The sequence below is a fragment of the Platalea leucorodia genome (genome assembly GCF_965183815.1).
Source record: "Platalea leucorodia genome assembly, chromosome: 4".
Taxonomy (NCBI): Eukaryota; Metazoa; Chordata; class Aves; order Pelecaniformes; family Threskiornithidae; genus Platalea; species Platalea leucorodia.
In genome coordinates this window covers 73,047,289-73,335,646 of record NC_138826.1, presented here as the reverse complement: position 1 = coordinate 73,335,646, position 288,358 = coordinate 73,047,289, and the positions used below count along the sequence as shown (strand labels likewise).

Genomic DNA, 288,358 nt, shown 5'->3' with positions numbered 1-288,358 from the left:
GACAAGAAAGAGCCTTGCATAAATGTCAGAAATGGAGCAAACACCCAGACAGCCTATCTTAACACATCAACTGCACTCCAGCTCTTGGGGTTTGTTTGCTTTTTGATGTGGATTAGGATCTGATTCCAAACACAGGGCATCAAAATCAAAGCAGCAGCAGCATCCGTCCAGGGAGCCCTGTATGAGAGAGCTCCATCTGTATCTAATCGTGGATAGACACAGAGCAGTGATGGAGCAGAAGAAGACATATCACTACCCAGTTGGAAATCAGCCTCCTTCCCAATGCTAAGATAAAACCCAAAACAGTTTCAGTGGCTCAGCCTCAGTCTGAAGGGCAAAAAATTTCAGTGAGGTGACACCTGATCCTCTGCTTCTCACGCACACTCCCTGTGCTACAGGTTACTGCAATCTCTCGTGAGAAAGCAGAAAGCCCCTTAGAGGCAGGAACTTTCAGTGTCTGTAATATCAAGCCACATTACCAGCACCTTTCCAGCCTTGCCTTGGGTTAGACAGAAGTTTATTCTACAGAGAACTGGAAGTGATTTAAGACATTAGCATTCCTCAGATGCATGTCACCCCCAATTTCCTCTCTCCTATCCGTAGGATCCTCACTCCCACTGCCAGGAGGACAGAAGGTGCAAGCGTTCCTCATCCACTGTTGTTCAGAGCCCATTACCTGAGCTTAAACTGCTGGGGAACGTGATCTGACATTGTACTGTAGCACCCTTCCCATTGCACCAACTCGGCTGGGGAGGCAGAAGTCTCCAGCACTGAGGGAAGCTGAACAATTGGGGATAGGAACATCTTAAACTACCTTACCTAGACCCAGAAAAGAAAGCCTGTCCACATCCTTAAACATCTTGCACATCATCTAAACTCACTCAAGATTTATCTTCTACTCAACACATGTGAACATGTATATGCCCCACCCTGACATTCAAATCCATGCTCCTCACGGCACACAGGTGTGAATCTCCCCAGTTACACAATCCTAAGTAGTCACACCCAGCACAACTCTCGTGATACCTGATAGCTTTGTGAGCATTGCAGAGGCTATAATCAGGTAACTACCCTAGAGTCTGAGATTTTTTTAAGCACATTTCTAGCTTTCATGACAATGTGGCAAACATGCAAGCAGATAATGAATGTTCCAACACCAGACAGCAAATCAAAAGAATACAAAATGTATTGCTTTAGGTTGTTGTTGGTGGTGGTTTAATCTTGTAATTTTAAAGGCAATCTCACTTTGGAGGGGCTTGGCGCATGATTTCTGTATGTTTGGGTTGGCAGCATTGTTTCCAATAAGCAAACATTCTGCCATAATAAATATGTACATGTTCAGGGACCAGCTTGTTCTGGGTATGTTTATGCAACGTATTTCTGGTAGTCATGCTGGCCCATAATACACCATGTAGACATACCCTGTTATTCTCTGAGGAAAGAGGTCTTTGCTCCACTCTCTTCGCTTGCTACTGCAGAGACTGTCCCAGCTCTCAGTACAGTTTGATAACTGACTTGTCTGATGTTTGCTCTGAACATACTTGGTATTAAAGTGTCACTCTTCCTCCAAGCCATTTGCTACTAGGGCCATCCCCTTTCCTGCCTCACATGACTTCAGGGTTGTAGGAAGCTGAATCAATGGCATTTTAAAACAAAAATTATGCTTTGTTTTTCCAGTAGATTCTTTACTCTGTCAATAGGTCGTTAAGACTTAAAAATCTACCTCTTTTCTTAACTCTCAGTGCAGTTACCTTTAGTTTGCCAGAGCCATGATGCTGCCCATATCCTGCTTAACTTTCTAGTTCCCTAAACAAGGTCCTATCTAGTTTGGAGCTCATTATGGCTCTGGTTGTACTGGGTATCCTACGTACAAGGAGTGAACACTCCCTGCACTGATGGCAGTTCCTTCCCTTTTGTGTAACCCAGTCTTTGCCATCATGGAGGTTTCCCATGTGGAAATGAGGGAAATTTTGCATAATCTGACATAACATCGCTATCATATGCATAATCTGACATAACATCGTCAGCAGGACTTCACAGCCCAGACATAGCACCACTCAAAGCTCTTGCATAGAAATTCCAACTTGGCCTGGGGATGTTTAGACTATGTATTTTTTCTTTTTCTTTTTTTTTTTTTTAAATGTTACATATTTGCTTTATTTAATTCAAGGCCTTATTCCATCTTATTAATATTGGCTTTATCAAGCATTCCCCTCCCCCTTTTTTTTTTTTAAGCCCAAAGCCTACATTTGTGTCCTATGCAAAAGGCAGTTGTGCTCTGCTAAGGCTGTGGTAACTAGCAAAGAAACTATATGACTGAAATAAAGACCTCACAAAGAAGACCCAGATTTACTCCAGACAGAAAGAAAAGGAAGGAGACAGATACATTAAAGAAGGCTGTGCAAATACTTACAGTTTACAAAGTGACCAACCACTACCCCAGCCATAACCCCAGAAACAGAAAGAAACTCTTCCTTTATGGAAAGCTGAAACTCAGTTTCTGGAGGGCTCCAAAAAGTGATGGAAGAATTTCTCATCATTTCTGGGGTGTGGGCCCAGATCAAAAGTCAGCAAAAGGTATGCTGTGATTGCTGGAGGGGGAAATCACACTGTGTTTTTCAGATGGGACCAGGTATTTTCCAAAGCAGGAAAAGGATGAGGCACCCAGAAAAAAGAATAGCAGGGAAACAAATGTTTAAAAAGTAAAAATTGGATTTGTGTGATACATGTGATATTGCTAAAAATCTCAGTGCAGAGGAGACAGAATGCCTGCAGAGGGGAAGGAAGCACAAGGACTAGAAGGGCTGTTGAACCAAATCCTGCAGAGGGAGGGACAGGGTTTGGTGGTCGGCAAAGGAGGTGGACTGGCACTTCTAGAAAAGGAATACAATTACAAGACATAGAGCTGAAACACAGTTGCTTTTTACAAAGAGAATAGCTAATGGGTAAGAGGAGCTGGATAAAATGCTGCTGTGGAGAGGTCACTATCAGTTCACATAGCTTGTTGCAAACACTGCATGCCCTTCCTCAGTATAAAAGCAGCAAGGAGATTGAAAGTCGATAATGCAACCTGGAAAGGAAAAACAAGTTTGGTTGGTAATTCTGCAGAGATACCTGCAAACATCAGCTGAGGAGCTGAATGCAAGCTTTAGTGAAGAGCCATCCTAAAAAAAAAGGAAATAAGGAGAGCATCTGGGAGCTGCTGTTTGAAAGCAGTAGCAAGCAGAGAAGGAATAAAAAGCTACCAGGATTCCCTCTAGAGCTCCCTAGAAAGCTCATCCATTTTATTAAGCCACAAGACCTCATAAACCAAAGCAGCCTTGGCTCTACTTGCTGTTTCACACACATACACACACACACACCCTTTTTTTTACTCTCCTTGCTCTCTTCCAGACAAACCAGCCAAAGAAAAAGTGTTTCGTTTCTAAAGAGCCCTTAATCAATACCACCATTACCCTGTTCCCAAAGCATGGTGATGCAGAAGCCACAAGGCCACTGGGACCTGCAGAGTAAGAAACACTACCGTACACAGGGGCGACAGCATACAGCCAGGTATCAGTGCAGGATCACAGAAAGACACAGGATGCTACTCTGCGGCAGATCTCAGGACAACAGGACACCCAGGGCTACAGCAGGTGCATTCAGAGAATCAGGGTGGGCGACATCTGTTGACCACTACTTTAGCCTGTACAAATGCAAATGTTAGCCATGGCCTCACAAGTATTACCCTAAAGCCCATCCCAGTCTTTGAAAACCCCACCTCTTGCCCAAATGCAAGTGGCCCACTTCTCATTTCCTCAGCAACCTTCAGCTTCTCAAAAGCTTTGTTTTTCAGGTGTGTTTATAAATACACACCATCTCTCCTCCACTGCTGCTCCTCCCATTCCAAAATAAATGTGTGTAGCAGCAGGATTTAATTTGGGGAAAAACAGAAAAGCAATTTCAAACAAAACACATCTTTAAAACACTTCTCAGATCTGATTGCCAACCCTCTGGCAACCAGCACAGTTGTCTAGGGCTCTGATATTAGGCCATAAATTACCTAGCCAAGGGCACCACAAGCAGAAAGAGTCAAAGAAAAACAGTAATAAAACAATTAATGTGAAAATAAAAACAGTTGTCTTCTCCCACCACTAAAATGCCAGAGTAGCAAAGTTACAGAATGACATTACAGTGGGGTTTTCTAAGGGTACAGATGTGGAATTGTGTTACAGATCCAAATATTTCTGAGTTGTCAGTTCAGATCAGTATTCTATAACACATAACTTCTGAGCAGTATTGGAAATCTCAAACCAGTTCTCATGAAAACAGCGTCCTCATTGGAAATGTACCACCTCATATTGTAAAAATGAGAGGAAAATCAGCAGAAGTCCAAATGAAAACTTGCATTTTCTTATCACTAATTTTGATATCTTAAAAGGATCTTTAAAAGCATTTGTGGAAACAGCTAGACTGGCATAATTGTCTTTACATACCAAATGCAGTTGCCAAGACAGGAACTATAATCACACCAGCTTGTTTCAATCTGTCCAGGAGGGAGCATATTTAGAAACAAGGACAAAGTTCATTTTCATCTGGCTGCAGAGATTAGATCTGTTGAGAAATGTTATCTTCCATTCGAATTAATATCTAACCATACTAATTTTCACGATAGGTCAAAGCATAACTAAAACTAAGTTATAATTTTTTAAAATTCAGAAATAATTTCAGTAGGGTTCTACAGAAATATTCTACCTCAATCATTTTAAAATGATACCTTCAGACTTCAGTGTTTTTCATGTACACTAGCTTAAAACCAATTGTCATTTTAACCAAAAGTCTTAAACTTCCACATTTTAAAACACTGATAAATTGGAGAGAAGAAAAAAAAAAGATAAAATAAAAAAGACTGACCTTTTTGTAAAGCTTCAGGAAAATATAAGCCTATTGGAATCCACCATTTTCCGTTAATTCCTTCAGGTATGAGAAACTGGTATCTTCCAGTGACAAACTTTCTGGCCAAAGAGGAAAAAAAACACCACTAAAATCTCCACACAGAATTATCATTTGGAATCAACATTTTGGATTGCCCACTGGAAACTAATCTAAGACCCTATTTTATAGAAACCCCAAAGCAGCCATTTTTTAGTAAGAGAAAGTGGGTTTTCAATTTCCATGAACGAAGAAAGACTTTGTAGTCTCTACTCCCATCATGGCTTCCAGTCATAAAAGAGACCTTTTAAGAGTTCACGAAGCATATAGTACTACTGGACAGATCTGTTGTTTTTATTCCTTTCATCTCTCTGTTTCTCAGTGTTAATTTTTAATTTGAATGACAGCAATTCAGAACAACCTCAAAGAAGTTTGTGTGACACAGTCAAGGAAGTTGTTAAAAATACAAAAGCCTGAAAGTAGCCTTGCTTGAGGTAAATACAGCTATGTGTTTAAGGATTTTATTTACATAAAAGTTGAGAGGCTTTAGGATAAAAAATAATGCTGTCATTTGTTAACTCCGGGGTTTGGAGGGGTCTTGGTTTTGCTTTTAAGAATCCAATCATATCTGCCATGAATTTTTAAGGGTGACAATACCAAACAAGATCAAGAGATGGCAGCATTGGTAAAGCATCGCACCGCTCAGACTCGCTCGCTTTTCTGTGCTGGACCAGACTTGTTCAACACATTGTTTCATTGGTGCTAAAACCCGAACCTCAAAAAATGTCCCGATTAAGCATTCCCTGAATTGCTGTTGGTTTGCAGATCTTGTTTATGTGTGGTACAAATGTGGTCTGGCAAAAAAGAAGTATTAGAAAAGAGGGCGTAACTACTCTTCTTACTTAAAACACCAGCCAGCTCTCAAAGACTGGAACTGCCAGGCACATTACTCTTACACGTATAATTAAGATTAGTAATTGTTTGCCTGATGGTAGGCCCCCAATGTTCCAGTCAGAACTATATCTAATTGTAGTGTTGCTGCAAAAGCATGTATTAAAAGGCAGTCCCTGCCAAAGAAATTTACAATGTAGATTAGGACACACAGAATGAAAACCCACTAAATCACTAAAACTGAGAGCAGAAGGGATGCAAAGATAACACAGAAAAAACATTCTACATATGATAGTTCACCCTCATACATATGACTTGTAGCAACATGAAGATATAAAGTAAAAAAAATAAGAATAATAATCGTATTTTATAAAAAAATATCTCTAGTTATCTCTTCAGTGTGTCCAGCATTTTTTAAAATCTAGCCATCTGAGGCCTATTCAGACTCAGGAAAACGGTTGCACAGTGCAAGCTAGTCTTTTTGATTTCAGTAGGACTTCAGCCCACCTTTAAATATAAACATTTGGTTGGGCTGTACCTTGAAAGATGATCCGAGGTTCAATCTGAAAGATATACAATGATAGTCAAGCACTTAAAACACAAGAGCTAGACTAGAAGAAAAAAAAGCACATTTTCACAACTTTCATCCCACTACATAAACAGGTGTGTTTCTCTGGTGACTGAGGTCACCATGTCAAACATTATTGTGAAGACAATTTTGTGGTACACAATGTATTCATGACCAGTGTTAGAAGTTTAGTTAAACAAATAGCTTTGAGGAACTTACAGTCATCCAGCTAACGCTGTGGCCACACAAGCTAGGTATATTGTCTTTGATCCCATCACTTAAGTGTAACACAGGCACCCAGTCAGAGGCTGGGAAGTCCCTTGGGACATGCTGTTTGTGCCCACGATCCATGGACAGGCACTAGGAAAGGGAAGCAGTGGTCTCACTGCAGGGGAAGCCCAGGCATGTACTCACATGGGGCTAGAGGGAGAGATCAGGGTACGAGCAGCCTAGGCTGCGGGGCAGAAAGGGGTGCTCTTCCTCTGCACTTCTCATGTTGAGACTTCATGACACACCTCAGCCAGTCTAAGAGCTTGCTGCCTCCAAAGGGGAGCTCCACTCCTTCCCACCCACCCCCTGCACCTACCTATACCCTCCATCCCCTACAGCACCCATCTGGCCCTTTGGTCAATCAGTGCAACTTGGTCGGGAGCAGAAAGGAAACCAAACAGTACAGCAACAATGGTTTTCTGCTATTTCAGCAAGCATCCAGCTCACTAAAAGTCACCCAAGAGCCAAGGGGACAGAAGCACAGATGGGAGCAGTGGAAGGGCAAGCAGGACTGTCCCTCTCGATAGCCGCAAGCCATTTTATCAGCTCCAACTATTATGTGAAACACCACCCTTAAATAATATCTGAGGACTTTAAGCAAGGTGCTTTCAAGGAACATCGGTCACAACTCTATGCTACTGATGATATAAATTTTAGCAGACCTATCAACTCTATCAACCTATCAACCATCAGACTTACAACCGCATGGTACAAAAATCTTCATTCCAAATATTTCTATTCTTATTTGCAAGTTCAGAAATGCTACAGGCTGCTTTTGTATGAAGAGCATTAGCACATCGCCATGCTACAGTGTTTTAACAGAATGATTGGTTTCTTTTTATCAACATCATCTAACTACATAAAATAATCTTAACAAATCATCTAACTATATCAAATTAAGATTATGCTGTGTATTCCACACACTATTATATACCATCCTTTCAAAGAAAGATTCAGACATTCATCTTCAGAGAGAAATCTCAGAGATTCATCAAGAGGTAGAAAGTAAGCAGCCTTTGTGAGGTATCTCAGTGCAGGCTAAGTAAATTAAAAGAACATAATAAATGTAATAAGTCGGTGCTCACTTTTCAAGCCTATATTTCCCACAACTTCAGCAAAAAGAAAGTTAACAGCTGAAGTTTCACATTTTACATCACGTTCCACAGAATAAACATATTCAGGTCATCAGCAGACAAACTGAACATGAAATTTTACTGCTGTGCTCTTTTGCATGTGTCTGTGTCTTTTATTTTGTGAACAGTTTCCTAATCTTCAGTCAGAAAATTAGGTTTATTGTTTTTCAAAACAACTTGCTCAACAAATCCCAAGGGTGATTGCTCAAATGGTGGGGCTAAGAAATGTCTTTCCGAATTTTGTTTGGATTTTGGTTTTCTGTCATCTGTAAAATACTAACCCTGCACTTACCTGATTGCCATAGTTGGAATTATAAACTAATTAAGAGGGAAAGTTTTTAAAATATCATGTGCAGTTATCTCTGGCAAAAACATGGCTAGGCTCATGCAAAGTTTCTTGAAATTCTGAAACCCTAATCACTCGTGATATGTGACTAGATCTTTTAGATTAGCTGCTTTCTTCATGTAAGACACAAACTTTGTTAATAACAAAACAACCAGTGCTGGGTTCATTTCAGACTACTATGACATTGTTCTAATTCCAAGGCACTCTGCACATTTTATAATGGTATTCTCAGAGCCTGAAAGTATTTCTAGCTGGAATTATAAATAAATATCCCAAGAATGCATGCTATGTAGACCTGACTTTTCTTAATCAATGGCATTAAAGCTGTTTTAGCACACTAACTTGATAACCCATAACCCACACCACATTGGATTGACTCCAGAACAACAAAGGAACTGTTGACTGTCTCTTCTTCTGTATTTCTGTTCTCCTGGAAGTATGCGAGCCTTTTAAATGATGAAAAGGCTTTTGACAGTGTGGAGTGGCCACATAGCCAAAATACTGAAGAACGTTTTCTTTAAAAGAGTCTATTTTAATTGTCTGAACCACTTTGCAGAAAAGCCCAAATGGTTGTGAACCTTGGTCAGATGACAAAAACCTTTACTTTTTTTTTTTTTTTTTTTTTTTTTTTTTTTAAGAGAGAGAGAACAGGTGTCTCTACTGGCTTTTGATAAAACAGTTTGAACAATCAGGAGTTTCTCTATAAATACCTGGTTCTATTCACATAGTAATAAAGAGATAATATTAACCTTTACGTAAATATTCTCTCGCATATAAACAGCGGAGAGGCACTCTACCCTAATGCTGGTGAAAATACAGATTTACTCCTTCTACAACACAAAAATATAACTCATGCAGAGTGTTACTGCTGAATAAAAACACAGGTTTTCCACTTTTCTCTTTCAGAAGATTCTTCATTGCTTTTATAAGACTTAAACTTGAAATGAATACTGGTGTTCCTCAAACAGAAGTGAAAGAAAGCTAACATGGCACACAAAAATAAGTAGTCTTTCAATAACTTAATAAAATAAAATTTTAATTTTAAAAAAATGGGTTGAATATCTCACAGCAATCTCTAATCCCAGCTTTCACTCTCCATTTTCTGAAGGAGGATCATAAGAATAAAACTTGTGAAGAAGAAATAAGTCAATAAAAGTATTGTCATGGAGGGCAGCCTAACAAATAGCCCGCAGTATGTGGGTCTCCCATCTTCACAGAAGGCAGCATAAGGGGTGCCTGCACAAAGTGAACTTTTGTCTTCACAGAGAGGAAAAGCAGCTGCCTGAATTCAAGCAGACAAACAGTAAATATAAATACATAATTCATCAAATAAAATCACAGAGAATTACCTCCTTCCAAAGTGCAAAGTGCACTGGATGGTCTTCTATACCAGCTGCAGCTATGGATATCTTCTCGCGTACAGATATCAGAGGTATCTGACAAGCAGATGCAACAGAAGGCCTGGAAGAGATGTCTCCTTCACAAGCAGCCAACTCCTAACAAATTCAGCAGTCTCTGCAAGAAAACCTTCAGGTGACCTCAGGCAACAATAAATCATTAAGAAATGCTACTGGTACCCTGCATCTCTCTACAAGACACTTCAAGTAACATGCAATCTTTCAAAGCAAGTAAGTTTCCAGCTACACTCACGACACACTATGAAATTTTATGAGAAATTTAAGCTATTCAGAATTATCAGATAACTCTACTCACAGAGACACTCACTACAGAAAATGTTAATGCAGCATGTTGAACCACGTTGAAAAGGAAAATATTGCTAAGTAACAATGAGAGCTGCGGGTACCAAAGCAAAAGCTGTCTGTACTGAACTAGCCCTGTCTGGAGTAAGAGCCAGGCTTGGTGCCTGACTCCTTCAGTGTGAGAACATCTATCAATAAAGACACCTACATTTAGCTTTGAATGAGGAGGACATTGGATACTGTTCAGCAGAGGAGAAGCATTTCACCAGACTCTACAAGAGCTGCACACACTGCTTTGTCTCATTATGCATGGCAGCACATCATGGAGATGCCATGACACAATGATTTCCACCTATTTCAGATTAGATCATCTATGACCCTGTTTCTAGCCTTAGAGAGTGAAGAAAAGCAAATGAGGGCTTTGTCTGAAGCAACTAAACAAGTTCCTGAAGCCAGTATGATCTCCAGATATTCCCATTTCACTATTTTCAGATAATTCCTATGTTATGCAGATGATGGTGATTGTTTTCTTCATCTGGCTATTTAGTGTTTCTTCTTGAATGTGTTCCCAGTCTCTCTTTAGCGTCATGACATACAAACTTCTAGGAAGAAAGAAATTAACTTCCATTTAATCCTCTTTCTTCAAGGTTGTTTAGAGAGAAAGCTGAAGCAAATATTACTTTGACACGGTTTGGATTCAAAACCAACATGATTTCAGAGAAGTTAGTCTGCACTAAGGATAAGCTTCTGGTGCGAAACTTGCGGTGTACAAGTTTACATTCATTATGAACACAGAAGCAATAAAAAAAATTCAAGTTGGAGCCCACTGAAAAGGCAATGTCATCCCACAGTGACTCGGGTCACTGCTGCTTCTTGTTCTGACCATGCAGTGTGTCACCTTTGTTGGTCATCAGTAAAAAAGAAAAGGATGAACGTTTCCCATTTTGGTAGTCAATGTCCAACACAGACAAGATGAACATCAAAACTATGAAGCAGGAAATGAGTGGCTCCCGCATTCAGCAACATAAATCAATCTGGTGGGCAAATGATTTACAGCTTTGCACATAAGAACATCAATAAAGTGCCCTTAAGGTGCTCCCTTGACTCTCAGACTGAAGATGCCAGGTGACCTTGCAAGCCTGGGTGCAGACTCTGCTGTATGTCTTCCCACCTCCCCCTGATCACCGAGATCCTTGGAAAGACACAGAGAGCACAGTCTGCGCTCTTGTAGTTACCAAAGCAATAAATCAGGGCAGGGGTCAGTAAAGCAGATAGCAATTGAGACAAAGACACTCCATCATCTAACAGACAAGCCTTACTGGATACACAGGATACAACTATACAAAACTAAGCAATGACACATAGTTCAGTTAACAACACCTCACTAATCCTAGGTATCAGATAACCCAGCAGCCTTGAGGACCTGGAGATGGTGTACTGCAGAGATCCATACAAATGCAGCTCCTTTATATTCAGTGTTCATGAGTCCCATCTTCTTGTCACTTTTTTTTCCCCCAGTTCTTTTGAGTCTTCTAACGCCTTCCCCTACTTCAGCACTTGTTTTTCCTGCCTCTTTTCTAAATCCTTACAAAGACACTTTCCTCAGCTTCTTTATCTCCTTCCATCCTGCTTACAAGCTTTGAAATCACACAACAGCAGCTATTCTTCTTCCTGGCTTATTTTTCTGGTCCAGTTCTGGGTTACTTAAGCCAAGTATTGCAGATGCCAACTACAGGCTGCACTGGCTACATTAGAACTGCATGTGTAATGATTCTGTGTCTTGATTAACCTAGTATTAGACTTTGCGATACTGCTGCCTCCCTAGCTGTCATTGAAGAACACCAGTCTTATTTCTGTAACCATGTCTGAAATTAACATGAAAGAAATATCATGGAGCACGAAAAGTCAACACATATAGCATGTATTTGTCTGACTTGTGCAAAGCCCTTAATCGAATTCCCTGAAAAACAAGTGAAACAAACTCCGATTTCAGAACTGACTGTGAATGTAAAACAACACGCAAGCAAAAAAGGTTACAATATTTTCATCAAGCTCAAGAAACGGGAGTGATACACAATATGTCAATGTTAGGACAGGAAAGCAGAATGACTTTCCAAGATCTTATTTTGGTTTTAATAGAAAAATTCCCATTCTCTCCAGATTTAGAAATTGTGCTCTTTTCTGAAAGCAGAGTCAAGCTGCACTCTAGAAAAGTATAGGACCAACATTACTACTCCTATGTAATCGGCTGTATGGGAGCATGCCAGGAAGCATTCTTGTACTGCTAGCAACTAGCAAGTGTATTCAGCTCTCAGCAAACATCCTTTGTCAGAGACCTGCAGGCTTCATCACTTGCCAAGAGAAAATTTCAAACTCTGTTTTTCCAATTCCTTACCTCCTGCTCATGCATCTTCTCACCTCTACTGCACCTCAGCTCCCCATCCCCTGTCAACTCGTAGCTCCCTTGCAGATTATTTTGCACCACCTGATCAACCTATTCCTCTTCCAGGTTGCCCACAGTTCTCTGTCCTCGAGCCTCATGAATATAATGCAACACTTTCTTAAGAAAGCTTATCAGAAGAAATTCAGTAAATTAGACCTTCTATTTTTTTTCAGTACTCACTCCTACATTTTTTATCCACATTTTTGTGACAAAGTTAGATTTGTGAATAAAATTTTATGTTTCTTTCACTTGAAAGAAAATATCTGCTTCTGCATATATTTTTCAGCTGAAATTACACTGAACACCTTGAGGATTTTAAAGTATTTCAAGATGTTTGAGGATTTTAAAGTATTTCAAGATGTTTGAGGATGACAGTATCACTCTTAGGAATCTAAAGAGAGATGATGCAGAAAGATCCCATGCCAACTTCTGGCTATCCTCTACACGTAGGTTTCCAGGAGTATTATCAGGCTTTCTTGTAGGGATTCAAACACCTGTTCTACTTCAAATCCTCTGCTAATTTCTGTAATCATGGCAGATGCCAGCGAATTCCCAAACCTAGGTGAAATAAATCATAGGGATAAAGAACAAAGGCAAATTCACATATCTGTATGAAAACAATATTTGACATGAATTCACACGTGAATTCTGAACTAGCAGTCTTTAAGTATTGATTTCCATTCTATTCTTTTTTAATGTACTAATACATTTCATAGTTTCTTATTCACTTAATTATACATTTGTTATACACATATTAATTAAATCTTTGGCAAATACATGGAACAATTTGAGGCCAAAGTAGCAGAGGTGCAGCTGGTTGTAAGAATCTTCTGTAGATTCTGCTGAAACAACTTTGATCTATAGCTGTGGCCAGCTCTCTCGGTCAGCAGCCAAAGCTTTAGGTCTTATGGATACTTAATAGACTGACACTTCTGAAGCCTGCAGGCACAGTCTACCTGGATTCCATCAGATCCTTAGAGGCTTGCCAAGATTATATACCCAGCAGCTGTAACAATTACTGAATTTATCCAAACTGAAATAGTGTAGTTCTCAGGCAATTGGTCTTTCAAGGTGTGTGGGTGCAAAAAGCAGACTAATTAATTCTGTTGAAAATCACTTTTCTATCAAATTATCAATACTTTATTCAAAACAGTAGCAGTACCTCCAATGCTAGCACGTAATAACTTTTGTAATTCCAGTTTAGCTTAAACTGACTATTAAATGACTATTGAAGAATAATCCTGTCCACCTCCCTGCCTGGCTTCAGACACTTTTCCTGTTACTGCCCTTGAGCTGGCATTACTCTTTGTACTCCTCGCAGTGAGGAAAACCAGGCTAGCAAAAGAAAAAATAGCTTTCAGCCAGAGTGGTTCCTGAAGCAACTCATCGCACAGCCACAGGCATACGAGTGGCACAAGGGCAGTGGTGGGAAGAAGTGGCAGGAGACAGCGGGAGAAGGAAAACCAGCCCGCTCCTTTCAACAGCAGCCCGTACTTCTGCCAGATTAAAATAGCATTGTAATGACAGCCTAAAACATTTTGAACAAAGGAGGGAGGCCGCTTTCAGGCACGTTTTTTTTCTTTAAAATTGCCATAGTAGAACATTTGTTTGCTAAAGGGAAAGCATTCAATTATGACAAATTATGGAAAAAACAACATATGTTAAAAAATCTCCGAGTTATGTAAGAGTGGGACATCTGAGTGAGTTTAATGAGCCCAAAAGTTTGAAGAGTTATCACAAGACAATCCAGGACAACAAAAAAATTATTTGACAAACAACTTTCCTAAAGGCCTCTAACCAACACACTTGAATATTCTGAGAATATATATTCTGCACTCAGAGTAAACACTGGTGTATTCTTCATTAAAAATACAGTTGCTGAATGCTTATTTTGCTTGTTAACCTGAAATGTAGGAACAGAATTGTTTGAACTTTTATTACGTTTCTTCTATGTTCTATATTCTGTGAAGTGATTTTTCAAAGCTTTTTTATGCTGACTCTATTTTTCCCTTTGCCTTCTAAGTAATAAAATAATCCAGTTGGCTACTTTCGCAGAACTCAGACTTTGGCGTTCCTTACTCATCTCTACAGTTCTGCCCTTTTCTCTCCTGAATGCATCAATACTAATTGCTAAAATGTAAAAAATAAAATAAAAAAAAAAAGCAGGGTGGATTTGCGGTTGAAGAACAGATTTCTCCTTAAGACTAGAAGACTATTCTGAAACAAGCTTGTATTTAGTTTCCGCTTTTTAAAAATGGGAAAAAGGAGATGATGGAGGGGTGGCAGGCAGACAACATAGCTGCTCCACAAGTGAATACAGCTTAGTGACGCACTGGGATATGTAATTACTTGGATATTTAACTACTTGGAATCTTTTGGGCTACAGGATACCCACATTCTTCTGTAGCTCATAAATAAAATGAAATTGGAACATCTGTTTGTCTTAGTCTAAATTAGATTTAGACTACATTTAATCTACAAAAACTACGTAACTAGACACAATTAGCTGTCTTGTCCATGGAAAATCCCTGACTAGACTCTCAGGGCGCTGAGGATGAAGCCTCCAGGGTCCAGACAGAGGTCTGTGGAAGTCTGGACTTAAAGAGCAGTTTCCATGGAGAGTGGCTGAGTTAGATTTCAAAGCCAGAAAGGGAAGGGAATGAAACAGTGGCTAAGGTTACTGATAGGAAGCTGCAAGGATGCAGAAGAAACAGGCTTGGCACTGTGTGGTAGGTCAGAAACACAACTGAGATGAGTTACCAAAACTGGGATTGTTGGGTAGCCTTTGAATAGATACTGCATTCAGGGAATAACAGGTACTGTCAGAACCACAACAGGAAGTTTATGTATTATCTGAGTACCCTTCTGTTCCCAGGCTCTTCATTATACACAGCAATAAATTAATTGTCTCTTTTTTTTACATACATTTTGTTTATATGACTTTTTAAAGCAAAAGGTAAAAATTGGCAGCCTGCAGTGTATTATGTCAATACAAAGCGTTTAAAAGCCAGAAGAATTCAATTTACTATACCAAAACTGTCAAATTTCCTTAAACTGACTGACTCCAGCTCTTCTCCCTGTCACCACCTCTTCAGAAATCCAGCCACCTCTCGGCTCCACTATTCTTGGCATCTTTCCAGCATGCCGGACTTGACTGAAAATGAGCACTCCCCTTAGCAGATTTCCCCTGGCTCATTTTCAGAGATATGGCAAGATTCATGTTTTCATTTCAAGACTGCAGAGGTGAATTTTTAAATAGGTAAATATTTATTTAACCCTTCAATACACTGGAACAAGTATGTACGCATAAAACCTATTTTGTTCAGCCACGTAGTCACTTTGAGTTCTTTGTGCATGGACAAAAGCCAAACAAAGACCTCCCTACCCCAAACCCCACAAAATATGGAAAAAAACCCAAAAAACCGCCATTGACCAGGAGAGGGAGACAAATGAGAACAGCCAAAATCGGGACTGTTGGTGCTCATCCTAAATGAGGCATAATGTATTACAAGGAATTTTTTCAAGTCCTGTTTCAAAGAGGGCAGGTGGGACATGCCCATTACAAAACAATCTGTATTCAGTTGCAATGTCAAACGGTTTTCTGATTGCCTAAATTCCTGAAGGTTTCTACTTACTTTTTTTTTTTTCCTCTCATCCCTGAGTTTACAGACAAAAACCCGAACTCTTTCCCTAGAGTATTTCAGAGACTGTCTGACCTGCCTTTTCTAAGGAAATGAGGGGATACTTTCGACTCTACTGAAAAATGTGAGAATACAAGTATTTTCTGTTGGCATGAGGGCTGGAGGCAATGGATGGGGTGGAGGAAGGGGAAGCTGTGCTTTATATAAAGGGGCTAGTCCCTTTTAGCAGAGAGAGTTGTTTGCAAATAGCCTCCTATGAGATGTGAGTGAGACATTTTTTCCCCACACATCGGACTTCTCCATTCTTGCACATTATCCACCAAGTGCACCCAGGTCCTTGAGCAAAAGCAATCCCATGGATGGCTCTGCCTTTGCCTGAGGCAGGAATAACCCAGACTGTCTTCCTCAGCATATTTTTTTATGTGCACTACAGGAACTTTATCCCATTCTACAGTACTGTCCTGGTTTCAGCTGGGATAGAGTTGATTTTTTCTTCCTAGTAGCTGGCATAGTGCTGTGTTTTGGATTTAGTATGAGAATTATGTTGATAACACACTGATGTTTTAGTTGTTGCTAAGTAGTGCTTACACTAGTCAAGGACTTTTCAGCTTCCCATGCTCTGCCCGGTGCACAAGAAGCTGGGAGGGGGCACAGCCAGGACAGCTGACCCAGACTGGCCAAAGGGCTATGCCATACCGTATGACGTCATGCTCAGCATATAAACTGGGGGGAGCTGGCCGGGGGGCAGGGATCGTTGGTCAGGGACGGGCTGGGCATCGGTCGGCAGGTGGTGAGCAATTGTATAGCCTATCACTTGCTTTGTATATTATTATTGTATTATTATATTTTATTATTATTATTATTATTATTATTACTGCTACTGCTACTGCTACTGCTACTACTATTCTATGTCATTTTACTTCAATTATTAACCTGTTCTTATTTCAACCCATGAGTTTTCTGACTTTCACCCTTCCAATTCTCCCCCCCATCCCACTGGGGTGGGGGGAGTGAGCAAGCAGCTGTGTGGTGCTTAGATGCCAGCGGGGGTTAAACGATGACAAGTACATAAAAGTTTTGACCAGGCAGGGCCAGCTCGATTGGCAGATCCCCTAGTGTTGAATAACCAGGTGGCTTTTGCTAAATGTGTATCCCAATGTTTGAATGTCCCAGCACCCATTGCTCTCAGTGTAGTCTTTAAGAATCCATTGTATCATTTGATTTTCCTGGAGGCTGGTGCGTGACAGGGGATGCGATATACCCATTCCATGCCATGCTCTTTGGCCCAAGTGTCTATGAGGCTGTTTCAGAAATAAGTCCCATTGTCTGACCCAGTTCCTTCTGGGGTGCCATGTTGCCATAAGACTTGTTTTTCAAGGCCCAGGATAGTGTTCCGGGCGGTGGCATGGGGCACAGGATATCTTTTAGCCATCCAGTAGTTGCTTCCACCATTGTAAGCACATGGCACTTGCCTTGGTGGGTTTGTGGGAGTGTGATATAATCAATCTGCCAGGCCTCCCCATATTTATATTTCAGCCATCATCCTCCATACCAGAGAGGCTTTAACCACTTGGCTTCCTTGATTGCAGCACATTTCACATTCATGAATAACCTGTGCAGTAGTGTCCATGGTCAAGTCCATCCCTCGATCAGGAGCCCCTCTATATGTTGCATCTCTTCCTTGATGGCCTGAAGGATCATGGGCCCACCGAACTAGAAATAATTCACCACTATGTTTCCAGTCCAGATCCACCTGAGACACTTGAATCTTGGCAGCCTGATCCACCTGCTTGTTGTTTTGATGTTCCTCAGTGGCCTGACTCTCGGGTACATGAGTGTGCTGTTCTTGGCTGGGATAGACTTAATTTTCTTCACAGTAGCTAGTATGAGGCTGTGTTTTGGATTTAGGAGGGGGTGACACTTGGAGTGATGGCGTTTGTCTTTCAAGCAACCATTACGCATGATGGAGCCCTCCTTTCCTGGAGATGGCTGAACACCTACCTGCCAAAGGGAAGCAGTGAACGAATTCCTTATTTTGCTTTGCTGGTGTGTGCGGCTTTTGCTTTACTTATTAAAATGTCTTTATCTCAACCCACGAAGTTTCCTCACTTTTACCCTTCCAATTCTCTTCCTCCATTCCACCAGAGGGAGTGAGCGAGCGGCTGTGGGGTGCTTAGTTGCCAGCTGGGGTTAAGCCACAACATTTCCTTATTGTCTTAAATCTTCTCTGTTTTAAGGTTAGGCAGGAACTACCTGTTTTGAAAAGCAGCATTCTTCTACTCCTGGAGCAGGGGGTCCTTGAAATGGATACCTAAAATGCAGCATAACTGCAAACTGCCACAGTGTAATAAATTCCACTAAATCCACTTAGTTCAAACTCTACTTGGTAATGTGTGTGTGCATGCGCATGTTTGTACACATACATAAATTTCCCCCGAGGTCATTGCTGCTCTTATTTTAGAAGAAAGCAGTGAGTAGATGTGTTTCCTTCAGCAGGCAGCGAGGATGGTATGTGAACAGCCTTCTGTAAAACACTCTGCAAGTGGCGAAGGGAGTGCGCACGCTGTGGACAGAAAACTGGAAGGGGAGAGATCAACATGCTTGATGGCTGGGCTGCCGCTCAGCAGCAGTCCCAACAAACTGGAAAAATAGGTCAACAGAAACCTCATCAAGTTCAACAAAAACAAACGCAAAGTCCTGTACCTGGAACAGAACAATGCCACAAATCTGTACAGCCTAGGGGATCAACTATAAAGCAACTTTCCAAAAAAGGACCTGTGACTCCTGGTAGGCAAGAAGTTAAAACATGCACTTTTGCAGTGCACTTTTGCAGAAATCAAGGCCAACTACCGAGCTGCATTAGCCAGAAGCACAGCCAGCAGGTTCAAGGGAATTGTTATTTCCCTCTATTCAGCATGTGTGAAATTGCACCACTCCAAGGTACTGTGCCCGCGTTTGGGCTCCCCAGTGCTAGAAAGGTATTTGCAAGCTAGAGCAAGCCTAGTGCATGGCCACCAAGATGGTTTTGGGCCTGAATCAAGTGAGGTACGAGAAAAGACAGAAAAAACAGGAAATAATGTTGCAGTATTGTAGCAACAGTGGAACAGCTTGTAGGAGGAGGAGGTGATTTCGTTTTAGAGAAAAACTGGTTTAATTCAGTCGGTCCCAATGGTCTTGTCAGGCTTCCTGGCAATTACACTTAAGACAAGTGATGCGAGCTACCAAGTGCTCCTCAGCTTTCCTGGGTTCATAGCTTTGTGTCAAAATGTTCTGGTAGATGTGGTTTTCTGGTATGGGGTATGGTTGGTGGAGGGTTTTTGGTAGCTTTTAGGAGCTGACACTAATTAGTCTCTCCCCTTCCTGTCTCTGTGAGTCAGAGTATCTGAGTAGGATACACTGACAGTCTTTTGTGTCTGGAGAAGTTGTCTGTAGATGTATCCAGATCTTAACGACCTGCTAATCTAGGTGCCATCAGCATACGCCATTGTATAGATAGTTTTTCTGCCATTCCTTCTGGTGCCACCACACCCATTCGCTCCCCATTAAAACCAACTTAACATTTCTGTCCTCTACAAGACAGCTGGGTTTCTTTAAACTAGAAAGGCTGCCATGGGGGAATCAAATTGCTGCCTTGTACTACCTATTGGTAGTTACAGAGTAAACAGAACTGGACTGTTCTTGGGGGAAATTTTAAGTAAATCTAAGGAAAAAAATCTTCACAGCAATGACACTCAAATACTGGGGTAAATTATCTAGAGAGGATGTAGAATCACTGGGAAATATCAAAAATGTGTCTGGACAATGCTGAGAGCAGCCTGATCGACCTGCAAAACTGGCCTTTTTGGCGGGAGGGGGGCAGAGGAAGATGGCCCCAGATGACCTCCAAAGGTCCTTTCCAACCGAACCAAGCCCTGGCCCAGCACATCAGACAGTGCAAAGCCCTTTGGAGCACTTGGCAGGTTGACTATATCAGGCCATTAAAACCATCCCATGGAAAGAAGTTCATCCTGGTGGGAGCAGAAGTGGTTTCAGGGCTGTTGGTGGCTACAGCTGTCAGCTCTGCCACCAGGGACCAAATGGTGCGAGTGTTGCGTGAGTGGTTCAGTGTTTTACCCACCCCTGAGAGCATTCAAAGTGATAACAGATTGCACTTTATGGACGCAGTGGTTCGAGACTGGGCTAGAGGGGAAGGTATAAAGTGGGTGTTTCATACGCCATATTATCCCCAGGCCAACGGGATCATCGAGCAGACCAATGGTCTGATTAAAAAACATGCTGACGTCTCGCAACTCAATTGGGACACGCGGCTAACACAAGCAGTCCTTACCATCAATAACCGTTGGGGGAGTTATGGGAGCCCCAAAATCAGGGTGTTCTGCCCTGAGAAGCTACCAACAGGCAATGACCCTCTACTAGATCATAGAAGGGACCAGTTTTCACTAAGAACATTCGTAGGCCAGCCTGTTCTGGTGAAACTACCTTCCTCTGGCATCGTGCCCATGACCCTACCAAAACCTAGATGCCTGTACGCTTGGGAGGCCCTAGATGAAAAGAGAAAAACCCACCGTATCAGCACCCGGGGGATAGTCCTGGACTTCTAACCCAAAAGCCCGGTCCCAAGGGACCAAGGCCTTTTTTTTTGTACTCTCTTACACAACAATGGAGGGATAGACCATTCTGTTGCTTCTATTGGTAGTGACAGCAACCAATGCAGACAACTTGGACCTGGATGGCAACATGGTGGCAAAGATGATGGTGGGATTTGCACAGATGATGAACCTAACATTGGTAACAGTCTGTTTACCTACCCCCCAGGTCAGTGGAAGACCCCATACCCATTTTTGTCCAGGACATCAACATATCACTAGCCCTTGAATTAACATGGGATCAATATAACAATTATAGCTGGAAGTTCCAGGAAAGCCCAGGGGGCATAGGCTATACCCATATCGTTTAGAGCTGGTCACCGGGTACAATAAATGCTAGTTCAGTATGGGATGCCAAATGCAATTACATTCTCCAATGGACCCATAAAGCCACGGGGTGGAGCGTCAACGGCACTACACTCTGTCCCGAAGTTCCATGGGAAACCACTGAACGTGGCTCTCTATGGGACACTGACAATCACTCACTAGTATATACCAAGCCATTGAATGCTTCTTGGTATATCAAACATCCTGATAGAGACAATAATGAATGCCCTAGAGTGTGCAATAACAATTCATTCGACTGCCCACTCAATTGCACATGGGCCAGGTAGACCTATGCACCTAGTTGGTACGGGGGAAAAGATAAGGCACACCCGACAGGGAAATCTCCACTCTGGGACTGCCAAACAGAAACTGGGTGTAAGGATATAGATAAGATGCCCCTGTTGTGGCTACATCCACCTGCCCAAGAGGCCTTGGTACAAGGCTGCTTATGCAGCAACACCAGCTATTCATGTCCCTCTATCCTAAACTGCCAGAAAAGAGACTATTGTCACCCACTCACCACTACTTCACGTTCGTGCCAAACACCTTTTGTCTCTGCACGTCCTAACTTAGTGCAGGCGTGCTCTGATGGCCACCTATATTTCTGGCTATACCCAACTATCCCAGAACTGGTCTGCATGTTAGCTGTGCTTTCCCTCTGTCCTATCTACTGGGAAGGGTCCATACCAAAGCAATGGTGGAATCATGTGCCAAGGGATGTATGGAAGCGGTGGAAAAATGCTCCAACAAGGACCAGGTGGTGGTTAGAGTCAATCTTTGCAATGGGGATCTCTCCAGTATGAAAAAGACAGTCTATTCAAGAGCTGAGCCTACAGCTAGAGGCACTAATAAACTCTACGCATGACAGCATAGGCTTTTTAAATCATCAGTTACAAGAAAACACTGAGATGACTATTCAAAACGAAGCCGTGTTAGACTTAGTCCTATTGAAGGAGAAAGGCGTATGCGGGAAGCTGAATCTATCGGTAGATGACTGTTGCATCCACATCCCAAATGTTTTGGTGCCACTACAGGAACAGATGAATAAAATGAAGAAAATAGCTAGAAGCACAAGAGAAATCACTGCTGCACTAGGGACTAATTGGTTGGGGAAAGTTTTTAATGAGTTTAGGTTTTCCTTGTCGGGGTGGCTAAGTAGCCTCCTTCAATCTTTGACAATGATCATAATTGTGATTGTTGTAATTTGTATTATTATAAGCTGCATTAAGAGTACCATAACAAAATCTCTGTTGTCCATGAAGTACACTCCCTTAAAAACCCACCCCTGAAACTGATGCTCCTCTAAATCCCACCTGTGACACTGACATACCCCTAAAACCGACCCACACAATTGACATTCCCCCCCTAACCCAGTCAGTATGTTAGATGTCCCAGTACAACCCCAGGATGGTGCTCATATGCTCACCCATTGCTATTGTTAATTGTTGCTATGATGTCGGATATTGTTACGTGGTTGATAGTTCATTGTGGATTGACTGTTGACTGGTTAAAGACACTTGAAGAATGATGATCCACAGTGGGTGTTAAACTCACCAACACTATGCCCCCTTTTAATTTTGGAGGCAAGAGGTGACTGTACCACCACTACAAAGAGACCGGTTGGATCATGACTGTGGTCACGGGGTGGACTGTGTGACAGGTACACTCCACTCCCCCTCCCCCCCACCCCCCCCCGGGAAGATTGGGGCTTTTGACATGGCGATCACCGGCTTTTCGCACCTCATTTTCGCACCTTTTGCGCTCCCCGAGGCCCGTACACCCTTCGGCAGGGGGAGCAGGAGGAGCGGGGCCTCTCGGTCACCAGGTGGGGTCCGCAGCCAGTGAGGCGCCTTGGCTCGGAGAAGCTTCTAGATCATGACCAGTGATGCCCACAGCTCAGATCCGACACGGGGTATAAATGGGGCGCCACCGAGGACCCTCTTGGAGTGGTCTTCTCAGAGCAGTGGGTCTGTGTTTGAAATCTCTCCCCTCAGGTTGGGGCGCCACCTGAGGAAACTCCCCTGAGATTGAGTGCCCTCACCTCCTTCGGGTGAGTGATTTCTTCTGGATATCCTTGAGTGAGCCCTCACCCGCCCCAGGTGAGCAATTACCTCTTCTGGGTACTCACAAGAGCGAGAGAGTTTCCTCCCTTTGTGAGTGTGTGTGTGTGCACTTTGGATCATCACTCTCTTGTGTACTAACAGGTAGTAACAATACCCCGACTGACACCTTGAACCTGTTACGTGTTAACAGTTATCAGAGTGTCGACTGATTTCAGTTTACCCCTGTATCTCATTGGTTTCTGTTGTGTGGTTTTGGTTGTCTTGTGCAATAAAGTTGTTTGAGTTGGTCCTTTGTTTCGGTTAGTTTTAGTGTACCTCTGTGATGACACGTATGAACTCTTCTTCCTGCTTTCCTTGGGGAATCTCTACATCTTGCAAACATTTGTCGCAACATACCAACCAGATGACTTGTGCCTGTTGTCTGTGCCATCCTCAAAATCAATAGGAGTTGTACATGTATTTGTACATCCAGATGTGGATGCGAATGGCATGCACCTATGGGAGAAGTCTTTACACCTATAGTGCTTATATTCCTAAGGATGAAGAATGATTGACTTCCAGAGATTCAGGTGGAGGTACAGATTATCGCATGTGGTTGCCTCTCCTCGCTAAGAAGGAACTGTACAGGAACAGCTTGACAGTGCCAGTGAGACAAATAAACAGCTTGCTGCCGCTGATATCCTGCAGAAAGTGAAAATTTTCCACTGAGCAAAACTACGAACCACCTGTGCTCTGGGAAAGGAATTTGGGAGGGAGCTAAAAGATATAAGAGTATTTGTTTAATTAATGAACCGTGGAAAACTAACGGCTATACCCTTGAAGAAGAGCTACTGGACTGATAAAAGGGAACATCTTGGCACCAAAGACTGGATGGTGGCCAGAAAACATGGAAGTCTGATAAAACTGCAGTAACTGGGTGAAAGGGAAATGTGACGAGGGAAGATCACGACCACTGACTCCATTCAGGACCAAAAAGACTTGCCCCCCCACCTGAAAGGAGCATGCGTGCTAATTTGTATAGCAAGCAAGGCTAATTTTAATATAGTAAACCAATAGTGTACGAAATGTTAATCACTAACCAATAAGTGCAAAATTAGGTGGGATTATACTAATCATGTAGTAAAATAATTGTTCTGTAGTTTTGTACAAAGGTGTGTTAGCTTTGTGGACTTACCACCCAGCACCCATCTCTGCGCAGACATGAAATAAAATACCTCTGCTCTGTGTGTTAATTGGCATCTGCACACCAGGCAAACGACCCCGCTTTTGGGACAACACCACGGAGGGGATTGTTTACTCCTTTGCCACACCCCACTTGTGTAGCAGACCTACTCTAGAGTCGGCTGCAGCATTTGCTGGACTCTTTGGTGAGCCTGCTCAACTCATGGATCTGGCAGAACATTTCTCTTGGAGGATGGGGGTAGCATCTACCATGTTAGCGACCTAAATTGGCTCAGTGAGGTGTCTGACAAATGCCAGAGCTAGCACAGGTGAAAGGGGGGAACTCCTTCAGCAGCAGCCAGCTGCTAGGTCTACTCAGCTGAATCATCAAACCAAAGCCAGGGAACAAACTGGCAAACATATACCTATCCCTCCCCCTTGACGTTGCGGGGAAACGTCCCTGAGGTGTGTAGGGTCGCTACCTCAAGGCCTTCAGAAGCATGGAGGTCTGAAAACAAAGTTTTCACCAAAACTGCCAAAAGTTCAGCAGAGCTGGCTAAAGCCCAGGCACACATACCTCTCCAGTTTGACACAAAACAATGCCTGACAAAACCACTCGACCACAAAGAAGTTGTGCCAGCCACTGGCTCCAAACAGCAGAAGCATCCCACAGCACCCACAGTACAAGGTGTGCTGTCTCCCTTCTGCTTCCAGGTCTGGGAAGTCAAACCTCCAAGCAATATCCTCTCCAAAATGGAGTCAGGCCAATTTCCTTTAAGCTGTATGAACGGGGGATGGGTTAAAAAAAAAATGCAGTGTCTTCTGTGGTTATGGAGTGACAAAGCCAGCCTGTGCTTATCTATCTTCCTCGTGGCTGCGTGGGGCAGAAGGGAGAGGGTAACACCCACGTTTCTTTGTCTCCTGTACTGCCAAGGGGTGACTGGCCTGACTGGGACTTGGGGGAGACAGACGGGCACAGGGGGGCCTTTCTCTGCCATGACAGTAGCAGGCAATGGAGATGCGTCGCTCCTCGCAGGGCCGTGACAAGAAGGGACAGAGCAGCTGGGGTCCCATGTTTTCAGGGAGGCATATGCGTGCCAGGGGAGCAAGGAGCCACGTCCCAGCACGGGACAGGCAGGGAAGGAGCGCGGTTATCTCCCAGCTGCACACAACTCGGGGGGGGGGGGGGGGGGCAGGGCACTGTGAGGGGCCCAGGTGCTGCCATGTCCACTGCAGAGAGGTGGCTTTGATCAAAAAGGGCAAAGCTTGCTTTGTTGCCCATTTCTTCCCTAAGTGGAAGAAAAAAAATCTGCAAACACGCAGTATTTCCCTGACTGTGGAGGAGAGAGAAATGTGGGTAGCAAGCCAAGACAGAGAGGCAAGAGGCCGACTAGATTCAAGGGCAGCAGCAGTGCCCACAGGCCTGTGGCGGTAGCAGCTGGCTGGGCCCTGGCCGTGGGGAAGGCGCGGGGCTCGGCAGGGCCCCTCTGCCCACCGCGGCGGAGCGGGGGCTGGGGGTGGCGTAGCACAGGCCCACGGTGCTTCTGGGAGGGAGGCCCGGGGGCTCGGGGAGAGGAAGAGGGGAGGGAGGGGGAGGCGGCGCTGCTCCGCGGCCGGCGGATCCGGCCTGGGCCAGTTCGAGCCGGTTTGGGCCGGTTGGGGCGCTGGAAGGAGACAGCAGCTGCTGAGGTCGCCGCCTGCATCCGGGCGGGCGGTACTCTCCGGACTGGATCCCGTAGAGCCATCGGAGCGGGGTTCTGCGCGACATCGGCCCGCGCGGCCACCGCCGGCAGTCGCAGGACGGCCCGGCCTGGCCCCGCCGCAGCCCGGAGCTGGGGCCGCCTCCAGGCGGGAATCCACTCCTGTCTTTCCGTCTCGCCTGGCGCGGCCCCCGAGGGCCGGAGGGGCAGGGAGGCCTCCGGTGTCGGGTTTCAGGCGGAGCAGCTGGTTTTGCCGCCGCTGGGGGAGGGCGCGCCTCAGGGCCGGGCCGGGCCGGGCCCCAGGGCTGCCTGCCGCGGGCAGGGCCCCCGCCGGCCCAGCTGGGCAACGCTGCCCCGGGCGCCCGCGCAGTCGTCGCCGCTCACAGGGCCGAGACGCCCCCCGGGCTGCTGCTCCAAAGCCCCGCTGCGGGTTCCCGCCGCGCTCGGCCCGTGGAAAACCTGCCAGGCGGCGAGAGAACAGGCTGGCCCACCCCGGGGTGGTTTCAGCAAGCTGCTGGGAGACCAGGGGTGTGGGGCAGTGCCTCTGAGGTAGCCTGGGGAGGGAGGCCTGTGGCTGACTGGTCACGCGCGGAGAAAGGAGCTTGGTTTCCCCCGGTAACACTCAGGCACAGGTTGTTGGATTTGCCTAGAATCCGCCTTGAAGTGCCTGTCAGGCCGCACCTGCGTCCCGTGTTCCTTTTGCGCTGTGTTTCATTTGCCGTGGTAGCATTGGAAGTACAAAAAGGCATCTGAGCCCTTTAGTAGGGGAAGTGGCGTTCTCCCCTGAAAGGCATTTGCTGTTTTTTCCTCCCGTGGCTGATACAATCCCATTATTAAAGTGTCCGTCACTGGAGTACAGAGCCACGGGCTCCTGACTTCCTTCAGGAAATCATTGCACACTTCAATACCTTACTTAGTAGAAGGCATTTCTTTATCCTTCCTCAGCCTAAATTACAGTTTTATTACATTGTATCTTCTAGATCAATTTTCAATGGCCACCTACAGCATAGTAAATCAATCAGCTTTTAACAAATGGTATACATTTCACCTGTAGATTACTTGAGTGGAGATCTGCAATTGCAACAGATGCAGTTTCTGATCTTCATGTTGTTTTGTTCTTTCTGTCACTCTGGGCTGGTAACAGCAATGTAAACTGGCCCGTGGTGTTTCAGCCTAAGGGCTAACTCAATCATCTCATCATCATACTGAACAGCCTTGTTCCCCTCTCTTTATATTAGATCAGATCTCTCCATGTGTCTTTAATCTCCTCACAAGCATTTGATCTGCTTCTAGTTTCAGTCTTTCATCGCTGCCTCTCTTAATGGGTTATATTGTTGTCCAGATAACCCTGATAAATGGAGGACACTCCCTGTCCGCTTGTCCATCATCAACAGTGTTTTTACTTTTTTTTTTGGCCCTCAGGGCATAACCATATGTCACTTTTTCACCACTGGCACAGCTTTGGGAGAGGTGGGAATGGTGGTGCAGACAAGGTGCTCCCTTGCTTAGTTATCTAACGCATTTAGAGAGAGTATTGATAAAAATGTTTGTGGCCATACAGATTTTGCCTACAGCAGGATTCTCACCAGTCTTATCAGAAGTGGAGCTGCTCTGATAACTCCAAAGCAGGCACAGGACATAATCTAGCTCAGGCAGAACCTAAAGGTGTAGGAAGAGGTAGGAGCTGTATTTTGTTCTTCAAAAGCCCAAAGCCGTTGGCATATGTCAATATGGATAAATTGTATTTTTGTAAGCACTAAATATGGACAGAGCCTCCAGACCAGATGTGTTCGTGTTTCAGCTCAGCGTGCTTAGTACTTGGATGCATCAGTTGCTGACATCCTTCTTTCTTTCTGAGGAGATATGCAAGTAAATATAGCTAGCAGCAGGTATTCTTTCTGCTTGACATGGAACATAACGAAGCAAGAGAGCTACTTAGCGTTCATATTGGTTGCTACAGTGCAGCCATCTCTGGTTGTTTGAGTAAGCCACTTGTGCGGCACTCTTCTGGTACTCTGTATTGTCAAAGGATGGGGATGGGTGCCTGTACTGTGGAATTAAAACTATATTGAAATGCATGTGACAATTTATCCTCCCAGTACTAGCTCTTCTAAATAGGTTGTGGGTTTTTTTTTTTCTATTTTAATAATAAAATGAGTGCCTGTGTCCCCTCAGACTAAGAAAAAGACAAAAAATCCAACATTTCTGTTCCTTCAGTTCTGTGGATATTGTGTCTTGAGATATTTCTGCAACTGAGAAAGTCATACCTGATTATCTATGACACCGATGAAGGAACTGTAAACTCTTGTTACAGCTAGATTTTTTTACTTACTTGAGAAGTGTGACTTGATGAGCAAGCAGTTTCTTGGAAAGCATATGTCTCTTAAATATTGGTGAAGATGTGTTTCTTCAGTTACAGTTGCTATGTTAATTTTGTCATGCTTGAAATGTATTGCATTTTTATAAGAAAAAAAAAGTAAGTTTCTAAATTATAAAACAGCATTTTTCTCTTCTCTTTTATCCTAAATGTCTCCCCCAGCATGTTTATTTGTTACAACATTCTGGTGTTCCAGGGAGACACTCATAACTGTAAGAGCGCATGTGAGATATTACAAGTGAGTCAAACATTAAGCAGATTATTTTAGTCATTTGCGTATTTCAGACGTCTTGGTTAATACATTGCATGGTAAGCTTGTGTTCTTGCACTTTTAAGAAACAACATCATATCGCCTATGTCACATCCTTTTATAGGGTAGGCATGAAAAAAATTTGTTCACACAAGCATGAGAATGAGGTTAAGTAAGTTGCTGAAGGTCACTGCAAGTCAAGTCGAGTCATGCACAGGACATCAATCATCTGACAGCTAACTACTAGACTATACTACTCTTCTCAAATTACTGGGTTTTACATTTTTAAATAAAATTTAAACTCATATTTCACCTATCTGCAAAGACTAGAATTGAGGATTGCTTGTCTGTAGGAACAATTGAGAATACCACAGGCATCTAAAGCAATGTAGGATGTTCAGTGAAATATTTTGCTTTCATTGCTTTTATCCACTGTTGCCTAGGCAACAACGAACTTTGAATACGGGTCCTGACAGATAAATGAAACAGAAATACAGTCTTTTTAGCATAAATTCTCCATGTACAAGCATACTGTAAACAGTTGCTTAGTATCATTGAACACTGTAAATGGAATTTGTTGGTTTAGTTCTCCATTTGCCTGATGTTTTTAATGGAATATAAAACTGGAGGACTCACAAGGTGTTCTTCCAGAAGATCTTGGAGCACCTTCTTTCTTATCACTGGAATGGCTGTTTGAACCTAATGTCTCAACCAAACTCCAATTTGTGTAATTAGGTTTGGTCAGCTCGAGATTCCTCTTGCCTACCCCAGGCTGTTGTGTTACACACCATGTGTGTGCAGAATTACAGAGATACTTTGTTCTGCCCCAGACTTGGCTGAATTTTAACCATGCAGACAGACCTCTTTGGGATAACCAGAGGTGATTATCCCCACACCCATTTTATCCTTTATATAGCAGGGAAAAAAAGGAAAGTGCCTACGTCCATCCTCTCAGAAGGTCTGCCTCCCTCAGTCTCCCATTTTCCTTCTGGCTGTCAAGACAGATTTTGTGAAAACTCAAGAGATACTTAGCCACACAAAAGTAATCCTGTTATCAACAGGATGTTAAGATGTGTGAAGCCCTTTCAAATTATCAGTCAAACCCGCCTAAGGCTAACCTACCTAACATGAGTTGCCTTTCCTCCAACATCTTTTCATAGGGGCTGTATTTCACTTGTACTTCAGGGTAGAAACATCTGGTCTTATGCCTCAAAATGCACCTTATTTGTAGAAAATAAGCTCAAAATATGCAACAGCAAGGTACAAACGGAAGTGTGTCATTAAGCTTTGTATAACAGTGATGGAACTAAGATTTTAAGGAAGCCATATGTAAAATGGAGTTAAGGCAGAGAAGTTTGGTACCTAGACCTTATACCTCAGGATACATGGACACAAATACCAAAAGGAAGAAATGAAGAAGTAAAGCCACCAAATGTTGTAGAGGTATATACCTTACCATGGTTTCAGCTAATGCAAATTTTGACTTGCTCTTCTTTGGACATGCTCCAACAAAATTTATTTGGAAAAATGTCTTCACTGGAAGCATCACCAAGCACTGGAACAGGCTGCCCAGGGAAGTGGTTGAGTCACCACCCCTGGAGGTATTTAAAAGACATGTAGATGTAGCACTTAGGGTCATGGTTCAGTGGCGGACTTGGCAGTGTTAGGTTTATGGTTGGACTCGATGATCTTAAAGGTCTTTTCCAACCTAAATGATTCTATCATTCTATGATTCATGGTCATTCTTCTCCACACAGCTGTCCATATGCATGGCAGCTTCTCCCCCAGCACCCTCCCCAAGACAAACACACCTATTAGATGTGGATGTTGGGTGTAATACTGCACTGTGTTAAGAGAGAGGATTAGTTCAGGAGTGTGTGTGGAAGGCTGCGGATTTAAGATCATCTTTCTTACTCTCAAAAAAATTCTTCAGGACTAATAGCAGGGATGAAAGAATGGAAGTTGAAAATGTCTTTTTAAGGAATCCACTAAACTGTGAGGCCTGAAGATTAGAACTGGATGTGTCTGCCAACAAATCTATACCTATAATACGGGAAGCAATGAATGACAAAATCTTATTTTTTTCTAGAAAATAAGAATGTTATTTGTATGGGTGATTCTATCTTATAGGCAGGATTTAAGAGCACCACCTATTATTCAAGTTGACTGCACTTCCTGTGGTAAACCCATTTCCAATTGCAAAAACTTTCACAAAATACTAACTATTCTATTAACCATTATATTGACCATGCTAAAACTTTCTGGACATATGTTTGGTGTTTGTATTTAATTTGATTACATTTTAATTTATTTGGAAAATTGCAGTCAAAAACATTCCTCGTTTCAGAGAAATAGGAAAAAGAAGAGACTGTTTTCCTCAATTAAGAAATTTTGATGTCCTTTACATTAGGAAGCTCCTGAGTAACTTGACATTTTGGAGAGAAATGGCCTTCACGCTGGGGATGTGCTTTTTACTGTTCTTGTGAAGCTCTGCACACATTTGGCAAGCTAAAGCCCTTTTAAAAAACATAGGATGTTCATGCTTTCAGCAGGCATCCTCATTTTTTTAGCATCATGAACATCGTAATCCCATCTAGCTCTCACTCTGAACCAAGATCTCACTGTGCTACACTCTGTAGAGACACAACTGCAGGGCAGTCCTTGCCTCAGGAATGTGCTGATCAGGATGCATGGAGCAGGACAGCAGATCAATATAGACAGGCTGGTAAAGGAGTTAAGGAGTAGAGAATTAATGAACTGCTACTAATCAGTGAGATAAACAGTAGTCTCAGCAGCACAATATATTAACCACCATCACATTTCTTGCACCCACATTGGGCATACTACAGCTGAGGACTCAGCACATCTTTGGCTGTAGCTCTGACATGTTTGCGGGCTGGACCATGGCCAAACAACAGGACTAAAACCAAAATGCCTGTCTCAGTTACTCCCTACCCCATTGATGCCCAAGCAGTGTAAAGAGGGGACCTAATTTAAATGGAAAAAGGGCAGGAACTAGATATGGAAGGTAGAAAGTCCAGTGAGGCATGGGTATCTCAGGGATACAACTAGGAGAGCAGAAGGAAATAGAGAAAACAGAAACAGAGACTCTGATTTAATATGGAAGTACAGTAGACTGGCTGGTCAAGAAAATTAGGTGGAGAATTGAGGAAGAAGTGGAGTCTGGGGGTTGTTGAGCTGTTGGGCCTAGCCTTGTAGAGGGATAATACATGCTATGAAAGTAAAAAGTGTATTAAATCATCTGTCTTGGATCTTGGAAGAGACTGGAACTATCCTGGGAGGAAAATGGTAGAAATTTGCATGAGCTGGGCAAGAAAGTATGGGCTAGAAATAGAGGTAAGAGAGAGCAAGGATTTGGGAGTCAACATGGAAAGACTGAAGCAGAAAGGGTCAGTTTCAAGGGAAACAGGCAGAGGAGCTTCAGAAGAGCTACTAGATTTCTATTTCAGGTCTGGAATAAAACTCATGACTTCTCAGTCTCCTCAGTCCTCAGACGTAAGCAAATAGTAGTGAAATGGACTTGCAAGGGCATGGCCTTCTGCATAGCGGGTGGAAACATGCTACCTCAGTTATTTCTCTGCCGGCACAAGTCACAAAAGTCTGTAATTCGGTCTTGTCTAGGACCAAAGTGTCAAGCTGACATCACGTGCTTGAGTTGCTAGGGAAAAATAAGAAAATAGGTCATTTTTTGTTCATTTTCTGTTAAAAATTACTGATAAAAATCCTTGTTTAAACCATTGTTAAGGCTGCAAAATCGAGTATTTATTCCAAAAATAACAGAATGAAGGTTGCCTGCACAACTCCAGTTTATCGCATGCTTCCAGTAAGCGTTACGGTCATTCACAAGATCTTTGCTGTATGCCATGTACAGTGTTGTAGGAACGAATCAAGATTATACAATAAAGGAAGCATCCATAGAACCTCTGCATTTCTTGCTGGAGGTAGAAGTTGTGTGGTAGGTCACCACTGTAGTCTGAGTATTACATTTTTTAACAGTTCACACCTCTGAGACGTCTCTCCATTTGTTATGAAGTTGGGCTTTGGCTAATAGCTTTCGGTGGTTTTAATTGTAAACAAGCCTGATTCATGCTTTTGGTGTTTGGTCTCAGCTTTTAGCTTACTGGTGATACAAAGAAATGCTGTCCCTTTGATGGTTCTTTTCTTTATGACATCTGAACAGTACATTGTCCTCCTTTCTTTGGGTACATACTGATCCTGGCTGGTCACCACTTGGTTCTTTGCTTCCTCCATCTTCTTAAGCATTCAACAAGGTTTCCTCATTCTTGTTATGCATACAAAACAAACTAAATTCTTTGTTGTTGTAGCATTTAGGAAATGTTTTGTGTCTTGTTAGTGTTCAGGATTAAAATACAGACAATAAGATATATTTCTAGGATGAGTAATTGCTTATTTGTGTTGTTCTGTTTTCTTCATTTTCTATTGCAATTTATAGATAAAAATCTATGTTAAAACTTCACATGTAATTCTTTGATTCTCATTTAACTTTCTTTAACAGCTAGGGTAGAAAGGTTTTCACTTATTCACTTGCTTTAGGGAATTCTAATTACCTTTCACTGGAAAAGGGAGTGTAATGTCCCTCAGGGTAAGGGAAACCAGAAGTAGCCTGGCTTCAGAGCAAGTTCACTGTTGCTATAAATTCTCCAAATCTTTGAGAGCAACAGATATTGCTCTCCACTTTGGGTTCTTGACCACAGCAATAAGAACCTTGGCAAATAATGTATTTAAAGAATAAAATGCTTTCTTCTCCCCTCCTGGTAATTCAAACAGAAAAACAACAACAAAAAAAACCCAGATTAATTAATTTTACTTAGAGCATTTCAAAATACTTTACAGCTGAGATTAAACATGGAAAATTCTCAAGGCTTAATGTGGAAAGCTTAAACACACAAATAGTTCAAAAAGTCCTGTGTATAAAATGTTGTTACAATTAGAACAATTTTGAACCCTCAATTATGATGCACTAGCAAGTGTCTGCTGTAATACAAGTAATCATAACTAATGAATAATGGAGACTTGCAAGAAATAAATTTTAAAGGTAAGGGTTTGGTTTTCTTCTCCAGAGGTCCCATGCTCTAAAACTCCCATTAATGTTTTCTGAGTTGTGGTTATTCACAACAGGATAGAGTTATTGGAGAGGCTTAGGGGATCGGTAGTCTCCTCTTTAACTGTCTAGCCTGCAGCTGGCATTGGCTCGTGGTCTCTCTTAGTTACCTGAGAGGGGGGAACCTGAACTGCTGCGCAAGCACCTAATTCATTCACATCGTGGCCACATCCAGCCCTGAGCACCTCTGAAAAACTGCTTGAAGAAGGTCAGAGAAGAATCAAGGACTCCCTCTCTGTAGATTTCCTGATGAAGAGTTTACATTAGCAAGGTATTACGCATCTCCCTGATTTTAAATGGCAGCATGGTCATGAATGCAAGTTTTTTACAGTCTTAAGTATTTTGGTGACTCAGAACATGACAAGAAGAGGGAAGGAGGAAGAAAACAGGGAAGTGAAACTATCACCAGTCTCTTTTCTTGCAGAGTGTAAACGTCAGATTAGAAGAAGGATCAGTCTCATGAGAGAGCACCAGAAGAGAAGCAAGTATGGTGAAGACAATGGGAAGAGAGAACGGGTTGGAAAAGTTACACAAGGCGTAGGAGGAAAGGGGTAAGCATTGCAGACTGAAGAAAGACATAAAGTGATGAAGGGAGGTTGCCAGAAGAAAGGAATAAAACGTGAAGGAGAGCAAGTGAAGAGTAAAACAAACACATAAAAAAGTAGGAATTAATGAACAAGTAGATTTGCATCCTTCCTTCCAGAAATCCTTTGGAGGTCAAAATATCTCCGTGGACCTCAGTAAAAAGTCTATTTTTTTCTCCCAGATTTATCTTCTATAATAATATAAAGTCTTGTTTGGTATAGTGTAGCTTAGAGTTCATATGCAGTGCAAAAAATGATGTACCTTGGTACAGCAGTGCAGACTATGGCTTATAAATGTCCACGTTTACAGTTCTTTGAGCTATAAGATGACCACGTAATTGTGATTCATCTAGTCTTTAGAAGTTATTGGGCTTTGCCTCAGAGCAGGGGTAAGGTTACTAATGTGATATTCCTGGAGGTATTTTTTAAATTACATTCATTGATTGGACGATAGCATTTGTCTGAATTACAGTTTTTATAAAGGCAGTTTTCTGATTTTTGTAGTTTACCCATGGATGGTGGTGGCAAGTGTTTTAATGAATATGCTCTGTAATACTTCTTTTCCCGAACTGGACTGAGAAACTTTTAGCATTAATTTTCCATTAGGGTGGAAGAGTATCTCCCTTCAATTAAGCAACAACTACCTCGTTTCAAGTAAGATGAGAAAAGTTTGTGCTCCTTTATAGTGCCAGAGAATGGTCTCCTTCACCAAATGCATGCATGTATTGGCAAACAAAACAGGAAAATATCAGACTTGTATGGGAGGAACATATTTTGCTAGCGGTTTTCTAAGAAAGTGTCTCCTGTTATTAGGTTCCTGCTGATTTGAGGCAATATTGTTGTGTACAGTCTTTCTGAAAAAGTGGAGTTCATCAAAGAGCCTCCTGCTTCGACTGTCATATTTAACCTACTAAAAGTAATTCACAGTTCCCCTAGTTTGAGCAATAACTTGGGTTATTACATAAAATATCCTGCTAGTTCTGGATCACACATTGCCCCATATTTGTGCTGTGTATCCCTTCGCTAGAACTAAGGAATATGTGTGCTTAAATGTCATGGATTTCACATGTATTTTTTAACAGGGCCTCTTATCACAGCAATTCATTTGTTAAAACAAGTTATTTCTTGTTTTTCTCTCATTGTGAGTTCTTTTTCTTTAATGCTGGGGTTTCAAGTGTTCAGTGTTTGAGAGCATAGAGACTGAAGTCTCCAAATGTCAGCAGAGGTGTGTAAAAACCTGTTTCCTAGGATGAGAGATAAAATGCTAAAAACTGATGAGACGCTGCAGCAGAATTTGAAATAGCACTAATTTATGTCTAGCTGATGGGTGTATATCATAGTTCCAATGTTTTCTTAATGTAATTTGAGCAGGACACATATTTTCAAGCAAACTGTACATCCATATGTAAAATGAAAAGGCAGAAGCACTTTGAAGTCTTACCATGAAATGCTCAATGCAATCAGGACTATGAAAACAGTGAAATGTAACAAAAGTGTTTATCTTCCTTTACGCTTACATTAGGATTGCTGAAAAAGGGGGGGGGGGGGGGGGAGAGAAGAGAGAATTTTTCTCATTGATCATTTGAATAACTCAAATTTGAACAATAGTGCTCTAACCAAAAGCCTGTGTCTGGAATGGAAATCCTCTCCCACACCCTTCCAGGCTGACCTTCCCTCCCCCCATCTACCATAGCTCATATTTCAGAGCTGAGCTGGTCGCCAGCAGACTGTAAGCTGCCAGGAGGAACGCATTATTTGCTCAAAAGAAAAGCAGAGGCACAACTGTTAACTGCCCCCCATGCCCCACTCCCTACAGGACTAGACATATTTCTACATAAGAGATGAACTTGCTATTCCTCATAGGTACAGCAAATCTCATAAAAAACATCACACGTGCCCACCTACACAACAGCTTGATCGTGATCAAGAGGCTGCATCTCCTCCCAGAAAGCTAAGTAGGTCATGGCAGCTGACCTGTCCCTGTGTTCTCATGTGATCGAGTCCTAGAGCCAAATCCAGATTGTTGTTCTCATGTGATTTAGGCAATCTGCTCACATCTGGTAGGCAAAGAAGACATGGATCAATAAAAGCAAAGTTTCTAAAAGGACATCAAAGTTACGCTGTTGCCCTTGGGCGTAGGACATTTAACAGCAGGTCTTCCCTCTAATAAGAAATGTTTATTAAGACAGTTCCATGTTTGTACCAGCAGACTTTGCAAGTGGAGTTGCATTAGTAGTTGAGTCTGTTTTGCCCATCCTCTGAACAAAAACAAATTGGCAGCAGTGCCCCTTGCACTATAGTTGCATCCATTCGTAGAATTCTTGGCTCTGTGGCTCCATTAGTCATGGAGACTGGGAGGGCTGCATTTCCTTTAGCTTTGTCAGTCAAACTTGAAGACATTAGGAAGAACAGTGTAAAAATCTTAAATTAAAAATGCTCCAATTTTACAAAAGTTTTATAAAAGCCAAGAATATTTTTGCTTTTCTTCTCCTCCATCTTTTTTTTTGGCAATAAATATTCACTCACTACTAATCATCAACCATAATTACAGCATCTGTGTCAATGTGTGCACACTGTAGTTGGAATATATTTTGATTCCCAGATAGGTTTTACTTTTAACTGCAGGAGGACCTTTCCATGGAATTAGGTGTGATGAGGCAAGGGAAATTACATAGAAAAATGGCTGGACATAGTGAGATGATGGCAATATAACAAACTAAACATAAAAACATTCATAAATAGATGAAGTAATTAAGCCCAATGGCATTGGCTCCTGTACAGGAATTTTTATTCAAATAACAGTTCAAATAGATTTTTTTCCCCTGAAATATTAATATTTGTCCAATAAACATTCTTTATATCATGTCATTATGGAAAGTGTGGAAGGGAGAGAGTTCTCCCTACCAAAGCTAGGCGTTTTAGGGTGACACAGGAAAAAAAAAAAAAAAAAGTCAAGGGCTGTCTGTCTGTATATATGAAATATTGTGAAACAAGCTGCAGTGCGAGTTTAAGAGCACAGCAGCTATTCTCACCCCTTCTTAACGAACATGAAAAGTGCTCATTCTGTCTTCAGTTTTCTATGTTATATTGACAGGTAGACAAGCTCTCAAAAATACATTTGTTTTAACAGCACTTCAAAGTTAATGAGAGTTGGGGGAGGCAATGAATTTAAAAGTGCAATGGCTGCTCTGAAATAACTGCACATGGATATTCTTTATTCAGAACAAAAGTATCCACACATGGACTTAATCAGGAAAAGCTTCATGTGTAAACAAGTCATAATAAAGTATTTACTTAGAGTCTAAGTGACAAAATTTGACACTCAAAGGGCAGTTGTTTATTCATTCCACTTAGAAGCTATAAAGCTGAATCTAAGCAAGGCTTTTGGGTAAGAAACTGGACCAGACTGTCCCTCAGCTCAGTTAGAGCATTAGGTGGGCAAGGTGTCTGAGAGGAGGTCTGCAAGCCATCTTCCTTTTTTCCCCTGCCTCTGGACCCAGCTTAAAGCCAGACCCATCTGCTTTGTGACTGAAAGAGGTCTGAGGGTGCAGTTAACCATGGAGGAGTGATCTTCTAGGCATCAAATAGCCAGAGATCCTGGAGCACAGTTCACACATGTCGACGAGGCCTGGGTCCAGAAGTATTGAGTCATAAATGTCTTTGGCTTGATGTACTTCAGAATATTCAGTGTCCGTGCCGCCTCCCAGCCTCAGCAGATCAGAACAGTTTTAGACAGGACACAAGTTTGGGCTTGTATGTACAGGTTTCCCATTGCTTTTATTTTTTTTGCTCTTCATTGTTAGAAGGAGAGACTCTCCCCAGCACGTGGGGAGGGACAATCCCATGCACAGTTTGTTCTATGGGAAGGCATACAGACGAGCCTTCTAACTCTCATGTGCTTCATCTTTTTTCCAGGTGGGAGAGAAGATATTGTCAGTTCACAGTTGCCAGGAGGTGATGGCTACTGTGCCGGAAATGCTGACAACTCCAGGGGTGTTGTGCCTGGGCCCGCTAAACCTGTTAAACAAGTATAGCAGCTCCCACACATTACCATGCTCCAGAGCTGCTCTGGAGGCCTCCTATCTTTGCTCTGCAGGAATGCCTCTGTATTGTGGAATGCCTCTGCTTGTGGACTTTCCCTCCAAAAGTGCATGGCAGAAGTCATTAAATTTTGTTTCTGATTTCAGGTTTCAGTGCCAATGGATGGGGGGGGGAGTTGTTCCTTATCAATAGAAATGCCTGTAACCACTCCTTGTGGCTTAAGCTCTTGCCATCTCATATTGTAAATGAAACCACGTTACAGCTGCCAATGAAGGAATGGATTGAATGCGCAGAACTTCATTCACTGGTACCAGCAGCCAGTTCAGCTGAACGTGGACCTTGTGCACACAAGCTCTTGAAAGAGGCTCCACCCTCATCAAACCAGTCCTGCCTAGATGCCTTCTGAGACCAGCTGCTGCCCTCCCCCACAAGACGTGACTGGCGCTGGAGTGCGAACCTTTGACACCACCTTTTCCAGCCAGGATGACTAATACTGTCTGCATGACAGTGCCATGGAAACAGTGGTTAGGAAAACAATAGAGTTGCTGGTGACCAGACCCACGTGCAGGGCTGGTGTGGTGGGCCAGGCCCAGAGCTCTTCAGGACCTTTAAACCTCGTCTGACGCAGCTTCTGCCAGTGCTCCCACAAACAGCCAGCCCTTCAGCAGGTGACCCAAAGCAGTCCTTCCAAATACTGTTTTCTCAGCATTAGATCCTGACCCTCAAGATGTTTATTCCTCCTGCTGCTTTTCCCTCACTAACGCGATTTATCCCTCCTCAGTGAATCAGTACAATGGTGTGTGGAGCTGCACTGTTAATTAGGTCATTGAAGAGGTAGGAAAAAAAAACCTAACCTATTTTCCCCCCTGTAAAGTTACATTTCATTATCAATCAGTTACAAACTGATAATTTCTGTGGGCTGGTGTAAAGTACATCTCCATGGGCGTAGGAGCAAGCAGCTGACCTTTGCAGCCCTGTTAATCTGACTTCAGTCCCAAAGCCAGCTTGTGGTGTGATGGTACCGCTGGTGTTGTCCTCCCCCTCCAGTTGAGTGTTAATAATATTAGAATAAGGTACTTTTTCCTGCAGGTGTTTTTGAAAGAGGACCTTCTGCCTTGGATATATCACTGACAGTGGAAGTCTTTGTCTATCCTCAGATGAGGTGAGATGTGGGTAGAAGCATATGAACTTTTACACCCACTCTACTTCTTCCTTCCCCCTGTGGTTCTTCTGAGCCCACGAGACCACTACTAAAGCAAAGAGCAGTTTAGTTTCCATGCTCTTGCTGTAATAGGCCTTCTAGCAGAGATTCCCAACACAAGGACTGATTAGTGCTCTGTGAAGTAGAGTGATATGAACACTACCTCAGAATATAACCATCAGCTCATTTTGTAGAGGCTGCCAGGAGCCACCAAGCAAATCAATCAGTTTCAGTCACTCCTAGCCTGAGGAAAGTTGGAAAAATCTGTGTGACAGATTCTATTTTATTGATCCTTTTAGTTTAGTTTTTTTAACACCCGTGAAATGCTTATCCTGCCTTTTCACAAGAAGAGCATGAGAAAGTCCCTTCACTGCTCCTTTTACCTCTTGCTCTTCATCCTCCATATTCTATTTGTTTTTCTTAGGCAGCTGAGTCCCATTTCCTGCCTGTGCTGTTCTTCACCTTCTTTCCTCCCTTCCCCCACATCTTAATTACCTTATATTTCCCTCTGGGTTTTTTCCCTGTTCCTGTCAAAAATTATAGTAAAAAAACAACAAAAATCCCCCAAATTTTGACAACATTGAAAAAAAGTATGTAATTTCATTTGCCAACCCATAGTCCCCAGAGAGAAAATGATCTTGTCTATAAGACAGAAAAACACTTTGACAGAAACAAAACAGAAAGCATCAGGAAAAGTTGGGGTCTTAGCAAGATGTTTCTCTGGGCATTCTACAGCAAGGAAAGCATTACTTTGGTAGATTAGACTGGTTTAATCTAGTATGCTGTCTCCTATAGGAATCACTGTTAGTTGCTTCAGGGGAAGGCGCAAGATGCAGACTAGCTCACCCAGAAAAAGTCTCTTTTACCACGTCCCATCCTCCCAGCAGAGCTTGTCTTCACTTGACTTTACCTTAAGTTAACTAATGGCCATTTAACTTCAGGTGCCTGGTATTTGTAAAGGTTAATGCATGCACTCTTCACACAACTGATCCAGGTTCTAAAAGTTTATTCTTTAACCAAAGACTGCATCTTCATTGATAAAAAGGGGTTGTGCATGTGTGTATTCATAAAATTTCTCACTGTGAAACTAGTGGAGACAAACACAGGGACAATATCCACTTCACTACAGCTAGACAAGGTCAACATTATGCTCTAATACAGTCTTTCCACTCAGGCTAGTTGTGGCATAATAAAAACTACAAGTCTCTGACTTTCCTTGGATTTCCTAGCAAGATGGTTACTAAAAAGGAAAAAAAAAAACAGTAATTCTGTCTGTAAAAACACAGGCTGCTACTTGCTTTTCCCTGGAATCTGTTTGGGGCTTTTTCCTTCCTTTTTCTCCTATTTAAATATCATTCTTGAATGATGACTCATGGCAGGAAACAGAGCTGCCTTGTGTCCTTGCGCAAGAGCCAGAAGGCATATGTAGGTCAACAGAGCATGTACAGAATGTCCTACAAATTTGAATGCAATGCATTCCATACTGTAAGTGCTTACACTTGCAAGCATTCGTCAGTGCTAAAAGTACTGGTGAAACACCATGTCCTGAGAAAATAAAGGGAAATCCAGTAGCAAAGAATGGTATCTGCTAGGAAAGATCTTGAGCCATGATTTTTGAGAAATACACTACTTTTTGTTTCTGATTACTGTTCGCTAAGTTGTCTAGAGGTGTGGAAACTAGAGAACACCATGAAGTGTAGGTGATGTACAAATTCTGATTAAAAATAAATAAATATTAAAACTGGGTGGTGACCCAAATAACTTTTTCCACTGTCCAGCTCTTTCTGTTGCCTTGTACGCCTTTGCTGTATGACAGATAACTATCTCTGTTTCAGAGAGTTACAGCCTGTTCCATGTTGAGAGGTTCAGACACTACTCAGAAGCATCTTCCAACAGTATCGGCCATGATTCACGTGGAAAAGAACATGAAGCCTAACTATGAGGATAAAAAAAAAAAAAAAGATTTGTTCAGATCCGTAGAGCCCCAACAATATAATCTGGTTTGGTTTGCCATTTCACTTCCAAAAAGCCCCAACATCCACTTCACGCTACAAGCCATGCATGGGGAACTTACTTAAATAGACTTCTGAGGGCTTCACAGACAGCTGACATTGGGCTGATGTAAAGCTGGTTACTCCTTTAAAACAACACAGAAAAATTGACATCTATGCGGCCAATCTCAAAGTCATTTTTTTCAAATACTACTCCTATGTATGATTCTACTATGCCAGTTATTGCAGCTTTTTACCATCCAATTTTCCTGTTTCTCAATTTGTCTTTACATCAGTACAATAGTAGGAAAATACAAATTAGGGAAGCTGTGATTCTGACTGTGCATAAAATGGTGAGTTCACAAGTTCAGAATGTGTAAAGTTCCCTGCCAGTAATCTCTTTCAGTTGAGCTGGGAGTAAATATAATACCACTTAATTATGGTGATCTTATGCTTTACCCTCCCAGCTCTTGAAGCTCTCCTGGGGCCATTTAGGAAAAATTCTACCCTTTCTACTATGTATTCAGCCCTGCAGTGCCAGCAAATTTAGCTACCCTGGAACTGTGAACACTGGTTGTCAGAAATAATTTCTAATCAGAGGGAAATATGTTTTTAAACAATCCTTACACTGTGAGGAACCAAACTTATCTGCCTTTCCTCTTGCCAACAAAACTACAAAATATTGCTGGATAAATTTGGGATCTTGACTTTTTCCACGGTGTCCTGGTTTCAGCTGGAATAGAGTTAATTTTCTTCCTAGTAGCTGGTATAGGGCTGTGTTTTGGACTTAGCATGGGAATAATGTGATAACACACTGATGTTTTAGTTGTTGCTAAGCAGTGTTTATATTAAGTCAAGGGCTTTTCATCTTCCCGTGCTCTGCCAGCAGGGAGGTGCACAAGAAACTGGGAGGGGGCACAGCCAGGAGAGCTGACCCAAACTGGCCAAAGGGCTATGCCGTACCCTGTGACGTCATGCTCAGTATATAAACTGGGGGGAGCTGGCCGGGGGGCAGTGATCACTGCTAGGGGACTGGCTGGGCATCGGTTGGCGAGTGGTGGCATCATTTGTGTTTCCTGACTTTTATTTCTCTTTTTGTTATTTTCCTTTTCATTACATCATCATCATCATCATCATCATCATCATCATCATCATCATTATTATTATTATTATTAAATTATTGAACTGTTCTTATCTCAACCCACAAGTGTTCTCACTGCTACTCTTCCAATTCTCTCCCCCAGCCCACTGGGGGTGGAGAGTGAGTGAGCAGCTGTGTGGTGCTTAGTTGCTGGCTGGGGTTAAACCACGACAGACAGCGAGACAAGATGGAGAGCCTGCCTTGCCATGATGGGGAGCGTATGTGTTGCATGTGTGCGTATGCACATGTAGCACATGAAGAGTATGAGACTGAACAGAGAACGGAGATGCAGCTTCTTGTTTTCCCCACAAAACTCAACAGTTTTGTAGCTGTTGTGCTTCAGTGTACAGGAGTAAAGGAAGTAAAGCTGGAAACACTGGGAAGAGATGAAGTCTGACTTAACTTCACTCTTTTATGTGTCAGTCACAGAGAGAGAAAGGTCCGGATGAAAATAACGATGCAGGTTTTTATTTGATATATTTAGTATATTTCCCTCACAGCAGCACTGAAAATGTGTCTTTGTTAGAAAATGCCAGTTATGTTAGAAAATGCACACAATGTCCCTGGGAAACATAAGTCACATCCAAAGGTCAGGAGACCTCTATTTAGGCTGCAGATTTTACCTCTCTCATCTGAGGGGACAGGACTGTTTGCTTTGGACCCAAGAGAAGTCACACAGAGAGGGGTTTGAAGAGGGTCAAATGAACTATGCAGAGGCTGAAATGAGCTCTGTATTGAAAAAAAAAAGTTTCAGCTGGGGTCCTTGGAGAAAATTATCCATCACAGCCCTCTTGGCTTCACCCAGTTAGGCTTCTTCTTGTTCATCAGCCCTGTCAAGGAGAGGCATCAGATCAGTGAATTCCTTTCAGCTATGTCTTTGTGTTACCCCAGCCTCATCCATGGTGAGTTGTGCTTGTGCTGGATGGGGAACAGATTTCATTGCATTGTGTGATGGAAAGGGCTTCCATCTGGTTTTTATACTGTAAATTCTGAATTCTGTGTCATTACTTTAGTGTAGGCTTTCAAATAGATCTATATAGCTTTGCAATAGATTTCAACTGATAAGCACCGTTTCTCCCATGCTGTTAGTTAGCCCCTGAATCTGCATTAGCAGGGTACCTCAGCCAAGGACATCTTGAAATTGTAGCATGATGTTTATTTGTCATGCTCTAGTGCTGTGTGAACACGAGCTGTTCGGATTTGGCGTTGCCAGCTGAAGACCTCAGCATGCTAGGAAATGGTGTAAGTTTTCGTTTTGATGATTTCTTCTTCGTCCTGATAGGTAATCTCCATTGTTTAGTCTCCTGACTGCCTTCAGATACTGTTAACAGTTCGGGAACAAATATGTCTTCCAGCATTCAGCTGCAATAACACAGATTTCTCCCCTTCAGGCCTCTGCTGACAGCACAGAAAAAACAATTTTGGGGAAACAGAAGGCAAGAGGTTTGAACCCTGGATGTTCAAGAATGGATACAATTTTATTTTCTTCAGAATTCTCCATATTTAGGAAAGGCTCATGATAACACCATTTCCATCAGATAAATAAATAAAACAAATTCTTTACTCTGTAAATCTGACTTTGGAACTGTGGCCAGTTGTGACCAGAAGTAATTATCATCAGAGAGTTGTTTCTTACCCTGTGCAAAACAAGTTAGGGACTGTAGTTTCTAATGGTTAGATGACTGCCTCCCACTAACCACTAGTGTAGTTACCAGTGTTGCCAGTTTTTAGCTGACTGGATTGAAACCAAGAATCAAAAAGCTTAAACTCTTCCCTGTTGTCAGAAATTGGGAGTTTGCAGTACTAATAGTCGTTTTTCTTTAGTGGGCAAATATAGAGACACAATACATACTGCAACTTAGACTTCAGCGTACTGTCCACTTCGTGTGGACGAAACGGTCAGCTTTTTACGGATCTTATGGGAAGTAAAGGAGTTGCTTGGCTACAAACTAATCATCTGCTGAGCGACAGTACGATACATTTACAAACCTGCTGGGCAGGCGGAGGGTGTTTTGATCAGGTGGTAATTTCTGAGCAGTATCTGCTTTGGGTGACAGGTTGTAACTGTGTTTTTTAAGTAACACTGGCAGAGATACCGGCCTGTGACTGGGAGATAAAGGTGGAGAGACTTTCTGGATCTATTGAATAGCCTGTTGTATTGGGTTTGCGTGGCAAGGTTTTGGTAGCGGGGGGACTGCAAGGGTGGCTTCTGTGAGAAGATGCCAGAAGCTTCCCCCGTGTCCAATAGAGCCAATGCCATCTGGGTCCAAGGTGGAGCCGCTGCTGGCCAAAGCTGAGCCAATCAGCGCCTCTGTGATAACATCTTTAAGAAGAGGAAAAAAACTGCTGTGCAACAGCAGCTGGAGAGATGAGTGAGAATACGTGAGAGGAACAGCCCTGCAGACACCAAGGTCAGTGAAGAAGGAGGGGGAGGAGGTGCTCCAGGTGCCAGAGCAGCGATTCCCCTGCAGCCCATGGTGAAGACCATGGTGAGGCAGGCTGTCCCCCTGCAGCCCATGGAGGTCCACGGTGGAGCAGAGATCCACCTGCAGCCCATGGAGGACCCCACGCCAGAGCAGGTGGATGTCCAAAGGAGGCTGTGACCCCGTGGAGAGCCTGTGCTGGAGCAGGCTCCTGGCAGGACCTGTGGACCCATGGAGAGAGGAGCCCACGCTGGAGCAGGTTTGCTGGCAGGGCTTGTGACCTTGTGGGGGACCCACGCTGGAGCGGTCTGTTCCTGAAGGACTGCACCCCGTGGAAAGGACTTAGGCTGGAGCAGTTCGTGAAGAACTGCAGCCTGTGGGAAGGACCCACGTTGGAGAAGTTTGTGGAGGACTGTCTGCCATGGGAGGGACCCCACGCTGGCGCAGGGGAAGGGTGTGACGAGTCCTCAAGGAGCAGCAGAGACAACATGTGATGAACTGACCGCAACCCCCATCCCCCTGCACCGCTGGAGGGGAGGGGGTAGAGAAGCAGGGAGCGAAGTTGAGCCTGAGAAGAAGGGAGGGGTGGGGGGAAGGTGCTTTAAGATTTGTTTTTATTTCTCGTTATCCTACTCTGACTTTTGATTTGCAACAAATTAAATTAATTTCCCCAAGCTGAGTCTGTTTTGCCTGTGACAGTAATTGCTGAGTGATCTCCCTGTCCTTATCTCAACCCATGAGCCTTTTGTTGAATTTTCTCCCTCCTGTCCAGTTGAGGAGGGGGGCGATAGAGCGACTTGGTAGGCACCTGGCATCCAGCCAAGGTTAACCCACCACACCTGTGAGGATGGATATGCACAATTTCTGCTTGTTCAGCTAGGCGGTTACTGTTCTTGATCAGAGATTAAGTTTGAGCAATGAGAAAAGAATGTACTTATACCAAGAAAACTGAAGAAATTATTTTAAAATACTATATAAATTGATGTTATCAGGGGAAACTGTATGTCAGTGAACTCCCAGTAAAATTCCCAAGATAAATTTTACTTAAGAAAAATATCATTTATTCAACATAATAATGATCATTTAAAGTGAATAGGGAACAATGACAGAATTTCCTTTCACTTTACAAAAAATGCAAAGCTTGCTAAAATCTTAGCTATAAAATAGTATGTGCAGATATGGGCACTATACTCCAAGCAAATATACATATCAGCTGGAGAAAATCTGAAGATGAGTAACAAAAATTATAAGAAATCTAGAAACTTTAACCCAGGGTTGGAATAACTGCACGTGTTTAGTCTAGTGAAGAATGAGGGGAAACGTGGTTACAATTCAAATATTGAAAAAGTTGCTGCAAAAAGGAGCAGAATAATTATTTTATTTCACGTCCACTGGAATAGGATGAGAAGTGACAAAGTGCAAAGAGAAGGTAGTTTCATATTAAGACTGTTTAACAGTTTTAGAAAAACTTTTCTATATGTTAGGATAGATATGTACGGAATGTAATTGCAATTGGAAGGCTGTGAAATACCTGTCGTCTTCACTTGTCAGCTTTCTGGCCATTTTGCTGAGATGCAGATATGAGCTCAGCAAGTTTGTCCTTCATACGTCTCTCTTCCTTGGAGCTTTATCAGGTACTCAGCAGATGACAGCCTCTATTAGGAGTGCAGTATGCAGGTGGAAATACAGAAGAAAAAACCACACGAATCTTTATTGTCCAAATACTAGGCTGAGCACCAGCAAGGATGAAATTTGCTTTTCTTTATCACTTTTTGATGATTCCTATTGCCAGTTTGAAGTGCACTTGAAAGGGACATTTTTTTCACTTGCAGCTCATTTCTATGGCACCTTCAAGCCTATAAAGAGTTGGTATTCCCTTGGAGAGCATCTGAGGAATTTGCAGCCATGATTGTAATTGCATGCTCAGACCTGCAGTCTGTCTGGATGGAAGGTGTTATTTGAGATGTGTTTCAGATGGCAGAATGGCTTCATTCAAAAGTCCCTGGTCTTTTTGGAAAGATGCATTTTGCTGTTCACAAGGTCAAAGTCTCTAGGCTGAATTAGCAAGAACACACTATGGGCAACCTAGAAAAGGTAGCATTTGTCTTGTGAAGCATTTTCCAAAGTTTAACAGAAACACACAGCGCAAAGATATATATAGATATAAGTAAAATATAAATAATTGCAGTGAGTGCCTTATAATGTATTCAAGGAGATCTACTTTTGTCAGTTTGCATTCTAAAATGTGAAACATAAATAAAAGGACTGTAAGCAAATTTATTTTTCCTGTTGTTTTTTTACTGTATTTTTTCTGTTTCCACACAGTCAAAGGTGGCAGGATATATCTGGGAAATGAGCCTGTTGAAAATGTAACTCTTTGGTGCACGCAGCATTTCATGCACTAAGATGTGTAGACAGAACCTGAGGATGCAGACGGAGGCTAACTGTTCACCATGTGACAGCACTCAAACTCTGCAAGGAATGAGGTAGCTCAGCTCTCTCTGCAAAGTCATATGGTAACACAGCAGGTAATGCTAGATGAGCTCTGTGTACCAGCTTCAGGCTGAGTCTTCACTGGTTTTCCAGGAGTATCTGTAGCATCTGGATCTCTACTTCTAGGCCACACACCGACAGGAACCACCTCATTAGGGGCTGAATTTGTTTGGATACTTTGTGAAGCCAACTTCAAACTTTACAGAATCTCTGCTGGGGCTTGCTGATGGCCTTTGCTGTAAACACTGAATTTGTTACACGTAGTATGGGTGATCATGTCAATAGCATTAACAGAAGTGCTGGCGTTGCCCTTTCCCTATTGCAGTCCTGCCAGTGACCCTTTGCTTTGTAGTGGCCCCAGTCCATGTCCCATAAATACCCTTCCTCCAGTGTTGGCACTGCCAACTGCTTGCAGGTCTTGGTATTTCAGAAGCTGCTCAGCTAGGATTGGATGGGATCCTCTCTCAAAAGAACAGGGATCTATCCAGGGGATCCTGATAGGGCTATACTGAAGCACAGAAGGAGAGAAAAACGTGGCCACTCTATGGGGGTCTGTAGCCTTTTCTGCATATACTTGCAAAGAAGTTGTAACTGCAAACACTCATACTGCATGGTGGACTTGTGTTTAGAACAGGAAGGTGACATCAGGTCAAGATGACTTGAGGACAGGAGAAAGCTGTACACAAGTAAATGGAGAAGCTGATCCAGGTGCAGAGGAATGCCAGATGGAGAGCAATAGGCAGTGGCTTATCTGAAACATACATGGATTCAATGTGACCCTGTTTCCTGCAGGGCTCTCATATGTGCAGCACTGAAACAGGTGAGATGACTCAGTGCCAGCTTCTTGGATATATTTGTCAGTGCTGCTGTGGGAAGCAAGAAACCAGCAGGAAGGTTACCCAGGTCTTTTTCCATGTGGATATTCAGACGTAATGAGGTCATTCCTGCTCCTCTTGATATAATCTGGCAACAGGTATACGGCCATTTCCTGAAACTATGTGAGTCATATTGACTCATTAGTTTTCCTTTGGTTTTCTTTATAAAGAACAAGTGGGTTCTAAGGTGAAGAATAAACACCCTTGAGGCTCTTGTACTTTCATTTTGGCCACTGGTCTGTTTTTAAATGTCTTCCAAGTCTTTCCTTTGTTAGCCGTGTTAATTTAAGAGGAGTCCATTGATGTTAGATCCTGGACATCATTACTACCACTGCCTTCCAGAATTGGGTTTGGGTTTTGTTGTGGTTGGTTTGTTGGTTGGTTGGTTGGTTGTTTTTTTCCCTGTCATGTACATCCAATGATTTCAATGTATCTTTTTTTTTTTTTTTTTTAATGGGAAAAAAAATCAAATATTTCTAAAAGAAGTGACTTGGATTCAGGTACGTATACAGATAGTGTCACTATATTTCTAGGTTCTTAAACAGATCTCACCTCCTAAGCACTTACATTTTTTATTGTCTACAGTATGGCAGTCTCAAAATTAAAAATATCTTGTCATCTGTTTGTCTGTTTGAGATCAGAAGGCAAATGTAATATCCAGTGATCAACTGGTAGGATACCCCAGCATTAATATGGTGCAATTTGTCTTTTCATTCCAGTTTCCTTCTTCTCTGCCTCTTGATGTTGGATATTTATAAAAGTGAGCTGTTCATATTTAAGGATCTTATGTTGGGTTTCAAGTTAATCAGTTCTCACCAACTAGCATGCCTGTACAGGAGACCACCAAGGAAAACCCATTTGCTTCAGTAAAAAGACTAGATTTTTTTTTCCCCTGTGCTTTTCATTTTAATAAGTTTGATAAAAATGGACCTTGAAGTACTTTAAAAGAGGGAATGATTATGTGATTGTCCTGCACCATTCCACCTCGGACATGGTTCCATTTCAGAATTAGAGTTTTCCTGCATTAGAAATTATGCACTGTAATCATTGGTCTGTGGAGGAAATGAGTTGTTACACATTTGTTGTAACATTCCTCAGTTGTCTACACTGTTCATACCAATAGCATTGCATATTTATGTATGCCATCATAAAACAGACCCACCCATGCAATAATTATTACCACATGAATGTGAGACACTTACTGAAGGTCCACTTAAGAACATACGAGTCTGTTCATGAATGAATATATATATATGGAGGTATAATGGTCATAAATATTGCTAAGCCTTGCTTGGTTCAGGTACTTCAAAGATACATGTTTTCACAGGTAGATTAACATGACTCTGTTGCATGTAGGTAAGATGAGCACAGTAGTACATAGGCTTAGAAGTTAATTGACTGACTAAGCTTGGTAGCTTGCAAAGTGAGTCTTCTTGAGAAGTCACTAATGTGAGCCTCATTCCAAGTATTTAATACTACCTTGCCATACTGCTGTGCAGGCATGCAGCTGTGGAAGGGATTTGAATATATAACCCTCCGCTTACAGGTGCGGGAAGTATGTAGTGTGGGAGGTTGCATTAGCTTTCTTGCCTCTGAAGAGAGGAAGTTAGAGGAACGTGCTGTTAAAACTGAACTATCACGACCAGTGGAACTTCACAATAGAGATGATGTTGCAAAGGCATCCTGAATGGTAAATGCTTATCTTGACTTACTTAGCCACACATTTCTACTTTAATTATCAAATATGCAGAAGTAGGATTGCAGGGACATAGGCAAATAAGTCCTTTTCATCTGCATTCTATTTTCAGCTGTAGTTTAACCTTGCTGTAGGACAAAAATCATTATTTCACACCTCATCATTCAGTGACATGGTTTCCATACAGTCATCTTCCTCCTCACCATCACTCAGTGTTTATATGAGCTAAGGGGAAGGATAAACATTTTCCTGTAAAGTTTCCACCACAGTTTGGTGTTGGTAGACAGTCACAGAAGTAATTTCAGTAGGCTCACTGATGATGTCATTTATTCTTAACTCTCCTGACCTTGTCTGACTGACCGCTTCCCGTATTGCTCTCACTTCCTTTGTCATCAACGCTGCACTTCCTGCCTCCAGTGGTCTTTCACAACCTGACCTTTGCTTTGTGTTTCCTGCAACCACTCCCTCCTGGTTTTCTGCCATATAAAGCAGAGGGACAAAGCCACACCCCGAAACTGAAAAACCAAGACAGAAATCATGGAACCAAAAAGATCACCGCTACTATTTTGCTCTACCTTTGTCTTTTTTCTCCTTCACATTTGTCTTATTCTTTAGATTATAGGCATTCCTTACTCTCTATAGTGAACGTGTTAGTGCACTGTAAAAACATAAATAATAAATATTTTCAACAATTTCTTGTGCTAATGTGAAACATGCAGATAAGAAGCTGAAACCTTTCATATCTTACTCTAATAGCATCAAACTTCTCAGCAATGACTTCTCACTATTTCTTATAGAAAACTAGTATTACAAACCTAAAATTCTACATCTTACCTATTTTGAATTGTAGAAGCATCAAAACCAAGTTTGGAATCATTTCATCACACTTGAATAATTCAATGATTAAATTTTTTTAAAAATGTGGCATTTCAACACATGACCATTTATAAACAATTGCAAGTAACTGATACTAGCATGAAGTCGTTATGTCAGCTTTTAAAATGATGTGCAATAGAGTTAAAATGTTTTGTGTTTTAAGCATATGGATATCAACATAATCACACAGTGATTAATTATAGTGTAGTTTCGGTCTAGCTGATACCTGGTTACAGTAAGGTCATGCTTTTTAATGATTAATTGATGCCAATACAAACATGAAGTAACTATACAGGTACTGCAGTTATTCCCATGATATGCAATACAGAATCACAGAATCACAGAATGGTCAGGGGTGGAAGGGACCTCTGGAGATCATCTAGTCCCAACCCCCCGCTAAAGCAAGTTTACCCAGAGCAGGTTGCACAGGATCACGTCCAGGCGGGTTTTGAATATCTCCAGAGAAGAAGACTCTACAGCCTCTCTGGGCAGCCTGTTCCAGTGCTCTGTCACCCTCAGAGTAAAGAAGTTTTTCCTCATATTCAGATGGAACTTCCTGTGTTTCAGGTTGTGCCCGCTGCCCCTTATCCTGCCGCTGGGCACCACTGAAGAGTCTGGCCCCATCCTCCTGACACCTGCCCTTAAGATATTTGGAAGCGTTAAGATCCCCTCTTAGTCTCCTCTTCTCCAGGCTAAACAGACCCAGCTCTCTCAGCGTTTCCTCATAAGAGAGATGCTCCAGTCCCCTAATCATCTTCATAGCCCTCCACTGGACCCTCTCCAGTAGTTCCTTGTCTTTCTTGAACTGGGGAGCCCAGAACTGGACACAGTACTCCAGATGTGGCCTCACCAGGGCAGAGTAGAGTGGGAGGATAACACACGTGTGTGTATTCTACATCTGAATTCTACATACATGTATAGACAGACACACGATCACATCTATCTATATGTATATATGTATGTATATGTATCTCAGATGTACATTGTGTGCACATAAACCATGGTGTTCAGGCTATAATTATTGCCAGGCATGCTCTTTGTGGTTACATGAATTAGTGGCAATTGTAGGATAAAAGATTAGTGGTGTAACTATGCTATAATTTCAGTGTAATTACAGCCATTGTATTATGAACTTTAACCAAATACCAAGCCTGTACTCTTTCAAAACATAATATTTAAGTGCAAGCATTGCATAAAAAAGCTTGAAACTTATTTCAGTTTCTGAAAGTTTCCCCTTTCTCTCCCACACTAGTGCTATCATAGGTTAACCCGGCAGGCAGCTAAACACCACACAGCTGTTTGCTAACTCCCCAGTTTTTTGTTCAGCATGACGTCATAGGGTATGGCATAGCCCTTTGGGCAGTTTGGGTCAGCTGTCCTGACTGTGTCCCCTCGCAGCTTCTTGTGCACCTCCAGCCTCCTCGCTGGCACGGCAGTATGAAAAGCTGAAAAATTCTTGCCTTAGTGTAAGCACTGCTCAGCAACAACTAAAACATCAGTGTGTTATCAACATTATTCTCATGCTAAATCCAAAACAGTTGAAACCCCCAGTAGCTGACTGTGTTCCTCAAGCATAGGCTTCTCAGCAGCTAAAGACCAGCTGCAATAAGTCCCGTGGTTCAAAGCAGAAGATCATGGCCCATTTTGTCCCATGCCAAGTTCCCCTTGATAGTCACATCACAGGCTGCAGCGGGGCAATGTGCTTTTGGGAAGAACAGCGCTCTGGGAGACGTGCATGGACACAGCCTGTCATTACAGGCGCGCTCTCACTCCTTATTCTCCACATGCTGTGCAGAGCTGATAAGCATGATCTTCGGTCCCAGAGTGAGAAGAGGCAGCAGCACTGCACCGCCAGTGCATGAGCTATGGGTGATGTAAAATGAGACAAGAAGCTGTTGAGTAAGCCTAAAGATTCCTGAATCAGGGATCCATAGCCTGTTTATTCCTAAAATGTTTTATTGTTAGGCCAACTGTCAGATAATAGTGTAAAGATCTACAGGCCTGCCTTTTCACTGCACTGAAGCTTATGACATCATTTACAAAATCAGAATTATATATTAACAAATCACCATATCAATACACATGGTAAAGTGTGGGGCAGAGGAAACCGACACGTTCGTATATAACTGGTTAGCACTGTTAAATAGTAAAAGAAGGCACATGCAAAAGTTGGATATATGAAATAAAATATGGCGCTTTCAATAGCACAATTGACTATAAAAATGTTACTGTTCTGTGCTTGATATTAAATGTGTTTTCAGTTTAAACTCAAGGTGTGTGTAAAACAAGGTCTTTTTACAGATGGAATTATATATCTTATAAAGAACGGCATACACACTTTTCTAATGCAGCAGACCATAATTTGACCAACTGGTGCTGGTGGTAGTGATAAACAAGGAGACAGAAAGCCAGGGAAGTTTATCACATCAACTAGAAACCAGGAATAAAATTCTACGCTTTAGAAATGCTATAAAGTGTGCTCATGAATCAGAAAAAGAACTTATAGCCACAGTGATTTGTACTTTACAGTAAAATTCTGATGTCTGAAGAATTTGGGATAGTTTGTGGGTTTTTGCAGCAAAGGAATTGGGGGGTGAGGGGGCACTAAATCTGAGACTTCACAAATTTGCTTTTAGTACCATGGCAGTGAGTCTGCCTACATACTTGCTTCTAGCATGGCTCCTCATCAGCTGCTCCTTAACATACGCACTTCACAGTTAGTAGGAAAGTTTGTACTAAAATGGCAATTGTAAAATGCTAAACAGAAGACCTGTCAAATAGGTCTAGTACCAGGAATTCAGATTGCCATGTAGGGATTTTAACAAAACAATCAGAAAATTCTTTTCCATTGCACAGTTTGATAGTAACGGAAAAAGCTCACAACTGGTTTCTCTTGTGGATGCAGGAGATGCAAGTTTAATGCCTGGAGTAGAACCAAACTCAAAAAGATCAAAAGTGGATACATTTTTATTTGAGATATCTTAGAATATATAATCATAGAATCACAGAATGGTTTGGGTTGGAAGTGACCTTCAAACATCATGTAGTCCAGCCCCCCTGCAATGGGCCGGGACATCTTCAACTCGATCAGGTTGCTCAGAGCCCCGTCCAACCTGACCTTGAATGTTTCCAGGGATGGGGCATCTACCACCTCTCTGGGCAACCCCTTCCAGTGTTTCACCACTAGTCTAGAAGTCTAGATCTCAGCAAGTCTCTGCAAACACGTTCTGTTTTAAGGAATTGTGCCTTACCTATCAGCATGACTAATGTTCCTGAAAAAAAGAAAAGTACTGCCCCGGTGGCTTGATTTTAGAAAGCAACTCCACTGCATGAGAGTGATGCACTCGATGAGCAGTTTCTGATCTCAGTCTCCACCAAGAAAACCAACACCGGGGCAGGGACTTTCCGTAACGCACTTTCACATCACCATGCACTCTCGACTTGCCCTGGCTGTACTCCCCCGCGGGAGTGACGAGGGGAGCACATGACAGATTTGCAGGCGCCGGGCCAGCGCCGTCCCGGCACAGCCAGCACCTTCCTACAGACACACGTTGCGCCTCTGCCCCCTCAGCCCATCCTTCGACCCTCGCCTTGGCCGGTTTCGGGCCCGTTTTCAAGGCGGGTTCCCGCTTCCTCCCCTCCCCCACGACAGCTCCCTTCCCCTCCCCCCTCTCCAACGGCCGTGCTCCAAACTCTCGAGAGGCGCCTCGCGCCCGGAGCCCCGGTTCCTAGGCAACACCGCTTAGCTCCCCGCGCCCCGTCCCCGGTCAGGTGGCGGGCGGCCATGGCGGCCCCTCTCCGGAAGGCCCTGGGGCCCCGCGCGGGGCCTTGGGATGCCCCGCACTGCCTGGCCTGGCTGTCAGCCGAAAAGCAGAGTGCGGAAATTCAGGCAGGCTGCACAGCGACCCTTGACGAGCTTCGCCGCGGTCGTGGTCAGGCTAACGGGCAGGCATATTTTGTTTTACTTCCATACACGCCACATGTTGGTGGAAATAGGTTTCTCCAAAGGTGCCTGAGGGAGCTGAAGAGTGTGCATGGCCAGAGCGGAGCCATCATGAAGGGATCATCTTGAGTGGGAAATAAAACCCTAAAAACGTTCGGTTTCCTATTCTAGGGAGCCACTCTTGCCACTCTACTTGTGAACTAGCAAGTAACTAGTAAGTAAAACCATGGTGCTAATCCTTAGCAAGAAGCAGAATGGTATAGTGGAAAACCACTACCTCTAGCAAATGAGACATTACTTCTGAATAACTGGAGGAAGGCGCTTTAAAAGTAGAGGGAGCAAGGCCACTAAAAAGAGAAAAACAACAGCAAAGCAGAAGAAAATTACTCGTTCAAGCAAACCTTGAAATAAGGCAAAGCTCTTACCCCTTTGCAACAGGTAGGTGGCTTTCCTGGATAAAGAGATCAACTCCTTTTGAGGAGTATTGGACAATAATACAGTGTTCCCCAGGGCTCAGTATTGGGGCCAGTTCTGTTTAATATCTTTATCAATGATCTGGACAAGGGGATCAAGTGCACCCTCAGTAAGTTTGCAGGTGACACCAAGTTGGGCGGGAGTGTTGATCTGCTGGAGGGTAGGAAGGCCCTACAGAGGGATCTGGACAGGCTGGATCGATGGGCCGGGGCCAACTGTATGTGGTTCAATGAGGCCAAGTGCCAGGTTGACCACTTGGGTCACAACAGCCCCATGCAACGCTACAGGCTTGGGGAGGAGTGGCTGGAGAGCTGCCCCACAGAAAAGGACCTGGGGGTGTTTGTCGACAGCCAGCCGAATATGACCAGCAGTGTGCCCAGGTGGCCAAGGCGGCCAATAGCATCCTGGCTTGTATCAGAAATAGTGTGGCCAGCGGGATTAGGGAACTGATCGTCCCCCTGTACTCAGCACTGGTGAGGCCACACCTTGAGTAGTGTTCAGTTTTGGGCCCCTCACTACAAGAAGGACATTGAGGAGCATGTCCAAAGAAGAGCAACAAGGCTGGTGAAGGGTCTAGAGCACAAGTCTTATAAGGAGCGGCTGAGAGAACTAGGGTTATTTAATCTGGAGAAAAGGAGGCTGAGGGGAGACCTTATTGCTCTCTACAACTACCTGAAAGGAGGTTGTAGCAAGGTGGGTGTCGGTCTTTCCTCACAAGTAACAAGCAATAAGGTGAGAGGAAATGGCCTCAAGTTGCACCAGGGGAGGTTTAGATTGGATATTAGGAAAAATTTCTTCACTGAAAGGGTAGTCAGGCACTGGAACAGGCTGCCCAGGAAAGTGGTTGAGTCCCCATCGCTGGAGGTATTTAAAAGACGTGTAGATGTCGTGCTAGGGACACGGTTTAGTGGTGGACTTGGCAGTGCTAGGTTAACAGTTGGACTTGATGATCTTAAAGGTCTTTTCCAACCTAATGATTCTATGATTCTATGATAATGCCAGTCCTCACAGTTATGATGGATATATACAAAACAGTTTTGGTTTTCTGCTGTTGCTCCAATGCTGTAGCTTACAGGTTTGACAATTGGTAGCTACATAGTTCCTCATTGGTTTTGCTGTTGGGTGACCAAAAATGCGAGTGAACCTGCTCTTTCCTCAACTGATTAGAGAAGCCCTGAACAGTTTTACATCTCAGGGAGAAGTGAAAGCAACAGACAGTCTGGGAAAGGGTAAAGCAAAAGACATACCAGAGCCTGGAGCAGCTGGAACAGGTGAGACAGAAACAGCACACGCCCTGTGGATACAGCTCAGGAGTGAATGGGCTGGACATTAGCATGAGACTAGTACAAAAGGCAGAATTACGCAAGAGACTGGAGAGAAATGCACCTGAAAACCTCAGTAATCTTAAAAGAGTTGACTATTCACCCGAGGGTTTGATGTCTTTTGTTCAGAGCTTTGTCCCTTGACAGTGAGGCTCCTGGCCAGATTCCAACGCAATTCCATCATACATTTTTGTGGGTCAGGTTTTGAGGACAGGAATGGAAGAGTGACTATGGAGAGGAGAATGTAACGGAAGAAAACGTACTTTGTTAAATTTCCTAAGTTAAGCAGGTTTTAATGGATATGTTCTTTCAAAATGTATCAATATTCAAGTGATATTTCTATAATTTCAATATTCAAGTGATATTTCTGGCAATTACTTCTGTTGTTGGCCAGGTCTGTTGTTAATCAAAAGTGTGTTATCTAAGTGTTGTGAAATATTTACTTCTCTGTCACTCATCACACAAAAAGTTGTATTTTGGTAGCTGACAGTGTTATCATCAGATACACTAAAAATGATGCATTCCTCTTATTTCAGGAAACTCAGCACTAGCATCGTGATGGTGGACTATTTAGCTCTAGTTAGTACGCTGAGTTCAAGAGCTCTCTCTCTGTTTTTTCTTCAGACACACAAGACCAGGATAAACCGAGGTCACACAATGAGCGCTTATAAATGAAAAATGTCTGAATTTTCAGTCAAATATATTTTTAGTAGTTTTGACATCTCATTAAGTAGTATTATTAATATAATACAACTTAATATAAAACTTAATATAAGACATGTTTTCCTTTCAGATTAAATCCTAAAAAGTTATTGGTATCTGAAAGTTGGGCTAATGTGAAAATGGAAAATAAAGAGTGAATTTTCTCAAAGATGTTATAAGCATTTAGAACATGCTGTTGAGTGACAGCATAACTTCTTCCACGTATCTATGGATTTTCTGCACGATCTATTTCTCTTCCTCCTGCTGCGAGGGGTATTTTTGCCACAGAAAGAACTTCCTTAGAAACCTGTCCCTACACCATCCTAATGAAGAAACCAAGTATGATGAGATAATTATTAAAGTTTTGTTTTGAATTTTTAAGTTGTTCGCTTCCTTTTGAAACAAATGAGGTACATTTGAAAGGATGGTTTTGTTAATAATCAATTAACTTTGAATTTTTTTAAGTTGTACCTCATTTAATAAACATTCAATGTCAACTTGTAAGAGTGTAGCAGAATAACACAAACAAAACATGAACCAGTAGCAGCTTGTGGTAAAAGGAACTAGTGTTTCAGCATTTTTATCAAAAAGCAAAGAATAAAGGAAAATACATGATTTATTACACAATAGGAACTTTGGGCTCTTTTTGGTTTGAGGTAGGGGAGAGGGGAAGGTGGTGTTTTAATTTTTGTTTTTATTTCTCACTACCCAAATCTATTCTAATTGGCAATAAATTAAATTAATGTTCCCCAAGTCAAGTCTGTTTTGCCAGTGGCAGTAAGCGGTGATTTCACTGTTTTTATCTCGACTATCCTAAACTTGGCCATCCTGTTTTTTCCACCTGTGCTGTTGAAGAGGGGGAGTGAGAGAGCAGCTGGGTGGGCATCTGGCTGCTAGACAAGGCTAAACCACCACAGTCCTTTTTAGTGTCCAACGTGGGGCTCAAGGAATTTGAGATAATGACAGTAATTGAGAGAGGTAATGGGCAAAACTTGAACTGGACATTGCCAGGGAGTGCAATAATTTGGGGGAACTTTGATACTGGTGTTGGGAATTTTTGTTGTGGTGAAGGGACAAGTGGTGGAGTTTTATTGTGTGTGTATATTGTTCACCCTTGTCAGTGTTGTGATGGTGTTACTTTGATTTTGATGTGGGGAATTTTTTGTTGATCTTGTAAGTGAAGTTTGTGGAGAATGTATGATGAGTGTATATTTTAATGACAAAAATGTGTTTCACAAAGGAATGTATTGCATGTAGGTGGCATGTTTTGGTAGCAGGGGGGGCTGCAGGGGTGCCCTCTGAGAAGAGGTCAGGGACTGCCCTGTGCCAGACACAGCTGTTTCCAGCCAGCTTCGCAACAGACCCACTGCAGGACACAGCTGAGCCCATCAGCCAACCTGGTGGCAGCTCTGGGAAAACATACTCATGAAAGGGTAAAACACTGTACGGCAGTAGGAGTGAGGAAAAAAAGTGTGAGAAACAACCCCGTGAGTGCCAAGGTCAGAGAAGAAGGAGGGGAAGGGGGTGCTCCAGGCGCTGATTCCCCTGCAGCCCATGGAGACCATAGTGGAGCAGGTGTTTCCTGCAGCCTGTGGAGAGGACCACAGTGGAGCAGATATTCCCTGGAAGCCTGTGGGAGAGACCATGGTGGAGCAGGTATCCACGCTGTAGCCCACAAAGGACCCCACACTGGAGCAGGTGGATATATCCTGAAGGAACTGTGGTCCGTGGAGGACCCACACTGGAGCAGGTTTATCCTGAAGGACTGCAGCCCATGCAAGGACCTACACAGGAGCAGGGGAAAAGTGTGAGGAGGAAGGACCAGCAGAGAGGAACTGTTATGTACTGACCATAATCCCTCATCCCCCCTGCACCTCTGGGCGAGGGTTAGAGGAGTCAGGAGTGAAGGACTGAGGTTGAGCCTGGGAAAAAGTCGGAGGGGGAGGTGTTGTTTTAATTTTTGGTTTTGTTTCTCACAACGCAAATTATTTTAATTGGCAATAAATTAAATTAATTTTCCCGAAGTCAAGTCTATTTTGCCTGTGACAGTAACTGCAAAGCAGTCTCCATCTTTATCTTGAACCATGAGCTTTTCCAACCAATTCTCTCCCCCTGTCCTGTTGAGGAAGGGGAGTGAGAAAACAGCTGGGTGGGCATCTGGCTGCTGGCCACAGCTAACCCATCGTAGCAGAGTAGCTAGTGCATTCATGTCTTGGAGTGCAGGACTAAGATTTTTAAGTACTTTCACTATTAATAATTCCGTTTTGATTTTAATACCATATGCTACTGGAAATTACAGAAGACATAATTATTATGTATCTATTTTAGATTGGTTATATTGAATAAACCAGCTGCTATACCTGTTCTGTGTCAACTATATTCTTACCACAGCTTCAAATCAGGCTTCAGTGGTTATTTTTGTAAATAAAATCTGAAGACACTTTTGCAGGATAGTAGGGTAGAAATAACATGATATATTTTCAGTTTTAACTCTGTCCAGTGCCGTTTCTGATGAATGGAAACTAGGAATCTGAGTAACACACCCAAAACCATGGAAGGGATAAATCCAGTCCACAGCAACCCAGTTGCACAAGCAGATGATTGATAAACAGCTCAGAATACCCTTTCCCACCTGCTCATGATATTTCAGTCACAAGCAATGGACTGTACAGTTGTAGAGCAGAGACGTTTCATAGCTGTTGTCGAAACAAAATGAAAATTTTTGATAAATAGTTGAAATAATGACTCCTGTCCCCTGAACAATGGAACTCACTGGGATCAAAGGAAAACAAGCTTTGGTAACACTTGATTCAGGGCTTACAAGACATGCAGTCCCTGAACATGAACTGGTAATAGCACCTGCAGATTCTTACAATCTTAGCACAGCTGAGGAACAAAGGCACGCAGAAGACTGCTGGAAGAGGAGAAAGATGAGAGAATGGAGACGTGGAAAGAGTGGAAGGAGAGCAGGTTGCAGCTGTGGCAGAAGATGAGGACATTAAGGGATAGTGTAAATGGAATGGATGGAGAAGGTAAATGTTTGGCAGCTCTACTTTCAATCCTAATATTTGTTGTAATGAACCAGTCCCCTTCCTTTTAATTTCCACTCTTCTCTTGTCATAGGCAGGCATCCACCTGCTCTTCACAGCCTTCACTGCCACAGGGAATGGCTGGTATGGAACAGATGCATCTCACACAAAACTGTGAACGGAGAAGTGATTTCAGGTGTCTGTATCATAGGGAATGTCTCTGTGAGAGGGCCCTGCTACACTGGTAGAGGGATAAGATTGTTTCTATATGTACGTTAGCCTGTTAGCCAAATTCTAATAAGGGTCTTCTCAACAGGGGATCCTTCATTCAAATTTTGAGGACCATGCCTCCCTGGTGAAAGGGGCGGGAGAAGCAACCTAATTTCCCTCCCTCCCTTTCTTCCCTCCCTCCTGAGTGTACGTGTATATATATTATAATCCGTAGGACCCCTACCTCACAAATATAAGAGCTCCTTTCTCACTTCCCCAAGTACACCAGCATCTGGAGAAATCACCTAAAATTACTCTGCTAAGTCATGGAAATTAAATATGTTCTTAACTAAGATGGTGGCAATGGATAGGTGCTGAGTTCTCCATTTGTTGATGACTTTAATCAGGATCAGCGAATATCATGTGTTTTGGTTAGTTACCTGCCTCAGTATTGGAAGAACTGTTTGGTATTTTCTAAGCTACGTTTATACAGGAGGTATTGATCTTGTTTTACCACATAATAAAAAGAACCTATAGGAGGAAGTAATGAGAAAGTACTCAGATGTGGTAAAAAATACCAGATGACAAATTCAATTAGGAAAAAGCTTTAAAGGCAAGACAACGATTTCTAGCAAAAATAACGGGCAACTTAACACTGACAAAACCCAAAACTTCAAAACGTTCCTTTTTTTTTTTTTAATAAGTATGATTGCTTTTTTAGGTTTGGCATAAATATAGCGAGTTTTAAATTGCCCTTCATTTTCACTTTAAGTTGCTGTGGAGAAAATTCAACCCAAGCAGGAAATAAAACAGTCGTAAAGCAAACAATAATAAATAAACCCAAACAAGCACATTTTTACATTCCACCCCTTTTCTGACAGCCACATTTTTATTTACAAAGTCTCCAGCAAGTTAATACAAGGCTGATCATCCTGTGTTTAAGACAAAAAAAAAAAAAGAGAGAATTTTCAAAATACAACTGAGGAGATCATAAGATATTCTTAAGTCCCCATTATTTTGTAATTAACATCATCTTGAAAAAGTTCACTGTGGCTAAGCCCAAGTACCTTACCTTTTTAAGTTGTTACTAAACCACTCTGCATCTGATTCTTCACTGGCGATTTCCTGCAGATACACATCATTTATTGAGAAATTTATTACCACTGTTACCACTCAGATTTGTTAACCCATGAGCCTTCCACTTTCTGGAAAGATCTAAAGCAGGTATTACATTGAAAAAAGCCCAGGGCTAGAGCTGAGAAAAAGAAATTGAGAAAAGAAACTGATTCACCCTGAGGGTAAGCCTTTTTACACAGTATAGGAATTTTTCTTTTAAAGAAAGTATTTCCATTTCTAAACATTCGAAAAGGTCAAATATTTTCATTCATTTAAACTAAGTCAGTAACATGACTACATAGAAATCAGCCCACACATTTCAGATTATCTGCATAGTTCATTTGCCGAAGACATCCCATATTCATTACATTCCAGAGTGATGTTCAGATAGGTTTCTTCCAACAGGCCAAAACATACTCCCAAGGAGGAAACATATGAAATATTCTTTACATTTCTTCATCAGTTTCTAAAAATACTTAAATGCATTGGATAAAACTTAATGAGACATATGTTCATAAAACTTTACCTGTGTAATTTGGAGGTCAAGCACACTGCATCTAAGCAGCATTGTGGGAGTTAAAACTGAGCACTAATTTCTCAACCTCTACTGTAATAACAATGCTGCCACAGTATTACTTTGCATTTTTAGGGGGGGGAAGGCATCTTCCAAACCAAGCTACTTCTAGAGCAATATCTCTGAAGTAATGGAAAGATAACTGTGTTCAGGAAGTAAGTTACACAGTCAACAGACTTGATGAAAACCAGATTGTTCCACAGCCACCACATGAATACTTCTAGTGATTCTAAATGAACTGCAAGAAAAATAGCTAAAATCAAAAGAGCTTTTATGGCTTTAAGGTTCTCCAGTATATCAGGTGCTGTTTTTACAACCAGGTTTCACAACTTTCTCATATCAAAGAATAAGTGGGACAATGGGAGACAAGCTCGTCTTTCCAACAAACAGATTCCTGATCGGTGCTGAGAATTGACTTAATTTTTAGACCTTTTGGAAAAGGATCTTCATTTAATAGATTCCAATTGTCAATCAGGTCACATTTTGCTAAAATTACTTTTTCTTTCGAAGTCTGATAGACTCTTTAGCTAGATGTCAAGCACAAGAATTCACAGTGCAGATGATACTTGCTTGTATCTCAAAATACCGACAGTTTAGTGTAGTAGAAACAAATTTAACAAGCTATAAAAACATGTTTTTGTCACTACTTCTTCATCGTTGAACTCTGCACTTACTACTGAACTATATCAATATTTATGGCACAAAATACAATTTTCTTATTAAAACCAGAAACAAAGTTAGATCTAGTTTGCTATGGTGGAGGTGAAAGGTAGCAAAGGGACAGGACATCTCAGGGGGAAAAATGACTGGTAGGTGTTTAACCTAAACATGCCTGCTCAGTAAATAAATGAGCTACTTAATATAGCAAAGTCACCACAGAGTAAGTTTGATCACAAAACAGCTGAGCAGCAGAATATTTACTTCATGATTAGTAAAGTTTATTTTTAAAAACTATTATGAAATCAGAGAGGAATAGAGTAGATTTAGGAATGTTCCCCAAATCCTCTTATCACCCTTAAAGGTAATGGATAATATTAGCATATTTAGTCACATTACAGGAAGGTAATCTACAGTGGAAAGTAACCTAAGTGAAAATGCTTTAAATAGCTTTAATTCATTATAGTAAAATTTCCTCAAGTATTTTGGTTACATTTACCGTGTTTGTGCTCTTTGTACATTGTTAAATTTATGTTTTTGAAAAGTTTAGCAAATGTCTTAACATATTTTCATAGATTTCTTCCTTCTGGCTGTGCTTTAAGTTTCTGTATTTAAAAAAAAGTGCCCGTATATGAAAAAGGAATTTAAAAAAATCTTCACCAGAAAGGTGTGGTGCAATTCCTTATTCAGTGACATTTTAAGCCTTCCTAGTGAAATTTTTGAAGTCCCAAATGAATCATTAAATCACAGGTTATGTTGTCAGATAGGGATATATTTTTTTTTTCTTGCCAGAAATATTTCTGTTAGTGAAATTACTTTCTGGTATTATGGTGTTTCTTTTGCCCTGTGTAGGAACTGCTTATAATCAGAGAAGTTGTAATCAGTCCATCCTATTAGGCTATTACTATGCAAGAAATACTTATTAATCTAGTCAATTACCAAGAAAAATTAACATAAATCTTATTGGCTCAAAAATGTTGTCCACTTAGCAAGGTGACCTCTTGTAAATACACATTTTCCAGCAATGATTTAAAAATAAAATGTACAAATAAAACGACACTTCTTTTTCTCTCTATTGCTAACCATTTCTTATGATCATATTTTGTTTTTGTTAAAAGTCAGTAGTTGTCTGTATATAAAAAGTACATTTTCGTACTGAGAACTATACCTCTTTTGTGCATCACTTTCCTTTTTTCCTTTTATCATTCCCATTTGTGACTCTGCAGTGTCTCCATTAGCAATTATTAAATCATATGGAGAGAGTTAATATTTGGAAAATACTCAAGGTGTTAAGTCTCATTTTTCTAACACAATGTGACATACAGAAAGAAGGATCATGTAATCAGCTTAGTAGCGATATGTCATTCATAGGTTGGGAGCTGTCATATGACAGTACCTGCAAATAAGAAAATGAAATGTTATATGCATATTTCAAGCCTTAAGTTCAGTGGAGAATTGAGAATATGAAGAAGAAATTCTCTGTTGCACATAAAATACTTTTTTTTTAAAAAAAAGATTTTTGTAATGTGCGTTGAAATCTATTGGGTTTTTCTCTGCATTTATCGTTAGAATACCTGAACATATTAGGAGAGTCCTCGGACAGGAAACTACATGGACATCTACTTCTCTGTGGTGTTACCATTTTAGTATCTTGTAAATTTAACTCCAGTGTAGTGTTTGCTTTACACGTCACTTTCACAGCAAAAAAATAAATTTTGCAAATAAAGAAAAACTGCTGAAGTCATATTTTCTCAACAATTTTTTAACTTTCTTCTTGCAAAGAGTCTGAGCAATATAAACTGATACCATTGCTTTTTCGAATTTATGACCAGTCTGACTTCAGCAAGAGCAGTTGACAGAAATCTGGACTTTCACTTCCTCACATTACTAACCTGATAATTCAAATATGCTCATTGCTCTTCAAATTTAAGGGTGTTAGCCTACTGCTTATATTGGTATCTAAAATGCCATAGCAGGGAACTTACTTGCTGTAACAGCTGCATTAATACAACTTTGGAGTTAATTAACACAGCTGTGGAGTATGTGAAAAAAGTAAATAAAATACAGGTTGTTTTTTTTGCTTTTAAGGCTGAATAGGAATACTGCCTGAGAAAGAAGTTGAAAAAGAACACTGGCATTAAAAAAAATTATGGGGTGTATTCTTCAGTTTTTCTATAAACCCGTTTTTAAGCAATAATAAATCATCTGATATGTATTTGTAATGATAGAAAATGGCTATGATATCATGATGAACATATTAACATAATTTGTGCGAAGTAAAACAAGAATGAAAATAAATTTTGCATTTAAAAATAATTTCGATGCTGATTTTCTGTTAATCTTTCTTGTCTTTGGTGATCAACAACAAGCAGTCCTGAAAACAAAATTAACTGATTTTGTTTGTTTGCTTTTTAATAGTTTGTCTTTCTGTAACTATTTTGGAGCAAAGAAAGTTATTGTATTCCACTTCTGTCATTATTGTAAAGCTTTGGTGAAGAACAGGAACACCTTCTGTCTTTGCAAAAAGAATTCATACACCAAGCTAAATTTCTAGGCAATTATACGTATATATATATATATATGCATTTCTTTCCTGTCACCCTTCAAGTAAGTGTTTAATTTATTAATAATTTAAAAAACATATCAAAACAAAAACACACAAAAACATCTTTCTAAACAGCATTGGAAATATTTATGAGTAATTCTTAAGAAATAGCCATTGGTCTACTGGGCCTTGCAGAAACTTTCCCGTGCTATTTAAGTGTGAGATTTCAATGGCAACTTTCATATTTCTGTATTTCATTACAGAACTGGCTCTCTGAACTTCTTTCAGAGGTTTCTCAGTTTCTGTCCTCGTCAACAACGCATAAACTCTGGGCAGCTGGATTCTTCTGCATTTGAAAGAACAGTAGCATGCTTATAAGTAGACTTACAAACTCTTCGGAGATTGTCAGCAATCTAGAGTCTGGGGATAATCACAACCAACAGCATCCCCTCTCTTCTAGTAGTAGTCGATGGGTCCCCTCAGCTGCTGATTAAACTCTGTTTTATCACCAAATGGAGACAGATATTAGGCCTGACAAACAAGATTTTTTTGAGGCACTCAGATTTTCAGTACTATCTTTTCCTCAGACATCCAAGAAAGATTTTTGTAATCATTCGTTTCTTGGTGCATTTCTGTATTTTCTATTTATTTGTGAGGGAAAAAAAAACCAAAACAAAAAACAAAAAACAAGCTAAGAGCAGCAAATTCATACCTAAATGCAGACTTGACAAACTGTATATTTTTTAGGGTGACAAAACCTTCTTCATTCTCCCTTTAGGTGCACGAAATGCACTGCAGTGGACAAAATACTATGTTGCTGTAACGGCTTCCATACTAGATGAAGTTTGGAATGACACCAATTGTTTTCCAAAGAGATGGCTGTACTAATACCCAGTCTTCTGAAAACATGCATCTTTTAGCCACAAAGCATTCACTCCTGATTGACTCTCAAAGGATCTATATGCATGGACCCTGCAAAAGTGAAATTTCAAGTTAAACAATAGGCATGGCTAGGAACGGCCAACTTCTGGATAATTCTAGCCTTCTCTTTCTGAAATACCGTGTCCTCTGTACACAAAAGCTCAGAAGACTCAACTAAAATTCAAGTCTCCCTTTTTCCAAGACAAAACATTCCAGTATTGCACTGCAGCTTGTTAAAGCTAGCTATGAAAGTTTCAGAAATCACTGTTGCATGTGCCTGTCACACTTTCTCTTAGAAATTGTCATGCCTGTAGCAAAGATGGCAGAGAAAGATATATGTTCACATTTCGGCAGTTCAAGTTCCCAGGCTAGTACACCTCCTTATAGCACTGTCGCAGATGCATTTGCACAAATTTGTGGGGACATGTACACATTTCCTTCTTCTGTCTTGGCTGTGCAATGGAAGCATGTAGCAGGGAGGTCACGCAACCCACTGGGAATGGCAGCATCTTAAAGCACTGCCCCTCAATCCGCCAAGCACATCTGACGGGACTTTTACATTGGCTGTATCATAGGTAGTTTCATGACATACAGGAACAGAGCGCCCTGTTGGTCAGCCTGGTCTGTATGCGATGGACAAAAACTTAATTCATATTTAGCTTACTCTTGAAGCAGATAGATCAGGATGCCATTTTTCATGCCTTCAGTAGGAAGAATGGGAACTTTATTGGCTTTAATGGGAGGGAACCCCATTACGGGGTTAGTAGGTGACTGGTACTTGAATCTCAGCACTAAATTAGCACAGATGGTATGTAAGCGTTTCTGCTGAAAATTCTACGTGTCCTCCTATGCTCTTGTAGCTTCTTGGGTACTTGAGTATACAGCCGCCAGTCTCTCTGCTAGACCGGACCCGTGCCACGTGGGACAGACCAGCTGTTGGCAATGGTCATTCCTGCCTTTGGCTACAGTACAAAGTGTGCCAAGTTCTGGCTCAGATTAAAGCAGGTCCCATGGTTTTCTCCCCCTCCCACCCACACCCCTGAGGCAGAAATGGAGGGCGGGTGGGAAATGGCCAGTTGCGGTTTTCACCTGCAGCTCACCCAGGATAAGCCATGTGCCTTAGATCCACTTAAAGCACAGCCAGCAGTAGTTTGGTTTCTTGGCACTTTTGAAACCCAAAGCTGGTTATTAAAAAAACCCTAAGCCTGCATGTTTTGGCCAGGTGCAGCCTGTCGTAGAGAAAACGTCAAGTTACCCCGCACACAGCTCAGAACCGGAACAAGAGGGGCAGTAAGGGAGCCGCAGCAAGCGATGCAGGAAGCTGATAACACAGGTTATTTTCAGAGATGCCCAGCGGACCTCGGGCAGGCTGTCAGAGGTGTGAGAGAGGCTGCAGAGCCACACAGCCCACAGCCGCTGTGGCGGGAAGCTGAGGGCGGGAGGGAGGCAGGGAGGAAGGACGGGCCGATGCCGGCACATCCCGCCCTGCCCCCGGCCCCACCGCAGCGCCCCCTGGCAGCGACGGCGGCAGCGCGCGCCTCGGCCCCGGCGCGTTATCGCGAATAACCGTCGGCCGCCGCCCGCCAAGGGGCGGAGCCACCTGCTCATTTAAATAACTCGGCGGCTCATTTGCATGCCGCCAAGATGGCCGGCCCTGGGATTGGCCGGCTCCGAGGCAGCCCCCACTGCCGGCCCCTGTGCCCACGGAGGGGGCGGGGTCAGCCGAGAGAGGGGAGGGGACACGGGGCCTATTTGCATAACGGCCCGGCGCGTGCGACGAGGGGAGGCGGCGTTGGTGCCCGGAGCGGGTTCCGATTTTGAATCTACGGCGGCAGCGGCACCGGGAAGGCGGGAGCGGCGGCGGCGGCGGCCGAGCGCTGAGGCAGGAGCTGCGGCGGGACGCGGGGGCGCAGGTACCGCACGTCCCCTGCGGGGCGCGAACGGCCGGGCACCGGCAGCACTCTAGGCGGAACGCTCCCCCGCGCGGTGGCGGCGGCGGCAGTGCGCATGCTCCGGGGCTGCAGCTTTGCACACGCGCCGCTGCGCGCACCCACGCTCGCTCACAGGCGCAGCGCAGCTAGGCGCGCGCTGCATGGGAGCACGTGACCCGGCTCCAGTGCAGGCGGCGGCGCGCATGCGCGGTGCGGTTTTCGCGCAGAGGTGGCAGCAGGTGGGGAGCGGGGTGCGGGGAGGCGCCTTCCTCCGACCCCACGCGTGGAGGGATCCCCGCGGCGGCCGCTGCGGGTCACAGGTAGGTCTGGCGTGGGGCAGGGCACAGCTGGGGCACTCCGCCGAGCCCTGAAGGCGCAGAGAGCTGGGCAACACCAGGCGGTTGTCTGCTTGCATTCTGCCTTATGCACCGGTGAGGTGAGGCGGAGGCGCCTCCTCCGCCGCACGGGGCGGGTGTTTGGGTGGGACGGCGGCACGTCCGGCTGCCTGGCGCCTCGAAAGCCTTTCCTTACTCCCCATCCGAATTGGGGATGGCGTGACCTGGGTGGTGCTGTACGCAGCCAGTGGATATCCTCGCAAATACAACGGGTGTGGATCTTGAGTGTGGCGGTGGATGGGCTGTGGAAGCAACGAGGAGAAACCGTTTTTCTTGTTATTGCGCTCAGTAGTGCACTGATGAACTTCAGATTAAAGTTTCTGCAGTATACGGGCATGCTAATTTACTAGAAATGAGGGTGTTTCAGTGGGGGGAAAAAAAGGCGGCCTAGTTGCGCGTTATTTGTGTGATGTCATTAGTAAACAAGGCCAGAGTGGCTACTCCAGGTTTCTGTGAAGACCCACATCAAACAAAATGGCAGAAGTTAACAGTTTAAGTAGTATATTCATGTAAAGAAGGTACATTTGAACTTCTAATTTTCTTTGAACTTAAACATTTAAAGTATTGAAACTGTATTCATGGTTAAGCGTTTCATATTTTAATTCTGATGTGACATTGGAGCCTGTTAGAGGTGTAGCATTGTCCTCAAGCAGTTTTTTCTTTTAGCAGTTATCTGTCCTTCTTATTAGATCTCTTAATCTTTGACAGATATCCAGTGGAAATGCTTACATTAGAATATTTTGTTGCATAACCGTAATCTTGAAATAAATCTGTCTATTGTAATGTCAGTGTAACCCTTAACACAGACTTGGTGGATGGAAAAATTGAATGGAATTGTTGATGGAAAAATATTCTCTTAAAATAAAGGAGTGAACAGCTCAATTTTTCTAGGCAACAATCAATGAGCTTAAAACTGCAGCCTTCATGCAGTCACAGAAAAATAATACTTGTGCATCCAGGCAGTTTATTTAATGTGCTAATTGGCGGAAGTAAGAGTATGTTAATAAACATGTTTGGTCAATATCCCCAATTATACAAGCAAATACAATATTATTATGAATAAATTTATTGGCATTTGCATCTGCAAGATCAGGATATTCTACAAGTATGCTATTTGGCTTTCTTTTGCAAGTTAAAATATATTTTGGGCCATTATCTGTTATACCAGTTTGATCTAGTTACAGTTATTACAGTTATTAATATTTACTTTATATTTAGGTTTTTAAAAATAAAAACGTGAAGAATGTGCTTGACTTCTGCTTAAATCTGAAATTAATAAGGTAAATATGAACTCTGTATATATATAGCAGATATCAATGTAAGAAATAAGTATGTTTTTCTGGTTAGGTACTGGTTTGTGCAGTCCTACAGGAAGGTATGAAGGAGAGGATCACCTTGAATATTAAGAATTTGGGGGGGGGGGGGGGAACAAACAGAAAAAACACTGCTGTTTGATATGTGATCTTGGGTAGGTAATTTCTCAGTTTTCAGATCTCTGAAATGGGGCTAATGGTAGTTGTCAGGCCCATCATAAAATGAATTCATTAATGATTGCGTGAGGACTCGGGCAATTCATGAATCATGGCAGCTACACCCACTGTTTATTCCTCAAGTTTGGCAGTTATCTTATTATTTGGTATGCTCCAGAAGTATCAAATCAAGTTCCTATGTACATATAATCCAGAAAGGAATTGTACTAATAAATTCAGGTAGCAATACATTTTTTTGATAAATGCCAAATAATTAAAATACAGAAAAACTTGCTTTGTCACTGTTTATAAGTAACTGCTCATTGTGTGTTCTTTTTCAAAGAATCTCAAGAGATCTTTGTGTTCTCATCATTATGTTCTTAGTTTAGTAGACTTACTACATCGCTTGGAGTAAAAGGCTTTTTATCAGCTGCAACCTTGCTACCAAGTGTAACAGCGCTGAACTGATGCTTCCTGTGATAATGTGGAACAGGGTTGTATTTTGCTGTATGAATTAATTTAACAAGGCTATCTTGAATGCTATGTAGGCTTGAAACTGATCATAACAGAATTGATTCATAGAAGGATACAATAATTATATCCATCAATTGAAACAGTCATTTTGATGCTTTTATTGAGGAACCTCTTAATGCTCATTTCCTAGCCATTACGAAGCCTGTTTTCAATAAGATGCAAATCCCAATAGATACGCTTAGATGTGATACTCTGCCACGTTTGCTCATACCTTCTGCTTTAGCTTGTATTGTTATGCCCATTTCACATATTCAGAAGATCAACATTAACTGTAGTATGTTAGTTTTCCTGTAAAGGCTACTTTAGTAGTGCTTCCATTTGGGGCATAAAGACAGGAAATGTGGTATAATACAGACATACGCTTTCCTCCCAGCATGGGAGGTGATCTTGCTAGCCAAGAGACTGAACAACCTTTGAATAAAAACAGTTTAATTATAAATACTAATTTTACACAACTTGTTGCAAACAGAAACAGTTTACACTTTAAAAAAATTTTTTAAATCCTATTTTAGTAACTGATTCCTAATTAGTAACTAAATCCTCATTTTCATTGTGTTTTATTGTGATTTTTGGGAGAAGGCATTTTTTCTGTTACAGACAGACAATATTTCCACAGTGAAAAGTAGCTGACTAAACCAGACACTCTATTTTCCTTCCAAAACAAGGAAAAAAAAAATCAAATTTCTCCCCATCTAGATGTCTTTAATAGTATAATCATAAATTAGGCTTATCTGGGCATATTGTCAGATGATATATTTATGCCAAAAACCTTAAGGTTATTCATGAAATGTAGATAGTAAGGCCAAAAGGTACTTTACCAGTATGTTGCTCTTACTTAAATAGTTTGCAAGTTGAATGCATTTTTTCCATTTGGTCTCCACCTGCTGTTTTTCTATATTGTTGGCTAGTTACATGTTTATATTATGAGTTTATTTTGGAAATTACTGCAGTGACACAGATGTACATCAGAGTTTTCATAAGAGATATTAGATGAGGAAAATAAGTTGCAAGTTATAAAAAATATTATGATATGTGAATGTGGGGGTTTTGATTATTTTTTTTTTCCCCTAATATATTTTTGTATAATATGTCTCTTAAATGCAGTGAAATCTAAGATTGTTAATATTTTCCAGTTAAATCTGTGGCTGGACTCTTTACTTCTCTTTAGTATGTGGCATTGCTTTGAAAGATTTACCTACGCGCACAAAACAATTGGGAACTCATACACTGGCCAACACAAACAATGCTTTCATGATATATATTTGTAATTCTGGTATTTCAGTTATACTCATCGCACTATATGCTGTACTGTATGAAAAAATACTGTCCTGTTTCCACCATACTGTAAGAAACTGTTCATCAAGCAGCAGTGACTTATCCGAATGCAGGATGGAGAGTAAGATAGCGTTGTTGTGTGGGTCAACAGAAAACTTTGTATTTTTTTGACAGCTCATTAAGAAGCAGAAAGTTAGGTTCTCTAAAGCAAACTCTGTAATCAGCTGTTCTTGTTAGGTTGGACAGTTACAGAATGTCTTAATCTCTGAATAAAGTTTAGATCTGAATTGGGTAATACTTCATACTTAAAATTCCTGTAGCTCAGTCTTGTTTTGGATATTAAAGCCTGGTGGCTGATCCCAAAGAAGGTAACTGTAAAGTCTTCTAGCTTTGAGATTTTCAGTCAGGAGGATCTGGAGCATAGATTTTGTCAGCCTTTGAGTTCTGGTTATCTTTTTTAAAAACAAAATTTTGCATGATGTTACGGGATCTTAATTTTCATTTGCCCGAAGAGATTTTTGTGTATCATTTGTAGTGTGTTTAGGTGTCTTACCTTTTTTGTTTATATGTGGGGGGGTTTGTTACTTTTTTTCCTCCCTATTTCTGTAGCAATGGGGGTCAGAAAATCCTTGAGTTCCTATGATCAGATGCTTCCAGAGACTAAAACATTCTACATTAAAGTTCATTGTTAGCTTACAGATCAGACTATAAAAGTGAGTGTGATCAATTTTAGAGATATGAAATACTGGTACCAGTTATCCAGAAACTGGATCTGCAGAATGCATTAGTATTTTTTTTTACAATGGTAGAGATTGAACTAAACCAATATACTCTCTAGCTTTTCAGGGTGTAAACAATTGAATTGTGATTCAGAAATGGAAGTCTGTTTTGTTTGGTTGGGTTTTTTTTTTGTCTTTGGTCACATATTCTGGTTTTAGTTAATGTTCTAGTTCTTATCTCTGTTCTGTCTTCACTGTTTGTGTGCATATATATATATATATGCAGAAAACCAAAGTTAAGAGTAGAATTTCAGCTAAACTTGAGTTTTATGTGGCTTTGTGTTTTATGTTTTCATTTGAGGTTACGTTAGTATTAAAGAAAAAACAGAATGCTGTTAGTGAAAAATAAATGCCTGCATGAAACTTAAAAAATACATGATTAAGGTTCTTAAATGGCACTTAGGAATTCCACTTATAAGATAAATGTGTTTAACAAATATAAATTATCTTTTTTTGCTTAAGCAAAAAATTGCAAAACAGATACATGACAAAAATGTTTAATTGTGTCACATCCCTACAAGTTTTAATAGAAATCTGCTCAGTTCTAGTATAGTAGTCCAATTTTATGTGATCATTGTTTGTCAGTTGTTCTATCATTAGTAATTCTTGAAAGAGTTGTTGGTTTTCAGTAAATTTGACAGAGTAGTAAGTATCAAAGATAATTAATTCCTGCAAATTTTGTGAAAACAAGCAGCTGGGGCGAGGAGAGGCTACCATTGTCCCCAGTGAGGGAACTTGGCAGTTACACGTTGTTTTGGGGGGGATAACTTGTTGTCAGTCAGGACATAGGTATTGTCTGTCAAAGCAGTATGGAGGCTGTCATGTCAGCATGCAGCTTCAGACTAGCCATGTACATGCACTTGCTTGCCCAGTGTAGTAAGGCACCAATGATAACCTGAGGTTACTCTGATAAAAAGTAGCAAGACAATGTTTATAAATCTGCCAGAGATGTGGTTTCACTAGTTCCATTGCTCATTCATTATCTTATTTAGTACCTCTGATGTATACTTCTTAAAATTGTCAGTGTATTTAACAGCAAGTCTGCCTCCACCTGATTCCCCCCGCCCCTTTTTGTTAGTAATGATTCCTTGGTGGTATAGCTGAAGGCATAATAGTAACTATATGTAGTATTAAAAAAAAGCCTGATCTTCAGTTGTATGTCAGCTCCCATCATAATACTGTGGATGAATTCAGAACACTCTGTGTATGTATGTATATTGTATAAATGCCCTTTATTTTCCTTGATTTATGAGTAACTTTACAAAAAAAAAAAAAAAGCTATGCCCTTTAAGATGTTTTATTTTGAGCTGTGCATGTTATAAATGAGTAAAAACTGTACTCATGAGTTACCAGCTCTTATTTCTTCCAGGAACAAACACCAAATCATGTGAGATGTTAGTAAAATAGATGGCTGTGTGCAAAGTATTTTTTGGAATAATTTATTTTCTAAGATATTTAGGTAAACTAATAGAGTTTGTTTGCTGTGTGTAACTTGGATATTTTTAATACAAGAAAAATGTTTTTCTTTTCTAGATTCAATTTCTGAAAATGCTCTTAAGTAAATTCATGTACTCAAAGCACAGGTTTTATGGATGATATAACTGTGGATATGTCAGCTAGCTGTTGAAGTAAGCTGTATATTTGCTCTGTCATTCTGTGCTGTCCTAAGCATTATCATCCATTTCACAATAGTGTAAAGAAATGTTACAGTTAAAAAAAACTGACATGAAAGAAAGTTCCTTCTACCTTTGCCTCCAACTTACTGCGGTTTTCAGAAGGTCATTTTAAAAAGATGTTGCATTCTAATTTTATTTAAGTCTTTCAAAATGTGTTTAGTAGCAAACTAGCACATAAACATACGTGCTTGCTGACTTCAGTCAATACATTGAAAATTTCCTTCATTGGTCGTACCATCAAGTGGCTTGGAATTATGGGAAGACCTTGAATGTCATGCAGACTTTGACTTTCTGGAGTTTAGTGTTCCTTGTCTCATGGTCATCATGGACTCTTTCTTTTCCCCAATAATTTAAGTAGTTTTTATCTGCAAAGTTCTTGCAGTCCTTAAGCGAGAGCCGAGATGTTTCTTGAAGTCGGCCTACTGGCCTGTGTAAATATAGGAATAAAGGAGGGTTTCAGTAGATGGTCTATTGAGACTTCAATTCAGATCCCTACAAAAAGTCATAGTCTCTCATTAATTTCATCAGTGTAAGAACTGTTTTGTCCACTTAATGTTAACTAACATGGAAAAAAAAAACCCAAAAAATAACATGAAAAGAAGAGGGTAAATGAGAAAAGTGGATGAGATGTGGATTATAGGCAGCAGACTAGTTTCTAAGCTTATAAGTAGAGCAAAAGAAATTATTTATGCTTTCGCTGCTTTTTTACTGCCCTTGTAATGTGAAATGACATAAATGCTGTTTGAAAGTCCAGAATTATCTGCCTCCCCTTGATTCTTTAGGGTAGGAGGCCTGGTATAAAGTCTGACTCTATGTAATGATATTTGAGAGGTGTGTTGGGGGATGATATTACTTATATAGGGCAGCAATTAGAGAAATGACAGGGTACTATTCTCTTGAGTTTCTTGTTTGATGTTCATGAGAAGGTTGGAAAGTGGAAGTTCTGTTTTAAGATTTAACTTATGACTAGAATAATTGAACTTGCTGAGATGATACTGCAGTGTGTTGGCATACCATCAAAAGAGGGCAGAGTTAAGGTTGTTTGGAGTTCTTATTGTGTATTTAAGAGAAATCTAAACATAACAGGTTAATTTTAAATTCCATCCTGAATCTTTTTAAAATGCCCAATTTTCTTATTTTTTATTTTTAGAGAACCTGTATAGATGCCACCCTAAGTAGCAATGAGAAATTGTAGTCTCATGCTAATATAGGAATTCCACATTAGTGTAGGTTCACTTTAATATTTCCTGGACCAAAGCATTCTCAAATGAGTTACTTCACTCCTAATTTTGTGTTTAATTAAACGTCAGGTTTTATTTTAAAATTAGTTTGGGTAATATTTTTTTAACATATCAACACACCTGTGTATGTTAACCAAAGTATATTGAAGTGAACTCTTGAGTAAATGCATATGGTTTCTTACCATTCAGCTAGATCTTTTGCAACTAGGCGTCTGTATTAACGTATCAGTCCTTCTGCGTGTTCACGAAGCTTTCTGACAAGGTAAGACAATTGACTGCAGCAACTGGAGTGTGACATGGGTTCTGTTTTCTCTGGCTCAGTGGAAGTGTTCTCTGGAATTTTTTTGCCAAGTAGTTATGCCTATTCAAACCTTTTCAAGTCATTGAGTTTCCATATATCCAGCTCCAAGACTGAATGTTAGAGAATGCAGTGTTGTACAAGTGTAGCTCTTGGGTCCTGGATTAGAACCTCCCTAGGTTTTTGTAGAACTTCTAGGACTGGAGGTCAGAATTCACCTTTTGATGTAGGAATTTTGTACGTGAGCTAAACATAGAATTCTCTTCTATTTAAAACATTGCTATTGTGGAAATCAAAGTGTATGTATGTTTTTCATATAAATGAAATACTAAGTTTGAATGTTACAAGTTACTGTAAATCCCTGTAAGCTGAGGGTGTTCTATGTATGAAATTCAGAATAAGCAACATGGAGTTATAACTGGCTAATAGAAAACATTTCTTTTGAATTTGTTGTAAGCTTTATTTTTGATTTAATAGTAGGTCTTGGCGAAGAAAAGCTTCAGTGTAGTGGCTAATTTTAAATGAATTCTAATGAAGTTGTTCTCCAGTCTTCACAAATTTGTTTCCGAGAGACTTGTCTTTTGGGCATTTGAACTTCAAGCATATTTTAGTTTAGTCCTCTGAATCTGTACTGTATTATCAAAGACAATAATAATCAGTGTAGCTGTTTACATGTATGTGGCATGTACTTTTTCTTGTGTTGCAAATCATGCTTTTCCTTTTGTCCTTGTATTAGCCAGATGGTGTATTTCAACATTTTTAAGTTTGAAATACTAACCGTGGTGCTGATGAGTGCATCAGACAACTACTGCTGGCATGATTAATCAGTCCTGAAATAACCAGCTACAGCTGGCAACAGACATGCACAGTTACGTAAGTTGAGACATTTTCATAAAAAAAGTAGATGGAGGGCATGTTCTCCCACTTTTTTTGGGGGGGAGCTTACCGTCTTGGGCTAATTTTGGATCACAAAGACTATTTTTTGGTAGAAGGTTAGGAATAATTCAACATTAATGTCCTTCAGGATCGCCCCATGTGCACTTGCAGCTATTTTGTTTTAAAATAGCCGTATTTGGATTTTGTAGAAGAGGTGTACATGATGAAATGAGGCAGATACACAGGAGCTCCCTCCAGAAATGATCCACTGTTGCCTGGACAAGAGCGGGTGATTGGCGTTAATAAACAAATATTAAGAAGAACCTGTCTTAACGCAGGCAAGCAGAACTTAAGATAAAATTGTGTATTCTTTTGACAACCCCACTGTCCGTCGTCCCCCCCCCCCCCCCCCCCCCCCCCCCGTTGGTTCCCAGAACAGTTCTTTAGGAACAAACTACTCAGTATCATTACAAGAAGATTCCAGCAAAACTGCTGAAGGTGCTCTAGATATGTCTCTCCTTTGAAAAACTTACACAACATACTGCGTCATTTATAGAGAATTAGATACTTGATTTCTGCAGGCAGTGAAGTTCTGGAGTGTTCTTGGGTTTTTTGCTAGCTTCCTTATTTACAAAGTGAACTTCCTTCCCCCCCCCCAACTAAAGCTGTTCTATTGGGCAACTAATATTACACAATATTTCAAAATAGGTGGTGCTGTAAAAAGGTATAGATCAGATTCTTAAGGTTTTGTTTGTTTTTGTTTTTGTTTTTTTTTTAAGACAGAAATGAGGCTGCTCTTGAAAAGTATTCCCTAATGTTTGTCAGTTCTATGCATGATCTGGCTCTGTATCTGTGGCTGTTAATATGTGACATGGATTATGAACTGCCTGGAGTTGGGAGGGATTTGAAGTACGCAAATCCTGGATCACAGACCTAGCAGGGCTGCCTCTCTGTGGTTTTTGGTTTATTTTAGTTTTCTCTTTACCAGTGGTGCTGTGAGTAGCTGCAGTGTTGCAGCCGTGCATTAACCACTTCCTGCCTGTCAAAGAAACCATTCCTCTGGCCCCCCTCTGCCTGTGCAGTTTGTTGCAGTGTGGCAAAGAGGGAGGTGCTTCGCTGTACAAATGTTTTATCCACTGCTGAGTTGTCACTGAGTGGCTGGTCTTGAGTGCACATTGCAGCCATCTTAATCACGTTTTCAGTGCAGCTGAGACAGTGCAGTTTCAAAATGGCTGACAAAGTGCTCTTCATTGCAGCAGTTTAGCTTGACTGTATGCAAATGAGCAGAGCTGTTGCCATCACATGCTCCAGACCGTAGAGGTAAGCACCAGCTCTGCTTTGCTGAGAAACAGTTTCAAACTTTTGTTTAGGCAAAATTAACTAATTCTAAGCTGTATAAAATATCTTAAAATACTGTCCTTTCTTATCAACAGAGGGGTGTTTTTTGCTGGTTTTTTGTTCTGTTTTGTTTGGTGTTTCTTGTTTGGTTTGGGTTTTTTTTTGCCTCCCCTCTCTCACTGAATTAATGCATAGACCTCTATCCTTTCTCAGTTACAGGGTAGATTGGGTGGGACAGGAGAGGTCAAAGGTCATACCCATGTGTCTTGCTAATAAAACTTTCACTTTGGTTTACTTCCTTACCAGGCCAGAAGAGCTCTCACTTTATGCTGCCCTCTGTCAAGCCTGCCTTATACTTTAACTAAAACATAAAATAAACTTCGTATAAACTTCACTAAATTTTTGCAACCAAGTGGTTACATTTACGTTTGATTATTCTCAAAATGTAACTTCTTCCAATGGTAGATAAGAACTACAAAACGTGTGTAAATACATTGGAATAGCAATGATTATGTAAATGTTAACTATTTTGCAGGTAGCAGTTATTTGCTACTCAAGAATAGCACTACTATAAATTCTGCAGAACTACTACAAATGATAGAATGAAAGTTTCAAGGTAAATTATTCTTTTATTTCTTTTGTATGAGTTTCGAAGGGCTAGTGGTTTCACGTGGCCTAGCCTTTTCCTGTGTGTGTGAACTGGTTGGCGGCCTAGCTATCTGTCATCCTGAATGTTCATTAAAAGGCAGTTGATAGGTGTCAGTGTCCAGGGATGTGAAGGTGGGAGAAAAGCAGTGCTCAGCTTTTTTCCATTGGGGAGGGGGAGAACAGAAAAGAAGGAGGAGAACGACATTTTTCCTCACAACTCACTAATTTTCTTGTTTTGCGTCTGTCTCAAATACCTAGTTAAGGTCTTTATGGGATCTTAAGCTGGATATAAGTTAATCTGAGAGTAATTAAATAGGGAGTTACTTGAAGTTCTCCAGAAACATATCAGGAGCAGCAGCAGAACTGGATAACTCAACAGGATGTAGCTCATAGTATTTTCTTGTCTGCAGTTGAACTTAGCGCTAAGGATGTGAAAGTCAGTACTAAACGCCTAAAAGTTTAGTCCTTCCTGAGTGTTTTTGCACATTAATTTGGTGCTTTTTGCATACTCTGTAACAAAGCCCTTGGTGGTTAAATTATTTTTTAAATATCTGTTCCCATAAATGATCTTCTATAGTTAACGACAATACACTGTTTATAAAGAAATGAAGTATTCTGGGCAAATGATGTGCACATCAGGTTCTCAGGATGTGTGGTTTCTTCATGTTTACCTTGTGCATTTGGTATTAAGAAATTAAAAAAAAAAAAAAGTAAAATACAGCATTTTAAGCCCAGGTTGATTGTTGACTTCAGCTAACTGTAAATTTGTATGTAACTGGTTATAGGATTTTCCTGCTTTAGGATAAAAGATCAGTGACAGGAATAATGAGAATGTGTGGTCCCAGGTGATGATGAAATTCAGGTAGGTAGGTAGTTTTATTACTTGTTTTATTGCTAGTAGAATTTTGTTTAGTGGGTTTTATTTAAGGCAGATTTTTGTTCATAGTGGCTTTTCTTGATTCGGTAAAATAAATTAAGATCCCGAGAATATTTGGGCAATTCTGTTGTTTGAGTTTTCAGACTGAAAATTTCTACTGAAATGCATTTATGTTGATAAGATGTGAAGTTTTGCCATACATTCACCTCATCTAATGAATGCAGATTAGTCATGTAGTGAGATTCCTTCTTCCCATCCCCCAAACAATAACTCTTCTGGTTTTCTGCAAGATACTCTGAGTCAAGTCACCCTGACCCCAGTCTTATAAATGATTACTGAGGTTTATGTTTGTGTGGTTTTTTGTCAGTTATTGTTGTTGACTAATTGCAAATGTTAATAACTCATATTGTTCAAAGCCAGCAGCAACAATTTATTCTTTATAGCAAGATCACCGAACCTCCACTTTGTAGTCATTGGAGGTGATGAAATTTTATGTCTAAAAGGTACTTTGCCATACACATCCTGTGGTGGTTTTGGTTTTTTGGGGGGTGATGGGGAGGGGGGGTGGTTGGGTTTTTCGTTTGTTTGTTTTTAAGGACCATGTGAAAATGTTATAAAACAGTAGGCATATAAAAATTGTCAACTTCTTTTGGTTCTGTTCATTTGGGCTTTTTTGTTAACACTCTCTTTAATGGGAACGTGAAAAGGAAAAGTGTATTTTTTTACATTCACTGTAAGGAGTGGTTCTTCACATGTATTACATTTGAGTAAAATATTATACATTCACACCATGTCTTTCATACAGTCCTTTTCATGCCTTTTTTGTTGCCCATGGGTTTTTTTCTGTGAGCTGAGTAAGTTTACTTCCATTTTACAGAAAAGGCGCAGAGAGATTGACAGAGTTCAGAGGAAAGTTCTTGTCTCAGTGTCTTCCCTTTCCTTTGGTTTTTGTTTACTTAGCTCTTTAACAGGCTGTTCTGAAAACAGTACTGGAAGTATTGTACAAAGTGACTGGCCCAGCAGTGAGCTGGAGCATTTTGTTGTAGTGAGCTGGGTGGGTGCTGTGGTTTGGGTTTGGGGTTTTGGGGGGGTTGTTTGTTTGTTTTCTTTTTTCTTTCCTAAAGTGGGTGTTGGAATGCATAAAGTATGGTAGGTTTTGAAACCTGTGTTGCATATGGAACACAACCCTGTTTCCCAAAGTCCAAGTACACTGTAATGCTTGCTGTACAGTAGTACTGGTAGCTGACAGCATGATTTCTTCTCTGTTCCCTCCCATGGTGTTAATAGTTTGTTCTTTAGTATGCAAAAAGAAAATGAAAAACACTGATTTACCTGCATGGGAACAAGGCACTTCAGTGGATGCTAAAAAAAAAAAAAATAAAAAAATATGCTTTTATTAAATATATAAATCGGATGTTAATGATTTTAATTAGAAATAGTTGTGTATAATGAATTAATGACTTCAACTGAATTGATCGCTATACATTTTTAATGCAAGATGCATTGTCAGACTCTGCTCAGTGTTCTTGTGTCTGCATTTTCTCCACTTCTGAGACCTGCTGCATTCTAGAACAATTAGCTTTGGACTGCTGATAGGTAAACTTGAAAGATAGGCTTTCAGAAGTAAATAAATTGCTAATTAGGGTAGCAGTCTCAAATACATGTGACTTTCCGAGAGAAATACCTAACAATAGTTTACTCTGAAGGAGTGTATAGATTAACATTTTTTTAATTTTTTTTTTTTTTTTTTTTTTGCAAATGGTGTACTTGGTTATAAGAAAATGATTCTTTCTTTCATTTGTGCTCCAGCTATTTGGATAGTTTTTTTCATTACTAAATCGTACTTCCTTGGAACCATTCTAACATGGCTTGATTATTTTTTTTATGTTCCTCTTAAAACTCAAATTGTCTCAATTTGCACAGCTGCATCTTCTATTTTGGTAGATATTTTGGGAGCAAACAATTTCAGGCAGGATTCGAAACAAACTGGAATGGACTGCTGAATTAACGCAATACTGTTTAATGCATGCAAATCACTTTCAAACAGCTGACTTGTTTGGTTCTTTAGGTACTAGAAATAAATGGTTACCAAGCAGTTAGAACTGTTTTGAATCTTAAATATTTAATCGCATTATGACTATTGTTAAACAGTTAAATTGGACCTTTATTTTTAGCTGTAAACTTTACTGTGTTTTTCTCAAGAATGTAGTGTCTTTGAAGGAATTATGAGTAAGGCAAATGTTAGTTTTCTGCATCATCTTGATTTGCAGGTTAAGATCTGTCACCTTTTCAGTATTTGTTTAGTAAATGACAAAATTCTTCATGTAAATTTAAGTGAGTAAAATGTGTTTTTTCTAAAGTTGATAAGGAGTCAAAATGAGTATTTTCCCTTTCTAAAAGAAAGGGAGTGCAACATTAGGCTGTTACTGCCTGGAAGTTACCTGTTTTAGACACTTTCTCACCCCTTTTCTACAGTAGAAAAGCGGATACAACTAGTGTCAGCCCTCCCCCCCCCCCCCCCCCTTACCTTCCCTGCTCCTTCTGTTGGTATAGGCTTCTGCTGTAAAATATCTTGAAATAAACCACACTGGCTAAGATAATAGCTTGATAGACAGTTCTCCACTACAAAAATGAACATCATTTTCTGTGACTTTCAAAGACCAACCTGAGAAAAACTTCGGAACTACCAAACTTCTGACTGACTCTTACGTGAATAATTTGTTCCGTTTCGTGCTTTGGAGAAGAGGTGACATCGCAGGGCAAGGGGCTGTTTTGGACTCTGTGTGTGTGTTGCCTACAGAAGGCCCAGGGCCTTTCATTTTCTTTTGCTCTGTGGTGGGTTTTTTCCTTTTGGTGTTTTTTTTGTTTTGTTTTTTTTTTTCCTTTAGATCAAGCTACAAGATGAAGAGTGGTGGTTTTTGGTTTTTGTTTTTTTAGTCAAACTTTGTCAATGAAATGCTTTCATATCTAAAATTGTGTCTGAATTAGGCAAATCATTCTGTGGTGGACTTTTCTATACCTTTCTAGTCTGAGATGAATCAACTGACATTCAAAATTTGAGGTTGTTGTCTTTGATAGGTACCAATTAAAACCATACAGCCAATAGTAATTACTTTGAACGCAACTGTCCTTATTACTTTTGACTGTAACATCTGCTCTTTAAGGTCGCTTCTGATGAGAGACTAGAAAATTGTGTGCATGCTGGAGGAAGAGTCCCGTTAACTGGCTTTAAGAAGGCAAAGTCATAAGAGCTTTCGGGCGTTTCCACTGACTGCATGCTAAACATCGGAAAGGCAGGCAGACATTTTGGCTTTTTCTGTAGTGGCAATCACTGGAGAATATAATTGAGTACGCTATTGTTTATTCTCCCTGGTTAGACTCTCACATAAAAAACAAACCAAAAAATAACAAAAAAAAACAGCCCCAGCGCCCCACCCCCCAAAATAAACCACACCAAAAAAAAAAAAAAATCACAAAGAAACAAAAACAAAACAAAAAAAAAAACCACCCAAATATCCTGTTTTGGTAGCAGCTGAAGTGGTCCCTGTGCCAGGGCTCGGGGTCGGTGGGTCGGCTGTGTACGTGCCAGGCAGACGTTGCTGCGGCTGGTTTGGGGCTCAGCAAGCCCCCCAGTTACTTCAGCTCACCCCTGGCTGCGGGGCAGCCCCCCGTGCCCTGTGTAACCCAGCTGGGGCGTTTCTAACTACCAAACCAATTGCTCCTCCTCTCCGTGAAAACATTTTGCCTTTGAAAACGAGCTTTATCCTAGGTAGGGGTGCGAGAGGCAAGAGGGCGCAGGGCGGAAGGTAAAGCCGAGGGGTGTGGGTGCCTCTCCGGAACGTTCTGGAAGCGGGGTGGTGCCTCCCCCAGACGGCAGATGGAGAGCTCGCCCTCGGGGCTGCCGGCAAGCTCTGGCGTGGATCTCCCCGAGCGGACCGGAGCCGAGAACAGAAAATGCTCCAAGTAAAGGCTCTTATTTTGCAGTATCTGTTTTACTGTGTTGAGAATCGTACTGTTATTCTGGTATTTGTGCGCAAGGCTGTAGAGCTGGGCGGCGGGGGGGCGGCTGTGTGTGGGAAACACAAGGGGTTTTTTGGTTTGCCTTTTTTAAAGCAGCATTGGTGCCTTTTATTTTCAAGCTCAGAGGCTGTTCATCTGATGATTCATTCTGCAAATGACAACATCACTGAAAGATGTATTCTGCACACCGCTTAAATGTGCTAACATACACAAATCTGTCTGAAAGTAAGATAAATCAAAAGATACACGTGATGTAAAAGAAGAGCAGTACCAGATCACTTGTATAGTTAATGGCTCTCATTTTAATGTGACAGTAGTTCTGGAAAAATAATTATTTTTACCTTACACATCATTTGAGGCTTTTGGATACAACAGCTGAGGATGAATTGCCACAACCAATGAAGAGTAATTTGCATTACTAAATACTTTCAGACACAAAATCGGTGTCTTTGTGACTTTAGATGAGCAAATTGTGTTATGTTCAAACAACCTAGAACCAGCCATACAGCAAATTGCGCTCACAGTGGAAAAAGGGACGTATGAAATAATTTGACTATATATAGCCTTGATACTGTTGGCATTCTAAAGAGGAACAACGTGGGGAACTAAGAACTAAGAGGCCCGTGGTGAAAAGCAGGCTCTTCTGGGCCTGAGGCGCTCTGCCCTTGCCCTGCTGCAATCGAGGTTGTCTCCTTCACTTTCCTTTTCCACTAAATGGTGCCAGGCTGCAACTACAGGAGCGTTGCTGGATGTGTAGCTAGCCAAACATTACTGTGGGTTTAACTGTATTTTATGTAGGGTTTCACAAATTCATGTTTATAGTCAGTGTAATAAATAGTATGTTTATTTGCATTGTTTTATGCTTTAAGAGTTTCTTGTAAGGCAGCAAATGAGGGGGGGAAAGGTATTGGCAAATGATTCATCCTTTATATACACACACTTCATAGTAAGCAAAGCCTGGCTTTTTTTCCCCATGAAAAGTACAGTGACTTTTAAAATAAGCATTTGTAAAACGTGACTAATTCATTAATGTAATTGGACTTTGCTTGGAAGGAAAAAGGTAAGAATTAAGAAACTAACTATTTGAAGTCAGAGTGAGGCTGAAATCCAAGCTGCTGCCTCCACCTGTCACTGTACCTTTTAGGTACTTGAAAAGATAAAAGTCCACAGCTCCAGATGGGGGATTTTTTTCTTCATCTGCCTAATGAAGAAAAATTAAATGTGAAGTGGAAACAGCAAATTAAGTGACCAGACAGGTTACCTGTCAGCATTAGGTTAAAAATGGATCTGTCCTACTTGGAGCTGATACTTATCGGAAGGCTGCAAAATATTGGAAATAATAGTTTAAGAAAAGCTGGTTGCTGAGCATTGAGCATACTCATTTTTTCGGTGTTATTTCAGTTACTACTGAATTTCTTTTGCTGAGACTATTGTCAACTTTCGTTGATATAAACAGTAAGAGCAGCACTTGACTTTTGACGTGGATCTGGATTATTCGTAAGCAAATAACTAGACGATATATTCTAGAACCCGTAGTAGTCTCGCAGGGGCGGGGGAGGCTTTGCTCAGCAATATCCTGCTGCAATTTAGTCTTGAAATGAGGCCCCCTTTATGTAAATTTTTACTGGCGCCAGCTAGCTGTAACTGCAGTCTGGCTCCGCGTCGGCAGCAACTAACATGTGTCATGGACTTCTCCTGTGCACGGATTGCAGGAGCACTCCGGTTTCTGGACCGAAAGAGCCGCACTGATGAACGTGAAAAAATGTACACAGGAACCACGGTGTGATTAGATTGCTAGTAAGTGAAAATACTGAGGAAATTTCAGCTTTCTTCTTTTTTTAGTGTGCAGTCTTGCGCTGTGCTGTAATAAATTTATGCTTGTTGGTACTACTGTGTGGTATGTGGGAGGTACTTCACTGCACATAGTTGCTGCAGTGCTAATAGTTGGCAGCACAGAAGGCAGTACAAAGAGTCCGACTGGAGGCACTTGCAGTTGCAACGTTCCCTTGGAGGCTGTGGCACGCTCAGTGAGCTGCAGGGGCACTCCTGACACGTTCAGCCACTTGTGTGGAAAAGTGGGAGTTCCAGCAGGCTTTAACAAGCAGATGTGGGCTAGTAGCTGAGAGGTACAACAGCAGAGCTCGGGCTGGCTAAAAAATAGTACTCATGCTGCTATGTAAACAAAATAAGATCTTAGTATCAAGATGGCCGACCTGGAAGTCTACTTGTAGCTCGTGATACTTATGCAAATGAGCTACATGTGAGTGTCTTACTCAGAGGAGGAAGCTCATTTTGCACGTGCCACCTTCTCGCCAGGTAAGAGAAGCAACTTGTTTTGTGCATTAATGTTTTGGAGGCCTTCGAGGTTTTTTCCACTTAGGTGCCCATCCCCCACTTTGGCATAATGCCAGGAATTAAATTTAAATATAAGAGACGTTTTCTGGGAAGCCCAGAAGTCATTTGTTCTTGCTGTAATTATTTTTGGGTCGCTGTTGTTACGGGGAGTGTTAACTAGTAATCATTGTAAAATGTTTACTTAAGTAAAACTGAAGACTTTAAAAATATTGGAAATTTGAGTATGTTGGTTTTGCTGCTACTGTTACTGTTTTTGTTTGGTTCAAACCTCTACTATTTTGCTACTGTGTTATTTTTGTCTCTATAGTGACACCAGTTGATGCACATGGAGGGTTAGCAATACTGTGAGCTTACCCCTGAAAAGGGTACAGAATTAAGAAGCTTGAATCCACCAGTGGTGGTTTTTTTGGCTTCATGGTATTATGAAGAAACTTCATTATCCTGGTTGTAGTTTAAATTCTCTTCTTTTTGAGATGGCAAGGCTGTTAAAAGTATTGGACTGTGGTCCATGTATCTTGGTATAAATGCACGTTCTCAAGTGCATTTATGTAAATTTTAAAAGGATGTATTTGTAAATAGGGAAGCAGATCAGAATATGATATTTATCGGATCTCCCTCCCCCCCACCCCCCGAAGACAATAAGCTTGCCTTACAGTAGCAAATTTTAACAAAATGGCAGTGTTGCTAATTACATAATATACTGTATTGTGGTTATGCATGTAGTGCATGAAATGACTGCATAGGGCAGATGTGCTAGTTCTGCACAAATGTATTTGTGTTGTTTCTATTTTACAAGTGAAAAAAGTTGTGACAGGGTGGGAGACTGGAAAGGGGAGATGGTAGAAGAAAATTACTGGATCTGGGAAGTCTGTGAGCAAGAGAAAAGAAATAATTGGAGATGTATGAATAGGCCAAGGAAAACATAGTCATTTAAAGGGAGACAGCAGCTCAAGATAGGGATGTGGAACTGGCAGTAGGCGGGCCTGGTCCAGTTGAAGGAAAAATGAGATTAATTGAAGAGGATAAAACTAAAAAGGTAGAAGGGTAAAGTAGGCAGGTCGATTATTTGAGCATAGAATGGCAGTGATAGGGACTAAAAGTATTGGAGCCATTCTGAAATGGACTGTGAATTAAGGCCAATAGCGAAGATGTAAATATGCTAGGAAAGAACTACAAATGGTTGATATTGAGGAGGGGGAGATTCAGTGGTAATAAAGGTATACTTCTGCATTCATATGGCAGAGTAAAATGCTGCATGCCAACAGTTTGGGCCAAATGAGTCTTTTGTATGTATCTCATTTACTTTGAAACCTCTGATAACTTTTTTTTTTTTAGCGATAACTTAAGATTTGATATGGGACACAATTTTGCTTGTCGTTTAGAAGTCTGGTTATATGCATGTTCAGACTAAAAAAAAGTACAAAAATGGTGTGTGGTGGTGTGTGTGCATGTGAGAAAGTATGTAAATAGGTATATGGTAGATTTCCCCAAATAAATTACATTAGAAATTGCAGTTAACAACTGTAAAGGTTGTCCATAAAGGGCAAGTTCTGTTAAAATCAGTCTTGCTTTCATTGCAATGGGAAGAAAGCAATTCAGGGCCCCTCCCTCCTTTTCTGTGAAGTGTGTGAGGATGGTAGAGGAGAAATGGCATTGAGTGGGGCATGAAAAACACAGAAGACTGGTTAAAAGAAATAAAGTGTTCCTGAGAGAAAACCTTGACTAATAAAGCAAAAGGTAACAAAGGTGAGATTGTTAACAAATTGAGAGATAATTCTAACAGTAATGTAGGTGACAATGATAACATGATTCATAATGAAAGAGAAAAGGCAGATTACAGTAAATATTTTTGGGTTTTTTTTTTTTAGATAGAAGCAAGATTACATTGTAATATCTTGCAGGTGACTTAAGTACTTAAAATCTAGAAGTTGCAAGGAAGATACTAAAGAGTCCATGATAGAAGTTTCTTAACAAAGGCTATAAGCAGCTCTTTGTAATCTGCACCCAGGAGTTCTAAAAGAACTGGCTGAGAATATTTTTTTTTCTGAGGTGTCCCTCCCAAAAATTTAAAATACAGTGGAAATTCCAGAAGCCCTTGAAGACTTCTTATTTGAAAAGGTCAAGCAGGATGACCTAAATAACTATTTAGCCTCACATCAATCATGTGGAAAAATAATGGAGGGATTCAGTAAATGCAAAAGAATATGATTAGAATTAATGCTGAGGTGGTTTAATGGAAATAAAACATTATTTAAAAAAATCCTAATGTATCTTTTTTTTTTTTAGAACAAAGTTCCTTGGTGTAAATACCCAATATGCATAATGCAGTTATGCTTTGATGCGGTCTTTTTCTTAACTAAAAAACACACACCCCAACCCTTTATCAATAAAACATTAAATTGATTTAAAAGTGTTTTAAAGCTTTTGAAGGGGAGAGAGGTAGGAGGCATGCTCCAAGTAAAGTTTCTTTATGATTAGTATTGTAAAGCAGTTACTTTTGTTAACTTGTAGAGGATAGAAAGGTCAACTCTTAGAGTCATTTGGATCATTTGCTTGGTGGGACTCACTCAAAGAGTCTACTATTGCACAGCAAAATCTGAAGTTGTACATTTAGAAACTATCCGTTACAGAACATACCTGCTTACCAGGAAACCCTACCCTGGAATTAAGTAGGGATCATAGAGATAAAAAAGTGAGCTAAAGTCACAAATAGAAAGTTAACGTAGAGGGGCTGAAATTCTGTTGAATACAGAGAAAGAGTAAGGAAGTCATACACCTTATTAATCTGCTTTGGTTATACTGATGGTGTGAATTCTGCATCAATACAGGTTACAGTCCTCTTGTCCATAGGGGTTGTGGGGCTTTTTGTTTGTTTGTTTGTTTGTTTTACAATGTTGAAAAATTAGGAAGGGTCCTGGGAGAAGGCACAAAAATCACTCTGGCTCAAGGACGCAAAATTGTAAAATAATTTAAACATTAAATCGATAATTTAGGTTGGAAGGGACCTCTGGAGGTCATTTAATCTGACGTCTTCAAAGGAGAGTAACTTCAAAATTAGACCAAGTTGTTCCAGGGTTTGTCAAGGTGAGGTTTGAAAATCGGCAATGGTGGAGATTCCACAACCCCTCTGGACAAGCTGTTTGACCACCCTTGTGGTGCAGAACTGTTCTCTATATCTATCTGGAATTTCTCTTGCTGCAAGCTGTATCTGTTTCCTCTTGTTTGTGTGCTGTGCATCTCTGAAAACAGTCTGGCTTTGTCTTCTCTATGAGCGCCGATTAGGTTGTTCAAGAGAGCAATTAGTTCACCTCGCTTAAGTATCTATTCTTCATGCTACACAAATTCAGCTCACTAGTCTCACCTCGTCTATCATATTCCCCAGCCCTCAGCCATCTTGGTGGTCCTCCACTGGACCTGCTTATCAATCTCTCTTTCACATTTGTGGTCCCAAAAGTGATTGTACCATACTTCAGTTGTAGCTTCACACATGCCGAGCAGAGTGGAATAATCATTTCCTTTGATCTGCAGGCTGTGTTTTTGCTTTTGCAGCCCAGTCTTCAGTTTTAAAAGAAAGAATTAGTATAAAGCAGTAATTCATTTGAATATGTTCCTTCAGAAATCGAAAATTACTACTAAAACAGGTTCTCCAAGCCAGAAGGAGAAAAAAACTCGTAGAGGGAAGGGTGAAGCCTTGTTTAGCTGTTCTGAATAGATCTGAACTCTACTTAGGAAAGATCAGCTAATCTGTGCTGCAAACAATGAATATATTACCTTTACTGAAAATAGTTCTACTCATTAAGTTTCCAGCTTTGATTGAGGTAGAGCATCAGCAACTTCCAGTGCAGGGAGTTGGTTTCATTATGGGGCCAGGAAGGGGAAATTATGAAGTTCTTTCACACCTGGATTTGCTGTCACAAGATGTGATGGGAAGAGAAGTCTGAACATGCTGTAGCCCAGGATTTTCTGCTGTCTTAATAGCATCTATTACATGTTTGACAGCAGCAGGGAGAATGAAACTAATGTCTCATGAGGTAGTTCTCAAAGTGAGAAAGCTGGAGAATTGCATCTGCTTTCTTTTATTGGCTAGGATAAATCAAGTATCATGCATGCCAGCACAAGAGCTGCATGTGTGTTCCAGGAAGCGTTGCTGATGGAATAAGGCAAATTTTGTAAATAACTTGCGTTCTCCAGGCTAGGAAGTTATCAGTCAACTCGATAATGGAGGAGAAACATTGCAAAACCAAGTCCAAGACTGTTCATTTGGCACAGAAAATCCAGCTATCATAGGAACTATCAAAGTTAAAATGTTAAAATTTGACTTTAGTACCACTTAAAGTAGATGATGCAGGCTATCAGTTGGTTTGGACATGCCATGATTATTTCAAACTTAGTATTGGAGGTGAGCTTCCTCTAGGAGGAAGGCTTTGCTTCAGTGCTGTTTGCTTGTACACAAAATCTGACCAGTTTTTAATCTCTAAGCTCACTTGTGGTTTAGGTTTTTTTTGTTTTGTTTTTTAAATCTCAAGCCTGTTAATGAAAGCAGCATGTATCCCTGACTTATTAGTCCCTGTTTGCTGCTGGCTTTCCCTAGAGGAAGATGGAGGCACTTCAGTGATCAGTACTGTAGTTATGATAAAATGGAAAAGAAACTTTTCTTCCCAAACAGCTGTGGTAATTAACTGTTCTGTTAAAATGCAGCATATGTAGTAGTTCGCAAATTGTTGATAGGATCTTTTTCTTCACACATTGAATGACTGCTGTGATACTGCTGTATCTTCTGCATCATTTGGTAAGGCGATCATACCGTTAGCAGCAGCCTTCTCTTTGAGAATTGTGCACTTCGAAAACAAGATGGAAATTCTCAGGATTCATTGACTATTTAAAAAAAAAAAATACATGTTAGTACCTGTGCTCAAACTTCTAGCTTCAATCGATTCTGAATAATAAAGTTAGGTTACAATTGTTTGAGTTTTGAGAAGAAACCATTTGGGTGTCCAGCATCGCTGTCATGATCATCAAGAAGGCTGGTCTAGAAAAAGCATCTGCACAGGTCTGTACTGAGGTCAGTAAGCACTGTGAATGGCAGTCAGTACTATGAACCCGAATGCACAACACTAGTATCTTAAGATGTGGAGCCTAGTGCTTTGAAACTTTAGCATAAGCGGACTAGGTCTACCCAAAAACACAATGACCACATGTAATTCTAAAATTATAGGGTATCTCTAACACGAAAGACCAAATGCATAAAATGGCAGCATCTACTTCCCAGACCTCTTTTGCATTATGCTGTGCCATATGACTAGTCAAACACTTATATGCAAATGTATTGTGGTCTGGATATAATGTCAAGAGATTTCACTAAACTTTTCATCTGGATACCAGTTGTGGGAGTGAGGTTTCTGTGGACACCAAACTAAGCAGATACTTTCTAAGCTTTATAGCTTGCTCAAAGAATTGCTTCTTGATTTGCAATACAGTTTAAGTTCCAAGGAATAGAGGTGGTTTTGATAAAAAGCATTTTCAAGCTGAGGGTAACTTATAGCAGGATTTCAGTCTTCCGTTTAAGATTCACAAGTAGATTGTCATGTTCTGTCAGAACATGACAATGTCATGTATTTTACAAAAGATGAAAACAAGCAGCTGGTTTTCTGCTACCTATCAAGCAGGTGTTTTATTTCATGAATCACTTTCATTACTGTGTATCAAATCACTTATTTGTTTGGGAGATCAATCACCAGGTTAAAAGCATTACATAATTGGAAATACATAGATTAGCAATACAGTATTCCAGATGAGTGGTTTCTCAAGGTCAGTCAAGAGGTGAAGTGAGTTGATTTTTTAATTTTTATTAGAAACATCATGAAATTCCATTAATTCTGATTCAGAAAGGTAGGGGACCTTGACACCTTCAAGATTTTAATGCAAAATCTTTTTCTAAGCTCTTCTGAGCTATCATTGTAGAAATTGGATGGAACAAAACTGTGGTGGTGGTGTTTCTCATTCACATAATACAAACTTTGCATATGAGAATCCACGTTTGTTATTAGTTGTTTCCCTGCCAAACTGGGCCAGGCTTCTTATTTCAACTCAGTCCTTTTTAGAGGTTAAATAAGCCTTCCTTTGTGTATAATATGAAATTTTCATTAACTTGTAACTGTTACCGAGCTACTACAGTCCATGTAATCTGTGCCATTTGGTGAAGCACAAGGATAATTTTGAATTGGACTTTGCTTTTGATGTATTAAACATATGAAGAAAATGACATTTCAGGCATTCGGGTCCCTTAAAAGTATACCACAAGATATTAATTTTATTATGTGGCTTAGGTAGTCCCCAAGGCTTTTTCTACAGCAGCCAAACCATTTGTTGGTAGCTTGGAGAAAGAAAGGAGGCATTTGCTGTGAGCTTCCTACGTTTCTGGAATTTAGCATCAGTTAGTTTTCAAGGATAGGATTCACTTCACAGACATAGTCGTGCAGAGCCATTTTAGATGCTCTAGGATGTGACTTCTGCAGCTCAGCTGTGATTGCAGAAGGGCACTGGTCTCCTCTAGGTCTTGTGTTACATCTACTAGCTTCATGCAGATTCTAGAGCATCAAAACCAGCACTAGTTGCCTGTGCTTAGGCTACTGAGTCTCATCCTGTGTGTTCTTAAGTTCCTTGAACTTTTACATTTACCACAGCTTACTATAACCTCTGTCTCTGCATCCCGTTGTCGTTAAAGTTGAGCACTTCAGGTCTGAGAGCTTCAGAACTCTTCAGGTAAAACATGGCATTGTACTTCGCTTAAACTAAGATGCACGCGTTCAGATAATGGAGCACAAGTGGTTCCATTTTCCCCCCATCCAGATACACCACTTGCTCTGTTCTGTGCTCTCATAAATTTGAATGATTTGATGTAGGAAATGGATTCTATAGAAGCACTGTCAAAGATTTTTGGTGATTGATATTTTCTAGAAACTGTTTTCATAGGAGAAGCATTCTAATCCTCAGCAAAAATGCTTAAGTACTGAAGTCTTTTTGCTTTGGTTATTTGAGGGGGGTTTGGTCATGTTCACTTCAATATCCTTATGAAAAAAGACTACACAAACAGTGGCATTTGGAATGAACTTGTAACTTGTGGAATTTTGTTAGAAGCCATGAAATTAATGAAGACTTCCACTCTTCAAAATGAATTCAATATCTGAATAATATTCTTAAATAATAGGGAAGTCCCTTACTTGGTAAAATATGGCCTGCACGGTGTTATAATGGCCCTAAGATCAAGAATTAAACCCAGGGTATTCAGAATCAGTGTTAAGCTTCACAGAAAATCATGCCAGATCATAGAAATTCATAATTTGACAGTCATCCAACTTTACCTTTTCCCTCAAATAATACAGTGTAATCTTACAAGAAAAGCATTTTGGGTGGTTTTGTTCCAAAATTGCATAATGTGTGTTTTCAGATGTATCAGAATGTATTCCTCTCATTCTTTATTTTACTTGAAAAGCAATGATTTTATGTGAGGTGTTGATTTTAAGATTATGAAATACGTTCCATATCCATTGTGAACTTGAAATCTAGTCATCTTAAAAAGCATAAACTAGATAAAAGCTGTCTTTTCAAAATTAATTTATTTGCTTTTGTATTTACTTACATGTGTTACTGAGTCTTCCACTTGTACCTACTGACTAGCTGAAGCTTTTTTCCTAAGAAAATGCAAGAGGCAAGACTCTTCTTTGACTCGCTTTCTTCTCTCACTTTGCCACAATTCCCGACTTTTGGCAGTAGAGTTTACAGAAAAAGACTCATCTCTGTATCTTGCTTTAGTCAAGAAAAACTGAGGCAGGAGATAATGCTGATTTGACAGGGCTAAATTGTTGATCAGTAATAGAATTGAAATGGAAACAAGATCATCTTCAGCACCAGTCTAGTGCTTTATTCTCTAGGTCATAGTATCTTGTGCTAAAGGTATACATCCTGCTTCGTGATTTGTCATTGTGCATATGCATGCACACACACAAACACATACACTGTGGGTAGAAAACAAGTGTTAGAGTAATCCCAAATTTCTTATTCTGGGGTTGTCGTCTGTCTCCCCGCCCCCCCCCCCCCCAATCTTATGTGATTGTGAGGAACCGTCATTTGGTGATTTTTTTTTTTTTTTTTTTTTTTTTTTTGGCCAAAGCCGTATGTATCCATTGGGATGCACGTGTGTTGTCCTGCCAGTAAACAGGTAGACCTTGCCCTGAAACTCCGGTTGTCCAGCAAGGCATAGAGAATTTGTTGCTACTATGTTCTTGTCCCAAAGACTTCTGTTTTATTCTCTCCTTTTTTTGCTTTTAGTGCTTCTCTGCTTTTACAGACTGGTGCATCTTTGCTAGTGAAGTTCTGCTCTTGGCATATGGAGACTTTGGAATCTCCAGGCCTTTGGCCTTCACTGTACCTGAATCTAGTTTCTTCACACATCCCCTCAGACTGACAGATGTTGAGAATGTATCTGACTCTACTTAGAGCGGAGTTCAGTGTGTATGCTGTCTGCTTCATCTCAGCTTCACTGCCTGGATAATCTGAAAGATTATGAATTTTGCAGTATTATGGATCTTTGTAAGAAATTAAAGCTTTTCCTATGGAACCTCAGATTTGAAGAAATATTGAACAGAGAAGCTGAAAAAGCCATCCCTTCAAAAGCAGAGAGCAGTTTCCAGAGTAAGATGATCGTGCAAGAATCTTGGAGCATTTTGACATAATTTTTCGTGAGACCGTCTCTATGCCTAGCCTGGTTATTGATTATATTTCTGGGAATTAAGACTTTTAGAAGTGAAGGAAGCCTGGTGAACAAAATAGTTCCTTTTCCAGAATACCCTTTGGTGCCAAATGTTCTGTTGTTTTTTAGGATTTGGCTCTTTGCATGAGAGACCATTACTTCCTTAGGCGCTTCTGTGCAGCATTCTGACTTTTCCACTACCCATATGACTTTGAGGCAGAGAAATTAATCACACCCATTGAGTCTCTTGATACCTGTGTTAAGACATGTTTCAGATGTTCTTCAGGGTTACATTCAACGATATCTTCTAGGATGGCCAGACTAAGGACATGCATCACTCCCAAGCAAATGGAGTGGAGAGGATTATAAGATACTGCTTCAGACACAAAGAAACTGTCTCTCTCCCACATGAGAGAGAATCTGCTTCAGCCTGTCTTGTCCTGTTTCATAATTGTCAGTGGCACCTTCCTCAGCCAGAATCGGAGAGGCAACCATGTGTTATCAAGACATGCACCTATCTATTTCAAGCCTTCAAACAGATTTCCTTATCTCAAGGTAATTCTGGTACGTATATGCGGTTCTTCCTTGTTACTGTGCAGGTGCACACATTTTTTTGGACAATGCCAGAGGCAAGGCCTGTTCCTGCTATCCCCAGACAATGCAGGAGAGCAGATTTTTTCATGGCAGACAAGTGGTTTGGGTTCATTGCTTTATCACAGGAGTGGCACAAGCACCATGCTTCTTTTTCAATGGTAGATCAACTTGCTGGTACTTCTACCTTGTTCTCGTAGCTTAGATATTGGGAAGCTTTTGGCAATAGAATGGACAGAAGAATAACAGGGGACATTCCAGGATTAAATTCTTGGCATGCTGCTGTGATAGATCACATCCTTCATAATTTCTCTATTTTTCTCAAATTACTTGGTAAGCCAAAACAAGTTGAGTTGCCCACGCTGTCTGCCTATAGAAGATCAGTTCTTCTCTACATAGTGTTGAATTGCTTTTGTGTATTTAACCAGTCTATTTCTTCTGCTCTAGTTGTGATGGCTTAGTGAGATGTAAACACAGTCTCTGCCTAATAGCTTAGCAGCTTGAGTCCAAATCTTTAGATAAAGTTGTTTTTTTTTTTTTTTTTTTTTTTCCCCTCTTGTGTGTGGCTGTTAGTTTGAGGAGAGGGGGAGGGAGAGTTATGGCAGGCATTTATGTAGTTCATATTGTGTTTTCACTGAGTGAGATCTCTAAGGAATTATTCTAAGTTTTCTTTCTTCTTGATCACAGTACTTAATCTTACTTGGAAGGTTTATCTTTTTTTCTGAGCATTAGTTTCAAGTGCTGAGGCATCTGTACATATATTTGATATGAGAAGAGTCTTAATTTTTATCTGTGGTGAACCAAAACTTCATGGAAGTTTTCTCAACTGCTGGTTTTCATTACCAAAAAACATTCATGACCACAAACATTGAATCTGTCCAGGAACTGTTTAGTTGAATATTGGATTGTGTCACAGCTTGCAGAGGTGAATCAGTTAAGGATGGTCAGAGCTTCTCTGTTCAGCGAAAGCCGAATCCATTCTCTGGAGTATGTCTGTCATTAATTTTTTTTTTTTTTCAGGGCAGCCCTTTGGAATTTGGTTAAATGTCTAAAGAAAATACTGTGGTGGGTAGAACAGATCATTCTTTTCAGAACCTGCCCACATTATGTTCTGAAAGTGGTCCACTGGTACGGTGAGGTGGTTGTGGACTTCTTCAGACATAAATTTGCAACCATTTGGAAAAGTTTTATCAATAATTGAAATTCCTTGAGATGCAGATTTTTCACCTTCTCTGGCTTCATTTTTTTTACTTCCCAGCAGTCTTTAAAGGGAGACAGAGGTCACTGATAGAGCTGGAATGGCTTAGTTTGGGACAGCTGGTGTATTCACTGTTGTTCAGCTGCACAGATTTTTACTTGCTTGACAGTGTTCTGGTTTTTTTCTGGTTTATAGCGACACTTCAAGTTCTAGTTTTGGTTTATCATTACCTCATAATGTTGAACAGCTCAGACATCTCTGTGGCGGTAAAATTGCCCTGATGAGCCAAAAGCGTGGGTTTTTTTTTTAACTTATTTGCTGTTGAGCATGGGGAAAGGGGGGTGCACAGCTGGGTGTACAGGGAGGAAGAAATTGAGTTCAGAGTTTTGAGAACGTAGGCATACATGATGGAAAAAGCATCTAGACAGCGTAGCTTAAGGACCTTCACATATAGGTAGACACACACATCCCCCCCATCATATGGTGGTAAAGTATGTAAGCCACCAATAGTTGTGCCTTGAGTAGATTGAAAATGAGCTGGAAATAATCTAAGATGTGATTTCAACATTTTGCATCAACATTGCTTAAGCAGCCCTTGTAACTTCCTGGTTCCAGCTATCCGTTCCTTGCCTTTGCTGTCCTGTTCATTATGTTGGCACAGCAAGGAGCTGGATCAGAAAACTGATCTGAAAGGCTGCTGGGGGGAAGCTGGTTCAATGGCTCACTATGCTGTGTTTTACAAACTTCTGCCAACATAGAAATAGCATAGGGTGGAAATGGGGGGGCTGAGGGTGTAGGGGGGTGTAGGGTTTGTCACTGCAAAAATGCACATTGATCCTTTACTTCAGTGTCAACAATCCTGTAAATATGTGCAGTAATTGTAGAATAGAATTTTTGATGGTTTGGGGGAAGGACCATGTTTTACAAGGACAGAGAAAAATGAAGGATTGATTGTTTCCAAGGGCATTACATAATTTTTTTGTGTTAAATTTTTGCTTTTGGTTTGGAAGGGGTTGGAGTCTAATCTCTCTTACTGAATTTGGAAAGTATTCTCATTATGTTGGCTTTACAGAAAGCTATGTCCGTGTAGAATAACAACGAGGAAGATCTATAATTGTCTGCAAGTTGTGGTGTAATGTGAGATGGTTCTTTCTCACACTCTCATTTAGTCTGACTGAATAAACACCCTTCTATTTTCAAGTCTAACTTCTGTTGAAATGCTTCCTACCTTAGGTCTGTCTTCCTTTTTGTTTCCTCCACTTACTCAAGTACAGTGCAGAACATGAAGAAAGCCACAAACAGAGAATCAAACTAGATTTTGTCTTTTCTTAAATTTGAGCATGTAGATGATCCTCCTTTTTTTTTTTTTTTTTTTCCTCCTTTTCTTCTTGGAGAAGTCTCAAATAGGGTTTTTTTTCAACCTTTTTAAGGAGAGCATGATTTTTTCCAACCTTTTTAAGGAAGATCTTCCAAGAAGTGTTGAGTGTTGGCAGACCTTCTGTTGTAAAGCCTCTTCTGCTTAAAAGAGAAAGAGCTCTACCTTGCCTGGATAAGAGTGGAAAGATGGAAAAACTTGAACTGACTGAAACAGTTACTCAGCTCTTCTGAAGCTCCTGTGGCAGTAAGACATTGGCCAACAGGATTCCGAGACAGAGGAAGAGCCTCTAAAGCTCATTACTCACTCTTCCTGCATCATCTTTGCGCAGTTTCAAAGTGAACGAGAGCTGTGTCGTGCCAGCAGTGTCAGCCCAGTTGCGTCTCAGTGGAGAAAGAACTCTGATGGCTAGTTTTGGATCTCGTGGTTTAGAATCTGGTACTCTGGCTGTAGGCTGAACACACTCTGACTGTGACAAAGGATCTCCACTGAACAAAGCAGAGGTGTCTGGGAGATGATATTGCAAACATGCATAGACTTCAAGTTAAAAAGACCGCTTGAAAGAATAAACCCAGAGTCCTGCTGTCAGAGGACTCCTATTTCAAATTGTGCTCTACATGATAAAAAGAATTGGGAAGCACTAAATTTGGATCTTGCTGTGAAGCAAAAAATATGCAGCCCCAGCAAAAAGGATACAAAAATGATTGTCCCTTTCTTTAACTACTCTCAGATGGAGAATGAGAAAATCCATCTAAGTCTGATTGACAAACTCAATGAGAAAAACAGTGAAGGAAGCAGTTTTCTGTCACTGTTGTGCAAGGATTTTACTAAAACATGGTAAGCAGAATCTGTTTCTCTCTATTAGCATTTTGGAGAGAATATCCTAAGACTGTCCATCAGAAAGCGTAGCTACCTCCAGTTCTGATGTAGTTCCGGAGAGAAACATATTTGGCAGGAGAGGGTGTGCCATTCCTATCAAACTATTCAGTATTAAAAAAAAAAAAAAAAAAAAAAAAACAAAACAACTTTGGTAAGGAAATCTCTCCAAAAGAGGAAAAGCATACTACTCATCCAGTCTGAGGTAGAATCCTTATTCAGTATCATTCTTTTTAGAACAAAAAGACTTCACGTTTGGGATGAAGGCTTCTTCCAGGCAAAACTGACAGACTGCTAGGTATAATTATACTGTTCATTCAAAATAAGATTCTTTTTCTCTCCATAAAATGGACATGCTGATACAGAAAGAAGATCTATAGCCAAACTACCTCATAACCAGAACAAAAAAAGTGGGATTTTTCTTTTTTTAGGGGTTACCTGTGATTTACACTATTGTAGCCACATTTGCTATTATAACCACTTTATTTGTTGGACCAATACTAGCATAGATTAGTAATCCAGCAGCTGCTAAAAGGTGGGGAAAAATTTAACCATTAGTCTAGGCTCAATGACAGAGAAGAATCCTCGGATTCTGTATTTATAGTCAACTCAATTTTACACCAGTTCATTGCCATTGTGATACCTATAAGGTCTTGCCATTTGAGGAGGAGTACTATGAGCATTTTAGGAGGTTGGCAGTATTTCTGGTTAACACCTTATTGTCATCCTTTTGGATGTCTTCTTTTTGAGGTCTTTTCTGGAATCAATATGTCACAGCTATAGAGTAGAATATTCTGTTAACAGTTTTTTCATAGATGGGCATGGGGGGGTCTCTTTTAACACTGTCCTGGCACATTCAGTCTTGAATACTCACAGAAGATTTCACAGAAATTTGCCTTATTTCAAGGGAGAAAATAGAACTTATAGGAGACATTTGTCCTCTCAAAACAAATAGTTTTTTTTAAAATGTCCCTTCAAGGATCAATAGCTTCTTGTGCAGACAGTTTTTGTTGGAGCTGTACAAGATTTTAAAGAAGCAAGTAACAGCTTCCAAAGAAAATGGATTAGAAGGATTCTCAGGGTGTTATCCAGTTCAAGAGCTTCTGCTACCCTTTCCTTATTGTTCTATTATTTAGAGAAATTCTTCCCCAAGAAGGTCCCATGGTGACATATTAGGATGACCTGGTTAATATTCATCTTTTGGGTACCTAAATAAGATACTTTTATAATCACAAATGCAAACTTGGAGAGAGATGGTCACACATACAGAATCGTCAGGAGAGTCTGGAGTTAGTCTGCAAGATGACCAGGAAACAGCTCAGCTACGTTATGTGCCAGCACATGAAGAAAAGATGTATGATGTCTTCAGTCATTCAAAGAGGAAATTTAGCTTTTGATTTTTGGGATAAGCTGAAACTGCAGTCTTTTTTTCTTTACAGGAAGCAAGCAAACAAGCATTGTGGCTTGCTGGTTCACAAGGCAAAAGTCAGCCTGTGGAGGAGCTACATTTGGAATATTCCTTTTTGATGTTAAAGGTTTCTGAGTAGAACCTTTCTGGAGGTTGAGCTATTACAGCTAAACTTAAATCGTCAAAATTTAAGACAGCTTTCCTTTGAGACTTTTATACCATTTGTCAGTGGAGGCATTCCTCAGTATAACTCATACTGTCTGCTTCTGGCATCTAACTCTGGGTGGCATTTGGGAAGCTTTCTAGACAAGAAAAATGAAGCTTATTGTAGGTGATCACTCTGAGTGACTCTGCGCAGAGGCATTTGTCTCCATATAATTTTATATGGAGTGTGGGAAGGCAAGCAGTCTAAAATAGCTGTATAAATTCTTCATGTACTTCTGTGTTTGCAATGTGGTGCTCCTGGATTGTTGCTTCATCAACTGCTTTTCTCCCTCCCACAATAGTAAAATTAAGGATGTTTTTTGTAGAGCTATTTTGAGCTCTCCAGACAGCAGTTTGGAGAAGTCTTTTACAGACCAAGTGTTAACCACTACTGGAAGTGCTGGCAGTATCACTATAGCCTGGCCATCATTTTTTAGGTCCAGGCTCAAAAACTTTTTTTGGACTGTTCTGGCAAAATTGTTGCCAAATAATATATTAGTTAAGTTAAACTTGCAGCTCCTTTTTTTGGTATTGTATACTACTGTGAATGCTAGTTTGATGTTTTATGCAGACTATCAATGCTTCATGAATCTGTAATATTGTCTTGTTTTCTTTATTTTTAAAGATTTGCAGTAGCAAGCAAAACAATGACATCATTACTGGAAGAAATGTGTTTTGCTTTTGTTTACTTCCATCCTTTCCACTTAGGAATGCAACACTGGCATTGGAGGTAGCACTAGACCCACTCTTTCTGAGCAGAAGGAGGCATGGTTCCTAGGAGGATCGTATCTCTAGATATATTTCTCTGGTTCACTAGGGTAGTATCTACAATCTTACCAGTCAGCATCAACAAAATGTTGCTGGCTGACTTCTGTCCACAAGTTCACTGCCAGCTACTGTGCACAGTTGATGGTGTTGAGTGACTGCAAACTGGGACTCACAGTTGTCTTTGAAAAGAATTCCACAGGAAAAAAAATACAAATCTGTCATCCGAGGTATGGAGATTAAAGCCAGGAATGCCTTTTAGAGTATGTCTTGTATCATGCATGATTGCAAGCCTCATTGGGGTCATTAGTGAAGAACCTCTTAACTCAAGATATAAGAAATACTCCTGGAAGTGTAAGTTGATCTCATTTGAGGCCTGTAGCTTCTTATTCTAAAAGACAGAGGTCTTCATTTATCAGGTGAAACATCTCCGCAGTCTTCCTTTTTATTTTGCATTTGTGTCCTCTAAGAAGCCTAGCCCAAGAAAACCTGCAGCCTGCTGTGTTCAAGAGGACATTTTGCATATAACTTTTTTCTAGTTTCTTCTTCAAGGACCTTTCTCAAAGAAATTGAGGAAACACAAAGATGGATTCTTTCTTGGTCATGGAGAAGAGATGCCTTCAGACTAAAGATTTTTAATTTCCTTATGTTTAGAAGTCCATATACCTTTGTAATATTAACATTAAGCTGTAATTCACAGAAAATATTTCGGATTCTTAGTACTGGTGTTTTGCTACGGATATGGCTGTTGACATTGGATCATCCCGTAACACAAAAGATAAATGCAAGCTATTTAGCAGCTAGAGCACCTTGCTCATAGAGACTGATGATTGAAAGGTTAATCCAAGAGACATCACCATGTAAATAACCAGCTTTCTCCAAATAATTTTAATCATCTTAATGGTTTACTCATCGCAGAAATCCAGTCTTCAAAGGGACCTGTGTCAATAGGAATTTGCAAGAAAAATGACTAAATGAAGGGAAACTTTTTAATAAAGAGTTATTGCCAAAAGTATACTTATGATTTGTTGGACTTACTTATGTAGCTGGATGAAGCAATATGCCAGACTTCAGAAGTCCTCTGCAGAAGTACCTCCATGCAAAAATTTACAGTGGATTGTATCTAGACCGCAGTGTTAGAATGTCAGCTGCATCCCATCAAACCCTCTCTTTTCAAATGGGTGAAAACATAATGCATGCAACATATTGTCCATGCTTTACCCTTATCAAGGCATTTGGGAATTATACTTCTAGCTGGAGATGGGTAATCTAGCTGTATCATCTTTCAAAATCACGGAATTTCTTTTTCCCTGAAGATGCTTAAGAATGATCTGGGAAATAAGGCCATCTAATTGGTCTGCCAGGCAATTTTACCCATGAGAGAGTTCAGGTACTGACAGTGTAACAGCAGCAGGTTTTATATATTCATAGAAAGGGAAGAACCAAGCGCTTGTTCTTTCAGAGAACCATTATGTCTGGATTTTGAAGCAAGGTAGTGTTCTGACTGGTATTTTCAGGTATTATCCAGAAATGTGTCTAAAATATCTCTTTCCTTGAAGACTACAGTTCACGTATGCCTCTCAATACAGAAGATCCTGAAACAAAAGAAAGGTCATAATAGGCTTAAAATTGGTCATGCAGTTTCTGTACACACCAACTTACCAGTTCATTCTCAGTGTCTGTCTCATTGATGTGGTCTGGCAGTGTATCCCCCAGAAGGTTCTACTGTAAGTCCTGAACTAGACTTACTTACATAAGAAATAAAAATGGAAACCGTCTTTCTCTGCAGTGTTTCCTTTGTCAATCTGATACTGCTTTGAAATCTTCCATGACTTTCTTTTTTGATGGAGCAGTACAAAACTCTCTAGTTGACTCCTTTTTATTAAGGTTCATATTGCAAGATGAGAAAGTTCAATAGTTGGATTACTTTTGGATAAAATTTTTTTACTCTGTGTCTTTGAGACATCTGTGTAACATCAGTCAGGTTTGTCATCTGCTATTTCAAATGGTTAACTAAGCACTTACTTTTTTCCCTGATCTGTTTAAGGCTATGATTTGAAGAGCTGTTGCCTTGTGCGTGCATGATTCCACTTACTTAGTATTTCCTAAAAATATAGCTATTTACAGCTCTCATCCCAAGAGCCTACACCTAATTATTAGAATTTCATCCTCTCCTCTTTCTGCCTCAATCCTTACTCAACCCAAAGGGAAGTGTCACGGCATACAGCTCATGTAACAGAATCCTTAGTACAGGACAGTCAGGAATACTTCTTAATGCTTAAATGCTACTTAATAAGGTCAGGAGAGAGTTTATCAGAATGGGACTCTGTATGAACATTGACTGAACTATTTAAGATAGTGCTGCGTAGCAGTGGTGGTGCTTATTCTGCTGGAGTTCTGGAAAACTCATTGCCTCTTTTGAATACTATTACTGTATTCAAGTGTGCAGAATAACCGTGTGGGGCATAGGATGCTGTCCTATAAGGCACTGTCCGGTAGGAAGCCCCTCTGGGTTAGATAACATAGCAATATTATATGCAGAAATATGTTGACTGCATGGATTTTTGGAGTCTGTTTTCTTTTCCTGCCACTGTGGAATCTGCTGCTTCATGTCTGCATACTGGTAGAGTCACTGAAGGTTATTTAGATTGGTCCTTTTTTGGTAAGATAGAAGGAGAACATGTATAGGCTCATGTGTGATACTTTTTCAGAGGGTTCAATCTCATTTATGGAGTATATGTATTCCAAGGGTAGAATAAATGTAGATAATATGCTAACTGCTCTGTGGTTTGAATTTTTTATTATTGTTGTTACTATGAAAGTCTCTGCTTCTCTTTTTGCTTACCTTAAGTGGAGAAACTAGAAATCAGGAAAAGCAAGACAGTCACTGAAACTGAGTGGGGTTTCTGTAGCACTATGATGGCTCTTTCTCGTCGCATGCAAATATTCTAAGACATTTTATCTGCAGAAGATACACATAAATACTTATAAAAGCATAGAAGAAGTGGCTTTTATCTCCTTTTTTTTTTTCTTTTTTTCCTCACATATTTTGCTACCTCTGATTTTGATGGCTTAATGTGCAGACTGGGGGGGGGGGGGGGGGGGGCGGATATTTATGGGAGAGGATCTCCAAAACAGAATTGTATAGGCGGATTCCTATATATAAAGAAAAAGCACTCATTGGTCCATGAAAAAATCTACTGGATTGCATTTCATAAAACAGTTGTGAAAAGCTCACTTTTTCATTTGGTATCTGATGTTATGCAATCAGCACATTATAGATCTTTGGAAAAGGAGAGGAATGAGATGGGGTGTTTAAATGAGTGTTAGGTTCCAATGAATACTCCCAAATGGCAAATGTCAAAATTGAGATGAAACTAAGAGATGTTGCTTAGCAACTGTGGTAGTCTCTGGTGGCCACAGATGAATACAGTGAGTGTTTGCAGTAGCAGTGCTGCTGTAAAGTGAGTCTGTCTGAAGAAGGATGTCTAAAAAAGCTAGTTTTCCTCATGAAATTCAATAATGATTTTTTCCTCATTCTGGTGTGCCTTCAAACTACCTTTGTCAGGGATGGGAAACAACAACCTGGCAATAAAATTGATTTTGCAAATTGATCTTTTCCTAGTGGTAAACAACACTTTCTGTCAAATATTTTGGTCTTATATTTTGTATTATAGCAGCAATAAGCTGTAGTATTTCTGTTCCTTGACTTGTCTTCAGAATTTGAGGCAGGATTATACTGGATTAGTTGAGCATAGGCTATAGTAGCAGAACTGGGAGAAAAAAATATTTCATTATATCTGAGGATAAATTGCTTTCAATATTTTTTTCTTGTTGCATCAGCCCTAATATCCTGTGTGACCCTTGCAATGCTCCCTGCTGTACGTTTATTCAACTGTACTGTGCACTCTTAGAGAAGTTCTGCAAACCTACTGTCAGCAGCTTCATTTCTTTCCTTTGCTTAAAGATTTACTAGTGCAAACATATTTTGAAATGTAACTTCTTACATATGCAACTTTTGAACTGTTTTGAACATTCTTCTGAAATGAAATTTTGCAGGTGGAAGATGACAATGAGTAAATGGGATGTGAAGGTTGAAACCTATCTATGAAAGCACAATTTAAATTTATAGAAACTTTAACTGTACTCATTTTAATCAACAATTTTTGTAGGTGTGAGGATCTCAATCAAAAATGCATTGCATTGCGTTGCACTTCAAGTTCATCCTGATGTTTGTATTCTTTGAATTAAAAAAAAAAAAAAAAACCAAAACCCACACACAAAAATGTGTTATGTTTCTGACAGGCACTTTAAAGCCTTTGTCAGTTGCTCAGTGTCCCCTAGTCTGGACTTCTGAAAATAACCTTCCCCTTCTAGAATGGGATCTTAAAGCTTTTTGGTGTACATTGACCTTAAAACAAAGACATTCATAGTAGTGTTTATTTGACATCCTGTTTATCTACATTGTTACATAGGGTATTCCTAAATAGAAACAAATGCTGATGTATACCCTCTCTTTTCATTACTCTGGTTCACCCTTAAATATTAAACCCACTGTTTTTATCTATTTGTGTCTAAAGTACTTGAAGAATTTTGTAAGATCCTGTTAAACTTGGTATTCCTCTATATTTTTATCAGCAGCATTTACTGAATGAATGGTTTATCTTAACCATGTCAGAACAGTAAACAGTCAAAAAATGAATTCAAGAAGAAGATGCAAAATGAAACTCTAATCATATAGGTTGACCAAAGAAATGGAAGTCAGGTACTTGGAATCCATATCTCAGGTCTGATAGAAGTCTGTGTCTTATATCATATAAATTAGAAATTACATTTCAGAAGCAGAGTATTACTTCAGTTGTATCCATTTTTTGCATATCTGACCAGAGATGCCAAACAAGCTGAATTTGTTTTCCTGGGAGGAACGTGGCTAAAGATAAATTCACTTCTGCTTATTTCAGTCTGATCATCTACTGTTTGCATATATTTCTCAGCTTCCATATACAAGAATTATACTTAAAACCCTGTGCAAATAAAACTAGATCCTTAAGTTCACAACCTAACTACCATCTTTTAGACTTTTCTTATTATAAGCTAGCTAATCACATTTTCTCCAACCACGTATATCTATATAAATACAAAATATATGAAGTATATAGAATGTATTTTATATGTGTATGTATGTGTATAATCAAAGAAGAGTATTTTTTTTTAATGGCCTAGCTTATTGGTAGAAGATTGTTTAGCTTGAAAGGTACCTCCTCAACTCTGCAATTACTGCTCTCTTGCTGAAGATGTAACACTCCTTCAGAAGACTGGTGGACTAGTCACCTGTTTGCCTTTAAATTTCCTATTTTAGAGGGGGTTTTAATATCTGTCAGCTAATGCTGATCTTTTGGTCATAAAATCAGTCTTACGGCTAAGTTCATAGAATAGCCTAGGTTGGAAGGGACCTCGAAAGATCATCTGGTCCAGCCTTCCTTGGGAAAGGGAGCGTAGATGAGATTATCTAGCACCCTGACCAATTGCATCTGGAAAACCTCCAGTGATGGGGATTTTACCACATCCCTGAGGAGGTTGTTCCAGTGAATCACTGTTCTCACTGTAAAAAAATTCTTTGTTACATTGAGACAAAAGTTCTTCCTTTTCATGATTCTTTACCCACCAACTGGTTTCAGCCAAACTTTAAAGGTATAGAAACCTTGAAGTTGGTTCCTACAAGCCTTATGAGAATTGCTAGTTGGATAGAAGTAGAAGGGATCTCTAGTGTTCCTACTGAGGTAGAGGTAGGGCTCTTATACAGTAGCTTCTGTTCAGTAGCAGTCAGCTCATCAATTAGCACACGTATAACTTTGGACAAGCCAGAGGAGATGCTTTCTTTTCTCTCCTGGGACAATTCCAAAGCCTGTATTGACAAGAGTAAGTTATGCAGAACTGGAACAATCTCCTATTTTCATAGTTCTGTTTGTTATTTTTTTAATGCGAAAGTATGTAGAAAAGACTTCCTGATTTTGTGTGTATGTATGGGAGTTTTTTCTGCCTGCTTATTGTTTTTTCTTACTGATAACCGCTTTTTTAAGGTAGCCTGCAATGGCATCAACAGAAATAAAGCTTTTTCATTTTGCCTTTTTGTTCTGGACGGTACCAGAGAATAGAAGTGTAAATGCTTACGCTGCATCTTTTGGAGTCACTATGCTCATCTTTGTACTGCTTCTCTTTAGAACTGGTTAGTACTGACCTGTCCAGAGAGGATGCCGTCCAATAGTGAAAACTAAATCTGTGCATTGGTGGCACTTGCACAGGTTACTTCAATTGTATTTCAGCTCTGCCAAACATAAATTTTGTTTGAAGGACAGAAGACTCAGTTTAGTTATCTGGGCATGTCATGGAAAAAACAGAGATCGGTTCTTCAGGTTATTTCTACTACAGGTTTCACTCACCGAGAAATGTGTTTGGAAAGGTACTAATGGTAACACTGTTGATCTTTCTGTATTTACATATTTAGCATACTGGGTTTTTTTTTGTTTTCAGTGGTGGGCTATTGGCTTGATCTTTCTGAAAGAGTTGCTAATAAAAGCAAACCTAAGTAGTTTGTTAATGTTACCAATTGTCATGTAGAATAGCTAGGAACCCTCAATAAGTAGGATAGCCTAGGAACTAGGCTCCAAAAAAGCTTGAAGTGCTAGGGGCGTAGGAGTTTACCCCCGCCCCACCCCTGGTAAAATATTCTGAAAGCATTTTGTTCATCTTAGGCTTCTATTATATGCATCTACAAGATGTTTACAAATCAAGACATGGCACAAGACTGTTGCCTCATGCAGTCTTTGCTGTGTGGCCTTTTTGCATTAATTGTATCAAAGTATCTTCCTGGTTTCACTATATTTGTCAAAGCACCTTAAGAGTACTGGACAGATTAAAAATACAGGTTTAAGTGGTTGTGGTAATAGGCTACAAATGTAAATGTGGGCAAAAAAAGGGTAGATGTCACTCTTATTTCTTCAGATAATACCAGTTTTCTTTTGAAGCATGTAATCTAATGCAAGACCTGATCTTAAGAACTGAGTTAGTTTGGAAAGTAACTAGCTTACTAGTGTTTTGTTGTTATTTTTAATCAAGACAAGGCATAAACGAAATGAAGGTAGGAGAGACTTGAGAGTTGCAAATTGTGGGTGTGTTTTTCCTTGTTGTGGTCGATTGGTTGGTTTTATTTCTAGGTTTTTTTGTCTGATCTTGAGTAAGCCAGTTAGCATTCTTTCTCTATGGCTTAGTTCTTCATCAGTAAAGTAAGTGCAAGATATATGCATTCAGTAGAGGGATAAGCCAGGTCTTTCTTAGCAAAGGAGTCATAAAGTACCAAGCAAAATAAAAGTAAATTTGACTGCTTGCTCACTCTGGTCATAATTAATTTTTTTCATAATGCAGTTAGAATTAAGATTCCTATCTCGTGTGTGTCTCTCTGTCCCTCCCTCCCCCCTACCATGTTTCCACTTCCCGTGCATGAACTGTGTGTTTTTCTTTTTCCCAGACTTAGATTAATGGAGACATTTGATGTTCTCAATGAAGGGTGTGTGAGGACAGAAAAGATAAACAGGGTAAAACAGCTTTGTCTAAAATTGTTGTTGGAGGGAAATTTTATTGGCTTTTTGTATACATTAGAACTTATTTTCTCATCTATTTAACAGCATTTTTTAAGTGCTGTTGAATTCATGCATAATTTATCATCTGTACCTGGTTTCAAATTTGGTAGCTCAATGTTTGAAATTCTTCCTTAGGGATTCAAGGATTGAATGCAATCAGTTGAGATCAGAATGATCATATCTAGAATATTTATTGAAAATTATTTCAGTCTTATAAATGTGACAGAATTTCTGGATGCCTTGTTCAAGATCAGTATTTGATATCTGCGTTGAAGACAGGTGTGGCTGCAGGTAACCGGCAAAAGGAGAGAGTCATCTAATTCAAACTAGTTCACCAGTCGGTGTATTCAGAATGCTGTTGTCCAAACTTCTCTACTTTTACGTGTTACTGTTTGAAGCATGTGTCCCCAAATGGTCAGATCGGTTATCGGATACTATTTCTCCTGAGACAGGAAAGCTGCATCAAATTTGAATTACTGTATTTATAGGTGACTTTCAGCAATTTAGTGCAGCTACATTATAGTTTGCTTAGGTTAGCTTCTTTGTTGTTCTGTGTATTTTCAAATTATCTTGGAAGTTATAAACTCTAGAAGTGATTTTAATCCCTGGGTACTAAATGCTGATAACTTGCACAGGAAGGTACATTTATTATTTGTATTTGCTGTGAAGTCATACTTTACTGTGTAATTAAAAACCACAAATGATTACTTGTAAGCTGTCTTTAATACTTAGTGAAGAGGTTTAGATGAGCATAAACTCCAATTGTTTGGTATATGCCAAGCAGAACTAGTGTTTAGGGGGTTTTATTCTGTTTAATTTTTTCCTAATATGGTTTCTCAGGTTTTTGGTTGGGTTTTTTGTTTGGTGGTTTTTGGTTTGTTTGGGTTTTTTTTGTTTTGGTCTGTTTTTTGGTTTTTTGTTGGTTGGTTGGTTTTCTTTTAGGAAAGAATAGGGCCAGGGAAATCAGTTTTGTCTTTGTAGCAAAAATGATTGGGGGCAGGGGAGAAATGCTTTAATGCTGTCAACCTCTGCTGAAGATTATCCCAAAACTCAAAAGAAAATTTCTGATCTGTGATCCCTTAAGGGGTTACTTCTCCCTGTTGGTCCTTGTCACAAATGACTATTCTCTTTGATTATCAAATGCAGACACATGAATTTTGCAAATCATGTTTATGTAAGATGTAATTAGTTTTAGGCTAAGCTATTTCAAGCTTCGATAGTTGTATTCCCTTAAGGATACTCTGACACACTAGACATGGATTTTTCTCAGCAGTCTGACCTTTTTAGTTGATGCAATACTCAACTTTGTGATGATGACACTTTGTGTTTGTTTGAATATTAAGTAGAGCCATCCAAACGAGCTGTGGGTTATAAATATACTCTTCCTTAATTCATTTTCCTGGTATGTTTAAAATAGATACCAAATCACTAAATTGATGGATAATCCAAATAGATGAGTGAGCAGAGAATTTCCACAGAAAATTTCTGTAGCTCAAATGCACGTAACTCTGGCTTCATGTGACCAGGAGAACTTGAGATTGCTATGGAATAAGGTTTGTCATACAATTTAAAGCATCAAAGTAATGTTTAGTAATAACATACTTGGATTACCATCAGGTCAATTGGCAGAAAGCTTAGTATGTGTATATATTTATATGAGCCACCACAAATAATTTTTTTTTTTTTATATAGAGAATAAAATGTTTGCACATACTGCAGGATGTTCACTGAAATTTTTTAAAGGGATGGGATAGTATGGATTTCCATATTTTCTGTCCTAATACTCATGGTATTGAATTCATAATACAGAGTATAATGAACATCTTATCTCTAATGGAGTACATAGGTCTGGAAATATTTAAATAAAATTTCATGTTAGGAGCTTGGTATTGGCCATAGAGCAGAGGCAAATTTTGTCTCCCTTTCTTCTTAATACTCTGTCCAAAAGCAGTGTGTGTTTCAGGGTCTTTCCACCACTGTATAATCTAGTACAGTCCAAAACCAGGAGTTAAATTAGATCTTTAATCTGCTTCTTTATTTTTGAAGCTTTCCAGAAATAACTACATATTGTTACATATGTCATTAATATTATTGCACTTGTTGCTTTTACATCAGAGGAGTAGTTAGGAGCATTTAAAAATAATTAAGAAGATATACACTTGAAGATATGAAATATATTTCATTGTGGGAACACAGTCTCCTTGCCCTGTCCCTAAAAAGCCTGAATAACCAGATGAAGCTGACTTTATGGGACAGCTGTAGTGCTTTGTCAGCAGCTGGAAGGTCTGCCTGTCCATTACAGCAAGTCCTTGACTCATACATTCACACCCAGAAAACCCAAGGCTGTTCTGTTGCATGTTCTGGTGCAGCAGCCCTGGTGTTCCTGTGATTGTTTTGTCAGCCAGTTCAAGGAGCTGAATTTAACAAAGCACCGATCCTACTAAGTGTATATCTGGAGGTTAAGCTCCCTGATCTAGCTCAGTGCTGTAGTCGTACAGTAATGTAAGTTGGTATTGAAAGGCTGGTACGCAACACACTAGTCTTGAAGCTGTTCTCTGTTCCTGCTTCTGCCCCCTGTCTTCTGCTGGCCTCAGCGTTAAAAGCAGCTGCATGGTTAATAGCATCAGACTACTGATCTGGGCTGAGGCTTTTTTACTTGCTGGGTTGTTTAGTATTTGCTGGGTTAAACTAAAAGGTTAGCTTTAACATGGCTGAGGTCCCAGATCTAAATTCACATGCAACCTCACCAGTGCTTGCATCATATTGTCACTTTATTTCATCCTTCATATGCGAACATGGCTGCATACTGTGTAATGTAATATCAACGCACTTTGTGGAGTGGATGCAATTTTGTTATTAATGTTAATTCAAAAACATTAATAGGAAGAATAAATTCTTAATTTTTTTAAAGAACCAAGTACAAAAGGATTTTCGCATCAACTGAGTGATTATTTTCAGGACATTCCTCTGGTCCTCCCTTTGCTTTTGTTCAAATATCTTTGTTTCTCAGAGTATATAACTGAGTTCACATGAGCATATTAGCATTAGGTATAAGTCAGCACCTCAGAAATCAATAGGGCATATCGTGCTTTGCTGCTTGTTTAAGATGCTGTTGATGAGATAAATACAACTGTGCCACTAGTGTGACATTATTTCAAAATTTATACCTACTTGCATTGAATTTTAAAAGCGTGGCAAGAAGATACTAATGAGAAGAGTGTCTCTTACATGGTAACAGTTAAATCTAAGATGTCGCATTTGATCTCAAAAGAACTTGAGCAAACAGATTATAGCAAGATCATAAGTCTACTGACTCTGCAGCAAGTATAGTGAGAAAAGGGGGGTATGTTGAAGGTTCTAGAAGAGAAGAATACAGCGAGAATCAATACCATTTCAGGTTACTTTTTGTCATCAAACCCCCTTTCAAAACTAGTTCTATTGTTCTTAACATTTATTTCCATGATTGGAACTACATAAAGAAACTGTCTTGTGTTCGTCCACTTTCTGCTTCCCTTTCCTTGGTCAGTTTAGCAAAGAATTAATTTAAGTCTGGCAATCTGTGTCTGCAGAGCTTGTTCTAAGCATACTTAAGTTGAAGAACCATCTATGCTATGGTTGCTTATATGTTTGATTATAGAATGTTTAAAGTGCATTTTGGGTAATACCTTGGGTAATTTTTCTTACAAGTCTTTACAAGTTTAAGGCATGTGACAAATCTTTGCCTAGCAGCAAATACAGAAAAATAATTGTTTGCCTATTGACCCAAGAGAATTTAATCTGCTGCTGTATGCTATTATTAGGGTAAATATATCTTATTCTATTGTATGCTTGGTATAATAAGAAACTGGCTGCCATAGAAGTTTATTAGAGGATGACTGCTTATCATTGTAAAAACGTGAATTACCTGCATTATCTAGGGTTCTTAGCATATTAATACAGTGGGTTATCAGCACTAAAAACACACTTTTTAATTTTTCTCTTGTATCTAGTAATGAATAGAGTATTAGGTTGATAAGTTTGTTTTTCAGTTCCCATCCTTCCCCAACATTAGTTTATTTTGGAAAACATTTAGCTTCTGATTAATGAATAACTGTCTTGTGGGCAGGAGGGCACAGTTGCTAGTAAAATTTATTAGCAGTGGCTAACTAACGTCTACGGAGTAAGCTACCTTTCCTTAAAGAAGGATGCTTGTGACAAATAGTTCTATCAGTAGGTACGGGTAATAAAGTTTTGGTAAATTGTAGCTTTTAGAAGAAACTCTTTTTGAGGGTTTTGTGGTGTTTTGTTTTTTCTTCTAATGTTATTTTGGAGATTTCTTATATTAAAATTGTTGTCTTCCTTCACTTTAACCTTCCTGTTGGGATTTCTGGTTAATTGTGACTCTGTTTCGTCAAGTCATTCCCAAGCTATCAACTGCTGTCAGTGGTCGCTCTGTGACCATCTGCGGTGGCCACTTTTCTTCCTTCTCTCCTTTTATGTAAATGCGACAGCCTTGTATAAAATACATTTTTACATACCAGAGGTGCTTATGTATACCTTACGTATCAGGTGGTGCTTTTCAGGCTGCCGAAGACCTGGATTAGGCAGCCGTACATGTCCCATGGGCATTGGGTGCTGTTCTTATCCAGCTCGCTATGTTGGCTTTCACCCGCCTTTAACCAGGTCCATGAAACAGAAACGTGGGGGCAGATGTGGTGCATAGGAAAGTATGGAAACCTCTTTACTTGCTTCTGCTGCCGTCAGAAGAGTTTATGCCGTCAGTTCAGTAGTACTGAAAATCAAACCTGTGTAGATGATACCTGTTTTGTAGGTTGAAAAGAGTAAAATGCTGTACATGTAATCATTGCTGAAGTTATAATAGACCATGCATTTACATAATCATTTTTAAATTGTGTGCTTTACTTACCCCGTTTTGTATTTAATTTTTATTCTCAAAATGCCATATCTGTTTATGAAGTTTCGTTTCTTGGTTGAACCCGCTCGCCTTTCCAAATCCCACACCGTCTTTAGTTTGAGTGCATGAATGGTACGGGTGTGTCCCTGATGAGGTGTGACTTACCAAGGGATAACTCGGGAGCAAAAAGGTGTAAGAGTCCACATTTAATGAGGTTTGATGACATCCGTTAGGGATGTTGTGGGTGACTCAATTTTCATGTCACCAAACTGACATGGCATATTAAATAGAGTAAGAAAGATGGTTTCTGTTCCTGCTTGCTTAGAGATGAAGGCAAGAAAGATGACGTGCAGATTATAATAGTTTATGCTTTGATTTGAGAAGAGAATGACGGCAGAAATTTTTTTTTCTATTAAAAAAAACCCACAACACCAAAACACACAAAAACCTGAGAGAGTTAAATGTGCCAAACCCCCCCGGAACGGCTCTGCTTTTGGCACAGAAGCTGAAGCTCGGGTGTCGCTTCGTTCCTCGTGTTTGCAGAGCGCCTCCGTGGCAGCGGCCGCGCCGCCGTGCACGTTCCGGGAGGAGCAGGACCCCTGCGGCGCGTTCTCACGCGCGCACCACGTCACCAGGGGGGAGGCGCTCTACCGCGCCCCGTCTTGGTGACGCGCCAGGGCGCCCGTTCTATTTTTAGCCGGTTGCCGGGCAGATTTACATCGGCCTCCTGGGGTGGCTCCGCCTCGCGGTTGCAGATTGGTTCATGCAAAGCAACTCCCGCAGCCAATCCCGAGCGGGTATGCAAATTTCCCGCCGTCCCCTGCCATCGAGCAGGGGAGTTTCGGCTCTGCCGGGCCGGGAGCCGGTGAGGGGCAAGGTGGCTGCTGGGGCTCCCTCCTGGCCTCCCTCCGACACCCCCTAGAGAGAAAACTCATCATTTCACGTGGAAAATAGGCAAATAGCCTTCCTGCCTCCAAAATGTAAAAAATTCTGAAAAGTCCCTACCGGGCTTCAATTAGATGAAATTACGAAACAGCTGGGTCCTTCACATGCTGAATACCTGCCTCCTCCAAGCTGAGGTGATGCGCTTGGTGGGAGTTCAGCAGTGACTTGTGTGTGTGGAAGGACTGGTTTGAGCAAGGAACAAGCAAGCAAGGCAGCAGGTGCACTGCTTCTCCTGAGAAAGGATATCTTCCCTAGAGGAAATACCGATACTACTTTATAAAGCAGCAGGTTCCCACAGCCAACTAATCAACTGCTATTTTAGTTCCATTTTAAATTGTGGCTTTTTTGTTACTGAGAAAATGTAATCTTTGCAAAAAAAAAAACTTCTAAAAGGTTCTAGTATGCATGACAACACTTAATAACATTTTAATGCAGCATCACCTTTTTTGTTGCAAGTTTTCTTTTCACTTCTGTTTCTTCGGGCATTTGAGAAGTGAACCCAGTGGACCACTGTTAGCATCAGACAGCTCACCTCTGAAGTCTAATGTCACCAAGTTGCAAGTGTTTGAAAGCTGAGGTTACATCACTAGTTAGTTGCATATGTAATATGTGAACTAGTTTAGAAAATACTTTACAGAACGTTAAGGGTAAATATATCAATTTTTTTCATTAGAATAGTGTTATCCTTCATTTTATCTAACAGAAGACTTGTAAAGAAATCTGCCTTAAAAGATGCAGTTCTGCATACGTTAGCGATACTTTCTTACAGCTGTAGCCTGTCAAATTTTCAGTTGAAATTTCACCTATAAAAGGAAAAAACACTATTTTATAATGCATAAAAAAGCCTAAAGTTGAACAGGGCATCTTGCCTTTGTTTTTTTAAGGATTTTTTTCACAGAGTGTCTCATATTTTTTGGCCTGCATGTATGTGAACAATTAATCCAGGTTTTGCAGGTTTTAAGTTTGGAATATCAGAAATTGGAAAATTTTTAGTTGTAGATGTGTTCTGGCAGTGTTCACTTATGTGGAATTATTAGCTCCTCCTCATATTTAAGGATAATGGTAACTGTTAATCCTGAGCCAAAAATGGAACTGCAGTATAACACTTAAACTGTGTATAATAAAAATATTCCACAAATGTATCTTAAAATTCACAAATTCAATTTTATATAAAACTTCAGTAAACCTGTTTTTTACAGAAAGAAACATATTTAGTGCTTTAGCTTGTGCTAAAAAATCAATTTGTAAGAAAGCTGAATTTTGCTGTTACAGATATTTCAAACAGCAGTACTTGTTTTAGTGTTTGGAAATCTCACAGCTGAATTGAAAGCTTATGTTTTAAGTTGTTGATTAAAGTTTAAATCTTTAACACTTGGGGGAAGTAGGAAAACACAGTATCTACCACTGTTGTTCTGGCTGAGTTCCACTCAAGCAGTTTTACTGTTTTAATGACCTAAATGGCTGTTAAAATTTAGTTTACAGAAAAAGACAAAACTCATCTTGGAGAATGAGCTTAAGGTTCACGTGCTAAAGAGCCGGTGTTTCTAAGGCACTTGAGTTGCTTGTCTAAGGCTAACTGGAGTATGTATTTTAATTAAAAGTTGTCTAGGAAAGATTCTCACTTGTTTTCTGTTCTTCCATCTTCAAAAGTATGCATTTTATTTGTAGTAGTTATCAAGGCATAAACTGATGAACCATGTAAGGACAATTCTGCAAAACCCCCAGCAGATGAAAGATCTTAATTGTGTAAATGGACCTAACAGTACTTTTTCCCCATGAGGAATCCATTTTTCCCACAAGGCATGGCAGCCTCACGGGAAAAGAACTCTACAATGACTACTTTAGTATGAGAAAGGGGTTCATGAGCCAAAGTCAAAGGCGATATTATTCTCTGGAGGTAGAGAAGACACAGGACAACTGCTTAATTCACTGTGACACCGAAGTGATGAGAACGTAGTTCAAGTTTGTACATGAAGTTGTCGGTCAAGTACAGTACACAAGACCATACAACCTGTTTGAAACCGTATTGTGAATTTACTTTGTTTTACCAAGCCTGTAACCATACATTTGGGTGTTTTTCTTAGGCATAGATACACATGTGGACTTAATGTTTTACTGAACTGGTTCTTCAAAAGACAGTTCGCAAGGGTGGGGTAGAATGGCCTCTAATTTCAAGGCAGAAGTCATATTGCACTTGTGAAAAAAACACTGATTTTGACGCTTCTGTTGGGACACTAGAAAAGCACAGGCACTGCATGGTATTTGAAGAAAGGAAAGGTTACCAGCTGCCATACTTGAACCTGGGTTGGATCTCAGCAGGTTTTTTTTGATAGAACATTTAACATCACAGAAATTCAGCAGTCTCAAAGTAGCCTAAAAATGCTGCTGCACGTTCAACACGGAATCTTTTATTGCGGCTCTGCACCCCCTGTGCGCCGCAGTTGTGGGTTAGCGCTTTTGTGCAGCTCCAGGTCTCAAACTGAAAAGCCTTGACTTTTTCTTATTTACCAGCTCTTCGGAAAATCTTGTTAGCTTAACGCAAACCTGCTCGCTTGCGCCGTGGGCCGCCGCGTTCGTGCCCTGGGCGACTCCTCGCCGACGGCCTGGTGGGGGTTTGTTGCTGGGTAGAATTTAAGGAGCTGCTGTCTGATTGGCTGCCCTGCAGCTGCTCCTTCCAGCCAATCGGGTACGGGGCCCGAGTGCGTTCCCCCGCAGCGCCGAGGCGAGGCCGCCCCGCGGGGCGAGGATGCGGCGAGGATGCGGCGGGGCCGGGGCGGGCTCCCCCTCGGGCTCCCCCTCGGGCGCGCTTGCGACATTGCAGGGCTCTGCTGCAGGGGAAAATGCCGCTTGTCTCTTAGAGCACGAACCTCAATACTGGATATTGAACACGGGGGGGGAGCGTGGGGTGGGAATAAGCGAAAGATTTTTTTTTTTTTCCCTTTTTTTTTTTTTATTACAGTGGACCTTGTTTTGCTGTATGGGCATTAGGTGAAATAGGACAGGATGGCGATGTAGATTTTTTTTCCTTAGAAAATGGCACATTCTTCTTTCACTTTGTTCAGCCAACACTAACATAATTTTAGCCTAAAAGGGAGGAAAACTCAAATCATCTGTCATGTGGTAGAAGAAATATTATTTGCACTTACCATATGTCATCTGTTTTGTTTATTACACTCTAAAATAAAGGCATAGTTGTATGTGGATTTCAGTAGGCTGGTGGTGTGTATGTTGCATTCAGTCAGATAGGTAGACTTGTATTAGTGGTAGAAAAACAAATTGTTGGCACATTATTTCAGCGCATGTTCTGTAAGATCACATGGTTATTTTTTTCTTCTTTGAAAATAGTTTTTAAATTTCTGACAATTTATATCAACATTGCTATAGAGGATTTCAACTGAAAACTGCTTTTTATGAACCACTACTTAAAAGGTAGGTTCTATTCACCACTTTCATTCTCTGGGACTCTCCATCTAGAACAAAGTACTCCTGACGGTTTGCTGCCTCGCTTTCCGTGATTTGGCTATGCTACATTTTAAGTAACTTGCATATTTGAACACTGATTTTTATGATGAAAGGCTTTACTTCCTCCATGTAGTTCTTGTGCTTTGGCAAATGTTTTATGGTTGTGGTGCTTTTGGCTAGCACTGAGTGCACTGCAGGAACCCTGTGCCAGTGCTGTTCTAGACTGATGATATTATGCAAACCCCATTGTGTGCTATTGTTTAGATTCCAGCTTCCCTTCCCCCCCCCCCGTGTTTCCATGACCTTCTCTTTGTCTGCTGCCTGTTACCAGGCAGGATTCAGGCAGCTCCCTGCTGATTGGCTGATGTTTCGAGCAGCTCTTGGGCTGCTCATATGAGCACACGGTTATAGGCTGATCCATAGCAGCTAAGCTAATACCTTTGTTGCTTTAGAGCTGCAATCTCTCTACAGAGTAATAATAATAAAAAAAAAATTAAGGGAATAGGGGGAAAACTTTTTAATTGGCTGAGAGAGGGGTCCTTTGTGTATTCCTTGCTGCACTGGCACATTTTGGTTTTGCCGTGTAGCCCACATTTCGTCATGAGAAAGAAATCTCCAGATATTATTGGAGGGAGGTGCCTAATGGTGTGTTTGTCCCTCTCATGCTGAAGTATATATGACTTTCAAGCTTAAAATGAAAAAGGGAATTTTCATAAATGATATCTAAACAAATATACACAATGTTTGTGTGTGTTGGTGTTTCAAAATTGATTACTGTGTTTAAATAATCAAAACAAAAAAAGCAACCCAAAACCTACCACCTTATTTACAGCATTTAACCCTTACACACTTAGCTTTAAATGCAGGAGTCATTTTGTGGTGTTCTGTACAAATGTCTTTCTTTGAAATAAAAGAAGCCTCTGCGTTGGCTTGGTGCCTGGGCCACTGCTTTCCTTCTTGTGACTTGGTCACACGATGAGTAAAAATTGAAAATACCCAAGCATCAGATGATGGAAGTGCATAGCAAACATAGCTGAACTTTGTGTTAATTGTTAAGTATAAAAGGAGACTACCAACATACATTCATTTAGAACACTAGTAGTATTAAATGTTTTATTTGTGCAAGACTGAATTCGCGTAACCTGCTCTGGAGTTGCTCTCTGAAGGGCAACCTCCTTACCCGTTTGAAAGACTGGAAGGCAGTATTTATCAGATGAATGCTGATTGGCTTGCACCGGTATGACCAAACCTGTCTGGACTGGTTACCGATTTATTTGTTTCTTCTTTTCCTCGGCTCTCACATGAGATCTGTTACTTGGCTGCAGTGTGCTCCCTTGTGGGTATGGCTGGAAACGCTTTCAGGCTGGTCTGCAGTGATACATGATATTTGGCTGTTAACCAGCATTTAGTATTCATCTTCTAATCTCATTTATTCTTATAATTTTGTCACTTATGGTAGCTTTTATTGGATATTCTTTGGTTGCAAAAGATTGTGGGATTGAGCTGAAAATATGCATGAGTTACTCAAATAACCGTTTAACAATGGAATTTTATGAGAAGCCTGTTTTCGTACAGGTTCACTGTAGAACTGTATTAGAGCTTTGTTTTTTAAACTAGATTTTGGATAATATCCTAGGATATAAAATAAACGTGACTTTGAAATATATTAGAAATTCCACCTTATTCAGTTTTCTTTTTTTTTTTTAAGGAAAAAGTAAGGATGGATCAATATAAAGGTATTCTGATTTGATTTTTTTAAGACTGCTATTCTTGGCAAATTTAAAAAGGAAGCACCCTTCATTTTACTCTGTATTTACTGTATTTTATGTTAAAAATATGAATGAAAGATTGCTCGGATGATTAAGGAAACTAGAGCAGAAAATGGTAATTTGTTTGAAGTTATATTTTATGATTAGTCAAGTGATGCACTTATGAATTTGATTTTAAGTTGTCTGTGAACATTTTATTAATCTGTTAGTATATCTTTCAGTCATAGGAAAAGTAGGATTGTGAATTTTGTAATATAAGAGCTTCTAAATTCTGGGTAATGCTTATAAACAAAAGCATTGTAGTCTGGGAGATCAAACTACTTGTCTGTCTTTTTGATACAAAGGCCCTGTATCCTTGTACTACATTAACAGAGGACTCTCACTAGCTGGTGACCTATTAGGAGCTCTTGGAATTGTTCAAGGTTAGCCAAGCCTGGAATTTTCCTATTGTTTTCCAAATTGCCTCTACAAGATATATATCTGTAAGAGCATGAATGTTGGTTGTAGGGGATTATATGCATGGAACGTGAGTATGATGATCAGTACTCTATTACATGACAGTCTGATACATGCTTTTATAATGACGTGAAAAAACGTGCTTTACATTCTAAGTTCTTGGGAAGAAGGAAGGGATGTGCTTTCAAGAATTGCATGCGCACTTCTGAAATACTAGAGGCTTTTATATGTTTCTCCTAACCTCAGGACTAGAATTACTGTGTTAAATGTATTCTCTTCTGATAAATGAAGATACTGTATTTAGCATGTAGACAGCTCTGGAAGGACATTAACAGCTCACCTGGAGTTCATATTCAATCTGACTGGAAATGGTTATGTGATGAGAACATTTTCTAAAAACAAGTAAACTGACGTTTCAGATCAATGTTTCTATAGGTGTTACATTTTGCTCCCACTAGTGGCAATGCAGTAATAGACAATCCTGTTCAGAAAATCTAGTTCAGACTGGGAAAAATTCATGTTTTAATGCTATTATTGAGAGTCTATAAACAGACCTGATAAACCTTTTGTGAAGATTTGTTCATCTGTTCCTGAGGTGTGAATTGAAGTGTTGTTTAAGCACTATCAGTTACTCAAATACAAGAATTCTAGATTGTCATGCAGAAAAGAACTGAAATAAAGTGGAAGGGAATCTCAATGTTATGTTACTAGGAAATGCAAAACAGGGAAAAGAATCTTGGGGGTTTTTATCATATTGCTTTCTATTTTGCCCATATTTTTGTCAGGTCATGTTAACTAAGCGTAAAAGAAGCTTTAGAATTGTAAAGTACGGTATGTCACAATTCTAAGATTTAGAGTTTGTCCTGATAGTTGAAGTCATATTTTACCTTGGACTATATATCCATGTCTTACCATAGAATATCCCAGTTGGGTAATGCATAAATGTTAAATAATTTCCTTCATAAACAAAATATTCCAAGTAAAATAGGAAGGATCCAGCAGAATACTACCAAAATGATAGGAGCCCTAAAGCATGTGACCTACAATGAGATGCTGAGGGAGCTTGACAACTTTAATCTGCTGAAGAGAAAGCTAAAGGGCAATCTTACGGCCGCCTAAATAAAACTTGACGGCAGGACTAGTTGCAAAGAGGGTGGAGCCAAACTGTTACTTAGATGCTGTGCTATCTGTTTTGTGAATTTTATGACTTCGTTGTACAAAACCGTTGCTGATCTGACCTAGTGTTGGCGATAGTCCTGCTTTTTTAATAAAAAAAAAAATTTATAACCCACCTGAAAAGACAAAATGCAATTTATTAATGAGTTTCTCAGCTCTGTAAATGAAAGAGGATTGGGGGAAGATGCAAAATGAACTGTACTAAATATTTTAAATGCATCCTTTGTGTAGTAATTGTGCTGTATCAATGGTATAAACATTTGCTTATCTGGTGCTGGGGGGGGGCGATTCATATAGTGATAACTGCCTGATTTATTTTCTTTTTTTTTTTTTTATTTGCTGTAATATCTTTTAACTACTGTTACCCAAGTGAATTTTTGCATGTTTTGAGAAACTTAAGAAAGGCCATATCCTAGACGGAAGTAACTTATGATGGTGTAGTAGCTTCAGTAGAACTAAAATGGTTAGCATCAGCTGATTCAAGATCTTAGTTGCTGATTTTCATTTAGGATATAACAAGTTCCTTAACTGTTTTCTGCTTCTGAATGACATTATCATATCTAAACCCCAAGAACACATGGGGAAAAAAAATATAGTTTCAAAATCCCTATGGATTTTGTTTGTTTTGTGTAATGGAAACAAATGAAATAAGATTTTGCTGTATTTCAACAAAATTATTTTAACTTCCTAGGTAATGCTGGATTTAACGCTGTTTATTGGTTTGATAAAGCAGATTTTCAAACATTTTTCTTAATTTTTTTATATATTAATGTTCATATTTTAATATTTGCATGGCTGGATGGAATGAATAAAATTATATGGAGGGCAAAAACATCAGTTTTTCTTGGAAAAGGTAATCTTTCTAAAAGGAGCTACAAAAACTGTAGTTTTTATGAGCACAAATGGTCTTAGTAAAATATTACTGCAAATTGAAAGAAGGTGCTCTAAAAACCCAAGTTCAGTTAACCATTGTATAAATATGGAGGATGGGGGTCTCTCTTATTTATACAGAAGAAAAAAGTATCTTAATGACACATTTGGAAGTTCTTTCAATATATTGAAGTTTTCTTAAATGTTACTTGATATAAAAATCTTGTCATTTATCCCAGTTGTTAATTCTATTTGAAACTTGTGAAATTACATAGTTTTAGAAAGATAAAATAAATGTAAACTGATGGACCAAGAATATTTCTTACTTTTTTATGAGAAGAGAGGCTTCTGGCTCTTAATTAGCACAATACCTGTTTCTAGCTAGAAAACCTCATTATGTGGCTTTGCTGTAATAATACTACGAGACAACTGGTCCAAAATGAGTAGTCATAACATTACTACATAATGTTATAGTGTGATCTTGGTGATCTTTACATGTGTTTGTGCAGCATACTAGAAACTTGTATTCACTTTTTCTAACGACAAACAATTTAAGTGTGTTGTCAGGTGTTTCTTTTTTTTTGTCGATACAGTTAAACCGATTTGCTTTAAAATGTGCTAAATGCTACAGTCTTACTTAGGAACACTGTAACATGAGGATAATAAATTTGTTACCTTCACAATTCTTTCTGAAATTTTTTTTTTTAAGGGTCAAGATGGATAGCACAGATGAACCTCAGAAAAAAGTCTTTAAAGCACGAAAAACAATGAGAGTAAGTGATCGACAACAACTTGAAGCTGTCTATAAGGTTAAAGAGGAGCTGTTGAAGACAACTGAAGTTAAACTGTTAAATGGAAAGCATGAGAATGGAGATTCTGATTTAAATTCCGCTTTAAGCAGTACAGACTGTATGGAGGACAAGAGGGAAGTTAATGGCCTAGTGGACTTGTGTGTTAACTCTGAAGAAGGAAGAATAGCTTCTGATGAAATTAGTGAAGCCAAAAGCCCTGAAAGCAGGGCAGGGAGCATAGTCAATGACATAGAACCCAAAACTCTAACACTATCACCACAGAATCTTCCTGCTGAGCAAGATAAAGATACTGATACTGCTTTAACTTGTGAGGCTGAAAATGGAGTGCTTGGTAGCAATAAAGATAAATTCCATGAAGAAAATAATAGAAAAGATCATTTGGACCAAAGAGAGAGTGACATCCCATCAGAAGGTGAAAGTAAATCAATCTGTGATATTAGTGACTCTTCTGAAGAGAAGGGAGAAACAAATGACTTAACTATTAGTTCCGATTCATCTGGTGAGGAAAAGAGGACTGAAGAAGTAACTGTTGAAGATGCTGTTGGAGAAGAAGTCATCTCTAGCAGTATGGAAGCTGACCAGAAACCAAAGGACAAACGAGACGGCACTGCAGGTTTTTCAGAAACCACTGTTCAGAAGACAATAGATGAGTCAAGTGAAAGTATCTTGGACAATACTGACTCTATGGAAACAGATGAAATTATTCCAATTTTGGAAAAACTAGCCCCAGCTGAAGATGAACTGGGCTGTTTTTCTAAAAGTTCTCTGCTTCCAGTGGATGACACAGTCCCGGATTTAGAAGAGAAAATAGACAACTGTTTGGGTTCACCATCCAAGCAGGAAAGCAATGAAAGTTTGCCAAAAGAAGCTTTCTTAGTACTGTCTGATGAAGAGGATCCCTGTGATGAGAAAGAGGAACGTGCTGAAGTGATACTACCAAACAAGTCAGGTCTTCCAGGTAAGAATTTTCTAAATTTGTAGTTTTGATTCAAGTCTGGGATTTTGTTTATTTCTTAGAATGACACACTTGGACATGTTTCTGAATCAAAAAGGCAGTCTTACCCACCAATTCTGTGTTACGTAGCCTTACAATTGTCAAGGATGGAATCTGAGACCCAGAAAAAAATGAAAGTAACACCAAAAAACTGTCATCTTTGAGATCTGGTTTGGTTTGGGTTTTTTTTCCTCATACTCTTTGCAGACTGGGGTGGGGTGGTGGGTGGAAGAAGGGGAAGGACGAGTAATTGCCAGACATAGAACAGAAAGATTTGTGGGAAGAGAAATGTGTGCATTTACTGGTCTCGAGGGGAAGAAAGGATTTCAGCTTTCTTTAAGGTGCAAATAAATAGTAAGAATGAAAACATGCTGGTAATCCAGGCATGCCACAAGTCCCATTTGTTTCAAATTTCTTTTTTTCACCAAAAAACAGTATTGGAGGGGTTTCGTGAAAAACGCAACTCATGTATGGTTTTCATGCCATATAGCTTTTATTATTTCACTCATGGTGGTTTTTATCTAACTTTTATCTGATCTCTATGCCAACTGGTTAACATTTGAAAACATTAAGTGTAGGAAGCTGGTACTTTAGTCTCTTCATGTAGTTAGCAGATTTTTTTAATGTTAAACTGAATGGATGTTCTCTGTAGTCTATTATTGTCGTACAGTTTTGTGAGCATATTTATTTTTTGACATAGGGCACCCGTCATACTACTGCGTTTTTGAAAATAAAACAAATTAATAGTTTCCAGATAAGTTGACACTGCTCTTTTATCTGTAATTAAGAAAGCCATTGTTTCAAATGATCGTGGGGTGTTTTTTTCTTTTCATATAGCTTTTTATGAAATTATGACTATGCTAATCCAAATGTGTTTAAACATGCTTGACTGGGTAGGAATTCACAAAGCTTGCCCATCAAGTTGCAGAGAAGGGAATTTAAATTTTTCTGAATAGTACATTCTGCGTGAAATATTTCAAGCAAATCTTTTGGGGACCCATTTTGTGCTAAATTTAACATGGCATTAATACCAAAAATTTTGCAGTCCTTTCACCAATTTCAGTCTTTCAATAACAAAGACAATAGCATGGAGGTTGCAAGGGCAGGAAACAATTACGTGAGAGAACAGGTAGAGTTATCTTAGAAGATAAAGATTAACTTTTGGAAAGAACCTGTGAGGATTAAGTCTGTGGAGACGATATGGAGATCATTTGAAGATGCTATATTGGAGGCACAGGTGCAAGCTGCTCAATTAAAAAGTATGGTTTTCAAAAAGCCCAGACAAAAACCAGCATGGCTAAACAACGATGTAAAGAATGGTACTAGAGTACGTTCTTCAAATGGGCAGATTAATAGAGTCTTTTTCTCAAGTAAATGTAACAGCTATGTTGGCACTTAATGGAAGATCATGCATCAGAAAACCTTGGAGCTCTTCGGGTGAGTAAACAAGGACATGACAAGGAAGGTCTAATTGATGTATTTGAAATCTTTTGGATATCCAAACACCAATGATTTCTTACCAAGAACTTTTGGAAACTGATCTGTCTTCAGTTAAGATGGAAAGTCCTCACGGAGGAAATAATAATTTGAAAAATGGAAAGTAAATCTACAGCGATCTGTTCCAGAGACTGTGCTGTGCGACAGAATTAATTTACCTAAAATGAAGGGTAACTAGCAAGGTGACAGTTTGCTGATGATACTATGAAGAGCTGTAGAAGAATCTTACAATGCTGAATGACTGGGATGTGAAAATGGCAAATGAAACTCATTGTGGTTAACTACAAAGTGGTACAGATGAGTATGAAAATGTTCGTAACTTGATAGGAAGATAGAACTGACTTGCCACTCAAGAAAGATTTTCCAGGATTATAGTAGGTAGTTTTGTGAAGACATTGATACAGTAACAGTTGAAGAAAGCAAATAAAGAATGCTGGGAATAAATTCAGAAATTGAGGAAAACTTCACTGTGGGATACCAAGCTGTTAAATGTTTCGTATAATTCTGTTTCCTTCCCCCTCCCCATATCAAAGAACATGTCACAGGACTGGAAAAGGTACATGAAAGAGCAACAGGGGAGATGATGGGATTGCAGAGTAATTTTAATTCAACCCTCTGATGGTCTTTATTCCAACCCCCTGCTCAAAGCAGGTCCAGTTATATCAGACGGCTCAGGGACAGTTTACTTTTGTGCATCTTCAAGGATTGATATACCACAACTTCTTCTTGGGTAGCCTAATATTTAACCAACTTCAACAGTGAAAAACTTTCTGCTTAATTAGAATCTTCTGTGTTCCAACTTGGGTTCATTGCTTCCTGTCCTGTTGCTGTGCTCCTTAAAGAGTGGTGGCTCCATCTTCTCTCTACCATCCCGTTATGTAATGGAAGGCAGCAATACAATCTCCGATTAGTTTTCAGTTGTTACAGCTGAGCAAAGCCAGTTCTGTCATCTGTTCCTCACATAGTACGTACTTCATCCCCTTGACCTTTCTGGTGACCCTCCACTGGACTTGCTGTGGTTTTGTCAGTGCCTTTCTAGTACTGGGGATCCAAAAACTGGGCATAGTGCTTCTGATGGGGGTTTCTCAAGTGCTGAACAAAGGAGAATCACTTCACTTATCCTGCTGGACACATTTCTTGTTAATATGGCCTGAAATGCTATTGAAATTACTTCACACTGCTGACTAATGTTCAAATTGTTTTCCACCAGGAATCAAGGCCCTGTTCTACAAAGTTACGTTCTAGCTAGTCAACTTCCAGCCTCTTGCTGGGGGTTATTCTACCCCAGATGCAGGACTTTGCATTTGCGCTTGCTGCATTTTGTGTTAGTTCATTTTTCCAGCCTGTCAATGTGCCTCTGAATAGCAGCTATGCCCTGCAGAATATTTACCATTACCCCCAGTTTGTATGTGCAAACTTGCCAAGTGTGATCTCCTGCCCACAGGTCCAGGTCATTAGTAAATATGATAAACTGCATCAGCCCAGTATGGATCCCTGAGGACTGTCTCTAGTGCTAAGCCACCAGCTGGACTATATATCACTGATGCCAATTCTTTGGGCCCATCATAAAAAGGTACCAGGTCTGTCAGGCATGATTTGCCCTTACTAAATCCAAGCTGGCTACTGCCAGTCACCTTCCTCTGCTTTGTGCACCTGGCAATGGCTTCCTATGAGGATTTTTTTCCATGACCTCCCCAAGATGTCAGGTGAGGCTAACCAGCCTGTAGTTTCCCTGAATCATCCTCCTTGACCGTCCTGAAGATAGCTGCGACATTTCCCTTTTTCCACTCATCAGGAGCCATGAAGATGGTAGAGAGAGGCCTCATAATGCCAGCAGCCTACCTCCCTCAGCACTCTTGGGTACATCTCATCTGTTCCTGTGGACTTCTCTGTATCCACCTAGCTTAAGTGTGTCCTAGCTCTGTCTCCTTGACTGTGGATAGCGCTTAATTTCTGCAGACTCTCCCAGGGTCTCTCCCTCTGTTCTCAGGAACTTAGGAGGGAAACTTGCCAGTGAAAAATGGAAACAGAAAAGTTGAGTTCCTCATCATTTTCCATGTCCTCAGTCATTAGGTTGCCTGTCTCAATGAGCAGTGGCCCAACAATTTTCCTTAGCCTTTGATTTGCTGCCACTGTAGTTACAGAAGCCCTTCTTGCCCTTCACATTCTTCACTGGCTTCAATTCCAGTTGAGCTTTGGCTTTTCTTGTTCCATTCCTGCACAACTGGACAATGTCCCTGTATTCCTCTTACTTCCTCCTCCTGTGTAATTCTTTTTTACATTGGAGCTCTGTCAGGAGGTCCCTTTTCACCCATACTGGCTTACTTCCATGCTGGCTCTATGTCCTGCACATGGAAATGAACTGTTTTCATGCTTTGAGGAAGCTGTCCTTGAAGAGCAACCAGCTCTCCTGGGTCCTTTTGCTTTCCAGGGCAGCTCCCTTCGGGATACTACCAAGTAGGTCCTGAATAAGGTGAAATCTGCTGTCCTGAGGGCAAGGACTGTAATGATATTAGTCCTGCTGACTTCTTGCAGGATTTTTAATTCCAGTCTTATGGTTGCTGCAGGTGAATCTACGCTTGACCTTCATGTCCCGGACCAATTCTTTCTTGTTTGTGAATAACAAGCCCAACGGAGCATCTACCCTAGTTGACTCATCAGTTGCCTATGTCAATAAATTGTCTTCAGCATACTCCAGAAATGACCTGGATTGTGCCCAATCATATAGCTCTTCCAGTTAAAGTATGTCCATGAGTCAGTCCTAAAGCATGCAATGGTGTGACATGGCTCTATTGACTTTCTCTCCTTGATCAAGTAATCTGTATTGAGTGCCTAGCATAACATTGCCTGTGTTGCTTTGCCATAGTCTCCTTGCCCACAAGCACTTAACTGGCTCATCACCTCTCCCATGGCAAAGCTCTGGGCGCTCTTCTGCATAAAGCACTACAGCTCCTCACCCTTTCCAGCTTGTCTTTCCTGAAAAGACTATGTTCATCTCTTGCAATGCTCTAGTCATTTCAGCTATCCCGCCATGTCTCTCTAATCCAAATGAAATCATGATTTTGCAGTTGTGTAGGGACTAGTAATTCCTCTTGTTTCTTGTGCTGCATTTGTTTACAGATACTTGAGATGATGAACTCTGAGTCACGATGTTTTCACAAAGGATAAATAAGCGCCTTCCCTGTCATGCTGTTCCTCAGATGTTTCCTCACTGCTTCCCATACCTCAACTTTCAGGTTATGACAACCATTCCCTACCATGCCTAGTCTCAGGTCTTCCTCATTAGGTTAGAAAGCCTGCTTGTAGAACTCTTGTTCAACTTTGTCAGATAGGTTCAGTCTCTGCTCAGTAATTCTTGATCATCAGAGATTACCACAGTGAAAGCTGTGAAAACCTTGCCTGCAACACCTGTCATTCAGCAAGGTGTTGATCTTCTGGATGCATGCACTCTTACTAGAGCTTTCTTTTGTTCCAGTCCATTGGGAGGATTGGTGATCACACTACCTTGGGCGCTTGTGCCCTTCATCCTTTTCTACAGAGATCCATTGTCACTCTTGGTATGCTTAGAATTGCTTCTGGTAGTGTTGTTGGTGCCCGCCTGTGGATAAGCAGCAAGAGTTAATAGGCTGAGGCCCAGATGAGCCTTGGTAGCCTCTTTGCAACATTGAGGATCCAGACCCTCAGCAAGAGCTAATGTCTTGAGGCATCAGGCCAGGTTGCTAGGTGAGTACGTCCTGTGGGAGGGAGCCCCTGGTGACTATCACCAATGTCTCATTTATGCAGGTGGTTGGTTCAGACTCACCTGGCTCTGATGCCTCTTTTAATAGATGATTTTCCTCTTAATGTGTTCTATCAGTGCTATACCTGTTCCGTAACTGCGGATGTAGAGGAGGAGTCTTCATTTTATTGCTCACATGCTATTTATGCTCACATGTTATTTATCACATGCTTCTTACCTCCTCCGTTTTGAAGATCTCCGTTTGTTACTGTTTTGAATATAGCCTCTAGCTATCCCTATTTCCTTACACTGTGGGGCTTGCATTTTTGTCTGTGCAGGGTTGTAGTTTATCCCCTCTTTGTCCATTCTACACAGTCAATTCATCTCCTCCTACAGCTTCTTCACTTTCTGACTCAGATCAGAGAGAGAACTTCTAGACAGGGATGGGACTGTACTTTAGAGTAGAATCTTTCAGACTGAAAAAAGAGATGGGAGGAGAGATGTGACAAAGATCTGTAAATGGTAGGTGGTATGGAGAATGGGTATTTGCTGTCTCTTCCTCTACAAGAACCTCATGTATCAAATGGAGGGAAGGAAAAAAGTGATAGGCAGGATCAAGGCATGGAAGAAGAGATGGTTCTCCATGTGGAGAACTACGGAGCTCCTTGCTAGCAACACTGACTGCTAGTTTACCTACATTCATCTTCTGTGGAAGAGGAATTTTTTTGAGGGCTGCCAAGCACAGAAACCCTAAGGCTCTGGAGGTCTTCCACCGGCAGTTTTTCAGAAAGCTGAGGAAGTTTTCTGGGACTGTGTAACTATGTTCTTTTCTCCTCCTGTTGACATGAAAGTGTTGGAGATAGGATCCTGGATTAGGTGAACTGTTGGTTTTAGCTAGTGCAGCTGTTGCTATGTTCTTTCTCTTACCTAATCTGTACACTCTCAAGTTTAACCAGGTGAGGATGTCTACCAAAGCAAATCTGAGGTCTGTCTTTCTCAGAATTGCTAGCATTTTTAGTGTATTCTAGACACCATGATTCTAGGCTTCTCTACAGTAGTGGCATTTCATGCCTTACAGGGATATTTTGAAAGAGAACCTACTTGTTACTGATCTTTAAGGGAGTCTGAAGTCAAGCAGCACACCCAAATACAATCTTTTAAGAATAGAGGATGCAGTTAACATATAAAAGAATACAGTTTGTCTTCTAGAAAGTAGCATTTGAAGAGAACTTCAGACCATGTGAATGGCAGATAAACAACTAAACATGAACTTTTGTTCCTGTGTTGTGATAGAACTAGCTGTCAGAGTTCTTGAATTCACAAACAGGAAAATAAGTTACACTTAAATGGCACCAATGAAACCACTTTTCTGCAATAATATTTCTAGTTCTGGTTTTTACTTCCAAAAAGGATAATGGAAGGCTTTCAGAGAGTTGCTGCAAAAATATTTCAGCATTTCAGAAACAAACCTTACACTGGAAACCTTAAAAGAACATAAGTTTTGTTCATCCAATAGAAGATTAAGGAGGCTTATAATATCTGCAAATGGGAGCTGAATATATGGTGGAAAGAGGTCTCTTTAATGTAGCAGACAGAGACACAGCGGCCGCATTTTTGATCCCCTGGATTTTGCAAACCAGAAATCAGGCACGCTTCTGTCTGACAGACTTTGGAGGACCGATTAATGGATGTTGGATTCATCAGTTGTAATTTTAAGTCTTTTATGGCTTTTTTCAACTAGAAATGTGGTAGTAAATAACAGGATGAGAATATTGTGCTTTGAGTTTGAATCACTTGATAATTTTTTTTTTTTTTAAATATTTTGTGATAGGCAGGAGGAGTAGTGACCAAATAATCGAGTAGTTCAGATTGGGAGGGACATCAAGAGGTGTCTAGTCCAATCTCCTGCTCAAAGTAGGGTCAGCTGTGAGATTAGACAAGGTAGCTCAGAACTTTATATAGTTAAGTCTTAAACTTCCACTGATGAAGATTCTATCAGTTGGACTGTCTTGTTTCTGCCTACATGTGTTCTCTCTTATCCTTTGCCATGCACCTTTAAAATGAGCCTAGCTCCATCTTCTCAAAAGCCACCTTACAGGTATCGGAAAGCTGTTTTTAAGTCCCCATTAAGGTTTGTTTTCTCTGTGCTGAACAAACCCAGCTCCCTCAGCTTCTCTTACAGGTCATGTTCCCCGGCCCCTTAGCAGTCTCTTGCTCCTTACCGAGAGATGGCACGAGTGCCAAGTAAAGGGCAATAACCACTTCCGATGATATACTGGCTCTGTTCCTGTAGATGCAGCTCAGGATGCTATGGACCTCCTTTGCTGCCAGGGCACGCTGTTGGCTGATACTTCGCTTGCTGTCTGTGCGAGTCCTCAAAGCAGAGCTGCTCCCCAGCCATGCGGGCCCTAGCCTGTATCATCATGAGGGTTCTCCCTTCCCAGGTGCAGAAGTTTTGTATTTGGCCCTGTTGAGTATCATGAAGCATTTGCCATCGCATTTGTCCAGCTTGTCTAGGTCATGATGATTCCTTTGAAAATATATGAATCTATGATTTCTTCCTAAACAAAAGTAGTCAAATCCTGTCATGTTTCTTGGGAAAAATCTGTATTTCTGTTTTATAATAACTTTTGAGTAGAGTTTGATCAAGGATTCACTACTCAGAAAGGCTATGCTTTTGTACTTGTGATGGCTGTCTGTGCACATGAGTTCTAGCCAATCTACAAGGAGAATGTTGTGATTACAGGATTATGGAATAGTGAGAGTATGACTCTGCAGTCCAGAGTAACTTGGAAATACTGTTCAGATGCTCTTAGGCTTACTCATTATGTTTATTTCCATTTGTATGTATATTTTGGCAGAAGTGACATCCAAATATGCATCCAGTCAGTTATTAGGCAGATCTAAATGCTTGCAGCTGTAGAAATTACTAAAAGATATTTTCATTAAGAAGAGTATAAACTCTTTAGTGACGGGCAAACATCTAGTAAAAAAACAACCCAAACACCTTTGTGTTCAGATCCACAGCAAATAGTGTGACTTATTAAAACGACTGTGTGATAAATACAGTGATAACTTAATGATATCATCAAATTATTATTTTTTTAAAGGATTGTATTCATTGCTTCTGCCTGTCTAGCATCAGGATAACGAGATCGCAGCAGCTTATCAGTGAAAAATAAGCTGATAGCCAATTGTAAAATTATCTCCGTATTATGGTTCGAACCTTCTTAACTAGAGAGGTTAGCTGGGCATCGTGTTTGCACTACTTTTAGTTAAATGAGCTAAACTTATTCAGAGTGATGGAAGTTTGTAAGGAAGGGACTTCCTCATGCCTGAAATTACATTGTTCTCTACATAGAACTCAAAAAGCTCAGCTTTGAAACTCATAACATGGTATTTTAAAGTCATTCTAGGTATGTGTATCTTTGCATGGAATATTTGTATCTTTCAGTTGAATATTAAAATCTGTAAATTGTGGAAAAAGTACTCTTGAACTTAATGACTCTTCTTCAGATTCTTAGGTAAGCAGGTCCTATTTTACTGATAACGATTAAATAAATGAAGCTTATCTATAAGTCTTAAAAAGCAGGTGGCATTGGCATTATGCCATTTTATTACTTTAAAAATAAATCGGATCGGTTTTGAAGAATTTATGTGGCATGAATATTATTTCTTGCATAAATCAACAAAATTAAAAATCTCATCATTTCAGTTTTTGTTTTTCTGACTCCTTCCTTTTTCTGATTTATTAGGTGACTTATTTTAAATTGTTTAAATGTTCTTCATAATAGAAGTAAACTTCAGTGTTAAGAGAGTATCAAGCATATCTTTGCAGCCAGAACTTCCTCTACAAAAGCTAGTAAACTCTGCTGTAATAACAAAATGAACACAGGAAATTGGAGAAGTGTACAGATCAAGATGTGCGTAACAGTGCTGACTTGTTCTGTTGTATTCTGGACAGATTTTAATATAATTATAAAAGTAATAGTTTTATTTATCTGTATCGAGCAAGCACAGGAGGCAGCAAATACAGCCTGTACGAAACACATAACAGAAGTTCATGGAACATAGAATAAAAGTTTTCAGGAAGTGTTAGCATTTTTCATTTCAACCTGTGTGTATTTCGGGGTGTTACTTCAGATTTTTCTTTATTTAAGAATTTCCTAAACTGTATGTTTTTAAAGGACTAGTCTTACATTGTGATACTTTGTATTAGGAAGAAGCTTTAAATGTAAATTCATATTGGTTAAGAAAAGAAGAATCTAGGCCTTTTCTACCATAAAGTGAACCATGGGTGAATTTGCAATCGTAAATAAACATATTAATATTTTGTTACTGAAATTTTTATATTTTTTTTCCTAGGTGAAAAATAAACTAAAATGACTTATTGAGAACTTTAACTACATTAAAAAGACATCATTTCATTTCAGAGCTAACTTTGAGGAATTCTCTTGATTTTAAAGCTCAGCAAATCCAGAAGTGAATCTTACTGTGTTGTATGGTAGTTCAAATTTTTACTCTGAAGGTTTCCTCTGCTTTTTTTTTAATCTCTGCATTCCCTCTGTGTTGTACTTAATTCTCTTGCCTTCCCCAGCATGGTTTTCTGTAAGTACTCTAAGTTCACTAGTCAAAATAGAACTCTTATGAGACTTTTGTAGGTCAGCATAAGTAACATATGGGTTTTTTTCTTCTGTTTGTAGAAGAGGTGGAGGAGGAGAGAAGAAAGGAGAGTGAGGATGATAAAGAAGAAGAGGCCCACAAAGAAGAGGAGAAACACACAGAGAGAAGTATGTAATGTTAAAACTATTATGCTTCACTGGTGGCATACGTTAGAAACACAGAATCATTGAGGTTGGAAGGGACCTTTTGGATTTTATCTAGTCCAAACTCCCTGCTCAGAACCAGGTCAACTAGAGCAGTTTGCTCAGAACCATGTCCAGACAGGTTTTGAGTATCTCCACAAATGGAGAGTCCACAACCTTGCAGTGTTCCACTTCCAGCGTTTGACCACCCTCACAGTAAAAAAGTTTTGATACGTTTGAATGGAACTTCCTGTATTTCAATGTGCATCCATTTCTCTCGTCCTTTCACTGGTACTAAGAGTCTTGCTCTGTCTTTTTCACTCTCCACCCATCAGGTAATTTACACGCATTGTAAAATCTCCCCTAACCACCTTCTCCAGTTGAACAATACCAGCTGTCATTTCCTCATATGACGGATGCTCCGGTCCGTAAAACATCTTGGTGGCCCAGCACCAAACTCTCTCCAGTATGCTCACAACTTTCCTGTGTTTAGAAGCCCAGAAGTGGACACAAGACTCAAGGTTCAGTCTCACAGCACTGATTAGCGGGGAATAATTATGTCCCTCGACATGCTGACAATACTCTTCCTCAGGCAGCCAAGGACGTTGTTGGCCGCCTTTGCGAACAGGGCACATTGCTGGTTCATGTTCAGCTTGATGTGCATGAAGACCAACAGGGCCTTTTCTGCAAAGCTGTTTTCCAGCCAGTCAGTTCCCAGCCTGTACTAGTACATGGGTTTATTCCTACCCAAGTGCAGGGCTTTGTATTTCCTTTTGTTGAACTTCATGAGGTTCCTGTTTGCCTGTTTCTCCAGCTTGTCAATGTGACTCTGAATGGCAGCATAACCATCTAGTGTAGCAAACACTCCTTCCAGTTTTGTATCATCTGCAAATTGCTGAGGATGCCCTCTATGCCATTATTTAGGTCATTAATGAGGATGTTAGTGTTGGTACCAGTATCATCTGCTGGTGTATATTAACAGTGACGAGCTCCAACTGGACTTTGTGCCACTAATCACAGCTCTTGGAGCCCAACAGTTGAACCAGTCCATTTATCTGGGCCATACCATGAGTTTGTCTCTGAGGATGTTTTGAGTGTCAAAAGCATTGCTAAAGACAAGATAAATGGAATCCACTGCTCTCCCCCTCATCCACCAAGCCAGTTGTCTCGTCACAGAAGGCTATCAGGCTGATGAAGCATGATTTCCTCTTGATAAATCCATTCTGACTGTTCCCCATCACCACCTTCTTAATATGTTTAGAGATGATTTCCATAATTACTTGCTCCATCACATTCCCAGGGATTGAGGTGATGCTGACCATCCTGTAATTCCCTGGGTCCTTCTTGCCCTTCTTGAAGATGAGAAGAAAGCAAATGTCACTTCTGTCGTCAAGAACCTTCTGCTATTGCCAGAATCTTTCAGAGGTTGAGAGTGGCCTTGCAGGCACCTCAGCCAGCTCCCTCAGCACTTGTGAGTGCATCCCTTTGGCTTGCATGGACGTGTGTATGTCCAGTTTGTTTAAATGTTAACTTGGTGCTTCTCCACTGAGAGCAGGTCTGCCTTTGCTCCAGACTGTCCAACTGGTCTCAGGGAGCTGGCATTGCTAAAGGCAAGTCGTTTCATTTAAGTCTGAGGCAAAGAAGGCATTGAGTGCCTGGGCTTTTTCTGTGTCCTTTGTCACTTGCTCCTGTGCCTCATTCAACAGGGGTGACATGTTTTTTCCTAATTTTCCTTTTGTTGCTGGTATACTGGTAGAAGCCCTTCTTGTTGCTCTTCATGTCCCTCACCAGATTCAGCTTAAGGTGAGCTTTGGCTTTCCTAACCTCATTCCCACCCACAGTGACTTTATCTTTCTCATAGGTCACCTGTCCCTGGCTGATGGGGGCCTCCACCCCCTGCAGGCAGGGAGTCACTTGCTGCTAATCTGTAGTGGTACTGCATGGCTCAGGTTTAGCCAATTCAGACATTTCACTGGGCACAGCTCCCAGCCCCATATCTGCTATGAGGGCACTGAACCAAATCTGTCGTTGTCCTGTACATCTGCAGGCAGAGCGGGGGCTGCTGTTTCTGGTGCTTCCAGCCTTTGTCACCATGGAAGTCTCCGTTTCCCATCTGGATAAGCTCAGGTTCTGACTGTACCTCCTTTGGTACAGCTGGGTGTTACAGTTCTTGAGGCTGCAGGATCTTGGAGTATATCCAGTCAATCTGTTTCTCATAATTTCTGATGCTGTGCCATCCTCTGACCTCCTCCCGTAGCTCTTTTAACTTGCCAACACAGCTCTCCCACTAGTTTGCACCTTCTGTAGCCAAGAAGCTCATCTCCCTCTGCCATAGCCTCAGCCAGAATGGGAGGCCCTAGATGATACCTGCAGCTCAAGATTTGCAAAGCCATATCTTCCCCCAAAATAGTTCAGTCTGGGTGGAGGCTCTGAGGTTACCGGGAGAGTTGTTCCAGTGGCTGCCAGAGACCACACCATGTGGCACATCACCACCATTACCGACTGCAGGGACCATCCCCTTTCTGTGCGCCCCCCTGTGCTGTATTTGTTAGCTGCTCCCTGGGAGCTGTGCTGTAGGCCCAGCAGTAATATAGGCCTCTCCTAGGACCTGCTGAAAGGGTGTTTGAGCCTCCATAAGGAATCAGCTGGAACATAAGCACAAAGCACCCTTTGATCAAGAACAGCTGATGCAGCTCATTAGAAGCTGCTAGCATTTCCTAAAAGTCACAGCCTCCTTTACATATTCTTTCTACTAGTAGCAAGCACCCTGAAGCTCTTCAAAGAGAATCTAACTGCAGTAAAATTAGATGTAGCATCTGCTTCAGAACAAATTACCTGAACACTGAATGTGTTCTGTTAAATATGTATGTAGCTCTTGCATGTTACAAACTACTTGTTGTACTATTCATTGGTTAGGCTTTTTCTAAAGAGACTGACTGGGAGTAGGAAAGAGTTGTATGGAAGATCCTAATGAACTTGTCTTCACTACTCTGGGAATAGTGTTCTATCTATTCAGATTTTTATAATTTTATTTCTACAGGTTTTTCTGATGGATGAAAGAAAGCTGGAGATGTACCTTTTTTTTTCCTCCTTCATTTTCCACTGTTTACTGTCATTCTTAAAAAAAAAAAAACAATCATACCTTAGACATTTACATTGCTTGCAAATATTCAGCATTCTGCAAATGTTTATGAAGAACCCTGTGGCCCTGTAAAACTTAACTAAAATTTGAGGACCTAAGCTTTCACAAACTTTTAAAAATAACCTAGGTTGTCATGCAGATTTTAAAATACTACCTTTTAATAACTTTTAGTATGTTAGTGCATTTTTAGTGCAACTCTCAAAAAAATCAGAAACCATCAGATTAGACTGAAACCATCAGAAATCTAACCATCAAAAAATCAGACTATAAAAAATTTGTGAAGTTAGAAATATAACTCAGAGTGTATGTAATACATAAGAAGAAATAAGAAAAAATGGCAGTGGAAAGGAACTATTTGTTATGCTGTTGCAGTCTCCAGTGAATCTTCATTGATGTACTACTAATTTTGTTTTTTCTGTATCATCCTCAGGTTTGGGGTGGAGGGGTTGGGGCTGTGGTCTTTGGTGCTTTGATGGTGGTCAGGTACCCACAGTATGCTCTGTAGCTTCCCTTCCTGATAATTTACCTAGGCTTGTTGTTTTATATGTGGATGTCTAAAGCATACAGTGCCAGCAGCTGGAGGAGTGAATGAGGTCTCTTTTGGTTCTTTTGTGCTTCAACGCTGTGATGAAAATGACTTTTATAATATAGTTCTGTTTTAAGCCTGTTCTTTTGTTAGATTTTTGCTTTCTTTCTTACCCAAGAAGTAAGAAAAAGGTTTGAATGTTTTTTCGGTCAGGGATTGGAGGTACTGGTTGAAACTTTGTGACAGGTAGGAAAAAAGTTCATTGCTGCCACAGGCAGAACGAGACTTAGTTTTATTTGGCTGGAATCCTGAGAAAAGGGTTCCTTTTTCAGAAGAGGGTTTTGTTTTTGAAACATGCAGAAACCATGTTTCATTATGGGATGGTGCTGATAGGAGCAGGAAGAACTGGAGGCAAGTTCTGGAGAAGGGAATGGGGGTACTAGAGCCATTTTGCATTTGGGGCAGTGGTTTGGTGACTCACAAAGCGGAACTCACTAACAGGGCAACAATATACAGAGGTCAAAGGGACTGTTGTTCTGCTTTGATGTCATCAAACATCTTGTTTTTCCAAAGGCATTCTTACTGGTTTAGGATGAAAAAGCTTAAAATGGGGACAAATGAAACTTCTTAATAATCTGCAGATACCTGTTTTTTCAAAGCTTTCTCATGAGCAGTTGTATCTAATTGTTCCAGGTGAAGTATTGAGGAGAAAACGTTCCAAATCTGAGGACATGGACAGTGTTCGTTCTAAACGTCGTCGATACATGGGAGAAGATTATGAAGCAGAACTCCAAGTAAAAATTACAGCCAGAAGGGATGTTGATCAAAAATTACAAAAGGTAGAATTGAGATGCAGAGCGAAGATGGCAAACACACACCTGTCACTTGTCTTACCATCTTTGAATTAACTATCCTTTCCCATGCGCTCCCTGCCCCTCCAAACACTTTCTCTTTTTTGTGGTTGAAAACTGGACATAATTCAAATAACAAAGGTGGCTTAATTCATATAAAGTCCTATATAGCCTTACTTTTAAGAAGAGACCAAATATAATTTGAAAAATATGTTGCAAGAGTTACATTTGAAATGGGTTAAATATTTAAACTCTTAAGTCTCGTGTGACTATAGATGGAGAATCTTAGTAAAGGAGCTATTTCAGTGTGGTAAAGGTTTGTGGTGTGCTTTATTGTGTACCTAGCTTTAAAGAAGGTCTGTCTCCAAACAAGAGTGCAATCAACATAGTCTTTTGTAGATTTTTATACAGCTGTTAATTGCCTGATTGCACCATTGGCATGTAAAGAAACCTACTGTCTTGAAGAAAAAAAAATGTGCCCTACTTCCATTAGTTAGCTAGTGTGAGTTGTAGCTTTGTTAATGTAGGATGCAGAAAACTGAACCACATTTGCTTGTTTATTTTTGTTTTCTAAGGAAAATTTTTGTACTGCAACAGGTATAGGAGGGAGAAAAAATTTAAATTTTAAGTGTAACAAGTAAACTTTGTGGAAATCAGTCTCTTTTTTCCATTTTTAGCTTCTGCAAGAAAAGCAACACAGGGCATTTCTGCTAGGGGAAAATGCATCTCAGAAATGAAGTTTTGTTCCATGTCTTTAGTTTCTGTTCTTTGAATGCCAGTGCCCCTCTCAAGAACAGAAAAGTAAGACGAAAAATTAATTTGTGTTAACACAGCACTTCATGAAAATATCTTGTGTTGTTAAGGTTCTTTTTATATGTAATAAAGTTTTATACACTTATCATACTGCAATGAAAGTAATTTCTTGAATTAATGGCAAAGAGGGACCATTGGTATTTGCCAAAATAGATGTAGAAACTTTTCTTAGCTGTGCCACCACATGCTTATGGGTGACTATAGATTCATTTGATTGACATGGCCCAGCCGTTGTCATTGTTCTGTTTGTAGCAGGATACTTGTTAAGAGTTGAGAATATTTTTATAGATGGTCTCCCAAATTCTGGGATTGCATTGCTATTTTTCTGTTTTTTATAATAATTTTGCAGGTTATCCAGAGACTGTTAGAAGAAAAACTTACTGCTTTACAGTGTGCTGTATTTGACAAGACTCTGGCAGACTTGAAAACCCGAATAGAGAAAGTAGAATGTAACAAGAGGCATAAAACTGTGCTTACTGAACTACAGGTGAGTGTTTGTGTGTTAAACTGCATACTAGAGTCAAATTTAAAAATAAATTCCTCGACATTTGGTAGTAAGTGTTCTGTAGTTGTCAGTAGGGAAACCATTTTGACTCCACAAAGGGAAGGTAAAGGGAAGCAGCAAATACTAATGTTGCTTTTGAGTTGTAAAATTCTGTTTGCCTCCTCAGAAAGAAGCAAGCAACTAATTAATCATTAAAAAAACCCAAAGTAAATCTTCTTTCTGGTGAACTGATTAATTCGCTGTTAGTAAACAGCTTTTCCTCTCTTCTGTTCAATTTAGACATTCTTCAAATAAATGTTAAGTATGAAAATATCTAATGCCTCTTTGAAACCAGAAATTTGCTTAAAAACAGAAAAGTGCAGAAAGGAGAGGACAATAGCACTGGACTTTGTAGAATGTTCAAAGAAACATCACATGATACTTATCCGTATTATTTCCCCAGAAACTAAATAATTACATTCTAGCACGGAAACAAATAGCTAGTGTTGAATGCAGTATGCTTTCTTGCGTTCTTTATAGAAATGATGTATGTAGTGGTGTAGGATGAGGACCATCACAAAAATCAAAGAATTTTGAAGTGACAAGACAATTAAAAGCTTATGTCATAACAAATTCAAACAATAAGGCTATTTTACTTTTAACATAAAAAAAAGTATGGAGTTTGCCAGACCAATTCGTACTACATAACTCCTCCCCCTCGCTGCCCCAGACATCTTATGTTGACTTTTTGTTAAGTGCTGTCTAAGATGCTTTCAGTATACTTGTTTATCAGCGTCTTCAGCCATCAACCACAGTATCAAATTAATAACATCGTATAAGGCTGTGAATGTGTTGATGTTAATATACTTGCAATCTAAGCTTACATGGTTTTATTATGCAAGGTGCTCCAAAAGACTTCCTACATTGTAAAAGACAACATAAATTGAAATGTAAATGTAATTAAAGGCAGACTGTAATTGTATCCTGTCATGTTGCTTTGTAAAAATGTGAAAGAGGTGGGGTTTCTAAGTGGACCAGCTCCTTTTAGGTAAGATGTTCTGAAATCATGGTATATAAACCGCACTCGTTTTTAAAAAACTTCTGTTCTTTGAGTGCTAACCTAGTGTTTTCAGGAGTTTTTGCAAAAAGAATTTAACTCGGGGCGGGGGAAGAAAAAGTACCTGCTTAGAACAAGTGGCACAGCTACTGCCTCCAGAATAAGTCAGCCATCAGAACTGCAACCTAGACAGGCTAAATTAGGATCTTGTAATGCTAATTACAGAAGGAATGGTCACCAAATAGTATATTGAGGGAAGCACAAGAAGTAAAAGATGAGATGTAAGAAGGGTGCTTAAGATAATGAACCTGACACCTGAACATCAAATAGAGTAGAAAAGAATAAAGCTGACAGTAAAGTGTGTGTGATATGTAGTGTATCAGTGAGAGGGAGAAATAGGATAAATGGGGGAAGAGCAAATAATACGAAAGGCAAAAAAGGGTGCATTTTTCAATATGGTTGGTACATAAGGCATTAAAACAGTCAAATGCTTTCAATTGCTTTCATTCATGCAGAATATTGCGTGAACCTCTGCAAGATGGATTCTGTTTGTGCAATTGTGAAAGGAAAATAATTCAAGTTGTCTCTAAGATATCTTGGTTGCGATACACGTGTGTCTTTCTGCTGCTCTGAAGTAATACAGTTGTACTGTATTTCAAGGAAGAATAATTTCCCCTGATATGAAAATGGCCTTTGACTTGATGTCTTAATTATATATCTTTTAGCTTATATAATTTCTTTGATGGTTCTTGGGGAGGATATTTATGGTTTTGTCTGTCTGTTTGTTTGTTTTCATCTTCTTCCCATTTAGGCTAAAATTGCTAGATTGACAAAGCGGTTTGGAGCAGCCAGGGAGGACTTGAAGAAAAGACAGGAAGTAAGAACTAGATTTGTTGTATTTGTTTTTCTGAGTTAGCCTAAACCTTGTGGTGAAAAATAAAGATATTCTATATGCAGAAAGATGTGACCTGGTTATTCAGTGGTGTTCACAAAGTAGGTTTGTCTTGTTTGGTTACAGGCAGTGATATCAAAGAATAGTCTTTTAACATCTGTTATGTAATTCTGATTTGTTCAGACGGTTCTTTAGGTATTATTAGTGTGAGAGCACCTTAAACTGTATTGAAGTAAATTAGATTTACTTACATATGAAGAGTACAGAGTAAATAAGAGTGAATCTGACTACCTTGATTTTTGAGGGGGGAGGGGGGAGAGGGGAGGAATGGATACGAACAGTAGTATTTCTCAGTGTCTAGAATTAATATTTTGGATTAATTACTGTGAAGAAATGGAAGCTAAAAGTCCATTGACATTCAAGAAGAAATTTTGATTCTAAAAACCTGAACACAAGAGACTTAAAGGGAGAATATAGGAGAGGGAGACAGGTAGGACCAAGGAGGTTTTGGAGGGTTGTAAAAAATGTCAAGCTCTCTTGTAGTGTTGACTCCAGAAAATGTAGATCTCACACAGAAATGAATAAATATGAAAATTAATGAAAGCATAAGTTTGCAAGCTGACTTATCGTTGTTTTGTTACGGCTTTTCTCTCTCTCTCTTTTTTCCTTTTTTCTTTTTTTTTTTTTTCTTTTTTTTTTTTTTTTTAGAACTCACCAAATGCACCTCTGTCTCCAGGGAAAGCAGCAAGTGACGCTACAAATACAAACAATGCGACATATCGGTAAGCAAACTGCATCCCTGTGATCATGTTAAAATTTACAATAGGATACTTGAGATACCTAGTGTAATAGATAATCCATGTATTTTCTTTTTTTAATTGAAGTGCTCTTCCTTTTCCTTCATTGCTCTTCACTTGTAAAATTCAATTTTCTTTCACAGAAGTCATAAATGAACAGTATTGAATCTATTCTTAGGTAAACTGAGATGAGTGTTGTTTGAGTGGTTAAAAAATAATGGATAAAAATGGAATTTTAATTTCAAGGAAAGGAAAATTCTCATGGTGAAAGGCAAACTTGATGCAAGCACTTGAAAATTTACCAATAATTCTGCCTTTTTTTTTTTTTTTTAGTAGGGGAATATCCAAAGTTAATTTGCATGGGGGGCAGAAGATTAACGGGTTTAGAAAATCTCAATGAAAAGAATAGCTGTAAAATAAGGGTTTTTTTCATCATTGTACTGTTCATAATTATACCTGGTGTGGCTCATTGAGAAATGCTAACTGAAATTTCATTCGCTAGAAATGCTGGCACAGTGAGGCAGATGCTGGAGTCAAAGAGGAATGTAGGAGAGAGCACACCAGCAACTTTTCAGGCCCCTGTGAATGCAGGTAAGAAGCTGCCTATGGACTGCAAACATGCTGCTTAGAATCACAGGATCGTTTACGTTGGAAAAGACCTTTAAGATCATAAAGTCCAAACATTAACCTGGCACTGCCAAGTCCACCACTAAACCATGTCCCTGAGCACCACATCTACCCATCTTTTAAATACTTCCAGGTGTAGGGACTCAACCACTTCCCTGGGCAGCCTGTTCCAGTGCCTGACTACCCTGTCAGTGAAGTAGTTTTTCCTAATATCCAACCTAAACCTCCCCTGGCGCAGCTTGAGGCCGTTTCCTCTTGTCCTATTGCTTGTTACTTGGGAGAAGAGACCAATGCCCACCTCGCTACAGCCTCCTTTCAGGTAGTTGTAGGGAGTGATAAGGTCTCCCCTTAGCCTCCTTTTCTCCAGACTAAACAACCCCAGTTCCCTCAGCTGCTCCTCATAAGACTTGTGCTCTAGACCCTTCGTTGCCCTTCTTGGACACTCTCAATGTCCTTCTTGTAGTGAGGGGCCCAAAAGAAGTTTTATTGGTTTCCATTAAATGGAACTAACTGAACAGAGCAAAACCACGTCTTACAACTTTTTTTGCTGACATCAAAAATCATTATTTTTAGCTCCCTACCACATTCCCAGTTTATATTTGTGTAGTGTGCTTACCAGGTAAGAGAAAAAAATTGTTGTTTTGGCCAAGCAGAACATGTGGGTAAATTAGATACTTCAGGAGACTGCTTGCTGGGTATGGCAGCAAAACTTGCAGTCTCTCAGCTGCCAAGAAGTGAGACACATGGCTCACAGGCCATATCATGCTGATATTTTCCCCTCTAACCAATGGCTACAGAAGTTGATTGGGGAACTAAAGAAAGTCACAAGCCCCATTTCTTAAGAGAATCAAGTTGAAAAATGGAATTCCTAGATTAGAATTTTATAGGGAATGTAGAATCAAAATCACCATTAATTACATTCATTGTAGTCACACCATCCTTGGTTTTAAAAATAGTTTACCTGATACTGAATGCTGAATCTTTTCCACAGAATCATCTCATAGTAGGCACGTACTGGCTTTCTGTAGTGTATTATGCTCCTGATCTTTAGATTAAATCCTGAAATTTTGTTGCTTAAAAGCGAGTATCTTCTCTGACACATTAATACTTGGTTTCAGTGGAACCTTCTGGATACAAGGTCCTACCTAGACAAAGCAAGTTAGTTATAACTGACTTAGTTTTGCTTTTCTTGTGTTTTCTGAAGGACCAGTTGTTCTACCATTTCTGTAACAAGTGTTTAAAATGCTATATTTCACTGTTTTCAACAGGTAAATCTTGGAGCTTCCTTCAAGCCTGTTTGTGTTGTAGTTCTTTGTATATCTTAATTTTTTGCTATTTGTATATAGTTCTTTCAAACAGAAGTACAGTATTGACTGTATCTGTAACTAGGCCATTGAATATCAGAGTATACAACAGAAAAAGAGTATCTATAGCCTTTCTTTTGCAATAAGTTAACCATACACCACTTTTTTCATAGAATCTTAGAATGGTTTGGGTCGGAAGGGACCTTTAAAGATCATCTAGTCCAACCTCCCTGCCATGGGCCAGGACATCTTTCACTAGATCAGGTTGCTCAAAGCCCTGTCCAGCCTGACTTTGAACACTTACAATGATGGGGCATACATAACTTCTCCAGACAACCTATTCAGTGTCTCACCATCCTCATCAGAAATCATTTCCGTTTGTTGTGTTGGAGTGAAACTGCCTGCTTGGTTCAAATACTTTTTTTTTTTTTTTTTTTTTTTTTTTTTTGGTGTAGTGCCAGCTTCCAGTCTTGCTGCTCCTCCGACAGTTGTCAGTGGACATCCTAAGCCTCAGACTCCAGTGACCTCCACCAGCTCTTTGACAACAACAGTTCTTCCCACATCTAACACAGCTACGGTTGTAGGCACTAACCAAGTGCCCAGTGGCAGCACTCAGTCAGTGTCTGTCTCATTGCAGTCTTTGCCCGTAATCTTGCATGTACCTGTTGCAGTGTCATCCCAACCTCAGCTCCTGCAAGGTCACACAGGGACTTTGGTCACTAACCAACAGTCAGGCAACGTTGAATTTATATCTGTACAAAGCTCATCTACAGTTGGTAGCCTTACCAAAACTACAGTGTCTTTGGCATCAACTAACCCAACTAAACCAAATAACAGCCCATCTGTGCCCAGTCCTGGTATTCAAAGGAACTCTCCAGCCAGTGCTGGGTCAATAGGCACAACGTTGGCGGTACAGGCTGTTTCTACTGCACATCCTGTTGCCCAGGCCGCAAGGACTACTTTGCCCACAGTGGGTACTTCAGGACTTTATAATGCTACCAGCAGTCGAGCCCCCCTACAGATGAAGATTCCCCTCTCTGCATTTAGTAATACAGCTCCTATTGAACCACCCACCGTTACAGCACCCAGAGTTGGTAAGTTATGCTTGAATGTTGACACTGGGAAAGGAAAATAGTTGTCAAAGGGAAACACAAAACTCCACTCCTGTGGAAATTTGTTTGTGTATTTTACTGAGATGTTCCTTCTGGGTTGCCTTTCTGTTGAAATTGTCAAGATCAAAATCATCTCTGTCATAGATGTGTTTTAGCCATTGTTGAAAATCATCTCTCTTTAGAAGGAGTCAGCAGTGTGGCTCTGTAAGCTTTGTTTTATTTAGAACTTGATTTATATTATTCCTAGCATGAAATCAGAAACTCCTATTCTACCATTAACAGCTTGGTATTTATTTTTAATATAGCCTCTCAAAATAATCTGGCTGCTTTTCTAAGAAAAGGCATACTGAAAGGAAAGTATAATCATTAACTTAATTTTCACAACACTTAAAAGTAAACAAAATGGGGGGGAAACCACAACTGAATACTAACCTAGTTCCAAAGAAGTACATTTATTGTATTTAAAATAAAGTCTCTGAACACAATGAATGTTCAAATATGGTATTGAGATTAACTATTTTAAAATACTTTCTCTCCATCTTTGGCTATGCCATGACGATTCTCTGCACTTCTGATTTTATGTACCTTGAAAATTTTTTTTCTAAGAGGTCCTCAAGATTTTTAAGTGAGTTGGAATTACAGCAAGTTTCTCATTGGCACAATATAATGTTAAAATGAACTTAAGCAGAGCTTGACATCAGAACTAGTTTTATTTCATTTTCCCATCTCTAAGTTACCTGTGTTAAAATACATCTTCCATAGAGTTGCACAGTTATATGCTTTGTATTGATTTTTCACTCTAAAGCTAATATAATCATTTAATACAACATAAAAAGGGTTGTGACAGATCAGGCACAGTGACCAAAGGAAGGGCCTATGTGTCCAAAAATGTGTCTCATTTTCTCTAGTTCACATAGCCTTAGTGTATACCCTAGTAGTTTTCTCACCAGAATTGAAAGACTGCTTTGGGCCAGCACTGTTGCTGATAAGCTCTAGTTAAAATGAAAAGGAATAAGAAGGGAGAATTTGGATTTAAATGTTTACATCAAATATTCAAGCAACTTCTGCTTAAGTTGCTAGTGTAGATATATGTATGGCTGAGGTAATAAAGATACTCAGTCTCCCTGCGCAAATCGTCTCAGTTACATATTTTGCAGTCTGTTTAACCATCTGTTCAGTCAGTTTTTTGTACAAAAGTGTTAACTGTAATTTTTTTCAGTTTAATATCTTGTCAGTTTACATACAGAGGGAGGAGAGTTTGGAGTTACAATTTGTCCTCAGATAGGCAAGGGAATTGTTCATAAAATACTTTAAATACACTGTCAGACTTTCGAGGAAGGAAACATGTACTGCTTCTAGGCTGGGAAGTGCCATTTTGCTTTTCTGTATCTTCTGTTCCCTCTGAAAAATGGCAGTAATCAAGCTTGAATACTTACAGTTGAAAATTAGGGCTGAAAAATATTAAATGTGCCATATACTGAATGTTTAGTATCAAACAATTTTGAATATTGCCTCCAAATTTGTATAGTGGATAGCAGTATTTAGTACTGATTAGATACTGCAAATGAACAATTTCTTGACCCCTCAGAAAACCAGACAAGCAGGCCACCAACAGATACTTCGGCAAACAAGCGAACTGCTGAAGGAGCAACGCAGGTAGGTTGTTGATTATGTTTCTATATAAAATTCTAAAGTTACAATCCACAGGAGGAAAGTTCTTTACCTTTATTGCTCATGATGAAACAATTTTAGTTTCTTTTTTTGTGCTATCCTTTCTAGTTTCTGTCCATTTGTATTTTTCTTCTTCTTCTGATCCAGAGTATTACTTGGAGCATGAGCTTCTGATAATCTTTTCAGAAGTTTTCTGATCGGGTTTGTGTAAGTAGATGAGTTAGCAATTCAGGAGCACACTAAAAACATGTCTGATACAACAGAGCTAACATACAAAAGAAAACCCTGCCCAGTTTTTGTCTGAAGGGCTTGAACTTAAAGCTACAAATATTCTGTAAATTATTGCAGCTCTCTCATTTCCACAGTAATCCAGAAGTTAATAAGAATTGGGGTTCTAATATTTCATTACCATATGTCATAGGAAAAAAAAAAAAGGAAAAGAAACTTTCTTCAGGAATAACTACTTCATGATAAAGGAGAACTTGCAGTACTTCTGGATTCCTTGTCTAAGATTTGTTGAACTTGCTTTGAAATTTAAAGGTTGACATTAAGCTGTTTAAAATTATTCTTAATTAATTTTATGTCTGCATACAGATATTTCACAAAGCACCTCATACTTACATTGCTGTTAACTGGAAGTCATTTCATTAAGGGGAATAAAATAAATATCTTCGACCCAAAATTTCCACATTTAATAGTGTTTCAAGGTACAGTTAAATCTGAATTGTATTTCAAAGCAAGAAGAAAATATACTGGACAAGATTCTGTTTTATACCTGTTGCAGAAATAGTCTAAAAAAGATAACCAATAGTATAAACTGTGCCTCACTCTACCTTTTTATTAAGGTATTTCATAAAGAATGGTTGTTTGGAACTTCATTTTCCAAAGATACCTGTGGATTATAGCTATTAAAACATTTGTCAGTACTTGATATGTAGGAAATTCAGTACCAGAATGGATGACAGATGTATGGTTTTAAGAATTAATTTTCAATATAAGATGCATATTTTGGAATTTTTCTTCTTCGGTAGAGCCTGAAACCCGGAAAAGATTTTTAGAAAAACAGATTGTGTGTGATAGTGGTATTTAGCAATGGAAGGTGAGCAAGGAGGGAAATAAGACACATGATGCTTTCCGGTTTTCAGTCTTTTGTTATAGTGTATGTTTCTAGGTCTGTTTTCAGTCAAATCAGTTAAAGCATGTGTAATGCCATGGTTAATAAAGAAGGACCTGATGCATTTTAATTGGCTAGTGAGGTAGGAAATTGCCATGCCCTATCATTTGAAAAATCCAGTTAATGCCACCTGCTTTTTGTTATGTAAAATCCAAAATATTATGTATTACTCCGCACTTCACAGCTCTCAGAACAAAAAGTAGTTCGCTGTGTGCCGTATACCTGTGGCATATTTGATGGTACAACTTTGATCAATTGTTTCGAAAAGCAGTTGAAACAGGAAGAGACTTCATCAGAAAATAAAGAAGCAGTAGAAGCAGCACAGACGAATTTTAACTTCCCCGAGGATGTCCTCTTTGGCTTGGAGGAAGAGGAAGAGGATGCTAAGAGCATCAAAAACACCCACAAGCAGACTGGCTGGGCAGCTAACCTATTAAAACAATGGCTGGCCAAAAATGGCAAGGATCCTAGCTTTGAATTGGTCCCAGTAAGTGAACTCAATGATATCTTAAGAGAGTTTTATTACACAATAAGGAATCATGATGGAAATACCTACAGTGTGGCAAGCTACAAGTCAATGCGTGCTGGCTTAAACCGGCATCTCAAAATGCCACCTTATAATCGTCAGATTTGCTTGATGAAGGACAAAGAGTTTGCTGGTGCAAACATGGTATTTGTGAGCGTGCTGAAGATGCTGCGCATGCAGGGAAAGGATGAGACTCATCACCATCCTCCTATAGCTGTTGAGGACTTGCGTAAGATTAAACAATCTGGTGTGCTGGGATTGCATAGTCCACTGGCACTTGTCAACAAGGTGTGGTTTGATTTGCAGTTGCATTTTGCCAAACGAGGGAGGGAAATTTTAAGAGATCTGGCTCCAGATGCTTTTGTTGTTGAGAAGGACAAGAACGGGCGTCGATATGCTATGTTTAGGTATCCTGGCAAAGGAAAAAATGGAGAAGATCCTCATAAAATGGGTAAAATGTATGATATGCCAGGGGACCCAAACTGTCCTGTTTTTTCCTTGGAGCTTTATTTGTCTAAGTTGCCTCCGGAGCCCCCTGCCTTTTACCTGCATCCTTTAAAGCTAACATCAGAGCAAATGCAAGAACAGCCTGTCTGGTACAAAAGAGAACCAATGGGTGTGAACTACTTAGGTACCATGATGCCCAGGATAAGTGTGGCAGCCAGGCTCTCTCAACGATATACCAATCACTCGCTCCGAACTACCACCATCCAGCTACTGTGTGAAGCAGGACTGGGGCCTAGAGAAATAATGGCAGTGACAGGCCATCGCTCTGAGTCTGCTATTAGACACTACTGGGGAGCTGCAGAAGTTCGCTACAGGGCTTGGTCAGATATAATGGAGAATAACGCCCCCAATTACCTATATAGCAAGATCCCAAATGAAGTGATAAAAGAATCACTATCTGGTGCCTCCACCTCTTCTATAAACCATGTTGTTCTAGAACAAAGCAAAATTTTATTCCCTAAGAAATCTGTGGTGCCACCTGGCACTAATTCTGTGACTTTAGTCCCTGAGGGACACCCAGCTCTGAATTCCAAAAGCCCCGTCCTGTTGAACCACGGTTCTTCTAAGGTGTTTCTCCCCAAGAACATGGCCAGTGGGAATCTAACTGCCAGTCCCCTTCAAGGCTGTTGTAACGAATCTGTCTTTATAAAGCGTGTGATAAAACAAGAACCAATGACTTGATGCTTCTGTAATGGAACTGATTTCAAATTAATTGCTAAAATGGAAAAATTACCAGATTTGTTTTTTCACTTGGTCTACTAAAGAAATTTCTTACGGTCTAGTTCAGCAAGAAGTATCCTGTTCGCCCTCCTGAAGTGAGTTACGGAACAGAAACTTAAACAGAGCAGGGCTTGGAGTTTGTATGACTTTCTGTGGCAGCTGGGACTCTTTAAGTGGCAGAGCAGAGTTATTTAAAAAAAAAAATGAAAGGGAGATACTGATTTCCACTTAGCTGAAGAGCTATGCTGTCTTCACTAAGTGCATGGCTTTTATGTTTTGTGAAGAGTGTATTTATTATCCCATTTTGTGCCTGCTGGCACTAATGTAGCATCTTACAAATCAAATACTTGATTACTGAAGAGCACGGAGAAAGTAGAAGCTGAATGAAATAGACACAGATACTCTACAAATATACACATATGCATGAAAACACCTGGAATTGCTTGACCACTGTCACACTCTCTGTGCAAATTGTTATCAGACCTACCAGAGGATTGTGCCTTTTTTGTTTGTTCTTTTTTTAAACGTTCTTCTAAATTGATTTTTCTCTGTGAGTTACAGATTTGTATTGCAGGTCTTTCCTTTTCGTATTTAATATTTCTGGCTAAGATTTCAGTCATTCTGTTCTCCAAAGGCACTATTTGATACAAATGATATTAAATTGGGATCTCTTCATTTGTGCATGAAATGGGGAAAACATACTCAAAAGTATGGCAAGTAATCAGAGTTGAAGTGTTGTCTCTGTATGTGCTTATCTTGTGAGAGGTTTGGTTTTATTTCCTCTCACCTGCCCCCTCATTACATTTTGCATTGTCTTTGCAGTATAGTCAGTATAGTCTTTGTCAGTATAGTATAATTCACAGGAAGCACATCCTGTTCTTCCCCACCAAACCCTATCCAAATATTATTTTTGGTTTTAACTTACTTAGATTAGTTCACTATAGTAAACTGATCCTATCACTACATTTTCCATTGGAGATTTTTACAGGTTAGAAATTCTCAGGATAGTGGATGTGAATTTTGTCAGAGAAATGAAATTGTAGTTTAAAAGGCTCTTTAATGAAGAAAAATTACAAATTAGGAGGGCTGGTCAGAGCTCATTTTTAATGAATCACACTTGAGAATCTAACTCATGGTTTGTCTCTGCTATTCTATGCCATGATTTTTGTCAGCAATTCTGACAAATTGAGACATCCTCCTGTAAATAAAAATGGAAAACTGGTCATCAAATCACAAATTATGGCAGGTGCACTTCGGAAGAAGGAACAGTGTAGCATTTAAAACTGTTCTCCATTATGTTAACTGAATGAAATGGCTTCATATTTTTGAAATGCATGTGTATATGTGTATACACACACACCCCCACACACAGACGGTTTATCACACTAAGGACTTCACTGAAGTGTTTATGTTGCTCAGCAGTGGACAAAATAGAGAAAAATCCCAGCTGGAATAACAAATTGACCATGATAAACTCCTAAGTCTGTGGAGAACTTCGTTGCTGGGAAAGGTTTTCAAATATTGAATGAGATTTATCACTTTGTTATAGTCTGAACAGAGGACTTGATGCCTGAACTTTGGAGTTTTTATCTTGGCTGATAGTGTTTACCTTTGTGGCCTTGGGTAGGTTATTCATACTGACTGTGTCAATTTTCCAAAGTGTAAGACCAGCACAGTGTGTTCCATTTTCTGATGGATCATGTTAAAGATTAAAATGTTTTGAAAGTGCTATATACATCTTACGTATTGTGTTTACAGTCACTTTTATTTGCTGTTGTTATGATGGAGCTAGTTGATCAGATATGATTGTTAACATAAAAATTACTTCTACACAATCCTGCACTTCCTTAGTTGCACCATTAACTTAACGACATCAATGACTAGAGGAAGGAAATCATGGATCCAGGATTATAATTTTGTCAAGCCTAGAGTAAATCAAATGGAAATGGTAAAAAAAGTAATCCTTTCTAATGGCTAGAAAGAAGAAAAATTGAAAAACCGAAGGGCAAACAGTTCTCAAAATATAGGAGAACTGTGCAGTAACTTATTCTAAGATATTTTAGAGTAACATAGATTTCCAAATTTTAGGGATTCCTAGAATTCATAATTCAGCCAGACTGGCAAATTTAATTTCTTGTTTGAAAAGACTTTTACTTTAAACTTCCACCAAGGTGGGTATGTATTATTTTTTTTCCCCAAAAAAAGTATTCCTGTCTTTGTCTCAGGTAGTTGCTTGTTCTAGCATACTGGTGTTGAACACTTATCCTGCAGAAACAAGAAAAGTATGTTGCCAGGAGATGATTCTTTGTTCCCTCTTGCTGCATACTGTGGTCATACTGACCACATGCCCTGCTCTGATCCTAACTGCATCTAGATAACTTACTGTAACAGCATATTGCTGAGTGTTTCATTCCTTAACACAGATCTAGTTGGTGATTTAAATTGAAAAAGGGACTCTTTTGGCCAATCTGGGCATGTGTCTGATTCTTTTTAATTATCATTTGGCTTCTAACTTGACTGCCATTCTGTTGGCTCATATTGGATATTTTTGGCTTCTCATTTGTTAAATTCTAATTCTATTGGCACCAACTATACGATGTCCTCTTACTACCTTCAGTTTGAACCTGATACTTCAAAGCTACTGACTGCTGTATTACTAGCTTTTTATTTTTGTATGGGAGAAGGTTTTTTTTGAAAATGAAAAAAAATCATTCCTGGTTTGGGCTGGAAGTATTATTGCTTCACAAGAGCTGGAGTTGGTGTTCACTAAGCTTTCTGCTAATATTTGAATTAATTCTAATTAATAGAACATACTTCTAACCTTCCAAAACTGAAAAAGCTTTCTCCTGTTCCCCCTTCCACCCAGTGTTAAATGAATCTTTCCTACATGTATTTCCTTTCTAGAAAAGCTGAAGTAGGCAAACAAAATGGGTGTTTTGCTGCTTTTGTAAAGTCAGCTTTGGCTATGTGTACAGTAATACGGGGAACAGGGGATCTTTTTTTCTTTTTGTCGTGTCCCCCCCCCCCCCCCTTTTTTTTTTTTAAACTGTGAGATAAAATTTCAAGTCAATCCTGTTCATTGCAGTACAGGTTATGCTGTGTGGACATCATGAATTCTATCAAAATGGGCATGAATTGAACTCCTCAGTGGTGTATCAGCAGAGAACCTCAAACAGCAGGATAACTGAGTTCCTTTTTTTTTTTTTTTTTTTCCCCTTTTTTCTCCCTTCTCCTTTCCATTATATTTCCATTATAGGTGAAGCAAGTTAGCGAACCAACAGGTTAAGTGCAGTTTGTCTAAACTTAAATTTAGATTTGGCTGTAAACTTCATACAAAATTGTTAATCCATTTAAAATTCACTTTAAAAATCTGAATATAACAAATATACTTTGAAAGCAATTACTTTGAAATCTATCACTCTTGAACTTTCTAATTAGATCTTTTCCTAAAATAAGAATATTTCATTTCAGTTGCAAAAAAACAGCACTTAGCCTTAACCAAGTCAACTAAACTAATTTTTTGAATAATGCCTGCCATATCATTGATTAAATTCCATTCCCCTTGATGGAGATGGCTCTGAAAACAGTGGGGAATGACTGGAACCTTATATAATACATCCATATATTTATTTTTGCATCTCATTTTCATAATGAAGTTCTGGTACTGGTGCTGTGCATCTAGAACTTGTGGTTTATGTGCTTTTTCCTGATAAGTTTGGAAATCTCTGCTGTTACTTCAAGGAGTACCCTAATTACTTTTTATGAAGTTGGCACAGTGTCTTATAGTATGTTAAATTTTTTTATTCTTCTATTGCTATTTAAGTAATTCATCCCCACTGTAAGGTACTGTGATCTACAGTGGGGGAGATCTGGAAGGTAAATGTTTTTCACTATATGCACCTTCTCTGTGCCCCCTGAAGAACTCCATTGTGCACAATGTCAAATACCTGAAGGCATTGGAAGGATGCTTTGAAAATGAACATGTTCTTGGCTTTGTTGTGGTTTTAGCCTGGTACATCTTTTTTGGTTATCCTGAACTATACAGCTTCTCAATAGTTGCATACTGTTTAGGTCAGCGTAGTCAAAGTTTTCAGTAAGCAGCTTGGACGTATGGTTTTGCTGTATGACTGCTTCTCCTTTTTCAGCCTTCCTCTGCTTCTTGCTCCAAAAAGAATGGCCACAGGGATGTGGAAGGGGGGCATCTTACTGTTTGTGTTAGTCTCTCAACTTCAACTTTTTCCTGCGTAGACAGACATTTAAGGGTTGTTATTCAGTCCTAGTCATTTTACCAATGGCCGTTCCAGTGCCTCGGGTCCTAGAACTGCATTTCTGAAGACATGACAAGCACTTTTAATGTATTGGGATAAATATTGTTACAGAGGCAAAGGCGTTTTTAGCTATATAACAAATCTTTAGGATGGTTTTAAAGTATTTTATTATGAATCCCAGTTATAGATAGAAGATTTATATATATTATATATAATATATAAATATAGCTATGGTATACTGAGGGAATCTGTGAAAGCAGCTTTTATTACGTTGTGACATAAAATAACAGTGAACAAATTTGAATGGGGTTGGATGTGTTAAAAATGGCTGGCATAAGGTCAATCTGTTCAAGAATGATTATGTGGGATTTATTAAAACCCCAGGTCAGGTGAATAGTCTTTTCTTCCCTGTTCCCCATGCAAGGTGCACCTTATCCTCTTATGGAGTAAATCTTTTTTCAGTCTAAATTTCATTTTTGCATTTTACCTTTTCAGCTAATACTAGGTTTTTAAAAAAAAAAAAAAAAAAATCCACCAGTGTCCTATCCATTTCCCATTGTTTCTGACATGCCTTGATTTGTTTGGTTGAACTACAGTTTAATTTAAGCTATATTACTGACTATTGGAAATTCATCTGGTAAAATGTTAATAAAGTACATTTATAACCCGTACCCCTTTACTCTGCAATGTGTAACAAACTTTGTGAATGTCTGTTGGGAAACAATGTGAACAAAGTGAATATGTCAGCTTACAATTCATAAGCAGCTATTAATTCTATATTGTTGAAGCATTATTGATGAATATGTTTCCTTGCATTTCATGGTTTTGTCACTGAAAATAAACATGCATAATTATATATGTAAAATGGGATACTTGATTTTTGTCTCTGACCCTGGGGTTGTTTGTGCTGTTTAAAATGCAACTAGCTCTCATCTGTGAGGTGGAACCTTTACCTGAGACTAATTAGAAATCTCAGTTATAAAGATGTTAGCAGGAGAATAGTTTAAAAGTCATATAAGAATATGTTCACTTGAATTTTGTTCCTTACAACAGCTACCCAATTCAGCTACGTGATGTCCTGTTGGGAATTTTTCAGATTATTTTTTTACTTCATTTTTTTAAAGTGATTTGTCTTTCTCTGAGACCATACCTGTGTCACCTAAACCACCCCCAGTTACTGAGAGCAGCTTTTAATAAGTAAATATGCTTGTGTTTTGTAGACTCCAATTTGTCATTTGGGCCCAAAAATTTGAGAGGAATATTAAAACAATCTAACTGTCATTACATCAGACATGGATAATAGCTTTTAAAAGCTGCATTAAGCTAATCTGGAAAGTACTATAAATAAAATATATTTACTGATTAATAAGATGATCTTCCATCACCCAAGATGACCATCTTACATAATACTGTTGGGAAACTGTCAGTGGGCTTTGGGGAAACAAGGTAGATGTTTCACCTTAAAAGAGTAAGAACCAGTAGAGACACGTGTGTGTGCGCATGCATGTATGTATGTGTTTATTATATACCCTTTTAATTGTTTAATTAAGGAAAAACAAAATCACAGCAGTAGAGAAATGCTTTGTGTCAAGTGTTCCTGTATGGCTTTTAGTTGGAATTATGATTGCTAGCACCTAAAACCAGCATTTCTGGCAACCAGTCTCTTGGATAGCCTTCTTGATTTATGATTCTTACCAATAGGCGTAGCAGAGCCCACGTCTACTCTTTGCACCAAAGAAATGAGAGGGTATATAATATTTAGTGGTTACTAGGACTGGTTATTCATTTTTCCCATGTTTGCATTGTTCTTGTTCTGTTGGAAGAATTGCACAGTACCGATTAAGGGTAAGGGGAACACAGCAATCTTGTAAATGCAATACGTAAAATGTCTGTTAATAGTGTTCGAGTATTATCCAAGTATGCAACCACACACTATCAAAACATGTATTGCAGCCCTGTGAAACTTTGTTTGTGCAAACTGTGATCTCGGTAAACTGCTGACTTTATTGCATTATCATCTTCATTTTTATCTTGGTAAGAGATGACAAATACATTCGGTACCTGGTCAAATAAATTTTCATGACAGCTTTGCAAGGCTGGAATAATTACTTCAATTTTGTGGGAGTTAATGCATTGGAAAAAATAACTTTTAAGGAGTGATAAATCTGACATTGAAGCAGTTAGTGACTGAAATATGCTCAAAAATGTATTTAAAAAAATCATTTCCACAGCTGCTTAGACTGTGCCTGAAATCTGTAGTTTTGTATATGGATGTCTAAAAAGTAATATGGGCCTTATAATTATGCATACAAACACAGTATCACCACCCTCCCCACACACACCCCATTCCCATTTAAGATTGATTTTGCTATTATATAACGCCTGGGTGCATCGTGTATGATTGTGGTGGTGTGATGCTTCATGGATTGTCTGTGTTACAACCCCCAGAATTTTTTCTGGTTTGTTACTGTAGAAACTGTTAATAATAACATTGTCTACACTGTGTCAGTGTGCCGCATGTAATCTAAAGAATTTTGATCTTTTACTACCCTGGAATTAATTTTTATTTTGCACTGTATTTTTTGTTGTTGCATTTTTTTTCCCCTTCATTTTCCACTTTTACATACTGAAATGTTCCTTTATGAAAAGCAGGTGGCATTACAATGAATAGCTTTGTTATCACTATGTGATGAACTGAACCGTGGCGTTATATAATACCAAAACCTTTTCTTTTTTTTAATCATATGTATCATATATGAATAGAGAAGTGTATATTCAGAACTTTCTTCCAAATACTAACATTTACCTTTTGGTCTTTCATGTGGTATAATACATGTGCATGTTGGTGTGTGTATGTGTGCGGTTACAGAAAATGATGTAACAGGTAACATTTTCTGTTCAATTTGAGTTTTAGAGATTTCTTTCCCAGTGTTGTGGTTTAAGCGCAGCCAGCACTTAAGCACCACACAGCTGCTTGCTCACTCCCCCCGCCCCCCTGGTGGGATGGGGGAGAGAATTGGAAGAGTAACAGTGAGAACACTTGTGGGTTGAGATAAGAACAGTTTAATAATTGAAATAAAATAATATTATAATAAATAATAAATTGTAATGAAAAGGAAAATAACAAAAAGAGAAATAAAACCCAAGAAAGACAAGCGATGCAAATGAAAAACGATTGCTTACCACCAACCGACTGATGCCCAGCCCGTCCCTGAGCAGCGGCCATGCCCTGGCCAGCTCCCCCCAGTTTATATGCTGAGCATGACGTCACAGGGTACGGCATAGCCCTTTGGCCAGTCTGGGTCAGCTGTCCTGGCTGTGCCCCCTCCCAGCTTCTTGTGCACCTCCAGCCTCCTCGCTGGCAGGGCAGTATGAGAAGCTGAAAAGTCCTTGACTGCTTAGCAACAACTAAAACATCAGTGTGTTATCAACATTATTCTCATGCTAAATCCAAAACACAGCCCTATACCAGCTACTAGGAAGAAAATTAACTCTATCCCAGCCAAAACCAGGACACCCAGTTTTCTTCAGTAGTTGCCTATTGACATATATGCGCTGTGATGTTCTAACTACTACTTTCTGTGTTAATTTTCACAATTGCAGTTATGGTGGAAGATACCTCCTTTTCTCAACATCATGTCTACCCTATGTGCTTTGCCCCTCCTCGCCCCTTTTTTTCTTTCTTTTCAAAATTACAAATGAGTCGTCAACCTAATTTGTAGCAGTGCTGATCTGAAAAAGATGCTGGGTAGCAAAGCGAAGGTGATATTCTTTCTCCCACTACAGCGCATTTTACAACAGTGTGAAATGGTCTCAGCACGTGGAAGAATGGAGCATAGCACGTAAGATAGTAGCCTGTCTCAAATGTCCCTACTTTTCCAGAGGCAGATGAGGAAACTGCCTCAGGATCACTTCAACACCAGAGACAGCCCTTCATTTTATTGCGAGGCTGATTCCTTTGATTTCCCTTTATTAATTTACTATTGACTAGTGTGTAGGTTAATTATTAGCTATTGTAGTGGATGACATACAGAATATAAAGTGAGTCTTCCAGAAGAAGGAAGAAAGTTCTTAATTACAAAGCATTTACGTTGCTTTTATTGCAAACCTTAATTGTGACTTCAGATTCAAGTGACCCTGTTCACTGTATTTATGCATTTTTAACAAGTCCCAGGATTTTTATTACCTCTAAGGACTCTTTTTCTGTTATACTTCTTCTCAAAATTTCTATAGTACCCATAGGTCATTGGTTCTAGAAAGTCACTGTATAGTTCTTTTCTTCCTCAAGGAAAACTGTATTATTACTGCTTTTTCCTGGCACTTCTCATAAGTATACCTTTTTGTCAGTACATCTATTTTTCAGTACTTTCTTTAATTATTAAAAAGACTTTTGTGGTTGGGATTGGAAGAAAGCAGATGTTATGTTGTCATAGTATGTGCAGTGGAAAATGCATGAAATTCTGAGTATAGGTCACTTTTACCAATCCTTTGTAGAAAACCCTGAATCAAAGTATAATTACTGTAATATGAATAGACATTTTATGTAAGAAATTAAAGTCTGTTTCTAGTAGTTTTCGTGGTAAAAAAAATTCTGAAAATGTTGCTCAGAAGGATCAGTACTATAGATCACTTTTCAGCAGAAGTTGTGCAGCTAGTAGAACACTTAGAAATACCAATTTCTAGTAATTTAAGTGAGAAAAATGTACAAATCTGAATCGTTGCTTTCATTTATGCATACTTTTCATTATCTTCTATATGCACTATAAAGCAGTTTACGGTTAACTAATTAAGTGGTGTTGAAGAAGGTTATGACTTAGCCTCTGTTGCAGAACTTAGCAGGTGTCACTCAGATATTTGAAAGCGATGAGGATTTACTTTTTTGTTTTTACCCCTCTTCTAGGGTCTTTCAGTTGCTGCTTTCACAAGTTATGTGCTTGGCATTAACATACTTTTCCTTCATACTTGCCAAGTTAGATGCTTGCCTGGGGCATTTGGTATGCAAACACAGCCTGGGGATAGTTATATATTGGTAAATGTGGTAGGTGTGGACGTGACTTAGCAAACTGAAGAAGCTGGGGCAGAGGGCCTGCGATTTAACAAGATTTTCTTTAAAGAAAATGCTTTTCAAAACAGATCAGCATTGTGAATGTGAAGTGCCGCCTTCTAGGCTGGCTGTTTTGGGAAAAACGCCCAACACTGAATGAGAATAGCGGAGTAGCATTACAGTACACTCGCACCATCCTTCCATATTTGGGGTGGTGCATGCTCGGCTGCTGCTTGGCTTGTAATTCTCTTTTCCCCTGCTGCCTTTTTTCCTCTTCCCCCACTTCACCTAGTGTTTTGCCTTGCAATTCCAAGTTGTGTGCATCTTCTTGGGCTGGATCTACATTAGACTTGAGTATGAAATGTTCTGTTGCAGGACACATAGTTTTTATGCAAAAAATCTTAATTGCAAATGGAAGTTCACCAATCAGATGAAGAATAAAGATGTGACTATATTAAAACTAGGAAGTCGGAAAAAATGTAGTCTTGTATTTTTCTTGTTTTCTTCCTAAAAATTTTTTTCATGTTTATCTTTAAAATGATGACATTTCAGAGTAGGGTTTGTTAAGTTTAATTTTTAATTTCATTTTTTCATTCCATTGTTTTGTGTTAAGTTGTTGTTGTTGCGCTACTTGCTGCTATGTGAAAGCAGAGAAGGATTTAAATTAAGGCAGCACAGATACAGTTGTGGTTAACTGGATGGTTTGGTTCGTGATGTCACTACTTCCAGGTTGTACAAAGTTACCTTATCAGCTATGGATAAAACAGGTCCAAAATGGCAGTGTGAATGACAATACTGGGGAGGATTTCCAGTTACTTGGAGTTTAAAGGCATATACATTAACATACGTGAGCTGTTATGAAGGATGGAAAGGGGAGTTTGGCAGTTTATATTTGTTTTAAATCTCAATGTAAACTTTTTTCTGTTTGATTACTAGAAATTACCTAAATGCTGTTGGAAACAATCAGATTTAAGTGCCACTTCTGGTCCGTTTGGAGACTGGTGCTCTGGTTCTGACAAATGATGAAATGGTGGTTTTGGGGGTTGTGGTTTTATTTGCTGTGGGTTTTTTTTGTAACTGAACTTTAAATAGATAGAGATCACTTCATGTCACTGTGGTTATTTTGTTTCTGTTCCACCTTATCTGATATTCTAATGTGACTGAATCTTCTGTTACTCAGACTTGCTAGGCAATATGTGAACTAAAGCACCAGGCATATGTTTTGGGTTCTCATTAAATGGTTTTAATTATTTCGCTAGTGTCACTTTACTGATTAAAAGGTGTTATGATTGCATCATCTTGCTCTTCTGCAGAGATCAGCTGAAGCAGATTCAGGTTCTTGGCTTCCTGTGTTTGGAGAAAGCTGAAAACTGATAGCAGACCAGAATGCCTTGACTTTGCTTTTCTGTGTTAGCAGTTTCTGCCCAAATGCTTGCTGAAATCTAATATTAGGAGCTGAAAGACTTGTCCTCTTATTTCAGTTTTTGACATAAATGTGAAGGTTGTTCATAGATGACTGAAAGTCCAGTGTCAGGCTTCCTTTTGCCTTGATCAGGGCTGCAAGCCTTCTTAAGCTGGTTTCTGATTTTGCTCAGAGCAGCATGTCTGAATCTCCTCTTCGGATGTGTGACATGGCAGTCTCCTCCTCCAAAATCCCATTCCCTTCTATTTACAGAAGCAGTAGCAGTTGTTTTTCTCTAGCCTTTCCTCAAACATAGCTCTGTTGTAAACTGGAGTTTTCACAAGTCCTTGTAGCAACAAAAATTTCCTTGAGAGAATTTCTGAGTAAAACAGTCACGATACTCAAAAAGGGTGTTTTTGTTCTTGGTTGGTTGGGCACAGGATTTTCTGAAAACTATTTGTTACTTGCTTTTGGCAGGGATGATTCCAAATGGTTCCATTTGTAGGTCTTAACCATTCAGGTGGTAAGTGACAACACTCCTACACCATACCCCCTAGGTAGGAAACACAGTGTGCCGCATTTTGAGTGTTTCAGGTTTCCTTAAAATTTCCCTGTACCCCTAAATTTCATTCAAAGGAGATGCGAGGTCAGTGAACTAGGGAATCTAGTTGGGGAGGCTAGGGAGTCAGGACTTCAGTGTGCGCCGTGTGTGGGGTACACAGTCTTCTTGGAGTAGCTGGAGTGTTTGCCCTGGAACCAGGACTGCGGGATGTAACACAGAGCACCACTCAAAACACTGCCCTGGAGATCTGCACCTTCTAGTGTTGGTTGTGCAAAGAACCTAACCGCTTACGGATAGTTCCTGTTGAGGAGATTGCTACCGGTGATGTTTAGTAGAAAACCATGAATAGTGTGGCTAACTACAAGAAGGTCTTTCCTCCTGAGAAGTGCATGTATGAGACCTCGTTGGCTGATTGGATTTCTCATTTAATATTTGCCTGTTTAACTAACTCAAAATGTTGGCTTTCCAGACACACCAAAATAAAACATGCATGCAGTGACACTTGCTGACTTGGAAATTCAAAGAACTTTCTTGACTGGCACAGTTAAGCAGGGCTTCAGAACAGTTAGCTCTCATACAGAGTATTTTTCTAAGGATTTAGGTTTCCTTGCAGAGGAAGAATTGAAAGGAAATTACTTCAGATTAATGTATTTTATAGTAGTGAGAAATGAATAGCTTAGTGTTAGTTTTTTCTTTCTCCAGTTCCTTATAAATCCCCCACTCCATTTTTCAATCTGCTTTCTCCTGGCAGTGAGGGCCATAGTTCAAAATATACATCGTTGACTGGGAAGATTATCAAGTTGGAATGAAATTCCTCTTGACTTTATGCTAATTGAGTAATCATTGATTATTTGAATGTGCCTTTTATCTTAAGCTTCAAGTGGGTAAATCAGCTCATCATACTAAGAAAACTGAAGCTGGAAAGTCTTTGAAATAGAAATCGCTCAACAGAAGAATTCCATGGTTAATACATCTGAAAGATGTTTCTCTGTACATAGATGGAGTCCCTATAGAGGTCTCTTCTGTCACCTGTGAACATAAGTAGTTAGATATTTCTTACTCAAATTGTGCATCATGTAGGTTATTAGCAGAATTTCATCAGTGGCAGCATCAGAACTTAAGAAGAAATTGTAAGAATGCATAATGAAGAGATCGGTTAATGTCAGGCACTCAGTTCAGTCACCAATAATTTGGACACAGCTTTTGTTGACATTAAGTAATCATACGATACCTCTTTTCCCTCTCTGCAAAGCCTTGCCCATGTGACAATTGTCTTTAGGACCTCCTTAAAGGCTTAGTTTTACCCAAATGAAAGGTTATAGAGCAGATAATCTCAATGCTTAGGCTTTTTGCATCTGTCCCCATCAAACTGCACAGAAAAATCTCTAATATTCCTAGGATTTATCATGTTGGCATTTGCACAGGCCATGTCGGGCTGATAACTCTTACACTTTTTTCCATGTTAATTGTTCAGAGATTTTGATAATTATGTTGTTGTCCTAACCCTTTGCCTGTCCTAAGGAACCTGGTTTACTGTAATCCAGAAACTGGTAGCAGTTCAGTCTAACAATAAATTATCATCTCTTCTGCAAAACCAAAAAACCTCTAATTTTTGCGGCAAGTTTAAGGAACTAGAAATTGACATCATTCAAGATTTTTTTTTCTCTAAAGTATACTTAAAACACAGAAACATTTAGGACCTCCCCCAGTATTTGTTCCATCACCTAAAGGAAAATGTTGGTGGTCCCTCCAGTCTGAACAGCCAAGGGGCAGCAATTGATCCAGAAGATAAATTTTGTTTGATGCTCCTCTAGTTTTTTTTGTAACATTTAACCTTCACAATAGCTTAAAAGATCCCTTTGTCCTCTCTAAAGAGATGGTTACAAGTGGCTTCATAAGTAGAATAATAGAATGCTAAAATTTGTGGTAACGGATAAAAATACAACAATGAAATTACATTTAAAAGCTGGATACAATTGGAGTTGTCTGATGGCTTCTGATGGCATGTTTTATAAGCATACTGGTTCCAGTGTATCTTACTTTTTCTTATTGTGAAGTCAATTTCTTTATAGGCACACAGCCTAAGCTGTCTCAAGATAAGTAATATATTGTCCTGGTGACTGTTGTGTCAAAAGGCTATACTACTATAGAGGAAAGCACAGATTACAACTGAATTAAAATATTAAGAGTCATAATCGAAAGGTACTCTATAACACCAAATTGTTACTTATTTATTTACCTGTAAAATAATGATATGCTACTGGTCATCAGGTTTTTTTACTCCTTACAAAGCTGAAAATACTTTGATACCGCAATACAGTCATTTGGTTATTGCCTGTTTTTCAAGTCCTGGGAAATTGGTCTGAAACTTCTTCCTCCTCCTCATTTCATCAGTTCCTTTCTAATAAGTGCATCAATTCTGAGACCTCTCCTTCTCAATGTTCAATTCGTATCCCTTGTCCGCCTGTGTTCCCTGGATTTGCTTTTGCAAAATGAAGGAGTTTTGTCTTTCAGAGCGGGAAGGTCACAGGAAGCGATTCAGGAGGTGTCATTGATCTTACACTGGATGAAGAGGATGATGGCTCTTCTCAAGGTAGGTGAAAAAGATGCTGGGTAGTTGAGCTACAAGTATTACTTCATCCCTTGAATGACAGAAAGGAATAAGCTTCTGGTTCTGCTTAGTGTATTTTATTTCTTGGTGTTTCAGTTAGACAGGGCTGTTATTTAAGAATTCTCATAGGCATTAAATAAAAGGAATTCTACTTATTGTAAAACAGTCTTTAAGATTTTTACCTTTCCCTTAATTTAAGCATTGTTGCTGTCTATGCTTAAATCTGTTAGGCTTGTGGAATAATTTGAGATGTTTGAATTCTTTATTATATTTTGGAAAGTTCTTCTGGATTTATTTTGTTTTTCTGTTTACTGATTAATTAAAGACCTTTTAATTCTACAGTTGGTATTCAGGGATTAGATTATTACAGCTTCGAATCTTTTGTTTAACTAAAAAACTTTGTGTGCAAAAGCTTAGGTACCAAATGCAGATCTGTTCTTTGCTTTAGGACTGTATGCCAATATGAGAGTAAATATAGTTGTGCTCTTATATCCTTTGGCAGTGTGGATGCACTTCATCTTTTAAAAGAATACTTTTTTTATAAGTCTTGTGTAACTGTAGGCAGGTCTACTTATAATTAGCATTGGATTAGTGAAGTATTATAGTATTTCAGAGAAGTAATAAGAGTCTGTATTTAAGACTACATATTATACTGTCATCTTAACTGAAAATTTGATATTTCTACTATTAGAGATAAAATTTTAATTCTGCATGGTCTCTAAATGCATGCCCCTGTGCTGCATTCTGAAGTCCAGCCACCAAGAAGTTTGATTTCTCTAGACAACCTCAGTAGCTATCTCTCTAGCTAGTGCATTCAAGTTTTACACATACATTCTTAATATTTTGACTTGCTCTGTATTTGTGTTACACAAATGTAGAGAATTATACAGGGATGTGGTAGCATTTCTTTCAGTGAGGGAGAAATGTAATGTTACCACCAAAAGGAGTTCGTGGTACACAAGTATTAGAGAAGCACTATACAAGTCAGATAGCTGACGGTCTGGTTCTTTTATCAGGAGAGGATATATGGTGGACAATGAATTGAGTATGAGCCAACAGTGTGTTCTCATTTAAAGTTAAGTTAGTATTCCCCCTACATTGACACTAGCGTGACCACACCTGAAATACAGTGTCCAGTTTTGGTTCCCCCTTCTTTGAGTTCAAAAGAGTTGTGGTAGCACTGGAGAGGGCCCAACAGATGGTGTCAGAATGGGGGGGCCTACAGTACATGACTTGTGAGAAGAGATCGAGAGACCATGGCATGTTTTGCAAAGAACAAACCGAGAGACAATGTAATAGCAGCCTACAACTACTTGGAGGATAGTTACAAAGATCATGGAGCACAAATCTTCTCAGCAGTGCCAGATGATCTATCAAGGGGCAGCAGCCATGAACTACAAGTTCAGGAGGTTCAAGTTGAGCTTGAGGGGAAAAAAAAATCACAGTAGGAAAGTAGTGCAGCACAGAGGGATGGTAGAAACCCCACTCTTGAATGTTCTCAAGATTCAGCTGGGCAAAGTTGCAACTCATTTGATTTAGTGTTGGTGACAGTCCAGCTTCAACAAGAGGTTAGACTACATGGCCACCAGAGGTCCCTTCCAGCCAGGATTTTGATGATTCTGTGACTTGCTTAGGTGGGTGTCAGAATAGCATAGGGAATCAAGTTTTTACCACTGTCATCTTTTCTGAGGGTTAGTTCTCAAAAAGATAAAAAAGATGGTTGCACTTGGACTGTGGAACTCTGTCAGGTAAGATTAAGCTACCCAGTCCTATTTAATATTCTATAAAAGACACCAACAGATCTAAATGGATTTATGGTGTGTTTTAAAGTAGCATGTCAATATTGTAATGTATTTCAGCTAAACTTTTTCTATCAAAAGTCATTTTTCAGAGAGGTTTTTCCTCCCTGATTGCATAAAGTATTTCTTCACCTCACAATTACCATAGAAGATCAACACCATGGTTACATGTGCAACTGTAAGATTGCTTCTCTTAAGTACTTGCAGGCTGGGTTAGCTCCTGTGTGTCTCTTCACTGCAAAGCAGAAGCCAGACTCTCACTGATAGTCTGCAGCCTTGCAGATTAGTTTAGAGTTTGTGTGAGGAGTCAGTATTTTTCATATAAGCTGTAGAAATGTATGGACTAAAACCCCAATAAAAGCTTGACTTTCACCATACAGTGAAAACACATCTCTAGGATTTTGAGCAAGTTTCTTGGGAAATAATTTACATGTTCTGATAATACCGTTCATGCTAAACAGAGGAAAAGTACACTGCTGACAGCTTTTGTATAATCATAAGCACGTATATACCTTTGGCTAAATATTTTTTCCACTGAACTTTGTTTACAGCGATTGTGGAGCAAGCTTTATTTTGTTCTAGATAACCTCAGGATAGAAAGTACCTCCAGCATTGTGGCGTTTACTCCAATATGCTGGAATATCAGTTCAGTACTAGTTCAAATAGAAGAGCAACACCTATAGAGTGTTCCCAGGAACACTCAGATCATGATTATTTTGTTTAAAGCACTGTCACCCGCATACTAAGTAAAACTAATTCTGATACTTATAAAAGGTATTTAAATAGATGATAATGTCTGGAGAGAGATGTCTATCATGTGCTTCTCTTTAAATCTCTCGTGGTACAAGTAGGAAACAAAGTTATGCTATTTTGGTAGTATACAACTACAGTGTGTGTCCTTGTTGGTTGACATTACTCAAGATTCAGGTTGAGAGTAAATTTTAACATTGTGATAGATTTTTAAACTTGTTCGTGTAATCTACTCTCCATTCCTTCCTTTTTCCAGTGACATTTCCATTTGAATCAATAATTAAAATGAATATCTGTAATACTGTATGCCAAAGTGTGCATAAAGGGTGAATTAGACTTAAACTTTAGGTTAAGAACTATGGACTTTGTAGGTGTTTTGTGAGGTTATAAAACTGAAATCAGAATTTCTGTACTGGGTCACAGAAGAGCAGACCTGTATAGACTGTCATCAAGCCCAGTCTTAAGTCATGGCAGATAGACGAAACCCTGTGCATTATTTTTTAAGGGCTAATCATGGTTTTGAGGGTGGGGGATTTTTGTTCGGTTGTTTTCTGGGGTGAGCTGGTTTTTTTGTAGTGACTAGGGCCTCTAATCATGTGCTTGAGCCACTGGCTTTGGACACCCTACAAAACAGAGTAGCTGTCCTTCAACAGCTGTTGCTTTGGCATTTTGAAAACCCACTCCTCTATTATCACAGAAACATGTGCTTCTGACTTCCAACCCCTTTTTTACATGCAGCAGTTTGCTCAAATAGTGTTTCATGTAGGGGAAAAAAAAAAGTATTACCATCACAATGTGGAAACACTCACCCGATACAGCCTAGGTTTGCATTTCCTCTCTTTACTTTATTAGACAAGCAACGCGCAGACATTCCATGGTCAACAACATATGCAGGTTTTCCTGATTATCTTCACTGCGCCACACCTGATTTCCCACATTAGTAGTAGAGGTTCTTATCAATTCCTAAATGGCCAATGTTGCAGTCCCTACTGTCATCATCTTTTTTCTCATTCTCAAGTCTTAGCTTTGTTCCTGTGTGATATTTTGGTCCACCTCCATACTGGTAGCATCTTCGAGTTTAGTAGACTGGCAACTAAATTTAGTGCACACCTTCTGATGTGTGGAAAAATTATTAATGAAAATTATGCATAATATTTGAGAAACCGTGTTGTTAATTTCTGTTCAGAACAATTGTCACCCTTTTAGCAGAGAGAAATCTAGACACTTTTCTGTCTGCAAGTATCTTGCAATACTTGTACAGTCCCCTTGCTGTCCTTTTTATTACATTTTTATTAAATATTTGTGTAGCGCACTGCATCAAATTATTTCATAAAAATACTAAAACAACTAATAGATTTAGCTGATACCTATCCCTAGTCTAAAGTGGATTTGTAATCTAAGAAAGATACACAAGTGTACTCTCAAAACAGCCATGTTCCACTTTTTTTTGCATTTATCTTTTTGTATGAAAAATATGTGTGAAAAATACATACAGTATCATTTTTTGTCTTATCCTTGAACATGCATATGGTATATTTGCTGTTCTGTAATCCTGTTATACCACTTCTGAATTAGCATGCTGATTAAAACTCCTTCCTGCTATAACTGCAGTGTTGTAGGCCCATTTTTTGGCATGGAAATTAGCCCCTCTTCTTTTTCATTTTGTGTATTAGAGTTGGAGTTTTGCTTATGCCTCCAGTGCTTACTATGCACCCAGTCTTCCTGTTTGCCTTTTATTACTTAGCTAAATTAGCCTTTGCTATTTGTTGCCATTTATTTGGTGAAGCCTAGTTGGTTATCTTTCATCACTTCCTGTGGCTGGTACAATCCTGACCTAGTTTCCAGCAACTGGAATCTCCACAGGGCTCTTGATTTGTCAGGGACAAATGAACTTGCTTCTGTGTGAGATTAAAACCAAAAAAGCCTTCACATTCGTCCAGACTGTCATTTTTACTTGAACTACATTTTTACAGCAGTAATGTGTCTGGATTTTTACTAGTTGGATCATGAGCGCATCTTCTCTTGGTCATGACTAAGAATGCACTTGCATCACTTAAATTATCTAATGGCAGTTGAAATGTGCGTCAGTCTGTAAATATTCAAAGTAAACAGGCGCGTGCATCTCTGTAGGAATCTCTGAAGAGTCAAATAATTTATTGAATACTGGGAAATCACTCAGAGTCGTGGAAAATAAAAGAAGCTTGAACTAATCAAAAGACCTATTAGTTGATGAAAGAGCAGGAAACATCTCACCTTTTGTTTTCAAAATGAGCATCCCTTTACTGCTCCTTATATAGACTTTGGAAAAAAGGAGGAAAAGAAAATCATATTTTTATCAAATGGCTTCAGTGAAGTAGCTCGGCTGTTCAGTCTACAGAAAGACAATATGGTCTGCAATTTGTATTGTATTTTATTTTTGAGGTCTTGAATTGTATTTAATTTATCATATAGCAGTTTGTGAAGGATACTGCTACTTCAAGCTATTAGTAGCTGTTGTTAAAGACAGCTCAGTGAGACCATCAAAATAGTCTCCCAACTACTAAAAAACACAACATTTTGAGCTATGCTGCCATTAACCCTGTTCTTAATGCTTTGCAATCTAGTTAATGTACTTAATTGATAGTTTCTAAATGTGTTTTTCAATATATCGTTGATATGTTTTCTCAAGAGGAAAATACGTATTAACGTAGTCTTTATATTGTGTGCTCTTTTACTAAATTAGTGGCTGCTGCATGTACAATTTTATTAGGGCAAATCTTTTTTGAATGAGTGCCCTTAAAACCTACTCTTTTATCTTGTGTTTTTTAGTTTTTGGTGGTGCCTTGTCTGCCTACCACTACTGTAATCTAGCTGAAATATCCAGGCAAAAGCTTCACAATTCTTCTTTATTCAACTTGTGCACAGGCTTGATTACATGTAAACTTGCATTCAAATTAATATTTTATCTTGTCACAAATAAACTAAAGCAGGAAGAAATATTGCTGTAGTAAACTACAGATACAGACATTACTTATCACTTCTCACAAGTCAGTAAGTCATGTTGAGGAGGGTGTCAATGTGAGAAAACAACTTAAATTCTCTTTTTAAAGTTTTCTATAAATAATAAAGCAATTGCCCTTTTTAAGAAAATAGCATGAAAATTCAAAACAGCCACAAACGGGGCTGCGTAACATTGAACAAAGGAAAGAGTCAGCAAATAACAAAGGGATGTAAGCATCAAAGGTAGCCAAGATTTATGTAGGGAGCTCTGTCAGTTTTTTGAAACAAATTGAGTACAGCAGTGCTTAGTAGGCCTTTTTAAGGCTTTAGGCTATTCTTTTTTTTTAATGGAAACTTTTAAAGACTTTGGCATAGTGTTCCATTAAAGTCAGGTTTCCAAATTATGCTGAAATACACAGATTTCATGATGATAGAATGAAATGTTATGGAGTATGGGGGAGGGGGAAGATAGAGATGATGAAAGTGAGGGGAATTGAATGAATTTTCTACAGTTTTGTTTGCAGAATGAAAAGATCAAAGAAATGTCATGCTAGCAAATATTCTTTGCTAATCTGTGAATGATGGGGAGAAAAAAAAGATTTAAAACCTCTGTGATGTTCTAATTTCTGTTTGCAGTTGTCTATAACTTCATTTTGTTTTAAAGCAGATGGCAAGAAGCAGAACCAGACACCTGTTACAGGATTGAGCATATCTACCCAGCCCTTGGCTCGACCCTTGCAGCCTTTGCAGCCTTTACAGCCAAACCCTGTGCAGCAGACAGGTGTGCCAACAAGTGGACCTTCCCAGACCACCATACATGTATTACCTACAGGTAGCTTCATTTTACATGTGAATGCAGTGACTGCTTTTTTCTTAAACTAGACTCTTGTGTGTTCTACATTGTGATCATCTTTTCAGGTGAATGTTCAGAATGTTTGAGTCACTTTAATCTTCCATTCTAGTCAGTTTCCCATAAGTTTTTTTTAAAAACTGATAAAAGGAAAGGGAAAGATGGTCCTGTTGGTTTGGAAAGAATTCAGGATCAAATTAATTCCATGGAGAGGAAGAAATCCTGCTAAGGATGGTCATGGAAATTATTAAATGTACTGTTGTTTGTAAAAGTGAAGGAGAAGAAACCTGTAGCAGTTGCATCATTTAAGTAATGGGGAAAAAAACATTAGCAACTTCATTCCTAGCTCTGTTCACCTGCGCTTGGCAATTAATCCTTTTGGCAGAGTGAATGGCAAGGCTGACATTGAAGTTCCATCCCTAGTGAAATGTTATTTTGTCTGCAGTGTAATTTCCCCCCTCCCCTTTTCTTTCTAACATAAAGAAACATAGATCCTCTTTTTTTTTCTTTATTTTACTCTCTTCTGTAGATGATTGTTGAAGATTAGTTGGCATTGGAATTGTCTTATGATTGATCTGTTCTACAGACTCTTTGGTGGTGGGTTTTATATTCTCCACAGCTGTGCTTACATTCAAGACCTTTGGCGGGGGGGAGGGCGGTATTATGTTTCTCTCTTCTGTTTGCAATGTGTATATATATCGGCATTATTATTTCAGGTGAAAATTACCGTTTGTTTAGGCTGGGGTTTTTTTCTTGCATTATCAAAAGCAGATAGAATTTCACAAAGGCAGTTTTTATTTTGCATGGCTCAGATGAATCAGGTTTCCAAAGGAAGTGTGTACTCTGGAGTAGGCATATCAGCCTATTATCATGGAATTCCATTCTAGGTTGTGGTCTGTCTGTCTTTTTGCAGCTCCGACGACAGTGAATGTAACTCATCGGCCAGTGACTCAAACTGCTGCAAAACTTCCTATACCCAGAGCCCCTGCTAACCATCAGGTGGTCTATACCACCCTTCCTGCATCACCAGCTCAGAATCCTATAAGAGGAGCTGTCATGCCAAGCCCAGGTTTAAGGCCAGTCAACCCACAGACTGGAGGTAGGGGATGCTTTCTTCCATGTGCATTTTAGTCCGGCACAGTTTGATATGTTCTACCTGATGGATGTGGGGTTTCTTTTTTTTTGTTTTGGGTTTGTTGTTTGTGGGTTTGGTTTTTTTGCAACACTAGTCCAAATTATAGAGGTTAGGGTTTTTTCCCAGCTTACAAACTTGAGAAGATCTCAGGCTATTAACAGATCATCGCCCTGCAGCTATGTGAATGAGGAAAAACTGGATTTAAGTCCTCTCAGGCACTAGCTCTGACAATTAAATATCTCTGGATGACATGCCCAATACTGTACAAGGTAGTGGAAGGTAATGTGATGAGCACCGCTGTTTTGTAGAAAGATAGTTAGAGACCATTTTGTTATTACGGAGTAAGATTAAAACATACAAGTATGTAGTAAATTCTGTTCTATTTCCTGTCTAAAAGTTACATTTATATTAGATATCCTAGTGTAATTCCTTAACAATCTCTGATGTCCTGTGCCCAGCAAATTTTCTTATTTTCTCTAGGCCTGGACAGATGAAATTTCTCACCAAATTTATCAGAAATTGATGCATGCTTGAGTTTCCTTGACTAGAGATGTCAGCAAGTTCATCTTGACTTTGCAAACGTGTAACTGGTGTCTTCCTATAGGAGAAAACTCATTTTCTGAAATGAGTAGTAGATGTCAAAAATAAAGACCTTAAAGTGAAATGATAGTTTATATTTTGTTACGAAGTGGTGAATCTTAACTGCCTTTTCCTAGCTCCCCACAATTTCTACACTATGATTTATTTTAACACCGTTATGTTAAACATAAATTTCCTTGTTCTATTGCACTAAGTATGAGGCTATTTTTGTGATGTCCAGGTAGTGATTTTTTTTTTAGACACCGTCTGTATAAACCAGACTCGTGACACTGCACGCTTGAGCCATGTAAGACTGTACCTATGTAGGTTTGTGCAGAAATAATTCATTCATTGTTCTGAAATGATAGTTTTTGGAAAGGAGAATACTCATGTATGCTTGTAGTATTCCTTATGACTCAGTTCAGCTGCATTGCCATAGGCTGTGAAAAATCAGCTGTGCTAGCTGAACAGAAGTTGATCAGACAGTTCTTGAGCTATCTCCATGAAATGTTGGGATGTGAGGAAATTGCTGTTCTTTTCAGAGTACTTGTTCACATTTCTTAAACTTCTTATACTCTTGTGCCATGTGCATTTGAGTTCAGGTTCTTCTGACTAGCAGTATCTTTTGAGGGGCACGTCTGCATCTTGCGTTCCTGTTGGCAAAAGACCATAAAAGGCAAGGTAACCTCAGCCCACACTTGGTTTTCTTCATCATTACCCTTAGCTACAAGTTAGACGTGTTTGATCTACCTGTTGTTTTGGAAGGAGTTTTGAGTGCTTAAGCATGCATTCACTTATGTTAATTATTTTTAATAGTATTTTCTTCTTTTGTGCCAAAATATAAAATACATATTTTTGTCAGAATCTGCCACTTCTTAGAGCAGTTATTATGCTAAATACACATCACTAGTATTAATATCTACAGAATACCTTTTAGTGTCAGACATGCAAGATAACTAATGTGTTGTTGGAGAACATATAATAAGTAATATGCTATTTTAAGGCATTTTCTAGGAGAACTCAATGAGGTAGGGAATTCGTATGTTTGTCGGGCAAGGTCATCCAGCAACAGATCTCTGTGTAATGCACTTCTGACCTGATGGTCCAGTGACAAAATGAATGCTTGTCCTTCAGTTGTCTGCTTACAAATTCTCAGAAATCAAGGCAGGTTTCCACCAAAATAATTAAGATTCAACTTGACCAGACCCTGAATAATCTAATCTAATCTAAGAGCATTCTTTCAAGCAAATCATCTCCAGAGATCCCTTCAAACTTGGACTTTTCTGTGATTTTGTTAGAGGCAGTTCCGTTACTCTGGCTTGAAAAGTATGTCTGCGTATTATACAGTACTATTGTCTGACAAGCCGCATAAGACCTAAGAATATGGCGGTTCCTCCATAGCATTGTGCATTCCCTGTACCTCAGGACAAGGAAGCCAGATGGTTAGGCTGAGCAGATAAAAGACCAGTTTAGAATACAGATTATTTCAAGGCTTCATATTTGCATACTGGGTAGAGAGGTTCCACGTATTGCTAACAAAAAAGCACTCGTGTTTCTTGACCCCTTTTAGCTGTCATGAGTTTTCATCTTTTAGTCTATCCTACATTTTTCACCATCTTTGCTATGCAGCTTTCAGAAATGCTGCTACTGATGTGTATTGGTTTGTATTACTGTTGAAACAGTCTCTAGTGTCAGGTGAACTGAAACAGATGCTTCAGGAGCAAGATCTCTGCACTTTGTCTTTGAAAGATTAACTGTGAGAACTCATCCAAAGTGTTTCGCAAATTGTAGTTTTGTACTTTAACCTCAACTAAGTAGTATGCCTACCTAGAAATAACACTAAATTTGTACCTTATATCTTATTAAGGCATTTCTGTCCATCTTTCTTCAGATTATTGTCATTTCCTGAGACAGAATCACAGTCATGCTAAAACAGCATATCTGATTGGATTCTCATAGATGAGAAATAACCAGTTTATCCTGCAGGAGTTTGTATAGCTTCTTTAGCTTCTTAGATAGATGTGCCAATAGGAAAAAGATGTGAAGCAGCTACCTAGAGTTCAGCACTTTATTATAAAAGCATTAAGATTTAGCACTCTGAGCTCCCTGCCTCAGATTCACAGATTACGTAGACTTCTGACACCCATCACCTATGATCATAGCTTGATGACTGTAAGTGTAGAGAAGAAATTACCATACAATAGCTGTGGTTTCCTGACATGTATTGCTCTGCAAGCTTTTCTTCTGAAGTATTGGAATGCTTCAGTTTCATACAAGTGTGGAACTAGGGGGTGGTCGAGATTGCCCTAAATATTGTATTTCTAAACAGAAATAGAGGGACACCCTAGGCAACCCATAACAATGACCAAAAGCTTTGAGCTCACAGAACATACATGTTGCAAAAGTAAACGGACAAAATGTTACTTAAGAGTGAGATGTAGTATAAAACGAATGAAAACTTAGTAGTTTGCAAGAGTTCTGGATATTATCTACAAGGCTATAAAATTACCTAGTTTTTTCCTGCCAGTGAGGTCAGTCTGCTGTGGGAATAAATGAAATGGTAACGCCTGTGAGTAACATCTATTGTGGTGTCCATTCTGTGAGGAAGGACAAGCTTCTTGGACAGTGACGACTGTTGTGGCTTAACCCTAGCTGGCAACAAAGCCCCACACAGCCACTCGCTCACCTCCCTCCCCCACAGTGGGGTGGGGAGAGAATCAGAAGAGTAAAAGTGAGAAAACTCATGGGTTGAGATAAAGACGATTTAATAGGTGAAGCAAAAGCTGTGCATGGAGGCAAAGCAAACCAAGGAATTCATTTACTGCTTCCCATCGGCAGGCAGGCATTCAGCCATCTCCAGGAAAGCAGGGCTCCATCACACGTAACGGTTACTTGGGAAGACAAATGCCATCACTCCAAATGTCCCCCCCCCATCCTTCTTCCCCCAACTTTATATGCTGAGCATGACGTCATACGGTGTGGGATATCCCTTTGGTCAGTTGGGGTCAGCTGTCCCAGCTGTGTCCCCTCTCAACTTCTTGTGCACCCCCAGCCTACTCACTGGTGGGTGGGGTGAGAAGCAGAAAAGGCCTTGACTCTGTGCAAGCACTGCTCAGCAGTAATGAAAACATCTCTGTATTATCAACCCTGTTTTCAGCACAAATCCAAAACATAGCCCCATACTAGCTACTATGGAGAAAATTAACTCTATCCCAGCCAAAATCAGTACACTTGCCTCTTGTTTTCAGTGCCATCCATAGCACAGCCTTCTGGCATTTGAATACTGAGTGGCTATCATTCTGTTGCAGCAGCATTTATCTTTTCCTTTCTGAATCCCAAAGTGATGTAATTTTTCTTGGCATACTTCAGCTCCCTGTATCACTCACCCACACTCCCGCTCCCCACCCATTTCTTTCATGCTACAAATTATTAAAACATCATTCTGTCCCCTCTGCAGACATAAGCACTTGCTGTCTTTCACTTTTACAGCTTCAGGGGATGGGAGGTGGTTTTGTTGTTGTGCAATACTTCATCAGTCTGCTGGCAGTTTGAGGAGAGCGTGTCAGCTTGAAATTTAGCGTCATCCAACTGAACCAAGGAGTTAGTCTTCCAGTGTTCTGTTTAGTTGATTTTCAGTATTGAATACTTTTTCACTGTGCTTCTTACAGGTATGACAGTACGAATGCCTCCAACAACTGCATATGTTGTGAACAATGGACTAACTCTTGGATCTGGAGCACCTCAGCTTACAGTGCATCATCGACCCCCACAAGTGCATGCTGTGAGTAGTCCTTTTGAAATTACTTAACGCAATTTACAGGCTTGTCTCTGCTTTAATGTCTTTCAGATTGCTTCTTAGTGTGAACTGCAGAATAGTGAAATGTCTTGTAGACACTTTGCAGCCAGTTCAGGTGGATAGCACCACCCTGTTCACCTACAGCAACTTCTGCCAAGAATGGTAAAAGCTATGGAATCTGTTAGCTTACCCCAGAGTTCTCAAGATCACTAGTAGCACATATTGAAAAATGGTGCATGAATTGTCTGCAGGTGACTTGTGGAGTCAGGGGTACAGAAGAACTGCCACTAAAAAGTTTAGTTATGGTGTGGCTATGAATTGGATAACCAGTTTCTCAGTACAGCTGTTTGCAAAACTGAGGTAGGAGAACAAGGTACAGACAAGATACTCAAGGTTGCCAACTCCCAAATTTCAGAGGGTTTTTTATCGCTGTTAGGGGTGATTACTTCTGCATCGCCTCAAACCCCTTTCGTAAGTATTTGAGGATTTACTCTGACTCATTTCATATGGTTTTGTTGTTCAGACTGAACCAAATACAGTGCCTGCATACTCACTGTTGGGCAGTCGCATCACTTGTGATGTCCTGAAATGGTAAATATGTTGCCAACAAGGTGGCTCACCGTTACTTCCATCTAGACACCATTCAACTTCATGCATTCTCCAGTGATAAATAATGAGAATAAATCAAGCCAATATCACACAGAACACTTAAGACAACAAAAACTACCCCAGATTCCAACCTGAAAGGCCCCTGGCTTGAAGAATAACAAAATTTTTTACTCATTGTAACCACATTCCTAAATTCACCTTAACTAACATAAATGAGACACCTAGGACTGTTTCTGCGGTATGAAAAAAAAATCAATGGAAGGCCACATTTGTGCCCTTATTTCAAAATTTTCTGCAAACTGAGGCTGAGCTTTTGTGATCAATTTAAGGTGATAATATCCATGTGGCACCATTACCCGTTCTTCCTTTTGTGACTGAAAACCTACCTGTTGAAGAGAGGATGAGTTGTCAGTTTAATCCACTGCCTGGGGTGTTCTGGGTAATGTGGGAACTGTAGCTCAAATGTAGATTAGCTCAAAGTCATTGTGAACCTGCCTGCTCAGCCTTGGTAAAGGGCACAGTATTCAGTACATCTCCTCTTGGGTGGGAAGCAGAGACGATATAGGGAAATAACTGTGGCAATGATCATTTATACAGCTAGGGATTTATATGTGAATAATAAGACCTTATGGCATCCTCAGTCCCACCCCTCCTCAACCTTTGCTGCTGCTCTCTTGTCTGTGTGCTCTCTGCATGCAGGACTGAAGAGTTGTGATGGTTGGGTGACTGCAGGCTCATTTGCTTCCATTTGCCTGGGGAGTGATGAATTAAAGCTTCCTTCCACTGCTGTAGACTCTGAGCTTTCCCCTATTGCTCTTATGTTGCTTAGGAGCCACCGCGCCCTGTACATCCTGCCCCGCTCCCGGAGGCACCACAGCCACCGCGTCTGCCCCCTGAAGCTGCCAACACTTCTCTGCCTCAAAAGCCACAGCTGAAGCTGGCACGGGTACAGAGCCAGAATGGCATTGTGCTGTCATGGAGTGTCATGGAGGTGGACCGGAGCTGTGCCACTGTGGACAGTTACCATCTCTACGCCTACCACGAGGACCCGAGTGCCACTATGCCCTCCCAGTGGAAGAAGATCGGGGAAGTGAAGGCCCTCCCACTACCTATGGCATGCACTCTTACGCAGTTTGTGTCTGGCAGCAAATACTACTTTGCGGTCCGGGCTAAGGACATCTATGGACGTTTTGGACCCTTCTGTGACCCCCAGTCCACAGATGTGATCTCTTCCCAGAGCAGTTAAACTAGAGATCTTTGGAGCCTTTAAACCTGTCTTACTACCAAGAATTACCCCAGTTTTGGGGGGTTGATCCCATGCATGAAATTCACTTTTAAATCCACTCTCTGCAGGATTATTTTAGACAGTTGTGTGATACACTACATGCATTCAGAACCAAAAGAAAAATAAAGTCTCACCTGCAGCAAGAGAGCCTGTTTTTTTGGATAGCTCAAGTCATGGGCCGTTTGAAAATTTCATTTTCCCTTCCATGACAGCTGTTCCACCTAGATACCTACCTACCCTTTATCCAAGGGCACCCTGGATGCCTGGGATTCTGCTTCAGAGTGGGAACAAAACAATAAACTACAGTTTTTCTGAAGCAAAACATACACATCTGTAGTATCTATCAAGGCACTAACATGAGGGCAAGAACAGATTTGCCTCTTGCCCCCCCACTGCTCTGTGAGCAGGCTGTGATATGAAGGGTGGTTCAAGGTCTCACTTTTGTACTGGAAGATTTGAGTGGTGTGGTCTTATTTTACAAACTGTAATGACCTCTCTGAGGGGAGGGAAGGGAACTTGAGTCTGGCCAGGGAACCAATATGTGTGTAAATCTGGAGGGGGGGGGGAAATTACCCCACTGCCTCTTACCTCTCCTAAATAAGAATGCTCCTCTACTTTCACCATCCTTCCCCCACTCACTGGGAGCGTTCCCAGGTCAGATCTGAAACTGGATTGTAGAGACTGCATTCACACCCCTCTAGCTCAGATAATTTCTCTGCCCCTCCCTTCATACATCCAGTCCTATTTTTTAGATTTATTTTGTGCCTTAAAGAATAATTTCAGAAATAAATGTAGCCAGATACCTTGTGGTGTTCTTTTATTTGCTTGGGAGTTATTTTTGCCTCCACCCTTCTAGCCTTTCATTACTGCCTCTCATTTTCCTGGCCTGCAGTAATTATTCTTTCTGTAAAGACCAGGAACTGTAACATCTGCTGATGCTGGACTTGGGTTTTTATCTGCAGTATCATTCAGCCCTTTCCTCGCTGTAATTCTTGAGTAGTTGTTTTTGTCCTGTCAAGGATATTAGAGCATACAGACAGTATTTTCCACCAGAGTCTTTCCCTGTTCTTTTGGGAAAGCTGTATGCTGCAGTTCAGCCAAAGAAGAAACCTGTGTGGTGTGGCACCATGAAAGCTGCTAGCTGTTTGCACTCGGTTTGGATGTTCAATTAGTACAAAAAGATAGGAAGCTGGCTTTCCAGCCCTCTTCTCTATCTCAGTCACCTGCCTGCCTCTGCAGAAAGCTAACACACCCAAAAGCAGTTTAGAAACAATTTTAGACACTTGCCTAAAACTTGTGAGCAATTGCAAATGTTCATAGACGCTTTCATGATGCTTCTGAGCTGAGAAAAGAAATCGGTGCATCTGCCCCACTATTGTTGACAGGTTAGACTTGCTCTTTGCAGAACCAACTTGTAATGCACCTGGACAAGAAAGTGTATGTAAGGGTTTTATTTTGGCACTTTTCAGAACAAGGATGGCAGTCTCATTCCTACCCAGCAGAACCAAACAGTGGATTTAGAAGGGGAAGAGTCTTTTTTTAATCCACTTCGCCATGTAGCAAAGCTGTAGAAGAAAACATTTTTTAATTTCAGTGCTCTCTTTCTTAAAACCAGTATTTTTAAATGTAAAGCAAGGTTGAAAAAGGGCAGGAAAAACTATATCCCAAAACACGGCTGGTGAAATATGCTATGAGATTATGGGTTCTTTAGTAGCGTTCCCTTCGAGAACTTCTATCAGTGAAAGAAACTGCATTGTAGACTTTTGTCTATACTGTTTTACCGCACTCCTTCATGTAGCTGGGATTGTCGCTTCTGTCAGGTGAGTAACGAATATCTTCTGTATGGAAACTTGCATTTAAGTACAGCAGTTTTATTGATTTGGGTGAGCAAAAATTCTGTCTAAATCCAAGTATCATGAGAGAAGGTTCACGCTGAATCTCATGTATGAACGATGTGTAACGTTTCCTTTGAGTAACAGTTGTCCCTGTATTGCTGGTGCCAATAATCAATAATGCCTTGAATTTTTCTATGTTTACTTAAACGTTTTGTCTGCCTATTTCAAGGAATAATTACTTAATAATGCATTTAGTCTACTTATGGAAAGTTGGGTCCTTATAAAGCCAGTTCTGTGTTAGAGGGTAGAGCAGTTCATTCCAGTTGATGGCTGTCAAGTCCTACTTGGGCGATTTTTTTTAATGCATCTTTGAGGTGGTACCAAAGGGCCATTGGCCATATCAGTACAATGAGGTTTTATAGTTTGAAAGTTAAAATAAATATTAGAATACAACCTAGAACTCATGCTGCTTATTTAATTGTGATTCCAGCCCAAACTATACATGAGCTTTTCTATAGTTTGTGCTTGCGTTTAGGTCACTTGTCCTTAGCTTTGTCTTGCTTGGGATAGGTGGAAGGTCAAAGTCCTGTGTTAGAATCTTTTTCTTTCCTCCAATGGAGGTATTACTAGGGATGGTCTGGTACTGTGTTTGGAGGTTTTGTGGGCTGTATCTTTAGAGAGAGAAGACTCATCTTTATTTACTAAAGAAAGATGTAGTTCTCAACTGAACTGATTGTAAAACCTGGCTTCTGGCTTAATAGATTCATTTCCACTATGTGCAGCAGAGTGCAGTTGATTTTTTTGTGAAGAGATTAAATAAGCTAGCTACCGTTTGTTGACTGAAGCTGTGGCAGCCATGGAGTGAAAGCTGACTTCTCTGTTGTTTCATCCCAGCAGAGCTGCTAAAGGTCTGGTTTCAGGATCTTAAGCACGTAGTGGTGGCAAACTGTGTGATAAAGCGTGGCTTGACTTTCAAATGCCTAGCTTAGTTCAGGGACCTTAAAGGCAGCTGTTTCTTAAAACACGGACACACAAAGAGAAAACTATGCCATTTCTGCAAAATCGTTTTCATGGTGGAGCAGATCTCTGCAGTGAGCATTCATCCCTTATGCTAACAAACCAGAGTATTGCTTCATTCCTTACCTTAGGGCACTTTTCCCTGTGTTGTGGGGTGGCTGGTTATTTTTATTATCCTTTACCTCCCAGAAATGATAAAACTATTGAGAAACTAAATTTCTGCTAGCAACAAGCATTCAGAAAGAATTGATTTCATTTAATAGACTTTATTTGAAAGTATTACCAAAATACCAGGGAACATGCAGTACAGGTCTGTTGGCACTGTGCTTCTAGACTAGGCTCTTCATAAAAGTGTTAGTTACCGGAGGCTTCCAATAACCCACTTTTAAATATGCTAAAAATCTCTATATGGCTTTTAAGTGGAAGAGTGGCTTTTAGTTTATTCTCTGCACTTCATGCAAGTTTTTCCATCTTCTTTCAGTACCCTGGTATAAAGTTGTTCCTGCCTTAGTGTTCTGCTGTTGCCACTAGGTACATGACATTTCAGCAGTACCACCTTGGATCGAGTTCCTGGTGTTTTAGCAAACACAGCACTGATTCTACAGCTCTGTTTTCCATCCTCATTTACTTTCTGGTTTGTTTTAGGTTTGGTTTGTTTTCTCTGTGTGATACAAGGGCATCTGGATGTCCAGGTTGAAAGTAATTTGAGTTAGTTCAGTTTCTGGTTGGAGAGGAGCCCTGCTGTGGACTGCTAATGGCAAAATGCCATTCCTTTCCACTGCATTCCTCCTAGTCACAGCTTCACTGCCCTCCTTTATTTTAGTGTAGGGCTAAAAAAGCTTTATTGGATTCAAATAACTAACACTAGGACAGGGGCAGACTGTAGGTATAGCATCTGTATTGTTTCTGCAGTGGCAGCTTCAGAAAACGAGAGGCTGCAGAGGCAGGTTCCCCTCCGCCTGTATTTATTTCGATGCTCTGACCAGCTTCCCTCGGAGGAGCAGTTGGTCTTGGACTTCGCTCCTTTGAATTATGTGTGCTGCCGTTGGCCATGTTCGATCACTGAGCACAAGCACTGAGACACTCACCCGTCCCAAAGGTTTTAGCACAAGGCTGGAAATGCCCATGGTGTCTTCCCTGCAAAAATAAGGGGTCTTACCCTGCTTCCTTTGAAAACAATGGCAGAGCCCCTCGTGCCTTCAGTGGGAGCACGACTGGGCCCAGTAGTAGGATCCAAGCACCATTTTGTACTGTAACAAAAATAGTCACTTCAGCCCTTCCTTTATGCTGTTTGTCTTAAATGTCCAACAAATTAGAATCTGTATTATAGGTAGGGACAGGTCAAATCTGTTCCTGCTCCCCAAACAGCCATTCCCCAGTATTAGAGTATTGCATACACTGTAAAAAAATCAAGCTGTGATTCTGCCTTCTTAAAACTCTTTAGTATTTTCATTTAGTCAAAAATATCTATCCAGATTTTTTAAATAGATACTTGATATATTAAATATATATTTTTTTAATTTGATGGTTTGGGTAGGGGTGGGCATTGAATGAAAACACTGGAGGAAGAGGAGTTCAAAGACACTGAGCCAGCCCTGCCACCAAAATCTGTATCCCTTCCAAATGCCTTCTGAGGGGAGGGAAAAAAAAAATCAGGATAGCTAAGAGAAAGCAAATGAATTAATTTTCCTTTTCATCCCTTCTGAGTACCTGTTAAAATGCATCTTTATTTCTCATCTTCATTATGCAGGCTGAGCATTCTTTTTTCTTTTTTTTTTAATACACACACACACATATATATATATTTGAAGTGCTGTCTTAATTTAATGGGGTATAGCTGTAAATAAGATAACTGGGTGGTAGCTGTTTGAGGAGTCCTGTTCAGCTTTAGTAATTTATTGGCTATTGGGAGTCAAATGTGCAAAATCCTTTCTTAGGAAACTCAGAATCTGATTTCTTGTTTTGTTTTGCAGCTGGATTGTAAATACAAAAAAAAAATAGGACTGATTTAATGTCCAATTTAAACAGGGCAGTTGCAAGCTCTCCCCATTTTTGTATGTACTGTAGACTAGTGTCTGTGTCTGTGTTACCTGTAGTGGGGTTTTGTCTGACAAGCCTGAAATTTATACTTTGAAATAAACTACTGGGTTTTTAACATTTTGAGTCACCTGTGCTTAGTTCCAGACATCACAGGAGACAACTCGCTGAAGAAGAGCCGGGTGTGTGCTCTCTCCCTTCAGCAGTGCCGTCACCGGGAGGAGGGGTGCTGCAGGCATTTCAGGTTGGCCGGCTTGTTGCCACCTTGCTCAGGTAACGTGGAGCAGCAATGGTTTGGCTCTAGGTCATTCCCAGAAAGTCAGCTGCATGATGCTGCCCTCCCAGCCTTCTCACAGAAGCAAAAAAACAAAAGCAATGCTTTAACTTCTAGAAAATCACCTTCCAGGCGCTTTTGCAAAGCAAAGAGGGACTATGTATCCTGGACAGACAGAATCCAGTAACTTGCACCCCAGAGGGGGACAGGAACGGAACCCAGGTTGCTGGTGCTACTCCCCTCTCCCTCCAAGGGGCTGGGTTTGACCTCTGAAAAAATGGTCATTCTTTTAGCAAGAGACTTGGGACAAAGTGCAGGAGCCGCCTTTGGTTTTTCACAGCACCCTTAAGCATTAGAGCCCTGAGCCTGCAGCAGTGGTCTCAGCAAGCCTGACTGTCCGTGCTTCTCAAGCCGGGGGCAAGCTGTTGTGCACAGAACTAATTGCATCAGTCAAGGGTAATGACATCAGGGGTAATAAAAAGGATATTTTAATGCAGGCATCAAGAAAGTCTCTGCCCCCCACCCTGTTGCCTTTCAAGGGTAGAAGCCAGGTATAGCACCATGACATAACGTGGTGCAATTTAGCTGAGAACCAATAAACTGCCTTACTAGAAGGCAGTATAGTAAAAGCTGCCTCTTGGACCCAACTCTGCTGCCAAATTGCATGCAAATTGAGTACTTAAAAGTTTGAGTTATTTATGTGCCTACCCTGAGTTACTGCTGAGCCCATACTTCAAGGGCATATAATTAATTTGTGACAGTAATAATTAGTTTTCTGGCACTTACTTACTTACTTATTAAAACTTGCTTCAAGTGACAGACCAAAAGGTGATGGACTGTTGTGAAGTGATGCCTGAACACGATTACACTTGAAAGTCCAGAGTGTTTCTCAAACTGCCTATTTAGAATAAGAATATACATACTGCACATAGTTTAGACCATTGGTTTTATCACAAAATATACTGCAACCACTGTGCTGAAAGCACTCTCGTAATTGCAGTTTGTGCTGGTATAAAGTGAATAAGTGAACATCCAGAGCCCGCCCTCTGTTTTGCTGCAGGGCAGCTTTGCCTGGTATGTCTGGGAAGAAGTGTTACAACCTGAGAGCAGGGTGTGAAAAAGGAGGGCAGCTTCTCCCACAAAGCCCTCTGCTTAGAGCACACCTTCCCATTTTTTTCCCAGTGAGAGCTGCAGAGGGGAATAAGGTGATGAAAAAAAGACCTTTGAGCTTTATGCCGCTGCCTGAGAATTAAGCAGTCGGTTCTCTCTTGCCCCTGCCTGTAGGTGCACGCACCCCCCCCTCAGTCTTCTCCTCCAGTTCCTGACGTTGCTGTGCTGGGGAGAGGAGCTGGATCCAGCTGCTGTGGTTGTGGTTGGCAGATCAACCCGGGCTGGCCTGCTGACAAAGGGAGCATGCACGGCAGCACAGTAACAGACATGCAGTAACTTTTAACAGCACAACCATCAAAGGCAAAAAAAATAGCCACAGTCACATGGCTTAGAGTCCTAAGGCTCATAAGGTCCCACTGATGTAAACATTTACTCATAGAAAAGGGCTCTTAGAAGTCGAGCTCTCTTTTCCCACAACTCTGGGTTTGAGCACAGCTCCTGCCTCAGGGTAGGAGGTGGGAGAGAGGCAGAGCTCCCATTCCCCTGCATATTTACAAATGGGCCTGGCCTTTCTGCTGTGTGCGGCCACTCTCCGCAGGGGGAAGCATCCAGGGGTGCCCTGATCAAAAACACTGTTCAACACAGTAATCAGTTGGCAACTTCCCGGTTCCTGGGGACCAGCTTTTAAATAATACTCCTCCATTAGTATTTTTATATAAGATTGGCTGAAAAGGCAGTAAATACAACCTGCACTGTTGCTGTGTTGCCTAGGAGTGACAGTCAAGTAGCAAACAGCCATCCTCCAGCCACTCTGTGCTTCCAGTCTCAAGCAAGCTGCTGATTCTTGGGTCTCTGCTTGCTGTCAGCTCAGATCCCTGTACTGCCCTTCGTGACGCAGCTCCCTTCCTTCTGCGTGTGCTCCTAAATACCTGTTGCAGCCTGTTCAGTTCAGGCCAATCTGTGGCAGTTGCTCTGTAGCTGCCAGTCTCCAGTACAGGACTTTAAAACGTGTCTCTCAAGGCAGTGATCAGCTGCAAACACCTGAGGGCTACACAAAAAAAAAGTGCTTAGTTTGTATTTGGCGCTTGTGCAAAAAGCATCAAGACTGCTGCCCTGCAAGGCTGGAGCTGCAATCAGAGCATCCCTGCGACAGCTCACAAAGCTGACAGACCAGGCAGAGGGCAAGACACCCTTGAGGGCGGGCCAGCAGGAACAACAGACAGGCCTTCACAGGCTCCCAGCAAACAGCACAAGGTGAGTGACACGTGGCAGGTAGAGCTTCCCTGCCCTGGGAGCTGCCAGGGCCCAACACAGAAGCAGGGCTGTTTGGCTGAGCGCTGCTGTGCATGCTCAGGCGGCCATCACAAGTCCCCACTGCCCCACTGCCCTTCATTCAGCACAGCTGGAACAGGGCGGGGGGTGGAGTTGATTGCAATTTTTTTGATTGCAAAACATTACGTGGAGGTGGTCTATGTGCACACAGCTTGGGGCAAGGACCTGCCCCACAGGGCCAGGGCTGACACAGGGGCCAATGTCCCTGGGGTCCCAGCTGCAGGCGAGCAAGACACCTTCACTAACAGAGAACCTCGGGGGTGCTACATTTAAAAACTGTGGCTAGGGGTGCCTCCTCCTCACTGCCTCTGGCAGAAGGCAGCTGTGCAGCCCAGCCAACTCTTCTGGCTCGTAAGAGGCACCAAGTGAACAGCACATCCCCCTCTAGCACAGGCACAGCTGCAATGGCAGATACACCCATGCATATACTTACAAAAAAGCAGCTCTGTGGCGAGTACTTCAGCAGTTTTACAGTCATTTTATACAGTGCTCTCCTGCCCCTGTATCCCACCCACTCCTCCTACCCCTGCACAGGACACAGATGCTCCCTCCAGCCTCTCGCACATACCTCCTTCTGCTCCAGCAAACAAATCACTTCAGTCTTCGCACAGATTTTCATCCTCAGCAAAAGCTTTCTTGTAACTTGTGGTCTCCTTCTGCCCGTGAGGGAAATCAGCCCTACTGTGACAGCCAAGTATTTAGGCTAGAACCTCACCCCTGCTGCAGTAACTCACTCCCCATCACACAAGATAAAACTCCAGGGGCCTCATCAAAACCTCACGCTGCTCATCCTTCACCTTTGTAATACCGGGCAGTTGCTTTGCAGTTTAGCTTGGACTGCCAAGGCCATGAGGCAAGCGCTGTTTATTCTGTTTTACTTAATTACAGGTATAACATCTAGCACAAAACAGCCCAGTGACTCGACTCCTCAGTGTAAACATAAGTAACTAAAAGACTAATATGTAAGAGCCTTGGCCCCCACAGCCATCTTACTGTCACGTTCCACCTCCATAGGCAAAGAGGTCACTGAACAGCTGCATGGGCCGACCACTAAGAGACACATTGCACAGAGAGATGCAGACTTTTCCTGCTGCTGCACTGCAGCCTGGGGCAGGGGGGAGCCTGAGGGGTGGTATTTCCAAAAGCATCAGGCTGCTTTCAGAAATCACCAGGCACATCTCTTCCACACACTACCTTTCACAGCCTGACCGTCAGACAAAGGAAATCTTGCAAAAGCCCCGCTCTGTGTGCCTGTTGTCTACTGATCTGCTGTGGAGAACGGCAGCCTTGACTCTTTGCTAGTGACATTCCTGGATGAGAAGCATTTTGCAGCACCTGCTCAAACAAAAGGCAGACATCACACCAGCACAGAGATAAGGCCACCATGGCCCAAAGCAGCCACCGGGCTTGGCCCAGCCCTGGAGGCAGGTCCCATGTTGCCACCAGAGACAGATCGCTCACTGACGACATTGCAGTTCACTCCAGCTCTGCGAATAGCTGTGATGATGGCTCAGATCACCGAAAAGCAGTGCCACACCTGCTTCCCATCAATCCGAGTCAGAGGAGGGGCCATCCAAATAGCTCCGAAGAGCTGAACACGCACTGGGCTGCACAGAGGCAGCCAACATCGGTACAAAGAAGCGCTTAGCAAGCAGGACAGGGGAAGACAGGTAAGGCACAGGGATGTGGGCATCCAGGTCAATTTATTACACACAGGAATGAAAATTTCCATTAAAAAAAAATCCCATTTGGGAATATTGATGCTGGTTTTACAGGATCGGCCGCATGGTGACAAAATGAAAGTTGTATGATTCTGGCAGGCCCTGGTGTCGTGTGTGGTTAAACTGCTTCCAAGTGAAGACAGGGAGACCGCCCTGTACTGGGGGGCCATTGATTGCAGTGGCTGTGAACGCTGAAGCCAGGCGGAAATCTGACACCTGTAATAAAGGACAGGAGTTCAGGGCAAAATGGTGGCACGGTGTTCGACATGCACCCATCCCACAGAGCGGGAACAGCTCCAGGAGATTTGATGGCAATAAAGAAAGTGAGCAAGGGGAAACACATGCCGGTCAGGTGGCACGGTGTTCGACATGCACCCATCCCACAGAGCGGGAACAGCTCCAGGAGATTTGATGGCAATAAAGAAAGTGAGCAAGGGGAAACACATGCCGGTCAGGCAGCACTCCTCCCCTGCACAGAGGCATCCTCAGCCACAGAACAGCCAGCGCGAAGGGCAGCAGCAAAGCACGAGCCCACGCTGCCCTCTAGCCCTTGCGCTATCCATGAGAGAGGCAGCACGTCTGCCCTCAGGACAATCCTTCCTGGGTTTGGGTCTCTCCAAAAGAGCTGGAGCTGCAGCAGGCAGGCTAGAGGGTCCGACCTAAGCTCTGCTGCGTGTTAAGCACTTGGGCTGTCCCCCGGGGCACCGTCAGGGTAATTTAGGAAAGGACAAAGGCAGCTCAGAGTTAATGATGCTGCCCAGACCCTGCCCTGTTCCTTCATTATCTCCCAAGAGGTCCCCAGCCTGCTCCATCTTCCCAAACTCAGAGATACTAACATTGCCTTTAGCGTTTACAACAGACTGGCATTAGCTTCACTGCCAGGTTTTGCATCTACTATTTCTCTCCATGTTTCTCTCAGGTCCCCCGTCCTCCCCCAGCCCAGCCCATTCCCCTTGCCTAACTGTGCTGGCAAAGGGGTCACAACCAGCATGCACTGACCTGCTCCCTTACCAGACACCCCAGACAGCAATTTTCTGGATTCATCTCGTAATAACCACCTCTGGGAGCTCCTACTGGCCACTACAGCAGGCAGCTGGCCTGGGCTTGTGCAAGCTGAGTGGGGACACAGCACTGGCAATGCCAAAACAGCCTCCACATCCTAGCAGCCAAACTCACAATCCAGAAATGCAGCAGGCTCGTCCCCACGGGATAAAGCACCGTACAACCAGGGCTGGGCAGCTGCTTACTCAGGTATTGCCCCTCACAGTGAAAATACCATACAAGCTGCCTGGAAAAACTGCTGCTTTCTCCAGGACAGTGGGTCTAAGGATTTTCCCACATTCCCCCAGAAAGCCAAGTGATCTTTACCAAACTTTGTTCAAAACAGTTTCACAGAGAGGTGGAGCCCTGGAGTAAGGTGACTCACTAGAGAGCCAGGCTTTTGCAAAGGTAAAGGTAAAGTGAGGCTGAAAACACACTCCTGTGGGCTCTGGGCAGGCACCCACAACAGTCCCCATGAACAGGAGGCTGAGCCTATGCAACAGTCACCTTCCTCAAGTGATGTGAAGACTCATTTCAGCCTTCTCTTATGCTCCACTTCCTGCAAGGCTTTGGGGTTTAACCCCTAAACACCACAAGTTCCCATGGACATCATTCTTTTGCATACCTCCCCCTGTATCCTCTGCCACTGTGCCAGGACTGGTGGCAGGGACAGGAGATAGGACTCTGCACAGAATTGCCATCTCAGGATCTGCCCAGGCACTGGGAAAGCATGAAAAGAGGGAACAGACAGGCCTGACCATGCCTGCCCTAGCACAGGGAAACATGCTACAGGTCTGACAGGAGCACAAACAGGCTGCAGCAAACATTCAGCAGATATTGAAATTGAGGTAAGTTACCTTGGAGTCATAGCAGCCTGCAGGCACTGGAAAAGAAGGATTCAGGTCTTCCCGGCAGCAAATGGTGTTGCAAGGATTGCGTTCGGCATAAGGATCACGCTGGTAGTCTGGGGAGAAATGTGGTGGGAGGGAAGGAAGGAAGAAAAGAAAACAAATTAGTCCCCTCCCAAAAAGCCTCTACTACTGTTGCAAAGTGCCCTAGCCACTAAAAGCTGGGTAAGTGCGCTGCCAGAAACACAGGTCTATCACATTGCTCTCATGCTCCTCCACAGGTACCAGCTGGAAGTCAGTGCTTGAGACAGGACATTAAGTACACAAGCTCCTAATCCAAGTCCATACAGCTGTTTCTGCAACCCAGGGGCACCACTGCCAACCTCTAACCACAAACATCTGCAACTCCACATGATGAATGCTTGCAGGAACTTTGTCAGGAGACAAAAGCAGAAGAGAAAGGGAAGCAGGAGGGAAGGGAAGGAGAAGTGCAGCAGTGAGAGCCTTTGTTTTCCTGTTCTGGACTAAAATAAGTGGCAAAGAGCAAAGTCTTTGAACACCCGTTGTAGTAGCTGAAAACTAGGAGGGGAAGGTGGACAAGCCTCAACGTCTATGAGCATGCTGCTACTCACAGCCCGAACAGTAGCAATACCCCACCCTGGGAGAGGCCTCCCAAACCCCAAGCCCGGTAATCAGCATGCTCCCTATAATTGGGAATAGAAATATAGCATCTAAAGCTATCTGTACTTAGAGATGGGCTTAGCGAGAAGTTAATTAAGCTGTTTTCAATCCAGTTAAGGAAAACCCTGTCAGGGAAAAGCAGAGCAGAGCACTACCTACCAGAGATCATTCTGCCTGAACAAGGAGAAATGGGGGGGGGGAGAAGAAAAAAAAAAAAAAAAAGGCCAAACTGACTTGAAGTTTTACACTGAATTCTCTTGGTCTGATCTGACCTAATTCTTGCTTAGGATTGAAGGCTTCCAAGATCGACAGGCTGTAGACATATTGGGTAACAGCAGTCTACAGAGTCTCTCGGAGTGTCAGAAGCTCTCTGGAAAGGTCAAACAGCAAGCCCGAGGACCCTTGTTCAAGAAGGAACCCAGTCTTTTTTCTGTTAGAGTAGCTTTTGCCTGGTTTCCTACCTCGACAGTAAGCTTGTGTTACCTTTTTGCTTTGTGTGTACTCTGCACCTAGGGTAATACAACTCTGATCTGTATGTGAGGCTGCAGCTTCCCACTATAAACCAAGAAATAAAAGTAACACTGCTTTATTAAGATCAGCTCCACAGTTCACAAGCAAGTGACTTACTGTTGTATCTCATGATGTACTTCATGCTTTCCAAGTTGGTCACCCTGCCCTGGTCTCGACGGAAGATTTTTGCTCTTGGAGCAAGTTCATAAGAGAAATCCATGCCATACTTCTCAACGTATGCTGCATACCCACTGAGATTGTAAATCTTTTCATGGAAAGGGATATTGTATGAAGGCCAGTAACCTGCCAGAGACAAAACCCAATCTGTTAATCACTTAGAAATGCCAAATGCTCTTGTTTCTATCAAAAAAGAAAAATAAACCATTTTCCATGTTGCATTGCCTTAACAGCACGTTGAAGAATAACATGTCAAACTGGTTTGAACACAAGAAAATAAGGCAATAGTCACTGGCATGACCAGGGTTGACTCCCAGTATAACACCACTGGAGACTGTACCCAGGCAACCCACCCCCAGACTTCTACCCCAAGGACTCATCCTGCAAAACAGCTGAGATCAGACTTGCAGGAGTTTGAGATGAACACGCAGAGTAGCCACAGCCCTCCTACAGAGGTTTCCCTGCTCAGCCTCAGAGGAGTGTAAGATCATTTAGGTCCACCAAACTTCCCAGCAAGAGGCTTGAAGTCACTCCCTTCTCCCCACTCTTTTCCCATTTCACCAAGGCAGAGTAATACACCCGTGCTGAGATGTCAGGGACAGACAGACAGACACACACAGACCACAGAGCTAACATGGGTCAACAGGAGGCAGGTCAGCAAACACCACACACACACACATGCTTTGTGCAGTGGTGGTTGGACAGCTGTGGTTGCACACACTGACAAGGAGAGATGGACGATAGCTGCATGTTTGCCAGTATCTTTCTTTGAGGGTTAAGAAGTGATTGATCAGCAGAGCAGAGCCCTGCCCTAACTTTTCCAAGAATAAGTGTAAATCCTGCAGTTTTGTTAACTCTAAAGAGCAAGGTTACCAGCCAAAACTCCAGAGAGAGTTTTAGGTAGGCGACATACAACTGCCTGAAACAAGACTAGTCTAGAAAGCAGAAAAGCTTGTGGAGAGCCAGGAGACCATCCAGGTCAGGATCTGGGTACAGCAAGTCCTGGAAGAAATAAAAATAGATATCTGTACCTTAACGTTTAACTGTTTGGGCTTTTGGGGGGGTTGGGGGGGGAAGGCGGGGTGCGTTTTTTTTCTTTGTTTTTTTCAAGGCAGGCACCAAGGAGTGTTTAGGCAGGGAGCATATAACATGAGCTAGTCCCAAGAGCAGCACACTTTCAGGTTCTCTCCAAAGTACTAGCATTCCTGTTGTCAGGATGTTGCTTCTCAAATCACACACTAGGATTTGGCTTAGAGATTTACTATCTAGACACTGGTAAATGCAGTGCTCCATGTATTAACTCCAGCCCAGCACAACGTGAGGAGTCTGGCCGTAAGATGCTCAAGAAAAATCAACTGGGACTCACTGGGAGCGATATACACAGATACAAACCAAACTTCCTGAGGGACAGATATGCAGACAGCATAAGCACTGGAACGCTGTCTGAGCGGAGGCCTTATCAGCTTGGGTCCTGCCTAGCATGCAGCAGAGACTGGAATGCCCTATCTGCTGGCATTTGCTTATGTGACCTAGAGCCTACCTGAAGGAAACAGGTTATGTACATGTTGTGTTGTAACACAGGCATCCTCCAGAAATGAGCACGCTTGTCAGCCTCTCTAATGACGCAAGCCGGAGGATACAGATACATCAGTTTCCAAACCAGCGGGGTTTAGTTGCGATTCAAAAAGGTGCTATTATCTCACATGAACGCAGTGCATACAGATGACCCCCTTCTCTCACCTGGAAAAACTTTTTGTTTAAATTTCTAAAACAGAAGAAGGTATTTGAAGTTCTCTTCCAGCAAGAGCTCTGCTGTGCCTCATGCTCTGCAAGACTGCAAATCCCATGCAGACAGTGCAGCACCCAACCTAAGGCAGCCTTTACCCAAGGGCTACTATAAGCCAGTGAAACCTGCCTGTTAGGCCTGGCAGGGTGAACAGTGACACAAACAAGTCAGAGATGGTGTAAGGCTGAAAGCGGGGTGAGGAGGACAACATGAAGGCAGCAAAAATTCTTTGAAACAAAATGCCTTCCTCCTCTGCCCATTAGAGGAAGAGATCTCAGCAATATTGAGAGGCAGAACAACAAGAAGATATGGCAGAAGAGAGTGAGAGCCCAGGTTCTGATCTAATGTGATGCTTTTGATGCTGAAATGGATGCATTACTCACTCATCATCAGGAAACATGAACTGCAGCCCACTCCTGTGCCCCATCCCTATACTAAAGACTGTATTGCTCTCTCCCACCTCCTCTAAAGGATTCCTGAGTTTTCATTGTCAACACACAGAAAGCACCTTGACATCTTTGCCTGGAAAGGGCAACATAAGAGATTCCTGGTTTTTAGAACTGACTTGCACTGGCCTACAAAACAAGCAGACAGAAGCCATAAAAAAATCTTTCCATTTTGAAACACTTCTAAGAAACTGCTTCCTTTTTCCTCAGATACAGGGCTTGCTATATCAATGCCTGCCTTTGTTCACCTGAGAACTCAATTCTCGTTCTTCGTTGTTTCTAGGTTTACGCTTGAAAGAGACTTAAAAAGCCAATGCTGTTACAAACTCACTCTGACCAGGCCAGAGTGTCAAAAGTGCATTATCTTTGGATGTCAGCTACAAGGCAATCATGGAGTGTGCCAGGGTCAGCTACTCTACAAATGCTTTAAGCCAGCACTGCTCTTGAGAAAGGCAAACTCCTTCACCTGGGCTGCTCCAAGCACCAGGGAACAGGGCAGGGGCCTTGATGGGACTTGTCTGGTGTCCTGCGTGGCACAGAGGAGTCCAGATCTGCTGCTTACAGGAGCAGTGCTGGCTTACAGCAGCTGAGGTCTCTAAGCCAGCACTTCTGCAGTGCTTAGCCCACCCTGTGGGCTGAGGGCTGTCCTTCTCATGTTTAAACTCCCAGAGACTGACTGCTGTGTTATCCAATACACACAAGGTACTTTCAAATACCTGGGAAAAGCCATACTGTAAATGTAAAATAATACATAGCTTCTAATACATGCTGCCACCTTCAAGAACAGAGCAGCCACAAGATCTCCTAGGAGGGAGTAAGTGGACACTGTGTGCCCAAGCCCAGAGGCTGGGGTCAGTCCTACAGGGAATCCCACACAGCAGCTCTCAAGTCACTGCTGAAAAGGAACTCGGGGAACGCTCTAAGCCTGGCCTCTCTGCACAGGTGCAGCACTGCCGTGATGGGGTTGCATTGCTTCAAGTGCCAGAGCTAGAGGGTCTCTAGTAGCTTGTTTGTCTGCACCACAATCCACAACACAGAACAGAGAAGCCCAAGGCATTTCATCATCTGAACTACACAAAAACACTGGAAGATGAGAGGTGCAACAGCCTACTTTCACATCTTCAACAGATAAAGGAGCCAGAGAAGCATAACGGAGAGACATGGGATTTTTCCAAATTATTGATAAGAAACATCTCAAAGCCATACTGACATTGTGGCAATGCCTAACGTAAGCCAGAACTTTCCAAGGAGCCAGACACAAGGAAAAAATCCAGAGGTAAACAACTCCAGCTGCCAACATAAATGTATTTCCAGTCATTGTGATGATGAAGAGCAATTCACCAATTCACCTCCTCAGCATGTGATTAGAGGAGGGAGCACAAAGCACCAGGCACACTCAAATTTGTGGAATAAGGTCAGGCTTTTGGATGCTGACAAAGTGTCTAGAAAACACTTGTGAATGAAACCTGACAGTGGGTGTTTTGCTTCACCTAGATTTTTGTTTATTTGTTTTCCATCAAGTTGCTACTAGTCTTACCAGGGATTAAGGAAATCTTCTAAAAAGTAAGTATTTATCAGATGACAGAGCTCCAGAAGAGTTCAGGAGCTGAATAGAACTTCTCTCGTATTTAAAAGCTCATCTCCTTGTAGCGTGACCCACTCACCAAACATTTCAAGTAGCCCACAGCATCACAGTTATTTAGTAGTTTCAAATAGACCTCAACTTTTTCCTCATGGGTCTCTAAGATAAGGCAAAATAATACCAGAAAAAGCAAGCAAGAAAAAGCAAGCAAGAAAAAGCAAGCAAGAAAAAGCAAGCAAGAAAAAGCAAGCAAGAAAAAGCAAGCAAGAAAAAGCAAGCAAGAAAAAGCAAGCAAGAAAAAGCAAGCAAGAAAAAGCAAGCAAGAAAAAGCAAGCAAGAAAAAGCAAGCAAGAAAAAGCAAGCAAGAAAAAGCAAGCAAGAAAAAGCAAGCAAGAAAAAGCAAGCAAGAAAAAGCAAGCAAGAAAAAGCAAGCAAGAAAAAGCAAGCAAGAAAAAGCAAGCAAGAAAAAGCAAGCAAGAAAAAGCAAGCAAGAAAAAGCAAGCAAGAAAAAGCAAGCAAGAAAAAGCAAGCAAGAAAAAGCAAGCAAGAAAGTCTATTTTTCCCTCCCCTGCTTCTAAGAAACACAGATGCCCACATTTCTGCCACAGCATACAGGAGAAATGAATACAACGTAATAGACCTGGATGCTTATGCAAAGCTTTCTAACTTGAAACTGAGCACTAGTGTTCAATAAACCCTTCCCAGGTACAAAGCAAGATTCTCCATCAGCTGGCACAAAGAGATGGCTTTCCTAAGCCAGGAACTATTATAGGAGCTATTACCTTTCCGGAGAACATTTGTTTGATCAGAATACTCCACAAGGGTTGGGATCTGCTCAACAATGTACAATGCACCATCATCAAGGCTCTTCCGCAGCTTGACCTTCTTCAGGTCCAGCACCATGTACTGATTGTTGTAGGTCCCTAGGTATGAGAGCAAAGAGAGAGTTACATGTCCTGCTGGGGGAAGGAAAAGGGTACAAGGGGCAAAGGGAACATATCTTTTTTTTAAGATTCATATGAAAGTGTACTTACCAGAGTTGCACTTCGAGAAGGTTTCTGCCCAAGTTTTGCCACCATCTGCCATCATGTTAGCAATGCGGACCCTCTGCCAAGCCAGCAGGGATTCAGGCACCACTTGCTTCATGAGGGTTTGGTTGAACACACTGTTGGTAGTCTGCAACATTACCAAGCCGCTGCCTAGTATGTAAAAGTCATCCAAGGACACCAAAAAGCCTTAAACAGCAATAACACAAAATTTGTTATCTTTGTGAATCTTTGATATACTCATAGAACAAAACAGAGAGACAAGGGAAGATGATACGAATGAGTTAACGCATGTGTGTTTGAAATCAAACTCTACAAACATTAAAGATGAGGTGGCAACTTCTGCAAGTGCTTTAAGCCCATCTGTCAGCACAGTTTCTCATTTGTCATGCTTTCAAACACACAACCTAATTCTTTGTCTAGAGCATTTGCTTCATGTTTGCATCCCAAGCTTGGAAGTTTCTCCTTCATATGTCAAGCCATGTCTTATTCTTATGCTGAGGATTACATACTGTAAATTCCTAGTGAGTAAGTTTTTAACAAAGAAATTCCTTTTAAAAAAAAATACAACAACGAAAAGCAAAACAAAAGTACAAACTCCACAAAGATATTTTCATCAATCTGTTTCAGATTTAGATTTTTTATTCTGTAAGGACGACAGGTATTCCTTTAAATTAATCCCTTCTGGACTAAATCAAGCCAAGCAGAAAAATCTTCCTTCTAGTTTAATCTTTTCCAGTCTAACTATTCTTAAAAGCATCTCCAAGAAGTGGGCACCTCTTAAATCATAAACCCCATCCTGTATACGAGAGCAAGTTTTACCTACTCCTCTTTCTGACATGTTGTCATTGGGTTTTTTATGCCTATCAGCCCTGCAAACTCAACACAGCAATGGATCTCTGGGCAGGATTCCCTTCCAGGTTACATGCCAACAGAAGTATTAGGTCCAATAGCAGATCCCACACCAGGAGGTGGTATACAGAGCTGCAAAGGTCAGCTATAATGCCATGGATAGCATGGTGACTACTTACAAAGCAGAAATAACTTGACTCTGAGATTCCACAGCGGATACAGGGCTGCCAGGTTGGGGAAGAAAGGTTAACTGAGCTCCTGATGGGGAAGTCATCCAGAACCTGGTCTCTTGCTAATGAGTTTTTAATGGTATCACTCTTCAAAGAGTACAAAATGCTAAAATGCTGCACAACAGTGTAGCAGTTGAGTTCCACTATGAAATCTTCTACAGCAAGCTTTATTAATGCACTCAGCAAGTACAGAGTCATTAGGTCAGCAACCTATGACAGCCAGAAAGACGACTCAGCTCTGCCTCCTATTTCTGGGCTTTCATCAAAAGGCAGACCTCCTTCAAGCAAAAGTAATGTTTAAGGGTTCTGTTCCAGCAAGATTTCTTTGAAGTATCAAGATCCAGAAAAATATACTTTGTAGTCACCTGTTCTCTAAAAATACGTCAGTATAGAACCAGCAGAGCACCCTGGCAGCTTGTGGTTCCTAGTATTTTATTCTTGGAGACAGAAAAAGAGTGCCAATAAATTACGTACATCAACAGCAGAGTTCTTTCTCAAATAAGTAAGGACAAGAAGAGAAACACTCTAAACCTGGCTCTACCAGTCTGTTTTATACAAAGACATGGGATACTCCAGCGATAAACTGTGTAACAAGTCAAGTGCTTGCCCAGAGACAAGAAATGAAATTGTTAAACAGTTGTGATTTGAATTGAACGCCGATTCCCATGTGGGTGCCAATGCCAAGTGCCCTACTTCAAAAATAAACCAAATGACAGTTTTTCCTTCTTTTTCAATCAACAGCTGAGATATAACAGAAACTCAAGTCAAAGCAAGTGTCAACAGAAGGAATGATGCTGAATTACCTGAAGTTTGAACTCTGGAATTCAAATAAATCGCAAAGCTCAGCTAAGCTGAAAACAAGGGGATTTCCTTCTGGGCCTTAGTATTTACCAAGTTTTATCCTGCCGTGTTTTATAATACAGCATGCCCTCCATGATACACCATTACTAGCCTAATTATTCCGAGACGACATATACCATTTTGACTTAAGGCACAGGCACCCCCGAAGCAAAGGGAAGTCAGCGCACATATAAACAGGCTTACCAAGGGCAAAGAGATCCACAAAAATAAACCCTGGTTGAAGCCTAGAGATATCAGCAGATATTTGATGCCCTCTTGTGTCATTCTTGTCTTTTTAAGTATGTATTAGAATCTGCTGTAATTGAAAATGCCTTTTATGTCAACTGTATGGTTCACCTACTTTTTCTGTAAACCCATCTCCCATTTTTATCAGCAACTCTCAATCAGTTTTTTTCCTTTTCTTCTTTTTTTCCCCCTCCCTCCAACGAACCTCACTCTTCCTACACAGAAACAAGCAAAAGCATTTCTGATTACATCTTCTGGGTCTGAGGCATTTAGATTCAGGTTCCAATCACCACTGGAAAACTGAAGTTTCCAGAGACTGGAGTTTCATTCATCATGACAATATTAACCAGCCAAGCAAAGCAAAATATTTTTTGAAATCTGACCCACAGCGAGAGTAAGCACACCAAAGAGTATGCGGGGGGGGGGCGGTGTAACACATTCCTGGCAGCTATTGTTCCTAAAGAGGTAGGCTGCTGCTTTCTGAACCAGATGCCATCAGCTTTTTTTTGGTGTTTTAAAAGGTGGTTGTGCTCATTCAGGTACAGAAAGGGTCAGTATTACAGGCTGGAAGTCAGAGGCACAAGGTCTACCCATCACCTCACATGGATGAGAGTAGCTCCTGGCTGAGATGCTCAATGCTCTGGGTTATAAACACACTTGACAATGGGAAAGGAGATGTCTTCTCTGGATTGGCTTTCTTAATCCCATCGGCAGTTGCTTCTCATGCCAAGACTGAACTCCCACCAGCTGCCTGCCTTCCACTTGCAGACCTTTCCTAGGCACTAAGAAATAGCACATCCCACACTATAGCTCTGGCCTCTCATCTCCAAAGTGCATCAGACACTTTCCTCTGCTTCCCTCCAGGTTTTAGACAGATGTCGGAGGGAGCAGGGAAGCAAGAAATGGTCTGGCAATACCTGAATACAAGGGCTACCGCCCTTTCCATGTTTTGCTCCTCCTAGCTCTTGCTCAGGCTGTGGGGAAGGATAATGCTGCACTTTCTGATCCTGCACTAACACCAGATTACCTCAAAGCAGGGGACACTTGTTAGTTCTCTCTCCTGCCTTAGCAGCGCACATACAGCCGTCCATCAAGACAACTTGTGCTATCTTGTTCCCATGTCATAGCCTGTCTCAACCAAGCACGATCCTGACAGCAGACCAGAGGAGCAAAGGTGGCAGTAAAGCTCTTCTCAACTGTTTTGCTTAAACAGCTGAAGTCATAGTAACGTACCTAACGAGACTGTGGCTCAGCCCAGAGAAAGCTGGTCACTACCCAAACCAGAGTGCTTGGGTCCAAATGGTAGATTCCCCTTCTTAAATGGGGTTCAAAACTAACTGCTCAAGAAGAGGTCCATCCAAATGGTCAGAAATCTTGGGAGGTGCTGTCCAAGAAAAATTGCAAAGTTCATCAGTTAATTGGGCTCATTTCTTTAAATGCCTCAATGGGGCAGTGTAGAGCAGTAACTGCATCGTGAGGGGGCGGGGGCTTTCTCTCCAATGTTTTACTAGATATGTCCTGCAAAACACAGCACCCACCTCATCTCTGTTATCACATTTCTTACCTCCCCCCGCAATGAGCATCACTTCACTTAACATTTGTTAGCAACTGTAACATGTCTGTACAATTTAACTTCTCTCTGCTGTGCATAGATTCACCAACCACATTAAGTACTTCTGTCCAGAGCTTGAACAAGACACTGAAGTCAGGGGTGCCCAAGCATTCAGCTCAGACATTCCCTCCTTTCCAGAGGTACACAGAGCTGTCCTACATGCAGCTCTGCACAGATGCTTTCAATAGAAGAGAAAGCTAAGACTATGAGCAGAGTTCAAGTGAGGATTAGGATTAGAGTGGAAATGAGGAGTAAGTGGCTAAATCATCCTGCAAAAGCAGAGTTTACTACTATCGTTCATTTCCACTTGACTGTGCCCTTGCAGCGCTACTGTTGCTCTGAAAGGGACAAAGCAGCAAAGAGAGGACATGCTGTAACAGCGGACATTTGAGCGTGCTGGCAGGAATGTGGGGAACTGCTGGGGAAGCCAGGATAGACTCTGCAATTCCTGCCTGTCCTCCTACCTGCTCAATCACAGCAGAAGCCAGGAAGCGCAAGGCCCTCTAGCTGTACCATAATGCACACGCTGACATGCATCATGGTTAGTGAATAGTCTTAGATCCTTTGAGTCACAACAAATATTAATTTTTGCTGTGTAATGGCCTATCTTTTGAAATTCAGTAAATAAACAATCTGGACAATTTTACTCTGTCACCCCAGGAGAAACTGGGGAGTTGGCACATTCCTTCTGAGAAGGCAAATGACTCCTTGAAGCCTTCTGACACAGCTTTTGGAAAGCAGAAGAGTTTTACTTAATATCCAATCCACCGGATGACAGAAATCTTCTAATTACTCAGTTAGGTGTCACTGAAGGCCTGGAAGGACACTTGTCTTTTAATGCTCTTTGTTTCCTCCAAAAGTCAATACTTCTATGTACATTAGGATCATGTTACTATTCAGGAGAGCTTACTAGCTTGGCCTTTCTTACTGATTCTTAGCATTTATCAGGACGGAGAATAAAAGTGGGAACTTGCATGCAGGGAGAAGTTAGTCGTCAAGCTGAACCATGGCCAGGCCCTGCAGATTCCTTGGTCAGAAGCCCTGAAAATATAAGGCTGCATCTCATCACAACACAGAGTGGAGGAATTTGGCAGTTCCCTCCTTCCTGCGTGATGTCCCTAGATCATTACCAGGCCAGTGCTTTAGAGCTTACTCATCCCCTGGAAAACTGCAAGTTTGTGAACTAAACCCACAGCTAATGCAATTTGCTGTAGTCAATGGATTGTGCTTGTCTAGTGTTTGTGATAGTATCCTGTAATTAGGCAGCCAGTGAATACACTTTGCATACCACAGGTCTCTCAAACTTCACTGTAGCCATGGGAACTATGTTTTGCAACAGTTATAACTCATTTTTGTTGGTAGAAGTATACATTACCACATCACTGTGTCAGAATCCACCCGGCACAAGCAAGCTTTTAAATGAGCCATCTCTACAGACCTCAACAGTCTCAGGGAAGCGCACTGGGATTTTGTACACCAGTGAACAGACCCTGACCATTTCAGCATAGTAGTAGCTGATTTTCAGGTACCCTCCCATACAGCAAGCTTTATCAGTCTCATCAAAACAGAAGACTTGTATTTCACTTCATACAAAGAATCCACAAAAGGATCCCAGGGACATCACCATAGACACTCCCTAAAAATAAAATAATAAGTGTTCTGTATGGCTGATCCTGATCCCCAGTTTCAATCTGCAGCACAGTGCAGCGTGCAACAGTTGCGAAACAGAGCCACATTCTCCTGAAAGATAGTACTATCCTCAACGGTATTTCTGCTGAGAGATATGAGATCCAGAATAACCTTCTGTACATTCAGCTGATGAACAGAGCTCAGACAGAAACCTTGGCTTTCTACTATCTTACACAGGCTTGGCAAAACTCCTTGCAACGAGCAAGTGAAATTCCTCCAAGGGAATCGGAGATAAACCGAAGCTCTTGAAAGGCTATATACTTAGGCATTTGCCAGAATACCTCTACTCCTTCCTCAAAGCAAAAGTCTCAGCTGTCAGAAAATGCTGCATTCCTGAGGGTCACTGAGGAGGGTCAGAATACCACAGGGGGGAAAAAAAAAAAAAAAATTCCTTTCAACATGAAATGAATGCTTTTCAAAACCGTTTCCCAGTCACAGTCTCAGGAGTCCCTGCCACGAAGGACCCTTGCCTTTGTAGTAAGGCAAGCACAGTAATTCAACAAAGCACATTTTGAAATCATCAACCAACAAAATTTCATCAGAATCAGACAGTCTCCTATGGCACATACTTCAGTTCAAAAAGTGTATGAAGATTCTTGAGTGTTTGGGCATTTTTGAATTTGAAATTCCACCTTTAGAAGCTTATGCAGTGCTTATTCTTAGAGTCTTAGATTTGCTTTGGTTTTTCACGTTCAGATTTCTTGATGCTACTCTAGCAAGAGTACATATTTTTACCACTGAAACATTAACTGCTGGCAATTTCTAACATTCTTCCAGGAAACTTGAGAATATTATATGCTGACTAATCTTCCCAAGGGAGATTTTAAATATTCTGGCTGACTATATTGCTAACACATGAAATAAGCATAAAAAATACTGCCCTCTGCAACAGCTTATAGAGAAGCTGGAAGAGGGAGATGTGGCAGAAAAAAAAACGACAAACAACTGAAGGTTTGCTAACCTAACACCAAAGAAGTCGATGTAATTTCAAATGGTGAGTGTTTGATACCCTCTAATAATCCCATTACAGCACGAGTCATGCCACAGTAGTAAAGAGAAGCGTTTAAAACTGTTATTACCAAACATGCAACTGCTATAGGCAAGGTGAGAAGTTCAACAGTTGAGATGACTGCAGACTACTTGAGCAGAATTCAAAGCAGCATGTTTGTGCCAGAGGTAGAATATTTAACTAGTATTATTCAGAGCACTGAAGGTGATTAATCAACAACAAAAGACGATGACAACAACATCATGTTCAAGCCAGAAAATTGAAGACGACATTTTGTCCTCTTGGTGGCTAAAAGTTTTAAGGTAGATTGAAACCAGTGCTTGTTGAGGTATCATCCTTTTTATAGGCAAGTCATCTGCAAGACATGCCATCTTGGATAACTACATTGTTTTGGGTTTCTTGACTTTACCTGGATAACTGCTGAACGAGACACGGCTGGTGCTAGTGTCTGGATCAACTATATTGAAGTTCCAATGCTTATATATTCTCAGTGTGGCTGCATATGTGAACCAGCTGGAATGGGCAAAATATATATTCTCATATCCAGGTAGAACCTGGAAAACAGAAGCAGAAATATGAGTAATTTCAGACTATACTCTGCATGTTTTGTACTTGATAGAAACTGGGAGAACAACTTGTTTTAAGTAGCTTGATTAATTGCATTGTTCAAGAAGGAGCAGATTCTTGTGCTTTTAACTGTATACTTAACAATGAATTTCTGAAACCTCTGGAAATAATTCTTGCCCTTGTGCTGTTTTCAAATAATTAGCTGTTATTTTTTCAAAATGAAACAGCTTAAGGTTTTTGGGACACCTGCATCACACGGTATGTTTTGTTTCCCTGGTTTCCTCTTGAATACTTGTATTTACACATTCATATCAGCTCCCTGCAAACATAGACTCATAGAATCATTTAGGTTGGAGAAGACCCTTAAGACCATCGAGTCCAACCGTTAACCTAACACTGCCAAGTCCACCATCAAACCATGTCCCTAAGCACCACATCTACAAGTCTTCTAAATACCTCCAGGGGTGGTGACTCAACCACTTCCCTGGGCAGCCTGTTCCTTTCAGTGAAGAAATTTTTCCTAATATCCAGTCTAAACCTCCCCTGGTGCAACTTGAGGCCGTTTCATCTTGTCCTATCGCTTGCTACTTGGGGGAAGAGACCAACACCCACCTCACTACAGCCTCCTTTCAGGTAGTTGCAGAGAGTGATAAGCGTATCTAACATTAACTTAGAACATGCCGTTTCTGTGCAAATGCCTCTGGGTGACTTGGAAGTATGGAAGCAAATGCAAGTAAATTCATTTTGAAAAGGTAAATATATATTGATAGTACATCTTTTCAAAGTATTTCCTGGTTCTAAGACTTGTTGTTAGCTCAGAAACCTCTTGCTATAGGCAAATGCTTGAATGAATGCTTCTCAATTTAAGGTGAATATTGTTGCTCTGGGATACATGGGAGTCTCCATATGCTGACTAGATCCTTGATAATTTTAACTGAAAGATTTAATTGCCACCATGATGTATCAGACACTTATCTTAAAAGTGTGTTTTCTGTCATTACTCCCATTGGAAAGCCGTTCCAGAGTATCACTGTTAACACTTAGAAAACATCACCCACTTGCATCCCTTTGTTGTTGTGCTAGTACTGTCCTTTAGTTTAAGTAATCCTCTTCCCTTCCTCCCTGCTGATTTGCCCAGTGTGTTTGTAGACATTCACAATACCCCCCCTTCAGACTTCACTTGGCTAGGTGAAACAAGTCACCCTCTTTCAGTCTCCTCTCCATGTCAGTCCCTCATAAGTAAGTCTAGCAGCTTTTCATTGTCAATCTCCAGTTTTGGTTTGGTTTGGTTTTTTCCCCTCCCCTTGAACACAAGCGAGCAAAACTGGACCCAGAATCCTATGGAGGCACAAATAGTAACTGCATAAAAGCACCTTGATTGACAGGAGTCTATGCACATGCAACTTAAACACTGAATACTCCAGAAACGCAGGCTCATGACACTGCAAATCAACACAGTCACTGGAGATGAAGTTCTTGGTGCTCACCTTGATGAGTGCAGAGCAGTGACCCATATCCCACTGGTATTTCCCATGGCTTCCTGGCTCCACATTGCATTGTCCACTCCGTGCAGAATACTCAAATAATGCAGGAATGAGGTCCAACAGGTCTCCAACTGCATTCAGAAACTGGACATCAAAGATGCTCAGTGGCTGAGGAAAGGGAGAAAAGAGAGACCACAAAAAGCACTTTCAGACAGAGAAGCATCAGGACAGTCTCAGCTGTTAGAATTTTTCTTTTGCTCTCAAAGGAAGCTCTTATATGGTCTATGAAATACTTGCTCACAAGGCCCAGATGCTCAAACTCAGCATCAAATTAGGCACCTAGGTATCTTTAAGGGTCTGGCCCTTCTGGTGGCATTATCAATGCTAACATTTCTGAGAAAAAAAGGAGACGTTAGCAGTAACTTATGAAACTTTTGTGTGTCTTTGCAAACAGCATACCAATCAGCCTGCTGTTACTGTTACGCTGGGGTAATAGTAAGATTTCAGTATTTTTTTGTTTATCTAGATGCCTTTGAAGAGCCTTACATTGACAAATACTCTTGGGAGTTTTCGAATTTAAAGACTGAAATTTAGGACATCATCAGGACTGAGGAGGAGGAAACGAATGAGGGAAGCAAGATATGTTAACAATACTCATCAGGTATGGAACTAGTTGAAGAGAGGAAGTCAGTCAAAAGGCACTCCGCTATGCTACATGCTTGCAAAAACCCCTTACGGTTCGAGCTAGCCAGGGTTAACTACACACAACTCGTTGTGCAACATGCTCTTCAGAACCTTCTCTTAATTTGCCTCTTCAAAAAATAAGAGCTTAACAATGGTCTAACCTCAACCTTCAAAGACCGTTTTCTAAATCCTTCCTGTTCTTGCCTGCACCATGCCTTTAGTTAAGGCAAGGCTTAAGGAAAAGAAGTCAGAACACACGTCACTGTAGGGCTATGAATAGTAGTTTTAGAATAGGACATAATCACATAGCAAAGAAACACATTGCTTGCAATATAAATCACTGTTATTAAACTATATAGCTGACCTCTCTACAAACCCCAATAAAGGGAAGACAAAGACATGGAAAAAATAAACAGCGCCAAATCCATTTACTTTTTATTCAGAAGGCTAAATTCTGTATTATCCATCTGCTGTGTTGGCAGAGAGAATAACCAAAAGGAAAACCGAAAATAATGTAAACTCTAGTCCATATATCCCAGAGGAAGGAATTAAACCTTCCCACAATGCTTACCAAGACAAATGAGAAAAATAAGCCACTCTCACAACTAAAATCATGCATCGCAGAAGGCCCAACAGCAGCTGTACGTTGAGGAAGAAATTCAAAAGCAAGCTTTCATACATGTTACATTGCTTTAGCTCATCATGTTTTTGCTGTAGGGACCCAAAGAGGGAGCAGCAAAGGCCACAACTGATAAATGTCAAGAGATATATCTTTGGGTAGTTCTAAGCAACTCAGAGGTATGAATCATTTACAAACAAGTCTCAACAACTGCTATCTATCTCATTGGAACCCATATAGAGAGACTTCGCACTGTTTCAGCACAATTTTTCCCCATCCAGCTGCACTTAAAGGTCTGCAAGCCCACCACACAATGAGGAGAAACTGTTTTCCAATGTCCAATTTACACAGGCATTACTGTGCAGTACCACCAGGAGGGGAGCAAACAGGATTGCATATGAGAATGCTCGGCCAGCCCTGAGACATCTGACTTGTACCTGACATCCATTTGGCAAGTACATATTCTCCTCCATAAAGCCTGCCTTCATTGCAACATCTACAGGTAGCTACACTGATACTGCTGCAGCATCACTTGGAATTGCCTGTATATTTTAAAAAGAAGTTTCACATTTCTGCGCTATCTTACAGTCATTTCAAGTAAAAAAAATTCAGGAACTACTAGGAAGTCCATTCGAGCTAGAACAAAGGTGCCAAGCAAGGAAGCTTGGCACTTCAGAACTATACGCAGAGAAAGGTGGCCAGAGAGCAGGAGGAAAGACCCACTCAAACAAAGAAGCAAAGGTTATGTAAATTCCTAGGGTTCCACTGGGTGAGATTAGGCTGCCAGCTCCCAAAGCCAGCCAAAATATCAGAGAAGTAAAAGAGGAACTAGGTTGTTAAGTACCTACTAGGGTTCTGTTTCCATTCCCCTTTTGAGAGGGAAGCAAATTTTGTTCCAGTTTATTTCCAAGACCTCATTGCTCTGCTTGGATAAACCTGGTGTTGTGTTTAAGATCGTCTGATGCTCAGTGACATCACACAAGCACAGTGCACAGAGCTTCCCTGGAGTCTCAGTAAAACAATGCATTCAAACAGAAGACTTGGGCGTCTGCAATACAGGCTAAATCTGGAATTTCAGGAGTGGCCTGAGGAATCTGCCACAACACTGAGAGCCCCAGTTCGGGAATTATCACAGCCGATTTCCAGGATATATGGAGAAATCTTCTCTGGGAGGAGTTAATCAGTGTCCACCACCAAGAATTAGACAAAAAAAAAAAAAAAAAAAAAAGGCATGCATGATAACAAGTGCATAATATAGGGCATATTACAATCTTTTGTAATCACCTTCTCCCATCTCACACAGCAATGTCAGGAAAACTCCTTGCATGCATGGTTTACATCCTGAAGAAGAGTGAATGAATGAGCTAAATTGACAAGCAGAGAGGTGGTATAGCCATGACAAGAGAAAAAGTCCTTTTGTGTGGCTCCTCCTCTACAATACTGTCCTGAATAGTTTAAAAAAAAAAAAATGAAATTGAGTTTGAGGTACTTCAGCTGTAAGGAGAAATAGAAAGGGGAGCAGATAGGAGAGAACCAACCTCAAAGGCTTGTCTACATGGGACATTAAAATAGACCTTATTCTGCAACAATTGTTTTCCAGTAACTTCCCCATACGTGAGCATTCTCAATACAAAATAAGGAAGTACAAATAGAGAGCTGTCCTACAATCATTGTACTACTTAAAACTCTGACACCTCCTTATTCAAGAGTAATTTCCCTGTGTAGACAAGCCCAAGATTAATCACAGCGTTGGTAGAGCATTAGGTAGATGAAAAGGCTTAATATTCTTTGAGTGCCCCTCCTTCAGAAATTGTCTTAACAAAAGGGTTGGGTTTGTTTACTGGATATAAAATGTTGCTAAACCAGATGGAATAATGTCACACTTTGATGTCAAAATGTGAATACATTTTCATGTTATTCTTAATGATACCTGTAAATATCAAATTCAAAATACAGAAGTTTACAATATACATTGCCTTCATACAGGTCTCAATGGAAGCACCTACCTAAAACAGTCCTGCATGAAACCAGACTTCATGGAATTATAAAAAGAGTTTAGAACAGTACACTACAAAACATATGCTTCATACATATAGGAATAAAAAGAAAAAAAAAATATGTACTAGTACTACTATCAAACAGTTCAGAGTCCACACCAAATTTTCTTCCTGTAGTAAGGCTGTTATTTGTGGCAGACAATGGTTCTACAGTATTCAAGTGAAGCAGACCTGAAGTTTAGGGCAGAAAGAAAAATGGAACATTTCAGAGTGACCTGTGTGCACATAATCCAACTCTCATTTAAGCACTATGTGGATTCAGCATAGCTTCAAACTACCACGCATCGTACAGGACAATGGAACATCAGATCTTTTCACTTGTCTTCCTCAAGTAAGTACATACCAACTAATTCACCAAATTTAAAACTCCAGCTACTTGCAAGTTTGAAAAGGTATGTGTAGTGCTGATAAGAAACCTTGACACATGAAATGTGTAAGATTAAAAGCAGATTAGCTATTGATACAGCTTGTTTCCATTCTCCTGAAGAGGGAACAATTTTGTTCAACTTTGCCCAGTGCTCACTGTTGAAATCCACAGACTTTGTAAACACAGTCCCTTTTCTCCATCTTTTGGCCTATCCTTGTTAACCAACCAACTTCTCAGTGTTCAGGAGAACACTTTGTCCATGTACAAGCATTCATTGCATGGGCAGGGGGGACGGGAATGTAAGAACTTTGAAATCCATCTCCTCTCTTTCTCTTCCCCATGTCTCCGATCTTTTGGGAGCCAGGGGAAAAAGTAAGACTTCCCAGCCTTTCTTCTGCAGTGTTTAGCCTTCTTTTAAGCTGAGGACATTGGGGGGAAATTTCCCTCTGCACATAAAGAGTAATCACAGAGTAATCAGTTGCATTTAGAAGTATGCATAGTTTTTCCCAATAGCAGTTAGAACATGAGGCAACAAAATACAGCCTGTCATGTGTTGGGTTTTGGTTCAGTTTTGGGGTTTTGGCTGTTTGGGGGCAGGGGGAAGATAACAAAAGCAAATAAAAACACCACACAACCCACACATGAAATATTATCAATATTTCTAATATTCATTACCACTGTGAATGCAAACTACTGCACCACCAGAGATCAAAAGATAAACTTGTTCCCAATTATAATAATCCTAAGTCAATGCACATATAGAAAGGATTCTTTTTTTAATAAACAAAAGTAGTATCTACCAAAGAAAAGAAGGAAGAAGAGACTCTCAAAGCACCAAGGAAAACATGCAATAGGAATGAGATTTGCTTTTAAAACCATGCAGAATTTGTTGTGGGGGCTTTCAGTAACAAGTTTAATTATTTTTTACGAGTGAGAAATGAGCAGTGGAAATAGTAAATACTTGTTACTGCAGTTGTTGCCCAAAGAAAGATCAAAACAACATTGGATGAATTGAACCAAAGTATAATACTTACAAATAAAGAAAAAAAAAAAAAATCATCTATTAGGTGAATTTATTTGCCAAACATTCTTCTTACCAACAATCTCAGGGATTGAATAACAGAACCTTTTTAACATTCTAATAAAATGCACTGCAAGAACAAAGTTGAAAACAGCCTATTTGGAGGGCAGATGTTCTTTAATCACAAGGAATAAGGAAGATACTGTTGACCTTCTCAGGGGGTTTTTTGTTTGTTAGTTTAGTTGTTTTTTTGGGTTTTTTTTTTAAGTGCCAACAGTTTACAGAAGCTGGGTTGATTCTCAGATAAGTGGATATGTCAGAACTAGAATACTAGTCAGTAACATTGCATCTGCACCTGTTTTTATTGTCCACGTAAGCTCGGAGCAACAATCTTCAAGCTCTTCATTTCCTGAAGGGGATCCTAACAGCAGTAAATACATACACAAATAGCACTGTTGTAGCCTCATCTCCCAAAGGCATTTGAAAAGTAACATGGTACCCAAAGTGAACTGCATGTACTTTTGCAGAGCTGTCAGGTATCATGTTGATGCCAAAGAAAACCAAACATATAGGTGCAAAAGCAGCTGTCCAAACTGTACTCAAAGTAAGAAGTTGATGTTAACTTACTGGCTCTGGCAAACAGAGCAACCTGCAGCATTATCTCAAGTGAGAGATGCATACATGGGGAAAATTTTTGCTTTTAACAAAAAGACATGGATCCCAGCTTAGGTGATAATGCCAAAAGCTAAAATTGTGAATGGCATAGGAAGGAGTCGAAATAAATTCCACCATCTGCTCCAGGCACATTTGGGAAAAGAACTATATATATATATATATACACACACACACCCACTGCATATCATTCAAAAATAGAGGACACATATTTCAGACTGAACCACATATTTGAACTTCCACTAAATGCACCATTTTTATATAGGCATGCTGATGAGATATCTGAAAAGAGGATTAAGAATGACTCTGTCACTTCAGAGCTCAGTGATTTTTAGTATCAAATACACAGTTAAATAAGTATCAGGGAATACACGTTGCAGGTAGGACAGGCCTATAATGAAGAAATAACTCAGGCACAAACTAGCACTTTCCCCTTCCCCCATCTGAATCCAAAGGATTCTGAAGTAGCCAAAAAAATTGATAAGCCTTGCAGGGCTCTTCAGATACAGGTGTTATGAAAGGGAATTAATGAGTTCTTTTGCTAGAAAGTCAAGGTTTCTTAGTATCTTCCCTATAACTCAGGCCCACCAGGATGGATCTTTCCATTATTGTGAACAGTCTTTTCTTTTAGTTCGAGCTGATTCCCCATTCATGAAAGACCCAGAGCAAGTTCTACACAAGAAAGATGTCCATTTTACTAAAACCTAACTGTTTATTATTTAGCACTCCCAACTTCTCTAAATTCTTGATATGGTTAAACCAAGACAAAAGAGGTCAACTACAATTAGTCAAGCCCTCCCTCTCACATTGAGAAACCTATTAGACATTAGACTTAAGGACAGCATTGTAATTATGATAGCTCTGCTGGAGTTAAAGGAGCTCTGCTATTGCACACAAGCCGATGATGTGGAACACAATTCTAATTGAATTAACAAAAAAAAAAAAAAAAACAGAGAACGAAACCCACAACCAACACACACCATACCCCATTTGGCCTGCCACAGCACCAACCATATATTTTGTAACGGGAGACTTAGAAGACAGAAAAGACGACAGGTAGTAACATAAAACATACTTCAAAATAGAGAGGCTTTCAAGATTTGAAATCTGATGCTTGGAAATAAGAATGAAAGCTTTAATATACTCCCTACATACTGATTCATGCTGTTGCAGCTACTCTTTATACCTAGAGGGTCATTGCTCAATAACAACTGTAAAGTGACAACAGCAAGTACTTTAGAAGTGTCTGCCCGTCCAAGATCCGCATGTGGATACAAAAACCACCCACAATCTAATCAGCACGTGAGCACCCAGGGTTCCAAGTCCAGAGCAAAGGATCTGTGGTGACATGACCCAAGTGCTCAGTCACATTATCTACATTGAAGAGCCACTGAAGTTTTTGTAGAATGGCATGCAGAATGAGTACTTGCCACTAGTTATCCTCCTCTTTTTTTTTTTTTCTAAATATCAGATTCCCTTCTCCCATCTTTGTCCTCTGACATTCCATCCCCAGCTACTGAAAAAGAGATGCAGTAATCTTACTGTTTGTTTGTGTAGTTTAGCCCACTCGAGGGCTCCCATGTACAGACCATCCAACTGTGCAATAATATAGCCAGCATGCCTCCAAAAGGGGTCATCCTTATTATTTCTGATTTGTTGTCTTGTCCATTGATCTTGTTTCCTGCAGGGGAACAAACAGGTTGGGGTTTTCTTGTTTTTGTTTTAGAGTATAATTGATAATGCAGGGAAGGGACAAATGTATTATGACCCAGAGGATCCAACCTTCTTAGTGTTTTGAGGCAAGTCATGCTTTGGAAATCCTGCAGACATAAATGTTATATCGTCTGGGTGTAAATGTTCAGATCCATGCAACATACCCTACAGTAGTGTGCCTCTACCAGACTTTAGTACCAAAGAAAGAGTTGGGCTCCACCTCTGTGGGGGACTCTGCTACATCAGATCTAACAGCCCCTTATGGTCACTAAAGGGGAAAAAAGCATTTGACAGGTCAGATGAACCATTCCCTTTTAAAGGCCTATTTAAGGATAAAATAGACTGACCTTTGAAGAGCCTATTTCTCTCCCCTACGTACAAGTGCAATGAAGGCATGCTGCTGTTGGAGCTCAAACACTGCCTAGGAACCACTGCTATCCTCTAAGGAAAAGGTGGGAGGCCAAACACAACCATCCCATGTGCCAAATCCAATCAAGAGGTTACTAGCCAAATAACCCAGGTTTAGAGCATGAGGCAACACAAGCTGAACGGACCCTAGGGCAAGAGCAGCCAACATTATAAGGATCTCCCAGAGTTCCCTCCTTTGCTGTACACAAAGGGCCACAGAAGAACCACAGTTGTTAGAGTAGGTCAGGACCAGATTCCGGCCTCTTCCATCCTCCTCTATCTACCCATCCAGCATTATGTATAGCAGCAAAAAAAAAAAAAAGAAAAAGAAGAACCTGGCAAGGAAGCAAACTCTTCCAGCAGTCTATGGGCGACAAACCCAGCCAGATTTAGCTTTCTGGAAGCAAGAAGATGCAAGAAGTATGTCAGAGGAAACAGGGATATGGTCAGAATGTTGAGGGCTAAAGACTTTAAAGACTTCCAGGACAATGCAGCAGCCCATATTGCAATATTGCTATTAAGTAAAGCAGCAATGCAGTAGTCCAGGATATAGGCAACAGAAAAATGATAGAAGGCCACCTAGTATTCCCGCCCCCATCCTCCAACAATGCATTTTGGGGGATACAGCTGCTATGCTGAGTCATTCTGGAAGAAAACCCATACACCTTGATATTGTAGCTAGCCCATTTTTCTCACAAGGAGGACAGCAATGCTGAAGAATGAGAGTAAGGAAGCACTAATTTTTTTTTTTTTTCTCTTCTTTTTGGATAAGCTAAAACCAATCAACTTTATACATGTGAACCCATAACAGAATTACTCAGATATACAACCCCTTGTGGAAAGGGCAAGACAAGGGGAAGACAGAAAAAATAGTCCTCAGAAATGACCAAAGTTTCACGGAAGTATTTGTAACAGAAGAAAAGTTTAAGGAGATTTAAATAAGTGGTAATCACAGCTGAGTTTCCCAGTACGTGGCCTGGTTCTTCTTGCACTTGTAGTTTCCCACAGATGTAGCTGCATTATTTGAGCAGAATTACTTTTGATTTATACAGCTGAAGAGAAAAGGGAATCAGGACTTTTGTGATTAGAACAGAATTTACGTCAGTGGTAGAATAAACAAAATGCTAACCTAACAGAGGAAGGAAAGGATACACAGTGCTAAAAAGATTAAGGTGCCAAGAGACCACACTGCTCAGCGTAACATTCAAAATATCAGCTTTTTAGAAAAGGATTTTTACTAGAATGACGTTCAGAATTCATTGGCATTATCCACACCCCTTTGTAGCAATGGTTTTAAACATTTATTTGAAAGAATCAGAATTAGGTAAGGGTGTATGACCTTCTTCATGTATGTTTAGAATTCTTTTTCATACTAATGGCATTCAGAGGGAAAGGAAGCATATATTTTCTTCAGCCTATAAGGAAGAGAATAAAAAACTCTCGAAAATTCTCTCACCCTCCAACCCCAAGTCTTGAATAATTTCTTTTCTAGTAACAAAATACATACGCCATAAAATTCTGAACTCCACTTCGAACGGTGGGATTCTTAATTAACTGCGGATACATGTTTGCAGCATGGTCATACATGTGCCTGAAAGAACAAGAGTAGCAGAAGTTATTCTTTTGCATCTTCCCTTCCTTCTCCGTACCAACCCACTGGTCAGCAAGCATTGACAGACAAACACCACAGCCCACAAAGCAAGCTCTTCCTAATCACAGAAGTTACTTCATATCTTTATTGCATGACAAACAGCAAAGGTAACACAAATGGATTGCTGAAATTTAACTTAACAACCTTGCTAATACCTGCTCAAACTGCTGTACAATGGAAGGAGAAGCAAGAATGAGATTGAACTACTTCATAGCAAAACGTCATGTTCAGGGAATATTTGTAGGCCACAAGCATCTTGGAAGCCTTAGCACATCAGTTTAAATCACAACAAAAATAGTTTACTGGAGAGCTATTCTATTTGGAATCAAGAAAATAGAGAGGTGAGGAGAATACAATTTGCTGATTCAGTTGTGAGAGAGAATTTCCGCCTGAAATCTAGTAGGTTTTAGTTACCATTAACCATGTTCCTTCCTTATCAATTAAGCTAAATCTCTCTCTTTTAAAGTGTGCATATGTTGATCCTACATGTTCCCACAGAAATTCCCATTCATGCCAGCCCTAAACACATTCAGCTTTATGGAGACCAAAATTATTGTGATTTTTTTTGTTGAATTCAGTTAGCTGTTTCATCCCCATTAACTAATAGAAACAAAAGTCATAGGGGTTTTTTTGGCTGGTTGATTGGCTGGTTTTTGTTTGGTTTAAGTGAAGCACTTTACACTTAAAGATAAACAAACTGCCAAAAATTACTCAGGAGCCCAAAAGTTAAAAATCACCCTTCCATTTTAGGTCAAATGTAATTGCTTGATTCAAGCCAAAACATAACTTTTTGATTTTCTGATTCTGTTAATTTTTCCTCCTATCAACATTTCATAATTTGGGTCAAACTTAACCAACATTTTTTTCAGCCACTGAATAAAATTTAAAAAAAAAAAAAAAAAGGGGGTGGGGGAGGAAGGAAGAGAAATATTTAGTTCTAGGTGGAAATCAGCAGAAAATTATTTCGCTGAGATATGGAGTTGGTAAAACTACATCAGTCATCAGTAAAATTAGCTCCTACCAAATGCTGAGAGAAAGAAAACAGAACTAAGAAACAGATACCAGCCTCAAGGAAAGTACATGCCAGCAGGACAGAATTCCCTGTGTTAAAACTCATTGAGGGCAGCTTCCTCTGAGAAAGATGCAGACAGGAGCTCTTCCTAGTTTCCCTCAGGGCATAATTTAAGAATACAGCCAGAGATGATTGAATGGTTTGCTGATAATTAGAGAATCATCCATTGACCTTCTCCCCTCTCTTTCTGTCCCCTGCCCCATTCCCAGCTGTTTAAGTACTTGATTGCATGACCCTGCTGCCTTATCTCAGTTCTGGTACCATTCTGACAACCAAATCTAATTGTTGGCATACATTCAGGCAAAACACTAACCTAGCAAAAAAAGGTAATATATTTTTCTGGCAGTTTCTAGTTTGAATTAGGTTATTATGTAGATAGATAAGCAACAGAGGCAGTGCAAGAAGGCAGCTCTCTACTGTGTTAGTAAATTAATTGATGCATGAAAGGGCCTGATCAGTGCCAGGGCAGACACAAGTCGGGGGGTTAGATCTGTGGAGGGAGATGCTGGGGCAAGAGAGGGGAGCATTCAGCAGCTTCGCACCATTGCGCCTTTCATGGAACTGCAGCTATAGTATCAACTTTAGTTCTAGAGTTTCCTGTCTCCCATTTAACACAGGACTACACACTATAATCATAACCTACTTCTTGAAGAGGACAAGAAAGTTGAAGAGACAGATCAATATTCTCCACCCCTGCAGTCACAGAGAATTTGGCAAATAAAAATCCAAAGTAATTTTAGGAAGGAAATTATAGCGTAACACACTCCATGCTACAAGTCAGAGCTCTCATGGCACTAGAGAAGAGGAGCAAATAGCACAAGACAGTCCATCTGGCAGATGGTCTTTTAGGAATGAGAATCAGATGAGGAGCATAAAAACAGCCAGGATACTACTCTAATCACTGCCTAGGCCAGGACAGATGGTCAGGCTTCCAGGTTCAACCATCAGCTCTACTCTCTTCATTTTGCACTCAAAGGTTATGCAACACAAGGCAGATTTTACACTACTAGTGTCTTTAAGCTGTGATGACTGATCTAGAGACTGGGCTAGTTCAGCATCAGGGGACTGAAAACAGCTTCTTTAATAGCCTTCCTTCTTGTATATGCTAACAGAGGACATACGATTCCTGGAATTGATTTTTCTTTTTTAAATGCCCAAGGTTATTGAGAATTTTCCCCCTAGTTGCCCTGGTTTGGTTTTTTTGTGCTTTAACAAAGCTTTATGTGTGTGGCTTGCATGTTTTGTAAGGGTATTACGCTCTGAAGTAAATTGGATCATTACAGTAAGGTAAGGCTTTGCAACTGTATCTAAGGCCAAATGTAAGGCAATTACAAAGCTGGGACAAGAATTCAAAGTCTAAAAACAGCAAAGCAGAGCCCTGCTTCTTCAAATTAGAGACGAAGATGACAGGACTCAGGTCAGCTAAGGTTATATCAGAAACAAAAAAAAAGTACAATTAATGTTGCTTCAAATTTAAATACTGCTCTTCGGCACCTGGCATGCCCCAATTGGAATTGATTAAAAGTATGTGGTTAACATCACGGATTTGGATGTGCTCAGCCATTCCCCAGGTAAAATGAGGCCTCATTAACACTTCTGTTTGTAATGGAGGAAGAGAGTTCATGCCCGAGAAAACTGGAGCAAGTATCTTTGGCTGGATGATAGGACTGGACCTTAGAGAGGTGAGAGACTGGTGATAAAAACAAATCTCTCATCTCCAGGCGCTACAGACTTAGGATTAGATGTATCCCACCCCTAACTATGTGTTTCCAAAATAGACGGCTACTATGCGAATCAGATGCCAACACTAGAAGGATGAATCATGCTCTAGAAAAGGCCTGTGTTTCTGTCCTCACTGGTAAACTTTTTCTACCACAGACCTATATAGCTAGAGCTGAGATTAATTCTTCCCCAGTAATCTGAGATGAGACAATCCCAGCATGTATGTTTGCTTGGTTTTTTAAATCTGGTTGTCTTAAATTCTGCTTAGGTTCCTACTAAGGACAAAGCATACACTTTTAGGAGAGATACTTTGTCACTCTTTTGCTTACATCACGAGGCCGAGCTGAGTCTTGAAAACCTCCTTCATGCCCTAAGTGTACTGCAAGAACCGAGCTAGCCGAGAATTCCTGGAGATCTCCAAATTGCAGGCACTGTCAAGCTGGAGCTCCTGCTCACCAGACAGCTTCTGCAGGAACCTGTACTTCAACCTGGGATCAGGCTTGCAACATATCCTTCCCAACAATGCATCACATCAGAGCTCTTCCTGGTAGGACTTCAGGGTTTCTGCAAAGAGCCACCTTGGGTCATTTCTGCGTCATGGAGTCATTGCCACAAACAGATGCAAGACAGCTGGAGACCTTGGAGTTGCTCAGGCTACAGGTAGCAATGTGCTAGAGGGCACTTCAATTACCAGGCATACCCAATGTATTCACACTGTGGGGCTGTGCCTGAGCCACCCAAGGTGGTGCTTGTACAGGCAAGTGACACAAGCATCTTCACTCCAGTAGCTAAGTGGCTGTTGATGAAAATAAAGCCTTCGCCACAACCAAACACATTGTTACACTCTTCCTTGTTGCGACCAAGTTTTTAAAAAGGAAGGTTGAGCTGTGTGCAGCTGCTGTGGGCACTGGCGTCTGCAAAAGCAGAATGAGAGTGTTTAGAGACACCTTCTCATAAAAGAAGTTACAATGGTGCTAGAGAGCTTCCCTGAAGACAGGCTGAAAGGGCCAGGCGGTCTGATGGGAACAGAGCTACAGATTGGGAATGACTCTTTCCTGGTTTTACTTCAGAAGACTTGTGTAACTGTCCCGAAGAAAGAAAATCTGCCTGCATGTTAATTAGGATTCTGTGAATCTCGAGGCAAGATAAAGAAGGAGAAATGGAGCTCCAAGAGCAATCTTAACATCTGCAAACTTAGCAAGTTCTCACTACTCCTACAGTTCAGGAAATTGCAAACACACTGTATAAGAGGATTCATTAGCTGCAGTTTGCTGAATAAAAAAAAACCACCAAGGTCATACAGCTAAAACCTGAAATAATAGGTTCTCAGTCTTCTCAAGGGTCAGGGGAGTACATCACTGATTCATCTCTGCTCCTTAGCTGGAGCATTTTCAGTAGGTATTCTTAGCTTCAAAGAGAAGCCTTCTTAATCCAAAATAGCTTTACAAGACCTGACAGAAAAAGCTAATGTTCATAACCCGCAATGAGAAATATGCTTCCACTGCAGGTACAGGTGTACAATGGGGCAAAGACATAGCCAAAACCCAAATCCAGATGGTATGTATAGTATTTGATAGTCATTTTAATGATGGCAAGCATTTTCAGGTTTTGCACTGTCAGAGGATTTCTCAGTGGAGTTCCACAAAAAGTCTCCTCAGAAAAGAAAGGCTTTGACTACTTCTGGTTTTGCATCTTAACCCACTCTCACACTTAAACTCCTTTAAAACAGTTGAGTTTCCCACTTCGCTTAAAAGCCAAAGTCTCAAACCCTACTTTTCTACATTGATACAAATCCTCAACTTCAATTCCACAGACTTTAATGTCTCTGTTCATTACTGTTTCTGCTATATCCACTTCTCTACAAAGTGCCACTCAGTGCTGGAGCTGGTAGCCCTACAGTAACAACAGCTAGGGCTAGGAACCAACCTCAGTAAGCACCTGACCTAGAGAAGGCAAAAGCCTTGAGCAGAATAACTTGTGAGTACCTGCACTTCTGTGAATCTTCACGTAACACCCGTGGAAAAAACAAAGGGGAAAAACTCTCTCCTCTAAACCTATCTGATGTCTTAGTCTATGCTTAAAGTCCTTGCAGACACTGTTTCACATTCAAACCATGTTTAAAGGAATGGGCATATACTTAAGTTTTTTTTAAAAGACAGCCAGGAAGACTTATAAATCTACTGTGGAGGCAGAAGGGGAAAAGGGTGTGGGGCTGTTGCTACTAGAACATTAGTTGCCATCTAATTGGACTTAGCATGGATTGGGCTCTCTATGTAGTATGACAAAGCTTGAGCTTAACCACTTAGAGATGAGTACACCTAGGTACAGCATTAGCGAAAAAAAAATCTGTTGAGCAATATCCAATTTTAACAATATTCTAAAGGTAATGCTAGCATCCCCCAGATCCATATGTAGTTTACATAAACCAGCTGAATAGCGCATAACAGTAACCTCTCATGCCAAATAATCCAACATACATCCAGATCTCATGTACTTCATTTCCTTTCCTGCCTGAAGTACAGGTTGTGCACTCAGAACTCTAGGACTCCTTTACTCTTTCCCTCGGAAGTGTTTTGTTATTGATGAATATTTCCATCTCCTTTATACTCTCCAGAGACCCAGCTGCCTCTCCAGCAAAGTCTACCAGAGAGTCACATTAACATATCATATGATCAGAGAACTATCCTTAAATCTTAACTGTCTAATCTTAAAATGTCTTACTAATTAAATTAATATATTCTTGTCCAGCAGCCATATCTGGCAATTGTTCAGCAGACAACCTTCCCCTGCTGGCCTGTTCAATGCAGCCTATGGGTATTTATTTTAGTGTTCTGGAAGCAAAGCTGGCGAAGCCAAATTCATGTCACTGCATCCATCACAAGCATCTCCCAACTATTCCCCAGCCATGCATCAGAATTTGGGAATTCTTCTTTTCCTATGACTAAGCTGATAGAGGAAGAGATGGAGCTTGTTCAACAAGCCATATGTCATGTTCTTAGCTATATCACCAGCTATATCCTACCAGTTAGTATGTCATAGGCCAACTTAGTCAACAAAAAAAAAATAGGGTTTGGTTTTGGGATTGTTTGGTTTTTTGGTTGGTTGTTTGGGTTTGTTTTTTGTTTTGTTTTTTTAAGAAAAAAAACGGTCTGCATTCATAGCAAGTACAAAATTTTGTCAGTTTTCATAGATCTGCATTGTGTGAGAGATTCAGTCCCTGATCTTTTCTCTTCAAAGGGCTTTCAGGAGTACACTGACACTTCTAGACACACGCCAGTCTGCCTTCAGGCCTATCAGTATATCAGCATTTTTTAATTTGTCCAAGAGAGACTAAAATACTCATGCCGTGAAGTTTCAGTGTCTGCTCCCCGGCAATCTTTTGACAGTGTTTGGTGAAAAAAGTCCTTAGGGAAGTCCTGCAGCCCTTGCTAGCAACATCTGCCTGATCTGCTCTCAATTGTCTCATCTGTTGTTGGTCGGTCACCTAACTATAGGCTGAGGAAATAACTATTCTTTCTGCTACCCCTTTTGTAATTATTTACAACATAGGGCTTACGCGCTTCCTTACACATACACTATTCTGTGATTACATTACCTAATCAGTAATATAGATACAGTACCCATCTATCTCACCAAGGTGTTAGGAGAACCTGCAGGATGAGAAGGAGAGGGCACATCTTGATCCCATAATGAAGATGCTATACTTCATACCTGCTAGTAATTAAAAGAACAGCACACAACTGCAAAATGTATGGTTAGTTTAAATGGATGGGAATTAAGGGAAAAGAAAAAACAAACAAACAACTCACAAGTATACAGAAATCCACTGGAAGTGTCTTAAGTCGAGTTGCTTCCTGAGGTACTTACGGAGCTGTGAGATAGCCTTCCAAGAAGCCAGCCGCATACATGATATCTTCATTGCTTAAGGTCTGACTGCCATAGCCTGCTCTGATCTCCAGAACTCCCCAACCTGTTGTCTGTATGGTGTTGTTGTAGAAACCATAGGCATCTCCACTCCTGTCCAGAGTGTTCTTGACCTGAAGTAATTTTTCAGCTCTATTCCAGTACACGGTTGCATAGCGGATTTCTATGGTGGAGAAGAAAGGGGGCAAGGGAAACAAACAAACATGAGTAGGTATTTACTATCTAATGTTGAAATGTCAAGACAATACTCTGGCATTAAAAATTAATTTGATCACTTTCCATCAGGTTTAGTTCTACTATGGAGAGCCACACTAATGTTAACATACTGAAAAAGTGGCACAAGAACTAATTGGAGTTTTACCAAGACAAAAGCTTACAGCTAAATGTTCTCATGTTACTCTTCCAGAAGTTGTACACAACTCTTTCAGTATAGAGCTCCAACACAGCTGAGTCTCAACACAAAATTCAGAAAAGTATTTCCTTACCTGACCCAGAAGAAAATCTGTACAAATCTTATTGAAAGTAACTCTAGAAGACAGCATACCTTAGCAACTGCAAAGGATTATAAGCTACTGTTGACTTGTACCTAATCTACCTAAAGATTCAAAAGGCTACAAAAGTCTTCTAAATTGTCTTTCTGGGCAACTAATCCTGGAGGTGGCATTACCGAACAAGAGCACTAGAACTCAGTGGATCACAAGCTTAAAAACAAAAGCACCACAGGCATGCAATCCTTTATAAGACACACAATCCCTATCACCCAGCCAGAACAGAATTGATCCCAAGTGTGAAATGAATGGGAAGGAAGGGCACTAGACTGCTCAGAGTTCTGCTTGGACTGCTGTTTAAAGAAACATTCTTCATTAGTTGGATTTTAATCCTGCTGAGCTAAAGAACAAAAAGAGCAAGGTAAACTGCTTTCCAAAATAAAAAGAAACAAACCTACAACTGTAATTCAACCTTCCCTAAGATGGGACCTGATTACATCAGATCTCTATTCATGACTGATCAAATCACTACTACAGTATTGCAAGTGAAAAGAGTTCAAAAATAATGAGACAGAGTTCCCAGATTTATTTGGAAAGTTTTAAGAGATGAACTCATAAACACTTACAACTAGTGAGAAACTAGCAATGTTTTTATTCCCCTGACCCTTCTCCAGTGTGTGGCAACTAGTCCTGCCAGTTTACAGCAAGAAATTACAACAATTCATTTTGTGCATCATGCCCATAACAGCTGCAAAATAGAGAGCTAGATCTAATTCTGGATGATCTCCCACAAAATACTTAGTATGCATGCTATGATAATGGAACTATAAAAAAAGCAATATAATGCCAGCACAATACCTAATGCTCTTCAAAAAGCTGTAAGTAAAATGTTTGTGATTAAGCAGCTAGTTTGATTTCAAATTAAGTGCACTCACTTTATTCAGTACTCTAACACATAACATAAAGAAGCTGTTTTTATGAAGAGCCATGACATATTTGAATAAAAAAGAAAAAACATTTTCCAAAAACCAAACTCTTTCTCCAACTAATCACTTTTTGACATAACAGTTACTCAGTTGCTTTAAGCCAGTTTTCATCCATTTTACCAGACTGCTGAATAATCTGTGCCATTCAACAGCCAGAAAGCTGTTCTCTCCTAGTGTTCCACCAAGAATAGCTAAAACTGTTTCTGACTGCGAATCACAGAATGGCTGAGGTTGGAGGGGACCTCTGGAGGTCATCTTGTCCAAGCCCCCTGCTCAAGCAGGGTCACCTAGAACAAGCTGCCCAGGATCATGTCCGGATGGGTTTTAAGTAACTCCAAGGACGGAGATTTTTACAACTTCTCTAGGCAACCTATACCAGTGCTTGCTCGCCCTCATAGTAAAAAAGCATCTCCCGATGTTCAAAGAGAACCTCAAGTGTTTCAGTTTGTGCCCATTGCCTCTGGTCCTGTCACTGGGCACCACTGAAAAGAACCTGGCTCCATCTTCTTTACACCCTCCCTTCAAGTATTTTTACACATTGATGAGATCCTCCTTGCACCTTCTCTTCTCCAGGTGGAGCAGTCCCAGCTCTCTCAGCCATTCTTCACGTGAGAGATGCTGCAGTCCCTTAATCACCTTCGTAGCCCTTTGCCACACTCTCTCCAGTAGCTCCAGATCTCTCTTGTACTGGGGAGCCCAGAACTGGACCCAGCACTCCAGGCATGTCCTTACCAATGCTGAGCAGAGGGGAAGGATCACCCCCCTCGACCTGCTGGCAACACTCCTCCTGATGCAGCTCAGGAGATGGTTACCCTTTTTTGCCACAAGGGCACACTGGTGGCTCACGTTCAGCTTGGCATCCACTAGGACCCCCATGCACTTTTCTGCAAAGCTGCTTTCGAAATGGTCAGCCCCCAGCATGTATTGGTACATGGAGTTATTCCTCCCTGGGTGCAGGACTTGGCACTTCCATTTGAACTGCATGAGGTTCCTGTCAGCCCATTTCTCCAGCCTGTTGAGGTCTCTCTGAATGGCAGCACAACCCTCTGATGTATAAGCCGCTCCTCCTAGTTTTGTAGCATCAGCAAACTTGCTGAGGGTACACTCTGCCCCATCACCCAGATCATTAAGGAAGATACTGAACAGGATCAACTACTGGCATACACCGCTAGTTACTGGCCTCCAGTTAGACTTCGTACCACTAAGCACTAGGTCTCAGTCTTCACAATGTACTAGAGACACTTCTCATGTGAGCAGGAAAAGCATTAGCAAGAACAGTATTTTAATAGGGAAGGAACTGGGTTGTTTTTTCCCCCCCAAGTTTATGAATAGATGTTTTTACATGAATCTCTATTTAGAGATGAAGTCATTTCAGGGACTTGGAACACAGTGTTTAAAAACATGTTTTTCATCTGCCAGGTACTGAGACTATTTAAAGAACTGAGACATGACAGACTTTGGATAAGTCTTCAAGCAGCTATAATCTTACTTTTCTGTTGTCTCCTTAACTATCTTCTAGTAATACATGGGGTAATTGCTACTTTAGCTTAAGGGTAAACATGGGAATCACCCAGACTGAAAAATCTATAAAAAGAACAGGCTGATAAGAGTCATTGCTGAAGAGAGCCAAAGACCATCTTACAAAGCTAAAGCTCACATAAGCAAAGAGGTCAGGGAAAGGGAGGTCCTGTGAAGAAAAGGTGCAAGGGTTGGTGCAGAACACAACTAACCTGTGCAGCAGTGAAGGGGAAGGCTGATTCCAACCCGGAAGCCCACTGCAGGGCAGAGGAGAGACAGGCCACGTGCCCAGTACACAAAGACAGCTGAGGAACGGGTAAAAAGAGCAAGAACAAAGTATGGGAAAAGATCTTCTTCCCATCTCTTCAGCAGGCTGTGGAGAGATGGCAAGTAGTCAAGAGGAACCAGGGCAGCTGGGTGTTCTTATTAGTGCCCACAGACTAAACAGGTATATAAAAAAAAAAAAACAAACACAACTTTCTTCTGCCTAAAGCAAAATAGCCATTGCTTTCTTTTTTAAAAGAAGGCTGATGCTGGTGCCAGACAGACTGATCTGACACAGGTATTCTAACACGGCAGGCTGTGTTTCTTTGTTTTATGCTCTGCCAGAGCATGAACACTCAGAGCTATTTTCAAAAGTCAGAACAAACTTTAAAATTACCCTTGGAGTTTGCCCTGCCCCGACTTCACTATATGACAAATTTAAACTGAAGAAAACCAGGACTAGCAGAAGATGGGAGAGAAGGGGAAACATTAAGTTACAGGATAATTTGCAACAAATCTGGAGAGGCCTTTAGAAGAACAGCATCAAGGTAGCTATCATAGATGTGGCTTAACAACGATGCTGGAAAAGACCATTTCCTATTACTGATTTCCCCCCCCCCCCCCCCCCAACTCATTCACTCATCATCCCATTTCACCTCATTAATTTTTATGTCAGTTTCTGCAAATCTAATTGCCCTGGTCTAAAGTGTCAAAATACCGACATATGAAATTCCTATGTTTATTTCAAGGAACATATATATAATCATGCAGTAATTGCTATAATTTAGAAGATATGTCTCTATCTTGCTACAGATGGAGTTAAAACTACAAGCTTATAAATCTGTGTACGCTTAAAACATGCTTACACTACAATGTAATTGAAGCATTTGCTGTCACCCAGTCTGTTACAATTTTAATCTGCGTTCATCCAAACTAGCAGCACTACCTTTGCCAAGAAAATCATCCAGAACTGAAGTATAACATGGAATATAGACATACAAGAAGCAACTGCACATTTCCAAACAAACCCATGCGTGTCCTGCAACAACATGAACCTTCCCCTTGAACAATGCTGGCATTTTTATATTTATTTTTGGAGGGTGAAGCAGGGGCCCCAGCATCTCTTATTCCAGCAGCTGCACTGGTAACTTCTTACATATGAATCAAATGCAATGTCTCCATGAATCTACAAATCATCCTTTCATCATCAAAGTTAGACTTCCCAGTGTGCAGCTGAGAAAGCTGACAAGTATTTCAGCCTATTGCCTGCTCTCAGAACTCTGAAGAACAGAAAAGACTGTGATAATCTGTGGCTATTCCATAACAGTATTCCTTAGAATAACCTAAATAACAAGCCAAAGCCTACACTATTTACTGCGATGAATGACTCAGAATCCCTGGGGACAGGGTAGGTCAGCGGAGTCACGGAGTCACCCTTCCTCTCCAAGCAGCCAGCCAGCAGAACTGCATGGCATCAGCGATGCGCAGTTCCACCACAAGGACCAGCACACTGTGTGGTGGGAGACAAAAGTGGAGAAGTTCAATGACAAAACAAGCTTGGAAATAAACAAGCATTCCTTCTCCTTTCTGCAGTCAGTAGGGACTAGGAGCAACCTTCCCTCAAATTGCCTGTTTTTAAAGACACATCAATGCTTCTGCCAAATAAAGATCCAGAAATAGGGACTATAGTTGGGAGAATTTCTTCAACAAGTGAAAAGTACCTGCTTTTTGCCACGATTTTACCCTAAATAATGGAAAAATGAAGATATATTTCAGCCATGGCTAGGAGGTGGTGGTAGACCCCTGGATTTTCAGGCTGAAGTGTCAAATCTGTTCTCTGCCTTTTTGGCTCAATACAGGCATTGCCAAGGTTATGTTAAAAGTGGAGCTTGTCTTTTATTTGGTGGCAGCGGGAGAGTGGAAATACATACGTATTCATGAGAATATAGAGAATGCAATTAAAGGAAATACTAAGTGAGAGGACAGAGGCAAGATGAAAAAAAGAAAAAATCAGATGCTGAAGAGGACATGAAAGAGTAGCAGTAACTTGTAATGAAAGAACAGAATTGACAGAGAAGAAGATGAGGAAGAAAAACAAAAAGCAGTACAGAGAGATGGCCCAAGACCATCTAACAAACACACTATTTGATAACTGCCACTAATATTTATTAAGTAAATTACACCTACAAAAATAACACCTGACATGCCTTAAGAATGCCAGTAAAATTTGTTTGGCAAGATGCAACAGCTGCTTTTCCTTATGCTTTCCCAGCCATAAGTTGTTTTTAAAACATACATATATCTAGATAGGCTACTGGACTTTCTAATTAGAAAAATTAACAGACCTCCCTTTTCCTCGCAGATGAAAGAGCTACAAGATTTGGGGGTGAGAATTAATATTCATATTTTTCCTTAGTCTGAGAAACGAGCTAACTCACAAGCAATGAAGCACTGGTTAGGTTGCATGTAACAAGCTGAGTTAATGACTGTGAGCCCCTCCTAATAACAGGAAAACCATTGGTTTCCTTAACTACTAATTTTATATATATATATATATATATATATATATAAATATATATATAAAACCATTGGTTTCCTTAACTACTAATTTTATATATATATATATATCTATATATATATCTTACATGCTTATTTTTATGTATGGCTTTTCAAAGGTGAAGCCCTTTTTTGTAGAGGTATTCAGATGTACTTCGTAGATTCCACCTATACACTCTCCACTAAATAAGGAAGCTATCAGTCTACGGTTTCACTGAAAACTAGTTTTGCACAACTCAGAAACACAAAAAACCTAGCACAAAGTTGCACATCTCCTGTTTTCAGCCTACCCTCTCCTACAGCTAATGTTCAGTAGTAAGGATTATATTAGGACAGTATAGCATTTCAATATTTCAGGTCAACCATAATAAGCAGCATCTGACATTTCTGTTCAATTTTGTAATTCGATAAAGCTTGTCCTATTTGCCCATTAAAAATTTTAGAACCATCCTTTTAACTGTTTAAAAAAGGTTGTATACCTCTAAAGTACAACTAAGACTTCAAAGTACAGTTATGATTGGAATCCATTACAAAACAAATGTTAAGTACTTCATGACTTCTTTAGAGATTAGCTTAAACCACACAAGAACTTAATACAAAACGCAGTAATTTTCAATTAAAGGAGTAAATGCTTTCTTGTTCTGCTTGAATATAAGCTATTTGCATTTTGAATTCTACTGCCCTTAATTCTTCCTATTTCCTCATACATTTCAGGTCTAAGTAATTTTTCAATTTGCCTCTAACAGGCCTGTCATTATTTGAAGCCTAATCCCCTGATTTGTGCTTACATGAGAGAGACTCAATATTCAAATGTGAAGTATAAATTAGGAGTTTGAGTCTTGTATGGTTTTCATGTTCATAAGGATACTTACTAGTAGAGCTTAGTTGATGCAGAAAAACTTGCCAAAACAGTTATAAGTCCCCAGTATAGGTCATCCACAGAGGAAACAAAAATAATAATTTCACAAGTAACTTCACTAATCTCATAGTCCCTAAATTTAAGTCATTTTTAGCAGAGAACGTTCTCCAGAAACAGTTTCCAAACAGTACAATGAAGAATCTTCAAGGCATTCAAAATGCTAAAGAACAATGAACCAATTAAAAAAAAAGTCTAGACGATTCACAGTGCTGAAGGCCAAGTTTACTCCATTAAATAGCCTAAAGGCATTTCTATTTGCTACTTAGCAGTTTTCTACCAGTACTTCAATTATGATGTGAGGAATCAGTCAGGTATTAGCTGAAACTACTTTATACCCTAAACTTCCTTTCACTCCCTCTTCATGATTCACAGTTGACCCTTCCTTCAGTCCTGCTAATATAGTACTGAAAGTTTTTGCCAGTTCAGGTAAGGTTTGAAAAGCAGGTCTCCAAGATGAGGTAGGACTGTTGGCAAAATGAGATGCTTGTAACATTTTGGACATTAAAACAACTGTTACCTTAATTTCTCCTTGTTTTGTGGCAATCAATAAATTAACGAGAAATTTCCTAGAAGATAAGCACTGAATCCAGCCCTTAAGATCTTCAGAATTTGTTGAAAGCAGCAGAAGATGGATATATATTCTCCTGCTAGATTTGTTCCTCAACAACCCTACTATTACCATCAGTACAAATGGTATCCAGAATTCTCTAATGGGCATTCTGCTCTAAATGCCTGCTGTTGCTAATTTTTACTGATCCTCCAGAGGCAGCTTCACTTTCATGTACTCCACACTTGCTCAGCCTCTCTTAAATTCCCTCCTTTAGTGACTCCCTTCCCTATCCTTTCAGTTGCCGGTAAACTTGTTTCATACTTTAAAAATTAGAAACAAACAAACAAACAAATATAATCCTACATTCATACCTGACCAGCATGTCTTTTCTAGCACAGAGTTAGCTACCAGTGTGTGCCCACAGGTGCAATGTTTCTCAAACACACCAAGCAGCAACTCAATTTTTAAGCGGGAAGCCAAGATTCCATGGAAAACTGTGAAGCTCACCAAAATGTGCCATTATGGCATTTGCCAAATTCTGCTTGCATCCAAATCTGACTCTGAAGTTGCAACAAAAATAAAGCTCTAAAATCAGGAGACAGAAAAACTATAGCGGTCACAGAGGAAAATCAAAAAAAGTGTTACAAAAGTTTCAGTTACTGAATTAACCTAATTGGAGCCTTACAGCTTTGACTGAAAAAGTGTATTATGCAAATATATGATGAAAAGCAACCATGAGCACAAAATTAGCATGAAGCAGTGTTTGTACCGTAGAAAACAACTTCAATTTTTAAGTTAATCAGATATTGGTAAATTACTTACTCTAATGGCAACGCAAGTTTATCTGCTCAGAAAACATCAGATCATGCATAGGTACAAATTCTGCAACACAGGCAATGACCTATACCCACAAGCCAGCACTAAAACCTGCGTTAACGATGCAAGTCGCGGCATGCTGTAGGCCACAGCACCAAAACAAGGTGTCCATCCTAAATTATTCCCGTGCACCCATGTTACATTAAAACCTAGCAGCACTGGGCGCTCAAGGCAGCTTCCCATCTCTTAAATTCCGAAGTTTGGGTCCCCTCGCCCGCTCCGGGAAAGATGTTTTGAAAGCATGCAGGAATGAAGTGCCAGCACTTAACACCCACCAGCCACCACGGCCGAGCCTGCCCCAGCCGCCGGGCCACCGGGCGCCCTCGGAGCAAGCCCACGGGGCCCCTCCCCGACCTGCAGGGTCCCCCCGGGGAACGGAGGGGCTTAACCGCCGCAGCGGCCCCGGTCACCGCCGGGGGACGAAGCCCCTCGCCGCCTCGCACCCGTTTCCAAGGCGGCACGGGGGCCTTCCCCCCCCGGAGTCAGGCGGGGAGGAGGCGCAGCGAGGAGCAGCCGCCCAAGGCGAGGCGCGGAGCCCGGCGGGTCCCCCGGGGCGGGCCCGGGCGAGCCGCGCTGCCTCCTCAGGAGCTGCGGCAGAGCCCGGCGCCGGGCTCCGCCGGCGGGGCAGCCCCCCCCGCGCAACCGCCTGGCACCCCCGGGGCTGGGGGCAACCCCGCTGTCTCCCTCCCTTCCCGCCCGCACCGACGAGGGGGCTCCGGGGTGAGGCCCCCCCTGCCGCCCCCTCAGGGCCGGCCTCCTGCCCGCCCCCGGCTCGGCTCGCCTCACCTCACCTGCTCGGCCCCCCGCCGCCGCCCACAGGAGGACGAGCCCCCAGCAGCAGCACACGCCACCGCCGAGCCGGGCCATGCTGCTGCTCCCCCGCACCTCCTCTGGGCACCGGGAGGCGGCGGGACTTTAAGAAGTTCCCTCGCTCAGGGCAGGTCTCGCCGCTGCCCCCGCCTCCTCCGGCGCCCGCCCCGGCCCCGGCGCCCCGTGCTGGGCGAGGGCTGCCCCCCGCGCCGGCCGCCCTCTCCCCTCCGGGTCCGGGCTGTGCCCCGGGGGAGGCCGGCAGCGGCGGCCGCTTTTCACGGGGCGCTTCCCGCCCAAAGCGCGGCGGCAGAGACCCCGAGGCCGCCCCGCCGGCCCGGCCCGCACGCTGCCCCCTGCGCCCGGCCGCCTCGCAGACCGGCCTGCTGGCGGCCGTGGCAGAAGGCACCGGGGAAGGCGTTAAGTCCAGCTGGGCGGCAAGCCCTGGCATCTTCCTGGCGCCGGTGCTTGTCGGGAGCCCCCAAAGCCTGGCCAGGATGTGGGGTTCACGCCAGGCTGAGGTCGGGCCTCGCCGCCATGCTGGCCGGCCTCGTGTGGCATGAGGCAGTGAGCAGGGAGCCCCAGGCTGGCGCCTGCTCGGCCACTGCGCTTGCCAAGGGTGATTAACTGAAAAAGGGGTGACGGTTGATCAGGAAAGGCCCCCATAAAGCAACAGGGGTTAAGTGGTGTCTTAGCAAACTGCGTTTTACATCAGAGGAAGAGCAGCTTGTGGCCCTGTTGAGAAGAACACCCGCTGCGTGCGTCCCAGCAGAAAAGCTGAGCGATGGTCCTTTTCTTAGGGTTTACAGACAGGGACAACTTCCCGTGGGGCCTTCCCCTGCCCCCGTGATTCAGATCATTTTGAGGTGCTGCTTTTTCTTCTCCCCCAGCGTTGGATATTCTACCACTGTCCTACAAAAGCCATTATTAGGACTCTGTATTTTGGTAATTGTTTAAGATAGTTCAAATTTGATACCAGTGCCTGTAATAGCCTCATGTAACGAGGTCACATGCCAAATAGTTCAGGCAAATAGCAAGACTTGGCCTCAAGCCCGGGGTAAGAGCACTGTAATACTACTGCTGGCTGCAGAGATCCTTCCATACCCATCGCTGTTTTGTTCTGGGCAACTTTTCACTAAGAGATAAGGATAAAACACAGTGCTGTTGCTTTTTTTTTTGCCTCCCCAGTGAAAAATAACTCTTAAATGTCTAATCATGACTGCGGGCGGTGTTTGCTTTGGAGGAATATTTTCCAAAGGTTTTTCCAAATGAGAAATTCACCTCTGTCACATGCTGCTCTCAGTTTGACTGTGTTGGTGGAGTAAAATACAAAATTATATTTTCCATGGAATCCCCTTTATAGGATTACCACAGGGGGAAAAAAAAAAAAAAGTATTTAAACCAAGATTCTCTGCGTACAAGTGATGGGCATGGCCAGGAATTGGAGGCACATGCAAACTAGGATAGAGAGCACAAATATATAATGCTGAAACAGGAGGGGAGTGCGGATGCATGACAAAAATGAGATGGAGACAAGGGGGGGAGTGTGAATATGACCAAAATTACAAAGCTCTTGATATGTATTTGGAAAGATTAACTTCCACATGCCCCCAGTCCAGGGATTCATAGAATTTTTTTTTGGTGTGACTTAAGTTCAAATAATGGTGATGGTGCAGCTGAAATCCTTTCCACTTGGAGAACAAAATGATATCTCACACTGGGTTTTTAATATGTTTCACTGCTTAAAAAAAACAGAAGGAGTGAATGACTGGACCTTCAGTGACAGATTTCTGATGGTAGAGGGCTCTTTGATCTAACATTTGATAACAAGATGCAATGGTAAGACATTGAATCTAAGACATTCAAACCAGAAACCAGAAGAAAATTTTTAAAAAGGGTAGTCAAAATTGATTTTATTGTATGGGTGGCAGATATGTGCAGAGACAGAACCATGTAGAAAACAAACCTACCAGAAGATGGGTCCATCAACTCATTGCTAAGGTAACTATTTATCATCCAAGAATTATATGAAATTTATGATCTGAAGAATGCAGGAAAGAGAAGGGCTACTGAAAACAAAACACTGTTTAATTGTCTCAAGCAGTGTCAGCAGACATTTGCCCTAAAATAATTTGTATCTCAGAGGTGTCAAGGATGGAATCCATAAAACTCCTCTTTAAAAGTAGACTTGTGTCACTTCAAAGATCAGAGCAACTCTGCTTAAGATAGTAGTAGTGGTGGGCTTCTTCAGGCTTGAGGAGTGCAGCGCTTGTCACTGCGTTACAGCCACGCTTGCTGAGCGTATCAGAGACAGCAACCAGAATAGCCCAGTGGTGCCAAGAAGCACAGCAGTCGCACCCAAGAATGCAGACATAGAGATGAAGCTTGTTGATTGGCACCCCAGGGCAGGAAACAGCAGACTTTATACTCTTTTACTGTACTGGTAGTCCTCTTAATACATACGAGTTTTAGAATACCAGACATTTTTTTCTACCCTTATCCCAATGAACATTTCCATTAGGACACAGACCGAAGAAGTAATGATATGGTATTAGTGACAGTCCAAGTTTAAGATTGGTTACATATAACCTGAAAGCTGTGGCTGTTGGTTACATGCTAACCACTATTTCTCTCTATATTGTATTCCTGGGTGTAGGAATTTGCGTTCATTAGACAAGAGCATAAGCCCTACAGCATCTCCTGATTTAATTTTTCCAGGCATCTTTGCACTTCAGATCTGTCTATTTACACTAGGTGGTTCTTTTTGTGTGTGTGTGTGTTCTTACAAAGCCAGTTTAGGTTGATAAAGAAAAAATACAGGCAACTGGCTTGCTCTTTTTTAACATTTTTAGGTTGTTTACTTGGACAAAAATGCTGTTCAAAACCATAAAAAAAAGATTTTGCACCATGTTTTATAGTTCGAATACTGGCCAATATTTGACAATGGTGAAAGAAGTAGCTCTGCTTTGAAAGCCACCAATGCACAAGAGGCCTTTGCAAAAATTTCACTCACTGGTTATTTCTTCATGTGAATGCTGGTTTTCTTTTACATGTGTTACCTGTACTTTGGTTGTTTTTTAAAGCTGTTTTTAAATGTCGTGGTGTCAGTTAATGAGCGAGTCGTTTCAGTAAAACCTGAGTTCTGCCTGGTTGCGAAACTTCATCCGAAAGTTGAATTGAAAGTTTCTGAGGTTTAAGAAATTCAAATAAGTTTGTTTCCTTCATTTCAGTTGCACTTCTGGTTTGGGGACAGAAGCAGAAGTGGAGAAAAGCTATGAAAATGTCTGGTTTTGCAAGATTTCCAGTTTCATTTTGCAGGCCCAAGAGATTCAGCTAAGCTTTAGAAACCATACAATTTCTGGAGTAATCTCCCAAGGTAAATAACAGAACTGTTGTCTCTTGAACAAAGTCAACTTGGTTAAACAAAACATGTCAGAGACAGGGGAAAACAACAGAAGAAGCAAAATGGCAACGTATCCAGGATTTACATATGATATATTTAATGTTATTTTCAAATATATTACAGCAAATCTTTCTTCAAATAAAAATTACAAATTAAACACAACATTTAAAAATCATGACAAATTAAGGCTTTGCTGTGAATATTTTCAGAAGTGGATTACTGAACAGGCTATCATATTTTAAAAACAAACCAAAACAAACAAAAAAATATTTTCCAGACTCAAGTGCAGATATTTGTATTTACCTCAAATCAGGCTGCATGTGTCCTACTGAAGCCATCTGACAATTTGAACATTACAATGAAGAGAGGTTTGATTTACTGATAGCAGGTCAGATGGTAGAAAGGATGCCTGAAAAGGTATTTTCTTTCTCCTCTAGCTGAGAGTATAAGCCTCCAGCCTTCACATGAAGTACTCCGGAGAGTTGCTGCAGCTTTTTGAGTCATACTAGACATCCAGTTTTAAAGATATGAAGCAGAATTCTCTGTGCTGGCTAGTTGCAGGTATTCCAGGGTACCTGATCGGTAGCTAGCCACCCGTGAAAGCTCTCGTGTCTTGAACCCTTCATTTTCCCTTTTCTGAAGAATATTTGTTATCATCTCTGCTAAGTCATCTTGTAACCGCTGCTGATTCTCCCTGAAAGTGACAGGATGGAAAAAAAACTCAGCGATTCACGTGTTTTTAGTGATTTCCAGATACACAGTGGTTTTTAAACATTTCTATCCTGTGTTTATCTTCATGACTTTCACGCACTACCGATAGAAAGTGTGGGCAGAACCAAATTCAGGTTCTGGATTTGGGAGTAGAATTCAGGATTTACATATGATTTTTCCAGATAGTACGGCCCACTGTCTCTGCACAGGAGGTCTGTAGCTGTGTCATTATCAACCTTAAAAAAATTTCAGCATCATTTGCATGAAAAGAAAGACATGGATTAGATTAACTCCAAATCAAAATCAATTCTAGCTGTCAACACCATTACTGGTGCCAGCACTTCCACTATTCAACTTCAGGTGGCCTTCAGTAACAGAGTTGCCACCTTTTCATAAATTTCTGCAGTGTGTCTGGCTTTTGCTGGAGTACCCCACATATGACAATTTTAAGGAGCAATTTTATCAGTGACAGCCTATATGAGGAAGTGAAAACAAAAACATCACTGACCACTGTAATCCAGCTCAAGAGGTACTTTCAATAGTTGAATTCCAGAAGAAGCGCCAATTCGATAATTCTGATAGTCTCAACTGATCATATTAATTCAAAAAAGGAGTTCTAACTTTACAAAAGAGTAATTTCCTGCTCAGCCCAGAGGCACACACTTGTACTTTAACTAATGGCCTCAAGTTGTACTGAAACACTGTCATTTCAGAGCAGATGGCAGCAAATTCCCACTTTACACAGGAGTTTAGAGCAGAAAGTGAGGAACTTCCACATTCAGTGCGTTTGCAGGAAACAATGCAGTATTCATACGCAAAATACACATGAAATAAATGCAACCAGTGATCTTCACTTCAATTTTGCATAGTTTCTCAAAAACAACACTTCCACTATTACTATATTTTATTCAATACTAATGCAAAATGATAGCTCTGTTCTAGGCCATCGGCCTCATGTTTTTTTCTTGATAACTTACCTCTTATATATTAGAAAGTAAGCTTTTGTTCAATTTTTAAAGACTTTATGCCTGTGCAATACTACATTAACTTTGTCCGCCTCTTCTAGCAGATTACTGCTCAAAATCCTGAAGTTTCATTCCTCCTACAAATTCCCCCACAAGAACTCACAGGCATAGCATGTATTACAGAGAGCTGCACATTCAGTTGCAGTTATCCTCTGACTGTACTGTCGCACACAGGGGCCATTAGGACTAAAGTTTTGGAAATATTAATGGTTTTCATTTTTCTGTCCATCTCTTGCACTTACCACATCAGCAACTTGTCCTGTAAGTCTTATTTCCCTTCCAAGGAAATGAACCTATTAAGCGCCTTTATATACAAATAACCTTCAGCACACGCATAGTCCCATGTCATGAATATTTACAGGTTTATATGCACATACACTGTTAAGCCTCTAACTACTGAAGACAAGTTGAGTGGTATAGAAAAAGCACAACAAGTGCCAGGGAGGAACAGTGAAGGCTAAAGCGCAAAACACTGGGAATTTCTCTTCCCTTTTCATATATAAAGACCATCTTACACAGAGGGAGGTGTTGGGAGACTGTATTTCTTGTCCTCAGTACCCGTCAACCAGTAGGTAATCTCTGTTCCTCTGCCCTAAATATGTATGACAAAGAAGAGAAAGCACAATTTAGGGATTAGAATGCAATTTCCTGTAGTTAATTTACGTAAATAATACTGTATTGCACATTGCCATGTTTGCCTTTGCTTGTTTTCAATAACTGATGCTCACAGCAAAGGATTAAAAATCAGATGTAAGAAGAAGAAGAATGGGGGAGATGCAGCTGCACACCCGCTCCCTTGTTCCATGACCTGAAACACACGGCATGGGAGAGGTGCTGCCTGCCATCAGCTCCCAAGTATAGACGTCTGCCAAGTGTAATAGACTGAAATAAATGGATTGGTAGATAGACAGTCAGATACCAGAGTATGCGCAAATTAACAATAGATTCAGCTTCCCTTCCATTAGATTAATTCACTCCACAGTTTTCTGTTACAAATGGTATGTTTCATTTATTCTCCACATCTTTATGTTGCTTTAATTTATGACTTAGAGAGCTCTTCATTGCCTGCATTGTCTTTATAGAAGTGTCTTCAACCACTAGAGACTGTGATACCAATTGATCTGTAACCCTTGTTCCCCAGCTGTTAAGTAAGTTGCGGGGTACTCTCAGCTATATAATACTTTTATACTATCCCTCTTCTCTGTGTTCATGCATGCGCATGGTAAAGGTTACCTTCAAGTACGTTTCTCCTCTCACTTCATACTGGAATTGGCAGTCTGTTCTTTTCAGGATGTTAATAGTGGAACCACTTACATGAATCCTTAAAGCTAAAAAATAAAGACACAACAAAAGCTCAATCTGGAAATGTACCTCATAATCATATTAAGTATATGTGAAAACTGGTGCTATAGCAGAAGCTCCTCCAATTATTATCAACATAAATTCTGAAAGTCAAATTAAATGAGAATCAATTACACCGCTGTACGAAAAATCTGACTCCGCTACATAGCATTGTATCTAGGGAGGAACAGCTGGTAGAGCCATTGATCTGAAATACAGGCAATCATGGTATCTGTAGTATTTAGATGCCAAAAGGGAAAAGAATAATTGGGAGTGTCCTGTACAGCGAATAGTTGTGTGACGACACTGGGCAGAAGGAAGACAAACTGGCTCTTGGCACAGTTCTCTAATGGTGAAGTTGAAGACATAATTGCTTCAACTTAAAATACACAGTCAGCGTATTTACACAACAGAGCTGTAATACAATTCTAGGTCGAACTAAAATCTACCATTCATAGAGTAAAATTAAATCCCAGACACATAAGTATCATATCTTCCAGAGGAACTCAGCCATTACGTACTCCCATTACCAGCACTGAGACATGAACAAGGAACAAGTCTTCATTGCCCACCAGGACAGTGAAACAATTGGTAATCGAAATAAATAGGGCTTCTTAATCTTTAAAGCTTCTGCGAGCTGATAGTAAGTTGGTCTCAGCTGAAAGCGGACACTTCAGTCACGAACTAAGCAATAGCCTTTGGTCCTGTTACACTGTCAGCTAAAATTAAATCCTTACGCAAGCCTGTGGATTCCATCCGCGAAGCTGTGTTCACTGTATCTCCAAACAAACAGTAACGAGGCATTTTTATTCCAACCACACCAGCCGCACAGGGACCTAGAAATGGGATGCAGAGAATGAAAAAAAAGGTGGATCAAGACACTATTTGTTTGGAAGGTGTCTCACTGTTGCAGAGCAGTGCAGTATCTGCTGGAGCTCTGCATTCCTCACCAATGACAATACTCTGTACCTCACTTCCCAAAGTATCTGGTGGTCTCCTCTTCCACTCCAAACCAAGCCTAGCTCTGTTCGTCTTGCATAATACAATAAAACCATAAAAAGGACATGGCTACACAGTGTTAATTGTATTTAAACACAATTTTTGCGCAGAAAAAAATGTCAGTTTTGGAAGCAAGAGGAAAAGAAAATAAGCTTCATTAGGGAGGGGTGCATAGTGGTGCCGCAAAGGGTTTCCCAGTGCCTCAGTCACTTTCGCTGATATGTTCATCCCCTGGCAGCTGGTGTTCATGTGGTTGTTGAAAGAAACAAAAATGAAAAAATTTCCCAAAGTACTTGGGAACTATCTGCTTGAGCTATCTGCAGTTACCCTTTGAGAAACATTATTTTTATGGATGAATTAAAATATAAATTCCCACATAGGCTTGTCAGAACTTTTGCCTCCAAAAGTATAAAATAGAGGCCTGCATTTTGTGTCTAGACAAGCATATCTGGCTATGGCTGATCTCCACTTTGGTCAGGAAGGAGCGATCTGCAAAGGCTTATTTGATGCAACTGGCTTAATCATACCAGGAACAATGGCAGTTGCTCTTCCTAGCTACTGACTTAAGCTATGAATGAATGGGTATGGGCTGTTTCACTTTGCGGGAGCAAACCAGTGGCTTATTTACTTCTGTTGCTCTTCCTCCAGGTACACTGTTTTCAACCTGATTCTTCATGAGGAGAGCAGTTGCATATGATGTACTACCAGATCTTCTATGGATGTCTATTCTGTTCAAAAACAAGGCAACAACGTTGTCATTGTTGATCTAGCACTACTGTGTACCAGAGTGAATTCCAATGCGAATCCAAACAGGCAGACCCGGCAGATGTCTCAATTCAAAAGACCCCATGAAGCTGAGGATGTCCAGAGCCATCATGGAGATGTCTACTGCATGCCGGTTGCCATTCCTCTTTGGTAGACCACTCACCACCATGTAAGCATCACCAATGGTCTCCACCTGTGGAAACAAATCTAGAACTCACTACCTGCAGGCATAACAAAATACATATTTAGTTAAAAGCAGAAAGGTTTTATCAGATCCTCTTGTTCATGATTAAACATTTCTTCCCTGGACAGCAGGATTGATTAGTTTAAAGTAGCTGACACCTTTTTGGTATATGAGTGTTTATAATTGTACCCAGCATTCCAGTTAATGAACCTGGGACCACCTAGTATAGAAAATTTGGTATAAGCAGGCACACTGAAAGCATATTGAAATGAGGTAATCTTGACCTGTTTTTTTCTCTTTTGTCTTTGCTTAGAAGGCAGATTCCCAAATCCACCACATCATCCAATTTGATTTGTGTGTCCCCTGGTTGTTAACTGAACAAAAGTGCGGAGCTAATCACCTTGTAAACATCATGATGGTCAAGAATGTGGTCAAAGTTCTTGTAGATATCATTCAGCATATCTACCACCTCCATAGGGGTGCTGTATTTGCAGAGTGTGGTGAAGCCAACAATGTCACTGAAGTAGATAGTGACTTCTTCAAATAGCTCTGGCTCTACCAGGCCAGTCTCCTTCAAAGACTTTACTACTGGCCTGTGGAAATAGAGAAGGCAGGAAGACAGATGAGTAGTCTGTGTTTAATATTAAAGGTATTTCTTCATGCAACCCAACCACATCATTGCTTTCTGTTCAGGAAACATCAAATAGTTTGCTGAAAACTGCCACTGTAACCGCATTTTAGATGCCCATAATGCCTTTCAGTCAGGGACCTCAAACCACTTACTAATGTTAATTAATGAGCTACAGCCTTACAAAATCCAAATGTGTTAATAGCCATGAGGAAACTGAGGCTCAGGAAACTGAGCTTCTTGGCTAAGGTCAGAAATAGGGATATTGAGTCAAATGTAAAACTGAAATTCTGAAACTTCCAACATGTGGACCTACATTCTACCCACACAATAAGTAAGAACAGACATATTTTTCTGTTTCCCCAGTGCAGAAGTAATTTCATCCTGATAATTACATCACCTCATCCTGATTTCAGGTGAGATATCATAGTCTGATAATTTTATGGAACAAAAATTCAATACCATGACAGTCAATATCTGTTCAGAGGGAGTTTCATTTTCATGCATTTCTAAATCCAGGAAAATATCTTTTCCTAGTGGAGGTATTAGAAGAGAATAACTGAGAGAGACCTAGAAAATTATAGGTGTTGCACAACGCTGTGTTCCATCTACAATGAGACAATAATAGAGTGGTAGGAACAACAAAGAGTGGAAGGAAACATGGATTCCTTGTTGCACGGTATACACAGCCAGATCATTTCAAATTTTCCCCAAAACTGGATTGAAGAGACCCTTTTTTTTTTTTTTTAAGATGAGTCATAGAATCAATACCCTGACTACGTAAATACCCTTGAAACTAGTAGTGATATACCAGGATAGTTTTACTATTCCAAATGTACGCAAAATTACCGCTATTACCAATATTATAATATCAATAATACTTGTCCTATACCATACTCTGAAGCATCCATCTAGCCCAGTCTGGCCCAGTATGGCCCAGCCCACCTCAGCCCCTCTGATGCATTGCTAAACCGCAGACTGAAGTTGGACTGTACTCCTGCTCTCCAGCTGGAGACACTCCGTCTACCTAGCAAGGTGCTGGAGCAGAACAGAGCTCCGTGTTGTGGGATCACTGCAGATCTACGTGTTCCCAGAAAGGCAGTGAAAAAGAGGTTTGTGCTCGAAAATGGGATCGTGTACATGAAGAGAGGTTGAGGAAGGTAACAGGTCCCAGTACCATCTTGGCACGAAACTCCACCATAAGGTGGAGACCTCAGGGACAGACAGCTGCTTCTTTCCTCCCTAGCAGGATCAGATTAGAGGGGAAGGAAACAGAAGATTAATATTAATCCCAGCCCTCACTCTCCAAGAATCAGGTGGTATATGTAAAGAAAATGCCAGTGAAAATCCTCCTGGCCAGTTACCTTGGAAGTAACATGAAATTAAGCCTGTCTGCTCTGTCTCGCTCTGCTTTGTATAGCTCTGTCCTTTCCTCCACCAGGTGCTCCAGGTTCCGGGAATACAGCTGTAGACGCCGGATCAGGGTATCCATGTAGCTTTCATTGGTCTGGCCATGGTAGTTACTGTTAACAGAAATACACAGGAACCAACAAGAAAGGTTGATGGAAGGACATTGTTGAGGGAGGCAAAAAAGAGGCAAAAAAAGAGCAACGGAAAACGTCAGTGACTTCCATGTAGTTAGAGTGCAAAATGTCTCAAGTGCATCATTCTTTTTCTTCCTTGGAGAGCTTATGTTTATGAATTGAAAGTCTGTGATCCAGACTTGTCACTTGGAGCTGGTAATTCCTAAAGCACCCTTAAATCACCTAGCCCTGCTAATATTGTCAACTCCAGGTTACCTTGGGTAATCCATGAACATTCATTTGTAAAAAGTAACTGACAAGCTTAAATCCTGAGAGGAAGCTAAAGATAGTAGGTAGAAAATTGCATGTAATGTTTAGATGGGGTCTTCAGCCAGAAGGATTAAGATGATTTGGGGCTGCCTGTGTAGAAGACAGAACAATTCAATGGAACAATTAGCAGCCCCTGGGCTAGTTTTGCTCACAAGATCCTGCAGACTCCAGCCTGCTAACTCCTGGAAGCACAAGCATGGTAACACGAGCCACTGGTAACCCCCGTTTGTCTGCACAGCCTGCACTTGCCAAAGCAGTCTGAAAGTAGATGGGGCCAGGCTGATTGGAAGAGTCAGATTAGTATTGTACCCAACTGGACTTGAAAACCACTCTAAACAAATCTTTATGTCAGGGATGCACCATCTTAGACTGCCCCTTGCTTTTGTAGGATGGAGGCTTAGGAGCTGAACCAGGATGTCTTTCTGTTCAGCTGCAGTAAGATTATTCAATTGATACATTCAGTTATGCATAGTGCGGTTGTCCTTCTGCCCATGTGAAGTGTCAGATGATGTGAGTACTGTTGGGGTTTGTTGATGAGGAGAGCTTTGAAAACTGGGGATCAATTTCCCAAGAGAAGTGATTAAAAGCTCGCTGTTTGGACATCGAAATAATTAATTCAGATCAAACTCTGTAGGAACAATGCAGCATTGGCCAGGTGGAAGGCCTGTATAACCCCCCAGGGTTTATCCAGCTATTGCCCTTATGATTCCACAACTTTATACCAAAAAAACACTGTAATTAATACTTCTGGTGAGTACAACCCAACACTTCTAGTCAGCTTAATTTGCGACCATCCAAACTCATTTATGGCATAACCCAGCTCATCCAAACTTTCTAATTATCCTCCAAACACTTATGTGCATTCATTTCCTGAAACTTAGACAACATGAGTCACTATCCAACTCTTGACTAGAGACAGGGGGTGAATTACTTGAATGGTTTAAATCTCTAATTATGCAGCTTGCTACTTTCACAATGTACCAATTTGAGGTATGGTGATGGTCTTACCCTCACTCAGCTAATACATGAATAGATGCTCATGTACACACATGTACATATGCACGTGCTCACCTACTTTTCTGCCAAAGAATAAAAGAGGATCTAAGTGAAGACACTCAGTTTTTCCACTGATTGAATCATAATCACATCAGCTTACGTTCTTAAAAATACAAGCTTTCTAACACTTAGGAGGAGCTTGGAGCATCTTAAAAAACGGAGCCCCTGCTGCTCACCTGAATATTTTAGCCAGAGTACTCTCAATTTTCTTAAAGTCAGGCCTTTTCTCTGGATCTTCCTCCCAGCAGCTCTTCACTAGTGTATACACCTTCAAACAAAAATTTAAGGAAAGTCCACCTGAGTAATGGATATAGAAGGATAATGGTGCTAAACAGCACTAGTTCATTAGGGAATTTCCGGTTACTCTTGACCGGCAACATATTAAAATGTGTGACTAACCATTTTGAATCTATGGTTAGGACACACATTGCAGGCATCTTAAACTTAACTCTGTAGTGACTAGTGACATGATCTTAACTTGAATTTGCAATCATAAATGAAAGGCAAGTAAATGGATCCAGTCTTGCAGCTGGTGCCAGATACAGTTATTGACATGGAGGTAAATGCTGTGGTAATAATATTTCCAATATCCTGAGTTTGGCATTTTTCTGAAATGGGTGATTCAGCCGAAAAGAATGGGGTTCATTGCTGAATATGTGTATGTCTACAATACAGACATTTTCACCTGAGCAAGAAGCCTTAGGGGCTATATAATCAGTGAGAAAGGTATATTTGAGGTGTGATTCATCCCATCTTAAAAAAATCTAAAATAGGTCAGAAGAGTGGCACCGTATAAGCGTCCATTTCTTTCCAGTGAAATAATTTTCATGAGTTGTATTTCATTTCACTGGTAACAACTATAGAATACCGCTTTTTCCCATGAGGTTAGGGCATTTGGCATAAAATGTGCATAGCTTTCATCCTCCCATGATCATGAGCTCTAGTTTGGCCAGGACTTCCACCCTTCACCCAGAAAATGGCTTAGTTAATTATTAGCTTACTTCCATCTCTCTTTCTTCCACTGTTTCCAAGGACAGGTCCGGTCGGAAAGGCTTCACTCCTTTGCTGCTCTCCACTCTGTAAAGTTTCTCTAACACAGGAAAAAGATGCAAAGTTTTAAACAAAAAAAACCCATAAGAAGGACATTTCTTGTGGATAGCATCCTATGATGTTACAAGTTACTGTACAAACAGAAGCCTTGAAGACAGTTCCCTCATTTTTATGTGAATTTCAACTTTGGAGCTTTTCTAAATATATGGCACAAGATCAAAACAGGCTGGCTTGAAGGCCCCTGAAAGCAAAATGAATAGGAATGTACATGAGTATTTATTGGTCACGGTAGACATGGTTATGGCATCTTCCCAAATGAACGTTAGGCATTATTAGTGTGCCTCTCAGCATGAAGTATAGTTATAGTAAAAAACAATGTGAAAAGCCAATTGCAACTTGATCAAAAGTGTGGAGACATACAACTCTCATCAGAGCAGTTCAAAGCATCCTGCAGATGTTCAGCTTCCTTAAAACTAGGCTATTAATGTATATGGTTTAAAAACATTGCATTTGTTAGCTCATTTGTACTCTTATTCATGAAACCCGTTCTATGAAAGTTATTTGGATTCTGAACATATCAGAATGCAGGCTGCGTTTGCACAACTCGATTTAAGCACAGTAAGTGAGAGCTAAAACAAAAATATCTCTCTCTGTCCTTCTCCTCCAGAGCTCAAAAGTTCCAGAGGGAGGGAGGTAAAAAAGAGAAGCAATTTTTTACCTCTGGGGGAGAGAAAGAGAAACTGAAAGGGATCTGTGAACAAGTATGAAACACATTTATTAATAATGTCTGATTATATTTGGGAGACAATTTTACTGAAGGAAGCATATAATGAGATGAGGAGGGTTTGTAATCGTGATGGTATGTGCAAGTCTAGAGCAGCTAGGGATGCCTAAGCGTGCCCAGTGTGCATGATCACCCTAAAAGGATGCAGTAGCTTCCAGCTTTGTGGTACAGAAGTTACAGACTAGAGAAGGAGCAGGGGACTTGAGCCTCCCAAATGCTATGGAGTGGAGAGACTGCTAAGAAGTCTTCTGTGGGCTAAGAGACAGAAGAATCTGTGGAAGTCTCATGTATGCAAGAGGAATGTGTTGGATTTCCATGCTGCGCACGCACCTGAGAGCGGATGTAACAGCAACTATTAGCAACACTGCAATTAGCCAGTGGCAGAAAGTAGTGGAACAGGGAGGCAGCTTGAACCGAGTGTTGGTACGTGACAAGATTTCACGGTCTTGAGCAGTGAATGAGGTGTTTCTGCAGAAGAGTGGAACAACCAGCTGGCCTAACAGCTGTCTTGCAGAGAAGTCAGTGAAGAGGACTATGACCTAGTTACTTCTATACATTAGAAATCCAGTTCTGTATGCCCATTGTCTTTGTGGGACTTCTTTTCTCTCATTAGTAGCAATATTATTGTATGTTAAGTTGACTGATACATATTTGCAGGTTGAGAAAATTGGCTCACTGAGTACCTGGAAGTTGAGTTTAATTTTCCTAAGAAGTTTTTGGATGGAGGCTAGCTACAGCATTTTTTAAACAACTCTCTTAAAATCTAAACAGTCGTTGCTGCTGCCAATGAAGTCCTGGAGAAGTGGTTATATCGGTTGTCCTGAAATATCAATATCATGTCTTCTAACTTGCAAAGATTAACTTCTGATAGCCTAGCCATTGAAAGACTTTCTGCAGGAGACTTAAAAACCAAATTAATCTAACATGCAATAGCTACATTTCTTTGCCCATTACCATTGACTCTAATTTGGTATTCTTTTCCTTCTTTTTATCTTAGATATTTGTAAATTAATGGTCACCCAAGTGTGAGCTACTCTCTTCCAAAGTTAGGTGATGCCACAAACAAAATTCAAAGGTGTTTGAATAAGTATGGTCTGCCCTCTTGCTGCCTTATCTTGGCTAATGAATTAATCCAGACATTTAAATGAGGACCCACTTCAGCAATATATAATAACACTCATTCCTTTCTGTTACAAGAAATTTGACGAACTGCTGAAACTAGGCTGAAGACATTTACTCAAATTACATAATAAAAATGAAGAATACTACCAGAAGCCATTAGGCCAGCAATCTTAGACGTCTACTAATGCTTTTAAGGAAAAAGCTTTGGGGAGAAAACAATCTCTTCACTGAATGGAAAACTTAAAATTTCAACTGAAGTTTACAAAGCAGATTTTTTTTAAAGTTACACTGAATCCATACTTACCAAGCAGGCTTATGGCCCACTTATTGCTGTCTTACTAAACATGCTGGTATGTGTGACCGTCTCCAGCAACAGCACCTAGGGGTGCTAAAAATTCTTTCAGTTGAATGGATTAACCTAATGCTATTTGAAAGGGACAGTCTTTCTAAAATGACAAAATGCAGTGTTAAGAAACAGGTCAAAGTTAAAACAAGGAACCAGATTCTGACTATGACAGCCAAGGTCAAACACAGAGCAGTGAGAATGCCACCACATCTCAGAAAAGCCCAGAAACACTGTGGCTGAGGCTAACTTAATAACCATTAACATAACACAGAAAGACACTAACTGCTGAACAAACAGGTAAAAGAATGTAGTTTGCTATGGATTTGCTTTGCAAGTGAAAATGAGCAAGAAAGAGAATTGATCTTTCCTTTCTCCATCTATTTTGGCAATATTTGTAAATCCTTGCATTCATGAAGATTGTGCCTGCCTCTTCCCAAGAAAAAGGAATAGAAAGACTTTTATTTTCTCTATCTTATTTTAAGCATGGAGTCCTGAAGAGTTTGCTTGAAGGGGAACAGGCATTTCTAATCCCTTTTAGGTCTACATTTATATTAAAGAGTTGTTGATGTGAAATACTGTGCTTCCCCAAATATGAACATAGATTTGCAATAATGTAGGATGATGAATGTGCCCCAGAAGTTATTCTCAAACGTGACTCAGGAAAAGAGCTATTAGGCTGTCCAGCTGCTGCTCTAGATGTTTTAACAAATGTGAGGCGGATCTATCAGAATGACTCAGAGGTAAAGGCAATGTCTAAATTTGTTGTTCCTAAGTGTCACTAGGAAAATCCCAAACCCACACATGCTTTTATGTCAGTTCTAATATATAATAATGCCTGGATTCTGTGAACTGGGATTGACTGGGCTGCTAGCCACTCAAAAACAATGTCACAAAATGCACAAAATGGGGTTTAATGGATGTACTGCAGGAGGAGATGCTTTTTCTGACAGAAGTTAAGTGAGTAAAATTTTGACAGGCTTGAATAAAGTCTGAATTTGTAGTTTTTAAATGCCAACTGTTCTTGTGTCATGCTGCTGAGTTTTTGTTGTTCGGTGTTGACATTGCTGATTTACAATGCCTAATATGAGTGAATTATTATATGTTGTCCACAACTCATAACAGAAGAATTTTTGTGGCCTTTAAATGTTACAGTAAGTCTGGACAGCATTGTATAATGTTAACTTCTGTAATGCTGTGGCCAAGGTGACAAGGGAGGAGAAAGGGCAAGAAAACTCAGTGCAAACTTTATTTATAGAAAGAACAAGGACACTTGCCCCCACAATGAGATCCTTCAAACAGGCTCTTCATTCATCACACAGTGAAAGAAGCAGCAGTTCAAGCAGCTATCAGAGACAGTGCCTTTCACAAAATGTGGAGAATGGGCCAGTTACAGCTACACCATCCTGGAAGGCTGCAATGGAGGAGAAATTTGTGGATTTACCTTTGTTGTCCTGGCAGTGTCTGGTGTAGAAGGTCTCCCTCCGTAGGATGATTTCTTGGGCAATGATCCCGTAGCTGTACACGTCACCCTTCTGAGATACATCAGCATAACGGAGATGCTCAGGAGCTGTCCACAGGTCTGAAGATCCAGATGACAAAGAGGGATGAGGTAAAGGGGAAACATAGAGAAGTAACTGAAAAAGGGTGATCCTTCTCAGAGCATCCATTGGCTATAGTGATATTTCCTTTTACTCTTTCCATATCAAACCCAGAGCCCACTGGTACTGTTTATTTCCTACTTTAGCATTTTTCTTGAGAAGCTGACATCAATACAGGTTAGATAAACCTCTGATGTGGTAGTTTTCAATTGTCTGGGATTTGCTGGCCCTACTGTTTTCCACTGTAGATGCAGACCCTCACACCTCCAGAAAAGTTATGGTTATTGGCAATGAACTTGCTTTTCTTAGCTACCTTTCATGGGCTTCTTAGAAATAGCCTATGCATCTGTATAAGACCAAGGAATGCCAGTGCTATTAAAAAAAAAGCTGAGCCATAAATTATTGAGCTAGATGCATGGAGTTTGTTATACAAGATGTCAGATGAGAAGACTGTAATATTTCCCAGCGGCCTTGATATCATGAATCTATTGAAATAATTCTCAAGTGCTTTTGAGCCTGACATAATATTACCTGCTCATAACCACTTTCTTTCTACAGAAATTATTAATCTCTATTTCTAGTGCAACAAGCACCATTGTACCTCAATACTAGAATGCTGCCATGGTATGAAAGTTTGTTATGAAATGCTGGTGGTGTATCATAACAGTGACCTGAACACAGTGACACTGAAGACAGTGTTATGATAACAGGCTGCAACATCCAGCCACAATGAATCTGTAGATGTCTTGTGAAACAGTAGGTTTTCTTCAAGGAAAGAAATCTAGTAGCCAGAAATTTTGAGGCTGCTTGTCAAAGCATTTATCTTATGAGCAATGAAAGAAGATAAATACATTACAATGTAATAATAACATAAATTTAAATATGAAATTTGTAAAATGAAGAATGAATAGAGCATTTACATTCAGGGCACTTTTCTTACTCTTTTTTTATGTTCTCATTGCTACTCTTGAGCTTGATTGTGTCTGAATGTAAAAATTTTCTCTCAACCCTGTTGCAACCAGTTTTTTCTCAGATCATATACTTCAGTTATGGCACAGTGCTGAGCTTATTATACCCTAAGCTCTACTATACAGATTCAGATGACATAATTTCACATGGGCTCTTCTTTTCACTGAAGATCAATTAAGAAGGAAAAGATGAGTAGAAATGAGTGCTCTGTTTTACAGAAATGTCCTACGAATATGAGATAAATAGAAAACGTAAAGAAAAGCTGTTAAAATTATTCCAATCTGATTGAACACATATTGCTAGATTCCTGCCTAAGGAATGAAAAACATTAAGGTTATCATTGCATATCATTACAGATTTTTTTAAGGATGATCAGAGTTCTGAATGTTAATATTTAAATTAAATCACAGAGCACTGTGGTAACACGTGCATCTGATCAATGACAAGATCATGTGGTACTTAACTCCTTTTCTTCACCCAAGTTCAGCACTACTGCTGAAGAGAGCTGTTTGCATGAAGGCCTTGGGTGCTGAAAATGTTTCTTGCATCTCAGCCACATCTGAAATCTCTCTTTTCTAAACTTCAAGTTGAAAATTCATCTTTCCTTTCCTTCTCACCTACACTGCCAATTTCTTTCTCTACCTGCTAATAATTCTCTTTCATTGTGTTATTTAAGTTAAGACAGTGTTTTCAGGTATCATTTGATGATGGCTTCTACATGAAACAAAATCATATTGTATGTTTTGTACTGTGTACAAGATGTAATTAGGCCCTACTGGACTATGAATATAAGAAAATTCCATTGGGTTGGAAACCATGAAGGAGAGTCCAATTAGGTACTGTTTTTACCTTTTCTTGGAGGCAGAATTGAATTACAGCCAAAATCAGTGATCTTCACTACCATGCGGTTGTCAACTACACAGTTTGTGGATTTGAGGCGACCGTGGACTTCAGTTTTGCTTGAGTGCAGGTAAGACATCCCCTGTGGTTGATAATAAAAGAGGAAGAAAACAAGACTATGTGTGAGACACTCAGCTGTTACCAGACTCAACAAGAATGCGAAGTATTAGTGTAATATCTGTCCAAGTAATTAAATGGCCTTCATATGGATATGCATAAATCACAATTCCCTGTCATGGAGGGAAAGAAATATTATTTTACAGAGGAGACTTTCCAAGATGACAGGAACAGTCAATGTTAAGAAATTAAGAGATGGATCATTAGAAGGACCATTTCATGGAAGACCATCCTTCCTCTTAGTTAACAAAAGTCTGACATAGCATCTTGGGTTTTGATAAGATTAGAACACAATTAAGCAATTAGGAAAATTTATTTCTTCCCACCGAAGTTTTGATTTCACTTGCAACAAATGCTTTTTTGGTAAATTTAGTACAGATTTGTCAGAATGTCACACAGAAAAAGTGCTTCCAACTACATGTTCATGCAATGGACACCATAGGCGTGAGAGGAATTGCTCTTTATGTCTGTATCGTCTTTGAAGATTACCATACACCAGAGACTTCATTCAGAAACATTGCAGCAGATCCTCTTCTGCAAAGCAGAGGGCTAAAAAGAGGGGTCAATGCAGAGAGTGTTAGATGATGCACTAGGCTTATGTAAGGGAGGGGATCAGATTAGACAATCAAAAAGGTCTCTTCTGACCTGACTGATTATGGGTTTCTCTGTACTAGTCAATACATATCAGCTATCCATGAGCTAAACTCGGAAGTGGGCACCACAATGACTGGCCGATGCAGTTTCAGCTGTATTTCCTGAGATTCAGACTCTGACTCACAACACACACAGGTGTACAAAGGTGTGTAGTTTGCCCCTTTTTACTCATCACCTCTGAATTTATCTCATTCAAAGACACTCAAATACAGTGCAATACATGAGAAGGGGCCAGCACTGAGGCATAGCAGGAAAAGAACATCAGTAAGTGGGCGTAAACTGAAGAAGGAAGAAGGTATGCTAATTTCCACCCTCTTGCTATTATTTATTCTGTTTCATATCTCTCTTCTGAACTACTTAAGCTCACACCTACTTATAGCCTACTGCCAGTTGGTTTTCTTCCTATAGTCCTCTTCTCTGTAGCTCAGTATATGAAACACAATCTATATTCTGTTGAAGCCAGAACAGGTATGTAATATCTGTATAGTTTCTTCTCTGAATAGTCTTCCACTTAGACTCCTACATATATAGCGCATCCTCTTGTATGACAACTGGTAGATAGACTTTAATCAGAGTTACGTAGCTCATGTGGTCATGAATACACTGTGTGACATGCTGGGTTTTCTCTCCTTTGGTACCCGTATTTGGGAACGGACCAGCAAATGCTACAAGAGATCACTGAGACATGAGCTGAGTTTTGGGCACAGTAGATCTATATCTGAGACACAAGCCGCCTGCAAGAGATGCAATCCCTGGAGAATGTTGTTGGACTGGTTATCCTGGATCTATCTAGACCATGCCAAAATTTACAGAGACTGTGTGCACGCTATATCCAAAGAACACATTCCTTGATTAAGCAGCTTTTATCATGCAGCCCTGATGACACTATCCAGGATGTTTTGCCTGCTTTTGGTCCTATTTCCTCCAGCTGTGCGTTCTTCCAGCACCTGCTTTCATCAGCCAGGAAATATACCCATTGCTACAGCAGAATTCTTAATCAGTTTCAGCATCAAATGGCAGGCAAAGGTAATTTTTATTTCCTTGTACCAGGGCTTTCTTGTTAACAATTTCTGGAGGCAGAAGTCTTATAGATAAAATCTTCCTCCTTCCTTCCAACTATCCTATGCACCTACCTGAAAACACAGAACCTATTAAGAACCCACAATGTGATTTTCAAAATTTATAATGACTTTCAGTGCAGTACTCGTACATCCTTGAGGCATTCTTGTAACCTCTGCTCTGAAGCTCTGGAGCTTTAGTTCTGACTCAAAACCCTTTTCCTGACACAGTGCAAGAATATTACAATCCCTTGCACAATATCCTGCAGCAGCCCTTTATTTAATAAAGTGTTGCAACAATAGTGTATGCACTGATAACTGCAAGGCTTGATTACTGCAATTCCTTCTTAGCAGACCTTTCATCAGAGCTCTTTGGCCACATGTAAGCAAATCCATGTAGCTACAGGTGGTGCTATCAGACCTAGAGACAGAGAAGATAGAAAAGGAAAAAAAAAGAAAAAAGGAAAAAAACCTAAATGGAGCAGATTTAGGGCTTCCCCTTTGCCTACCCCACCTTCTATAGTGGATTAGGGGGGATGCTCTAGGAATATTCACTGCTTGACTAGCTGTACCAGGGAATAGAAATGATACAACCTCCTCTGTTCAGAAACACTGATGCAGCAGCTTCTGTACCAGATGAAGAGTAGGTGAAGTACGAGGACTGTTTGGGCAACGGTAAAAGCAGGGTGTAGGAAAGTGGTGGTGTGGAGAGAGAGGAGCATATCAAAAGGAAGGCAAAGGAACTGCAGGAGGTGGTCACAGGGATTTTAACAGCCTGGAGAGCTGGGGCTGGGCTTGAAAGGAGCAGATGCTGGGATGAGAGGAACTGGAGCTGAAGGGCTACGAAGTGACTTATGTAAAGAAAGAAGCCATTCAAGTAAAAATAGACAGGGTGCCTGGAGGTTGGGAAGCTGTGGTTTGGGAAAAGCAATACAAGAAGTTCATGGAAATGTCTAGGTCCCAGAGGCTCCACCACAGCATCAGGTCAAGGAATAGGAGAGGCTGGCAGATCATCCAAATGACAGTACATTTCCTGATATTCCTAGGTACATACAGGTTTTCAAGAAGATTTTGTGAACCATCTCTACTAACACAGCTAATAATGCTCAGGAGTCATTCTACAGAACAGATGCAGTGCACCACCCACCCTCAGACCCCATGCCCCATCCCCATGACCAACAGTGCAGTGAATGACTGGTTGTGAAGTCCCGGTCCCAACGCAGTCACTGGGCATTTGGTCGCTCCCTTCAGAGGGACTGGGATTTCTCTCTCCTTCTCATAAACAGAGCCAGTACTAATCCCTATTCTCTTAGGAAACATAGAAGGTGAACTGGAAAGGGTTAAAAAATACTGTGCTTTTTTATATGCTATAAGGAAGAAGGGAAACTCCAGTGCTGCTATTTGAAATGAAACCTAATGCTGAACGTTAACTGAACTTGAAAGTCATTAACAAGGCCAACAAACTGTGACAATTTGGATTAAGGGGGCTTTAATAAAGAGCAAGATTTTCAATATCTCTTTAGAACAGACACACTGGAGTCATTCATCGTGGAGACCAAATCTGAACTGATGCGTGTAGGGAAATGGGAGGACTGTCCAACTGCAAACCAGCAATAGGAAGAGGAGAGCCGTTGAGCACTAGCAAAAAGGCAGAGGTAATTCTCTACATTACCTGCAGAGGTATAATGAATACCTGTGAATTATAAAGGTTCCTTAACTACCAATTAAACAGATACAAGTCTCTAATGTAGAATAGAATTTCCTTTACCATTCATATTGAGTCTTCCTACCACAAGGACCTAAAATGTAAATATCTGTTGAAAGCTACTGAAAACCAGTCTTGGCTTCTGTACAGGATGAATTTCTCTTCCCTCTCAAACTGCCTGAAATGGATAGCTCTAGTTTCTAGTTTCTCACTCTAGTGAGTGAGAAAATCAGGATGCAAAATAGTTTATTTAGAAAAAGTTTATCCTGTCTCTGGATACACACTGGAATAATTCCATCATTTTAAAAACCCACAGTTTTCCTTTATATGCCTTAGCTGAGGCCAGAGAGCAGTGTGTTTTGCAGGTCTTGTGACTGCACAGCCCCTACTAACTAGAGCCACTGGTCAATAGATTGTAACCCTCTGATCTTTGGCTCACATTTGTTTGGGGCATACTTTATTTATAAATAGCCCAAAGCCAGCTCTGGTTCCCATTTCCCCCTTCAGTTTGAGAGCCACTGGCTCCTTCTGCCTCATACACCTATCCCCAGAGGAGGAAAGAGTGGAAAGGCATACATCCTCTAGCAAGGAAAGGAGAAGAGCCTGAGAGCTGCCCTTCTCCAGAGGATCTGCTTTGCAAGACAGGACAGGTTGATTAACATTGCACTGTCAGCAGCCCGCTTACCTTGGCAATATCGTACATGACGGAGATTTTAAATTCCCAGTCCATGAATGTGCCGTCAGGGTAGGAGATTTTATCATTTAAAACATCCTGTGAAGAAAAGAAAAGAGTGGTTCTAAACTGCATTGGGGAAAAAGGAAAAGATGAGATATGAGTATCTAAATCACACAGCCTTTCAACCGGCGACTGAAAGAGGTAGCCCTTCATTTTTTATAGGGAGTACATGCACTAGAGCAGGAGTTGACTCAGAAAACAAGGAATATGAAATATATTTTAGGTTTACAGTGAGCTAGAAAATTGAGGACTCCAGAAAAGAGTGTTTTGTGTAATTAAAGGTAAATAGTGCATTTGCTTTTAAAGCTGAGTCTTTAATAAAGCAGAAATGGGCAAGGTGTGCAAGAGGAAGGGAAAGACATTTCTGTGGTTTGTGTTCACAGTCCATTTCCTACCAATTTATTCATGGTCTTATAAGTTCAAAGTAGACTGTTCCTTTATCTTAAAGTGCCAGTCATTTACAGTTCTTCCAGCCACTATGATTTCCATTTCTAAAAGTAAACCTCCATGAGTATGCCAGTTTACAAGAAAAGAACTGGAGATAGAGCTGTTATTTTGCTGCCTTGCTGTGAGTTTGTTCCAGAGACTACTGCTGCTGATGAATCTTTGTATGAACTGAGAGGCAGAGACAATGTGTGCCTGCAGAAGAATTGATGCCACCATTATTTCATGATTAGCACTGAAATAATATTGGTAGTAATAAACCATAAGTCTTTCCATATCTCTTGACAGGCATCAATTTACCATTTCTTTTTATAAACAGAAATGAAGGGCTGTTGTCCCTTACAGTACAGGATTTGCCATATTCCAGCCTCAAACTGTTTGTCCCTTATTAATATGGAATATAGTCTTTTCTCTATCCTTTCACACTCTGGAGGCACTGTGGGGTCCACAAGGGCATCAGCAGAGACAACAGCTACATCTTGGAAAATAAAGAAAAGGTTATATCCTATATGCTCCCAATAGGGGACACAACACAAATCCTGGCTATTGCTGTTGCCTGGGCGGAGCTCTGCCTGTACTTTTCCTTGCTTGCACCTCACCTCATCCTCTAGCTGCTGAGAATCATCAAACTGATGGCAGCCACAGCAGCACCTGGGGAAGGCTGGAGAGAACTGAGCAAGAGAGAGGGAACTCGGAGTCAGAAACCTGCCACCACTTGCTCGGTACATGGCTGCTGCATGAGGGCCAGAGACATAGAGATGGGGATTTTTTTTCTTACTTTGAAATTTGATAATTGGGGGGTGGAAGGAGACTTGCAAAATTCTTTACCCGCAGAGAACCTCTTTCGCAGTACTCAGTCACCCCAAAGATCATGGTGTCTATCTTCACAGTGCCATAGAACTTGGTCAGGTTGTAATAATCAATCTGTAAGAGCTAGAGCAGAAACATTGCATCTATTTATAAAAGCAATCATTGTTAGTACAGAAACACAGGTCAAGGATACTTCTGTGACACAGCTTTTTATCTCAGGCCCTGATAAGATGTATGGGTTTCCTTTAAACCAGTGTGTACTAAGGCACTGAGTGAAGTACTTGAAGACATTTGTCATTCCAGAGCCTTCTGGATTAGGGAGATAAGAGTGGCTGCTCTTGGATACTGCAAGTTAATTTCAGAGCCCACTATTGCCTCTCTACTCAAACCTCCCAGTTGACCAGAATAGCCATTATGAGTGACAGAATGTTGTGAATCAGTCAGTAAATGAGCAAGTAATAAAAATTTAATGATGCTGCATGATATTATGGACTTTGTCCATTTATATAGACAACTGTAGTTTACTTTGAGGTATTTTTAGAGCGTATTGACTTCACAGTATAGCTGAGTTGTGTAAAAAGGAAAACTATTCATTCAAAAAAGATGCAGTACTGCAGCCAAATTCATCTCATGTTGGAAGAGTCTGCATGCACAAGTCAGCAGAGAGTTACTTATATTTAAAGAGATGCACTTGGCATTCAATAATAAGATTTAACTACAACATTCCACTACTAATGAATTAGCATGTTGTGAGCAAAAAGAGTGCATCGCCTTTTAGCATCAGCTACAAAAAGGTATTTAGCAAGGCCATATGACAGAGCATGAATTACTTCATTCATCCTCAGCTTCACTGGCATACAGTTCAGATTCTGAACTGGTGATGAGATCACACACACAAAGGGAAAGTTCATCAAGCAATATCCTTTGAGGAACTCATTACCCGTCCACCTCATAAACATGCACAAGCATATGGCTGTTGGAGTTGACAGTGGAAAGCAATGACTTCACTCATAGGCTCCATCCCACCCTGCAGCATCCAGTTGCTACATGCAACATTTACCTTGTTCAGTTCTATTTTTTGCTTCTCTGAGAAATTACCATCATTGTTTTTGAGATCCTTTAGGATCACCACCTGAAGAAAAAATAACAGTGGGGAAAAAATCATAGCTTTAGTACAACAGCAACTCATCCTTCTTTTCCAAGAAATGTCCATACAAAGAAATACCTCAGACACACCTGCCTACTGCTTTGCTGTTGGAGTTTCAGTTAATCAGCTAATAAGTAACGGAGTTACATTTCCTTCAAAAGATTTACCAGGTAGATAGGAACTATTTAGAACTGTCAATGATGCAAATTTTAACTCAACATGAATATATCTCAGTCAGGCAGACAGCTCTACTGAATGTACAAGAATTGCCATGTAAATGGCCTGTCCTCCATTAATCCATTAATCTCATCGGTACCAAAATGTATCAGATTTCTGGTCCCTCTGTTTCTTCTTCTGCACTTCTGGACTAGGCTCGGGGTTCCTGGAGTCTACTATTTTGCCTCCCATCAGTAAGCAAAATGCAAAGCACCTGATTGATAGGGAATCAATGGCTTATTCCTTCCATAAGATCAAGCCATTTTGCAAGGTCAGGAGAGGTAGAATTGTCTCTGGAAAGGAACGACCTCCTTCCAGGAAAAGCCTTCCTAAGCTGAGGAGGGGAGCACAGACACTGCAGTCAGGTTACCTTCCTGTCATATTTGCCTTGGCGCAGTCTCTGGGTGGTGTCACGTCTCTTATCTTCATCAATCTGAGAACAAAGAAGAATAACTAACTTGCAATTATCACCTACTTCCCACTTGGCAGGTCCAGAGAGATAAGTAACGTCAGTGTGTGCCACACAGAGAAGCATAAGCTTCTCTCCCTTGGGAGTGCCACTACATGCCACAGAAAGTGTGGGACATCCATGCCACTCCCACGGCTGCTGGGGCCTCCACCTGCTGCTTTCATGCTCTTGGGCATTACACAGGTGTAACAAAGCACAGGGAAATAATTTGTAACAGTGGTGGTGTGGAAGAGACTGGAAATCAATACCCAGCCTGTTCCCCCATCACAAAATGAGCTTTACTGTTGGGAAACAGATATATTCTATTAGGGAGCGATAGATGGGCAATAATCTCTTTTTTCTTCAATACAGCCAGTGAGGGTTAAAAAAAAAACTTAAAAAAAAAGAAATCATTTTAACAGATCCTAGTTCTATCGGAGCCATAGCCTGCATTGTAGTCGCAGCATGCCGACACCCCAGCATTGATGGTCTTTAGAAGACAGAATCCAAGACCAAGCTTCAGGCATCGTGCTTCTCTCACCTTCAAACTAACATGACTTGTCTCACTGGTCTCCAGAGGCAAGATTTCCTCAGGAGGTATATGGGACCATTTCTTCCACCGACGCTCATTATCTCTCCTGTACTTCCTGCAAAACAAGTGAACTTGTTCAGAATATCCTCCCAGTGAACCAAAACCCACAACAGGAGATTAGGACATGGAAGATTCCAGTGTCAGGATGACACAAGGATGGAGTGTCAGGTGGGCAAGGCTCGAGCACAAGCCCTGTGGCTTTCATACAGTTTTCCAGCTTGAGGCTGCTATAATTTCTGTAGCTTTGGGAAAGCCTAAATGCTCATTCAGTTCCATAGACGTAGCAGAAGAACAGAACAAATTTAGCAGAACAAATGCTAGGCAATTGCCAGAGTCTTAAGGCAGGTCAGAACAATTTAAAGCACAAAGGGCTGTCTGGATTTTATATAGTCTTCTCCGCATTATTGAATGTACTCTGAAGGGAGGTCCCACGAACAAACACAAGCCAAAGGAACTCCTGGCATCAACACTGGATGGTAAGAACAACGCCAGGAGAGTAGGTAACAACAGTGTTGAGATGAGATGCCTTTTTGTGCGTGTCCCTTGTATTCTGCACATTTTGTAAAAATGAGGGAAGGGCCTTCTGAACAGGGAGGAGGAAACTGCTGTCTCCCTTGCAGAACTTCAGAGCAGGCACTGTCTTCTCTTAGAGAAAAGCTGCAAGAAGACTAGCACTCATCAAACTACCTGCTTACCCTTGCAAGTCCTTCCTCTATTAAAAAAACCCACAGGACTGACTGGAGAGACTGCAGGGGAATCCCAACACCCTGATGACTGGTGGCAAATGCTCCAAATGGAAGAACCCATGGTATTGATTAATAACACAAATATTCCCTTTTCCAACATATTTTAACTCACACATGTATAAGAAAAGGGAGACCAGTAATTGTGGTAAGAACTGTTTTTCTCAGTTCAATCTCATAAGCTGTGTTGTATCACCAGGATGCACGGCAATTCAAACTGGTGTCAGCTGGTGGTTAAGTACATATCAAACTGAATGAAAATCTAATATGTCTAATATTTATTTATGTGTTTTTCAGGACTTTGCCTTTTTACTTAGCAGTCAGAACTACACAGGGAGGTGTGGGATAGTTCAAGTGTCCTAGAAACTTGGGAGATAAAGAAGGAATAGTGAGGCATTTTGTTCATTTTCATAGCTGACTCTCTCTTCTCTTTTGCTTGTTAGGGGATTATAGTTGAGAAGTTTGCTATTATTTGAACACTAGAAGGACAAACTTTATTCTAAAAAATCCTCAGGAATCTCTCCTATATTTGATGCTTGGGAATATAACAGTGATATGTATACAATAATAATCTAATCATCTCAACAGACTCTTTAGATTTTATGCATTTGCAAATATGGAAGAGTACAGAACCTTTTACAACAAGTCCAAACTGTCTCCAGACAAATTTTTATCAATTTTCATAGCCATTACAAACTTTACCTGTCTGCTTATGTTAGTGCTTATATGTGGCAATGATTAGCTCTTCCATTTCTTGAGTACAACTGGTTGTGTAAGAGTTGTATACCTTCGTCTTTGATTTTTCCATTATGAAAACCTTTAGCTAGCAAGGTAGATTGGTCCACTCAAAATAAGAGAGCCTGGGTAGTATTTGTTTCTAATCAAGTTTTCTTAGGACCTGTTTCTCTCACTTTTTCTGAAGTTCTCTGATATATAGCAAAGAGGGATTCTGAGCTACTGAAAACAGGTGCACACATAATTTTTTAAATATGAAAGAAAACCATATACTTCACAAATGGGGTGCCATTTCTTCCAGCAAAAGGAGACATCATTGATTTCTATTTCTCCTTTTTCCATCATGATAAAGCTGAACTGTGTTATACTTTTGAAATTCTAGCTGTTAGAAAAGTTGGTATGCGAGGAGTTAGACTGAGTCGGAGGGAACTGAAACACAGGATGGATTCATACAATGAAAACACCGAAACCTCATGGTGTTTTGATTCCTACAGTGGCTCAAGACAAGTACCTCCTTCTAGATTGAACTTTTATGTCACCAGTAGGTTAAAGAAACATAAGTGAACCCCGAGTAAGCTAAAGACAGGCAGTAAGTGGAAAAAGTCTGAAGATTTGTCTGAGACATATGTTTCTGTGTATGTATAGGAATCAGAGCTTTTTAGTAGATGCAAAAACTCTTGAGCCTTGCTGCATCTTCTCCCTTGATTATTAGCCTGACATAACAGTGCTATGGATGCAAACACTACTTGGCATATACTAAAGAGTTCACACTGAGGGCAACCACCCAGGTATGTAAGGTAAGCTAATGAATGGCTCTTCAAGGAGAGATCAAAGGCATTGCCCTAGGAGGAAAACTGTTCAAGGACAAACAGAGGGCCAAAGGGGTTGGTACCTTAGAATCAGCAAAGAGATGATCAGAACCAGAATCACAATTCCTGTGAGTGTAAAGACAGCAATGGTCAAGAAGTGCGGGCCTGCAGAAAAGAAAAATTGAAAAATAAACAACTTGACAGAGGACACTGCAAAACAATATTATATTTAAGAAATTAACCTCACCCACACATGTGCAAGTCACAGTAGCTGACCAGGGATATTCTTTGGTCACATCCAAATTGAGAGGCTTTGGTAAAGTCCAGCACTGCCTAGAGATGACACGTGCCTGCCTCGTTCACTGCAGGATGAAGCAGAGCAGTGCGGTCTTACATCCCAACCTGAGGCCTGGGCACTCTGTAGGGACACCCAGGTGGGAGGTGAATTTAACAGCACTAAATCTCACATTAGCTCAGTAGCAGAGTTTCCAGATGTTCTTCTCTTTAAAAACAAACTAGGATAGTCCAGGAATAAAGCTGGCTTTTCTTATTAACCACATTTTAAAAAATGAAGCAGCCAAATTTCTCCTTGCAATAACTTCTTAAGAGTGGATGGTGGAGGCAAACCTTGGGTACAACTCTCTGTTGGGTAGGGATGTAGATGGGGTTGGCAGTTGACTATTTGAAATCAGAGTCACTGGCATCCAGGAAACATTGGTTTCCCTCAGCATACCCGGGGCTTAATGCAAAATGGGCTCTTCATTGACTTCTTCAGATAAGGCTTTCTCTGAACTGGGGAGCAAAGGTTTGGTCCCTATATTTTTTATCATTAAACACAATATTCATTGATGACTTTCTGATTCAGGCTTTATAACGTATGTCTTTTCCTTTCCAGTTCTGCTGGGTACCCACCCAGTGAGAAAGAGATGCTTCTTTCTTTGACAGTGAATTTTCCACAACTACCCATACCTTTGTCACTCAGAGTCTTTACTAATATAATTTGCTTCAGGATGGGATACACCTGGAGACCACAGCTTTCACCCAGAATTTCAGCTGATACAGAGTACAGCCGCTTGTGGATTTGAAAGGCATTTATCGCAAGAACTTATATCGAAGAAGAGGTCAAGATGAAAATCATGGTACAGCTTTTAACATACACAAATTTTTCAACGTTTTGCACCTGGGTTCTCCTCTTATTGGCCCAGCTGTTTAAAGTGATTCTGTAGTTGTTGTAGACAGAGCTTTGGAGACTGTGGACTCATTTCTGAACACGTCTCTAGACACTGTGTTGGAATGACAAGTGGACTCTACTCTTCAATATGAGATTTGTATGCCATAGAGGGAAATTAATCTGGTGCAGTACAAAGCTGCCAGATTAGTGTCCTTGGAAGCTGCCAGGTGCCAAACAATTTGAAAATCAGGCTGTTCAGGCATCTGAGGACTTAGACCCAAAATCACAGAGCACATGAGAGTCCTAGCCCTGAGCAGGCAGGAAGAACTGGCAAGGCTGGGAACTGATTATTTAAGATTGTAATTTTGATTGTCTTAATGTGGAAAAGTGAACTGAATCCTGTCTTGGGTCAGTTCTTGGAGCTCAGGGGCACTCGGAAATAAAGTTGCAGCCACCAGCTTCCTTTGAAGAGCAGCAGGCCATTAGTGCAGAGCTTCGTCTGGTGGCCACACGTCTAGAGTGTATCTACTCTACTGAGCAAATCTCTCAGGCAAAGAAGGCAGAGGAGAATCTATTTTCACAGATTGCCATGTTGGTTATGGACAGTAAAAGAGCTGAGCTACTCAACCTTGCTGAGGCTAACGCACTTCTGAGTGTGCCCAGAAACAGAAATAAAGGCACACAGGAAAACGATAAAGTGTAAAAATTAATAAATAAATAAAAAGCAACAAGAGACACGCTAGCTGCCTCCAGAATCAAACACCAGCTGGGCAGGCATTTTGAACATACCAGTGTAAGTGTCTGCATCTGACATATAATTCAGTTTAGGAACTCTGGATTTTGGACCCAGATTTCTGGCTTTGATTTTTTGTTCTGTGTATCACATCTCCCCACCTTCTTTCTGTGTGTTCAACCCAGCATCAGTCTCAGGGCCTCCTAGTAACTTAGCATTAGTCTCGTGCTCTCCATTGAAAACTGTCAGTACTATAGTTTCCCTCCCCCGAGGAAGGACATTAAGTTACCACTATAAAACGACCTATACATGAGAATGTGTAAAGCCATTGCCTACGCATTCTGTAAAACTTAAGCTTTGTGAATAGTGGCTTGTAGCTTAACAATCAGCAGGTTGAAGCCCAGGGAAGAGCTGTGAGACTGCAATTTCCCGTTCCTGAGGCTCTGCTACCACCTCCTGGCTCTTCGTATTACAACACACAAAGGGCGAGTGCATCACAAATTAACTGTTTTCAGGTCTTCTGGAACAAGAAGCGTTTGTGTATCGAAGGCTGACCTTATCCGTGTTTAGAGTGAGGGTTCAAACTTTCTGAATAATGGCAAAATGTGGATGAAACCCCTTTTTTAAGGGATGCCAGGAGGAAGGAGGGTAGCAGAACTGGGTCAGCTGTTCTCAATTACAGCTTAGGGAGGAGCAGGGCTCTGGTTGCTGTGTTTGCTCACCTCCCTGGAGGAAAAAACATATTTCTGGTTGGAAATTTTTGAGTAGCTTTGGCCATACTTAAACTTACTTAAACTTTGGCCATAAAAAGTTGTCCTTTGGGGGAATATATTTGTTTAGAATCACACCGAAGGAAGGTTTGTTTTTAAAAAATGTGAAAACAAAATAATCAAGTGCCTGTGGAAGTGGTTTTAGTTTGATTTAGTATAGCTTGGCCACAAAGTCAGGCCTTCATTAAGCACTGAATGTTAAGCTACTAGTTTGTAGGCACTAGCTTTCTGCAATTCCCAGACATTTTTCTTTTGCCCTTGTACAGCAGCTTCAAACAAGAATGTACTCGGGGAATGTTTTAAAGATACAGAGACCCTCTGACAATACAGCATGTTGTGGGGACAAAGCGATGAATGAGAATGGGATTGGAGCAACACTGAGAAGGCTGAGGCCAAGCAGCAAGCCCTAATTTGAAGGCATCTGATTTACTTTACTGAGGAATAAAGGTGTTTGAATCCATGTACCACCTTACTGTGAATGGACTTTTAGTTATCAGGTTTATCAGGTGTTTGTTCCTGCAGTTACTGGTTTGCTTTGTAATATTCCCTAGAGGAGGTAAACAGTACAGCAAGTTAATGGAGGCCTTTAGCAGAGACCTTTAACAGCAGCACCTTTGGACACTCACTGATGGAAATTACTTAGGTGAAAACTAACCCCGCTGTGCACTAATCCTTGCAACCACCACCACTGCAATAATTTTTATCCTGCATATCATACCCTGAAGAATATACCTTTCGATTGTCAGTCACCACGTGGCAGCTGTCTACATGGGAAAACAATCCCAATTTGCTCAGACTGACAAGGCTGTACTCTGCTATACTAAATTACAAGGGAGTTCAAGTATCCTATCCAGCAGTCACCAAAAACTCAAAAGAAAAGGAAGTGGTGTTTTCTGGGATTTCAGATTTAAAGTTTGAGTGGAGATAGAGCAATAACCTAGTTTCCCATTGTCTTTCTGCAAGGAGCCAGCTTGTCTAAGAGACCCCTCCAGAGAAGCACCCTGAATCTGCACAGTGCTGTGTCCTCTCCCCAGCTCCCTACAATAAGGATAAAGGGGCAAGCAGAAGCCACCATGTTTCATCAGCAATACAGAAATGCAGAGTCAGATAACTCATCATAACCTTAACTCTGCTGCCTTTTCTGAACAGTCTTTCAGACAATTCACACCACCACCATCTTCTAGTGAGGGTTTTATGTTCAGGGGTGGCCTCTTCCAAAACACGCCATGGTATTTCCTCACAATCACTGGTACAGTATGGAGTCTATGAAAGACTTAGTAGTGCGTAAACAGAAATGCAGGTTTAGAATTGGGCTGGATGCAGAGAACATGGGGGGCTGGGGAAGGAAAGATGCTGTTCTGCCCCCAGCTCCTGGCGTCACTGGCTGGGGGCAATGTGAAGGTAGAGTGCTGAATCGCACAGCAGGTGGCTCTTAGAACTGTGTGACTTGTCTTCAAAGAAGAGGTAGATTTAATGGGTGTCTCACCAGTGCCTGGAGTATCACTGGGCAGCTTGTGGTTCTTCCAGACAAAATCCGGACTGGTAGTCATTACGTGTGTCTCGTTCTTGTGAGTGTTGAAATACAGAAGCGTTCCAAACTATGGGTGTAGAAGGGAAGAGATGCAGTCAGCAGCTGTGCTCTCCCTTTTTTGTCCCTTGCTTCAAACTACATTTAATAAATGTATTGCTCAAACTCTAAGTAATTCTTGCTCTTTCTGCTACAGTGGTGCATTCCTCAGCTTAGCCATATGTTTGGCTGCCATATTCTTTCTCATTCTTCCCCTTTCTCTGAAAATAAATGTATCAGTCCCACAAAATACCAGCTGCACTTCACTTACTGAATCACCAGATGACATCAATCCTGTCAGTCTCCAGCACGCCTCTCATGACCCCCTCCTGGCATGCACAGCATGCCTTAGCACACCACCACTTCTGCTGTAGTTATTTTCATCATTCTTATGCAATAGTACAGGTAATTTTGTTTCTCCTTTCATATATAGGGTCAAACAGTTTCTCCCTGGACATACGTACATGATTTGTAGTCTGTGACGTGTACAGTAGGGTCAAATTGGTATCAATGTCTCCAAATTCATCTAGAGTCACAGGACCCAGTAGACCTGCGGACACAAGGAATTAGTCAGAGGGCTTGTGTTGTCAGAAACACAAACATGTGGCAGGAAGGATGGGATAAAAAAAGGATTTCTGATGCTTGGGATATTTTTCTTCTTCATGGACATGCTAGAATACATACCAGCTTAGCGTGGCACTACTTCTCCCTTAATAGCATGCTACATTTTCTGTACAAAATCCAATAAAAGGTGTTGAACTGACTGCACTGAAGAGGAAAGTCTCCCTCTAGCTATAGAAAAATATATCTGTCAGATTTCTTCAGCATATCAAGAATGTCAGGGTAACCTTCCTTGAAGGGGCCATTTTAGAAGTGAGAAGGGAAATTGCCTGTTTCCACCTGCAGTTTGAATCTATCAGCAAGAAAGGAAATATAGGGGTACTTTCATTCCCCTTACTCTTTTGCGAGCTACCTGCTTGGCTCTAATAATATTATTTTAACCAGATTCTTTTTCCCTTTAACCTCCTGCCTCTGTATGTCACCAAATGTGCAGATTGAGAAATTGCCTGTGTAGCACATGCCAAGGGTTTTAAGGTGGAACTTCGTAAGTCCCTCAGTGTGGCTTGACTTTGCTCTCATGAAGTCAGTAATTTCAACAAGAGCACAAACTTAGCCAATACCCACCACTCCTGAAAGTCTCACCTTCATTTTTTCCCTTCTCTTTTCAGGAGAGTCTTTTTGATCAGCTTTAGATTGCTCTTTTGCTGCTGCTGTTGCTGATGACTTATTTTATTTTTCCTAAAGTTCATCATCATAATTATTTTAGTTAGGGAATTACCTTCTCCCTTTTCACCTCAAAAATCAATGCTAAGTAAGTTTTTCATGGTCTACCTTCTTAATATCAAAATAATTATTGTATGGACTCCCTATTCTACCAGCCTCCAGAACAAGAAAGAATGGAGGTGGTTCAACACCTTTCACTTTTAGGATTTTTTTTAAAACTAAACTTATAACTAATGTGGAGCATTACAGTGAAAGATTTATTTTGGATAAGTAAAAAGGTTTGTGCAGCTTACTTTTCAAATTTAGAGTGAAACTGAAGAGATGAGTTTACTGATATTCAAAACAGGATGCTGCCTCCAGGAGGAATTAGTAAACTATATTTTGCTAGGTTTGGGATACCATGCTTAAAGCAAAGCTAAGCCCAAAACCTGTTAGGCCATACTAGGAAAATCTGGGAAACTTCTACACATGTGTTTCTGAAAGAGGTGGGACATAAACAAAAAGCTTTAAGTCGCCATTTTGGTACAGATCTCTGATGTGAAATGACAGCTGGGACTTCGCTCCCAGAGAGGTAATGTTGTCACTTCTTTGTGTAAGTCTTGCCTCTGTCTTTTCCTAATGATTGAATTCTGTGATTTTAAGCCCGTGGCCTACAAAAGCCCATTGGTGCTAGACAACCTGTGAGAGGAACAAGGAAGTTGACTAAGAAGAGCCAACCCATTGCCAGCTGGCTTACACTCACACTGCAGGCACTCAGGCCTACGATGGCTTTGTAAACTGGGAAAATGTTAAAATGACTTCATTAAAGCTTAGCTAAGTGGAATTCAGAGTAATTTTGAACATCAATCGTATTTCATACATACTGGCCTCAAGTCAAGACTAGACTTTTGGAAGAAAGCTTAGAAATGCCACTATTGCGAATTAACAACCTGAATGCCAGGTTGCCTCTGGAGGAAGCATGGACTCTGAAACCCACCTATATGCTTCACTCTTCCAGCTCCTTTCTCATTTTCCAATTAGTCTCCCTATAGAGAGTTCAGCTCTTTTGTCAAAAGAATGAGACCAGCTTCAGGTCCTCATCCCTGTCCTTCATCTCTGCTGGCTGCGAAGCTCTGTCTCTTCTCCTTTCCCCACCCCTCCTTAGGCAGCGATATTCTTTAAATGTGCTTTGTACTTCAAAGCAGCAGGAAAGATGCAACAGCCCAGAAAGGAGTCTGGTCCTCACGCAGTCTGTTGCTAATTGCAATGTTTCAAATGATCATCATTTTTTACTTTCTGCCTCTTCTGTGTTGCATGCACTGAGGTGATTCTGCACAACTGCTGTGTACTGCTTCTGCTAATGCTGAAGATAATATCTTTGGCAAAAATGACAGAAAAAGAAGAGTGGGAATAAAACTCATTGAAGGACTTGGACTTGTTTAGTGTAGAACTGACTTATCCTAAGAGTGCTTAAAACCAAATTTCTTTTCCCTCGTCGTTTAGTGAACCCTGCACAGGACTGTACTTTTTATACCTCCAAAAGTGGTATTTCGGAATTCATTGATGAAACTGACAGGTGACACTGAGGTCTGTGAGGCAATAAACTTCTTCAGAATATGTCCAAACAGCAAGACTGCATTAAAATAGCCAACAAAAAAGTGGTCTTCCACCTAGAACAGGAGTAAAAGAAAAAGGTCAATTTGAGAGTTCATGTTTCTACCTTAAAGCTACAATATCTTTGGTGGTCTCCATTTGGCAAAAACTCCAGCATGGAAGACCAGAATCTGCTGAACACTGAGTAGATGGGCAATGCCACATCAGCATTCTCGCTTGGAAAAATAAAGGTAAACAAAATATATTTTTGGTGTATGAAGACAGGGAGGTGGTGAAAACTCATAAGAGGCCAATGTAAAGCTCTGGCATGCTGATCTTGGCACAAAGGATTCAAGAAATCCTACATTGTAGGTTCTGGGCAGGTCTGCTCAGTGGGACCCAAAGCCCCTGGCTTTGGATTAGATTTTCTGTGTGGATAATCTGGTGTGGTGCCAGCAAGTCTGGGCTTCCAGATGGCCACAGCTCAGGGGCAAGGAGCTATGCCAGAACTTCCAGCAGCCTGCCATAGACCTGGCACCCAAAAAGCATTGAGCCCAGGCTGGGGGATCTGGAAGCCCTGTAAATCCGGCCAGAAGCTTCAGGCTGCCTGCTGGAGAGCTGGAGCTCAAAGCCACAAATCCTGGGAGGAACTCTACATAGAGTAGAGTCTGGTTCCTGGTCAGACAGCAGGAGTATCAGCTTCACTAACCAGATACAGGGTTTACCTAGTTTCTGCTTTTCTGGAAATTAAAAAAATACACATTTCCTACAGAAAAAAAAAGTTCCTGTTTTTGAAGTTTAACTGGAAAGCCCCTGGACAGACACAGCAATGGTTGCCACTGCTTATACATATCTGCACACAAAAATCAGTCAACAATTATTAGTTCTGAACTTTCCATGCTCACATATTGATTACACCTGTAGATCTTCCTTCAGCGATGCCTTGAAGCTACATATAAGATTGTCAGTCACTCAGAAGTGGAATCAGAAGGCCATGTACCTATAAGTCTCCCTTACATCCGGTGAACATGACACTTGGAAATTAAAAGCTTGAGTTAACTTCACGAAGCAGGAATATGAGAGCCTGCATGTTTGCCTTATGATATTATGTTTTTACATCATTACAGCAGGACAAAATGTCATCCTGTGATAATGTAAGAAAATATCAGCATAGAAGCATGATGGGGGATGATTACAGATGCATTTTTAGTTTTCATTTCCCAGTGCATGAACATGAATGAACGGAATGCAATAATCAGATATAAAATATTGTGGTTACAGCGTTCTCAGGCGTTGTGGTAGTCAAGCTGTCATTAGCTGGTGGCAGAGTCAGGACAAGTACATTCCGCATGTAATGGGCTGAGCTGTTGTTCTTGAAGTATGTGTTACTGCAAAGCAAAGCACAAGAACCTCATGAACAATCAGCAACAGAGGCAGTGGTAACCATGACAGAATCACTCTCCTCTCCCCAGTGGCACTGTTATTTAATAGGTTAAAACAGTAGTTCTAAAAATAAAATTTCATCATGGACAAAACTCTTTGTGTTGTTCATTCCCTGATGCCAGCTTCTGTGCTTAACTACATTAAAAAGTAGTATCAAAGAGATCTGGCAATCTGAAACTCAAAGGTTGCAATGAATTATTGTTATTATTTTAACTGTTTGGTTTCTGTCCTGTTTATTTCCTCTTCTTTCAAGCAGGAGTTTATATTTATTAAAACTGAGTCTCTTCTTAGAATCCACAGTACTACAGTCAGTAGTTTCATCATGTTATTGTGCATCTTTCTGACCTCTTCTGCATTCTTTTGCATGTTCCTCTAATTTTGATATTTCCTGCTAGAATTGATCACAGCCAGATTTGTATTAAAAGCATTTAACAGGAGGGCATGAAACAATCGGAGAGGTGCAGAGAGAAGCTTATTGATTTATTTGTTTACTTCAGTGAGCTAGGAAAATCAGAGGAAACTGTGACTTTGAAAACTATGCTAAAACAAGCAGAAAAGGTTGTAGCTTTCAGCTATCTTTGGTTTCATCACCCTGACAGGCTATCTGGAAATGCTTCACAGACTGGCAACCACTGGATTCACATGTTACAGAGGAATTTAGCACTAGATATTAGTGTCAAGTGGCAGCATCTGTCATTGCTATAGCTATATTGATTTAAAAAAAAAATTGTATGAGCCTTCTCTCATTATTCATGCTTGATCATCCTTTTATTTTTTCAGTCAGTACTGTATTAAGAATTTTTGGAGACCACAGGCTCTGCTCCATGGCCATCAGATGGGATCCTGACACATCCCTGTCCCTGCCTTTCCGCGAACCTTCTGACTTTTACATTGCACTTTTCACCCTGAAGAATTTCAAAGTGCTTTTCGTTCAGGCTTGGACTGAACTGGCCTGGTGAAAAGGAAACTTCATTAGACTCCACCAGACTGGATAATCCTACAGCATCCCACCTCCCCTGAGGAAGGCTTAAACACTGTCTTTGTGTCCTGGCTGCCAGAGGGCTCAGAGCTGAAGAAAATTTAAATCCATCACTTTGTCTGAGGGACTTGACTCCTGGAGAAGCATGGGACCTTGCCTACTGTCTTCTGCTACAGCTTGAGTTTGGATCTAACATATGTATCTGTATTTTGTTTCTGCTTTAAGAAGAAGAACATAATTTGAGATATTCAGCAAAATCAGGGGTATGTAGCAAATTTAAGGAGGGCAGCATATAAAATGGGCTGAGGCAGCTGGGTATATCGGAAGGATGCATATCACAGCACAGAAGCCCCTAATCGCCCTCGCCTATTGTGAGGCAACAATCATACATGCAACACCAGTAAGTAAAAGCACTCACATACGTGGTCCCTGTTGTGCATTTGCAAAGAAACAACAATTGTGTCCAGTTGCCTCAGGAAAAGCAACTGGGGATTCCTAGTGCCCAGATAAAGTGGTGGCAAGTCTAAAGCTCTTAGAGGCATTTCTGAAAAATATATATGGTGAACTTGAAAGTGTACAGGACAGAGAAGATCCTGTTAGAACTTGAACCACAGGCTCCAGTTTGGACCCAAAGGTTAAATGACTGAAGTCATTAACCCAAAGTGCCTCAGCCCTGCCCTGTCAAGGTCAGCTTTAGAGACAAGGGCTGGGAAGTCCCACAGGCCCTCCTGAAGTTCATGGAATCCTGAAGTTCATGGAATCCAGGAAGTTCATGGATTCTTTTGCTACATCAACAGTGAAATAAGTAAGATCAAGACATGGCCCCATACATTTGCCTTGTGATCATACCATTAAGCTGCCAGCACAGTCCTGGGCATGGTTTTGGTCTAGGCCAGCTAGCTTTCTCCCAGACTATGACTTGCTATGGTGACCAGAGCCATACCCAAAAAGCAGTTTGGGCATCTACTCTTAGCCATATGGATGTGAGCTGTGCTGTGTCACTTAGGCTTAGGGCCAGAGATCAGCTTTTGGTCCTCATATACAGACAAAGCTTTTGAGGCTACCATTGATAATTAGTAATTAGTAATATAAAGATGAAATTGAACAACAGAAAACTTAGGTTGTATACTAAGAAACGTCTCTGAAAAGTTAGATTTATGTAGTTATAAGGATGTTGAAGAGATGGTTATAAAGTGGAAAAGTTATAATGTGGAAGAGCCTAGAAAAATATACTGTAAGCCATATTTACATAATTGTCTGGTTGGGTATGAAAAATGTACAATATCTCATATGAACAGCTCATGACCGTTCTGTCTTTGGATTCTGTGGTTCTCTCATGGCTTCCTGCACTGAGAAGTTCACAGGATGATGTTAACCCTACCCGCTCTGTCACTGCCTTAGAAAAATATTATGTGAACTAAAGGGGATGTTGTAAAGGATGTGCCACGAATTAAACACTAAGCAGCTTAGATAAATGGCAAGACATGAGGAAAGATGGCAGTGGAAAACATTTTGTGAGAGAGCATTTCTTCAACAAAACAGTTCCAGTCAGATTATTTCCATTATCTCTATCCTTCAGCAAACTGCAGAGAAAAGAGGAAAAGCAAAGGTTATACTTTACTTGAAGAGATCTATCAGGATGATAACAATGTCCTTATCCACTTGGCCTGTCCCTAGGTCTCTGCTGACATCAGCTGGAGAGCCACACATGATGATCACTGCAGATTGGGCAAAAATGGAGACAGATTGGTGAAAGGTAGAGACAAGAAGAAGACATTTGCCTGCTCCCCCATGCTTGAGTAGCAGGCAGTAGAGCAATGCTGGGCTAAGGCACATTACCTACAGTGTGCTGGGACCCAGGCACAGAGCTACAGCCTCTCTGCAGCAAGACTGGAATATTTGAGGGAAAGTGGTAAAAGGGGCCTCAACGCCTGCACCATTTTCTGTCTGATTGCACCAGAGCACTACTATTATCTCTCTCAAATAAGCATTAGCAATATGGCTACTGATGTAATATGGGCTACCGAATATGAACATTTCTAAGCTAAATGCCATTCAAGTAATACTTTCATTGGCTTGCTTACTACTCTTGCACTCACTTGGCCTGCTGATGCCAAGCACTTAGTCTTAGGAGAATATGAGGTATTTACTCATACATGTTTCTAGTTTAGATGGATCACTTCCAGAAGAAGTGCCCCTTGATGGCACAAATGAGGCCCATGTATATATCAGGGCTGCAAACACAGGAATGGTAGAGAACTAAGCATTCTTGTAGTATCTAAGGCCCTTCTTAGGAGGAGTTGTGATGCCTGGATTTCTGAATCTTTCACAAAATGGAGCTTGTGCCTGGATGGGATAATTAACCCCAAAAGCTCTCTGGAACCAGGATGTTCCCCCATATTTTATGGGGATGGAGAGAGGAATCTAGGAACTTTGTGCCATGTTGTGCTTGCATCCATGTGAAATGGTGTATCTGTGTTTCTCTACCATTTCTGTGGAAAGACTGTCCCTAAAATGTAACTAAGGGGTTAGGTCTGATTTCCTGGGAAAAGCGACTTACCTGCAGGGGAGAGTGCACCCTCAGCAACCCCTTACCATTGCTTTTCCGTTTTGGATCCTTCACAGTTTTTCTAAGTTGCTCCGGAGTCCTTAAAATCTCCTTGAACTTCAGTTTTTCGGAGAAGTGTGTGATTCCAGCATCTAGCGCGTTCATGTACCTGACACAAGGGAGCACAGATATTGTCAGAAAATTGCTAACTCCTCACATTCTCCTAAATAAGCCAAAATGTGAGTTAGGCTGTTTACAGCACACAAGAGTGTCTGTAAGGCAGTATGGAACATTTTTTTCTGCAGCAATAGAAGAGAGAAAATCAATACAGGGCATGAAAGACTTAGAAGTGTTTGGAAAGTCACCCAAAGGTATTTGAGCCTGGTTGTACAAAAGATGGGTTTGGAGAATGCAATGATGTAATAAGACATTAACAATTAAGAAAAGAAATCAGGGATATGGGGAAAGTACAGTAAGTGAGACTAACTGGGAGGCAGAGCCAGGAAGTTCTGCTGTTTTAAGACATCAATGGTAATCTTAGAAGACACACGTGGAGGTTCAAAGGAGTAAATGGGAACGGCAGAAAGAACTGAGACAAAAAACACACATGTAGCCTGACTGTGAGAGAAGTGAAGGAAGGAAAGTAGCAACAAAAAAACCCCTATACTGAGTCAGTAAAACTTGAAGGAGAAAAATGAGGGCAACAAAAAAAAAAAACAACCAAGTGAGTAAAAGACTAAGCTAAAACAGCCAACTCCTAAATCCTATTCTTGCCTCAACATGTTGTGTCTGAGAACAGACATTCTGTCTGAAATAAAGTTAATGCAGAGGGAAAACTAAAAGAATTCTCTTTGTTTTCAAACTGCTTAACTTTTGATCTATCAACACTGAGATCCCAGTCCTATAAACTACTAAATATCTTTTGCTTCCCATTTTTTTTCAGGAACAGAATCATTAACCATTAATTTATAGGAACATATGCATAGTCGACACATAACCTGACTTTGCTATCCCCGTGGGTATTCACTTATTTTTATACATATATAGGGAAAACAATTAGCCCATGCAGTATAACTCGTCCTTTAGCAAAAATTGATTTTTTAAATTAGACAGTTCAAAAACCTTCAAGCTGACAGTTTCTATTAAAGCAGAATGAGATGCATTTTTTTACGACTATATTAAAATGAAAAATGGGCAGAGATACAAAATTATTTTTAAATTTTTTTGTTAATTCAACAATAAAGAAAAGGTGCTTGAACAATTCTGAAGTCATCAAGAAGGTCCTGAACAGAAGTATTAATAAAGACAAGGTAAGAAACACTTGGGAAATAACTTACATGCATTGACTTCCCTGAAAGGTATGAAACCTGCAGGATTGAAGGGATTTAGCTAAAGTGTGTGTAGTGCATGGGTAATTATAGCTGCAAACATGGAGAAATAGGGATTGTAGCAAGAGACAAGCGAAGTGCACTGATGTTTCAAAGCATCAAAGAGAGAGAATCATAGCAATTACATCATGTGATCAAGTTGCTATCTATACTAAAAAAGGAGAAAACAGTAAAAGTCCCTAAATATCTACAAAACAGTGAATTGGAGATCAGTTTGCAGGCCCCTTAATTCAGAAAAAAAATTAAATTATGTATACAAAATATTCTGTAATTATATGCTTATATCATGCTGAAGCCAATACAGTCATAAATTTTGCTTAAAATTCTGCAAGTTCCTCAGGTTATGAATTGGAAAGATAAATAATAGTTATTTCCATGAATTCTTGGCTGCCTTTGAGCTACATTTATACAATTAGTAAAAGAAATGAGATTTTTTTTAATTAATCAGCATTTTATGTCCCAAAATTGGAGAAAAAATTCAAAGGAGCACAGAAGCACTCACATGAGCTGAAAATTAAGTAAGTCAATAATAGAAGAATAATAATAAATATCAGTATATTAAAGAGTCTATTTGACGAAAAACAGCCTTCGATTTTAGGCAAGGAGAACACACATCATTATTGAGAATCAAGCACAGGCTGATGTTTCAGGTCACAAAGTGAAAACTGTCTCCTTTGCTCCAAACTGGTGAGAGCATAGCTTAAATTCTGCAATCATTGGGGGGTCATTTTGTTCAAAGAAAGATACAGTTTGAACTTTGGAAATGTTTTGGAGTAACAATAGTGCCCACAAATTGAAGCCATTAATGTGGAAAAACATTACAAGAGCTTGATAAGACCCCTGATCTACAAAGGCATCTATGGAGAGCCCAATGGAGGAGCCTCTCACATCACGCTTTTTACATCGAGGATGCAGTAAACAGGTATTTCCAGCAGGGACAACACATGAGCTATGCTGTCCACAGGAGAAGCCAAGGCTTGAGAATACTTGAAAGTAGACTGAATGAAACATTCAAATACACAGTACAGCTAAAGGGTGTAATTCATTTTTTCCTTCTCTCATTCCTTAGTAGCCGTAAGACACCTCCCAAAATGTAGGACTCGAAGGACAGCTTGTAAGAACCATGTCCGAGGATAGAGATGGAATTTATCAGCAGCTGGGTCAGAGGTGGATCCAGATCTTACCAGAGGCATGCCTCCGAGTTTTCATTCCTCTTGTAAAGGTAGGTAGATTCCCAAGTTGTGGTTTTGAATGGCAGACGAGATTCTTTCCAAAAATAATAGAAGAATTCATTCACTTTCCTGGCTGGGGTCAGAAGGCGGGTTAGGTTTACTTTGTAGTCACAGGACAGTCCAAAACTCCCTACAGAGATCAGAGGCAGGCTCAGTATTGTTTCAAGTCTGAAGGGAGAGACAAGAGGACAAGTCTGAATGGATTGCTGTCGCACCAAGGCAGGTACCACGTGATTTCCACCCTCAGCTCCCTCTCCTCTTGTGCCCTGCATTAGTTGAACAGCAATTTGAACCTGGAGCAGAAGGCTCCTCAAGAACACAAGCAGATTTCAAGTCAGTATTGGCACTGAAAAGCCCTGTTGAACTGGTCCAGGCAGCTCCTCTCACTGCCCCCCATTCCCCATGCCCTTTTGGGTACCATGCACCATTTCAGCCCAAGGGCTGTGACAGGAGTCCCAAGGCTCAAGGACCCATCTGATTCTGCTCCCTGGCTGCCATTAACATGAGATGGATTTGATCTCTTTATTGGAGCAGTGCTGGAGGGTGACAGCTTTTTGCCATCAAAAAAGCTTTACTCCTACAACTCAAAGGCAAAGTCTTTTAGTTTCACTATGGCATATTTTAGGAGCTGTACAACAGCAGCAGTCAGGAAGAAAAACTAAGGCAACCCTCTACTGGCAGGGAATTTGTAAAACAAAGATAATTTTTATCCACAGAGACAATAAGTTTTTAAGGATAAAAGTATTTTCCTAGATGCTGCAATCTTATCAGACTAGTCTCAAAATACTGTAGTTCTTGTATGGTGAAAGGGAATTTTGCCTGCAAAATAACACGGCCATTAGAGTTGTTGGCATTATTGTGACAAAACTTTATTTTCCAGGTAAAGCCCACTTACCAAATTGCAGGGTTTATACTTGTTGCAACAAAACCAGACACAGATGATGTAACAAGTAATGCCAGGGAGAGTATTTCACTAATGAAACAGACATTTTTCTGACTGATGTACAAATAGAATAGAATACACTATTTCAGTTGGAAGGGACCTACAACAATCATCTAGTCCAACTGCCTGACCAGTTCAGGGCTGACCAAAAGCTAAAGCAAGTTATTAACGGCATTGTACAAATGCCTCTTAAACACTGACAGGCTTGGGGCATCAAACACCTCTCTAGGAAGCCTGTTCCAGTGTTTGACCACCCTCTCGGTAAAGAAATACTTCCTAACATCCAGTCTAAACTTCCCCAGCACAGCTTTGAACCATTTCCACACGTCCTGTCACTGGATACCAGGGAGGAGAGATCAGCACCTCCCTCTCCACTTCCCCTCCTCAGGAAGCTGTAGAGAGCAATAAGGTCACCCCTCAGCCTCCTTTTCTCCAAACTAGACAAGCCCAAAGTCCTTCATATCCTTCTGAAATTGTGGGGCCCGGAGTACTGCACACAGTACTCAAGGTGAGGCTGCACCAGCGCTGAACACAGCGAGACAATCATCACCTCTTTTGACCGGCTGATTATGCTGTGTTTGATGCACCCCAGGATGCGGTTTGCCCTCTGGGCTGCCAGGGAACACTGCTGACTCCTACTGAGCCTGCTGTCGACCAGCACCCCCAAATCCCTTTCTGCAGGGCTGCTCTCCAGCCACTCCTCTCCCAGTTTATACTTGTGCCCTGCATTACTCCATCCGAGGTGCAGAATCCGGCATTTGGACTTGTTAAATTTCATCCCATTAATCATAGCCCAATGATTTCCTGAATTAGAGATGGTGAAGAAGTTGGAGGTAGAGACAGCTGAGCTAATCCAAAACCACGCTTGTTACTTCCACCGTTCTGTTGCAACATCCCAGCAGCCGCTGTGCTTATAGAGCTCTTGCAGTTCACAGCCAGTGTCGCTTAATGTCCATTTGGTGAGCCAAAGATGAAACCCAGAGAGCGGCGGCCGAGCGCAGGCAGCAGCCAGGCTGCCGCAGGCCCTGCGCACTACCTCCCTGCTGCCCACAGAGCACCCTCCCCACACTTAAAGTGCTGTAAAGTAAGGCACTTGTGCTGATTTGCAAAGCTATTGCACCATGGCCAAAAGCAAGCTGCCTGTTTGTTGTTCTTCATTGCTTTGCATAAACTTCCGCTAGTCATACTTTTTACTGGTTTAACTGTGTCAGAGGCCAAGGAAAAGACTTTGGCATCATTCCGGGCAGCTCCATATCCAGCAGATAGACAGAAAAGCAAACATAAAGTTAGGAGGCACGATTAATAAAACGGGGTATATTGCATAATATTTTACCATGGTCCTATACATACATACAACTTATTCTTTTGATTCTTCTATAAAACAATCAATCAATCATCACATGCATTCACCAGTAACATTGTATTCACTTCTGGTCATCCAACTCAAAAAAAAGTATAGAGCTAAAAGCACATAAAGGTTGAGATAAAAGTGTCTCAATCTTCCCAGTATCTCTCAGTGAAACCAAAAGGCTACCAAAGTTTAAAAAGGGAAGTGATTCACATGGGTAACAATATGGATTTGCATGTCATGACTGATGGGGGTTTTTTAACTGATTTATGCTAGAAGTCTGCAGATTCAGCTTACACTTTTCCTAATATCTGAGAATAAACATATTGATATATAGTATAATATAGAACAGAATTACACAGGTTGATGTATAATACGATAGTAGAGAGATTCATTCTTCAGGAATGCTTCCTCAGGCAGAACAGTTAGGATGAAACTGGCTGCTCCATATCTAAACACTTTACTGAAGATGGTTGGTCTTCTCTTGACGCATGTAACTCAGGCCCCTCTCAGTGACTGAACACCCACCCAGAAGGACCCCTGTTGCTGCAGTACTGCAATGTCTGCATGCTTCAAGCTAACATCTCTTTCCCGCTGCAGTTGCTGAAGAGTTAAGTCTTTTGAGCCCTTAATCAATCGATTAACTTACTGTCAGCAATTAGAAAAGTTTCCCTGCTAGCAATGGGATTTCATCAATGGGCTTTGGAAGGGGATTTTCTTCTCCCTACCAAACATAGTGGCTATGCATAAGAGTCTTACTGCCTTGACTGTAGACCTTGAGGTGTCTGATGTATCCTAAACCCCAGTGTCTCTGCTGGCTTGTTGTACACAAAACAACTTTGTTCAGCAGTTGATATCTTTAACATCACAATATTAGGGGGACGAGGTGGTACTTACGAGACCATTTGGTAGGTGGCGTAAGTGCAAGCGGGTCCTATGACGACACAGCCAAGCGTGCCAGCCTTCTGCAAGGGATGAGAAAGGGTCAGTAGTGAGGACAGTGCAGAGGACTGGCGGAGAGAGGAGGATGGAAGAATGATGAAAACTTTAGGATTTGAGGAGTCACAGAATTTACCCAGCAAAAGCAAGAACAAAGTAGCAAAGGAGCTACAGAAAGCTTGAAAGAACAAACCTAGAGTGAAGGAGGGAGGAATAACAGAAAGCTAAGAAAAGGCAAAGAACAGAATAGGGCCTGTGAGTATGACCTTCGTTAAGAGACAGACAGCAAGTTAGGATTAAAATGGTGCAACTGTTACAATTGCACATACAAAATTACACACCCCAGCAGTGCTTGCATTTGCAGAAGACAGAGAGGTTGGAATTACAAGATACTGTGTATCAGAAAAACGATTAGTTATGTGCATATGAAGCTTGTATAAAAAAAAAATCCTTCCATGACCAGTAGCTTTGTGTATCATGAGGGACTTCTTCTTCACAAAGACTATAACGTGCTCATACATTGGTAGATTTGAGAATTCACATTGGATTGACAAGGCTTCACTCAGAGGTGACAATTATTAGACATGAGAAAATCCACTGAAACACAGCTTCTTGTAAGGCACCAATTCTAACTGAAACTTCTCCCCCTATTAGGGTATTCACATAGTTTCTCCCATGTGACTTCTGTGATTTCTCTTGAGAAGTGAACACTTCATCTTTGCCCCCTGGGCATAGTTCCATACCTGTTTCTTTGGTATCAGTGCCAGCCTAATAATCTCTCTGCCTGCATGTTCCCATCCTCACACAGCTCTCTCCTTTGTGTATTTGTGTAAACAGATGGTGAACCAGATCAGGTCTGATCCAGTTGGAAATGGACCTTTTTTGGTCTGCTTGGGCTGTTTGAGTGTTTGGGTTTGAGGTTGTTTTTTTTTTTTGGTTGGTTAGGTTGTGGGGTTTTTTTAATGGATTGCTTTGGCTATGTGGCCACACAAAGAGCTGTGCAGATATAAAAAAGAGGACAACTTAAGCATAAGAAAAGGAGCCTGCAGTGGAAGGCTGCTTTAGCTGGCACTGCCACCAAATGTCTAATGACAGCCTCTAGGAAGCTGCCATAGAATCTATCATCTCCAGTATTTGCCTGCTTGTCTTCACAAAACCTACAGGAACATCTTCTCTTTGAAAACTTCACTTCCCTGTCAAATTTGTTTGGAACTGAACAGGATCAAAAGTTAATAAGGAAAGACAGAGAGACACATCTGCACACACACGCAGAAAGAAAAAAGTCTTGTCTTCTTAGGAAGTCAACTTAAAGAAGCCTGGTACTCACATAAATTTCCTTGATGAGCTCCACACCTTCACAGGTGCTGGTACGACAGCCTTGTGAGACATAGAGTGATGAGGTAAAGCTGTGGAAGGTGGCATTGACTGTAACATTTTCTCCTGTAACACAAACATAAAAGTAAACAGCATAATGAGTTGCAGATAACCACTAATACACTATATCCCTCTTCTTCTGACACAGGTCTGAGAAGTCTTATGCTAGGATGTCTCCCACCAAAAAGCTGCTAGAAAGTCCACCTATCAATCGCCTAGCCCCCACTACTTAGGATGAGACTGTAAAATTTGCTCCAATGTGGACTGCTGATGGCTTCTGCTGAGTGTTAGTACTTTCAGCACAAAGTGCTTTTAGTGTTGGCCATTATTAGAGACATTTTTTAAGGCTCTGCAGGAAGTAACTGAGAGACCACTTTCCAATAAAATTGGACAAAATGTCTTCAACTAGAGGGCAGAAAAGGAATAGGTGTCATTTCTTTGGAACCTCTTTTTCTCATGATATTGTAGAGTGACAGTAGATATTGGCAATATTGAAAAAAGAGAGGTAAGATATCAAAATAAATAAAAGCATCATCTGCAGTGACTCTAAATGAAGGAAAAACATATGGACTGCAGATTCTTCACACTTCAAGTCATAATGTGATCAAGAGATGGGGTCAAGAGGAAAATTATTTTCAGAAAGTAGAGGCTAATCCAGCCAGGAGAGGAAGCAAGGGCATCCCAGTTACTGCACTAGATGGATCACTGGTCTTGTCTGATCCTGTTCAGCAATTCCCATGTTCCCAATCCCAACTGAACCTTTCCAGAAAAGCATGCAGGAAGAGTCTGCCCAAACACCATGAAAGCAAATATGGCTCTGCCCATCTGTAGAGCACTTCTATTTTTACAGAGGGAGGTCATTATTTCTGTAAGATCTACATCAGGTAAACGGACAGGCAAGGAGCCTGTCTGAGGAGCAGTTTGCTGAAGGTCAGATGAGTAGAAAAGCTTTGGCACAAAGTCTGACAAGAAACCATGGCAGCAGAGGTATAAGCAACACCCATTGCCTTACCTGTCATGTTTTGTACCCTTTCCAAGGCTTGCTCCACAGCTAATTTCAAATTTTCAGTACTTGATGGTAAGTCCGAGTAATTCATGAGCATCACATTGATCACATAATGGTTGTTGCTACACTCATTTGAACCAACTTGCTGCAGCAGCCGGAGTGAGAAAAACAAAGGCCAAAGGGCCAGAACCAACATCTGTTGCTTCATTATTGCTCAGTTTAGACCCATGGTGTGTGCTCTCTCTTTTCTTTTTCTCTTCCAACCCTCTTTCTTTCAGATACTCTACACTGGTTTTTTTCCTAGATAGGACGAAAGAGATGTTGATGCTGTAGGTTCAAAGACAGGCTGTACGATCCTTCTCTCAGGCACTTCCCTATTCTTCTCCCTGCCTTCACCTCTGCCCACCCCTCCGGTGTACTAGGCGGCACTTCTGTTTGTGAAAAACAAGCAACAGCAAAACCTAGGAAAGGAGAGAGGCTAAAGGTTGCTGTGAATGTTTGCTCATGGAAAGGCCGAGGCTATAAAACTGAAGCATTACCTGCAACCTTGCCTGATAAGGGCACTAACTCTTCATCACAAGGATGAGCTGAGAGAAGGAAGGGGAGGGGTCAAATGGACTGTAAAGATGACTCTTTAAAATGGAAATAAAATACAAGGTCCGTTAAAGCCTAGAGGAAAACAGATGGTTGCCTACATCTCTGGTTACATTGCCACACCATCTCTGTTGACTGGGCTCATAAATCAAGGGTATATTTTCTTCCGCGATGTTACCAATTTCATTACTTTAGCTTTTACCATCGAAGTACTTTTTGTGTTGGCAAAAATGTTTGACCTGCAGTCCTCCAGACCAGAGCGTTTGTTTCTACTTACAGAGTAGACTCAGCACAAAGCTTGTGCACTCGTACACACCCAGCATTGCACACCAAAGCGCCCCAGGTCTGCCCCAGACAGGTTGCTTCCAGGCAGCACAGGGCTCATTGCCCATTCCCACCTTGTCAGATGGCTCCTCAAATGGGGGCCCAACATATTCGTACTTTATGTGATGCAAACTCTTGCACCAGGTAAGGAATAGCAAAGCTGAAGGCCACATCTCGGACCTGTGGGACCAAAGCTAAATTATAAATGGCATCTCTAAAAGGCACACACAAAAGGACACCGCGGTATTGTTCCCTGGTAAGGGTCTTGGGCTTTCATGAGTATTTTTCCTGAGAATCGTCTCAGGGAAGGTAGCTAGAATGAAGGGAAGACAAAAAACCCACAAGCCTTATGGATAAGCCTGCGCACAAAGGAGAACTGCAAGATAAAAGGAATCAACAGGTAAATGTACATAAAGTACTGAGTGTGATTGGTCTGAATTTGGGGTGTTTGTGCACACCTAAAGCAGCTTCTGTTTCCTACTGAAACCTGGACTGAGGCTGTCAGATCACAAATCAGTTTACTTTTATTACCTTCCTGAAATAACTTTAAAACAAACAAGGAGGATAATCAGCAACGGTGTAAGTAACAGTGGTTTTGGTATAAAACAGAACTGCAATTCCATGGTTTCTTTCAAACCCTGTATTTGAAAGGTGTTGAATACACTTCAAATATATTTGCACAGACTTTTTACATGATCCTATTTTAATACCAAATCATTATTGCTTGAATCTTTCTTATACCCAAAAACAGATGAGACCACGAGCCAGCATTTAAGAGCAGATCTTGAACACCTCAGCATATCTAATCTAGCATTTGTAATTAGTAATACAGTAATTCTAAATTAGCAGTCTGTCATGTAAACATCTGGACTAGTATGGCTGGCTAGAGCCACAGACTGAGAATGGAATATAGCTTTTCATGCTGAGATCATCTGCTCATCACTGCACCATTTTATAGGCATTTACAAAGTCCTTGAAACTTATCCCATATAAGTCAATAAGAGATTTGTCATTAACTCCAGCAGAGCAAGATTTGCATTTTTATACTCTTCTTAGCCTATCTGAGAGAAACAGCTAGCCAGCGTGGATAATGCAAGTAGAACGAAGTATTTTACATTGCTGGTCACACAGGGAGTATGTAATGGCACTGAGGTCTCCCTGGTTTTGTATCTTGTTATTCATGTATTTATTTGGTTTTCATAGCACCTTAAAAATGTCCTTTAAAAGCAAAACATTAAATCAACTATAGCCTTAGCACGGCATTTCTTTTTAATCTCTCCCTTGCCCCCTGCCACCAGGACAAGCATTAGGAGCATCCTGAAGGCAATGCAAATGACTCCGCCTTCCCCTGAAAGAATGTTGATGACATGGAGAAGCAGACCAAGAGACTCAAACACCAGGAATATCCTGCCTAAGGTAACCTCTCCTGACACCCCCAGGATAAGCCATAAAATTTATCCCAAAAACATCTTTAAAGCTCATCTTCTAGAACTACTTATTCTCTCTTAAAGAGTCAAGGTTTAATCAATCACCTTCTAAGGAATAAGGTGCTAAGAAACCGCACCTGACATCCCCAGTGCATTTTTTCTAGCTGTGGCTTCTAGGCATCAGCTACTGTTATCATCTTGTCAGAAAAGTAAAAAAGATCCCAGCATTGAATATCTTCACTATGTGCAAGTATCTATCCAAAAAGTCAGTTCTTAGGTGTACCATCAGTTTGAGTACCTCATCTTTGTAATCCTAGCATTATTAACAGCTGATGGAGGTCTCCCCTTGAATCATTGAATACAAACCCTGTAGTTTATCACTTATTCTGCCCTCAGAAGCACAGGGATGATTAAGATGCAGATAGGCAGGCTCTGTATTTATTTGTCCAAGGACAAAATTCAGTCCCTCGCCCACAACAATAATACCTGCGCATATATTGCTTAGCTACAAAACATCATAACAGGTCTCTGCGGGTGTTCTTATAATCTGTGTTAGATTAGAAATACCAACTCAAATTAACTCACCAGAGAATGCTATCATTGTTTTTAGTGAAAAGTGATTTTTAGTACCTGATTCTACAGCACTATTTGTTTGTTCTGCCCTCTGTTTTATTGGATAATAAACAACCAGATATTATAGGGTGTATTTGAAACAGATAATCAGCACTGACTTCCTGATCTAAAACTACTCTGAGAGGTTCTCTCAGTCTTCTGGAATATTCAAAGACACTCAGACAGAGAAAAAGAAACCAAAAGAGCACAAAAACCCAAAGAGGTGTTCCTCTAAGTCTCTCAGCCTATGTAAGATTATGCTCTACAGAACATTTTCTAGTGCTCTACAGAACATTTTCTAGTCCTTTTTTACATGGTCCATGTAACAGGGCTTTCTTCATTTCAGTGGCTTCTTTTTTGTACAGAGTCTGACAGTCCTGAAAAATGGGAATGGTAGGCCAACCCGGACATCACAGAGTCCCTTTGCCTATCCAGCTCATATTGTAAAAGTGCAACCATATTCAGAATGAGGCACTGTGTATCTCCAATACCTTTACCACATTCATTTTTAGGATCTTTTCACTGTCATGTAGCCTAATTTCTTTTTTGCTTAATTATAAATCATTATTTCCACTTCATCATTCAGAGAGGAGAAAATAGAGAGAAGATGTGGAATGAAAATTTCAGAAAGCTCAGAAGAGCCAAAGAGTTACATGAAAGTATCAGCTGCCCCCAGTCAGTTAAACTACTACGGTGGAAGTTGACACCAGCAGTCCTAGTAAGTCTGAAGACAATGTAGACATATTGTAAGCTTATCTTCAGTTTCTTTGGTACCTTTGGTTGGTACAACCAATGTAGTATTTTTCAAGCAACCATTCTGTAAAGAAACATACATTGTGATAAAATTGTCTTACTTTGCAGAATAAAGTATTTTGACAGTGTCCTTTAAAATGGAAATTTTTTCTACATATTTTCTACAATTATTTATTTTCTCAGTGTCATTTAATTATGATTGTTATGATCAACTTATGAGTTTCACAATTGTACATTATTTTTTATTTTCTCCAGAGCTGGGAACTTTGATAGCACATAAGAATCTGAGGTTCCATTAAAATAAGAGATGCTGCAAGTCTCCAGTGTTGCAGAATTGGGAAACATGAAGAAAGGACATTTAAAAAAAACCTGAAAAGATACGTAAATAAAAAGAACAGCAGATGCATTTATGTATTTAATGCTCACTTACTTAAAAAAGAAATTTCCTTGGTTTCAGTGGCGATGCCTATGTTTTTGAATAAATTAGGTTGTCAATATTGTTTCCCTAAAATACAGGATTTTTAATATTAAATTTGCACAAGACATTGTATGTTGTAGTAGTAGATCATATTTAGCCAACAGAATAAATGTAGAAAAACTTCAAACAATGTTGTTTCCAAGTTCTACCCACTATTACTAAACCTGTGTCCTGGTTTCAGCTGGGATAGTTAATTTTCTTCCTAGTAGCTGGTATAGTGCTGTGTTTCGGATTTAGTGTGAGAATAATGTTGATAACACACTGATGTTCTAGTTGTTGCCAAGTAGTGCGTACACTGGTCAAGGACTTTTTCAGCTTCCCATGCTCTGCCCGGTGCACAAGAAGCTGGGAGGCGGCACAGCCAGGACAGCTGACCCAGACTGGCCAAAGGGCTGTGCCATACCGTATGGCGTCATGCTCAGCATATAAACTGGGGCAAGTTGGCTGGGGGGCAGGGATCGCTGCTCTGGGACAGGCTGGGTGTTGGTTGGCGAGCAGTTGCATCACTTGTTTTTCCTGGGTTTGGGTTTTTTTTGTGTTGTTTTCCTTTTCACTTCAATTTATTATTTTATTATTATTATTATTTTATTTTATTTCTATTATTAAACTGTTCTTATCTCAACCCACAAGTTTTCTCACTTTTACTCTTCTGATTCTCTCCCCCATCCCACCAGGGGGGAGGGTGAGCGAGTGGCTGTGTGGGGCTTAGTTGCCAGCTGGGCTTGAGCCATGACAGCCTGATTCCAAATTATTTTGATTGTCTGGGGCTTTAAGAGCTTTTACCCTCTCTTTAAAAAGATTTTGAAAATCACGTTGAAGAAAAATAAAATAGAAATGTTAGTTTCCTTTTTTTTCCATTTTGTTAGAGATTGGAATCACAAATGTGATTACAGACAGAAAAGAAAATGCTACAGTACTGTAATGTCTGTATTTATTTAATGTCAGTAACTTACAGGTGTAGACTGTATAGTACACCACCAGCAGCTTGGGTGGTGGCCCCATCTTCCCATTGATCTATGTTGCCACATACCATAAGATGAAGCTAAATATGTGATGTATTATAAATACCTAGCTCAAATAAGAAAGTCTTCTTCCTTTTAACCCTTTCCCAGCACATACACACTTTGAAGTTAATATTATTCATCCATCTAACTTGTATACTACCGAAATAAACAGTAAGAAGTCTTTCCTCTTAACTGCTGATTTTGTACTCTTTCTCTAAAGGACTTTGTTTCCAGAGTGACAGGACATATTTTTCTTTTCAACATAAGAGTTAGCCTCTGTTCTAGACTCAGCAGGATACAGCTCTGTCAAGTGACAAATGTAAGCCATCTGTAATGTGCAAACATCTGTTCTGTTTTTCCTTACAAAGGTAAATGGCTCGAGTGTGTAATAATTTATGTCTTGGACACATACTTCAGTTTCCTTAAACTCTTTGTATTAAACATTACACACATCTATACTATGTGATGGGATGGAGATACGAGATCTTCAAGCTAGTGCACACTTGATCCTGTAAATACATATGGCAGCAGAATACTGTGCAGATATATCAGCACACATGCTGGACCAGTACCACTGCATTCTTTGGGACGTAGCACTTGCAAGGATGTGGCTTGCAGGTTTGGGTAAGATTGTGTGGATCCAGCTAATCATGCATTGCATTTTCAGTTCTGACACTGACTTGTGCTGGATCAGGAGATTGTCTCGCCTCCCCTCCCTTGGTTTTACATACATTCCAAAAACTTACCTAAATGTCATGCTGAAATCCAATACAAGGACAGCTTTTAAGTTACTTTTATTAACTTGGCTGAATCTTGGTGACAGGTTGGGTGCTGGAAGTATCAGGAAAATTCTGAAGGTGCAGTTCCCACAAACCCATACAATCACAGACATAAACACCAATGAAAACTAAAGAAAGAGGTTCCCCTACCAAAATAAAGATAAAAATTAAGATTTTTCATTTCACTATTTGGAGATCTTTAATTGACGTGACTGTTGTTTGCTTTCTTGAGCTGGGCAATAGAGACCTGATGAGCATTAAATGCACACATGATCTGTCACCTCTGCAGGCTGATCTTTGCTGTCAGCTTACATATTCTACCTTCTCTCATCATGGGTGGTCTATCCAGGGTGGATTAAGGCTCAGATGTTGCTGACTTCATAAAAACAAAGCAAATATTCTTCAAGTTCCTTGCTTTTAAAGGAATCATTTCCCATTTACTCATCTCAGGATTGCCTCTGTAGCTTTAGCAGGGAAGCATTTCATTGCTCTCACTTTCGCATATCATTTATCTTGAGATGTTGTCAGATGCATTTTCAAAGATACAAGAGGCAGAACATGGTGAAGAATCATTACTGAAAAAACATGATCATACCCAGACATTATGGAAATTGAAGCATGTGATTGTTGCTGATGCAAAGGTCACTTCCTAACCTCTTGCTTTGGTTATATGATGATTGTTTTTCCACTTCTTGCTTTTCCTTTCTCTCCCTTTTTTCTTTCCTTCCTCTCCTTCCTCTCCTTTTCTTAGACCTCACTTTCCACTCTCTGATTTTTTATTTAAACACTCATTACACTCTCTGATACTTATCTTGGTGTTTAGTCACAGGTGCATGACTTCCCTTTTGCTGCTATCAGTGTAAGTCAATTCCCTCTCTCTCAGCAATTCTGTGTGGGAATAAACATGATCGTTAATCATTTTACAGCTCACAGCCTCCAAGATAATGCCACTGGCTAATAGAATGGTGATGGTAAGAACTGCAGCAGTTTTTCAGCATTATTAATAGAGTAGCTGAACTTCTTGACTTGTCTTTAATTTATGAAGTGTCATTTTGCATTTCATATGAGGAAAAGATTATAACATCTCTACCTACTTTGGTCTGCATCTTAATAGTAATTTCTACACCAGACACACTAAAAATGTTTTGGTCAATTTGATGCTGGTGAGAATACAGGATTAAATTACATGTGTCTTCCTACACAATTGACTTTAGTGAACATATTAGATATGAATGGAGACTCCTATGGCTCTGAATGGGAATCCCACTGGTGCCATGCAAAACACTGTCTGAAAATAAAAAGGAACTGGTTTGGCTGCTATTACTTTTTATCTCAGTTGACACTGTCCTTCGTGTGGCCACCGGTACCCACTGGCACTGAACATCTGTTAGCTCTCACACATTCCCCAGCTTTGGGCCCACCACGTAAGAATTCAGGAAGCCACTGGGAAATGGGAGACAGCAGTGGAGCAGCTGAGAGCTTTCTTCCATTTGAGTCAATATTTTAGCTGTATTTAGTATGTTGATTCTTAGAACAGCAGGATCTTGTGAAAGAATCTAGATAACAAATGGAAGAAAGCAATGTAGTATAATTATATTTTCCGTTACTTTTTTTTAAAAAAAATAACAATTTGGCCTAATTGTACTGTCTGCTTGCTTGCATTTCAGTCAAAAATATAACACCTTCATCAATGACACCTTCTGCTCCTTCTGTTTCTCCTCCTTTACCCAGTTTACTTTGGCATTTCATAGAATCATAGAATCGTTTACATTGGAAAAGACCTTTAAGATCATTGAGTCCAACCATTAGCCTAGCACTGCCAAATCCACCACTAAACCATGTCCCTAAGCACCACGTCTACCCGTCTTTTCAATACCTGCAGGGATGGAGACTCAACCACTCCCCTGGGCAGCCTGTTCCAGTGCTTGATAACCCTTTCAGTGAAGAAGTTTTTCCTAGTATCCAATCTAAACCTCCCCCAGTGCAACTTGAGGCCGTTTCCTCTTGTCCTATTGCTTGCTACTTGGCAGAAGAGATCAACACCGACCTCACTACAACCTCCTTTCAGGTAGCTGTAGAGAGCAATAAGGTCTCCCCTCAGCCTCCTTTTCTCCAGGCCAAACAACCCCAGTTCCCTCAGCTGCTCCTCATAAGACTTGTGCTCCAGACCCTTCACCAGCTTCATTGCCCTTCTTTGGACACGCTCCAGCACCTCAATGTCCTTCTTGTAGTGAGGGGCCCAAAACTGAACACAGTACTCAAGGTGCAGCCTCACCAGTGCTGAGTACAAAGGGATGATCACTTCCCTAGTCCTGCTGGCCACACCATTTCTGATACAAGCCAGGATGCTATCGGCCTTCTTGGCCACCTGGGCACACTGCCGGCTCATATTCAGCCGGCTGTTGACCAACACCCCCAGGTCCTTTTCTGCAGGGCAGCTTTCCAGCCACTCTTCCCCAAGCCTGTAGTGTTTGTACAGTAAAAAAAAACTCAAACCAAAATCTTCAGTTTTCCTAGCTTACTGTACAGAGCCAGAATATTCTATTGCAGTACTGAAAATTACTGTGAGGTATTTACAACAATTATTATTTTCTTTCAGTTTGAAATGAAGTACTTCTGAGGCATTGTTTAAGATCTCAAAGAAAAAAGGCATCTTACAATATCCCTGTCAATCTAGACGTTTTTCTTGATTTCACAGGGTTCTGATAGAGGAGACTCTTAAGCCTTCTAGCCTGCTGAAATTTTTTCCCGTTAGATGGTAGACAATCCTAGACAACTGATAAGAGGGCAGATATCTGTATTATATGAATTAGTCTATGTATACAATCTTGACAACATAAAAACCCATTAAAATCAAATCTCTGAAAAGGAAAATTATTTCAGAATTATTTATGGAAAATTAATTTTCTTCTGACAGAAAGAATACCTTACGTAATAGGGAAGAGCTATAAAAGGAGACCAAATCACTGGCACACATTCTTTATCACTTTGACCGACTAACTCAAAATTAATTTCTTGCAGAGACATCCTCTGTGGGAGAGTGGATTATTTGCCTTCCTTCTTTATGACCCGTGGTATGAAAGCACACTCATAAGCAAGGGACACCATCATGGTATTGTTGTGCTCCTGTGGTTCCTGGTTGCAGAGTAACCTCTTGGGGACAGTTGCAAGCCAGGTGTGTCGTTCCTGGATCAAGGCATCTTGAAGTGATCAGGAGAAGGTGAATGTGGAACCCACGCTCTGAAGAAGCAGCACGCAGTTCTTTACTGCTGGACTATGTTACAGATGATTGCGGTGTGACAGGATATATTTATTCATACAAGAAAAGCCTCTTTTTCTCCTGACGGAGTGCAAAAATTTTTCTTCTCAAGGAAGGAAAAATGGTAGAAATGCAGATACCTCATTAGTCCTGTCCATGGACCTGTATTTTTTGGCTAGTTGAGCTGTCAGCAGTGTAATGTATTGGTCCTCTGCGCTGGAATTACTAATGGTGCAATTCAGGCAATACAAAAATGAAAGTTTGGGGAATTCCACCGCGTGGTGTTCCTCTGTAACTAGGAGAGATCTGTTTTATTCGCAGCAAACGGCAATGTCAGAGATGCTACAGGAAACAAGCGGTGCTTGAAAATTATCCAGAGTGTGCCAGAGAGATCAGCTACTGTATGCAGTTAAAATGTACACAACCCACATACCTAAGATTTTATATTATGCTCTCCATCTTTATAATTATAGAAATACAGATAGAGTGGCTATGTTTACCAGAAAAGTATAAACATCTGTGGGATTCCCTCCCCATAGGGCTGTCATGGGAGAGCGATCACCCCATGAAGATCAAGGGGAGAAGCTCTCTGGTCAATGGAAGAAGCTCTCTCGATCACCTTACAGACTGAGGGGGGTTGCTGACTACACGCATGTGAGACTCATTATGGCATGCCAGGGAAGAGCATTTTGGGATTGCACAAGACTTATTATGGGATGTTTAGGCGAAGGACCAAAGGTGGGGAAAGAAAGAGATCAAGGGGGCTTGGGGAGGAACCAGTATGGGACACAGGACAAGGGGATGAAAGGGGCTGGTGACGTGCGAACCGGTTGCTCGTCAGTACATTTCTCTGGCCGTGCCCTGCACC

The 288,358-nt window shown here is 40.6% G+C and overlaps 3 protein-coding genes across 15 annotated transcripts; 1 reads left to right on the top strand and 2 right to left on the bottom strand.

Moving 5' to 3' along the window:
• Positions 1-68,157: 68,157 nt before the first annotated feature.
• On the top strand, positions 68,158-183,074 carry ATF7IP (activating transcription factor 7 interacting protein). 13 transcript variants are annotated; one of them, XM_082309488.1, is made up of 15 exons: positions 98,678-98,846; positions 123,181-124,241; positions 134,196-134,282; positions 138,659-138,804; positions 139,979-140,116; positions 141,982-142,047; positions 142,771-142,844; positions 143,362-143,450; positions 145,246-145,884; positions 147,491-147,558; positions 164,291-164,369; positions 170,580-170,747; positions 171,679-171,864; positions 176,148-176,260; positions 177,714-183,074. In XM_082309488.1, the coding sequence occupies exons 1-15, from the start codon at positions 98,710-98,712 to the stop codon at positions 178,128-178,130; spliced, it is 3,468 nt and encodes a 1,155-aa protein (XP_082165614.1). In that variant the 5' UTR covers positions 98,678-98,709; the 3' UTR covers positions 178,131-183,074. The 13 variants fall into 13 exon arrangements, with proteins under 13 accessions (XP_082165624.1, XP_082165619.1, XP_082165616.1 ...); XM_082309489.1 differs by having other exon boundaries at positions 98,680-98,846; positions 170,583-170,747; XM_082309493.1 differs by lacking the exons at positions 98,678-98,846; positions 164,291-164,369; positions 170,580-170,747; ... (1 more) ...; positions 176,148-176,260; positions 177,714-183,074 and adding exons at positions 68,443-68,635; positions 69,929-69,990; positions 148,932-151,025.
• Positions 183,075-187,543: 4,469 nt separating this feature from the next.
• PLBD1 (phospholipase B domain containing 1) lies at positions 187,544-229,084 on the bottom strand (the record flags this gene model as incomplete). Its single annotated transcript, XM_082311081.1, has 11 exons — positions 229,000-229,084; positions 219,995-220,214; positions 213,190-213,273; positions 211,104-211,242; positions 204,145-204,309; positions 202,500-202,644; positions 195,601-195,801; positions 195,349-195,489; positions 190,693-190,878; positions 189,394-189,500; positions 187,544-187,711 (listed from the first exon to the last, which is right to left on the bottom strand). The coding sequence occupies exons 1-11, from the start codon at positions 229,073-229,075 to the stop codon at positions 187,544-187,546; spliced, it is 1,632 nt and encodes a 543-aa protein (XP_082167207.1). The 5' UTR covers positions 229,076-229,084.
• Positions 229,085-232,937: 3,853 nt separating this feature from the next.
• Positions 232,938-278,468, bottom strand: GUCY2C (guanylate cyclase 2C; the record flags this gene model as incomplete). Its single annotated transcript, XM_082311398.1, has 27 exons — positions 232,938-233,112; positions 234,670-234,746; positions 235,388-235,482; positions 236,233-236,331; positions 237,278-237,452; positions 237,844-238,036; positions 239,436-239,594; positions 241,157-241,248; positions 241,982-242,070; positions 245,724-245,861; positions 247,699-247,831; positions 251,969-252,055; positions 253,292-253,396; positions 254,334-254,405; positions 255,007-255,069; positions 255,626-255,731; positions 258,047-258,128; positions 262,124-262,235; positions 262,669-262,754; positions 265,002-265,137; positions 266,340-266,448; positions 269,104-269,200; positions 270,078-270,199; positions 272,603-272,818; positions 275,839-275,906; positions 277,208-277,320; positions 278,255-278,468. The coding sequence occupies 27 exons, from the start codon at positions 278,466-278,468 to the stop codon at positions 232,938-232,940; spliced, it is 3,213 nt and encodes a 1,070-aa protein (XP_082167524.1).
• Between the last annotated feature and the right edge of the window lie 9,890 nt (positions 278,469-288,358).

Excerpts from the sequence above, each read along its gene's own strand:
- ATF7IP (XM_082309493.1), top strand. The coding sequence starts at position 68,477 with ATGGGAGCACGTGACCCGGCTCCAGTGCAGGCGGCGGCGCGCATGCGC. Across the intron at positions 69,991-123,180 it reads TTAAATCTGAAATTAATAAG|GGTCAAGATGGATAGCACAG; the intron begins GTAAATATGAAC and ends TTTTTTTTTAAG. Across the intron at positions 143,451-145,245 it reads TCAGGCCCCTGTGAATGCAG|TGCCAGCTTCCAGTCTTGCT; the intron begins GTAAGAAGCTGC and ends TTTTTGGTGTAG.